General features: G+C 45.2%; 4 protein-coding genes and 3 long non-coding RNA genes across 12 annotated transcripts in view; 4 read left to right on the top strand and 3 right to left on the bottom strand.

Moving 5' to 3' along the window:
* AP1S3 (adaptor related protein complex 1 subunit sigma 3) overlaps nucleotides 1–29,237 on the bottom strand; it is a 59,125-nt gene extending 29,888 nt beyond the window's left edge. Inside the window, exon 1 of one of the 3 annotated variants that reach the window (XR_002078974.2) lies at nucleotides 17,051–17,461. Coding sequence is in view for 2 of the 3 variants with exons in the window: in XM_019445787.2 (XP_019301332.1) it covers nucleotides 17,051–17,131 (81 nt within the window). In the remaining variant the exon portion in view is untranslated. Of the gene's footprint in view, nucleotides 1–17,050; nucleotides 17,462–29,073 lie in introns of those variants that run through there. The other 2 variants (XM_019445788.2, XM_019445787.2) reach the window with 2 other exon arrangements.
* Nucleotides 29,238–55,004: 25,767 nt separating this feature from the next.
* On the bottom strand, nucleotides 55,005–101,195 carry WDFY1 (WD repeat and FYVE domain containing 1). 2 transcript variants are annotated; one of them, XM_053904386.1, is made up of 13 exons: nucleotides 100,956–101,195; nucleotides 90,062–90,149; nucleotides 84,604–84,671; nucleotides 78,297–78,370; nucleotides 73,612–73,666; nucleotides 71,850–72,000; nucleotides 70,100–70,212; nucleotides 68,197–68,323; nucleotides 67,103–67,208; nucleotides 61,959–62,060; nucleotides 60,344–60,474; nucleotides 59,175–59,283; nucleotides 55,005–58,355 (listed from the first exon to the last, which is right to left on the bottom strand). In XM_053904386.1, the coding sequence occupies exons 3-13, from the start codon at nucleotides 84,608–84,610 to the stop codon at nucleotides 58,296–58,298; spliced, it is 1,035 nt and encodes a 344-aa protein (XP_053760361.1). In that variant the 5' UTR covers nucleotides 84,611–84,671; nucleotides 90,062–90,149; nucleotides 100,956–101,195; the 3' UTR covers nucleotides 55,005–58,295. The 2 variants fall into 2 exon arrangements, with proteins under 2 accessions (XP_053760361.1, XP_053760357.1); XM_053904382.1 differs by lacking the exon at nucleotides 90,062–90,149 and having other exon boundaries at nucleotides 100,956–101,194.
* A 5,044-nt stretch (nucleotides 101,196–106,239) lies between these two features.
* On the top strand, nucleotides 106,240–118,728 carry MRPL44 (mitochondrial ribosomal protein L44). Its single transcript, XM_019445783.2, has 4 exons — nucleotides 106,240–106,504; nucleotides 108,453–108,921; nucleotides 114,837–115,015; nucleotides 118,209–118,728. The coding sequence occupies exons 1-4, from the start codon at nucleotides 106,326–106,328 to the stop codon at nucleotides 118,396–118,398; spliced, it is 1,017 nt and encodes a 338-aa protein (XP_019301328.1). The 5' UTR covers nucleotides 106,240–106,325; the 3' UTR covers nucleotides 118,399–118,728.
* Nucleotides 118,729–126,796: 8,068 nt separating this feature from the next.
* SERPINE2 (serpin family E member 2) lies at nucleotides 126,797–189,403 on the bottom strand. 3 transcript variants are annotated; one of them, XM_019445782.2, is made up of 9 exons: nucleotides 189,192–189,403; nucleotides 152,522–152,802; nucleotides 149,529–149,756; nucleotides 143,477–143,674; nucleotides 135,205–135,403; nucleotides 133,452–133,552; nucleotides 131,486–131,572; nucleotides 128,837–128,920; nucleotides 126,797–127,436 (listed from the first exon to the last, which is right to left on the bottom strand). In XM_019445782.2, the coding sequence occupies exons 2-9, from the start codon at nucleotides 152,778–152,780 to the stop codon at nucleotides 127,399–127,401; spliced, it is 1,194 nt and encodes a 397-aa protein (XP_019301327.2). In that variant the 5' UTR covers nucleotides 152,781–152,802; nucleotides 189,192–189,403; the 3' UTR covers nucleotides 126,797–127,398. The 3 variants fall into 3 exon arrangements, with proteins under 3 accessions (XP_019301327.2, XP_019301326.2, XP_019301325.2); XM_019445781.2 differs by lacking the exon at nucleotides 189,192–189,403 and adding an exon at nucleotides 188,787–188,908; XM_019445780.2 differs by lacking the exon at nucleotides 189,192–189,403 and adding an exon at nucleotides 188,557–188,660.
* On the top strand, nucleotides 189,348–192,515 carry LOC128777627 (uncharacterized). The gene is made up of 2 exons (XR_008422844.1): nucleotides 189,348–189,684; nucleotides 189,957–192,515. It is a non-coding gene; the product is annotated as an uncharacterized LOC128777627 (long non-coding RNA).
* A 54,709-nt stretch (nucleotides 192,516–247,224) lies between these two features.
* Nucleotides 247,225–255,747, top strand: LOC128777000 (uncharacterized). Its single transcript, XR_008422132.1, has 3 exons — nucleotides 247,225–247,586; nucleotides 248,144–248,450; nucleotides 255,301–255,747. It is a non-coding gene; the product is annotated as an uncharacterized LOC128777000 (long non-coding RNA).
* Nucleotides 255,748–266,630: 10,883 nt separating this feature from the next.
* On the top strand, nucleotides 266,631–273,787 carry LOC109264982 (uncharacterized). The gene is made up of 3 exons (XR_008422131.1): nucleotides 266,631–266,739; nucleotides 269,678–270,703; nucleotides 271,276–273,787. It is a non-coding gene; the product is annotated as an uncharacterized LOC109264982 (long non-coding RNA).
* Nucleotides 273,788–288,358: the final 14,571 nt, after the last annotated feature.

The raw sequence follows: 288,358 nt of genomic DNA, 5'->3' as shown, positions 1-288,358 counted from the left end.
GTATCTACCCATTCTCTCCAAGTTCTCTGTGAGGTGTTTACTTTAGGGTTCCCCATTTCTTCGTGTGTGTGTGTGTGTGTGTGTGTGTGTCTCCAGTTTCCTTTTCTACACCCGAGTAATGGCAGCCCATGTTGTAAAAAAAAACCTTTTTTTAACATTTTTTATTTTATTTTTTGAGAGACAGAGTGTGAGCAGGGGAGGGACAGAGAGAGAGGGAAACACAGAATCCGAAGCAGGCTCCGGGGTCCCAGATGTCAGCACAGAGCCCGACGCGGGGCTCGAACCCACGAACTGTGAGATCGTGACCTGAGCCGAAGTCAGATGCTCAACTGACCGAGCCACCCAGGGGTCCCTGGCGATTCATGTTTTAATTATTAGTGTTTGCCTTCTCTCCTAGCTCTTTGCTTGAAAGGCAGGGCTCCTCTGTGCAAGGTAGTCACAGGGGCAGCCTGGGTTAGCAAGAACCGTGTGGCACTGAGTCAGCCATCAGTTCCCCTCTCCAGGCCCCGTGTCTTCACCTAGGGAACAGGAGAGCAGGGTCACATATTCAAATACCTTTCAAGGGCTGGGCAGAGGCAGGTAACATTTTAAACAAAGGTAAAGGTTCAGGGTAACATAAGAGGGGGTGGAGGAAACAGTGAAACTGGAAATCACACATTCCGACGAAAGGGACAGGCATAACTCAGCCATACGAAAGCATTGCCAAGAAAAACTAGGAGCCAGTCTCACTGGGTCTTCAGGTTTTCTCTTTTCCAAAAGAAGCCCGAAATCTGGGTGATTGTGGAAAATACCGTGATTATTTTAACATTGGCAATTAATAATAATAATTCTAAGAAAACACTATATAAGCTGAGCAAAGCAGACTGTGAGTGGCTGCAGCCTCGAATGGCATTCAGGCTGCAGGCCTCATGTGACACTGTTGAATGAGGGGACAGCTCAAGTCACAAATAGCATGCATGCCCTCAATCGATTTCCCTTTTCTTGCGATTTCTGAATCTATCTGTTTGAGGAGGTGGTCCTCCGACCCGACAGTCTCGCTCCCACATCCCAGCCTAATAATATTGTCAAATCCATTCTGAATCAGAATCTCCTATGAACTTAATTCATCAAATTATACAGGCTTCTTTTCTGCAAGATTTCTAGTTCTGGTTTCTGTCTCCACAATAAAAGAAGATGAAATTTATATGGAAAGTCAAATCTACACAATCTGAGAATCTCATTTGGGGCTGGCAGTGCTAGCCTTTTCCTGGAAACTAAATATTGAAAAGCGGCCACGTTGGCCAACATCTTTCGATTCTTTTCCCAATCCTTGCACACCATCTGGTGGCAGAATGGTCTGCTTATGACAAGTGACATGCTCAGTGAAGAAGGCGAACGGGATGAGGAGGAAAGAGGAAGAGCAGAATTAGAGGGACAGCCAGAGAAAAGGCAAAAGGAATGAGATAGAAACAAAAGTCACCAGTCAGCCGCGAATTAAAGGATTCACTGCTGAGAACTAGCTGGGGACCATTTATGTAGGACTTTAAAGATCCTTCTGTGAAGAAAATTCCTCATAAGACTGTCTGGTATCCACCCACCTGTACTGAGCAGTAGTGTTTACTGGGGGGAAGGATGGAAGGATGGCTGGCTGGGGAGCAGCATTAGAAGATGGAACAGGTAACCTATTGGGGGTAGACTGCATCACCCCAAAATTCATATGTGGAGGTCCTGACCCCCAGTAGCTCAGAATGTGATCTTGGTCACTGCAGATGTAACGAGTTAAGATGAGGTCATATTGAAGAGGGTGAGCCTCTTCTCCAATATGATAGGCACCATTCTAAAAAAGGCGGCGGGGGGGGGGGGGGGATTTGGACACAGGCACGCACACAAAGAGCATGCCGGGGGGGGGATGGAGGCAGAGGTGGGAGTGATACAGCAGAGACCAAGAGTGCCAAGGATGGCCAGCAACCCCCCAGAAGCTAGGAGAGAAGTGTGGGACAGATTCTCTCTGGGCCCCCAGAAGGAACCAGCTCTGCAGAAACCTTGATCTTTGGACTTCTAGCCTCCAGAACTTTGAGGTGATAAATTTCTCTTGTGTAGGCCCCTCAGTCTGTGGGACTTGATGACAGCAGCTTGTCTGTGGCTTTGAATTTTATGTCTTCTTTTTTAATCTCAAAAAGCACGACTGCTGTTTTCTACGCCATTATAATGCCTATCCTAAAACCACGTCATCTACATTCCAGAGATAAAGTTGGCAGATTCCACTCAACTTTGCAAATATTTATTCAGTGTCTACCACAGTGAGGTATTTTAAATGAAACAATCACGCATTCCTGGACGCACGAAATGCTGACGTTAGCAAGGACAACAGCGCTGGGCTGGGGCAAACCTTCTCCTCTGAAGATGAGGAAATGCAGACCCAGAGAGCTAGGGGGCTGGACCCTCAGTTGGGTAGCTACTGAGCAGCAGAGTTAAAATGATCTCCTGTCTCCCCTCCCAAGGCTCTTTGCACTCGATGCATTCAACCCCTTTTGGTTTCCAGCAAAGCTAAAAATTTTACTCTTCTTAATTTTTTTCTATTTGTGCAAATAATGACAAGCAAGCAAGTCTCATGCTAACACCAGAAACCTATTTACGATGGTTGACACTTTGGAACATGTGGTTGTAACCACACCAAGCACTTTCCATGCAGCACCTCATTTAATCCTCGTCAGCATGTTGTTATTACCCCCATTTACTGGTAAGGGAACTGGGGCCCCCCAAAAAGTGAAGTGCCTAGCTCCAGGTCCATCAGCTAGAAGACTCCAGAGCTGGGCTTGATTCTAAAGTTCACCCCTTAAATGGTTCTACTACATCGCCTCCCTGAAGACAGCAAGTACACATCCGTGGGCACCAACTGGGCTGGCCTTCACCACTTTTAAAGTCAATATGATACTGAAGCACATTTGTCACTAGAAGGCAATGTTCTTCTATGACTGCCTGAACCCTGCTTAAAGCAACTTGAAACTGCAATGATATCAACTGTGAACCAATACATCTACCAGCCATCAAGTTTCTTCTTTCTTCTTGTAAATCACTCGTGCTCGGTGTGGACAACTCACCCCAACTCTAAGATCTAGCCTCAGAGAGATCACAAACTCAGGCAGAGATCTTCCTCTTTCAGAAAGCCAAAGCTTTATTCAAAGTCAAATGTAGCCAGTAGGTTTTTTCATTAATCTCCAAGATGAGTCAAGAGGAGCCAAAATGGCATACAAAAATTAGATGCCATCAGGTTTATACTGCGCCAATTTCATGATGCGTTTTAGTGTTACTAAATATCACCTCTCAGAATTCCGTATGTAAGTGCTGTTCGCTTCGTGCGACAATTAATTGGTTTTATCCTAACAGCATGGCACCTAGCGTGAGGGTAAAGGTGATGGGTCCAGCCATATTGGGTACTTAAAGAAAATTGCTCTTGTAAGTCCCAGGGTGGCAGGTCACTTATTACCACTGGGGTGAAAATTGTGTGCCTGAATTCAGAAAACATGTGGGAAAGTTGACGTAACTAAAACAAGAGAGAGGAGCCATGATGACAGAAAGCTCCAAAAGGTATTTTTTAATAACGGATATAATTTTCTTGGCCTTTGAAAGGAGGACTGGACAGAAGCAACGTGGGATGCAAGGCTGTCATTATTCAAGTTCAAATAGAATGCTGAATTGTGACCCACCCTATTCTGCATCTCCCTTTCCTATAGGCTGAACAACAGCCTTTAAAAACAAAACAGGGGCGCCTGGGTGGCTCAGTCGTTCAGCATCTGGACTCTTGATTTCGGCTCAGGCCATGATCTCTGGGTTCAGGAGATCAAGCCCCCAGTGGGGCTCCGTGCTGCTTGGGATTCTCTCCCTCTCTCTGCCCCTCCCCCGCTCATGCATGTGCAGGTGCACTCTCCCTCAAAATAAATAAACATTTAAAGAAAATAAAAACAACAAACAAAACAACTAAAAACTATTGCAATGAGAGCCAGGTAAAGTTAGAGCCTCCCAATCGATGTCTACGTTCACACACTTAAATTTAGGTCCCATCCGTGGCTTAAGCGTGACAGAACAGCCATCGGGTGGGGGCTGAGCACACGTCCCAAATGCTCCAAATTAGTGGCTGTGGATCTGAGCTGCCCACTAGGAGGTGTAAGCACTAATTAACATCACAATGCACGCTCAAGTGAACATGCCCGCTTTGCCAATGCCATAATTCCCTTTCTTCCAGTTTCCCGGCCCACTGATTCCAAACTATGGGATGACAGAAAAGACCAGGATCTTCTGGATCAAATGAAACAAACGGAAGTTTTTTAAAGTAAGGATATTAATGGTAAAATCTGCAACTTGTGTTTGTACGTCCATCTTCGATACTGCATCTTAGAAGACTTAATTTTGCAGCAGCACTGCAGGAATGGGCACTCTGGTGCTGGTTAGTTGGAAATCGCTAACTCCTGAAATTATATAGGCTTGAAACGCATGTCAAATGCAAGTCACGTAAAAAGAACCCAGGAGAAAACAGTCAAGGAGAAACCACCACTGAAAGGACTTGCCTCTGAATGGCCCAGCAAAGAAAAGGCCAGCATTGAACAGAAGCCTTGGACACCTGTCAGCGGGCTTAAGAAGAAGGCAATTGTGACTACTACAGCTTTAACACGTGTTTACGTGCAGTTTCCGGAAATGCTTCCGGACGGTTTTGTTCTCTACCATTACATTTCCAACATACATTGCTAAAGTCAGGACAAAAGCATTTGGTCTCAAAGTTTATTCTGCCAAGTAAGTGATCTACGAGAAGCTTCAGGTGTGTATCCGGCACCGTTGTAAGTTACTTTAACAAGTATATGCTAATACCTTGTTGTAGGTCAGAATTACAGCTCCCTTCTTCTACTTGGGAATATTACCCAGCCATCAAAAAGAATGAAATCTTGCCTTTTGCCATAATGTGGATGGAGCTGGAGTGTATCATGCTAAGCAAAAAAAGTCAGAGAAAGACAAACACCATACGATTTCACTCGTGGAATTTAAGAAACAAAACAGATGAACATAGGGAAAAGAAAAAAAGAGAGAGAGGGGCAAACCCTAAGAGAGACTCTGAACGATAGAGAACAAACTGAGAAGTGCTGGAGGGAGGTGGGGGGGGATGGGTTAGATGGGTGACGGCACTAAGGAGGGCACTTGCTATGATGAGCACCGCGTGTTATATGTAAGCGATGAATCACTAAATTCTACTCCCGAAACTAATATTACACTAATATTATGTTAATAATATTATATAATAATATTATATAAATATAATAAATATATAATATAATATATAAACTATAAATATATATAGTTTATAATATATATATTTATATATAAATATATATTTTATAAATATATATTTATATATAAATATATATTTTATAAATATAAAATAATATATAAATATAAAATAATAATATATAAACTAATATTATGTTAACTAGAATTTAAATAAAAACTTTAACAATAAAAAAATAAAAATTAAAACATTAAAAAAATGTAGTCTGATCTTGCCAGCTGATCCTTAACCTAGGCTGTTTGCAAGTTTGGATGAGTTGAAGTTGTTTTTTTTTCTTCCCTTTTGCCTTATGCTTTTTGCCCAAGCAGCATACATAATTTAGTTATAATGTTTTTCAGAACTTCTGCAAATGATGATGATTCTGAGATTAAATCTGAAGGCACCTTCTGTGCCTTCCCTAGTCTGAGTACATCAGAAACCTCCATTTCTAACAATGATTGATCAAGGTCCGAATCACAAATGTTACAGGAGAATTGGTACTGTTCCAAGTAAAGGCTGGAGAGAGAGAAAGAATGTCAAACTAACTTCTAGAAAAACAAAAACACAGACAGACTTGGTTACAAACACTAGAAAAAACTTCATGGCTCTCCAGCAGGCATGCTTGCCAAGTTAAAAAGAAACCAGACAGGTTCCAAATGACCACATGCTTTCATTACTAAATGTGCCAAACCCAAATAACCCCTCCTGGTAATCACCCCAGTAAAGTGAAATGCACGCTTTGTAAAATTCACGGTCACATTTCAGTTTCTGATATAAACAAAGCATTATTTTATATCATTTTACCTAGATATTTTATATCACTTGGCTGATTATTTTTATATCACATCATTTACCTGTGTTTTATATCTTTTTGCTGCATATCGTTTTACATCATTTTAGACTCTCCCTTTTACGTATCTTACTTTTGAAAGTTGACTTTTAGTCGGTTACGCATCTGACTTCAGCTCAGGTCATGATCTCACGGTTCGTGAGTTCAAGCCCCGTGTCAGGCTCTGTGCTCACAGTTCAGAGCCAGGAGCCTGCTTCAGACTCAGTGTCTCCCTCTCTCTCTGCCCCTCCCCAGCTTGCACTCTGCTCTCTCTCTCTGTCTCTCTCAAAAATCAATAAAGCATTAAAAAAATTTTTAATAAAAAAAAAAGGAAGTTGACTTTACACTTTCAGTATTTAGAACATATGTGTATTCATTTATATACACGTGATTGAGACTTTAACTGTGCTTTTGGGAGGGAGCCAATAATATCAGATATTGTTCATCTTTATTTTTTTATATTTGAATGAAAAAGTAATTGTATAAACAACATTGCAAGCTTCGCTCGCATTTCCCCCTTTGTATTTCTGCTTTTTCCAAATTTTTAAGTTTTAAAAATTGAAGTGAAGATTGCTAGGGAAACACAGAACGCAGGAGCGACTCTAACAAGGGAAGGGGCTTCCTGGGGTGCTGGGCAGCTGGAGGCAGAGCTGTTATTCAGGGACATCGGAGCAAGGACTCTGCCACACACACCCCCACCCCTGCCCAACACACCTGCCCAAGAAAATACGGCTTTGCTGACGCGGGCTTTAGGTCAAGAAATAGCCCACCGAGTATTTGTAAGCATTCCCCTCATTAAGAAGTGAAAAAATCGTTAATATAAATTCTTCTCGGAGGCAAGTAAGACCCCAGAACACAGGGAGGTGACATAGTTAGAACTGAGCTCCAAGGATTCGGAGACCCCTATCTTGCTGCGATGACTTCACTGGCAGCTTCGAGCCAACACCATCCCAAAGGCCCCGGATACCCAGGATGGGATGAAGTCTCTGCTCCCTCCGCTGTGCACCCCCCTCCCTTTGGATACATTTGAACATCTAGGCTATTACGGAGAATTTAATCTAATACTACATGGAAGTGAGGGGCGTGTTTTTTCTTCTGGTTATTCCATAGGCCCCCCGAAACACTGCAGAAGGAAGGACTCTTTTCAATCACATTTACATTACAAAGTTGCATGATGTATAATTTCCACTTTTAAATAGCTCAGCTTTTCATTAAAAGGCAGACCAAAAACGAGCCCTCAATTTTCGTACTCTGATGGTCAATCAACCAGAATGCACCAGGCTAATATTAGCACTGGAAAACCATACAGCTGCATTTCCTTAGAATACTCAACATTTTCTTTTCAATAAATTTTAACAGGCTGGTGAAGTTTTAAGAGACTTCATTAGCCAGGTCATAACAGTGACTTCATCCACTGCTCCCTTACCATCTGTTCTTAATAAAGCACCCAGACTACAATCGTAGGACAGGCCACTCCCTTGCTCAACATGTTCTCTCCGAGAAACAGCCAAGTTTTCACTGTGACCTACATGGCCCTACTCAATGAGGCCCTCTCTACCTCTGACGTCACCAGCCACTTGTCCCCTAACTCGCCCTATCCTTAGCCACGCTGGCACACCCTACCTCAGGGCACTAGCTGTACCCCCCGCCCAGCACACTCTGCCCCCACATATCTTCATGGGTCACTCCCTCACTTCCATCAAATCCGTACAAAAATCTACTTCTCAGTAAAGCCACCCTGACCACTCTACAGGAAACGTACTACCCCATCACTGGCCTGGCCCAATACTCCTAATCTTCCAGTCTTACTCCATTATTTTTCAAAGTACTTGTGACTTAATATTTTACTTTATTATTTTATTATACTCAATACACATCATACAATATATGCCCAATGAGGTAGTCATGTTGTCTTTTGTTTATTGATGTATCCCAAGCTTCCAGAACAGTGGCTGGCACATAGTAGGCCCTCAAATAATACTTTTTGAATGAATGAATGATTATGGCAGATCTGTTCTTGTAAGTAGTTGATGAAGCAGTAATTCACTCAGTAGTAGTTCCGTAATACAAAAGAGAAAAGGTAGCGTGTAAAATGTAATTATTTGGTTAACTCACAATAGAGCTGTGAGGATTTAGAAGATTAATGCTTAGTATAATATTGATGGGTTATTATTATATAATTATGTCTAAATCAATCATTGCTTCACATTTTAATGGCAGAATTGTGCCCGTGGGAGAGAAGATAAATTAATTTCTTCTAGGGGATGTTGATCTACTAATCAGCCTACAAGTATATTTGGTGCCAATCTTCTTGGATAAGCCTAGGACAACAGATGAGAAAGTAACATGAGAACACTATGAATTTTTCTTCCTATAAATTTTATAGTTAAAAAAAAAGAAGAATCCATCACATATAGTCAAAGAAAATTTCCCTTAGTGCATTTACCAAGACTATCTTGGAGTAGAGGACCTGGGTGGCTCAGTCGGTTGGGCATCCGACTTCAGCTCAGGTCATGATTTCACAGTTTGCGGGTTCGAGTTCCACATCAGGTTCTGTGCTGACAGCTCAGAGCCTGGAGCCTGCTTCAGAGTCTGTGTCTCCCTCTCTCTCTCCTGCTCAATTCTCTATCTCTCTGTGTCTCTCAAAAATAAAGAAATGTTTAAAAAAAGAGAGAAAGAGAGAGAGACTATCATGGAGTAATTGCCATGGGGATGTAACATTTAGTTGATTAACATTTAACTTTTCAACTGGAAACCAAGTATCTCTTCTTCCAGGACATTCAACATTACCCTTCCCAGAAAATGAGAGGATCAACTATCAGAAAAAAAAAGTTACAGCCAAAGGAAATATCTTGACAACACAAAAGTACACTGGGCCGTGCTGTCTAGCATGTACCTAGATTGTGTGAATGACCGTTGTACAGCCAGCACAACGGAAGCCTCTAAGGACATGTGAAAATTTAGCTAAGTAGGAAATAAAAGAATTTTCTTAAAACCACTCATTAGAGGTAGCCATTTCATTTTTCTGTTTCCCTGGAAAAAAAAAAATTGTTTCAATTTCCAAGCCAGTATTTTTGGAATGGAGAGCCAAGCTTTTGTCACCGTCCATCCCTTCATGTTTTGCTTATGAATTTTCCAGGTGTCGTCTGAATGGCAGAAAAGTGGCAGGGCCCACCCGCCACAGGACTCGAGAGGGAGTTAATAATGGATCCCATCAGCACTAGCATCAAGGGGGCTCAAGAGGGGTTTTCACGAAAATGTTTCTCTAACAACACTGAGAATCCTTCTAACACCAAGATGCTTTTACATCTTTGACCATACCTCTTCTCAGGTCTGGGCTATTACCTGAGTCCACTGGGTTTCCTACATTTAACTCAAAAGCAATCTTCAAGAACTTTCTTGATTGCGAAATGAGAAAAGAGTTAGATGGATCAAGAGTCAAGAGCAAGATGTTTTAAAATTTGTATATGCGCTAAAAAATCGCATAGAGTTCACAAAATGCTAAAGCTGAATAGACTATTGGATACAGTCTAATAGAAACTCAATTCTAGAGGAGAGGCCACTGCCCAAAGTTGCATCACTAATAAGCTGATGATTCAGGATCATTGCCTGGAGACCGTGACCACAAACACCGTTGTGTGTGTGTGTGTGTGTGTGTGTGTGTGTGTGTGTGTGTGTGTTTTAAATTCCAGGACACAGCTGTCTTTTGACCAAAGAGAAATGCAGCTGGGGCAGTGAAAATTTAGACTACGTGGCTTATACATGACAGAGGGAAAATAAATGATACCTGACCCCATCCCAACTCCTCTCTTTCATAGTTTTTGAAATACACTACTCTTAAGTTTGCAGCTGGCCCAAGGAAGCATTGTTATTTCCTTTCTTGAAATAGCACGTGAGAGGGGTGCCTGTGTGGTTCAGTCAGTTGAGTGTCCGGTTTAGGCTCAGGTCATGATCTCAAGGTTTATGGTTCAAGCCCTGCGTTGGGCTCTGTGCTGACAGCTCAGAGCCTAGAGCCTGCTTCAGATTCTGTGTCTCCCTCTCTCTCTATCCCTCCCCCTCTCGTTGTCTCTCTCTCTCTCTCTCTCTCTCTCAAAAATAAATAAACATTAAAAAAAAAAAAAACAGCACATGAAGTAATGTCTACTTACCTAAATGCAAAGATCTGCTGTTCCACTTACCAAAAAACTACTATGCAGAAAACACTCCACAAATACTTTGTGATGAATAGAAAATGCCCAATAAATTAGACAGCCATTATTTATAATAAACCATTAAAGATTCCTCTCTTACAGATCCACTCACTGCAATATTCTTTCCAGAAGTACCTTATCCTTTTCTTATGGCTTAAATTTGGGCTCCATTTCTAATGATCTAAAATTTTTTATTGTAGTCAAATATACATAACCTTAAATTTGCCATCTTAACCATTTTTAAATGTATAGTTCAAGCGGCATGAAATACATCCACAATGTTGTGCATTCATCACCACCACTACCCACCTCCAGAACCTTTTCATTTTCCCAGAGTGAAACTCCGTACCTCTTGAACAACACTTTCCCACTCCTCCCTCCCCCCAGCTCCTGGCAACTACCATTCTGCTTTCTGTCTCTACGAATCTGACTACTCTAGGGATGTCACATAAGTGAAATTACAAAGTATTTTTCCTTTTGTGACTGGCTTATTTCACTTCGTAGAATGTCTTCAAGCCTCATCCACGTTGTAGCATGTGTCAGAATTGCCTTCTTTTTTTTTTTTTTAAGTCTCAATAATATTCCCATTGCATTTATATACAGTGCATTTTATCCATTCATCCATCAATGGACATTTGGGTTGCTTCCACTTTTTCGTGAATGATGTTGTTATAAACATGGGTGCACAAATCCCTTCAAGTCCCTGCTTTCGATTTTTCGGGGGTACATATCCAGGAGGGGGATTGCTAGGTCATATGGTAATTCTATGTTTAAATTTTTGAAGAGCCACCATGCTGTTTTCCAAAGCAGCTGTACCGTTTTCCATCCCCACCATCACTGCACAAAAATTCTAATTCCTCTGCATCCTCACCAACACTTGTTATTTTGTTTGTTTTTAATAGTTGCCATCTAATGGGTGTGAAGTGAATCATGACACTGAGTATTTTTTTTTCATGTGCATATTGGTCACTTGGATATCATCTCTCGAGACATGTCTATTCAAGGCCTTTATCTATTTCTTCATTGAGTTGTTTGGGCTCCATTTTTAACAATTCCACCTACAGGGGCGCCTGGGTGGCTCAGTCGGTTAAGCGTCCGACTTTGGCTCAGGTCATGATCTCTCAGTCTGTGAGTTCGAGCCCCACGTCGGGCTCTGTGCTGACAGCTCAGAGCCTGGAGCCTGTTTCCGATTCTGTGTCTCCCTCTCTCTGACCCTCCCCCGTTCATGCTCTGTCTCTCTGTGTCTCAAAAATAAATAAACGTTAAAAAAAATATTAAAAAAAAAAAACAATTCCACCTACATATAATTGTAGATGGTGGGAGCATTCTGATTCAATGGTTATTTGGGACTTGGGAGTTGTGTTTATGTTTTGGGGCTTCCTGGACATAAGCTGTAGAAATTGGAATACATGATTTGGTAGTTTTTAGGTGCCCTGTAAGTAGTTTAAGGCTTGCTTATTCTCTACCTATTTACTCTTGAGCCAGTAAAATAATTAGCCTTAGGAAAAACAGCATGGCCTAGAGGCTTGAAATGTGGTTACAATCCCAGGTTTAACCAAGAACTAGTTCCATGTGATTAGGCAACTTGACCAGTGTCTCTGGGGTACTAGACCCAAAATAATTTCCATAGTTCCCTTCAACCCCAACAGTCTGACGTTAGATATCTATCTATCATACAAGGCAATGACACCCATGCATTCTTTAAAACAATGGGATGCAGAAAGTGATTCTCGGACCAGCAGTCATAAAGCATATTTGCACACTTTTCGGAAATCAAATGTTATAGAAAAGCAAAAGTCTCCCATTCACTGACCAAAGTCTTCCCCCATTTATGCATGTAGGAGTGTGAGCCATTGCTGACGTGGTAAAAGGCAAGTGCAACAAAATTTAGTTCTCTTCTATCCTTTGCCCTTAGAGAAGGGGTTTTCAAGAGTGCTTTTATTTAAAACACAGAGTGTCTAGATCGAAATAAAAGTTCATTGCAAAGAGTCAAAGAGAAATCTGAGCAGCTATGGTGAAAGAGATGTGGGAGGCTTCCGGGGGTCTCCGTGGAGCCTTGCTTGACCACTACTGTCTACTTGTTCAAAGAACAGAGAAAGGAGGGGGAGCGAAATCGGGAATGTGCCACAAAGTCACAAAAACAAGTAAACTGGAATCAAAACTAGTAAAAAAAGCCAACGAAAAAATGTCCTTTTCTTCCACCATCGCCTCATGTATGCCATTCTGACCTCCTGTAAGCCATTTTCTAACACATGGCCCCTAAGTGGCAATGAGTGGGGCAGCAATGACAGATAAGTCATCCTCAGAATCAGAGGTACCCATCTCAGTGAAAGGGGTTAGAAGGAAGGGGCAGGCCTCACATCCACAAAGGATCTCAAACTTAAAATTGGATACTACTCAGGATGTCACAGAAAAGGCCCACTGAGGTCAAAAGGCAGAGACGTTCTTCATACGGACATAAGCTTGTGCCCATTACCAGTCCAAGCTCCTGGCATACACAGTGAATCAATATATTTGTTTTGTTTTGTTTACGAATCCCTCAAACATTTTGCAAAAGGCAAGACGAAAGTGCGTGGTATTTTATGCATGCTGCCTGTGCTAACTGGCTAAGCCTAAGGCTTGAAAAGGTGCCACAATGTTTACAGCCTTGTTCGGGCACTCTCTTTCTTTTCACGTGCAGGTGGCTTCAGAATATGGAAGTAGCCTGCGTTTCCTGTGCCCCCCCCGCCCCCCCCCCCCCCCGCAATCCATGCCCTGACTCCCTGTGACTCCCTGTGACTAGGAGGAAGGCTATGCTAAGTTTGAGAAAAATCATAGATAAGAGGCTGTGGTGGGTACAGCTGGTAATAGCTGGAATCTTACACTCTGCTTTGTTAACAATAGGAAATGGCCCTTCTCTGCTTTTGTTTTTCATTCTGTCTGGTTCACAGCCTACAGCCTAGGGACTGACATGACCAAATTCTGAAACCAAATGTACTTGAAAAGTCACATTTAAACCATCCCTGGTCACCATCCTAGGCCAAAATAATCAGAGGCAGGTGCCCAGGACGGATTCTCCAAAGACCCTAACAAACGTCATGAACAAAATTCTCACTGATCATGTGAACATCCACCATTTGCAAAACAATCTCAGGCTTCAAACACAGCAACTCCTAGCTGTACCTCAATCCAAATGAGGCTTGCACATTAAACTAAAAACTATAGCAAGAATTCTAAGACTGTGCAAGATATTTCAGGCTGACAGTAATAACAAAGACCCGATTTTATTTTGTTTTTAATTTTTTTTTAACGTTTGTTTGTTTTTGAGAGAGAAAGAGACAGAGCATGAACAGGGGAGGTCAAAGAGAGAGGGAGACACAGAATCTGAAACAGGCTCCAGGCTCTAAGCTGTCAGCACAGAGCCCGACGCGGGGCTCGAACTCACAGACCGCGAGATCATGACCTGAGCCGAGGTCAGACGCTCAACGGACTGAGCCACCCAGGCACCCCCCAATTTTATTTTCAATGAACATCAATATAATTTTTGACTTGGACTTTTAAACCATTTTACCAGTGGGATTGACTGAGTTAGTGAAACAATACCATTGATTCTGTAAATGTTCTATAAACCACATTGGAAAATGTTTGGGTATCTTCTGCTATAAAACTAAGGACAGTCTCGGATTCACCTTGCACGGTAAATTTTAGTCCTGGGCTCCAGTGTAAGACACATATTCCTCGGGAGGGAGAGTCTGGGGAAGGTAAGTCTGGGAAAAACCGTCCAGGGCTGATGCTGGATTCAACCCAAGGAAAGCAGAGAGACTGGGTTAATTAACTCCAGAAAGACCCAAAGTAACAGATCTTTAGCTTCTGCTTTAAGGGTCAGATAACAATCACTTTCCCCCTAACTTTATGAACCGACATCAGATTCCTAAGGACTGCGGTACTAACCTAAAATAAATGATGCACAGATTTGTAAAACCAACTTAACATGTGAACCTTGTAAGAAAACCTAAAGCAATGGGTCCTAGGTTCCTAAGAAATCTGAAAAGGTTTTAACTCCACAGCAAATCCAAGCACATAAACCAATCTTATAGGTACATCGCTTTGCATTCCACAGAACACAATACTATCAGAGTGAACTTTTATCGTCTCAGGTTAATTGGTTAAATTAGGAACGTAGTGTAACGTGTGTGGTGATAAGCCTCTATGACAGAGAGTGGATGATTATTCTTTTCATCCCCATACATTTGGAAAAAAAAAACTACTTCAACTGATAACCCATCAAAAACAAATCAAGAGATCAGATGGTCCTTTTCGAGCAAAGCCAGGGTTCCGGGCCATGAACATGCAGCGTTGCTAGGAGAAGCAGGAAATGTGAGTAGCCACAAGCCATCACAATCATGATAACCACCAGCAAGGAACAGATAGTACTCATATGAGGTCATGGATAGATGTTCTATGATACCTATGTCAGGGACTCAGCTCAAAGGCCAGTAAATGGCAGAGAGGGATTCCAACACACAGATACGTCCGACTCTAAAGCCTGAGGTTTTCCCACACAATCCGCCAGTCAAAGGCAGTCTTCAAACGTGCACAGCGCCCGTGAGACTGCTGGACATACTACATGATGCTTTTGAATCTCTGTTAAACAGATACATAACACTCTCGTCCACAAGACTGCAGCCTGTTCACAAAAGACTACGGGTAACCCTCATAATCTGGCAATGAAAATAAAATAGCCCATAGTGGTGGGATTAGCTCTCTACAGAAGACACAGCTCAATCAGCCACAGTGTGGTCACAGGATGACACGGCTGGGATGACAACCAGAAAGGGCCTCCAGCTCTTATTCGACAGGAGCTGGTCTGAAGAAAGCTGTGTTAGCAGCAGTGGTCTGCTCAGAGTTCTTGAAAAAATAGGACACTTTGGAGGAATCTGTGAACACATCTCTAGGGACAAAGGCACCTGTCTGGCCTCTCTGAGTAGCATCTGTTGACTTGTTTACCTAGAGTGGAGGTAGATATGACAGCTATGAGGAGGATCACACTACAGACACTGTCACTGGCCCCCCATCTTGCTACTCTGATCCTGCACTCTTCCAAGAAACTTTCTGATCACCATCTAACTTCTCAGGGTCCCTTCTCTCCAGGAAGACTCCAGTCTATTAACAGACCGACCCATATGAACATACTATGCCACATGACAAATTTATTTATTCATCAATAAAGACAATCCATTGCATGGCGGACACGGTTTGGGGCACATTTATATGTGTGTCATATTGTATTGTTTAATCCACATACCTAGGTAACATATCATATTGAATACAAAAAAAAATTAGTTATTGACACTTCAAAGACTTTCATGGAGTCTTCAAAGTATAGGTGGCAGGGCTAGGTATTGAATTCAGGTAGGATTCTATACCTTTATAATAAATCCCCAAGGTCTAAGGGTAATTTAAAAGGGAAAGGAGTGTTGGTAGACTTGAAAGTCTATGCAAACTTTTAGATGCAAACTTTTAGATGAGTGATTACTCTAGAAACCAGGTCCAGAAATTTTAGCAGATTTTAAGAAGGATTTTTATCCCAGAAAACTTTAAGAACCACCAGCACGGTATTTCGTGCAGGCTACATGCATTAAGGTGACATTACTTAATTGTTACCAATTTAAGTTTCAGTCACAGGCAAATAGTTTAACACTATATTAATTGCTGTTAAAGTAACTTCAGGGCTAATTACTTGATAGTGAACCTGACCTCTGCTCAGAGCTCATTATATGATTCCTCTCCGGGTTCCTTCTATTCTTAAGACGTGAGTAATTAAGGGTGGATGGTGATACGCACATGCATTGGCCGAAGTGCTTCTATTCTCTACTTGGTGGCCTTCATTTCCCTACCCAAAAGGGAGCATCAGACTACAGCCTGCACTGGGCTGGCCCATTTTGGGGTCATAGCAATCAGCCATGTGCAGGTAGGGCTGAAGATGGGCTTAACATCTTCCATTTTGAACACCTGTTTCTTTTTTATTAGACTTCCCATGTAGCATAAAGTTTTATTACGGGAGAATACAACAGATGTTTTGCGGTCACTTTTGCTGGAAATCACCATTCCTTATACCACTCAGTAGAGAAACCGGCAATGTAAGATAAGTACAGTCTGTTTTCTCATTTCTTTTTCTTGTGCAACATTTTAAATAGTTACTTTAAAATTCAGAAATCAAACCCAATTTTAGCAACGTGTAGCTATGGAATAAACTCTAAAGTCATTGGCTCCCATAAATAATTGTGTGCATTTTCAGTAAAACTGATATTTAATTATAAATCTTTCTATGATGTTACCAAAAAAAAAATACCACCCCAAGATGCTTTGGTCAATTATATCTTAATAAAACTGGGGAGAAAAAAAGATGCTTTCTAAGAAAAAGGAAATCCTACTGTGTTTATGACTATCTTATTTCACAGTTAACAAAAAAGAAGTTTAGACCTTTTTTTTGGTCACTTTTGCTCAAGGTCTAAAATTTTTAGCTTCCATAGTCAAGACTGTAGTACAGAATATAATTCTAAATTGGAAGTATATTTTAGAAACATTCACGTTGTAAATATTTGCTAAAAATATAATAATTATTGCAAACCTATTGATCTTAAATATTCTGTTCTTTGAACTCTTACTGATAAAATATGATTATACTCACTGGTTATAAGAAGGAGCTCAGGAAAATGGGATTGAAAGGGTAGTTTTATTTAAAAAAAAAAGTCTCACCATTACTGTGTTGGAAAGATTTAGCGTGGTCTTTAGAGTATCAGCATTTTGACCCTGAAACTGATAAATATGGATAAACATCACTTAATCAGACAAGCACATTATTTTAAAGAAGGACACTTTAAAAAACTGTTTTTCTCAGACCAATAGTTACTTATCTTGCAACTGACAAAGAATAAAAGTCCTTTCCAAAGCTTTACACAAGGAGCCAGAATTGAAGTTTTCACTTTCAGTCCCTTATGTGCCTGGGCACCTGGGTGGCTCAGTCAGTTAAGCATCCAGCTCTTAACTTCGGCTCAGGTCATGATCTCATGATCTCATGGTTTCATGAGTTCGAGCCCCATGTCAGGCTCTGCGTGGACCTTGCAGAACCTGCTTGGGATTCTCTCTCTCCCTCTCTCTCTCTGCCCCTCCCCATTCACTTTCTCTCTCCCCCTCTTTCTCTCTTTCTCTCAAAATAAATAAAAATAAATAAAATTAAATTTTTTTTTACTTTTGAGCAAGTGTAATGGCTTGAATTTTAATAGGTATGGACAAACAGCTGCTCAATAAATATTTATTGCCTGAATTTTCTTTTAAACTGATTGTTGTATGGAAACCAATTTGACAATAAATTTCATATTAAAAAAATTTTTTTAAATGATCATTGGCAAAGATAGGCTCAAATTCTTCCGAGAAATGGGTGTGGTTACCAATACAAACAAGATGAACAAAAAACTTTGTTTCACTTTAAAACTTCAAATCAGTTATACCTATATGTGCACACGCTACCCCCTACCATCTAAAAATACTACAGAGGGATGGAGATTTCATTTAGGTGTTTGTCTCAAGCAGTGCCTGTCCACTGTTCACACTCCACATCTGTGAAATGATGGTTCTGAACAGAAAACAGGAAAGACAGACCTTTCGGGACTGTCCTCCAGAATGGCACAGAGAAAATCTCCTGTCTTTCAATGCCCTCCACCAAAGCACCAAAGTACTCTACTCTTTCTTGGGAGATATCTAGCTCCCAAGTATTTGGGGTGTGTGTGTGTGTGTGTGTGTGTGTGTGTGTGTGTGTGTGTGTTTTCCAACCCATTCCCCCATGCAGCCATGCCAATCTGCTTACAGGCCCTAGAACATGTGTTACTGGGACCCACCTCAGCAGCTGGCTCCTCCTTCGAGCCCCGTGTCTGAAATACACTCATCACCAAAGCACGTCTGTAACATCCTTTCAAAACCTCTCTCCAGATTCACACTTCCCTCTGAACCCTAGTGCCTCCTGACCACATCTTCATTTTTCAACGTTCTTTGAAGAAACCCATGGTTTAGCAGTACAAACTGCTCTATTTATAGGTTTCCCTCCCCGTGGGATCAGAAGTATCATCAGTTCTGTTTCCCTCATAGCGCTTAATAATCTCCATTTCCAGGGTTAGACCACAGTAGGTGTTCAGTAAATTTGTACCTAAAGCAGAATAATAACGCTGTGCTTCTTTTACACTTATGCTGACTGAAGCCAAAATTGCACTTACGATCGTGCACTTAACGATGCACTCATGACGTTTACGCGCTGTAAACAGACAGATGTGTGAGGAATGCAATGACTCACCACCTAGTTATGTCCCCTCAGTGTTGGGACGACCATCAGACCTTCAGGCCAGCTGCAGACATGGAAACTGCACCTGCAAGTTGCACCTAGGACATGTCAGGCATCAACAGCAACGTAAAGACACACGGATCAACAACTCAACATCACACCCCCGCCCTGCTTCTGGTTCTGACACATTCGGAAAACAGTGTACGTTAGGTTTAGAGAGACATGGGATTTTCTTGCAGCAGGTAACAGACTGTGAGAGCCAGAAAGAGTTTTTAAGATCATGCCTCAGGTCCAAGCTTGCTTCACGTGGCAGCAAGAACAGAGCCAGGAAGGCAGGAGAGCAGTGAAGGTCACAGTCATTGGTATAGCCGGGTGACGGCCCTGAGTTCTCTCATTCCCAATGCAGCAACCCCTACCAGTGCTATGTTCTTCTGTCTTCCTAGTGATATCTGTCTTAAGCTGCTATTATAATGAGCTTCCCTTGTCTTGGGGGTGCCTGGGTGGCCTGGTCAGTTAAGCGACCGACTCTTGATTTCAGCTCAGGTCATGATCTCATGATTTGGCTCATGGGACAGAACCCCACATTGGGCTCTATGCTGACAGTGCAGAACCTGCCTGGGATTCTCTCCTCCGCCCCTCCCCTCTCTTAAAATAAACTTTTTTTTAAAAATGAACTTTCCTTCTTGAAACATACATGAAAGTGATTGGAGGAAGAGAGTTTGGGGGCAGACATACAGGGTAGTGGAGGGAAGGAACAGCAGATGGTATTTTAATGTTTATTTATTTTTGAGAAAGAGAGAGTCAGAGTATGAATGGGGCAGGAGCAGAGAGACAAGGGGACACAGAGTCCGAAGCAGGCTCCAGGCTGTAAGCTGTCAGCACAAGAGCCCAACACGGGGCTCGGACTCACAAACCGAGAGATCATGCCCTGAGCCGGTCAGACGCTTAACCGACTGAGCCACCCAGGCACCCCAGTATTTTAAAGGAACTAACCCACTCGGAGATAAAACACACACACACACACACACACACGCATCCTAAATACACCTGCAATTTCTGTACCATTGTACTTTGGCTGCTTAGAAGGCAACTAACTCATCCCCAAAACCAAGCAGGGAAGTGAGGCTGCTTCAAACTACTTCTGATGAACTTCCCCAAATGCTTGAGGAGGGTATTAACACTTTTTTAACTCTAAAACTAAAAAAAAAAAAAAAAAAAGTTTGTCCATTTTGCTCTCTGGAAAATCCACTCATTCCCAGATGATACTGGATGAATCCTGTCCCACTGGGGCTGATGGACGAGCAAAGTTGGAGAAGGTGGAGTCGATGAGAAACCAGGCTCTCCTCCAGGACTTGCATTTCCCTCAAACTGCCTGTCTCTACGGCCTGCTTATGAGCCCTTCCCACTCACATGCATATCTACAGTACGTGCTCTTCTGAAAAGCTGCAGGCAGGATCGTCCTGCCCTTCTGGTCTCAGCCCAGTGCCCATCTCTCCCGTGAGCTCATACCGTGTCCTGTTCCTGCAGCAATTATATAATCTGAACAATATACTTCAAGTGCTTAATCATCCACTCCTGCGCATGTGAGAAATTTCTTCCCCACAACACACATATCTTGCAATCAAGAAACAGATCTACACTTGTGGGTTTTTCTTTTCTTTTTTTGTATTTATTTTTTTAATGTTTACTTACTTTTGAGAGAGAGAGAGGCAGAGAGACAGAGCACAAGCGAGGCGGGGGGAAGGGGAGGGGCAGAGAGAGAGGGAGACACAGAATCCGAAGAGGCTCCAGGCTCTGAGCTGTCAGCACAGAGCCCGACGCGGGGCTCAAACTTGTGAACTGTGCGATCATGACCTGAGCCAAAGTCAGACACTCAACCAACTGAGCCACCAAGGAGCCCCTGGGTTTTCTTTTCTAATAACCTCCCCAGTTAAAAGAGCTCAAGGATTCACAAGTGAGGAGAAAAAAAAAAAAAAAAAAAAGCCTGAGAAGTGATTCACGTATGATTTCTCCATTCATTAACTTCCTCTGGGCAGAGCAATCAATTTAGAACATACCAACAATACCTGTTAATTGCTTCACTTTTGTCTTAGAGTAACTATAACTCCAATTAGATTTTCTTCTAGAGTCTTTTGAGAGGCAGACCGGCCTTTGGTTCTGTTTCAAATCATTTAAGGACCAAAAAGATAACTGGAAATGGTGGGTAGAAATGTCAGGCAACATTCAGTATGACTTTGAAGTCCAACGAAACATGAATAACTTGGGACCCTATTCGTATTTCATAGTGATGCTCATTCAATCATTCTTAATGTGAATTTTTTTGTGATCAGGAACTTTAAGAGGCTATGCTTAATATGCTAACCTCGATGGTAATGACCACTTCAATGTTTATTAAGAACTTCCATTTTCCTCCTACTGGAGACTACTCAGAACTCAATAAAAATCTGTCCCTCGCACCTTTATACCTTGACAACAAGGTCTACACCAGCGAACAAAATTTGTTAGGAGGTGGGCAATGGCACATCCATCATCCTCTTTCAAAGCTCAGGTTCAATCTGAGAGAAAGACCTGGCTTGCTATATAGTCAAGTCTTCCCTCTCCCGCTTATTTATTTATTTATTTTTTTACCAAGACTGTTGATATAGACTAGGTTATCTGAATCCTTAAAGTATAAAAGTCATGAGGCCGAATAAACTTTAAAAGGTTGGATGCATGTGCAGTGCACTTAGAATTGAGGTTTCAGCTTCTTAGTAAAGAAACTGAAAGTACTTATTTAGGAAATAAAAGAAAAATGTCCTATACATACACTGGGTTTTGAATCATATTGGAAAAACACTGTGATACTACAAAAACCCTCACCTTCTCCCATCTCCCCGGTGTTTACAGTCTATGATATTTTGTTTCTTTATTTCATTGGTTCAGATAAGTTTCCTGGGGGGGGGGGGGGGCAGGAATCAACTTATAACCCTTTTTAAACATTTTGTTAGGGTTTTTTCCTGTTTCTCTTAAAAATAGCCTAGCTAACGTTTATGGAATGTGTTCCAGGTGCCAGACCGCATGCAAAGGGCTTGAACTGTATTATCTCATTCAATCTGCAGGTAAACCGAGGAAGTGGGCCCTGTGTGAAAGGGATAAACCAAGTGGTCAAGGTCACAAGGCACACATGCAGGGCTTGGGGCTGTCGGCCTCATCACGTGCTCCTCCTGGACACATGGCACTGACATCTGACACCTGCCTCTGGAAATGAACACATGAAGGCTTTAGGGGGTGGGGGGAAGCTGGGCAAAATGCCCCGCGTGTCACTTCTACAGGGAACCAGCAGCTGAACGTTTTCACAACAGAGATGTGTCTTCCAGTAACACGTTCTGTCACCTGATGAAATTCGGACATTTCTCTTCAAGGAAACCTTTTTTTCCAGCCTTTTACAGCTTCACCTCCATATAACGAAAAGTTGCTGCCTTTTTTTTTTTTGTCCTTTTTTTTTTTTTTTTTTTTTAAAGGAAGGCTTGGGAAGCTGGGGATATGCAGCAGACACTGAAATCAGGGGCAGAACAAGTCAGTGACAGTCGTTATCTGATGCCACATTTGATGGGGCCTTCCTGACTTTTTCAGGGATGTGACTTCTTAATCTTGCTGGAATGTTCGGTTCTTTACTGAATGCAGGAAGGCCAACCTTAGGTGATCTGCCAACCCATCTCTCTACTTGAATGGTTCAGTCCTCTCTGAAGTGACTAGAAACATTATTCTACATTGTTACCAAAAGTTTTCAGAGTCACTGAAGTGAGAAAGATGGTTCACATTTTTCCCCTCAGGTTTTCTCAGTTCTCATATGAAAACAGGTACTAATAGGAGTCTCAGAAGGCTGGCCAAGAGCTCAAGTCAGAGAGAAAGCCTGTGTGTGTGTGTGTGTGTGTGTGTGATTTCAGGAAACTTCTGCCTACATCCCAATTCCAGACACATCCAACCTTAAGAAGTTCCAAAACACGCAGGGCACCTGGGTGGCTCAGTCAATTAAGTGTCTGACTCTTGATCTCCGGTTCAGGTCATGATCTCACTATTCATGAGTTCAAGCCCCGCATCAGGCTCTGTGCCATTAGGCACGGAGACTGCTTAGGATTCTGTCTCCCCTCCTCTCTGCCCCTCACCTGCTTGTGCTCTCTCTCTCTCAAAATAAATAAACTTTAAGAAAAAGTTACAAAACACAGGGAAAAACCAAACAGAGTCTTGCTGGAGGACTAATGTAAATGGAGATATTTTTAAAAGTTATTTTTCATACAATTTAGAAGATAATTAACATTCAAATGGAGAGAACTGAAGTATCTAATAAAACATACAATACGAAGTGAAAACGTATCACACTGGATGCTTAGAGCCCTTCCCAGGAATAATCATTGTTTCTTTCATATCCTCCTGGAAGTCTCCAGTTTTTACACGGGCGTATGGGTCTCATTTTACACAAATGGGGAACTAATGTACAGGATTTACACTGACAAACTACACCACACCTGGACTTTTAGGGCAAACCTGGAACGGGCTGGGGAAGCCTCGATGTCCTGTACCCAAGGGGATATGGGAGAAGGACATGGTTCCTGAACTCTCTGTCCAGTCACAACTGCTTCAGGAAGTGACCAAGGGCCAGCTGAGTTGGCCCGATGAATGGACCCACCTCCTCAGGCTGAGAAGGGGTGAAATTGCAGGGCCTGAAGTGGCCACCAACACCAGGACTGCCCCCAATTCCACATGCTCCCACAGGGTCCCACATTGCCCACATCAGAAACACCTGCAACGTCCATCAAGTAAAAAAATGAGAGGACGATTTATGAATGCTTTATAATATCCTCTTCTGTGTCATTGGTACAAAATATTTAGAAAGTTTCGAGAACTTTCTACCAAGAACATGGGCTCCAGGACAGCAAGGAGTTTCTGGTTTATTTAACACAACCCCGGGGCCTAGACCCAGGGCTGGTTTCCATGGACACAGGGTTCTTGCCTAGAGCAAGTCCTTAGTTTAGTGCTCTGCAGTCATCTTGAAATTCTCAACAGTTTTTTGAGCAAGGGACCTTACATTTTCATTTTGTATTAGGTGTGACAAATTATATAGCCAGTCCTACCTGGTGCACTGCCTGTCCTGGGGCAGGTGCCCAATTCACTTGTCAAATATATAGTGAATGAATGGAAGTTACTTTAGAACGTAAGTCAACAAACTACAGCCGATAGCCCGATTCTGGCCCGCCCCCTTTGTTTATAAATAAAGTTTTATTGAAACATAGCCACACCCATTTGCATCTCATCCATGGCTGCTTTCACTCTATAATAGAAGGGTTAAGTGACAGTGACAGAGACTTTAGGGCCCACAAAGCCTAAAATACTTACGATCCAGCCCTTTACAGAAAAATTTTTCTGACCCCGTCTTCGAACACCATCTCAACCTTTTCGACCCAAATCACCGAGACAGCAAAAAAGGCAGGTAGCCTTGTGAGATGTAGAGTGCTAGTCTTAAGCAACTAGCCATACACAAGCTACTTCTTAGGTTTTTTTTTTTTATCTTTAAAGTGTGTATGAATTCTGCAGCGTGGACTCAAACGCATTTGTGAGTTTTTTTAATGTTTACTTATTTTTGAGAGAGATAACGTACACACGCACGCGCACAAGTGGGGGAGAGGCAGAGAGAGGAGAGAATCCGAGGCAGGTCCGTGCTGTCAGCACAGTGCACGACATGGGCTGCTCCATCCCACACACCGTGAGAGGGTGACCTGACCCGAAATCAATAGTCGGACGCTTAACCAATGAGCTACCCAGGCACCCCCATTCGTGTTTTAGTGCAAAGAAGTTTTAAATCTAAAATGATCTGTGCAAGTCATGATTATCCCTTGACGTCCGCTCTCTACAAGACCAAGTACGAGGCGGCCCAGCTTGCAAACCATGGCCTTAGCTTCTCCTCTTTAATAACCCAGGGCGGCCAGAAGCCTCCTGCAGCATTTAAGTACGCAGCGAACCCCACCTCACACCCATCCTTTCTCACCAGCCCGGAAGCCCTACTAAGAGAGGATCCGACAAGGACATGAACATAGGAAATCCTGAGTGCCCTTATTCTTGTACTGCAGGTCAGTGGCCCATCGCACTGACAGACTCCCGGACACTTGATCATTTTCCCCCGGGCGCTTTGCAGAAACTAGTCAGAGCTTTTTCAGAACTCACTTCTACCTGTCGGAAAGTTCCCGGGCTCGGGACGTGGTCGGAGCTTTTTCGAAGGCCAGCTTCCTCATAACATTCAACGGCATTTCGTTTCTAACTTAAATGATTTGTAGCGCTTCCTTTTCATTGTTAAAAGTCACCGTTTATCCTGCTATCAGCAGCCACGTAATCAGCACAGTTCCTCTGGCCGGTCAGGGTGCTGGCGAGACAGGTCAGAGCTGCCCTGGGAGGCCTGAGGGGCTTGGCTTCTGGTTACCCTGCGCATTCTCTCACAGCACAGGATCTGGGGGCTCCAGATGGTCCAAAGGGAGTTTCTCCCAGGTAAATGGCTAGGATAGGCACGGGCAGGCCCCAGGGAAGAAGTAACCCCAGTGAAGTCTCCGATCACTGCAAGAACCTCTGGCCTGGCCATAGTAACAACAAAATATCATCAAAGGAATGGGTCATGGGGAGATCCCAAAATGCTTATCTCTGGGGGCTCTTCAAGGAGTTTTCGTCCTTTGTGTTGGGGGATGGGCTTCGCTTTATCTGTTACATCTTAGTCAATAATGAAATCACTCATGGGACCCAAACAGACACACATCGAAAATACCCTGTGGCAAGTACACAATCTGCTGACCATTTCCTTCCAGCTGTTTGTAAAATGTCACACAAAAATCATAAGCTGTTGACATTATTGGCCACAGAAACCAGGAATGGGAACTCAGGAATCACAATCCTGGGGTCGGGTAAACACAAGTCTCACTGGTGTTGTTGGGAGACCTGGGGGAAGGGCTGTCTGTGGTCTCGCCTCTGGGGATAACTGACCCACCACGGAGGCCACATTGCCCTCCCTCCCTTCTTCCCAACCCCCTCCCCCCCCACTAATGGCTGCCCAGCAGCTCACACGAGGCTTTGGAGCAGGAAAGTGCTCCTTGCTGTAATAAACTACTTCACCCTGGAACTAGAACTTAAACTGCCTAAATAACTACGTGCTTATTACAGTTCACTTAAGCCTTGGACGATTAAATTGATATACTGGGTAGGGAGGCGGGATCATAGCAGGATCTACAGGTTCATAGTTAGATTTCTCCCTCCTCAGCCCTCTGCAACCCTCTTCATCCTTCCTGTTTCCAGGCAATACGGTGAGATTAGGACGAACACGGGGAACTCTGATGTACTTGATTTAGGAGAAGGTGCCCTCGTGCTGTTTCAAACTGACTGACGTCAACGCTGATCAAGAACTGGCTTCCCAGTTCAGCTCTGGAAAGTCTCTCTCTAAACTAAGATTTAAAATCACACCAAAGAATCTTCGACCTTTTTGTTTTTAGCATAAGTGGATCTTACTTTAGATATAAGCAGCGTCCATTATGATCATTTGCATCGCAAGAGGATGATTCTTCATATTTCAAAAATGGGTCACCCCTGGAGTTTCTTTCAATGGGTAATTCCTCTATTTTGTTTGCAACGTGGTTTTAAAAGCCATTTCAACTTATCCGAAGCATATGGACTGCATAAAGCAAGGTCCCGCTTGCATTTTAGTCAAGGCGTCCCCACAGCCCTTCAAACTTCACCCTCTAAATCCTCACTGCTATCTTCTTACAGGAAAAAAAATAAATAAACAAACAAATAAAAGAAAATCCTCCTTCCTCCACCAACATTGTCAACCATCCAACAGTAAAGGCTTCCCACTAAGATGTTTAAATACACTGTGCTCAGAAGCCACGGGGATCCCTGAAACACAATAACCCTCTCATTGCTTCCCAGGGCAGAGGTTTCTAAAACAAAGACAGGGTGCAAAGTTGATTCAAACAAGACAATTCCGATAAAAACCCAGGCCCCAGATTCAGGAGGTATAGAATCCCTGTGCTAGAAACCTGGCCCACGGCCACAGGGATGAAGAACCATCTCCTGTACGGAGGGAGCAAGTAGGACCGCGTAAGCACCTTTCAGTTTCCTAAGGGAAGAGTTGGCAGGAGTCAAGAACGGAGCAGGAGAAAGACAGAGGGTCACAAAGTGGCCCTCACCAAGAAGGTTCTTCCCAGCACGTGGCAGTAATAACGGAGGAGACGTTATAGTCCCCGAGCTCGGACGGGGGCAAAGATACTGCCCTAAACGCGTTCGCTTGCATTGACTCACGGAACCTGCCTGTGACTCCTTCACACTCTTAAAAATAGACAGCTCCAAAGACCTTTTATTTATGTAGGTTATGTATGGTTATAGTTTTTCTTTTTGTAAAATTTAAACGTTTTCTTTTTAATTTATTTTTGAGAGTGAGAGCATGGGGGGGGGGGGGGGGGGCAAAGAAAGGGAGACAGAGGATCCAGAGCGGGCTCTGTGCTGACAGCCTGATGTGGGGCTCAAACTCACGAACCTAAGATCATGACCTGAGCCCAAGTGACAGAGCCACCCAGGTGCCCCTAGTTTACATTTTTTTTCAAATCTTCTCAATGTCTGGCTCAATAGAAGACAGCTGGACTCTCCTAGCTGTGTCCCTATTCAATCTGTCACATAATCCCGGGACATGTTAGTCTCAAGCAAACTCCGCACACGGTCATGTAGGAATGAATGTGAAAAAGGCACATGTCATAGTGCTGTTATAAACTATTATGAAATTCCTCGGGTCTTGTGGATCTCTGAAAAGTTTCAGGGACTCCTTAGGGTGCACGTGGAGAACCCCTTCTAACAAGTTTGGAACACTTACAATCTTCGCTTTACAAATAAGCCAAGTGGCATAGAGAGGTCAAGAGACCGTCCAGGGCCACATTGCTAAAAACGGGTCAGAGCAGGTAAAATGCAAAGAGCAGAACACTCACTTTCATCAGGAATTGCCTGAGATGGTGAATGGTAGGGTTGAGCATCCCGCTGGGCCTATCCGAAGTGCTCAATCACATGAACATTTCTGGTTGGGCGAGGCCTGGTGGTAAAGCCACACATTTCTGCACACATTTCTGACTACCTGATCATACGACACCGGCAAGAAAAACAACACAACTCCACGGCAAGTGTTGTCTAGAGGGAGGACCCTGCCCCAGTTCATTCCCACCTCCACCCCTCCAGCAGGCAAGTGATGCTGGCGAGCTCTGCACGCTGTCACCTTGTTCCTTGGGAAACCCGAGCAAACGAACAGAGCTGCTCCATTATTTACAGCCTCCTTTTTACACCGTGCTGTATTTACAAGGAATCCTCAACAAACAACAAGAGGCATCTCCGGCCTGTGCAGCCAGGCCTCTCCCCGGGGCCAGGATCTGTGGTCTTTGCGTCCAGGGGCCTAGCATTCCACTGATGTCCTTGACTATCTCCTGCCCAGCCCGCAGCGGGCCCTCAAGCCCTCAGACCGCCGGTCGCTTCTGTTCCTACTTAGATGTGGGACCTGAGCTCACCTGCGGAAGTGCGACTGGCACAGTTCAGGCCACCTCACTGTCAAAACGCTAGCTCTGGACAGAAGGCAACGGAAGAGGCGCCTGAAGCTCTTGCTTCCACCCGAGGGCAGGTCACGACCTCTCACCTGGGGCGCTGGAACTGGTCTCCTTGTTTCTACTTTTTTTGAAACCCCTCCTCGCACTCGCGTCCTTCAGGCGACTCCGCCAACAGCCACAGGCATTTTTTTTTTTTTTTTTTTTTTTTTTTTTTTTTTTTTGCGTGTAGAAGGGATGAGATGAGACCAGTAATCTCGCTAAAAGGCTCCCAGGGCTCAACTAAGTTAGAATAAAACCCAAACTCCTTAACTTGGCTTCTAACGACCCGCCTCAACTGGACCTGGCCCCTCTCTCTCTCTTTTTGCCACAAGCAAGGATTTCTTCTCGCTCCTCTTTGCTCCCTCTCGGCTCCCACCACCTGCATGGCCCCTGCGGGATCTCGGGCATCTGAGATGTCACCTCCCGCAAAGGGCCTGCTCCGCGATCTCCTCCCGAGGGGCCTCTCCCCTCCGCCATCCGGTGGTACTGGAGACTTGGGGAGCACTCACTCGTGGCGGTTACCTTTACTTCCCCGGTCTGCCACCCGGCTCCCCATCTCGTCTCCACACCCTCCTCCCAGAAGGTAACCCCCCTGCCAGCGAAGGTCCCCCGCGTCCCCCGCGACACCCTGCACCTGGCCGCGCGCGCCTGGCACTGACCCCGCGCTCAGCGAACGAGCCAATGAATGAAGGAGCGCGCCTGTGGCCCCGAGGGGCCCGCGCGTCCGCACCGTCGGGCGGCGGACCGGGACCCCGGGGTCCCCCCGGCGGCCGCCGCAGGTGCCTCCCGCCGGCGCGCGCCCCCGGGTCACTCACCATGGTGGCCGGGCCTCCGCCGCCCCCTCCCCGGCCGCCCAGGAGCGAGCGGCGAGCGAGGAGCGGGGGTCACCAGGGCGCGAGGCGAGCGCAGGAGCCGGAGGCTGACAGGTGAGGCGCCCGCCTCAGACCATGGCTGCTTCCCACAATGCCCTCGAACTGAAAGTTTGCAGACTCCTCCCCGCGCGGCTCCCCTCCCTCCCTCCGCCCCTCCCCTCTCCCTCCTCCACTCCCTCCTCCCCTGCTTTCTCCCTCCCCTCCTTCCGTCTCTCCACTACTTCCTCCCCTCCCTCCTCCACCTCCTCTCCCTCCTCCCCACACACCCCCCCCCCAGCCCTCCCAGCCTGGCTCGCAGGCTGTGGCAGGTGCATAAGCACCTGCCCCCGCCTCTGCACCCCGGGCCACTGGGAACCCCTGAGCAGGGACCCCTGAGGGGGCGGCTGCTTTCCTGATTCTGCCCCGGGGAATATGTTATTCCTGTGTTCCAGAAATGTGCATCTGCCCCCAGCACTTGCAGATACCCTTAGGGAACGTGGCAGACGCTGCTGGCTTGTCCTAAACCGAGAAGGGAGGGAGCGGCTGGCAGAGCCGGAACTAGAAGCGATCCCTTGCCACCCCCCCCCCCCCCCACCACCCATTCCCGATTTCTTCCCGTCTTTGTGTATTTTTTTAATGCTGCAATCCGAGGACATAGGTCATTTTATACAGGCCCGGTTTTAGGACGTCTCTCCTAAGACTTGGTGGCGTCGAATGTCCAGTCTCTTCCCTTCTCCGCTTGATGTTTCTTAAGCCTGGAGTTTTTACCTGGGGCGGTAGGAGTGTCCAGACCCCCACGTTGTAAGCAGAGTTTTTGGTGTGTGTGTACGTGCTTTTGGGAGAGGCTGTTGGTTTTGTCAAATACCTGAAGAGATCCGTGCGGAAAGGTTAAAAACCTTTGCCCGGGTGCTCCCTGGAGGCCAAAATTGCTGAAAGACCTTCCTAGGATTTACTGTGTAATTTCCACGGGGTGTGGGCTGAGAAGATGGGCTAGAAGGCGTGCTCCGTCCGTCCTTGCACTGGTGACACATTTATCAGTGCTAACTCTGTGCCGGGTCCTACAGAAGGGGCATGGGGGGCCAGCTGAGAAGAAACAAGCTGTCTTTCTTCTGAAGCTTTTTTTTTTTAATGTTTATTTATGTAAGGAATCTCTACACCCAATGTGGGGCTCGTGAACTCATGAAGCTTTTTATTTTCATCTTTATTTATTTAAGTAAATTCTACACCCAATGTGGGGCTCCTACTCAACGACCTCGATCAAGAATCACCTGCTCTTTCGACTGAGCCAGCCAGTCTTTGGAAGCTTATAGTCTCTTGTGGGACAACAGATAATAAACCGGTAAATAATGATGATTCAAGATAATAATTATAAAGTAAGATGACTGTTAAGTGGGTGACAGGATTCTAAGGAAGGTGGGTACAGGTGGCTGGGATGGGCTCAGGGAAGGCTATGTACCTTGAGCCTAGGGGGGCAGGTGAAGGATGCCCCTGAGGCAGTGATGTAAGACCTGGAGGTGAAAAGCCGGTGCTTGGAAGGAAAAGAAGAGAGTTGTCCTTTTCGAAAGACCCCAAAGGGGACCTCTGTGGCTGGACTTAAGTGATAGGACGTCAGAGAGATGGCAGGAACCAGAAGCCCGTGGGCCTTCTCTGCTTTAGGGCATCACGTACAGGGCTTACAGCCCCCAAGATGGCAACCGCAAAGTTCTCAGAAAGCTCACCTCCATCACACTTCACGCCTCCTGTTGGCTTCCTTCCCTGGTGTTGTGGCATCTTCCAGAGGATTCTGGAAGAGGATATGTAACAATTTATGCCCCATCCCAATGGGGTGAGTGTGCCTTCTGACAGATGCTCCATAATTTACTGTGAATTCAGGAGAGCTGCTTTCAAACTTCTGATTGTCACCCCGGGGTGTGCTTTCTGCCTATCTTTGGCCTTTCGACTTCACCCGGTTCAACCGTAACCTTTGCGGGTCTTTTTCCTTCCACTGACTTCAGGGCGGCGCACAGCCCTACCCCACTTGCCTTGCTGAGCCTATGAAAAGCACCCAGCGCCCTCTGCTTTGAGGGTTTTGTTGCTAGTAGAAAGAGCTGGAGTATCAGTGGTGTACATGAAAGATAAAGAAATCCCTGTGGTCCTGCCGAGAGGGTTAGGTAAAAGATTAGAGTGAGAGAAAGCTCCCTCGCAGAGTAGCCTGTGTTAGGGAAAGTTTGATTAGAAAATGAGGGGAGTTTGACTTCAAAACCGTTAGCATCTTGGGGCGCCTGGGTGGCTCAGTTGGTTGAGTGTCTGCCTCTTGATTTTGACTCAGGTCATGATCTCACAGTTCCTGAGATCGAGCCCCATGTCAGGCGCTGATGCTGCTTGGGATTGGGGGGTACTGTGCCCATTGTCCAGATGAGAGCCTGAACACAGAGGTGGTGAGACCGAAGCAGGCACAGGTGGCGAAGAAGAGGGAGAGCTAAGGCTGGTCTCATGGCACCAAGCCTCAAGCTGGTTCCCCCCGAAGCCTCATACGTGACAGTGGGACACAGCAGTGGGTGGTAAGCGATGTTTATTCAGAACGCCCATATGTCTCAGAGGAATAACTTGCATCTTTTCAGGCTGACTTATTTATTTTGAGAAAGAGAAAAAGAGTGAGTGCGAGTGGGGGAGCAACGGAAAGAGGGGGAGAGAGAACCTGAAGCAGGCTCTGCGCTGCCATCACAGACCCTACGTGGGGCTGGAACCCATGAACCGTGAGATCACCACCTGAGCCGAAGCCGAGAGTCAGACGCTCAACCAACTGAGCCATCCAGGCGCCCCTGAGGAATAACTTGCATTTTGGGGTCTTGCTTCTCTATCCCACCTTTGCTCCCTTTTGAACTCCACATCAGGTCTGCCAACAATGAGACTGACCCCAAGGACGACCCAGAGGCCTGTAGCTCAAGACGGTCCACTGGAGAAAGAGGCCCCCTGCTGCAATCCGGATGAGGTCTTTAGATTCGAAATTTACTGTTATAGAAAGAGACCAGCGTGCACAGTGTGCTAACGTGCTTCGGATGAGGTTGAGAGCAGGCGAACGCAATTCTGTACGTGTACGTTTATTCACAACACAATGCCCTGGCAAGAGATCGACTCGATTTATGAGTTTCACTTCTCAGATCGCTCCGGAACTACAGGGTGACAGAAGATGGAGAGAAAGCAGTAAAAGCCACCACCAACCAGGGAGGTGGGGGAGGGGGAGAAATTAGGGACATGAAAATAAAAGTAAAACCATGATAATCCGTAAACCAAAATACTAACTTTCCAGAAACTGGGAGGGGTCAAGCTACAAGGTTAAAAAATAAAGGAAGCAATAAAAGAGAGGCCAACTTCAAAGCCATCTTATGTAATAATCCCACTGCAGCACACAAACTTGATTGGAGCCTGGCCCTGTTGGTCCCCAGTGCCCTCCTATTAATGTCCTAAGTAATCAACATCTCCAATAATCCCTTCTGCAGTGTACAGGAATTCACCTTGTCATGGGGAAACAGTTGGTTTAAGGCCTTATGTTCTTTGGAAAATCCCTTTTCTTGTCAAAACAGGACATTTTTTATTCCAAGAGGAAGAACCTTACCCAACGTATTTCTAAAGAATATTTTCAGGAAAATTTTCAGCTAAAAATAATGTAGGTTCATTGTAGATTAGGGAAATCAAGAAAAGCATCGTTTTAAAATCCCATTCTCGTATCAAGAAATAACTCCTATTATATCTGGTGTATTTCAGGTTTGCAATCTGTAGAGCCAGAGGAGGGGAAAGGCGTAGTTGCTAAAACAAAAAATGGAATCCTAGCATATATACTGTTTTACAGTCTGCTGTTTTGGGGTTTGTTTAGTAACATTGTTATTAAACAAATGTTAATTGAGCATTTGCTCTGTGCCAAGAACTATGCTGGCTCCCAGGTATAAAAGAGTTAAAACAGGAGACACAGTCCCTCTCAAAGCAAGTGCAGAGGGTCATAGTAAAGACAAATACTGAACAAATAATACCATAAGTAAATATACAGTTATCACAAATCCTGTGAAAGGAAAGGATAAGGTGCTATGCAAACCCGTAGTAAAAAAAATTCCTGTCGGACGTATATTGTTTGCCTCTTCTGGATTCATGCCTCTGCTTCTGTACTCCCACACACGAGCTGGTAGCCCTAGAGGTGACACATGACCTAGTCCTAGCCAATCAGAGCATTGCATTGTCACAGTGACAATGTTCAGTTTTAATATAAGCAAATACCTGGAGTCAAGTAACCCAAGCCAATGAGACTGAATGCTGGGACACTGTTTGGAATCCTCTTGGGGCAGTATATTAGCTTTTCCTACTGGGTTTGAAGGTGAATGAGGAGGCCGGACCAGCTGCAGCCATCTTGCCACCATGAAGGTTGAGCTTCTCCATGAAGGCAACGCTAAGGAAATGGGGCCTAGAGGTAGGGAGATAATCAGGTGCTGGTGACTTTTTCTGACCTGAATCAAGCCTGAAACTGACCTTGGGTTTTACAGTTATCTGAGCTAGTTTGGATTATCAGGGTTTTGGGTAATTAAGGTGATTAGGGGTATAAAGGTTTTCCTGAGGCCAGGAGGTGTAAGGTGTGACCTAAAGACCGAATGGGAGTTAAGCAGTCCTAAGCCAGGAGGGAGGTTAGGAGTGCAATTGAAGCTGATAGGATAGCATGTGGCTGGCCAAGGGGCCTGGAGCATGTGAAGCTGGACGATATTGGAGCAAGAAAAGCTTGAGTGTGGGGAGGGGAAGATCACATAGAGCCCTGGAGGTCACTTTAGGGGTTCAGAATATGACACCAAGAAATGAGAAACCATTTAAGGCTTACAAGCAGAGAACTGTCCAGATTGCCTTTTAAAGATGTTTTGGGGGCACCTGGCTGGCTCAGTCGGTTAAGCATCTGACTCTTGATTTCGGCTGAGGTCACGATCTCATGGTCTTAAGAGGGAGCCCCGCGTCGGGCTCTGTGTTAGGTGTGGAGGCTGCTTGAGATTCTTTCTCTGTCTTCCTCTATCCCTCTCATATGCATATGCGTGTGCACGCTCTCTCTCAAAAGTAAAATAAAATAAAATAAAATAAAATAAAATAAAATAAAATAATAGATGTTTATGAATAGTCCCATTTGCTACAGTGACGGTGTAGAGAACAGCACTGGAGGAAGACAAGAGAGGACTCAGGGAGGCTTGTTTAAGAGCCTTTGCAATATTTCAGGTGAGAGATGATATTGTGACTCCTACCAGGATGGTGGTTTTTTTTTTTACTTCGTGTTATTTTGTGAGAATTTCTCAAAACCAATTTCTAATCTTTTTCAACGACACTTAGAGGACATATAAAGAGTCCATTCTTGGACTAGTTATATTCTATTTCCTTATAACTGATACATACTGATATTTGGAATCTAAGTCCTTACAACTAAATACTGACCTTGTTTCTGGTTTTTATATCACAATGGAAATCTTGCACAAACAAATTTGGTCCAAGCTTCTGGTCACATCAGGATAAATCCATAAAATTCAAATTACTGGTTGAAAGAGTAAACCTTTTTTCAGGACTCTCAATCTCTCTCTCTCTCTCTCTCTCTCTCTGGATACATATATATATATATATATATATATATATATATATATACACACACACACACACACACACACACACACACACACACAGGATGTATATATACATACATCAATAAAGATTGTATCAATTTACACTGATATGCACTCCTGGCAATAATAAATACCCAGTGTAACTCTTGAATGAAGAATAAATTTCAGTGTAAGCGAAGTTCCAGCTGAATTTAGCTGGAGAAAACTCTCAACTTAGCTGGCTGGTCTCACCTCAGATTGTTGCTCACAAATATAAATAGGCCTTTGGGGTCCAGAGAAGGCTCCCCTGTCACCCGGCTGCCCTTTCCTGAAGGAATGTTTTCCACCTTCTCCTCCTGCCTCTCTCTCAGCCTCCTACTGTGCTGAGAAAATGGAAGCAATCAAAAGAGAACTTCCTCATCCTTCAAACACCAAATGTCCCAGGCCTCCCGCCTGCCCCCACCTCCACCACCTGCTCATCCCTCTGTGACTACCTGGCTGGCTGGCCCCCGGGCGTCCACTGGGACACAAGGTCCCCGCCCCCCCACCCAACAGAGCAAGGATCCGGTTCTGCAAAGGCCACCCTCTTCTGCGTCACACCTCCCCCCTTTCCACGGACGCACTCCGATGCAATGTTTAAACATGCGGTAATATACTCCATCTTTTGAAAATAAGCCCAAACTTCCTTTGGCCCCACATGCCCTGCTAGCCTCCACCTGTGTCTCTGCTCCTCTGTGCAGTCATGCCTCAAACAGTTCACCCCCACTCTGTCTTCATATCTACTCATCCCACGTTCTTTTGAGCCGACTTCCATTAGGGTTTTGGCCAAGCGGCTTTGATCCAGATCGCCAGTGAGCTCGGAGTGTCCAACCCACTGGGGTAGCTCTGATCTTCACTCAGGTCCATCCATTAGCAACGTGGAATCAAACTGTTCATGACCCCCTCCCGGACGCTGTTTACTTGGCCTCCGGGACACCATTGGCTCTGCTCTCTTGCTTCCTTGGCCATGTCCTTCTGCCTTTGCTAAATCCCCCTCACCCTCCAGTGCTCTCAGCATTGGCCCACCCAGGGTCAGTGTTCACACTCAGTCCCCAGGGTGGCCGAGAAGTGGCAGGAGTTAGGATAGTGGGTGTTTTAAAGCTGCTGATGGAGGTTTGGACCAAGTTTTGAAGGGCACCGGTGCCCGTCGGTTAAAACTTGTTTTACTTTTAGACGCAGTGAGGTGCTATTGGGTTTTTTTTCCGGCAGGGTGAGGATGTTGGGGGCGGGAAGTGTAGCGGAAAGGGTTAGCGTGTGGCTGGAACACAGCTGTGCTTGAAGGAGATTAACTTGAGAAGGTGTTTGGCCGCAGGGCATAAGGGCACGATGTCCGAAGGAACTGTTCAAACATGCTCTATCAGGTGGGACTTTAAATGGACTTCTGGAGATTTGAGAAGAAGCTAGTAATCTGGCCAAGAAATTCAGAGTGCGCGTGTCACTTGATTCACAGACGCGCACGTGGACACGTGTGCACGCGCACAGACACGCACACACGTTGCTGTTAAGGCAAAAACTCCACAGGGATGCAGTCCCTTTACGTTACGGGCTTTATCACTTACTGAATCACCAGGAAAGGCAGGATGGGAACTGTCAAATTGTTTCCATCTCCACATGAACGTATTTCCGGCATGGTTTTCGTGCAGTGGGGATTTATGGAAAGAGGGGTGCGAACCCCAGACCCAGAGATGTGGCAGGGTCGGGACAGATCCTTGAGAGGGTAGGAAAGCCACCAAGTCAAATGCTTTAGGTTTATCGTCACTCCTCCGTGTTCTTCTTGGCAGATACCTTGAGTAGGTCCCGCCCTCTTTTGGGGAAAGTTCTGGAGTGCCAAGCCTTTTTGGTCCATCCATAAGTAGATTATACCCATTATCTCCAGAGACCACAAATTGGCTTTAAAAGCATCACTACATACATAGTACCAAGAGTGGTCTTCCCTATCATCTTTTCTGGACATGCTGAAGGATTCATACAGACACGTCAACACCTCGCTCCATATGTGACGTTATTCCAGAACGAGACGAATGTCTCTGCGGTGACCTGCGTCTCTGCCTTAGAGTTGTAATCATCTATCCAGATGATGTATATACCAGTGCATACTATTCAAGTGTTACTTCCTCACCCTGTAGACGCCAGATTTTCTTTAGAAAACAAGCATGAAGCATGCATCTCGTGTGTGTGATTATGCAAAATGCTTCCTGATGGCTCTTGCATTCTGAGCCGTAGTCTTTGGGAATACACAAGACTTACTGAAGATATCAGACGACGTATGTTAGGAAGCCAACGAGGTCTTTCTCTCCAATCATAATGGTTATCTGGTTAAGGGCCAACTGAACTAAAATGGGTCGGATGGGGCAGCTCCTGGGTTTCTCTTTTGAGTTGTCAAATATGAGATACTTCAACAAGGCAGGCTGATGGTTATCGTTGCTACACCTGAAAGAAAATGGAATCCAGCTGAACCCTGATACTGGCTGGCAGTTACAATCACCATGAAAAACGCAGACTACGTCAGCGCGCGGGTGAGACCGGGTACCTCCGAAAGAACCGAGACGTTCACGTGAGGGCTAGCCTTTGATTTGATCAGTGTGGGTTCTTAGGCTCGCCTTCCCCACTCTGGGTCCTGGTAGAAAAGGGTTGGCATCATTCCTGGCTGGTGCATTCCACGTTTGTCTGGTTTTTGCCACCATTTTCTCCCTACTCATATCCACCCTACTTTGGAATTCTGAAGATTCAAACAATCAAACGATGGCCACACCCCCGGCTGCTCAGCATATCCAGTGCTGACACTGATGAATTACCCAAGGCATAGATGTGACATTGAGGGGGCCTGATTTATAGCTGGGTAGGAGGAGATACCCTCGTATTCGAGAGGCCTTCAGGTTGGTCTGAAACTTGAGGCCACACTGGTGTCCTATGTTCCCAGCCTCCGGACTCCTACAGAATATGCTGAACTCCCTGGTTGATATTAATTCATTAATTTATTAATGAATTTATTTATTTAGAGAGACAGAGCATGAGCAGGGGAGGGGCAAAGAGAGAGGGAGGCACCGAATCCAAAGCAGGCTCCAGGCTCTGAGCTGTCAGCACAGAGCCCGACACGGGGCTCAAACTCACAAACTATGAGATCGTGACCTGACCTGAAGTCAGGTACTCAACCGACTGAGCCACCCAGGTGCCCCTCCCTGGGAGATACTTAAATTTCAACGTCAACCAGAGAACTGTTAGCCCTGGTGCCCCTGATGAACAGCAGTCTTTGGTTCTATAGCTTTTAGTTGTAAACTCCCCATGCAATCCTGTGACCATGCATAGACTGAGCATAAGTACAGAGTCCCTAGATAAATGTATATGTTGGGAAAGGGAACTAAACCTCTAGGCTGGTGATTCAAAATTTGGGGCAGGGAGCAGGAAGGGCGATGGAGAACAGATGGAGAACCTAGACCTCGAGTGAGTTGGGACAGGCAAAGTTTGAGAGTTCACCCCTGCCCACGGAAACATGGCCGCAGACCTGCCTGAGTGCTGGGACTGACTTACAGGAGGAGAGGAGATACAATCAAAAGTCCTGAGTGCCGGCCTGGTTCCTCCTCCTACAAGCCATGTGACTTTGGGCAAGATGCTTAACCTCATTGTGCCTCAGTTTCCTCACCAGTGAGATGGAAATAATTCTTATGTTTCCTTAAGATGCTGCCAGGATTTAAAAGTCACTACTGAATAATTACAGCTCTTCTCACTATTAGTAGTAAATTTTCATTTGTGTGAACGTTATTACAAAAGCAGCTTGGGGGGCGCCTGGGTGGCGCAGTCGGTTAAGCGTCCGACTTCAGCCAGGTCACGATCTCGCGGTCCGTGAGTTCGAGCCCCGCGTCAGGCTCTGGGCTGATGGCTCGGAGCCTGGAGCCTGTTTCCGATTCTGTGTCTCCCTCTCTCTCTGCCCCTCCCCCGTTCATGCTCTGTCTCTCTCTGTCCCAAAAAAAAAAAAAAAAAAAAAAAAAAAAAACAAAAGCAGCTTGGGACGCCCGGGTGGCTCAGTCGGTTGAGCGTCTGACTTCGGCTCAGGTCATGATCTCGCCATTCCCGAGTTTGAGCCTCACGGCAGGCTCTATGACAGCAGCTCAGAGCCTGGAGCCTGTTTCAGATTCTGCGTCTCCTTCTCTCTCTGTCCCTCCCCTGCTAGCACTCTGTCTCACTCTCTCTCAAAAATAAATATCAAAAAAAATTTTTTTAGAAAGCAACCTTGCATACTCACGGACCTAAATACTTTTTCCAAAGCGTGTTAAAACGTGACTCCCATGTTTCAAAGCAAGGGAGAGAGCTGAGCGGGAAGGCAAGGTAGCTTGATGGCCCCAGCATGCCACAGGCCAGGGGAGGCACACGGAACTCGAGAAAGAAGTGAATGGTGCAGAACGGTGATCTGCACACACAAGCGGGGGGCATGGGTGACCAGATGGTCCCAAGGCTCCGTAGGGGGAATCATGTGAATGCACACGGGTGCAGAAATTGTCACCTGAGAAAATGACAGCAAGCTGCCTCCTACATTCAGAATCCCGTGTGAGACAATACTTCCTCTTCTGCTGCCGAAAGAGCTCAAGAACTTTATTTCCTTCTTATTTCTGTCCTTAACAAATACTTTGCCATCATAAATATCCAGCTTCATACTGGCTCTTCTCTAGTATGGGTCAGTATTCTAAAAGCAGTGTTAATGGGTAATAGATGCTAGCTGTTAATCTTATCTTTAAAGCAAAACATTCTGCCCTTTTGATCTAGAATTGCAAACAATTGGCAGGAATTCACTCAGCAGTGGAGGTTTTCTGTGCAAGTCTATCCTCTCGTTCTTCTCTTTTTAATTTTTTTTTTTTAAATGTTCATTTATTTATTTTAAGAGAGAGAGAGTGGGGGAGGGGCAGAGAGAGAGAGAATCCCAAGCAGGCTCCGTGCTGTCAGTGCAGAGCCTGATGTGGGGTTTGAACCCACACACTGTGAGATCATGACCTGAGCCGAAGTCAAGAGTGGGACACTTAACTGACTGAGCCACCCAGGCGCCCCACTCCCCGCCTCTTTATTTTCTTAATCCACATTCTTTTCCTCTCACTTGTTTCCTCTCTGGTTGAGACGAAACATATTTTAGAAAATACTGAGGTTGCTGCCAATGTTGTGTACAAGTCATTATCCCTCTTGTATAGATGAGGAAACCGAGGCTCAGAATGGTTAAGCTTGTGAAGGTCACCCGCCTTGTAAGGTGCAAAGCTGGAACTCAGATGGGCGATCTGAACCCTGAAGTCCGTGGTCTTTCCACCATGGTTGTTGTCCAGCACCCAGCACCCTAGCACCCAGACCTAGCTAAAGTCTTTAGCTACACTTTATCAAACTTTCCTTTATTCTCATCCTCTGCATTCCCACCTTACTGGGCTGCATTTATTCTGGCCAAACCTTGCAACATTTGTAAGAGTCTGAGGAGGGAAGGGGCGCCTGGGTGGCTCAGTCGGCTGAGCGTCCGACTTCGGAGCAGGTCACGATCCCGCAGTTTGTGGGTTCAAGCCCCGCGTCAGGCTCTGTGCTAACAGCTCAGAGCCTGGAGCCTGCTTCGGATTCTGTGTCTCCCTCTCTCTGCCCCTCCCCCACTCACGCTCTGTCTCTCTCGCTCTCAAGAATAAATAAACATTAAAAATAAATAAATAAATAAATAAATAAATAAATAAATAAATAAATCATTAAAAAAAAAAAAAAAAGAGTCTGAAGAGGGTTCTCTGTCCTGCACACAGTGTTCATACTTCTGTCTCCAGCCTGACGTTTAGAGTCACCACCCTCAACACGGGTTGGGGTCCTACTGATTAGACAAAAGTCCTCCCGAGACCATGGGAGCTGTTAGAATTCTAGACCCCTCTCACTAGAGCCAGGGGGCCTCAAACTTGGGTGCACACAGAATCGCCAAGGAGCATGTTAAAGATAGGCACGCCCAGCCCTGCCCAGAGAAATGCTGATCCAGAAGATCTCTTCAAGGGCTTCTAATGAGATAGGTGCAAGCGTAGATTCTACCACAGGGCTTTGATTTAATAAGTAACCTCACCACTTCTTAACTCTGCAACCTTGAACTGATTACCTAACTTCTCTGTGCCTTTTCCTCACCTATAAATGGAGATACTATTAACATGCAAAGTTTTGTAGTGAGAATTAATCACAACAATAATACCTAAGGGGCGCCTGGGTGGCTCAGTCGGTTAAGTGTCTGACTTCCCCTCAAGTCATGATCTCACGGTTTGTGGGTTGGGGCCCCGCATCGGGTTCTGTGCTGATGGCTCAGAGCCTGGAGCCTGCTTCCGATTCTGTGTCTCCCTCTCTCTCTGCCCCTCCCCCCGCTCACACTCTCTCCGTCTCTCTCAAAAATAAAGATTAAAAAAAAAAATTTAATAATACCTAAAAATTATTTACATGGTGCCTATACGTAGTAAGTGCTTAAGGAAATTGAACTGCTTTTGTTGATACCAAAGTTTGTGAACCTTTGTCGGAGGCAAAAACAAAGATCTCACTCGGACTGTTGTCTCCCTTGAGGCCAGTAGAGGAGCTGTAAATGGAGGTGATACGGAGGTGATATGTAAATGGAGGTGCACAACTCATATTTTGTTGTGAGAAGTAACCAGCAGGAAACCAGTACCCCAGCAAAAGCAGTAATAAAGCATAATTGGAAACTAGGAGGAGTTCCATGGTGGATAAAACCAGGGACCAGCAATGGAGAATAAGGGGGAATCTACTTAGAAGGGGCCTAAAGGAAGGGGCGTTGAATCTGAAGGCTGAAAGGGATTGGGAGACTTGGATTGGAGTCAGCCAGGTGACCAGGATGGGAGAGGACAGGTGAGTGGTTGGCAGAGTGGAAGGAAGGAGGGTGAGTCGGAAGCATATGGGGAGCAGAGCACTCCAGAAGATCTTGGTTCCAGGTGGGGCAAGTCTTGTCGGCTCTGCTAAAGACTTGGAATGTTTTAAGGAAAAGAACCTCCTTCCTTCTTTTAGCTTTCTGAGCAAACCGGCACTCGTGAGCTCCCCCTATTAAGGAATGCATGAACAGAACACTTGTTCAATACTCCCTTCTCTCCTCTCTGAATCCTATGTTCCATGGTGTCATTTAAGCACCTGGGTGGCTCAGTCGGGTAAGCATCTGACTTCAGCTCAGGTCATGATCTCACAATTTGTCAGCTCGAGCCCTGCTTTGGGTAAACATAAGCCCTGCTTCAGGTGAGCCCTGCTTCTCTCTCTCTCTCTCTGCCCTTTGCTCACTGTGCCCCCCCACCCCTCAAATAAATGGTGTCATCTTTCTCAGGTCATGGCAGCGTGGTATCTGCCTACCTGAGCCCCCCCACACAAGAAATCGTTTTCCTTGGAATGTGGTGGATTAGGAGTGTTCCACATTTTCCGTTGCTCCCATTTAATAACTACTGAACATTTGCCTAGATAGTCCTCTGGCGTTAAACCTATATACTTTCAGGCAAAAGGAAAAGTCTGAATGTTAACTCAGAGCTGCATTTCTGGTAACATGAAGCTCCCAGAGCAGTAAGTAACCTCTTCTATCCCTGCCAGACTTAAAGACTAGATCCTAACAGTTTTGTGAGAGGTGTAGTAAGGTTTTCAAGGAAGACCAGAAAACTGAGCTATTTGTAGGCCCAGACATGGCAGGGGAGACCCCCTGTGTTCAGTCTGAGTAATAGCTACCAGAATGAACCTTTTTTCTCCCATCTAAAGGTGTTAAGTGGGAAAATGTCCTTTATGCACCAGGCCCATTCTTAGGAACTTATTTATTCTATAATCAGCGGCCACCTTTCCAAATACAACTTAATTAACAAGAAGTCAGCTTAGATTCAGTGGAGCTAGGAAGTAGGACCAGTAAGCAGCGTCTTTCAACATCACTGAGCCTTAGTGTTATCATCTCTAAAAACAGAAAGTTTGGGAGCACCTGGGTGGCTCAGCTGGTTAAGTGTCTGACTCAGTTTTGGCTCAGGTCATGATCTCATGGTTCGTGGGTTCGAGCCCCATGTCGGGCTCCTTGCTGACAGTGCAGAGCCTGCTTGGGATTCTCTCTCTCTGCCTCTCCCCTGCTCACTCTCTTTCTCTCTCTCAAATAAATAAACATTAAAAAAAACAAAACAAAACAGAAAGTTTGGACAGTACACAGCCCAGGGGCCTTTTCGATTCTATAATCCCAGGAGACTGGGATCAGAACCGGGGACTGGCTTCTGGCCTTGCCTTTGGCTTGGGTGGTCGAGCCACTGACCATCACCAGGTTCCAGGGTCACAGAAGAGGCACGGGAGAGGATTCAGGGCTCTCTTGGGCACTTTTCAGCTACTTTAAGCTCGTAACTTTCAAAACTTCCACCCAGCTTCACAGGCTTGAAAGAGTCACCATCTCACCTCATCCAAGCCCATAGCCTCCCCCAAGCTCGGCCCTCCCATTACACTGTGTGCGGTAGAAAAGATATGGGTCCAAAAGACCAGTCAGGAACCAGGGGAGAATGATTCTGACCTGAAGCCATGGGGTGCCACCTGGGCTTTTCAAACAGCACCTCATCAAAGCAGGGCTGGGAACTGGGTTTGGCATGTGCCCGACCCTGTCTTTGCCTTGACAAGGATACCCAGATTCCCCCTGCTGGGATGAGGGACCTCTAAGTGCCTTGCAGCCCTCTGGAACTTACCAGTTCTTCGAAATTCCGTCTTCTGGCCCAGCTTGACATATCAAAATAGGTCAAATTTACTGGACATTGAGTATGTGGCAGGCAGTGTATGTGTTACTTCGTACGCATTGACTCATTTAATCTTCACCACGAGACTCTCTAGAGGTCACTACTCTCCCCACCTCACAGAGAGAGCAAATCCGAATCCAGAGGTTAAATGGCTGCTCAGGGGCCACACAGCTCCTAAGGGTCATTCCAGTAGCTGCTGTACAGCGGGTGCCCGACGAACACAGGCTCAGTGAATCAGTGTCCAGTGAAGGCTTGTATGAATCAAAATAGAACTCACTTCAAGATCCCACTGAGAAACATTCCCAGGCTGCAGATTCTTCTAGCACTTTCCCTTCCTTTCTAGACATTAGGAGACTCTAGGTCAGCAGCTCTATCCCTGGCCCTTGGGGCGATTTTCCCCTCCTTGACTACAGGGCACTCTTTGCTTCCCTTGGGAAGTCAGCCTTACCCACATGCCCAATCCTGCTCATTCAGACCTTCTTGTAAGTTCCTTCTTTAACTGGTAACAAGAGCCGAAGAGACTGGGCCAGAGAACTGGTATTGCCCAGTATCAGCCTTTCTTAAAAGCCGTGCACCAGGAACTCCAATGGGATCAGGCCACACACCCCAACTCCACCCTGCAGTGAGCTTTGCCTCAAGGGGCACATCCCACACAGCGCTCTCTCCTCCTCCATCAACGTCCCCAAAGTAGGTTCAATCCCTGCTTCATCTGCATCATTTCTAATTGAAGGGAGGCAGAAAAAAGGAACTAATATTTTTTTATCTACTGTGGATACTAGGCTATCCTGCTTTAAGTACCTTAATGTTTACATACACGATATCATTGTACTCATGTGACAGGTAACGAAAGCAATGAGTGCCCAGAATGTTTGCGTAAGCTGCAAGTGTTAACTTGGCCGGTGAGTAGCCGCACTGGAATTCAAACCCAGATAAATGTGGAGCCAAAGTCCATGCTCTTTCTACCCTACGCTGTCCTGAAGGCATTCGTTAGCACTTCCTGTTGGCCTCCTCTGGGGGTCCTGCAATCACCATTTGGGCAGGAAGTGGGAGGGTGTTTTAGAAGCAGAAAATCTGGAATTTGAGGACCATTTCTACAGAGCCCTTAAAAAGTTTAAATCAGGGGCGCCTGGCTGGCTCAGTCGGTTAAGTGTTCTGCTCAGGTCACGATCTTGCAGTTTGTGGGTTCGAGCCCCGCGTCAGGCTCTCTGCTGTCAGCACAGAGCCCGCTTCGGATCCTCTGTCCCCCACTCTTTCTCTGCCCCTCCTGCCCTCTCTCTCTCCAAAATAAATAAAATATTTTTTAAAAGGTTAAATCAAATAACCCAGGTGAAGAATTTAGCACCTTGGTCAGAAAAAAAATAGGCACTCACTGCGTATAAGCGATCCTTCCCCTCAAACCAGAACCGAGAACGGTGAAGAAAATACCCAAATGAATACGTAAATGAACAAATGATTCAATATTTATCCTCTTTGAAACCGGTTCTTCAATAGTCTACCTCTTAATCTGACTGTGTTGAAGTAATCAATCGGCTCTAAGTAATAACCCAATTTTCCTAAAGTGCACCAGAGATACATAGAAAAATATAACGAGATATATTTCTTTCATTGAATTAACTCCAAGATAGCCCATGATGCCGGAAGAAAGACAGCGGCTGCAAGGCTTACACGAGGCTCACACCCTTCCTTTTGTGTTCCTTTCAACATTCGATTTCCAGGCACGAAGTGCAAACTGGCATCAGTTCTATAATGGTATTTTATGTTGTGGGATGTATATGCCCCTGTGGATCCTGCTGTGACTCGCTTTGGAGACCCAGGCCATAGGTGTAAATAAATTACGCACTTAATTAGAAGCTTCCACTGCGTTCATTAGGAATGAGATGAATATTTTCAGTAGGAGATTAAAGGGCAATTGAAATGATTATGGGAGCACAGACACAACTTTGCAACTAGGGAGAATTTTCCTAAATGTGCAATTGCATTCTCAACACAGTTAGGTGCTTAATTGGGTACTAGCCTTAGTTAATACATTTCAACACATTAAACATCAGATTGGTTTTTTTTTTTTTTTCTTTTTGAAGCTACTTTTGTCTGCTTATTGCTTTTGGAAATCAGAAAAGTGTACGAAGGCTTCTTCTTACCCTCTACCCCAATACATCACTAAAGTTTTAAATGGTTCATAGTTACACAAGTGTAATTGACTTGATATTTATAAACAATGTTTCAAGTTGTTCTAAGAAAACTGGTAAGGAGCCCGGTGAAAAAAGTATACCTCGCATTACCAGATACCAGCCACAAATTTGACTTCACTGCATAATAAGGACTTTGAAACTTTTTACCATAATTAAATATGGAGATTTGAGATTTTTAGTTTTTTTAATGTTTATTTTCAAGAAAGTGCATTTCTTTTTTTTTTTTTCATTTTTTTTTTAATGTTTATTTTCAAGAGAGAGAGAGAGAGACAGAGAGCAAGCAGGGGAGGGGCAGAGAGAGAGGGAGACAAGCAGGCTCCAGGCTCTGAGCCGTCAGCACAGAGCTGGACACAGGGCTTGAATTCACAAACCCGCAAGATCATGACCTGAGTTGAAGTCGGACACCCAACCAACTGAGCCACATATCATATCATAGTATCATATCATATCATATCGTATCATATATCATAAGTATACAGACCTCTATTTACCACAGCAACAAAAACGGGGGGGGGGGGGAAATCACTTTGGAATAAATTTAACATGAAGTGTTTTAAAACCTTATTGGAGAAAAAAAATTTTTTTCCTGAAAGACACAAGAGAAGATTTGAACAAAAGGACACACATACTCTGTTTTGCATAGGATTACTCAACATTATAAAAATGTCAGTTCCAATAAAAATACCAAGACATTGTTTATGGAGCAGGACAAGTAGAAATAAAGTTTATATGTAAAATAAACATGCAAGGACAGTTAAGAAACATTTAAAAAAAACATTTAAAAAACAGAGACACTTCTCTGTCTCTCAGAAACTTAAAAAAAAATTGTTTTAAATAAATAAATAAAAGAAGAAAACATAGAGGTTTCTCTTTAACCTGTGTATAGGGAAGGGATTTCTTTTTTTTCTTTTTTTTTAATGTTTTCATTTATTTTTGAGAAAGAGATAGAGCACGAGCAGGAGAGGGGCAGAGAGAGGGGGAGACACAGAATCTGAAACAGGCTCCAGGCTCTGAGCTGTCAGCACAGAGCCAGACTCCGGGCTCGGACCCAGAAACCGTGAGATCATGGCCCGAGCCGAAGTCGGACACCCAACCGGCTGAGCCACCAAGGCGTCCCAAGGGATTTCTAAAAAGAGCTAGAGTCGATCAAAGAAAAGATTGATAAATTTGACAAATAAGTATTTTTTTTTAAATGTTATGACAGGAAACAAAAAACCACCACTAGTCAAAGTCAAAAGACAAATGAAAAACGGGAAAAAATATTTGCAACATATGCCATAGATAAAGGGCTAGTTCTCTGACATACAAAGGACTCAGGTTTAAGAAGGAAAAGATCAAAACACTTGATAGAAAAATGAGCAAATGGCATAAACACACACGTGCGCACACAGAAGCTTAAGTGACCCTTAAACATATGAAAAGATGTTCAACTTCACTCAGAACATGAGAGATGCAGATTAAAATTACAGAGATGCCATTGCTCACCTGTTAGGTTAACAAGAATTAAACAAAACTTAAGGAGCGTAACAGTGTAACAAAAACGAAGCCGTATAAAAAGAGCGTTTCTGATATTAGAAGAAATTAACATTCAGATGCTTGTGTGAGCCCCTGAAAGCATCACGCACTCTGTGCACTGTGTCCCCAAAACCTACGGGATTTGGAGGCCCTGTGTGTCAGAGGTTATGTTTTCATGGAGCTTTGTAGTCTGATGGGAGAGAGAACTATTTCCCATTATTCACATCAGTAAATAAATGAAGCGGATAGTTTCAGATGACGATAAATACAAAGAAAATCAGGATAATGTGACTCAGGGTTGGATTAGGGTGCAGCCTGTGAGTCTTGGTGGACAGAAAATTTAAGGAGTCAAGGCCAAGTTAAGTATCAATCCTGCACTTGCCCGGCCCTGGGGGTGAGCGTCTCTCACATTGTTTAATGACACCAGAAAGGGACTGAAGGCCAACAAGCTTCCATTTCATTTAAATTATAATTGGAAACAGGGAACCAAGATTAAAAAGCCCACAGGCACAGTCTGGAGCAGCTGTGACATTGCATGCATCCCAGGAACCAAAGAGTGCTTATCAGTCAGTAACGATCAAGGAACCGGGGAGCCTTCCGGATCTAAAATGGTATATTTGCGGGCCACCTGACTGGCTCAATCGGTTAAGCATCCAACTCTTGATTTCGGCTCAGGTCATGATCTTCTGGTGGCGAAACTGACCTCTGCAGCTCAGCATGGGGCTCCGTGCTGACCATTAAGCCTGCTTAAGATTCTCTCTTTCCCTCTGTCCCTCCCTTGCTTGTGCTTGCTTGCGAGAGCATGGAAGGAAGGAAGGAAGGAAGGAAGGAAGGAAGGAAGGAAGGAAGGGAAGAGGAAAAGAAAAGAAAAGAAAGAAAAGAAAAGAAAGCAAAGCAAAGCAAAGCAAAGAAAAGAAAAGAAAAGAAAAGGAAAGAAAAAACAAACAGTATATTTGGAATGGCTATTCCACAATGGGATAATTAAACACCCGCAGCTCCCTCTTCTCCAACTGAGGCCTCTAAGAAAATAGTCCGGAGAAGTCCCCACCCCCACTCCTTCCCTAGGGCTGACATTCCAGCAGGCATAGGGATTACACAGCAGTAATAATGCTGTCATTTCCACATTTCACCAGTTTCCTTCTTCTGTGGATATCCGCATATAATAGAAGTCTAGCAAGATGTAAAAATGTAGTGTCTCAAGCATTCCTAATTAACAGATCATTTGGCACCTCTGTGAATCCAAATATAAAATGGTTCCAAAGTCAACACAACAAAGACACAGAGAAACTATAGGTAACTCACATACCTATGCTCGGAAACCATAAGGACTTACCAGGAATTAGAAATTCTGTATCTATAATTAGAAAACTATAGGTAGGACCGAAAGCTATCTGCCTTAACAGTCTTTGGCGGCAACGGTGTCAGCCGTTTGGAAGCTATATCAGATGACAAACAAAAGAACAGAGGCCATTCAGATTGAACGAGTAAGGAAAACCAAGTCAAGTGGATTTGTAGGTATAAAGATACTGAAGTATCTATTGACTCAGGAGAGAGGAACTTTAGAAAGCAGTGACACTCTTTGAGAGACAGAAATAATTTTGTCTTCTACAGCAGCTAGACAGTTAAGTAACATATTATGGAAACAAACAAGCAAATAGTAACAAGGAGTGAAGAATGACAGACGCAGGGGAAGGAAGGGAATTGAGTCCTGGTTGCTCCACGTACCAGGTCAGGCAAGTTCTCTGAGCTTGAATGTATCAGAAGCTCACTAAACTGTAGTTTTCCTTCACTGTAAATGGTAGATCCAGCCTCATTCATTCATTGGGTGAAAGAAAGAAAAAACAAATGCATGTGGAGAAGTGGAATGTTAGCTTGGCGTTTGATCAGTTCTGGATTTGCTGGGTTCTTTTCCTAGTACAGGTTGAGACCAGAGTTCCAAGGCATCTACTTAGCTCAACAACTGATCTTTGTAATCATTCTGAGCTATATGGCGGCTCCACCCTTCCAGGTGCTTGGGGCAAACCTTGGAATCGGTTTTGACTTGCTGATTTCCGCTGTACCTCACACCCTGGGCATGAATAGTCACGCTGGCTCTTCCATCAAAGTATGTCCAGAAGATGACCACTTCTCACCCTCTCTGCCATCACTACTCCTGGCCAAGCTGCAATCATGTCTCCTGGGTTACCCCCACAGCCTCTCCAGTGGGCATCCTGCTTCTACTCTTGCCTCTACAAGGTATGCACAGCAGGGCAGAGGGACCTTCCTAACGTGCAAGTCAGATAATGTCACCCCAATACTCACAGCCTTTGCATGGCTCCCCCCTTCACTCTTAAAAGCCAAGGTCCTTCCAATGGCTTACCAGGTTCTACATGATCCAGCCCCCAGTGAGGTCTCATACTCTGTGCTAAACTCTTGCCTTCCCTCACTCTCTTATAGCCACTCTGGTCTCCTTGTTTTTCCTCAGACGCATCAAGCTCACTCCTGTCTTGGAGCATTTTTGTGGAGCTATTCTCTTTGCAGGGGACCTCTTTCCTTGATTTTCACTGTTATCTTCTTCACCTCTTCCAAATTCTTTGAACACGTATCACCCCAATCTCTCTATTCGGCAAACTGGCCCCACTCACGGTAGCATGCTTTTTCTTTTCTCCATAGCACTCATAACCTTCTGACACACTACATAATTTGTCTTTTTCCTAGGCTTATGGCGTATTGCCCTCCTCCCTGTGCAAGAATGAGAACGCCACAAGAATGAGGATCTGTTTTGTTCATTGATGTTCTTTTACGAATCTCAAACGGTACCTATATATCAGTTCTTGATAATCTTTCAATGAATGGTGTTACATCAACAAAAGCACTATAAACGAAATAATACACATCATCTACATCAATGCTTGGAAGCTGAAAATTTCCACAACTCAGAAGTTTCCGTGCCCTAATCATGGTACCCAACTTGCATCTACATAATGGGCAGAAATGTGGAAAAAATTGAGCACCCTTAAATATGGCCAAAATAAGAATCTAATATGCTTAGTCCAGACTGGGTTAGTTCAAACCAAATTCAATGTGGCCAAAAGGAAACGGTCAAATAAAAACTTGTAGAGGAGGTAGGGGGGTGGTGGCCTTGGTGGACAGAAACATGGAGGAAATCTGAAGTGGATAATGAGGACCGTGACCCATTGGCTATAGGCTCTTAGAGTACCCTTATGGAAAAATCACTTGCTTCTGAAGAAGCTCACCGGTAGGGTATCGCCTTGTGTTCACATCACTTCTCTTGCTTGGAGATGGTGGGGAAGGGCCGTGCTCTGCCCTTTGGCTCCCGGATGAGTTGAGTCCAGTGGGTGGCCCTCTGCTCAGGTTACCATTGCCATGTAACAAACCATTCCACAGCTTAGCAGCTTGAAACAGCCATTTTATTTTGTTTGAAATTTGGGTGGGTCAGACATTCAGGAAGGGCTCACCTGGGCAGCTTGGGGCCTCACCCGGGGCCTCTCCTCTCACAGCTGTGGGCTGGATCTGCAGGCATCTGAAAGCTCCACTGGGCTGAACATCCAAGATGGCGCACTCACAGCAAGGTCAGTGCAGCTGCTGACCAGAACCCCTCAGGCGGCTGGTTTGCCACAGAGAACCAGGTAGATGCTGCTTGGCATTTCTGATCTAGCCTAAGACATTGCGGAGCCACTTCTGACATATTTTCTTTTTAATGTTTATCCTTGAGAGAGAGAGAGAGAGAGAGAGAGAGAGAGAGAGAGAGACGGGGAGGGGCAGAGATAGAGGGAGACAGAGGATCCAAAGCGGGCTCTGTGCTAACAGCAGAGAGTCCGATGCAGGGCTCGAACTCACGAACTATGAGCTCGTGACCTGAGCTGAAGTCAGACGCTCAGCCGACTGAGCCACCCAGATGCCCCTGCCATATTCTATTAGTGGGTCACTAAGTTTGGCCCAGATTCAAGGGGAGGGAGCATAAGTCCCACTGCTCGATAAGAGAATTTACAGAAATATTTAAAACCCCTACACCCATCAACCACGAAGCTGTGAAGTAGGCTGTCTTAAAAGAGGCCTTAGGATGATCAGACACCCAGAACGAGTGCTTGAGGTTTCAGGAAGACAAGCACATCGCATCGCACCCCTTGTGTGTATATCCACTATAACCTCGCTACCCTTTTCTCCATCTGCTCCTTTCAGCCTGTGGAAACTGAACAGTGGCTAGGTAGATGGGATGGGGTGGGTACAGGTGAGGGTGGTGGAGGGAACAGCCATCCCCCACCACAAACTCACGAGGATGATTCACACACGTTCCTTTTCATTTTTGCACGTAATTCCCCAATTGTACACACACGGGCATTCCTTTGCTAAGTGCCTACTATGCGCCTGACACTGAGCTCAAGACTACTGTATGAGCAACTTCCTCGTCCCAACAGAAACGAGGAGGAAAGCAAGAACTGTGGGGGCGGATAGGAGTAAGCAAGAACACAGACATTGGGGGAGGAATGACGGGACCTGGACTTAGAACCTGGGCTTCTACTGAGTGAAGAGCTGTGAGGGTTTTGTGCACAGGAATGGCATGATAAAACTTGTCACCTTTTAACAAGTGTGTTGGGAACAGGCCGACAGGGGCCGGGGCAGGAGCAGGGAGACTGGTTAGGAGGCTACTGGAATCATCCAGATGACCCTGGACTGAACCATGGCAATAGCAGCTCAGTGATGCAAAGGGACCATGTTGGGATACATTCTGAAGGTACAGCCCATAAGCTTGTACCGAGGTTTGCGTTTGCAAACTTGCCCATGTTTCCAGCACACATGTGCAACTTGGGATCCATCTGATAGATTAATAGCTGATAGAACTCCAGAAGCAAGATATTAGATGTCGTTATCTGTTACAGACTTCCACTTGAACTCTAGGCTGTGGGAAGATATGCCACATTGCCCTGCTGATGCTGTAAAGAAATTTCCATTACCCCTTCTCCAGAATGTCAAATTCAGGATCTAAGAGGTCTTCAAATCTGAAAGAGCCAGATGGGGTAAGACAAAAGGAGCCTGGGCTTTGAGGTCAGACACACTGGGCTGCAACCTTCAGTTTTGCACCCGGGTTTGCCTTGGGGCATCGTCCCAGGCCCCACTTTATACCACAGATGATGACCCCGAAGGTGGTCCCAGAATGTGCTTTTCGGCTTTCATGAGAAACCGTACGGGCCAGTATGTAATGAGGCTCCTGAGGGATGGTTTGTATGCCCAGTGCAAAGATTTAGAGAGAGATCTCAGGTATGGCCAAGGAGACTCAGGGCCTCAAGAGTGAAGGAGAGGAAGGTCGGAAATCAAGTACTTGAACTACCCGCCTGAGAATGCTTTTGACGTAACGGTAAGCTAGGTGAAGTCTAAAGAGGCCAGAAAGGAAAACGGGCTGGTGTCTCTACTTTCCCAGTGCGAAGAGATCAGTCGACTCCCCAGCAGCCGTGACGTCAGCTTGTCGTGATGGCATTACAGTCATCCCAGCCGACCTCTCTTCCTCTGTGTCCTTGGCTGCTAAGCAGCCTTCAGTGGTGATGTGGGTTCTAACTAGAAAGAAGTCCTAAAGAAACTTGGTCTGCTTGGCAGACAGAATTCTCATTGTAAACAAACTGAAATTCCACATATTAATTAAGCCACTAAGATACACGTTTTTATTCCCTATTCAAAGGGGGAAAAAAAATCAAATGTTGGCAATGGTGTGAGGAGATTAGCAATAGGAATAAAATAACGGGGCGCCTGGATGGCTCAGTCGTGTCCGACTCTTGATCTCTGCTCAGGTCATGGGCTCACGGTTCATGGGATCGAGCCCCAAGTTGGGCTCCACGCTGACAGCTCAGAGCCTGCTTGGGATTCTCTCTCTGCCCCTCCTCCTCCTCTCTCTCTCTCTCAAAATAAACAAACTTAAAAAAAAAGAAGCATAAAAAGCTTAAAATCTACATCTTCTTTCGGGGCACATGGGTGCCTCAGTCAAGGTTAAGTGTCCAACTCTCGGTTTCCACTCAGGTCATGATTTCTGTCTCGCGGGTTTGAGCCCCACGTCAGGCTCTGTGCTGACAGCGCGGAGCCTGCTCGGGATTCCCTCTCTTTCCCTCTCTCTTTCTGCCTCTCTCCCCCATGCTGTCTCTCTCTCTCTCAAAATAGGTGAACTTAAAAGAATATATATGCATCTTCTTTGACCTAGTAATTCCTACTTTTAAGCATTTATCCTGAGAAAATACTTGCAAAAGTGGGCAAAAACGAGCATACAAGCGTGCTGAGTTTAGTATTTTTTTTTTTTAATGTTTTATTTTTTGAGAGTGAGCCAGTGGGGGTGGGGGGGAGGGTAGGATGTAGGAAGCAGGCTCCGAGCTGTCAGCACAGAATCCAGGCAGGGCTCACCTTCAGGAACCACGAGATCATGACCTGAGCTGAAGTCAGATGCTCAACTGACAGAGCCACCCAGGTGCCTGAAAGTCTTTAAATAGCGTATTCATGAAAATTATATTCTAAACATCCATAACCTAACTTCAGCATGGTAAACGTTGGTAAAATAGCCGCATGATGGAACAAGGGGATACTGCAGCCCAGGCTGGACGATGTTCCACTGCACACACGCGCTCCCCGCCCCCCACCTCAGTGGGCTAGAACAAGGATTTATTCTTCCCTCATAAAATGGCTCCACGGGACGTTCTCCGTCAACACGTACTTCTGAGACCGCCGTGGGCCACCCACGGGGGCTGAGCCGCTTACCTGCAGTTCCCTGCTTCTGCAAGCACTTTGCCAGCTGAGGCAGGTCACGCGGCCTCACCTAGGCCGCAGTCGCGGGGCGCGTCCCACGCGTCCCACGGCCCAGAGCGCCTGTCCACCCCAACTGTGCAGCGAGTAAAAAGGCTAACGTGGGACTCTGCTTTTGATACAATAAGCTGTCCGTAATACAGTACAGCAGGTGGGAAAATGGCATGGCCCCTTAAAAATGGGTGCCCCGGTCAGTGAAGGGTCGGGACTCTTGACTTGGGCTCAGATCACGATCTTGCGTTCGTGAGTTCGAGCCCCGCGTCGGACTCTGTGCTGATGATGGCCTAGAGGCTGCCTGGGATTCTGTCTCCCTCTCTCTCTCTGCCCCTCCCCCGCCTGCTCGCATGCACGCACTCTCGCTCTCAAGATAAATAAACTTAAAACAACAACAACAACACTGGAAAGACGTGCAGCATAAGGTTGACAGTATTTTCTTTGGGCGGTGGTAGGACAGAGGCTTTTAAAAAAAAATCTCTGTTAGACTTTTTTGTGTTATCTTTTTATTTTCCTTTTCTGTTTATTCCTTTCTATTATATATTATTTTATTACATATTATTTATTCAATAAAGGTATATACTGCTTTGAAAAAAGCACAGTAAATGAATGCCTTGCTGGTTTCTCGATCGACTCATCAGTTCTCTTGGGTCTGAACCACGCCGTTTCTTCGCAAAACGGAGCTGTTGACGTGGAGAACTAGGGCGCGGAGGCCGGTGTCTCCAGGGAGTCTAGACATGCTGAGCGATCTGACTTCAAGGCCGCACAGACTTCAAAAGAGATGATGATACCTAACCCCTAACGCTTACCTGACACACTCATTACACGCTAGCACATCGGAGCACGCGGTAGGGAGGAGGCAAGTGCTTTCACGTCACAGAGACAGGCAGGATCTCCTCGGTTTCCTCATCTGCAAAGCAGGGACAATAACGCCCTGTAGGAATGTTGGCAGATCAGAGAGCGTAACGTAGGCAGAGCTCCCCGCACGCACGCGCAGTGTGCTAGTAGGTAGCATTATTGCCCTATGTCCAGACCGACTATAACAAAAGCTGAATTAAGCAACAGGGTAACAAGCAAGGAACATTTTATTGCGTATGCATAGTCTCCAAAATAACACAAAAAAACAGAACCCACAAACAGGAGCAAAGGACAAAGTTTTCTAACTCTCTGGGACACACAGGGCACCATGTCTTATAGAAACGTAGCTAGTACAAGACAAAATGTACTAATCAACATTGCCCTTTGCTTCCCCAGTCAAAAAGGCTATAGAGTAAAACACTTTAAATTGTATTCTAATATAAATCTGTTGCACAATTAAACCTCAATTTACTCAAAGAGTTACTGTATAGTAAACTACAGAAAATAGAGTAGGCATTCAAATAATCTGCTCACAATTAACAATTAAGCAATAGACACTCGAATAAATACAGCATGTATTACTTATTTGTTAAACCTCACGCTGATAATGAGCAGATGCTTTATCGTTAATAGTAACTGGTTCCTTACATTTTAGGAGACACCAGATCCAGTAACGGAAGTAGAAAGTAATTTAATGAAAACTCATTTTAGAAAATATTTCCTTGGGTCTGAGTCACTATGGTATTTATTACATATTCAGGCCAGTTTCAACAGTTTAAAAATGTAGGTACTAGCAAACTGAATTCTTTAGGGACAGAACCAAGTGACGCATTCGAGAGCACTATTTTTTGTTTACGTCCTCCAGGCAGCAGGACAGAAGCAGGACATAGTAAACAGAGATTTACAGCGTACTGAATAACGTTTCCGGCTAATGCTACGCCGGTGTTTCTATCATTTGCGTTCAACAGGGCAATTTTAGAACACATCTAGAATGAAGAATTGACATTTCCTTATCACTTACATAACTAGATCTAAACGTGAGGATTTTCTCTAACATTCTGTACTTTTGAATCCCATTTGTAGAAATTAGCGTGAGTATTCAGGAATGGAAAAACCATAAACTGTTACTTGAAGAACTATTTTAAATGACCTGTTTAAGAGCAACGCAGTCAAAATAAGGCAATAACTAGAAGTCTAGCGGTATTTTCCTTATGTGCCCAGTCAGCAGAATTGAGAAAATAATTTTTGCCCACCTCTATAAAAATATTACCCCATTTGCTCCCTAGTAAGTAGTAGAGACGAGACAAGCCTGCCATGTGTGTTTTTAAAAAGGAAAGTGATTAACAGACTCTGATGGAGACAGAAGTCAATCGAAACATTCCTTCCTTTTCTGGATACCCCTCTCTAGTTCTTTGTTATATATGCCTTTCCTCCTTGGCGTATATTAGCTTAACCCCTTAGCAGGTGCTCTCACAACCTTATATTCTCTATAGAACACTGGGTTTTCCATTAAGAATTTTTTACAGTTAAAAAAAAAAAAAAAGGCTGAAAGCTATGGTGTGATATTGTGCTGTCTACCATGGACACGATAAAACCACATTGGACAGAAGTTAAAGGCAAACAGAACCACAGTTCAGTACTCTTTAACACGGCCAGAAACAGATCATATCCTATTTTCCTTTCAGGACTTCATGAAATCCCCAGGATAGCACCTTTGTATGAGCTGGACCATTAACTGAACGAAATCTAACCTTCAATGCTGCCCTTTAAGATCCCACCACTCAAGCTTTCTTCCAGGCTGTGTATCATATGTTTTGGAAAGAGCTTAAGAAATGTTATTAAAGGTCATATAACACAAAAATTATAAGGAGCAACAAAATCCTTCAGTAGTATTTCTGAAGGCAAGTCAATTTTTAATGCAGATCATTCTAGATCATTCTAGAATCCTTTCCTTATTATTTGCGTCACTTGGCCATTAAGATATCTTAGTTTAACTGCCTGCCTTAAACATTATAGTCCCTCTCAGCCGTTGTGAAAAAACAGATTTAGTCCCTTCATGGTATGGCTCAGAACAACCACGCTGTCTTGATATGATCCCAACACAGTGACGCAGTAGTTTCTATCAGTATCCACCAGTAAGACTAACAAAAACACTGTTGCTCTCTACTTTAAAATCTGTCTTTCAGAAAAGTAGGCCTCTCTCCACTCGCACAGACCTGAACAGGTACGTGTACTACTGTAAAAACAAACAGTCCAAGAAATAAATACTGGAATATTAAAAGACAGGCTCCCCCTTCCCCACCTCTTCCCCACCTCTTCCCCATCCTGGTACTAAGTGGCCACAAACTTTTAAAATGCCATTTGACACGAGAGAATTCGCTGGTTGTTATGAACGTGATTTACAAGGTAGGAATGACTGTGCAGGACCTGGTGAACAATTGCTGCTCTGGGTTGCCCATTCCCTTCTATGAAATATTAACAGTATTCCTCACAGCAAAGAGTCAACACAGTTTAAAAAGCTCTGGAGTTCTTTTCTGCGGTGTATATCAAATTGCCACAATATCACAGGGGCTCATCTTGGAACTACAAACCGAACGCATGTGTCTTTTCGGAGGACTGCGCCGTTCCGTGGAACAGAACGATCGCTTCCCTTCGCAGTCATGCTGGTAGCTGGGTGGGTTTTCCATTTTCCATTGGTCGTTTCTGACTGTAGTCAGGGAGTCAGGCGGCTCGTGTGACTCCCACTGTTAACAGCACCATAAATACGTTTTGTCCTCAGAGCACGTCTGGGGGAAAGGGAAGAAGGTGGGCTGCCCGGGTTAATCTAGAAATTTTACAGCTCGCTTAGTAACAACCGTGAAGGTTGGCCGCGGCATACGGTCTGGGAAGAGGAAGCAACGAATGTGCCAAACACCGAGGGCAGATAACGGCCCTACCTGCCCAGAACAGGGATCCTTCAGAAGTCTGTCCATAACTAAGTGCACAGGATCCTCCCACGCAGACAGTAAGGAAGGAGGGGCCCTCTGGGCTCTTGAGTTCCTGCTGCGCCCCTCAAGACGGAGAGAGCATGTTCTCCTCCCCCTGCTCCCTGCTCTGACGACAGAGCCACCGAAGCCGACAGAGCCACCGAAGCCCGCGGAGGGCCCGCGAGCCTGACGGAAGGGGGCTTGCACCCGGAACTGCTTTAACAAAGCTCTAAGCATTGGCGCTCTTTTGTTCAATAGTTTTTCCTCTGAAACTCGCATTTGCCCGGTCGCTCCTTCAGCACACACGAGCTCCCTGTTCACGAGGGAGCCTTACCGAGGTCACTTCGTCCCCACAGGTCGTGCCACAAGTGCCCCCAAACACAGGTGACATGTTTTTCTTTTTTAAAAAAATGTTGCTTTGTCGTTTTGGCGGCTACTGGCCATTCCCGTGACGGGGACGGTGGCGCCATGGGGAAAGGCTGCATTTGGTGAAGGGCGCCTCTGGGAAGGTGCAGGCCTCGCCCGGCTCCCGGATCAACACGGAGAAAACCCAGTTGCCAGACTGCAGCCCACCACAGGCGTCATGTCCCAAATCTGCAAGAGAGAGAAGACGCCAGCGAGGCAGCACTCGTCACGGGCTCCCGAAGCAGAGCTCACACTGCAAACGGCTGTTAAACTGGGAAAGGGGTCAAAGGAACTCACTCTCTCGTTCTTCTGCTATGAAACCTTCTCAAGATCTACAGTGACAAAAGCACACAAACCGTTCACTAAGATGTGAAAAAAGCTTGTAAGCGCTCTCCTGTCACCTGAAGATTCCATCACAATGTTTGCTAGACATTTATTTTCATTTTTAATAAAAAGCCGACTGGGGAAAGCCCCTATTTTGAAGAATTAAGAGATAAAGCGTGTCATGATTTCACAACTCCAGAGCGGCACTGAGTCTAAAACGCTAGCTTTTAGTATCTGTGTTACCGACCGAGGGATCGTAAGAAACAACGTGTGGTTATTTCTTACAAGTAGGAAACCTTCTGTCCAGGATCCCAGGACCACCAGCAAGGGAAGGACGACCGGCGGCAGGGGTCGGCTAAGGGGTCGGCTAAGGCGCAGACGAGCTACGAGGCAGGAACCCTGGGCAGATGGCCACACTGGGTGCCAGGCCCCACCAGCTACCCCGAGGACGGATGTGGTACAGGGAAACACCACCGGAAGGAGCCACCACCAAGGGCCTGGGGACTCACAAACACGCGACTTGTTATTCAGGGTTTTCAACCGGCTGCAGGTAGCATGGCTGCTTGTAAAAAGGGAAGGCGAGCCGGCCGACCAGAAATGGGACGGACTAGAAGTCTTCCGTCCACGGCACGACCACGGAGCCATGTGCACGCACACGCTCGTCGGGACAACCAGGCAGGTTACCTTTACGATGCGGTCGGTCCCACAGGTCACCATCAGTCCCCTGGCAACGTCCATGGACATGTGGGTAATGTTATGCTTTCCTTCATGGAAGGTTGCTAGAGAAGTCCGACTGACCAAGAGAAAAGAGACCACTGAAAGCTCAGCTGTTTCTAGAGCTAAGGAAAGAGTCTTCTTAGCAACATAAAGGAAACACAATGATAGTGTCCACATTTGTTCCTCAAAATGTGCCTACAGTGAAGTTTATAATTAAAGGATGACAGAAGGCACGATCAGCTGCAAGACTGTTCTATAGAAGGTTTGGCAGAACTCCCCAGATAATGGATATGTATTGTTTTAGTGGGAAGGCTTATATATTCCTAGGCACTAAAAAAGCACTTTTAATAACGGCAGAGGAACTAGGGGCACCTCGGTTGGGCGTCTGACTTCAGCTCAGGTCAGGATCTCACGGTGCGTGGGTTCAAGCCCCGCGTGGGGCTCTGTGCCGACCGCTCGGAGCCTGGAGCCTGCTTTGGACTCTGTGTCTCCCTCCCTCTTTGCCCCTCCCCCACTCACGCTCTGTCGTCATCTCTCAAAAATGAATATACGTTAAAATTTGTTGTTATTTTTTAAATAACGCAGAGGGACTACACTGCATGAGATCCTGTCCTGTGGGTAAGACCCTGGCAGGGAGGCTGCAGGGGTCGAAGCTTCTCTGCAACTGGGAGCAGCCCTCGGGCGCTGGCTCTCACTCTGCCCCTGTGCCCGCAGCCTCAGTCTCCTCGGGAACGAACTGACCCCAGCAATGCTGCACTCGCCTTTCAACTTGGGGCTCTGCCACGGTTTGCCAGTCTAGAACTTTCTAAGACGATTCAAAGGTAAGGGAAAGAAGATTAAATTTCCAAGCACAGGAGAGCAAAGCTTGCAGCACGGGATGGACCGGCTCAGCCACCGCATCAGTGCGCGCGTGGCCTTGACCCTGCGCACCGCCCTGCGTGGTGCGGGGACTCGAGAACGTCCCTCTGCTCAACTGCTCAACTCCCACGGTGTTTGGGAGAAATCTGCCTAGGGTCGTAGGGCGAGGGCCGACGGGCTTCCTCAGAAACTCTTCACGGAGCTGGGAAGGGGCGAACATCTCTCAGGCTGCTTCCCCCTGCAGGTGCACAGTAAGACAGAGACACGCGAACACTCACTCCTCGTCTTTGATGGAGTCGTAGCAGGAATCGCACACGCGGACTTGGAACTCGAAGCCCATGACGGGGTAGCTGGAGCGCTTGCTGCTGCACTTGCCGCAGACAGCCTGCCCGCACTTCCTGCAGTGATGCTTGGGGCGGGGTGGGGGGGGGGGGACCGGGAGGAGGAAAAGGAGGAGGTTAACGTTTGCTTCCGCTTCGGGGCTCCCGGTTTCCCTTCGGGGGAGGGGGATGGGAGCGGGGTAGACGGGCCAATCTCAACACTTGTCAAGGAATTCCAAATCTCCTTGCTTTACTGGTCAAATACAGCTTTCGCCTCAGTCATATCATCTGTCTGGATGTCAACAAACGACATTACTAAAACCAACTTCGAGTTCGTTTAGGAGCTTAAACGACTAGAGGTTTCAGAGGAAAAACAAAATCTACTCCTACGTCAGTCAGAGAAAAGCTTTCAAATAAGGTAACGTGCCCTCATTAAGAAATAAATATCCATAATCATATGTTTTACTACTTCTTTTAATCTTCCAAACTGTGATTCTGGAAATAAGGCTCGAGAACATTCAAAACAGACCAGTTATTATTAACTTCGACATACTCTCTTCCTACTAAAAGCTTAGTGACCTGTACCTTTCCTCTCTCCATTCATAAGATGGAAATTAATGTCTTCACGTTTCCTGTAGAAGGAGGGGTTATCTATCTCCCCCATCAGTTACAACACACTAGTTACCACCAGACACTTGTTGTAGGAAACAGGCCAAAGATGGAATTCAGATTCCATTTCAAAGCATCAGAATGTTATCCAAGTGCTAAGATCACCCCTGTGTTACCTGCCAGTCTCATAATAGACCTTGCGGCAGCGTAGTTTTCTAAGTAAAATTAAAGAAAGTTCATTAATACACACAAACTTCAGGCCAATCCCTCATAGAGGTGCAAAGAAATAAAATCGGCATTCTTTTTTACTTACCTGCACAAATTCATATTCAATCTTAGTGCACTACCTTCGAGGTTGCTGTAGAAATATGGTTTTTTTGGTAGAACTTTAGAATTACATGAATACTCAGTGATAAGAGCATCTTTGAAAGCTATAGGCTATTCAGGACATGTTTCTTTAATTAGAAAAAAAAAAAAAGTACCAGAAACATGTTTAGTAAAAATGTTCCGGGTATACTTATATGGGACAATTTATGACTAATTTAAATTCCTAGTGTCAGAGTATTCCAATGAGGGCCAAACTGTCACATGTCTTTAACAAACCGCAGAAGCATAAGGCTTCCAGTCATATGACCTGCTTCATTCTAATTCTGTGCGTGGCTCGCATGGGATGCTGACGTAACAAGCAATTCTCCTAGACTGAAGGATCTCTCGTGTAGCTACAAGTAGGCACTCAGTGTTTTCTTGTGCATTCCTGATTTTCCAACGCAGGATAAAGCGACAGCACAGCTGGCCCCAGGAAAGGTCCCACTCGCTGTGAGTTACACAGAGACCGTGATATCAAAAACACAGGGGTTCGCAGCGTTTACAGGAAGAAGCAGGATTCCAAACAAAATGACTGACTAATACCACAAATAACAAGATGCACGATTAACCTAGCGACATCTCAACGTTGGCTACTCACCTGTCTCAACCCCAGCGTCTTTGTGTCCCACATCTGTTTTATGTTCCAGAAAAAGGGCTGCTCGCATTTCTGACAAGAATCACTCTCTAACCACTGAGGAGCCTGGGGGAGGAGAAAGTCAAAGCCACCATTAGAGCATCTCCATGTTGACTAGGATTTCTCAGGTTACTGATACAACAGTTCTAGACCTTGCTGGTGCTGGCCAACAAGGAATTTAAAAAAAATTCCTCAATACATCATAGCGGTTGCCATATTCAATACTACCTGTGTTCAGTAATCTTTATCATCTTGGCAATGTTTACAGGACTGTCCGGTTTTTAATCTGTAGACAGGAAGGGGTAATTCAGTTTTCACTGGGAACTCCTAAGGGATGTCTTCGTAGATTTCTGTGCCAGAGTTGCTGAATATCGAAATCCGGTTGAGTGAAAACCCACTTCTTACAGAATCTGGGGGATGACCACCTGGGAAGTCTTGTGGGGTCACATCTCCCGGGGGCAGCTCCTGTCAGGCAGATTTGCCAGCCGGCCCCTCCGGCTCCCGTGAGCGGCTACCCTCCCGCGGGCACACGCACCGTCGGCACACCTCCACCCCAGCACCGTGCTCTCTGGACTGTAATCCTATATGCACGTCTCGTTTCTCCCCACGAGCCTGTCATTCACTGCTCTTACTCGTCCTGATGTATGGACAGCCTGTCCCAGAGCAGGTCCCCAATGAATTGTTATTAAAACGGGACGATTAACAGTCTTGATGTCACTTGAACCAGAACTTAGAAAGTACTGCTCTAGACAAACCATTAGATTGCACCCGATTACAAGATGAAACTGTTAAAAGCCATTTATGAACCTCAATCACTTGTCATTACATATGTGCGATATAAAGAGGAGAGAACACGAATTTCTGTCAGGCCAAAGACTGCGAAGAAATGATTCTTTCTTGATCTTGAAAGTGCACACTCCAGAAAAATACACCTGGTGAGAGGAGACCATGACGGGAGAACGGCGGCCAACGCATTGCACCGGCCCCACCGACCCTTCTAAAACCGTCAGTAAGACGGAGAGCCTCCAAGATTGAAGCCGGGACTTCTGGGGGCTAAGAACAAGTGCCTCTGCGTCCTTCTTTTGCTTCCTATTGCTTCAGGACTTTGGGCTTTCCTGTTTCTTACTTTAGATACGTCGCGAGAAACAACTTCTGCAAAGGACTTTCTGGGGGATGGGGAGCACCACAAATAGCACGAAGTGGGCTCGGACAGAAGAGAGGTTTCTCTGGATAACCGGAGAAATACTGGAAAGAAGGGAAGGCGAAGAAAAGGGTGACAAGAGACGTGCACCCACGTGGGAAGGAGGACGGCCTTGCTACAGAATTACCTCTTCCGCTTCTGTGATCAACAGAAGTGGGGGGGGTGGGGGTGGGTATGGTGGCTGGGGAAGACTGCTCGGGAACAAGGCCCCTGAGGGAGGACACGGCAGGTCATGCCACCCACGGCATGGCGATGTCTGTCCGCGGGGAGGGGAAGCAGGTGCCGCTGGCTGGGCTCGGGTCCGGGACGCACGCGGCACCACACACCCGTGGAAGAAAGCTCAGGGTGTCTTGACAGCAGCAATATCCAATATCCCAGCAGGAGCACCCGCCTCGTGAGGTGGGGGAGGGGGGCGAGTCCACGCGTGGGAAGCGTGTGCATGGGGCCTGGCGTCCCAAGTGCCCCAGGAGTCCGGGCGGGGCACCAAGTATTTCTTGTGCCTGACGCCACCTGATTTTCAACACAACCCGAGGAGACACGCGGCAGCGACACCCCCACGGTGCGAGCAAAGAGACCGTGGCTCTGGCGGCAAAGCGGCCGTAGGGGACTAGTGCGTAGCCGGCCGTCTAGGAGACCCTAGCTCGCCCGCCGCACTCGACACAGCATCCCCGAATGGGTCTTCTCTCTTTGAACGTGAGGCTCTCCGCACGTGGTTCTGGGGCGTGGCCACACTCCAGCCGAGCCCTTACCCTCAGGAACACACAATTCCGTCTAGGGGCTTAGGAAAGAACATTCCTTGACTGAGCTGGGGTGGGGAGAGGGGCTCCAGGGAAGAAAGGTACGCTTTCCGCAACTTCAGATGACACACAAAAGACAACATCAGAAGTAAACAGGCTTTCTGGAGCGTTTTGTTGTAAGAAGCACCCGCAACTTTCTTTCTTTTAATAGGATACAGTGCTATGCTCCAAGCTATCAGGAACCATCCTGTTCTGTGCTTATTCTCTAAAGGGAATTTTTTTTTTCTTTCCTGAGAAGAGCAGAAGAGAACGCCAATCAAGCACTGTTTCGCTCTTCCTTACATACTGTCCCATCTGCCTGTGCCGCACAAAAGGGGCGACGTAACGAGAATAATCCCCCGCACAGCTATTACCAACTGTTGCAATAATCTGCATGGTACTAATGTGCACCATATTGAACATCCCGCCATCTACTAGTTTAAAATAAGGTTCTCTCTTGAAGTGGGTTCATTCTAATTATTACTTACTCATTTATATTGCAGGTCAACTTCCAAAAAGGAGCCCCGCTAATTATGAGCTAGCAAGGGGGCAAATCTGCTTTCAGCCTGCCCCAATCAGTATTTCCCAGTGACTCAGTGAGAAATTCCGAGCAGCGTGGGGCTAGAGAATCTGGGACTAATTCTGTGTGCCCTTGCCTAAGGAAGACCTATAAATTGTACAAACCCTAACTCCTGGGCCAGAACCTTCTGTATCTGTGGGCTGTTTCCCTTTGCACTATACTCAGCTGGTTTAAAATAAAAAAAAAAAAAAAAAAAAAAAAAAAGAGAGAGAGACAGAGACAGAGACACTACTAAAAACAATGCATCTTTTTGACCCAATTTGCTTCCCCACCAACACTGTCACCTACTGAGAGAGAGAAGCTTGCAGAGCGTGACGTGGAACCCGCCAGCACGCATGTGATCGGGGGGAATCTTCCACAAATGACTGAAAAGAGACGCGCCTACAAAGGAAGCATCCTGGGCGATGTGTTTTCTTTCCCTAGACGTACAAATGAACTCCACGATCGTGTACCCTTGAAGGGGGCAATCCTGCTTTTATTTTGTTAACTACTTTTTTCTAAAAGAATTTGCCAAGGATGAGAATAGTGGACTGAAATCCAAGCGGGTGAGCTCTTAGAAGACGCTCCAACAGCACTGGCCCCAGGCGTCGCCCTCTCACGCGACCCCGGGAACACGGCCTCCGAGCGGTCTGTGTGCTCAGAATAAGACTGAAATACAACGGGCCAAGAGTCCGGGAAATTGAGCAGTATTCTAGGTGTTTGCTCTTGATGCCTGCGAGAGCAGCTACTGGAAAACACAGTTAAAATAAATCTTTGCAAGGAAAACTGTATGTAATATTACGCCAACGTGATAGATAATTAATAACAAGTCAGCTTAAGCCTTACCAAAATATTTTGCTGACTCTTAAGATTTTCTGTTTGGTCTCACAAGTTTACTAAAAAAGGTGACAATCACTACTTCACGTTACGAACTTCGTTTTATTATTTACGGGGGTAGTCTGTTTCCTTCAGGAGATTACAAGCTTCTTGCAGGCAAGAAGACATCGAGAGCATGGCAGCCGTGAAGTCTGGAAATGAGTCACGTCGTGACTGTTTTTTTAATAAACTGAACCCCCCGGGTTACGTCTTCTGTGGCACGTGTGGTACAAGTCACGCGCAGAATCTGGTGGGACGGTGGCATCCCAACCAACAGGGCCCAGCACGCGGGCCTCCGCGCTGGATACAGGACAGCGCCCTGAGCAAACCACGTGACCTCACACCACGCAGTAGGCAGTGCCACGCAGGAGCGGCAAGCCCTTGTTTCCAGGCATCGGAGCCACCCTCGAGGGGCTCAGTAAATGTTTCTGAAGTTGAAACGGAGTCCTCGGTCCCTCAACTCTAAAATCTTCTCTTTTGAGTCAACAAAAAGTCAGCTCTTCTGCTACTTACATCCCAGGTTGGAAAAGACAGGTAATACCCACGCTGGCAGACGTGAGAATGGAAATCCTGCCTGGAAGTCATCTGACAACATCCATAAAAAGCATGGAGAACGTACACATCTCCTGTCCCGCAGGGTCTACTTTCAGAAATTTGTCTGAAAGAAATAGCTGAACAATCATACAATGACGAGGTCATGAATGCTCACTGCAGCATTGTTTAAAATAGAAAAAAAAAAGACAGAGGTGCCCACAGGTGAGAGGACAGACTGGCGGTTGCCAGAGGAGGTGGTGGAGGGAGGGTGCGACGGGTGACGGGGGTCAAAAGGTACCGACTTCCAGGTTGTCAAAGAAGCAAGTCCTGGGGGCGTGAGGTACAGCCAGGAGGCTGAAACCGCGCTGGGTACTTCGAAGTCACTGACAGGGTGACTCGCGAAAGTTCTCATCACAAGAAACAAAGATTTGCAAGTGCGGTGGCGGATGCTAACCGGACTCACTGCGGTGATCGTTCCCGGTATGTGCGAATGCCCAATCACTACACTGTACCCCTGAAGCTAATACAGTGATATACATTGACTATTTCTCAGTTAAAAAAAAAAAAAAGAAAGAAAAAGACAGCGAGTTTGTTTAGACAATCAGAGTATCCGTCCAAAGAACCAGAAGCGGCTTTACAAGGTGTCACCGGATGACTCTACTTCACGGAAGAGTGGACAGACAGAGAAACGACGACACTCCTCTAAACGAGGCCCCACAACTCGTTAGCCGCGCAAACCAATCAGAACTCAGGTCTGCTGAAAAGAACACTACGTGGACACCACCCGGTAGAAAATAAAAGCAGAGAACAGTGACATACTTCCCAGGGAGACGAAAAGCACCTTGCTGCATCCCTCTCCCAGCATCCGCTGACAGGGACGCTGTGGGGCCCACTTCGCGCCCAGCGGCACCGGGGACCGTCTCCAGGCTGAAAACAGCCTTCGTGCAGTCTGCGGGCAGTGCCGGTCGCCGTGGAAGCCCTCTAACGGGCAGGGGTGCAGTGCCAAGTGACACCCTGGAGCCCGTCAGGCGACAACCAACGAGCACGAGGGCGCAGAGCAGGGCTGTCCTAGTCGGCACTGACAGCCGGCAGGGTGGGAACCCAAGAAGCCAGGTTGTGGGGGGGCCCCTCCACACCAGCCTCGTCTTGCTCGTTCCCTTACCTCCTCTCTGCTAACGTCCATGTTCCACACTGCGATTCCGCCATCCGACGAACAGGAGACGAGCTGCCTTGTGAGCTGAAGGTAACACAGGGACTGCACCCTGTCACTGCAAACAACACACATCGGTCACTTGTCTCGACGTGGAAAAACACAGGCTCAAATCTCGCCCCTTGTTGGAACCAGCAACCGGCATTCTGCCACTTTCAGGTGCGGTAATGTGGCCTCTGGCATACACTTTAGTCAGATGATGTGTAATGACTCTGTAACTTACTATACGGCATCAGAGTTTCTACGAAAGAAACACTACTTTCAAATCAGTCATTCAGCATCGCAGGCCACAGAGAAGACGATGGCTACAGCCCTCTGGGCCAATCCCTGTGGTCCATTCCTTTTCGGGTACGCAAGATTCACCTACTTGTTCATAACGAAGAGCAAGGAGGGGTGACGCCCTTACTGGAACGCAACCCGGAAACAATCTCCTGATCTACAGACTTGTGTGAAGGATCGTTCCTCGGCTACTTTGCAACCTGACTCTGCTTACAGTGGACAGCAACAGCCTACCCAAGAGCGAGGAAAGGAAAGGCCAATGTCCTCTTCCTCTGAACACTAGAAGGCAAGAACCTGAGTAATGCGACATCATGGCTCAGGTGACAGGGCCTGTGTCAAACCACACCCGCACATTACTTTTCAGAATAACCAAACCGGTTAGGCATCCAGTTCCAGACTGGCTTAGCATGGCATTCCGTGCAAGCTTCCCCGGCCAAAGTTCTCACCCGCAGTCCTTAACCCACCTGTGCCCTAAGCAGATATTTCAAGAGGATGACTCCTTGGGACAGACAGGTGGCAAGTGCTCTTTGGACAAAGAAGGAAGAAGACTCTGGGCTCTTTTTTTTTGGGGGGGGGGGGGGGCGTCTATAATACCAGACACGCAGGGCTAACAGAAAAGCAGTCCAAGTTAAAAGTGGACAGAGTGAGCCCCAGCATATGGCTGCCTTCACAGATGGGAGTTTGGAAAACAGAGTATCAGAATACTAATACTGCCCCGCCTCCCCCACACTCAGATTCTTTCCCCACCCCCACCAACAGTCACGCACTGGTGGCCCTGCAGCAGCAGTGTGCGGCCTTTCCTGCCTCCGATGTCCCACATGATGATGCTGTTGTCAGAGGCTCCCGAGAAGAGTAACCGCTGAATAGGGTCCCACCAGAGGCAGGCGATGCTACCTACGGTGAGAAAGAGGAGAGGTTAAGTACAGCCCTTCACCTGCGCATACACGCTCAACAGCCAGACCGAACCAGGCCCGGCTGAGCCCCTGAGTAAAACTGTATCTTTGTTGTGCGAAAGGGCCTTCAACACTTTATCACGAGTCACGGAGAAGACACGGCACACCTATCACCCAGAGTTATGAGACAGTGATCTGCAGGTGGACATCAAACCACTTTGAACACAAAGATGTTTAAGGAATTTTTCTTCGTTCTGTACCAAAAAAAAAAAAAAAAAAAAAAAAAAAAAAAAAAAAAAGATACATATTTATGAAGGGTTAGTTCAGAAAAAGCTTTTGAGGGGAAAAAATAAAAGCGGACAATATTCAATGACAAGAGACAGTGAAGATTACTGTGGTCAACTTAGGGAAGATAAATATCTAGATTATTCCAGGTTGCCGGGGCCTTGCAGGTGTCTTACCTCAAGATGCATATGTGTAAGGAAATTAAGTTAAGGGTCTCAGAAAATAAAATGGTCTGCACACAATTATGCCTTCTATCTTGGCTAAACTTGACAAATTTGATACCCTTGAGAAATCTTTCTACAGTTTTCTCTTTCAACAGATTTCTCTCTCGGTGGTTCTATTGATCACTGCTTGCCTAGAAAAAGTTGTCAATAAACTTAATAAAACCGAGCCAGTCACCCAAGTTAACACTTCTGGCAGGTGTAGAGAAAACCGATGAAGTCACATTCAAAAGCAAACAACGGAAGCTAGTTTCTCACAGAGACTTAGCATAAGGGAAAAAAAGAAGCGTTCTGCAAAACTGGCTTCAGGGAACAACTGTGCATAACTCCTGACCCTATTTAATGCTGTGCCCTGTACACTTCACTGGAGGCCTGACAGCAGATAAACATGGTCCTTCGCTATAAACACTACTAAGCAGTCCCCAGAACCCTGTCTGTCCTTAGCAACCCAGAGAACACTCAGGAGCCTGGGGACCATGAGACCATTAGTCATAAACACAAGTGGTTTCCTTAGGGGCTGTGCCTTCCTGCCCGAATACGTTCTAACTTACTTACCCCCCTTTGCTCTACAAGATCCCCGATCTGACAGACTCGTTTTCACTCAAATAGATTCGCTAGAAAGCACAGAGTATAGAGTGTATTGAATGTAGGATACCTAAAACACTATTTTCATAAGTAAGTTCATCATTAGTTCTTTCAACAAATCCCCCATTCTTCCATCGAAACCAGACGGTGCTCAAGTGTCTAATTTGTTACCCAAAATGGCCAAGTGAGTTTTAGAACTCTTCCTAGAGCCTGACCAACTCACCGCACTGGAGAAATGATAAAATCCCACCCATTCTTTCCCCTCCGTCGCTAACCAAGCAGAAGCAGAACAGCCCAGACATCTCTCCTAATTGTATTGTCTACCAGCTCTTGTTCAGTGTCCTAGAAACTGACAAAAAAAAAAAAAAATACAACATTCTTCCAAAGGTCTTACCATTTGTAAGAATTTTAAAAGATCTTCTGAAAATAATTTAATTTAAAAAGACAAACAAAATAGACAGTATTATCCACATGAACCATCTGGACAGGGTTTTGACGACACGGAACCCAGCCCAAGAGCCTACTTACAGTTAGCCTTCACTCTTTTAGATCTATATCCCCCATCTGGTTAATCAAACCGGAACCGACAGGTCATAGGAGCTGATCATTCATGAAGCCCCAGGGCCGAGAACTAAATCCGGATGCCCAGATTAGGTGAAGAACCCGTGGGTGATCACACAGCCTACCTTCATGTCCTTTGAGGGTTGTAATAACTGAACAGGAGTTCTGTTCAAGCTTCAGCAGGGTGATCTGCCCAGAGTAATCGCCAACAAAAGCATACTGAGTATCGTAATCATATCTGTGGAGAAGCAGTCAAGGATATATAACACAATCCATCCGAAAGTTGTAAAATTGAAAAATGTGCCCTTTAAGGAAGTAAGCACAAGCCTAAAACTATGAGACAAAGAAATACCCAACTGAAATTCGGGCAACACATATTTAAAAAAAAAAAAAAAAAAAAAGGCTTTTCAAGGCGGAATTCTTGGGAAAATACTCATTCATTTGACAAGAATTCACTGAGTACCTGTTACTATTCCAGCCAATACTCTAGGGTATTGGAAAAAAAAAAGGTAAGAGCTGACAGAGAAGACAGACATGAAAACAGGTAGTCATAATCAAACTGTAATTAAGTACAAAAAGGAAAACACTCAATAATGAAAACAGCAAGAAAGAACTGGAACAAAATGGCTATTTATGAAATATCTCTGGAAATAATGCAAAACTGGTAGCAAATACAGACGCGAACCCATCTTTCTTTTGGCCTGGATGAGACAGCTTGAGGTGCAGAGGATGACTCATTTTAAGTTGCCGTGGAGAGTTTTAATCATCCAAAATGCAGTTATTTGAACAGCAGTAAATTTAAATTTTAAAAATACACGAACCATTGACAGCAACTCACTACTTTCTCGGTCACTTAATGGCCATAGAAACTGGTGGCCGAGCAGCCGTTTAAAACACATCAGGCTGTCCATTGCTTCAGTGCCAAAACACAGGTCAAGAAGAACACCACAGCCTGGGCTGTGCCTTTGTGCTTCTGCACCATTTTCTCTCAATCCATATGAGAAGCCTACCCATGACAGAAACACTTCCTTAGCACAGGACGAATCAAAGTATTTTTCCCTTATCTGAATCTCAAATGTATGGTACTGCTTTGAATGCTTATTTTAAAGACCTCATGCTGTGCATTCATTTGTAGCAAACATTTTTCATAAAGGCTTTCCGTGGAAAAAAGGGATTTACCGCGCCAGACATCCAACTCTGGAAAAGGAACTACTCTGGGGGTATTCGCCTGTTGACAGCCTTGAGCGCACCGTCCCTGAGATACACCGCTGCCACGGGTCGCCTTTAAGGGCAAATTCTACAGGAAACAAGTTCCAGACAGTAGTAGAAAACTGTGAAAGCAGCAATTTGTTAGCGTTCTGAGGACCCTAAGGCATCTCTGAGAATATTAAATGGATTATGAACCCCCTCCACATACACGCCGAGCAACTATAAAACTCCTTTAAGTCCATTTATGAACTCCAGGGTCACAAATCCTTATTATATTCTTTCAGAGTCTGCAAATGATCGAATAAAAGATCGACCCCCTTTTTGTTTTTCTTTATTCAACAAAAAGGTCTTTATTCTCACCTTGAAATGCAAAGGAATGAGGGGGTGAGGGGGGTTGATTAAGGAGGTTTAGGTTTCCAAGGTTTTGTATTAAAAACAGACAGTACTTCCCGGCAGAGAACGGCAATTCATCTGATAATGATTTTTAGTAAACCAACCAACTCTATACCAAAGAAACGCGGACACAGAACTTCTTGGATTTTATGTGAAGTACGCAGGAATCGCTCAATCCCTGGATCTCAACCGCCAATTCACGATCAGATTCGAAAGGAACGGCCGCGACAAGGAGGCGCCGGGCAGGGGAAGGGCCGGCCCGCTGAAGGATACTGTAAACACGAAGCCCAAGAAGTGAAGAAGTGCCTCCCGAGCATGTTCCCGCTGCGGGTGCACATCCAGCTGACGCACTTGTCGTGGCCGGTGCTGATCACCCACTCGGCAGCCACGCTGAAGATAATCGCAGACACTCGGTTCTGATGAGCTGCGGGAACACAAAGGGAAGTCTGCGCCCTTCACGAAGAAACGTGACCTTCCGAATCCCAACGGAGGCGCGCGCCTTCTCGAGCCGGCTGGCCTGGGGGCTCACGGTCTCAATTACCCTACCACGGAAACGCCCGGGGTTCCGCGAGCCAGCTTTCGGATGACCTTCCCAGCCCCAGCTCAGCACCACACGCTTTCTTTCCGTGGCCCAGCTGCCCTGTGTCCCTACTTGGGTGGACGATGGGAAGCACAGCTCACTGAAGACTGATGCTCAAGAGGGATTCCAACAACAGATCAAAGAACAGACTTTTTTTTTTTTTTTTTTTTTTTTGGCTGTACTCGAGAGAACAAACATTTTTCCTTTGCTATTAATTATCAGTCCCATATGGAATGCGGTAGTCTTTTCTTAAAGGAACAATTTTTTTTTTATAGTCTATCACTTTAGTACTTTGACCTTTTAGAAAACACTGACATTGTGAGCAGGAGAAGTTCAATTTTCTGAAATTAAAAAATAGTGCAAGCATTTTGATTCTGGAATATTTTCTGTTTGTCTGAAACTTTTTGTTATTTATAAAGACAAAGTGTGGAGTTCTGTATTCCAAAATAACAGCTGAGAAAAAGGAAGGCATTCTATCATGTGACCTGTCAAATACTTTCGTTTCCAGGTTGATTGCCAGCCACACTAGGGCAGTAACCTGTCTAGTCTACTTCATCTAGTATAGGACCTGGCATGCAGCAGGTGTTTAATAAATGCCCAGTCTGATGAATGAAGTTAGAGGCTGGACAGAGAAACTGTTTGACCTTGCTCTCAGCTGTACAGGCTGCTTCAAAAGAATTGAGGGACTCTTTCTCATACATTAATTCGAAAACACTACAACTCTATGAGTATATGGGCAAAATCATCAACAGACATTCATAAAAGATCACAAATGATCAACACTAAATAAAGCTTAAGTAACTTTTAAACTGAGAACTTTTTGACTATCAAACTGGCAAAAAACATTTGTAAGAGCAACGTTGTACAGATTTGATGAGCAGATACTTTCAGCTACTCGTGGGATTGTAAAAATTCACACTATTGCTGGGAAGAAGTTTATAAAAGAAATCTAGAGCATTAAAAAACTTGTTAATGTTTGAGCCAGCTACTCCATTTTTAGGCATCTGTCTTAAATAGAAGTAACCCAGGGCTAGGGGATTAGAGTCAGAATAATAGTCAAGACACACACACACATACACACACACGCACACATACCTGTGTATGTGTGTGTGCGCGTGTGAATGTTTCATACGCTTACCTATGAATATATACACTGTCATACAGGTCAGTGTGTGTTAGCGAAAAATGGAAGCACTACCCATGCTCCAAAATAGAAGAATGGGTAAATTAAATCTGATCATGCACCCAATGGAACAGTATAGAAAATTTTGAACGGGGATTAGCAGGAAAGGATGGTAAATATCTCTAAGACTTAATAGCCTCCTGTATAATTGGGGAAACACCACTAAAAAGTTCACGTGAAACCTAATTTTGATCATAAGAGGCAGTGTTCTAGTTCTGTGTGCGTCTATCTACACACATATATATGTAAGTATGTGTGTGTATCATAATTACCTGGGTAAGTCTTGATAAAGTTCATTTTATTAAAATCTTCAGAAACATGAAATTCCTAAAAGTAAACACATGCAATAAGAAAACAGTCATGGTTTTAAAAACAGGAACTTAACTTTCAAAACAAAGGAAAATCCAAACCTAGCTATGGCCAGAGGTGGGACTCAAGATTAACTCTAGAAGAATACTATGGAACTGCTTCTTTCATCAGGCTTGTCCTCAAGCCACTAGTTCTTTTGGGGACCAGACCGAATACGGAAGGTGCTGCGGACCAGCACAGTATTTTTCTGCAGTTCTCCCTCTGCGAGTGAGAGCTTTGTATTCCTTCTCCCTCCACTGAAGAGGAGGGCTTGTTAATTTTGCAGTCCCGGTTACGCTGAGCATTCCTCAAGATGACGTCCGTAAAGCAAAATTACAAAGACCCATTATGAACAGAGTTCTCAGCTACACTGAAAATATGGCATTGGGTACCTCAGCAATGTAAGGGGGAAATTACGTGTATTTCATACAGAACACGTACAAAAAAAAAAAGGAAGTGTAGAGGTTGTGGGTGGTTTGCTTTTTTAAAATACCCTGTATCTTCCTAATTTTTTATAGACAGGGCAATACTTTATAAATAGGAAAAAATAAAAGTATATACTTGTTAATGAAAAAATCAGCTTCAGCATAAAACGAAGACACAACTCTAAAGAAAAAGCACTATGAATTCTATTGATCGATGCTAAGTGATAAGTTCTTAAGACTCTAAGTAACATGGACATTGTGAATTGTTGACAAAAAGAAAAAAAAACTCACAAAGGAATACTGATCCCTTGCTCTCCATCTTGGTATTGGAAAGTACAAAAATGTACCAGTATATATTACCATATATATGTGTGTGTGTGTGTGTGTTCATATATGTACTATAATATATATTATATATCCTCAGATGTAAGATAATATATATAATATACAGTATATATGCCCAGTATAAATGTACTAGTATATATCACTGTATATATACTCATCTGTATTGGGTGGAAAATCTACAGATCATGGGCTAATGAACAGTAAACCAGATTCACATTGCCCCTTTGCACTGAAGAGCTGTGTGTTTTTTCTATGCTGTTCTATAATCTACCCCTGAACCGGGAGCCACAAGAAGGGTCCCTGGAGAAATCAATGCGCAACCACTGCCACCACTGGAGAAATTATTTGTGCTTCGTGGCTTCTGGTTACACACGTGCATGCACATTGGCACGGTATTCCTATAAAATTTTCAGGAGAGAAACGAGAACATTTGCATTTACGGCTCCGTGAGGCATTCACCGCAGCCCCAGACTGACGGGCGAGGAGCTGAGCAAGCCTGACCCTGCCCGCCGCTGAGTGAACTGCTTGGGCAGGGGGCCTGTCCTTTCCACCGGCTTCTTCCTCCCTGGCTCTTCCACACACTCGAGGCCTCTTATCTTTTCGCTTCAAAACCAAAACAAGCAAAAAAACCAACAAAACTGTTTTCAACAATCCTCCGACTTTCTTCGGCCCCTTCTCTGAGATCAGCCCACACTGGCTGCCCTCGGGCCCTCCAGCTGCTCTCTCCTGGTCGTTCTTCCACCCACCGCCCGCACGGCGCTGCCACCACTGCAGAGAAAGGGCTTTCCCTTCCTGGGATGTCCCCAGGGTCATCTTCCAGGCCTGACCTCATCCTCTCTGCTGCACCTGACAGTTACTCACCCCCATGTGAATTTCCCTGCCTCTCTGGCTTCCACGGCCACAGCGTCCTCGCTGGCTGTCCTCCGGCTCTGCCCATTCCGCCTCCGTCTCCCCCATGGGCTCCGAGCCCTCTGATTTCCCTTCCTGCTATTCCCAGGGAATGTGACCTTGGCCCTCGGCTCTTCTCAACCCACCTGTTGGAGCCGCCCAGCCACTGTTAGCAGTTTCTGCTGACACCTATGTTCAGAGAACTCCCAATTCCAGACCAAACCCTTGAGGTTCAGGCCCACGGACCCAAATGTCAAATCGGACCTCATCAACTTCCCCTCTGTATCAGCATCTTTTCTTAGAGGGCAGCTGACCGCTCACCACCACCATCCTGGCTAAAAACCTGGAAGCCATTTTCACACAGCTCTGTTAAGCACCCACATCCCACCAGACATCAAGCCTGCTGCCCAGACAGTTCTCGAAGCCATCACCTCTTCTCCAGCACTGCCCCCAGTGTTTCACAGTCTCAAGTCGGGGTCCTGAAGTAGCCTCTTAGCCGGGCAGCCTCAGTTTCACCCTTGTCCCCCTGAACTCCACATACAGGCACGCTAAGCTCACAAAAATAGAAACCTGACGAGTCTATGCTCCCCGGCTTACTGCTCTTCAACGGCTCCCCTTCGTGCAGTGATGACCTAATGTACTTGACCCTGAGGTTCGCTGTCGAGAGAGGTCACTGAGAGGACATGACCACCAGCTGGCCCGTGAACTGGGGCCCTGGCAATCAGCAGTCAGAGGCCCCTCACCCTTTTCCCTGGTCTCTGGTAAGCGTGTGTCACTTGGCCTCCCTGTTCCCAGAGGCTGTCCCAAGGACACAGCCTTGATGGCGACGTGCTGTTGGGACCATCTGGACAGTATACGTGACTGAACCCAGTGAAGGCCACTATTTAAAACTTTAAAGATTCGGGGTGGGGGGGGCAGAGACTTCCTCATCTTGCAGCCATTCAAGACAAGCCTTGTACGTAGCCCCCTGGCTTCTTAAACCTGCTCCCCACCGCTCTGGAATGGCTCACCTCTTTCTTCGATCTCTCCCTACCTTCTGCTCATTCTCTCCCCAGGTGAACACAGCCATTCTTACAGCTGAAAAAAAAAAACACCCTCGATGCTGAGGACTACAGCCGAGGCTCCCAATGGGCTCCAGGCTTGCATATCTGATGCTAACTTCGCATGGGCGGCCACTGCTCATCCCCCTGGTCTCTCAACTGTACGGCTGGGTTCCTCGTTGTCCTCTCTCCCTCCAAATGTCCCCTCCCCACACGCCCCCAAGCCTTTGTCTTCTCAGTAAATGATACCACTGTGTACCCAGTGACTCGAGCCAGAAACCTGGCTATCACCAGCCTCCTCCTCTTCTTCCCCTCCCCACAACCGACCTTTCCCAGACGCACCTCAAATCCACCCACTTCTGTCCACTGTCCCTGTCACCGTCCTCTCTCCCAGGGTCACAGCCTGACCGTCCAGCTTCCATTCCTGCTGCCCCCCCAAACTGATCCATTCTCCACCAAGCAGCCACAGGGATCATTTGAGCGCATAAATGATATCCTGTCACTTGCCCGCTGAAAGCCCCGCAGAGCTTCCCACAGAGTCGACAACAAAACTTAAAACTTTATCCAGACCCACCAGGCCCGACACGACCCGGCCTCAGACTGCTTCTCCCATCGTCCCCCAGCCCCTCCCTGGTGCTGAGCATATTGTTATCACACCCAAGGATGAAATCGTGGATGTTCTCACTGGCTCCAAGGTGGTGTCAAAAATATCAATCCAGCAAGCTAAACCCAGAGCAAACAGAAGGAAGAAAATAATAAAATTAGAGTTGAAATAAATAAACGGACAATAGGAAAAACAAAAGGAAAAAAAAAAAAAACAACACTGAAACCAAAACCGGTTCTTTGAAAAGATCAAGGAAATGGACACCCATTCAGCTGGAGCCAGGAAGAAACAGCGAGGACTCCAACCACTAAATCCAGCAACGGAAGGGGGACACGACTGCCAGCCTTGCAGAAGAAGCACAAAGGCTCGTGAAGGGCTGCTATGCCCACGTGACAGAATCCCATTCCACCATAAAAGGAATGAGCGCTAATTCAAACCGCAACACAGATGAACCTTGGAAACATGCTGAGTGAAAGAAGCCAGACACGAAAGGCAACGCATCCTATGTGACTGTTTACATAAAATGTCTAAAACAGGCAAATCTCTGCACTCGGAAAGCAGATTTGTGATTACCAGGAGCTGGGAGAAGGAGGCGTGGGAGTGACTGCTAACGGGTACGGGTTTCTTTGGTGGGGGTGGTGAGAATGTTCTGGAATTAGAGAAGGTTAATGGTTGTATAATCTTGTGAATACACTACAAAACCAGTGAATTACACACTTTAAACTGGCGAAATTTCATGCGAATTATACCTCCATTAAGAAAATACACATACATACACCCACGCAATTAGAATCATAAAAATACCTACAATCTATACTAACTTGAAATTTTGAATATCTAGCCCTTCGCCACAGGTAGTTTGAGAAGCGCTGCCTTAAACGGTCATATGAGCTGTTGGCTCAATGACCAGTCACCAACCTTGCCCTCTGTCCCTCTCCACGGTTACACTTACATACACGTGCACGCGTGTGCACACAGGCCGTCATGCCCACCCCCCGCCTGGCCCCCTTCACGGTTCAAGGATGGGGCTGCTGTAGGCCTCACATTCACCTTAGGAAAGCTGTGCTTTGTGGCTTAGGCTGAACACCAAACTATCAATCATGAAAACATTCTGAGCTCCGTGACTAGTTTAAAAATAAGCACTAATTAAAATTAATCCATTTTTAGGCCTAATACCCATACTGGAGTAAAAAAAATCTTTGATGCCAAACAATCAGGCATCCGTCGTTCTTTATTCCAACCGTCCAACGGGCGTGAACGCTGGGGGGGGTGGTCAATGTAACGCATGCACTCGGGAAGCGACCTACCATGACGGCTCCATTATCCTGGCCCACAAATATCCGTCTGCTGTCGTGATGGTAAGCCATAGCAGAGCAAGGAGCTGCCAGAAAGACAAAGACCATATTAAAGGCAAAGCTACGCATTCTAAGTCATTGTTCAGAACACGTTATTTAAAAAGCATACACGATTTAGGTTTAAAAAAGAGGGCAAGAATGTTCTGTAGAAAATAACGATGTAAACGGAAAAGTTAATGGTTATTAACCATTATTGAAGTTCCTATTGAAGTTCTTTCTGCTGCTGCAGTTTAAAATTCCAACTCAGGGGCGCCTGGGTGGCTCAGTCGGTTGAGCGGCCGGCTTCGGCTCAGGTCATGATCTCACAGTCCATGAGTTCGAGCCCCGCGTCGGGCTCTGTGCTGACCGCTCAGAGCCTGGAGCCTGTTTCAGATTCTGTGTCTCCCTCTCTCTGCCCCTCCCCCGTGCATGCTCTGTCTCTGTCTCAAAAATAAATAAACGTTAAAAAAAAAAATTTTTTTTAATAAAAAAATAAATAAATAAATAAAATTCCAACTCAAAAAAATCTCCTCAATTGTTTTTGCATCTCTGAACGGAGCAAGCAGGCATGCGGATTCATCTGGCTGGAATGCCCACCTGTAGGCTACGAAGTCCGCAGACTGGTGCTCGGAGTGAGAAATCTGTTCCCTAAACTCAGCAGGCCGTCCTGCCCCACCCCCCTTCCCCATCACAGGTAACAGAGTGGCTGGAATCATGGAAAAGGGGTTCCCAGCGCCAGAATTCCGATTCCACAGCATATGTGAGCCAAGTTAGGAAAGCCACTTTGGGATTATGTTTTCTCTTCCGATGGTCAAAAAAAAAAAAAAAAGCCGGGGGGGGGGGGGGGTCCCTTTGCGATGACACACACAGCCTCAGTTTGGAGTACTGCAGTGGTAAGGTGCACAGTGGTGTTATGTGACTGGGCTAGCACCTGCTTCTTCTCACATCCACAGCCCTTTCCAGGTTCTACCTGTCTTCCTTCTTTCCTTCCTTCCTCCCTCCCTCCCTTCTCCCTTCCTTCTCATTCCAGAGAATGAGTCACAGAGAGGAGAAACTCCAAATCATCTCCTTCTGCTAAAAATCAGAATTAAAATGATTTGTGAAATGGAACACTTGAAATGTTTGGGTTCGCTGCAGCCTAAAGAATTTCAATTGACCATGCGAGAACCACCGTGAGGGAATACGTACCGTGAAACAAACTTGAGCTTACTTTGAGGTAACCCTTCTTACAAAAAAGTAAAAGAAAAAAAACCTTATCAATGGCATTACCATTTGAAAATGGTTTAATTTAAGGTTCTCTCTCTAGAAAGGGCTGACATTTTCCACTGAAGGACAAAAGTAAACTCGAACACTGGACTGCACCTGAAGGCAAAGACATAGATGGCTGCATGATGAGATGATGGGAAGAGGCTTTTTCAAGTGCAGAGAACTACCCAGCTGGAAGGCAGGTGTTACCGCAGTGTGCACACAGACTGAAGTCCGTACCCCTCATCCACCACACTGAACTGGGGGACTAGAAAGAACGACCAAGTTTAGGGCCACCTGGGTGGCTCAGTCAGCTGGGCATCCGACTCTTGGTTTTGAATCAGGTCACGATCTTGTGGTTTCGTGAGCAAGAGCCCCGCATCAGGCCCTGTGCTGGCGGTGTGGGGCCAGCTTGGGATTCTCTCTCTCCCTCTCTCCCTCTCTGCCAGTCCCCAACTCATGCTGTGCCTGTCTCTCTCAGACAAATAGAAGTTTTTAAAAAATTAAAAAAAAAAAAAGAACAATTGAGTTTAAGAATTATAACCCCAAAGGTATATGTATCTTAGCGTAATGTACAGTAAAACCTTGGTTTGCGAGCATAATTCATTCTGGAAACGTGCTTGTAATCCAAAGCACTCAGATATCAAAGCGAATTTCAAGAACCATCGGCTCAGTTGTGATGTGATGTCTGGCATCACCTACTGCTTGTACTGCAAGATATCGCTTGTTTATCAAGTTAAAATTCATGAGATGTGGCGCCTGGGTGGCTCAGTCGGCTGAGTGTCCGACTTCGGCTCAGGTCATGATCTCAGGGCTCGTGAGTTCGAGCCTCATGTCGGGCTCTGTGCTGACAGCTCAGAGCCTGGAGCCTGTTTCGGATTCTGTGTCTCCCTCTCTCTCTCTGCTCCTCCCCTGCTTGCTCTCTCTCTCTCTCTCTCAAAAATAAGTAAACATTAAAAAAAATTTTTAAAAACTCATGAGAAATGTTTGCTCATCTTACAGAACACTCACAGAACAAGGTATCTGCAATCCAAGGTTTCACTGTGCTCTTCAATAACCATCATAAAATTATCTTTGGCAAACCAAACACGCGTTGATGATTTCAGATTCACTGTCGTCATTTTTGCTTACTTCTAGGTTGGAACAAAATCTTAACACTTTAGTTTTAAGCTTCTTTCGATTCTTTTTATGTCCAACCCCCCCATAACAAACTGTCCATAAATATGTAAAATCCTCCCTTGTGTAAAATTTACAACGTGCTGAGTAGTTTTATGAGGCTAGAGAATTCTTACATTTAAAAAAGGAAGAAACAAAGCTTCCCTAACTTATTTGTTTGGCATCTAAAGATGTCCTGGCTTTTTTCTTTTTTAATTTTTTTTCAAGTTTTATTTTTGAGAGAGACAGAGAGAGAGAGAGAGAGGGAGAGAGAGAAAGTGAGCAGGGGAGGGGCAGAGAGAGAGAGGGAGACACAGAATCCGAAACAGGCTCCAGGCTCCAAGCTGTCAGCACAGAGCCAACGCAGGGCTCAAACTCACGAACCATGAGATCATGACCTGAGCTGAAGTGGTATGCTTAACCGACTGAGCCACCCAGGCGCCCCGTCCTGGCTTTTTTCTAGAAAGGAAGGTTCTAGTGAGATAAGCAATATTAATTAAAAAAAAAAAAAAAAAGTTTGGATATTCACACGGTTTTATAAACACGCAAAACACATACATCTTTAACTCAGTGGCCTTTTAAAAAGGCATCACTGCCATCCAAACTCCTATGCTTCCAACTCTAGTTTTGTAAATAAAGGTATTTTTGGGTTTTCCCTTCATTTATGCATTGTTTATGGTTGCTTTCATGCCACAGCGGCAGAGCTGAGCAGCTGCCACAGAGGCTGTGTGGCCTTCAATGTCTGGATGTTAGCTGGCCGGCCCTTTGCAGGAAAAGTCAGTGCCCACCCCGTGACTGCGGTGGGTGGCATCGCTCTGGAGCCAGACGGCAGGGACTGGAATCCCAACCACAAGCCACGGGCTTAACCCCTCTGGCATCGGTTCCCTTGCTGACCAAACGGTGAAAAGACCCCCTCCCTTGCAGAGCTGTGCGATTTCACAGAAAGGTCCTACCCGAAAAAATGAGGCACGAGTCACCTGGCAGATGTGGACACGAGGAGGGACCGTTTTCCCCTTGGCTAGAGCAGATTCTGAAAGTTCCTTTTGCTCGGTGAGGTAAAGTGACAGAGCGACTCGAGTGCACAGAGCGGCACGCTAAGGGGCGGCTTCCTTCACTCTGTCAGGCCCCAAGAAAGAGTTTCACCTGGTGGATGGCCTCTTCGCGCATCCTCGACCAGACAACCCGCAGACGGTGTTCAGAACCAACTGCCACTTGTCACATTTTGAAACCCGTTTGGGAACAAAAGTCATCGCGAAACAGTCATGTCTCGGCATTCATTCGCCCTGTTTTCTGCCGGCGGTGTTCTCACAGTTTCACCAGGGACGCAGTTCCAGATGGAGCACAACACAGAAGCATCCGGAAGCACCAAACTGAACGTGTTTGGGTGCAAACATGGGGGTGGCAGCCACCGACAACGGAGAGGCTGGGCCTGTTCTCCCCAGCTGTCACTGGTCTTTCCAGCCGCAGCATTCTGGGAGCTACTTTCCAGGGGGGACACTTAAGCCAGGTTAGCAAGGGATGGCAACAGAGAGAGCCCACGCCACGGGCCTGAGACCTAAAAGCCAAGAAAGAGCGCACACTTCCACTGCCAGGTTTGGGGAGAGAAATTACAAAGCTGTACTAAATATCTGGGATGCACACAAACCGAGGAGTAAGTGAGCAAAATACAGGACAAAGTCTCTATTCCAAGGAGCACGAACGACTCCAAGGTTGAGGACTCGGGGACGTGAAGCTGTGCCCAAAATGTGAAGTGGAGGTGTGGGGGAGAGGAGGGGACGGGAGGGAGGAATAAGAGTGGCAGCATTAACAAGACTGTCCACGAGGATGACAAATGTTCCCCGGCACTGGCAGGACCTCCTCGGGCTGTGGCTACTGCCGGCCGTCAGGGCCATCACTGGGCCACTGCAGGTGAGGAGTTACCCGTCTGAGAGATGCCTCTACCCTGCTCCAACACCCCCCCCCCCCCAGAAAATTTCCCAAACGGGCTCCATGAGTACATCTGCCAAGCCATCGGTCATCACCGCTGAGAGGGGACAGGCAAGGTGACGCATGCTCCCTATGTGTGCGGACGCGGGCAACAGTCAGTCCATAGTCCTCAATTATGATTAGCTTTTCGCGGAGTCTTCTAAGGTGCTATGTCTCATAAAGTCTTACGGTTCCTTTTGTAATGGTTATCTTTGTCCCGGTATCTTCGCTTTCAGTGACTAACCACCAAGACAGAGGAGGTGCGCAGCCTGCCCAAGCTGTCCCGGGCAGGCAGAAAAAAGGAAACTCCTGACGGACTACTAATTGTTTCTGAGCACGACTGCAGGACCCGAATGCACGCGCGCGCGCGCGCGCGCGCACACACACACACACACACACACACACACACACACACACACTGCAAGAGACAAAGGAGGAAGCGCAGCCAAGGAAAGAGGCCCTCGGAAGGATGACCCCGACTGATTACTCGGAATCGGTGTCTAACACGCCCCACTGGCTCTGGGCTAACTCTTAAGCTGTGAACGCAGTCAACAGCGTGTGCAGCGAGTGGCAAGGACCTTACAGCGGTGTTCAGACGTAACACAGCATCAAGCAGGCCCCAAAGCCTTTTTTCTTTTCCTAGGGGGTCCTCTGAATACTGGAACCCTTAACCGAGGAAAATGCCTCATTAAGGAATTAGCAGCCAAGGATGGCTTCTATGTGGCCGTTTGGGACGGCAGGATCCAAGCCCAGCTTGGGCCCGGGTGGCACCCAGGCCTCTGCTGCGGGGCTTCCTTTTCAAGAAAGGATGAAGAGAAGGAGTGGGGGGGGGAAGGAAGGCAGTGCTGCTGACATCTGCACAAAGGGCTGGAACTTAAGTGTAATTTTAAGTCACTGCATCCCAGGGCGATTTCAAAATCCCAGTGCAAAGGCTTTATCTTCTAGATTGAGTTTTTGAACACATTTAACTCCTGAGAAAGTTCTCTGCGTAGAAAGGGTTGTACTTTGGACCCAATCTCTCAGTAGTACCGGAAGTTTGTGAAAAGACCGGGCCGGAGGCTGGTTATGAAGGCAGGGGGGTGCACAGAGCTCGTTTTTACTGTCAGGATCAGCTATTACCAAGTACACGGTCACTAATAATGCAAGTTGGCAAAATAAAAACAGAGGAAAACCTGGGGGTGGCGGGCATGCCCTTCCCCCCACCTCTCCTTTCTTTTTTCAGTTTTGCTCAACTCAGCTTCAGTTAAGCCAGCAGACCCAACTTCCTTTGCAAAAGAAAAGAAGTCTTCCCGCGATTTAGCGTCGTCTGTTGGGGTATGAGGCAACTAAGAAATTCATTTTGAAATCTAGCAGCACTGTTTAAAAAAATTTTTTAATGTTTATATATTTTGAGAAAGGGGGGGGGAGTGAGGGAGGGGGAGGGGGAGAGGGAGAGGAGGATCCCAAGCAGGCTCTGTGCTATCAGCGTGAGCCTGATATGGGGATGAACTGTGAGATCGTGACCTGAGCTGAGATCAAGCGTTAGGTGCTTCACCGACTGAGCCACCCGGGGGCCCCTAGTAGTACCTTTTAATCAGGCATTTTGAAATTTGATTCATCGGGGGCGCCTGGCTGGCTCAATTGGTTGAGCGTCAAACTCCCGCGTTCGGCTCGGGTCATGATCCTAGGGTCATGGATGGAGCTCCGCACTGGGCACGGAGCCCATTTAAGGTGCTCTCCCTCTCTCTTCCCCCTCCCCCCACCCTCCATTCCCTGGCACGCTCTCTCCCTCTCAAAAATAAAAATTATATTTGAAATTTGAATCATCAAAGCATTAGACACACTTTTCTTGCTCTCAAAAAAATAAGTATTTGAAATATGAATCATCAAAGGCATTAGACACACTTTCCTCAAGTGGAACAGCTCAGCTACTCACAGGCCATTGTGTGGTAAATGCTGGGCCAGTACTGACCGCTGTCTCTTTTCAGCCATACTCGAATGGTTCTGTGGAGAAAAGAATGAAAGAGTACTTTTTAGTAATTTTATCTTCTTTTGTGCTCCAGGGAAATGTAATTATTTATTTTATTTTCAGTAGTATTTCCCAAATGACCTCATAAGGTTAATCAGGTGGACAAACTAGAGAAATATACCAGGACCCACAAGTACAGCACATCATACATTATATGTAGTCCATACACTATTCACACACACACACACACACACACACACACACACACACACACACACACACACGTGATCTACAGTTACATATATATGACCACATATGGCAAGTTATGTAGTAGCTCACAGTCAGGATTTCAAGTGAGTTTAATAATACATAAAATCTCATTATATGAGGATACACCAAGAAAACAGGAGAACTATTCACTGCTTTTCTTAGTAAAAAACAAACTGTGCAAATTTGGTTGCTTGCCATCTGGGCCAAATGAGGACAGCAGAAGATACAGACGGAACGACAATGCTTCTGGAGTAGCGGGACAGATGCGCATGGGAAGCAGAGCCCACAGCAGTGCTCATTTCTGATAAGTCCCAGCCTTCCTGCCCCCGGGGGGAAATCACCCCACGCCAGGTCTCTGGGCCTCTCCTTTCATCAGAACACACACAGGGAGATGAGGAAATCCTGTACACAGGCAGGAAAATGACAAATGACCAGAATAGCCAAAGATTGGTATTTTGGCTCATGTCAGAAGAACAATAAGGAACACTAAGACCCTTCCTCCTCCACTCACAGAACCTCCTCCAAGCTCCAGGCCTCTTCCTCTTCAGAACCCCTGGGACACTCGTGCCTCCTCCGGCACAGGCACGCTCTGCCTCTGCAGTGAGTCCCAGCCATCCTACTGTCCCTTCCTGTGAGCTCTGTCCCAATCCCTCTCCTATTTCTAACAGCAGCACCGACTCTGGCACACAGCTGGCACTCATTAAATGTTTTCACCTTAAACTAAAATACAGAAGGCTAAATGTTGACACGACGGGTCTCCATCTTGTTTGAAGTTCAAGGCAAGTACGACTGGTCTATGAGGATAAAAATCAGAACAGTGTTGCTTCTTGGGGAGGAAGACAGAATGTAAAGGGACACACAGGAACTTTCAGGGCAATGGCAGGGCTCTGGGGAGTTGGTTACACGAGTGTATCAATTTGTCAGGACTTGTCCAGCTGCAATTAAGACCTGTACAGATTCCTGCGTGTGATTAGATCACAATAAAGGAAGACTTAGATGTTGACCTTCACTCATCCAAATAAATAAGATGACCCAGTAGCACAGTGGGCAAATGACTACTTTGTAGAAGAGCTGAACACAGGCCTCGGGGTAGGAACAGCCATGTGTACAACATGCCCTGTCTTCCGGCCACTGCCAACTGGTCACAATGGAACCTTTGCCAACCTTCTCCACATCCCGCCCCGATCACAACTGGCTAGACCAGAAATGGGCGTCTGACCCTAGCTGAACCAATCAGCTCCTCCCTTGGGAAATCAGAAACAAGGAGTGAGAAAAACAGATCACTGTCTCCAGTAGTTGAAATGGCTGTTTCCGGTCACATGTTTTGCGATTTGGATTGCAGAATGTATGAAGTCAACTTATTAAAAGGAGAAACGAGCTGCAGACGGTCCAGGTGAAAGTCCCTCATGCCCAAAGCAGAGCTATTTCCCGAGACTGGGGTTTTGCGAGGCAGACACCCCAGCATCCTTACCAGAAACACCCTCATCAAGCAGCCTAAGTCAGTCTGACTTATTTCTGTTGTTTGCAATCAAGCAAGTACCATATACCGTGTCTGAAGAGACACCAAGAAGAATATCAAACACCATCTGTTCAGCTGAGCGCCATTAAACGAGGTTCACAAGGCAAGATAACCAGGCAGACTTTCTTTTGAGGTACCTGTATTGTGAAAAGAAGCTCTAAAGTGTCCAAGTTCACATCCAAAATTAAAAGAGAGGGGAGAACAGACTAAAGCATGTAGAAACAGACCTTTAATTTTTACAGTTTGTAATTCCACATGTTAAACCAAAATTTAACACTCTTCAAGGTAACATTTAGACTTCTCTGTTATGGGGTCCTTGGTTGCTGTTCATGATTACCCGACCTTCTTCTTTCCCAAACCTCAGAAGTTAAAAATTTTTCATAATACAGACCTTTGTAGTTTGGAGCCATTTAAATCAAGTTATGAAAAATAGCTAATGGCATAGAAAGTGTTCACATTATAATGTTAAGTGAAAGCCCTCTACAAAACCAATAACAGCAGTATGATACCAATTTTGTTGGAAGATACCATCTGATCAAACCTCTAGATTCAACTACCAATTTACAGGAAATACAGAGGAACATAAACACCACCCCACGGGTGCATTCAGCAAAACTCAAGACCACAGGCAAGGCTACAGACAATGACCCAGTTCCTTCTACAAAAAATTTGCATGGGGAAAAAAATAGAGATAGAGGATCAGGCTATAATTAAAGCGGTTTTAAGAGATATATCTAGGGGCGCCTGGGTGGCGCAGTCGGTTAAGCGTCCGACTTCAGCTCAGGTCACGATCTCGCGGTCCGTGAGTTCGAGCCCCGCGTCGGGCTCTGGGCCGATGGCTCGGAGCCTGGAGCCTGCTTCCAATTCTGTGTCTCCCTCTCTCTCTGCCCCTCCCCCGTTCATGCTCTGTCTCTCTCTGTCTCAAAAATAAATAAATGTTTAAAAAAAAAAAAAAAAGATATATCTAGCAATCCCAATGCATAGACCTATCTGGATCCTCGCTCAAACAAACTGTTAAACACACGTGTATCATCATGAAACTGAAAATCTGAACACTGACTAGATATTTGATGGTATTAAAATACCGTTCATTTTGGGGCGCCTGGGTGGCGCAGTCGGTTAAGCGTCCGACTTCAGCCAGGTCACGATCTCGCGGTCCGTGAGTTCGAGCCCCGCGTCGGGCTCTGGGCCGATGGCTCGGAGCCTGGAGCCTGTTTCCGATTCTGTGTCTCCCTCTCTCTCTGCCCCTCCCCCGTTCATGCTCTGTCTCTCTCTGTCCCAAAAATAAATAAAAAACGTTGAAAAAAAAAAATTTTAAATACCGTTCATTTCTTTAGGTGTAATAACGGTGTTGCAGATTTTTGCTTATTTGCTTTTTTAAGAAGTAAGCAGTGATTCCAAAATGTGACGCTGGCCCTTGCTCTCTGTTATCGGTACACCCACCACAGCCTGGCTCCGTCAGCTCCTCTCATCACCTGGTGGCTTCTTCCCTCCGACACGGTGGGCCCGCCCCGGGGCAGGTGCACCAGCGGCTGCAACTCCCAAGGAGCCACGCATTCCGTTGCCCCGTGCTGAGAGCCCACCAGCAGTTGGCGGTCTCGAATCAGGGGTCCGTGTGACACTCAGTGCCTATGACTTCCCAACCCAGACCTCCATCCCAACGAGCTGGCGTCCTCAAGGGCCCCAAGTACCCCGAGCTCCAGTTAGGCCCTCAGCCCTCCACCCTCGCCACTCTACCAAGAACTCCCCTCTCCAGATGGTCTATCTGGGCATACCGCAGCACGGGTGCCATCTCAGCATGACACAGCCTGTCACTCACTACAGAAGGCTTTACGGATACATTTCGTTACTTACGTTCAACATGAGGGATGAAGCCAAGGGAGCTGTAAGAAGTTAAAGGCCAACGCCTTGAGAAGCCTTAAATCTACCCCAGGGTCCTACTCCAGTTCCAAAGGCAGGATATAGGAAAAGGCAAGGCACCGGGAGATCAGAGCGTCGCACAGCGCCCTGTCAAGTTCACAGGCCTTCATTCACGCGGATCACAAAGGGGTTAAACCTGCCAGGTTTTTTAAGGGCCTAAAGAAGAACAGAGTACAGACACATTCTAAAACCCTTCAAATCAACTCCAAAAGTTGTGGGTCATAGACACACTGGCATCTCAAAGAAGGAAGGACTCAGTGCCACAGGCTCTTCCTCGGGTCCTCTCGTGAGAAGAGCGATACTCAAAGGCAGAAAAGGCGGCCGGAGAAGGGGAAACCCTAAAGGTTATCTCTTCCAGCCAATCATCTAACCTGGAAAGGTCTAATTTTAAGTCTGCAAAGCTCAGAATGATATTCAAAATAGCCCACGGTCAAAATGAAACCTACCTAGACACCGGCATTTTTTGAAACACAGTATCATTTCCCTTAGAGGACAAACATTAGTACTGTACTTTGGCTTGCACCCAGCTGACACACTGGGAAACTGGCAAGACTTAAATGATCTCATGGGATGTTTCGGTTGAAAATCGATCATATCCGGGCTGCGAGAAGCCCATCCTTTCTTGGGAATCAAGTTCCAAAATCGGCACTTGACCTTGACAAGGTCTCTTTGTAGTCACACCTTCTATCTGGAACCCTGCCTCTTCTCTTTTCAAGCCAATCTCTTTCCCTTCCTTCCACAACAACGCTAAAATCTCTCACTTCCAAGATGAAATCAAGACAGTGCTAGGTTTAACCCCTAACACTCCCGCACTCCCAAGAACCTATGCATTAAACAAAGTTGTATAATTTCTACTAAATAATATAGGAATGTGTTTTGTATGGTGTTTAGAATAGGTCTCATTTGGTTTAAAGAATGACTGCAAAAACAGGCTTAAGTTGGGCTGTTTATTTAAAAAGTCAACAAATGGGGCACGTGGGTGGCTCAGTCAGTTAAGCGTCCGACTTCAGCTCAGGTCACGATCTCACAGCCCGTGGGTTCAAGCCCTGTGTCGGGCTCTGCGCTGACAGCTCAGAACCTGGAGCCTGCTTCGGATTCTGTGTGTCCCTCTCTCTCTGCCCCTCCCCCACTCGTACTCTGCCCCCCTCTCTCTCAAAAGTAAATAAAACATTAAAAAAAAATTTAGGGGCGTCTGGGTGGCTCAGTCAGTTGGGCGTCCGACTTCAGCTCGGGTCATGATCTCACAGTCTGTGAGTTCGAGCCCCGCGTTGGGCTCTGTGCTGACAGCCCAGAGCCTGGAGCCTGCTTCGGATTCTCTGTCTCCCTCTCTCTCCGCCCCTCCCCTGCTCATGCTCTGTCTCTCTCTGTCTCAAAAATAAATAAAAATATTAAAAAAATTTTTTTTTAATTAAAAAAAAGTCAACAAATTCCACAGGCTGAGAACATTTACTATTAAATAAATTGGGGGGAAAATCTATTCAATAAGTTCTAAGCAACACAATACAGTTTGTGACATTTATAGGAGAAAACTATTAAAAACTCCAGGATGTTATTAAGAGACCATATAATCACAGAGTATCAAGATCAGATGGTTTTATTTCTACAAAACCACAATATTGCCTGCCTAGACGAATGTCTAAGCTGCTTTCTCTACTGAGTTAAGATACAACAGCTTAACTTTTCCTTTAATATTTTGACAAGTTTACACCCACGCACCTCAACTCATTTTCTGTTTTGCTTGCTGCTTATTCTAGCCATTTTTCTAGAGGATGGATTTTCTTTGAGATTCCAAGACCATGTCAATCTGAAAAAAAAAAGTCTTGCCTTACAACCGAAATCTTAGAAACTGGCTGATCTTTGCGAGGCTCTATTTTTAAGCTATTTTAAAACAATAGCTTGATAGTTTTCCGAAAGGTACTTGGAAAGGAAATGTGTCATTTCTTTCAGGGTCTGCATACAATTTTTTTCAGACTTCTCCCCGCTAAGATTACCTACCTCTACCTCCTCCGGCCTCCTAGTTAGAGAAGCCGGGACTTACATACAGCTGCGGCATTTTCCACGCGCAGATGAGAAAAGGTATTTCTATGTGAGACGGTAACGTTACGTACGCATCGCCACGCTGCCTGCACGCCGCTGCCCACAGCCTTATTTGTCCGCCGGTCTTCAGCAAGGTGGATGGTTCGCTTATTTTCTAGACAAACGAAAAGCCAACGCTGGCCTGTACTTTCTTGTTTTAAAGGTTTCGAACTGAAACGTGTTTAAAAATGCGGGGGTGAGCAAACGGACAACTGAAAACAATAATAAAACGCCATCACTAGGGTTCTCATGATTTTGTGTCAGCACCGCAAATCAGAACCAGCTCTTTGGCAAGAATTTGTTCCATATGGTGAGCAAAAACATTTCCCGCCTAACACTGCTGGTTCTGCTACCAACAGTCATGACAACAACAAAGTGATTGAGACACTCCATGCTTGGCAACTGATTCTGAAGACATCAGTTCATAGGAAAAAAAGAATTACGCATTTAAAAAAAGTTACTCCGAGCACTATTCAAAGGAGTAAAAACTTGGGGGGGGGGATGTTAAATAATGAAATGGGCCCCAGGCATATTAATTCAACGGCTTACGCAGTCATTACAAATAGTTATGAAAACCATGGGTTCGTGATAAGCTACTTGAATTAACAGGCTGGTGCAGCCGTTAAAAATAGTTGCCAAGACCATGAATCCATGAGAAAAGGTTTATGAAATGTTAGTTTTTTTTTTTTTTAAAGCATAATGTAAAATGACAGAGCTAACTTCCGTAACCGGGCTGAGCAGGACCGGTAGGAGAGGAGAAGGAACGCACCTGTGACACAGCCGAGACCTATGGCTCCCTGTTGGGGTGGGGGGTGGTCCTGGAGCCCTGACATCCAGAGAACTGCGGGGTCCCCCACCTCCAATCAATAAGCAGAAGAACAAGCCAACAATCAAACAAGGAGGAGGTATCTTGTGTGACGTCAAGACAGCCATCTAAATGTGAAGACTTTTCACTCGGCAAGAATGTGTCTGCCAAATCATTCCCAACAAGCGCAAACCAGGCTGAGGGGTAAAACAGGCCTCAGATTAGAAGCTCCAGTGCCAAGGGCAGGCACTAGAATCAGAGCAATCTCCAGCAGGGTGCAGACCCTTCTCTTTCTTTCGTAAGGCAGATCCTAAGAGGCTCTGGTCATCCCTCACGGGAGGTTCTCCCTCGGAGATTCGTACTGTCCTCAACAGGAACTCACGCCACGGCCGAGGGCCTGACGTCTGGAGCGTGTCATGCCCCCACGGGGTCTAGTCAAGGATCTGATGCATCCAGGAGGCCAGTGCAGAGGGTCAAGGACGCCCAAGAGCTCATAAGGAGACTCGGACCGAGACACAGGGTTAGAGACACTGGGCGAACAGAGAATGTCACGCCCCGGGAGCGGTGAGCAGGGGGCACAGCCCCACAAAGGAATCAGATGCAGAAAGGCAGAGAAGAGAAGACACCCAAAGGCCCGGGGGCACCGGGCCTGAAAGAGACACGGCAATAAAAAACCATGCCTCCTGATCAACACGTGGCCCTGCCTGACCTCTTCTAAGTTCACAGTAGTGAACTGTAGCGGCAGACAAAGCTGCTTCCTGTATTCTAGACACACATTCGGATTCGAGAAAGACGACGTCGGTGGAGAACGTGATGCCACATCCTCATGGCAAAGATGACAGCCAGGACCTCCATTTTATACTTAGGGAGACGGAAGGAAGGAGAGTCCAGGCCCTAAAATCAAACAAACCAACGTCAATTTCTTTGGCCGTTTTGTCCAATTCCATTGCTCTTATGTCAGAGGATGATGAAAATTCGCATTTCAAAACATTACAAAAGTAAATAATTCAAAGCGAAGAGGCTTTACGTGATAAATAACAAGTAAAACAAGTAAAAAAAAAAAAAAAAAAAAGGCTTTTCAGAAAATTCCACATTTTGTGCTCCGTAACCCCTAAACAATAAGGAAACATGAAGCGTTACTTTTTTTCCACCAAACAAATCCAGACTGTGGAAAAGTCTACATCTAATTTCAAAGCTCTCATTTAGTTCAAAGAAACACTGACTTCTGTGCTAAACAGGAGCAGTATTCTTACAAAGTCTCTCTCGATTAAGACATATTCTGTGTATTTTATTATATACTGTATTTTTACAGAATAAGCTAGAAAGAAAAAATGTTAAGAAAGTCATAAGGAAAATAATTTATAGTTTATACCATAAACTATATGTACCATAAACATATAAAATAATTTATAATTTATACCATACTATAGAAAATCCACATATAAGTGGCCCTCCACAGTTCAAAGTCATGTTGTTCTGTTCCAGGAAGGGTCAACTGTACTTGCTGTTTTAAGCCACTGAATTTTAAAGTGGTTTGTTTCATAGCAATAACCAAATGATACAATTCTACCTGTTCCACAAATAGAATACCTTTAAGAATACTGAGGATTCTGACCTTAAAAATTAAAAAAAAAAACAACAAAAAAAAACCAAAAAAAAACATTTGGCATTTACTGAGTACCAAGGATTTAAATGTACTGAATAAACAAATAAGTCCACTTCAACTTTTAATTGAAATACAGGATCTTCACTTTACACAGATCTTAATTTGAATCCCAAGAAACTAAAGAAGTTACTGTAAAAGCTAAATGAAGTTATTTCTCTTAATTAAATATCAGTCAATATTGTTCATCCTATTAAGGATCATAATTCTGCATGTTCTTTTACCTTACTATAGCAGATACATGAAACGCAGACTAAAAACCACAAGTCTGGTTAAGAATGAAGTACTTATTCCAGGAAGACTTAGTCTGTGATCTTCTCCAAGATATGCCTGCCTGATGATCAGAATGGATAAAGAGGCTCCTTTTATCACTTCTGGTCCCTCTGATTCCCTCAAAGAGTGATAAAAAGCAAGTTAAACATATAGTTTAGGAAATCAAGTCGATAAAGCCTCCTCTGCTTAAGCTGGACTAGAGGAGGAAGGCAGACAGAGTCAAAGCATGGTTTTTCCTTGTGAAAAGCACGTATCTCAAACCAGAAGGCATCTTGTGGGAGTGGTGATTAATTTCATTTTTTAACCTGAAACTCCATGAGAACGCACATCTGGATCCAATACATTTTATTTTCCAGTACGATTACCTTGAAAATCATGCCTACACTTTTGATAAATAGATTCAAAGAGCACACGAGGGCTTTGGCAAAATCACAAGGCCAAATTCTGTCTCACTTGACACAGCAGCATTTATAAAACGAGATCTTTTTTGAAAACTCTCAAAAAACACCCTAATCATCCCCAAACAGCTAAATGAAAGCAATTCAACCATCTTTATATTATAAACTGATATACCAGCATTATTCAATTAACCAATTAAACACAAAATACAGACGATAGCATATGTTACAAATTAAGCGCAAGGCCTAATTCTTTTAAACTCTTACAATAGTACGTTTGAGGAAATCTGATTTTCCAGTCACTCGTAAGGCTGCTGATACTATTTCATATCTTGATAAACCACCAAGCATCTCTGTTACCATCAGCAAAGGATATTTTTTCCTACTCTACCTTCAGGGGCTACAGACATAACGGGTAATTCTGGTAGCCTCCATGCTTTCTATAACATGAGGATGTTAGCCTGCAAGAGGAAGAAAAGGATGTGGTCATCAATGCAATCTGCTTTTATCAAATAAAGAGCAGTTTCCTTTCAGCCAAGTCTCTTGAACTCTGCCCTCTTCATTCCTGCCACAGAAAGAAGCTTTTCTCCTTTGGTAACAAAAGGGGAAAACACTAGATTTTTATTGAATTGACCATCTAAACGGAAAGGCAGGGAAATCGGCCTCTTTTCACTGAGGCTAATTAGATTGGCTGAGAAAAATTTAAATTTCCATCTCCTTTCCCAGGGAAGGAATTCAACTGCCCACGATGATGATTCCTGATTTTGTCACAGGAGGGAGGCCCCTTGTGTGGCATCTCCCCGGGCTCCTGAGGGAAGAACGCTTCTCCAGAAGCCAGATGGCTGCTTTTCTGCTTTTCTACCTGCAGGTATTTTCTTTTTCACTTGAGGAACCATTCCTGCTGTTACCTGTTCACTATCAGCATCGAGATGATTTCTTGTGACCTCTGTGCTATCAAGAAGACTAAAAGCCATCAGAACCTCTAGAAACAGGAGCAATCCAGGCAGGATGCAGTCAATTTAGGGGCTGTGCAAAGCTTTCTTAACTTCCAAAAAAAAAAAAAAAAAAAAGTTCAAACTCTATCCCCAGCCTAGTCTTGAAACACAAGGTTAAACTCACCCCAGAGAAGCACAGTTTGAGGAAGTAGGAAGAGTAGCCTGGTTTCCAATTCTGTTCCATGCTTTATTCCTACCAGGTCTGTTTAGTGATTCACTCATACTAACATCTGAGAGACCACGGCATGCCTGCTTTCCTTCTGTGAGTCTAGAATTTTGTCAAGTGCTACGGCCAGCCCCCCATAAAAGCAGTGGGTCTTGAGTCTCTAATGAGCTTCCTGGTAGACAGTATTTTACAGATGTGGACATAACACAGGAGCACTTCCTGTGTGACTCCCCAGGGCAAGGACTCATGGAAGGTGACTCTGAGTTCCTCTGGACTTCAACCATTCCTTTCCTTTCACCGATTCCGTTTTGTGTCCTTTGTAATAAATCACGGCCATGAGGACAACCATCTCCTAGTGAATCATCGAACCGAGGGGGTGATCTTGGGGCCCCCAAACACAGCAGGGCAAAGATTTTATGAGGAAAAACTAATGACTGACATGACTTGTAAATGACCAAATACGGAAATGATGAGAAGGCACAACTCAAAGACTGTTACAAGAACTTAGGTTTGTAAGTCACTCCGAAAATGGTATTGCTTTATTTATACAGGAAAAACTATTTTATTGAGACACACACACACACACACACACACACACACACACACACACACAGAGTAAGCAGATATCTTTAGCTTTTGATGAGATTAAAGTAATTAAATGGGAAATAACAGCCAACATATATATGGTGCTTTCTCTGTGCTGGGCACTGTTCAGTGTACTTTGCATACTAATTCATCTAAATCTCACAAAACCGTGAGGCAGATACTATTCCCATTTTGCAGATGAGAAAACTATGGCACAGAAAGAATAAGTAACCTGCACCAGGTCACACGGCTGGGATTCAAACTCTGGCATTCTGGATCCAGAATCTGTTCTTAACTATGCTATAAAAAGAAAATGAGCATCACAAAGAAGGGCCACTCTAACGAGAGAGGAATAAATGCTTCTTCCCTTCTCACTTCTTGCTTTTATTTTCTAACACAAATCAAAGAGTCTACTTTTAGGCACTGCATGAAAACAAAAACACAGCAGTTAACGCCCTGGTTATCTGTACAGGCTAACAACTTCGGCTATGCCAGGTTTTCTCCTAAGCATAACACTTAAAAATCAAGTGGTTTATTCGAAATTGTTTCTGCATGAACAGTTAGTAAAGATACACTCTTTCCCTCAAACCATCTTTTCAGTCTTAGAAATGCCTAAAAGGAAATACACATATTAAGTAAACAGCTGGCATAACAATAATAAGAAAAGAAGATGCCACAAAAAATATGCTACGAGTTGGTTTTCTGTCATTGTTTCGTTTCCCAGCCTAAGCGCAACATCCTAAAATATTTCACAACACAGGAGCCTTGCCTTTGTTTGACTTAGGCCAAGCAAAATTTCTTCTCCAGGAAATCAATCGTGGCCTCCGGGCCCCTGATGCAACAATAGCATAAGCACGCTCATCCTCAAACTGTTTCCCAAAATTGAAGACCTCAGGACCACAGCCCTAACTTATTTCTAAGGTTTTATCATAAAGGTTTTTTTCTGTTTTTAATTCTATCCTCCAACTGACTCTACATTTTTGATGCAGTCCCCAGCAAAACAGTTCAAAAGGCCGGTGTGTCCAGGGAATGGGTTTTCGCTGTCTCACCACATTGCAGTTCTATTCTGAAAGCAGTCTCGTCTTCTGTTTCCACTCTCAGGAAAATGACTGCTGTAGCTCAAGCCCTTCAACTTACCGCTCAGGTTATTGCTTTTATTTTTACAGTTTCCCCGACTAGAGAGACAATCATACTTTATTCACTGAGGAATTTTTCTTTGTAAAGTCCACGCATGTATCATTCTTCTGTTTTGCATGCTCAAAAACTGCCCGTTCCAAAGTGCAGGCAACTGGAAACTGAAGAGTTTAGGGTAATTACCACTGTAACAAAATCTACATGAATGCATACAAAAGAGTAGGGGCCGTTTTCTGTTAACCCTTTGCGGCCCAGTAACCCCGAAGGTTTCTGCCAAAACCATGACCGGCGGGTGACCCCAGCATGATGCAATTAAGCTCGGTATCCCCACACCGGTTTAATACTCTGAGCGGATTGTTCGCATTAGCTTTGTCATATACACAGTTTGGTTTCAATGGGAAATAAACTCGTGCATGTAACAAATGACTCCAGGCAAATGTATCCCAGAAACTGACATAAAAGAGGACAGACAAGGTATAAACGGTGTTCCCTCCCAGTGGGCCTACACAAGCAAGCACCGTGACCCGGAACTTGCAGAACCGGGGTTCTCAAAGTGGGGTTCCTGGGCCAGCAGCAAAAACAGCACTGGGAACGTGGAAGCGAGGCAAACTCTCGGGCCCCAGCGCAGCCTTGCTGAAGCGGAATCTCTGGGGCAGGGCCCAGCTATCTGTGTTTTAACAAGGCCTCCATTTGGTTCTGATACATGCTCAAGTTTGAGAACCACTGTCTAGAGAGAGCAGATAAGTAAGTACATTAAGCCGAAACCAGGGTATCTCAGCCACGGCACCGAGGACATCTGAGCCGGTAATTCTTTCTGCGAGGTGCTGCCTCGTGCATTACAAGGTGTGGCGTGTCATCTCTGGCCTCTACCCACCGGATGCCAGCAATACCCTCCTACAGTCGTGACAACTGAAACGTCTCCAGATATTGCCAAATGTGCCCTGGCCGGCAAAGTCACCCCTCACTGAGAACCAGTTTTCGAAACTGTCAAAGGCCCTCCGCGGTAGGGTGCATACCCTATGTGTTCTAGGAGGCTCCCAGCAGGGCCTGGGGTAGCACCTGCAAGGGACATGCACTGCTGTTTCCCCAGCAAAACAAATGGACACTCACACGGCATGGGATAAATCGAGATTACAAACGGTCTCATCTATTCAAGTGGTAGCACCAGTGAGTTTTCGGGCCCAGTTTACAAACAGAAACCACTTTTGACTTTTAAATTTTTTTTTTTTTCAACGTTTTTTATTTATGTTTGGGACAGAGAGAGACAGAGCATGAACGGGGGGGGAGGGGCAGAGAGAGAGGGAGACACAGAATCGGAAACAGGCTCCAGGCTCCGAGCCATCAGCCCAGAGCCTGACGCGGGGCTCGAACTCACGGACCGCGAGATCGTGACCTGGCTGAAGTCGGACGCTTAACCGACGGCGCCACCCAGGCGCCCCCACTTTTGACTTTTAGAATGTACTGAATTTTGGAGCTCCTGATGAGGGAAGTGACTGTACTACCCACCTCAAGGGGAGATGTGAGGACTGGATGCCGCCGAATACATGGGTTCAATTCTGTACCAACCGAGAGAGGAACTTTTTTTTTTTAATTTAAATTTTCGTTCAGTAACACACAGCACAACAATGGCTTCAGGAGTAGAATTCAGTGATTCATCACTCACATACAACACCCAGTGCCCATCACAAGCCCATCTAGCCCACCTCCCATCCCTCTCCCTCCATCAATCCTTGTGGTTGCTTTCCCTCTCCCCCTCCCCACCCAGAGAGAAGGAACTTTTAAAAGGTTAGCTATTGTTATTTCCAATGTACAAATTCTGATCGCGTCGCTTGCTTTGAAGTCTTTGATGGTTCCTCACTAGCTACGAACTAAGGTCAAATTCCTAACAGTGGCATACAAAGAAGGCCCTTCCAAAACGGGACACTAGGACCGTCCGGCTCTCAGTACTCTCTCCTGCCATGGCCACTCATCCCCACTTTGCTCCGGTCACCTAGAAGTGACGGTGGTTCTTTATTCCCCTCCTGTTCTTTCCATCTGCCTGGAACAGGGATGTGTGTCCTCCTCCCTTCACACAGCCCACTTCTCTATCCAGTGACATCTCCTCTAGGAGACTTTCTTGAACTCTGGCCCTCAGGGACACTCTTTCCTCTGTGTCTCCCCAACACCCTAGAAGCCGAGAGCACAGGGCATCTCTTCAACCAGTCTGTCTAGTCCTTTGGAAGCAGAGATTTTGGCATTACTGGTCTCTCTACACTACAGGTCCAGCACACAGTAAGTGTCTAATAAATGCTTGTTTGATAAATAAGGGCGGTCAGTGTTCTGTTTCCTCCATATGCTGGTTTCATCGGGTCAAGGGCCATAAAAATCAATGAATCAGAAGTTAGGAGGGCAAGTGCTGTGGCTTTTGATCCCTGTTGTATTCCCCAGAGCCTGGCACTCAATAGGTACAGTATTTCTAAATATATGAATGCATGAGTGAATAAATGATTGAACAGTAAGACACCTATTTATGACAATGTAAAGACAGACCCCCACATCCAACAACAAAAACCCATAGCCACGTGCTTTCATAAATCTCATAAAGGCACCTGCTAAGAAACGTCCTACCTTCAAGAAAGCTCCATGGCCTGAAACACAAATTGGAAACACAAGGCTCTAACGACCTTCACCTGGTCCGGTCATCAGCAAAGGCCTTGCTGTGTCCAAGTTAAAAAAAAAAAAAAAAAAAGAGCTGATCTAAGGCTCCCCCCAGAACATTTCAATCCCAGAGCAGCTAAGTAATCACTTTCCATAAAACATTTATTAGCACTGCTCCTGGCCAGTAATCTCAAATATTCAGCAATTTACCCAACATGCATGAGTCATGGATAAGATATTTTACTGAATAAGATAGCTAAGTTTTATGAAATGTTGTCTGCATCTAAGTTGATCATGACGCAAATATCATTCTTGTGCCCTTTGCCTTTTTTTCACATTCCCTTCGTCTCCCTGTGGCTCATATCCCCCTCTCCCATTCCCTGCCTGCCTCTGCACACCAACACCCAGGTCTTTTGCAATCACTCCCCACCTCCTCTGAGGTTGGCTACATTATACAAGCCAGGAGAGGCTATTGCCTGCTCATAATAACCAGACTCGAAAAGCAAAATACAAAGGTCAACTAGGCAACCCAGGAGGCTTCAAGTTTTCCGTGCCCAGAACAGGCCCTCAGATGTTGCTTACTTCAAAAGAAAGGACCACAAAAAGCTGTCAGCTCTAAGCAAAGAACAGTACCTTCCATTTCCAGAAAGCCTTTTGGCTTCTGGAATATCACCATTTAAGAGCACTCATTGTAGCAAGGAAACACAATTTCACTCAGCAAACATCCGTCATTTCTTCCAAATTCCTATTGTAAAGCCACAAACCTAAACTTTCAGGGTTTTAAAAACACTAAAGTTTTAAAACAAACCGTATCTCTCCAATCCAATCGCACTGCCCTGGGCAGACCAAAAAGGTAAGAGTCCTGGGTTGCATTTCTGGCTTCAGCAGTATCTCTGGGGCTTTCCTAGGGCCTCAACTTCCTCTTGGTAAAATGACAAAATCGCACCAGATCAGTGTTTCCCAAATGTGTGAAGGGCATTCTTCAATGCCAGTTGTCTTAGTACAAGAATGAGATGACTTCAGGTGCACACAGGATAACATACTCTACTCATTAGTTTAATTCTTTATGGCAGGTGATACTGGGTTTCTGCTAATAGTGGAGAACACATTTTTCTTTAAAATAAAAGCACCCAACCTTTTAAAAAATAAGTCTCTTTTAGGAAAAAAAAAACAAAACTATGTAGTAAATAGAGTTCAGCGGGTCCCAGCAGCTGTGAAGCAGAAGGGAGACAGTGAGTGCTCCTGGAGGTTTGCTGAGAGAGGGGAATCCTTCGCAGCAGGACCCGCGGTCACCTGCCTCCAATACTCCTGGCTCAGAGGTTTGGAACTGACTGCGGAAGGCCAAGAAATCCCCCAGAGGTCGCGACGCTTTCGAGGGGCAAGCAAAACCCCACAAAGGAGAGGCAGGGACGGGGGTCCCGGGCTAGACAGGCGCGGTGGGGGTCACCGACGGGAGAGGCGCGACGGGAAGGGGGGTACCCCTATGGAGGGGCGCGGCGGGAGGGAGTCGCCGACTGGAATGGGCACGGAGGGTCCGGGGTCCCGAGCTGGAAGGGGCGTGGATCCTGGGCTAGAATGGCGCGGTGGGGGTCACTGACTGAAGGGGCGCATTGGGACAGGGATCCTCGGTTGGAAGGGCGCTATGGGACCGCGAAAGGAGGTCCCCCGCTGGAGGGAGCGGTGAGACCGTGGTCCCGAGCTAGAGGGGTGCAGTGAAGGTCCCAGACCGGAGGGGCGCGGCGAGGTCCCGGGGGCCGAGGACGCCCCCTCCCGGAGAGGGACGAGGCCTCCGACCCCACGATCCCCACACCCTGCCGCCGGCGGGAGTACGGGCCGCCCCCGTCGCGCCTCCGCCGGCGCACGACCCGCCGGCCCTACCTGTCCTCGCTGGCCGTGATGACGCCGTCCTCCTTGGGGATGAGAAGCGCGGCCGTGACGGCGTCCTGGTGCCCCTCGATCTTGCTCAGCAGCACCGGGCGGCTGCTCTGCGGCCTGGAGTGGATCTCGGCCGCCATGTTCGCACGACGGGCGGCGGCTGGCAGCGGCCTCCCGGGCGGGAAGCCCATCAGCTGACGGCCGGGCGGGCGGGGACGCGCCGGTTCCGCTCGGGCTCCCGGGGCCGCGTGGGCGCCGCGCCGCCGTAAGCTCCCGAGTGCTGCCGCCCGCGCCCGTATTGCCTGGGGAAGCCGCGCAGCCGAAAACTCCGAAGCCGGGAGAGAGCCCCGGAGGCCGTCTCCCAACAAGTGGGGAAGTGACAAAGGTTGAATGGTAAAGGCATTCACCCAGGAGTGGATTGAGCCGTTGGAGGGGACGAGGAACTGTCCCCCAAACCAGAGCCCTTCTGGAAATAATGATACTTACGTCGTGCTTCTTCTTAGAAGCCATTGTTTGGAAGATTTCGAAGATGTGGCAAGCGTGAAAAAATACAGTGCCATTTTTAGAATCCTCGAAAGACAGTCGGTGACACTCATTGAGTGGTGCCTCTATACCAGGCACTATCCCCATTTCCTGACACGGATTATCTTATTTAGTGCTGAAAACAACTTTAAGAGATGGAGAGATAGAGCTCTTGTGTTCTCTTTGTAGCCGTGAGAAAACTGGACCACGAAGAAGTTAAATCACTTGCTTTAGGGCGCACGGCTATTAGAAAGAGAAAACTCCAGGAGATGGCGTGGTGCTGTGATCCAGATGTCAGTGCTGCCGGGAGCTGGCCCAGCGCTGACAGCTGCTTCCTGCGGAACATAAACACCAAACAATGCCACTCCATAATCATATATAAACACAGCCAAAAACATGAAATTGTCCAAACCACACAAATGAACAAACATCCCTCTATGCTGGCTAACAAGAGTGACTCCTGTTTCTTTACCAGTTAGTTCCAGCTTTAGCCTCTGCCTAGTCTTCCTTCCTCTAGACAAGATTTAGTAAAAGCTCCAATCATAGAATTACCCCTATTTCCTGACAGAATCCAGTCCAGTCCAGAGGATAGCCCTTCTTCCTTAAGTCCTCCCTAAAATCACTGAACACAAACCTAAATCCTACAGTAATTCTATCACTAAGGCCGCATAATTCCACGATATGCCTTCTCCTGCCAGTTAGCAACCAACCCAACGTAATCAAGTACAGGTGCGTTCCTGGTGGCTTTTGGCTAGAGCACATCAAGAGCTGCTAAGTTACAGTCATGATGGGGACCCAGAAAATCATTGACTCCCGAGACCTCCCCTCTCCAACCCACACTCCCCCCCCCATATTATTCTGACCCATGAACTGCAGACTTGCACTAGAGATGTACCGTACCCATGGCTATCCAGCACTTCCAATGTGGCTAGTCCAAACTGAGTTATGGTATGAGTTCAAAATACACACCGAATTTTAAAGACTTAGTACAAAACAAAACAAAATAAGGGATTTCATTAATAAATTGTATGTTGATTACATGTTGAAATGATAAAATTTAGATACATTCAGTTAGATATTTAAAAAGTTAATGTCACTATATTTAATACAGCTAATAGATTTTAAATCACATATGTGCTTCACCTGGTATTTCTATTGGACTGTGCTATACGAGTACTTTCTTACATGAAGTTAATAACATTTATTCATGGATTTATTTATTCAACAAACATGCATTGTATACCTACTAAGCACCATATTCTGACAAGATTAATAAGACATGGTTCTTGCAAGGCTTTTACAGTGTGATGACTAGACTGAACAACTTTTTTCAAACAACAAACATTTATTGAGTGCGTGCTATGACCCAGACACCAGTCTACATGTAGCTGTGCTCCAAAGACACAAAGGTTGCTCTACCATTAGGACTTAGATTCCAATGAAAGAACCGGATGATAAACAACAGAAATAACTAGATGACATAGTATATCAGAAGATGTTAAGGGCTGTGAAAAAAATAAAACTGAACAGTGATGGGGTGATAGAGGGTATGGCAATTTTAAACAGGATGGCAAGGAACGTTCCAAGATATGTTGCATAGATCCACCTTCATAGAAGGAAGGCGGGCCACAGATGCTCTCTAGCTTTCAGCTCCTTCAGGGTTTGCCTCAGCTGCAGAGAGCCACCGAGGCTTGACCATGCCCTTCACGGGGCAGCCCGAATTCTGTAACTAAATGAGAGAGGAGTATAGAGGGCTGGCTATTTCAGTCCAGTGTGGGACACACTGATAGGCAGAACTTGCTCCAGAGCTCTCTCATGGGTTGGATGAGAATTTGTCAGGCCTGTATTGCAGCCGACTTCTACCTAATCCTGTTAACATCCGCCTCTCTTCATAGATGTGGATTTCTAATAAATATCCTGCACACCAATCTCTGTCTCAGTGTCTGCTTCCAGAGAATGCAACCCAAGGGAAGGCCTCACGGAGAGGGTGATGTTTGAGCCAAGAAGGAGAACAGGGAGTAAAACAGGCAGAAGTGTGGAAGAAGTCCTCTCCTGCAAAAGGGCACAGCAAGTGCTAAGGCCCTGAGGTGAGAGCATGCCTGGGAATTGCTAGGGCTGGCAAGGCAGCCAGTGTGGCTGGAGCAGAGTGAGTGAGGGGTACAGAGAGATGAGGAAGAAGGGCCACCGGACAGATAATGTCGCCCCTGGAGGCCATGGTCAGGAGTTTGGCTTTTACTTTAAGTTAGATGGGACGCCAGTGGAGGATTTTGAGTGCAGAAAACTACCTTGATCTGCCTTCAGTCTTAAAAGGCAAGGGTGTGAGTCGGGAAGCTAATCAAATAAGGCAGTCGAGAGACAGTGATGGCTTAGAACAGAGTGCAGGCGGTGAGAAGACAATAGAGTCTAGGCATTTCTGGAAGGTGGAACCAATGAACTTTGTTGGATATGGGGTATGAAAGAAAGAGGAATCAGGAATGACACCAGGGTGTGTGGGATGACAAACTGAAGAAATTGAGTTGCCTTTTACCGATCTGGGGAAGATGTTTGGGCAAGAAGATGGGGAGTTCAGTTTTGGACGTATGAAGCTTGACATGTCCATTTGGAGTTGTTAGGAGACGATTATGTGCAGGAGTTTTGTATATACACAACTGGGTAGCAGAGAAGTCTGGACTGAACACATAACTTTGGGATTTGAAGGGACATAAATGAAGTGCATCAGGCAGCCCTGGGTGGGGTCTGTTTTCTGAGCCTGGGTCCTAGAACCAAGTAGTCCCATTAGCATATGTTTATTGAATAAACGAATTCATGAATGAATTTTAAAAACTGCTTAATACCTCAACTTCGTGAGTTAGTGGGAAAAGCTTCTTGAGACCCTACATTTTTCCTTTGTATATTACGTTCTCATTGTTGTATTTACTGAGAAACTCTCAAAGACCCGTCCTATTAACATAACATTATTTGCTCCAACTAGATTACTAGATTATTTCTCCCAGTAAATGGACTGTTACAGAAATAATAGTTCCTGTGGTTTCTTTTAACCCATGTATTTGACTAATGTTCAGTGAATTTTGTTCACATGCAGTGTAAATTATTGAAACACAAAGACCAATCATGATTTTCTCTCATCCCTTCTGAGAGAATTTGCTTCACCCAAAAATCCATCAGCTTGTCTTATGATACGTGCCAACCTCCATTTCCTCTCTCCCTCCCCAAAGAGAACGCTTTTATAGGCTATGATGAACCATTCAGACTTTCCCTCTTGAAAGGTTAAGAGACCCCAAACTGAGTTGTATGATCTGCCAAAGAAAAACAAGAGCTAGACAATAAAGACAGATTTTACTCAGGAACTATTGCAATAAGGGAAAAGAGACCTGTATGTAGAATTCAGCTCAATTCCAAATACAGCATGGACCAGTGGGAATTTATACCCAGGGGGGCTAGGAAGTGTCCATGAACATTAAACTAAGTGGAAACATCAAGGGTAAAGGCGGGGCTGGGTGGGGGAGGATTCTTGACAGGATTCTTCTGAAGGCAGGCCAGGGTGATCAGGTATAACGTGGGGATAGTGGCAGGTGATGAATTTGATTAGCTATCAAGGGTGATCAAGATAGTGAACGTGTGGAATTCTTCCTGAACTGACTCCAGATTCTTGCTGAAAGTGGGCTATGCAGGCCTAACGAAGACAATGAAGCCTAAGGTTGAAGCCTAGTTGAGAAGAGGGCTTAGGGGATCCTGACTATAGTTTGGTCAAGGGGAGAATCCTTATCACAGCCTAATATTAGAGATTCTTGAGTTAAGTAGTGGCATGCCTGGGTCTGTGTTTCAGGGAGATGAATGAAGGTGAAGAAAGGAAGGTGCAAGGCCTGGCAAGGAGATAAGGATAGCCATCAGGTAGCTGCTGTGGAAATAAACTGAAAAAGGACTTGGCTCCTGGACAAAAGAGGGTGTTTGTGGAAATAGAAATAACTGAAAACATCGGAGCCCAATCTGGGTTACTGGGGGGGGGGGGGGGCAAGGGAGGGAGACACTGATGCCATTAACAAATAGAGAGACCACAGAAAGAGGTGCCTGCCCTTTGGGGATCTAGATGTTCAGCAGGCAACTCAAACTTGGAAATTCAGACAAGTCTTTTGTGAATTAATATTAGATTAACATTTATATTAACCATTTGGTAGGAAAGCAATATAATAATACTGCCAAAGAGAAGATAAGGGGGAAAAGACATAATTCCATTGTTCCATTTTGATGCATTTTTTTTCCCAATCCTTTTTTTTTTTTTATGCTTTAAAAAGTTTGTACTGTTAGAAATTTAAATTTTGGTTAAGTCAAAATCCCTTAGTGGAGGGCTCCTGAAACGAAGGCTTTTGGAGACACGTTGGGCAAATATTTGTTCATAAATAGTGGCTGGATTGATGGTCTGTAACTCTTAGGACTAAATATATATTGACAAGGAATGGGTTTTTCTGAGACTTTAAGTGTCTTCTTCAAACTGAGAGTGAACCAGGTTTTTGACAAGGAATGGGTTTTTCTGAGACTTTAAGTGTCTTCAAACTGAGAGTGAACCAGGTTTTTGCGTTAATGAGAAAGGAAGGACCAAGAAAGCAACCGCCAGGGCGCAGCAGCTTCCACGAATTTTTGGAGCCAAAAGCCCCTCAATCCGGGATCACCAGGGCAGGAACTAGAGCTCGCACATGCGCAGTAAACACTCAACGGCAGCCGCCCCGCCCCCTGCGTACTAGCCCCGCCCCGGTTTCGCTCTCCTCGTCCAAGTCCGGGGGTGTGTGTTACCGAGGCACCGGTCCGGCTTTTTTCCTTCCGCCCTCCGTTGAGTTTTTTTTCCCCCCCCCAGCAATGGCATCCGGCCTGGGGAGGCTGCTGTTGCGGGGGCCTCGCTGCCTCCTGGCCCCGGCCGCCCCCACTCTCGTCCCGCCTGTTCGGGGCGTGAAGAAGGGATTCCGCGCCGCCTTCCGCTTCCAGAAGGAGTTAGAGCGCTGGCGCCTGCTCCGGTGCCCGCCGCCGCCCGTGCGCCGGTAGGAGCCGCCTCGGAAGGGGTCGGGTTGGCGGTGGGGGACCGGGCGGCGGCGGCGGCGAGGAGGGTGGCTCCTCGATAAAGCGCGCCTGGCCTGAGCCTGGGACACGTGTGGTAGAGACACCGGTGGAACGTGGACGCGTGGACTGAATCCCAGGGAATGGATTTCTGCCTTGGGGCGCCGCGGCACTCTCCCTTCGATCCTATCAACCGCGAGTTGTGAGAAATGAGGCCTCCCGAGTGTAACCTCTATGCGGGCCTGGGGGGTTGTAGACCCTGTGTTGCAATGGCTGGGAATTCTTGGGTACGGATAAGAGGGATGAAAGCGTTCCACAGCGTTGCAAGAGCGAACTTAAGTGTATGCACAAGTCCACTTGCCAGAATAAAAGGAAAACAGTAACAGTTGAGCTTTAGGGGTTTTTTGGGTTTTTTTTTTTTTTTTTTTTTTGCCCTAATTTATCTTGTTTGTTCTTAGCCTTGTTGCAATAGTGTCTGGCAGTAGCTTGGCAGAGAGGTCCAGTGGTCTGGTAGAGAAAGTCACAGGTAGCACCACCTGAGATCTGCTGCATGTGAGGTCTCGGATCTTCTTGTCTCTGATAAGGTGTCTTTGACATGCAGTCGTGGCAGTGTGCACCTCAGTCTTTTGACTTCCATTTGTAGGTATTTGAGTTCCATATTATTGCTATTACAGCAGTGACTAGTTTGGAAGTTACTACTCCTTTGGAATTAAGTATGAAATTTCATAGCGGCTTTAATATTGCCCCCCCCCCCCCCCAAAGGTGAACCAATTTAAACATAGATCAGTAGGAAGAGAAGTTCATATTCTTCTGTTCTTTCAAAACAATGTTAAGTTCTTTTCCTAATAGGCAAAAAAATAGTTACCTCTTCTTAATTCACATTTCTTTGATTATTGTGAGGTTAGTCATGTTAAGCTTTTATAATTGGAAGAAACTAAGCATTATATAGGTTATATACATTTTATGACTTATAGCCAAAATCTTTAGCTTTTCCTATTTTAAAAACAATTTTTTTAAGTTTACTTACTTATTTTGAGAGAGAGCGAGCAAGCAGGGTAGAGGCAGAGAGGGAGGGGAGAGAGAGAGAATCCCAGGCAGGCTTCAGATGTTTAACTAACTGAGCCACCCAGGCATCCCTCCTATCCTTTTTTACTTAAAAGAGTTTTATTTTGGTTTTAGTGTCTCTTTAGAAAGACCTTGTAGTCATTCCTGGGAATGATCACGAACTTTTAATCTACTTACTATGATAGTAGATTATTTAGTTGCTAATTTAAATGGGTGTTTGTAAAACTTGATAAGAGCTGAATATAATGTACTTATTGTTTATATCTTGAGCCTGTGAAATTATAATGTGTATTTCATACCTGGGTATAAAGCATAATTCTGTGGTTATAGGAGAAATGAGGACTCTAAAAGGTAGGGTAATGGCTCAGTCTCTGACGTTGAAGAACATCTTTAACATTGGCTCAAAGGGAAAATGAGTGCACTAGTGAGTATAGCAAAGAACTGCAAGTACTCATCTGACTTAAGTTTTAACTTTTAGAAAAATCAAAGCCTTGTGTTAAAATGAAACCCAGTCCGTGGGGCACCTGGGTGGCTCAGTCGGTTGAGCGTCTGACTTCAGCTCAGGTCATGATCTCACACTCCGTGAGTTCGAGCCCTGCATCTGGCTGTGTGCTGATAGCTTAGAGCCTGGAGCTCGCTTCGGGTTCTGTGTCTCCCCCTCTCTCTGCCCCCCCCCCCCCCCCCGCTCATGCTCTCTCTCTGCCTCAAAAATAAATTTAAAAAAATTAAAAAAAAATGAAACTCAGTCTTTTTAAATTTCCTTTACATAATCCATCAAATTGCATCCCAATGAAAAGTTCTTGCATCATTGCAACATCTTATTGTTCTCTTTACCATCTCTTACTATCTTCTGTTTTATGTTTTCAGTTCAGAGAAGCCCAACTGGGATTACCATGCTGAAATAGAAGCGTTTGGACATCGGTTACAGGAGACGTTTTCCTTAGATCTTCTCAAAACTGCATTTGTTAATAGCTGCTATATTAAAAGTGAGGAGGCCAAGCGCCAAAACCTTGGAATAGAGAAAGAAGCTGTTCTTCTGAATCTTAAAGATAATCAAGAACTCTCTGAACAAGGGACATCTTTTTCAAAAACTTGCCTCACACAATGTCTCGAGGATGCATACCCAGACTTGCCCACCGAAGGCATTAAGAGTCTCGTTGACTTTCTCACTGGTGAGGAAGTGGTATGTCATGTGGCCAGAAACTTGGCCGTGGAGCAGTTAACACTGAGTGCAGAGTTTCCAGTTCCCCCGCCTGTTTTACAGCAGACTTTCTTCGCAGTAGTTGGAGCCTTGCTGCAGAGCAGTGGCCCTGAGAGGACTGCTCTTTTCATCAGGGTAGGTAATGCTTGATTGCAGAGGCTGGGACATACATGAGGTGGGCAGAAGAAGAAGAAGTTTAAAAAAAAATTTTTTTAGTGTTTATTTTTGAGAGAGAGCGCGAGTGGGGGAAGGGGCGGGGCGAGAGGGGGACACAGAACGCGAAGCAGGCTCCAGGCTCCGAGCTGTCAGCACAGAGCCTGACTCGGGGCTCAAACCCACGAACCGTGAGATCACGACCTGAGCTGAAGCTTGGAGCTTAACCAACTGAGCCACCCAGGCGCCCCTGAAAAGACTGTTTCGTGATTCGTTCCTTTGTTAAATGATCTTGGAAGCTTATATGTGAATTTTTCTCCCTACCAAATCCTGAGAAAGCCCTAAAGCTTATGGTAGTGTCTCATTATTGAGGACATCATCAGAGGTGCATATTCAGTGCTAGGTTGTGAGTTCCCAGGACTGCAAGCCTGTCTTCAGCTTTCCATCATTAGGTCCACAGGCAGTGCCTGCATGGTACATGTTCAGTAGGTGTTTAGTGAATGAACGACACCAGCTATTCGAAGGCCTGGGGTGGTTAGGGAGCTTCGTGCTGAGGCACCGGCTGCTGTTCCACTTTTACAAGTAGTAAAATCTTGGATTTCTGGGTCTCTGTGATGTATACCTAATTCCTTGTTAGCCGGTAGCTTAGCTAGTGAAAATACTTACGTAATTGGGATTCCTTGACTCCCCCTGTTCTTTTAGAATTTGACTGGGAGGATTTTTATCCCCTGCATTGGATGAATGCACGAGTTTTTGGTCACCTTTACATAATGGCAAATTCACACAATTACTTTAAGTCAAGAGACAGTCTTGATTCAGACATCTGAATGTCGGGGTCCTTGAAATCAGCATCCCTTAACTGTTGGGATATCACTTCGTTTTGATCACTTCGATACAGAAGAATACCTGCATTGGCCAACACTCAGGCTTTGTTCGTATCCGTCTTCCTCCTTCCCCAACTAGGGCCTGTAACAGGTGGGCCACCTCTCTGCCTTTGGGAAGCAGGTACATTAACGGCCCTTCTGGAGGGGGAGCTCAGAGAAGGAAAAAGGAGAACAGAAGAGTTTTACTTGACCGGGTGGCCGTCAGCTGGTCTAGTGCTTTCTGAGTCTGGTTGATGTTCAAAACAACTGCGGGGCATTGTGTCCCCTGCTGGAACCTTCCAGCCATCTTCCTTGACCTGGGTATTGACTCTTTTTCCCACATCAGCTTCCGGTTTCCTGCATAGGATTCCCTTACAAATGATATCCCTTCTGTGAGTTCCACATTAGGTCTCGAGGATATTTATACCTTTGACATGAGTCGCAGGCTTCTGCTACTGGCAGCCTCTGCCAGCCTGTTGCCTGTAAGCAGAGAATGTGTGTTGGCGGCCAGGTGACTGTATGTTTCTCGTCTCAGATTTGGAGGCCACCGGACTCTTTGAAGTCCTCGCGGCTTGAGGTGAAAAGGAAATCCTCTCCTTTGCCCTCTCCTCTCCCAGTAAAATAGCTTTTTCTAAAGAAATCCTCACTGAGTCCTCCCTTGATTTCCATTCTCTTTGTCCCTTTAGCTTCTGTGGAGTCTTAGAACTGTCTAAACAAATTTTGGTCGCTTTGCTTTGATATTTCCACAAGGTAGTCCTGAGACCATTTTGGAAATTCATCTTTTCTGTGTCCTAGTGACTCTGTTGACAGTTCTATTTATAGATCCTGTTAAAGATAAGTAGGTCAAATATCTGTGTTTATTCCATTCATTTGTCCACCTAGGATCTGTTGTTTAGTGTGTGCGAAACACTTTGCTGAGCACTGGAGCCGGAGCAACATGGAATACGATCCTTGCCTCCAGGGTCCTAGTCAGCTCATTAGGCGGTTCGAGTGGCCGTTGCTCTCAAAGATGTGTTATAAAGGTGCAGAGGGAACTCGGGAGGCAACAGTCAGTTATAACAGGGTTAGGGAAAGTTCATGAAAGTGATGCTTGCCCCTAGGAAGGACATTCCAGGAAGAAACCTTGAGGACAAGCTTGTGTGTGGGAAGCGTATTGAGGAGTACATAGTGGATGGTCTTGTTACGACTGCTCTAGAGAAACCTGGAGGAGTTTTGATAGATTTCCATGATCATAGGTGCATTTTAGAAGCATGTCTTCATACTGCCTCCCTGTTCTGGGGAGGTGAGATTGGAATGTTCAGCCTCCACTTCCACTGAAAGTTCTAATAATAAACTAATAAGACCAGGAACCTATCGGGAAAAAATAGGAGGCATAGGTAATCACCAGAAAAATCTAGATTTCTTTTTCTATTCCTACTAATATCTTAGGCATTCAGATTGTTTTTCCTTACCCTACCGTTGGGTTATTTTATATTGCAGATAATCCCAGGGATTCATATATAGGTGTAATTAACATATGTGTCTCGTAAGGCAACTCTATACATTAAAAAATTCAAAATCCCCAATAAGGACTTAGAAATTAAATTTTTTTTTTAATTCCAGTGTTATTAATGTACAGTGTTATGGTGGTTTCAGGTGATAAATGTTTTTTACTAATGAAGCTGAAATAGAGTTCTGGTGCTTGGGCAAGTGTTGTAATGAAATTGACTATTTTATGAACTAAGGTGTTTTTTAAATTTCTCCCCTCCTATCCCCATTTACCCATCGTTTATGATATACTGGGTTTTTTTCAATCTTTTTTTTTAAAGTTTATTTTTTGAGAGAGAGCGTGAGCAGGGGAGGGGCAGAGAGAGAGGGAAAGAAAGAATCTCAAGCAGATTTCTGTCAATGCAGAGGCTTATGCGAGGCTTGAACCCATGAATCGTGACGACATGACCTGAGCCCGAAACCAAGACTTGGATGCTCAACCCACTAAGCTAGCCAGGTGCCCTATACTGTGTTTGTTAACATGAGTTACTTGCGGTATATTTTAATGAAAATTTATGTTCCCTTATTTTCTGTCAATATTGATAGTTTTATTGGCAAAATTCTTTGTTCATAATTTTTCAATTTTCTTAGTCTCATAGATTGAAAATATCAGGTCTTAAATAGGTTCAAAAGATACAACGTGAAATTATTTCAATGATTTTTTTAAATCATAAATTTAGACAGTGAAGTACTACCCTCTAGAGGTTTTTTGGTTTTTTTTTTACATTTATTTATTTTTGAGAAACAGAAAGTGAGCAGGGGAGGGGCAGAGAGAGAGAGAGACACAGAATCTGAAGCAGGCTCCAGGCTGTCAGCACAGAGCCCGACGCGGGGCTTGAACCCACAAACTATGAGATCGTGACCTGAGCCGAAGTCAGACGCTTAACCGACTAAGCCACCCAGGTGCTCTAGGAGAGAGGATCTTAAGCAGGCTCCACAACCAGTGCAGAGCCCAGGGCTTGATCTCAGTGTCCTGAGATGATAACCTGAGCTGAAGCATCACTTAACAGCCACCAGCTACCTCCCATAGTAGTTTCTTAAACGAGTTTCTGCTGGAAGTTTCTACCATTTATTCATTAATTCATTTGCTTTAAAAATCTTTTTCTTACTGATAAAGATATATTTCTAAGATAAGATTTCACCTTCAACAATTATTTTTATTTTTTTCTTCAAGTTTTTATTTAAATTCTATTTAACATATAGTGTAATAGTAGTTTCAGGAGTAGAATTTAGTGACTTATTATTTAGACACCCAGTGTTCATCCTGACAAGTGCCCTCTTTACTGCCCATCCCTCATTTAACCCATCTCCCCCACCTCCCCTCCAGCAACCGTCAGCTAGTTCTCTGTAGTTAAGAGTGTTTTATGGTTTGCTTCTTTGTCCCCCGTACGGTCTTCTCTTTTGTTTCTTAAATTCCACATATGAGGGAAATCATGTGGTATTTGTTTTTTTCTGACTCATTTCCCTTAGCATAATACACTCTAGCTCCATCCACGTTGTTGTAGATGGCAAGATTTTATTGTTTTTGACGTCTGAGTAATACTGCTTTGCAGATATATACCACATCTTCATCAATCTAGGGACACTTGGGCTCTCTCCATAGTTCGGCTGATGTCGATAGTGCTGCTGTAAACATCGGGGTGTCCCCCTTCACATCGGCAGTTTTGTATTCTTTGGGTAAATACCTAATAGTACAATTACTGGGTCGTAGGGTAGTAATAGTTTTAATTTTTTGAGGACGCTCCACACTGTTTTCCAGAGCAGGTGCGCCAGTTTGCATTCCCACCAACAGTGTAAGAGGGTTCCTCTTTCTCCGCATCCTCACCGTCACCTGTTGCCTGAGTTGTCAATGTGAGCCATTCTGACAGGCGTGAGGTGGTATCTCATTGTGGTTTCGATTTGTATTTCCCTGATGATGGGTGATATGGAGCATCTTTTCATGTGACTGTTAGCCATCTGTATATATCTTTGGAAAAATGCTCATGTCTTCTGCCCATTTCTTAACTGGGTTATTTGTGTTTTGGGTATTGTTGGTAAGTTCTTTATAGATTTTGGATACTAACCCTTTATCAGATAAGTCATTTGCAAATATTTTCTCTCATTCTGAAGGTTGCCTTTTAGTTTTGTTGATTGTTTCCTTTGCTGTGCGGAAGCTTTTTATCTTTTTTGTTTTAATTTTTTTTAATGTTTATTTTTGAGAGAGAGAGCGTGCGTGCACGTACGTGCGCACGAGTGTACGAGTGAGTCGGGGAGGGTTAGAGACAGAGGGAGACACAGAATCTGAAGCAGGCTCCAGGCTCTGAGCTGTCAGCACAGAGCCTGTTGGGGTGCTTGAGCTCACGGACCTCAAGACCATGACCTGAGCTGAAGTCTGACACTTAACCGACTGAGTCACCCGGGCGCCCCAGAAGCTTTTTATCTTGTGAGGTTCCAGTAGTTCATTTTTACTTTTGTTTCCCTTACCTCCAGAAATGTATCTAGTAAGAAGTCTCTATGGCCAGGTTCAAAGAGGTTTCTGTCTGTGATCTTCTCTAGGATTTTGATTGTTTTCCTGTACTTAACTTTTGTGTATAGTGTAAGAAAGTGGTCCCGTTTCATTCTTCTGCATGTTGCTGTCCAGTTTTCCCAACACCATTTGTTAAAGAGACTGTCTTTTTTCCATTGGATATTCTTTCCTGCTTTGTTGAAGATTAGTTGACCATATAGTTGTGGGCCCATTTCTGGGTTTTCTCTTCTATTCCATTGATACGTGTGTCTCTTTTTGTGTCAGTACCATATTGTCTTGATGACTACAGCTTTGTAATATAGCTTGGAGTCCGGAATTGTGATGCTTCCAGCTTTTTCTTTTTCAGAATTGCTTTGTTTTTGGGGGTCTTTTGTGGTTCCATACAAATTTTAGGATTATTTGTTCTAGCTCTGTGAAAAATGCTGGTGGTATTTCGATAGGAATCGCATTAAATGTGTACATTGCTTTGAGTAGCATAGACGTTTTAACAATGCTTGTTCTTCCCACCCATAGCATGGAATGTTTTTCCATTTTTTTGTGTCATCTTCAGTTTCTTTCATAAGTGTTCTATGGGTTTCAGAGTACAGATCTTTTACCTCTTTGGGTAGGTTTATTCCTAGATATCTGACGGTTTTCGGTATAATCTTAAATGGGATTGATTCCTTGATTTATCCTTCTGCTGTTTCATTATTGGTGTATAGAAATGTAACACTTCTATATGTTGATTTTGTATCCTGTGACTACGGAATTCGTGTATCAGTTCTAGCAATTTTTTGGTGGAATCTATTGGGTTTTCTACATAGAGTATCATGTCGTCTGCGACAACTATGATTTTTGTAGTAAAACTTACGTGAAAACTACACAGAAATGAAAAAGAATAGTACATTTTGTCTTTTTCAATTCCCAGTAAGTTTTTAAATTCTCTTAAAAGTGTACTTTGAATTATGGTCCTTATTTTCATCATACTAATTTCAATGTATAAATTATATTTTTATGCGCAGGACTTCTTAATTACTCAGATGACTGGAAAAGAACTCTTTGAGATTTGGAAGATAATAAATCCCATGGGGCTACTGGTAGAAGAACTGAAGAAAAGGAATATTTCAGCTCCTGAATCTAGACTTACCAGGCAGTCTGGAAGCACCACAGCTTTGCCTGTGTTTTTTGTTGGCTTGTACTGGTTAGTAAAATTTTAATCTTAGCTTCATAACATTGATTGGAAGCCTTAAAAACTGACTTCACAATTCCTTAATATAATCTCTAATTGCATTGGAAGATTTCTAAAAAAATTTTTTTTAACGTTTATTTATTTTTGAGACAGAGAGAGACAGAGCATGAACGGGGGAGGGTCAGAGAGAGAGGGAGACACAGAATCCAAAGCAGGCTCCAGGCTCTGAGCTGTCAGCACAGAGCCCGACGCGGGGCTCGAACTCACGAGCAGTGAGATCATGACCTGAGCCAAAGTCGGACACTTAACCGACTGAGCCACCCAGGCGCCCCTGCATTAGAAGGTTTTTAAAATCTCATTCCCACGATTATCTCTTTGCTACTTCTTTTCCTGCTGGTTATTCTTAGGGGAAGCCAAGTAATCTGGGGTTTGCTAATAGTAGCTTTTGCTAACCAAGTATACGTTGTATATTTGGAGGTAAGAATTTCATCTTATTCTAACTATTTCTGTAGAAAAAGAAAACTTCTGATTCAAAAGTGTTACCGATTGAACCGTAATCCACACTTGTAACAGCTTCAGCTGAGCCTAGGACTGGAAAAGGAAGGGTTTAGTTGTCCATCAAAATATATAAATCAACCCACGTTGAACAGGTCTTAGTTTTATTAGTAAACAGTTGACTTGCCTCACACTGATTGAATAAGCGACCTCAATTAAATTAGGTAAATGTTTTCCTAATCTTTATGTGACGAAGAATTTTCTAAGTTAAAGGCGATGGAAGGCATCACAAAGGAGAAAATGGATAATGTAAAAAGTTTCAACTTGAAGTGCACAGCACAATGATGAGATACTTCTGCTTATCAGATTGAAAAGTCTTAAACACGTCCTTTATCTGCAGTTCATATACCCCTGGCAGAAGAACAGAGTGGTGCAATATTTCGTAATTCTGACAAAACGCCAACAGTCTTTAAATTTTTCACGTTCTTTGATTTGGTGTTCTCACTTTTGGGTGTGTCTCCTTCTGGACATCAAAATGTGTAAACAAAGGTGTTCATTTGTGGTTTACCCTTTATCCCCCATACCTACAACAGTTCCTAAGACATAGTAGTCAGTAAACAGTTGTTGAGCTAATAGTTTTTAAATAAGGCAAAAAGTTAGTATAAACTTTGGTATCCAGCAAGAGGGAAATGACAGATACACATGATGGAATATAGTACAGCTAGGACAGGTGATGTTCTTAAAGGATTTTTAATGATACATGGAAGGTTTGAAGAATGATCTCTTATATTTAAACAAAAAAAGGAGTTTGCCCTGTTACTAAAATTGTTGGCATCAGGTAATAGAATTATTAATAATTATTATTATCTAGGACAAAATCTAGATTTTGCACAATGGTTTTTAAAAAAATGAACAGTGATACATTGCCACCATCATTGAGGTAGAAACATGATAAATAAACATTGTATAGTTGAAATTCACTTAGATGATTTTCTCTATCCTTTATTTTATACAAATATGCACTGTGTAATTATTATGGTAAAGTGTAACCTATATGATTAAGCTTTGTTTCATTCAATAGTATTACCACAGCAAGTGTTTCTGAGCAAATTCCTTCCATATTGTTTTTCTTTTATCTGCACAGTTCTGCTTGTCTTTCTTTGATTTGAGTCTTCCTTAGCTTTCAGGCCAATTTATATTGAATCAAAGCTACTAAGTGGAGTTGCTGTTCATGAAATGTTCAGAGATGCTTCTTTTAGTTGGATAGGTCCAGTTTGGGGTCAGGAAATTTCCAGGAAGTAGTTAAAGATAATTGAGAAGTAGCACATCCATACCACACTTGTTCAGTGCACATCCTTTCCTCCCTTGCTGGATCATTTTTTACACTTTTGGATAAGAGATTGCTAGTTATAGTAAGACGGATATCAGTAAAGCAGAATACCTATTTTTGTTGTAATTTGGTTTTAATAGAACACCAATAGCCTTAAGTGTTCACTGTGCTACTTCAGTATCCTTTGGGAATAAATCAAAGTGGATTATAATATATAAATTTTTTTTAGATCTTAGCAAGTTTTAAAGATCTAAAGCTCTTACTGTAAAATCTAGAACCGGGGTAGCTCAGTCAGTTGAGCGTCTGACTTCTGATTTTGGCTCAGGTCGTGATCTCATGGTTCATGAGATCAAGCTCTGTGGTTGGGATTCTGTTTCCCTCCCTCTCTCTGCCCCTCAACGTGTGCACACTCTCAAAATAAATAAAACTTTAAAAAGTATATATATAGAACTACTATTTTATTTGTTTTAAAGTTTAGATGAGAAACCAGAAAGGCACAATTTAGTTCCGTAAAATTTTTCCTCACATTACAGGTTCAAGATAAATTAAAAATAATGTCAATTTTCCATGAAGAGTCTTTTTTTTGTTTTTGAGAAAAAGGGCACAAGTCAGCAAGGGGCAGAGAGAGAATCCCAGGAGGAGAAGAGAGAGAGGGAGAGGGAAAAGTGGGGCTCACCCAGAACGGGCTCATGTTCACCCAAAGCAGGGCTCGAGCTCACGAACCATGAGATCATCACCTGAGCCGAAGTCAGATGCTTAACGACTGAGCCACCAGGTGCCCTCCATGAATTTAGTTTTAATAGTTTTGAGTTTTAGTAGGAAGATTTTTATATATTCTTTCATCGCTAACAACAACAGAACAAAACCATATTTACCTAGATGCACCTTGGTTTTTGATTTGAAAAATATTGGGTGCACCTGGGTGACTCAGTCAGTTAAGCATCTGACTTTGGTTCAGGTCATGATCTCGGGGCTCGTGAGTTCAAGCCCTGCGTCAGGCTCTATGCTGACAGCTCAGAGCCTAGAGCCTGCTTCAGATTCTGTGTCTTCCTCTCTCAGTGCCCCCATCCCTGTTCGTGCTGTGTCTCTCTCTGTCTCTCTGTCTCTCTCTCTCAAATAAACATTTAAAAAAATTGAAAAAAAATATTGGACCTACTAAGTTGTTGATATTTCTATGGAAATGTAAATATTTCTTTTCTAACTACTGTATATAAGGAATTCGCACAAAACCCTACTATTCAAAAGATACTACATACAAAGCTCTTGTGTTGCTCCTGATAGATATTCTTGCCAAAATAAGGTTTAGAAACCGTAACAGGCTTGTGGCCCATGTCTTATGATGCACGGATAATTTCAGACCACTCTCGGTGTTTTGTCTAGTGATAGAAAGCTGATTGCGGAGGGACCTGGGGAGACCGTGCTGGCTGCGGAAGAAGAAGCTGCTCGCGTGGCGCTCCGGAAGCTCTACGGGTTCACGGAGAACCGCCGGCCCTGGGACTATTCCACACCCGGAGGGAATTTCAGAGCAGAGAAGCTACCCGGCTACCCGGCCAAGCATGTGGCAGCCTGAGATCTGCGAGCCAGGCAGTGAGACACAGGTCAGAGATGCTCACAGCTGGACATTGTTCAGATTGTAAAGAAATAGGTCTTATTCCTCATCACGAGTTCCTAAAGTTAAACAAATATTCATCAGGTCAGTGATTCTTTTTTTTTTTTTTTTCATTTTTGTTTTGTCAAAAGTCTTTTTAGATTCTTCCAGTAAATTTTTTCTGAAGTCTTTGATTTTATTACTGTATCTCACATGTATAGTTAGGCGTATTTGATTCCTTTCCGGCTTCATCATAATTTGGGTATGTGTTTCATGCGAACTTTAATGCCAATAAAAAAGTCATTCTCCAAAGACTTCATTGTAGTTTACGTTGATATACCCAGGTTGGTGAACTTTGCCCCTCAAATACTATTTTAGCTAAAATAGTAATCATTCTTAACCTTTAGAGATGTAAAGTGCAGATGATCACAGTTGGGTATTTACATGGTCCTTAGATTCTGTCAAGGTTTAAAATTTTGTATACTAAACGAATTCATCTCATAGTTCTTGAATTTCTATAAAACAAATGGCAGAAAAGGTTAACTTTTCAAAAGCAGTTTAAAATACGCTAATTGAAAAAGTATACGTTTATCAATGCCAACGGAAAAATAAAGTATGTGTTTACCAACTTAGTGTCCCAGAATCACAGTCCTGAGGCTGCTGTGCACCAAGCATGTTGTAAGTATTTTACCGTAACATTCAGCTTGTGGAGGGCAGAGCTCAGCGTGTCTCCTTCCGGTTCTTCGGTCCTTCGTGTTTGATTCAGTGACCCTCCAACCGCACATTCCCTTCGTTTGTTTCTAACTTTTGGCAGCAGTGATAATTTTTGGTTTCAGTCAGTCAGTAGTCAGTCCCAGGGGTTAACAAGAAAAGTGGGACTGGGGAGTTGAGAATAGAAATGTTAAAACTGACAGCACTTTTGCCGTGAAATCTTTTTTTTTAGTTGAAATATTTTTATTTTATGTTCAAAGAGCTGGCATTAAGATAGACACAATGGATGACCCATCTCGTGAAGTCCACTTAATCCAGCTTCATGCAGCCTGGGTCCTTTGCGTCTTGATGGAGACCCCGGTGGCACATCCTCAGGCCGTAATTCCGGGTCAGATCATGCCCGTTGGAGCAGAAGTGGCGAGAACAAGAACCCTGGCTGAATTTCCTCGGCTCCAGTAGAACTGCTGGTTGACCCGCCTTGCTTTCTCGGTGGCAAAAGACTTGCCATAAAATCTTTCTATTAAGGAAGATAAAGGGCCTTTGGAACCTCTTTCCCGAGACCGGTCAGGACAGTGGGACTTTTGTCATATGTAGGAGGGCTTACAGCTGTCACAGGAAAAGTAGAGACTGTTTTTAGAGAGGAAAGTCTCAGAATTACCTAATTGGCTGCATTGGTCGGTCAAAAGTAAAGTATTTCACCTTTCTTTTGAGAGTTCACTCCAGCTCCTAACACTTGAACGCCGGGATAGAGGGCCAAACCTAGTGGTAAAGTGCCACACTTGGGTGTGTCATCCACAAGTAAACACGATTTGTACGTATCTCATGGACACCAGAGAAGAAGAGATCATAGAAAAGGTTCTGAGAAGAAGAGACTGTAAATGTCCTCCAATCACTTAACTCATCCAGTATATGCAAAATGTCAGATTTAGCTAGAGTATTACTTTTTTTATGAATACTTTTAAAAATTAATGTTCTTTTTAAACGTTTGTGTATGTATGCATGTATTTATTTATTTAAATAATCTCCACGCCCAACATGGGTTCGAACTCATGACCCCAAGATCAAGAGTCACTTGCATCCTCGGAATGAGTCAGCCAGGGGCCCCAGCTGAAGTATTATTCTAATTTTATTTGGGGTGAACATTTTTCCAAAAGGTCTTTAGAGAATTCGGTTGTAAACTCGGTAGTCCTTCATTTCCCTCGCAAGTAGTGCTGATAATCCCAGATTTCTCCTGCTCAGGGCGTCTTGCAGGAGCTTATCCTACAGGGTTGGAGGGAACTCTCCTCACCCTTAGATTTTCAAGCTTCTGAACCTTGAATGCTTCTAGATTTACATGTGGAGGAAATCTAGGTCTAGTTCATAAAAACTTTGCAAGGACAGAGATCCAAATCTCTTATGAAGAATGTGACTTCAACACATTTCTAAGTAAAGTCTTCCCCGATTTAAGTTGTATTTAAAAACATTTTTTTAATGTTTATTTTTTTATTTTTGAGAGAGACAGTGCGAGCAGGGGAGGGGCAGAGAGAGAGAGGGAGACACAGAATCTGAGGCGGGCTCCAGTCTCTTGAGCTGTCAGCACAGAGCCCAGTGCAGGGCTCAGACTCGGGAACAGCGAGATCACGATCTGAGCCGAAGTCAGACGCTTAACCGACTGACCCACCCAGGCGCCCCAAAGTTGTACTTTTAAAAAACACCCACTAAACTATGATGGGCTGGAATGTAGAAAGTAAAATACTAACATACTTTTGCAGCTTCCTATGAAAGAGCTTGAAACTTGTAGCTAACCTGTAGATAATCTTTAATTTGCCATGTAAGAACCAATACTGCGTACGTTTGACATGTGGGCAGGAGGAACACGGGGGTGTGAGGATGTTGTCAAAGGCGTGTGTGTGACCAAAAGCATACAGGGGCCACTTGGAGGACTGCCATTTTGGCCACTGTCTAATTGACATTGAGCAGAGCATCCTTATGATCACACGGAAGTCGGAACAACACCATAAGCACTGATGCTTAAGGTTGGCCTGGCACCAGAGAAAGACATTAAAGCCATTCACGTTGCAGTTCTGACCTCCTTTTCCACCATTTCCCGCTTGCCAGTTCCCTGAGCCCAAAGCATAAAATTGAGCCAAAAACGTACGACTGATGTCTACAGACTCAATTACATAAGCTTTATCCTTTCTGAGTCCATAATGTTTTTATGATAGGCATATATAAAACAGGGAATATTATTCTCAAAGTGTTTCATGTGGTCTTAAGAAAGTAAACTATTACTAGAAACGAATTTCCAAGTAAGAGTAGAACAAACGGGGGCAATTTTTGTTTGTGTTCAGCATTTTTTAGATTTTGGCCACAAGGTGGTGTGGTAATCCCACCTGACAGTTAAGTAGTGTGCAAAGTGCCATTGGAGGGAACAGTTATTTCCTCCATACACAGGAAGGAGGGATGTATAGGGCAGAGGATTATAGTGAAACATGACTTTTCAAGGTCGCCTGGAGCTCTAATATTCTGTGGACCTGACTGCAAGAAGCTAGCTCGCCTTGGCCCTCAGGATGTGAAGCTAAGAATTTGATACATGAGCAATTCACCTATGCTGCCAAGGAATGAATGTTTGAGCTTTTTTTTTTATAAATAAAAAGATTTTTTTTTAATGTTTATTTATTTTTGACAGAGAGAGAGAGACAGAGCATGAGCAGGGGAGGGGCAGAGAGAGAGGGAGACACAGAATCCGAAGCAGGCTCCAGGCTCTGGGCTGTCCGCACAGAGCCAACACAGGGCTCCAGCTCACGAACCTCAAGATTGTGACCTGAGCTGAAGCCGGACTCCCAGCCGACTGAGCCAGCCACGTGCCCCTGAGCTTTTTTACATTTACTGAAAAGAGAGAAAATTGTAGGGCTGACATAGACAACACTTTTAAAGATTTTTATTGGCCCCTTCTTCCTATTCTTTTCTTGTGTGTGTGTGTGTGTGTGTGTGTGTGTGTGTGTGAACAATGCTCTGCAGGGTCAGGGACTCTTACTGTGCATCTTGACACTTCATAAAACCGGGTGTGGACATTCTTCCCATATGGGGGACCAGCTCCCAACTCTCCCCTGCTGAGGGGCGCCCCCTGAGGAGCCTCCAGCAGGGGGCACGCTGCTACCGTCTGTATCCCTAAGCCCACTTAATCTTCTCCTCCCTTCAACTGACCCTCGTGTCATCTCTCCAAACCTCCGTTTGTAAAGCCCCTCTACCACCATCCCCCAGGACCCAGAGCTGTGGCTTACAACTTCGGCTGGCTATCAGAGCGCTGGGAAGCCAGGGCTGTCTCTGTAGGAGACCAAGAACGATTGTTACATTAAATCCCATCTTGCAAACCAGGAACAATTTTTTTTTTTCCAGGAGAAAATTCACACAATCAAAAATTGTAATCACGAGCGCACGTGCTCCTGAAAAAAAGACAGCCATTTCGACGTTGGGAGTGTCTGTGCTTTTCCGCTAACACGCATTCGTTCTTGTTCAGGTATCCGGCTGCCGGTTAGGGCTCGCTCGTAACAGTTCTAAGAAAAATTTCTGGAAGGAGAGCAACTGAGAAGATTAAAAACATTAACCTATTCCCCCTTCAATTGAGGAAGAACTCCATTATTTGTTTGCAGGATACCTTTTTACCACATCTGTTGTACATTAAAATTGCAGGATGAACTAATGAGTTTGTTCTAATGAGTTTTGCAGAAGAGATGAGTCATGAGATCATTGACCTGCTAGAAGAAGAATCTCTCTAACCGGAGAAATTGCCTGACTTCCTGAAGATACTTCCTCTACGCAAGTTATTGATCAGTGTCTCCCCAGCAAGACAACGTATCAGTCAGGGCCAGAGAGATTTATCAGTAGGCAATATAGTTAATAAGACAAATACAGTAATAAAAAAATTCGCAGCTTGGGGCGCCTGGGTGGCGCAGTCGGTTAAGCGTCCGACTTCAGCCAGGTCACGATCTCGCGGTCCGTGAGTTCGAGCCCCGCGTCAGGCTCTGGGCTGATGGCTCGGAGCCTGGAGCCTGTTTCCCATTCTGTGTCTCCCTCTCTCTCTGCCCCTCCCCCGTTCATGCTCTGTGTCTCTCTGTCCCAAAAATAAATAAAAAACGTTGAAAAAAAATTTAAAAAAAAAAAAAAAAAAAAATTCGCAGCTCATCCTCAGATTAACTAACCTGACAACGATGTCCGTGGGGCTCCTGACAACCTGCCTCTAAGACTCCGTTGTGGGTGCTGGGATTGCTTCCTTGTCTACGAAGGACGAGCACAAAGTGTTGCCACTCTACGCTTGGTGGCTGGGGTTAGAAACTTCAGATGAAGGACGGATAGCACTGAGAAATGTAAAAACTCACTTCTGTTTTGTTCCCTCGCATTCAATGATTCATCTGCAAACACTAATAATGTACCTGTGACCATATAAAACAGTGATTTCTCATTTTGCAAACTTCTCCCTTGAATCACAACTGCATCATTTTTCTTCAAGATTTGGGAGAGGGTCAAAGGGGCGGTTGGGGAATCTCAGAAGAAATGGGACTTTAGAGCCAGTGGTGTCCTCCACTCTTGGGTGGCCGGATGTGGACTCTCGGTAGGACACAGGGTCTTCCAGCAGTCACGGGAGGACAAGGACACAGAAGTCATCCCCCCAAGTAGTTAACTCCATCTACGCCTCTCCCTGGGGCAGCCACCCCCAACCAGTCCTAGAAAGGCATTTGCTACTCTGCTGTGACACCCAGTCCCAATGTGTGGGTGTCTTTCCCCACACCACCAACACTCGGACTACAATTCATCTGAATTCTAACACCATCTACAGAGACAGAGTGTCACATCTCATGGGTTAAGGGCTCAGGCCCACAAGGCTGCCTCCCCACCCCCCAACTTCAGGTGCCAATTCCTGCCCAGGTTGTCACCTGTGCTTCTGACTCAGTGGCTGTAAATCAGAGGTCCCCACGACTCCCTCACTGGGTTCTATTAGCTTGCTAGAGCAACTCACTGAACTCAGAGAAACATGTTACTAGTGATCGCTGGTTTATAAGAGGATGTCAGTCAGGAACAGCCAGATGGAAGAGATACATAGGGCAAGGTCTGGGGCAGGGCGAGGAGCTCCTGTGCCTTCTCCAGTGCTCCACTCTGGCAAATCTCCAAGGGCGCATTAACCCAGAAGCTCTCTCAACCTGTCCTTTGGATTTTTCCGGAGGCTTCATTACAAAGACACATTTAATTAAATCATTTGGCCATTGGCCATTTGATTCAACCTCCAGCCCTTCTCCCCTCCCCAGAGGCCATTGGGGTGGGACTGAAAGTGTCAGCCCTCCCATCTGTTTGGGTCTCCTAGCAACCAGCCTTCATCCTGCAGCCCTCAAGGCTCCCAGGTGTCTCTATACCTCGGCCAACCCACCTGATCTAGTCCTGGCTGGCAGTCCAGATTCCTGAAGGTCTGCCTTCTGTGGAAATACACACTTTGTGTAGGTTAGGGCTTAGAATTAGCTAGATGCCTTGTAACCCCAAGAGCTCCCTCCCAGGACCCAGGCCCTCTGGGTGCTTTCCTAGTTTGGCCCAAAGTTACCTTATTAACATAGCAAAAGACACCTTTGTAGCTTTCTATCACTTTGTAAATTGCAAGGGTTTGGAAGTTCTGTGCCAGAAATGGGCATGAAAACCAAATACACATCTCTTAGGATAAATCACAATATCACAGCAAACGTGATCTTTTGTGACAGGTCTGCAATTTTTTGTGGCAATCTCCGTATCTTAAATTTATTCCAGTTTTCGTCAAATAAAGGAGTTTTCATAAATTTTATCTTTTTGAAGACAGGGCCTATAGACTCATTGACTGAAGTGTATCAAAAGATACAAGTTGATTTATAGAAAAGTAATAACTTGAGAAGAACTTTTTCCCCAGTCCAGAGATTATAAACCAGTTCTAGAGGCTGCTAGAGTCAGAAACTGGGTGCTGACTGGTGAGAAAGGGCTAATGATGAGTAAGCTGGTAAAACCAAGTGAAAAAGAGAGAAGAAATATTGTCTAGGAACCTTGACATTATGACTTTTCCATGAGATTTTCCCAAGTTCTGTATCATAAATTTGAAACTTTACCATCTCATACACTGAAGAGGCATTCAGAAATGGGACCGGATACTTTGAAATTGAATATGCCCAGTGAAATGTGACCAATTTCTATTTTGGGGGAGCAGCCTATCTGTAACACCTAACAGGGCCACTCTACCAGCCGGTATTCGGAAAGCAAACTCTCCCGGTCCTTTCTGGAACGAGTACTCCTGGACCCAAGAGCCAGGGATCCAGTCTGGGTCCTGCAGCTACTTTTATACTTCTCTCGTGGACTAATGTCCACCCGGTCCTATTTGTGTATCTTGTAAGTACAGTTGCACCAATGAGGAACTTGACCTAGTAGGAGTCACGCTCTCCCTTCCACGATGGCTTATCAGGGAGAGGACACATTTATCTCTGTACCCCTTAGTACCTCGCACCCAGGAGGTGCCCAAATGAATAAATGGAGTGTATGTAACTCTTGGATTTCTGCTAAAACTATTCCTATCTTCAACTACTCAAAATAGCGTAACAGAACGGGACGAGGAAACTAGAGAAGTAAAACGGGCTCTCAAAGGCATTAACACACTAGCATGTTTGCTAGGGTACAAGTAATCTGTGTCACCAGTTCAAAATAAATTTACTCTTAAATAAGGAAAGCAGTCCCCCCACCCTTTCCTTCCTCTCTTGGCTAACCAAAATATCCATACTTAAAGTACTTAAATAGTTGCAAACAGCAAAGCTCAGCCGACGTGACAAATAAGAGTGACAAATTGTTGGAGTGCTGAATGTGCGGTTTTGATGCATAAAGAATGATGATGGGCACCTGGGCGGCTCAGTCCGTTGAGCAACTGACTCCTGCTCTTGGCTCAGGTCACGATCTCGAGATCAAGCCCCGCACTGGGCTCCGCGCTGGGTGTGGAGCCCGTTCAAGGTTCGTTCTCTCTCTCTCTCTCTCTCTCTCAAAAGAGAGATGAGTAGAGCTCACGGGTTTAAAAAAAAAAAAGGAAAAAATGTTTTTAAGTCTAGATACATATTTTAAACCATTCTGATTTTAGAAACGTGATGAGTTCTCCAAAAACAAAAGACAAAAATACATCTTGCCATTTTAGAAAACAGACCCTCCAGCCCATCACCAGAAGTGAAACATGCACCCCTCACTCAGTTCCCAAGGATGTCGGCACCGGGCGTCTTCTTTGCACACTTGCTACAAAACCGGTCTTTACCTTGAACGCTGGGGACACGCCCCCGAGGGAGCCAGCACTGAGACCAGGGCTGGGACTGCCTTCATACTTACTCCCCTGCGGGGACTCAGGCGCGGACGGGTAGTGAAGCAGGGAACAGTGTCTGGTGTTAGAGGAAAGGAGTAGGAGAAGGCCAGGGGCTTTGGTTTTCTGCCGTTTGCCTGAGTGCAAAGGTTTAGAAGAGGTTTAAGTACTTTTAAAAGGCTCTGTTTCTTTTGTTGTATTTTCAATAACAGAGAAACGGCATTTTTTTTTTTTTTACTACTCATAACACTTTATTTTTACTTTGTACAAAATACAAAAATGCAAATCCAGAGAGTACAGACCAGTAGTGACAGGCACACTGCACAAGAGCAAACCTTGTCTAGCAAGACGTTAGTTTTTTAAACTTTATTTTAGTGAATACATGCATTATATAAAACAACAACAACAACAACAACAACAACACAAAGAGGCTAGAGATTTCACTATTTCTACCCCCAAAATAATGCTTACTATCAAGACTTTGGATGGGACCAAAACAAAAGAATTAAAAAGGCCGATAATATATATATTTTTTCATAAAAAAGTAAAAGCCACCATAAAACGTGTTGTGGGTTTTTTTTCCCCCATCACACTGATTACATTTCTTCTGAAATGCCACACGTGTAAACAAAACAAAACTCCTGAACTGGACAGTAAATACTCGGGAGGGTTAGCCTAGGTACCTGCTCAGTAGTTTAAAGCGTTTTTTAGACATTTTGAAGCCTTTCTATTCATTTGTCAGTACAGTGTTCCAGCCATCCTGCCCCTTTTTCCCTTTGATATATATCCCGGGACAAAAATGCTTGCATCATTGAGTCTCTGTTCCTAAGAACTAGTTTTGAAAAAGGAAGAAATGTACAAAAATATTTAACAGAACTATGAAAGATGTGGGAAAGGAGTTTTCTTCGTCACAAAGTAGTCTTTGCTTTTGCATGGTTTCTTCTGTATACTCTTCACGGTTGGTTTATCTGCCCCATGAATAAGACAGCACCTATAGAATTAAGAGGAAACAGAGCGTGACTCTATAAAAACCATTTCATAAAATAAGATAGAAGGCGTGTAAAATAAGGGATAGTCCCTAGAGCTGTCCAACACAACTTTCTGCAGTGATGGAAATGGTCTATAGTTTCATTGTCCCATATGGTAGCTACTAGTCACGGTGGCTATTGAGCCCTTGAAATGTGGCTTAGCTAAGAAACTGAATTTTAATCTATGTTTCTTTTTTTTATACATTTTTGAGAGAGACGGAGACAGAGCACGAGCAGGGGAGGGGCAGACAGAGAGGAAGACACAGGATCCAAAGCAGGCTCCAGGCTCTGAGTTGTCAGCGCAGAGCCCGATGCAGGGCTCGAACCCATGAACAGGAGATCATGACCTAAGCCAAAGTCAGATGCCCAACCAACTGAGCCACCCAGATGCCCCTAAAAGATAATTCATTTTAATTAATCAAAAGTTAAATAGCCACGTGTGGCTAGAGGCTCCCATATTGGACTTTGGTTCAGGAGAACACTAATTATGACATTAAAGATGCACTGAGACAAAAGGATAAGGAACTATCTTGTGTTACTGATTAAAAAAGGGGTAAATGCTGAAATGTACTTGTTTCTACTCTGAACGAACATGAAGCCAACCTCTCCACAAAGATAATCTTCTCCTTTTTTTTTAAGGCTTGAGAGAGAGAGAGAGAGAGAGAGAGAGAAAGAGAGGAGAAAGGGAGAAAGCACAAGCTGGGGAGGGGCAGAGAGAGAGGGCAAGAGAGAATCCCAAGTAGGCTCCACACAGAGCCTATGCAGAGACCAATGTGGGGCTTGAACTCAGAAACTGTGAGATCATGCCCTGAGTCGAAATTGAGTCAGACGCTTAACCAGCTGAGCCACCCGGGTGCCCCCTTTACTTAATCCTCATAATTGTACTAAGAGGTAAGCACTATTGTTACCCACAGTTTCAAGACAAAAGCTAAAGCACAGAGCCAACTCTGAGCCTGTGACTTACAAAGCCAAGATTTATCGAATTAACAATCCTCAGGCCGGAACAACAGAGAGGGCTCACAGAGGTTGACGACGTGTGGTTTCTTAGAAAACTGAACTACTACATTTATCAGAATATGGACCAAAAAATCAAAAGACATCAGAAACCCCCAAAAGGGCTGCAGAGCTCTATGTTAAAAACAAACCAACCAACGAATCTAAAATCAGCCTTCACAAGATTCCATCACACTCTGTAAACACGGCCTGGGTTTTCTTATCTCTTTAAGGTGGGCGGTTCTATTCTTCAGTGTTTGCATAACACAAGGGAGTGGAATTAGAGCAGCAAGGTTGGATTTCACTAGGATTCTGGGGACCGTTCTGAATTTTAACAGCCAGTGAGCAACAGAAGGGAAGACTCACTTACCTGTGGGATTATGTCGGATGAAAAATAGAAAGGGTCTGTCTACTATGAACCAGGGAGGTGACGACCTTGCAATTAGAATCGCAGCTACGGGAAGAGAGAGAAAATGTGTTACACCCAGCGTGAGGCCAGCAGGGCAGCAGGCTGGCTGGATCTTCCATGCTGGAGTTCGGGGACACAATTCCCGTCCCTTGGGCTGGCCAGGTTAGGACAGGCCCAACGGTCACCATTTACGGAACACCTACCGTGGCCCAGGCCCTTTATACTTGGGTGTCTCATTCAGTCTACACAAGTACCATCGTCCTTAACAAATGTACTTACTCCGTAGGCTTTTTACGAGGATTAAGTGGCATAAAGACCATTATAAGCTCTTAGAACAGTGCCTGCCACTGAACGACACCTAATGCATATTGACTGTTATTATTAGCTGCTTTGTATTCATACCATCTGCCTTGCTGATGAAGGCCACTGGTCCTCTTAGCTCAGCCAAATCCCTTCTGTACACCCAGGCCCAGCTTAGCGTTCGACGGTTTTGTCTGTGACTTTTCCTTCGGCAGTTCTCCTTTGCGTGGTAACGGAGACCACTCACTCATCTGGGACCTGCGACCTCGTGTTGCTGTTCAACCCGTCGGGTGTAGACGCTGGACTTAGACAGCAAACCGTTTTAGGCCCAGAGTCCCAGTCATGCTTACTCTGCCAAACTTACCCATGGCGGCTTCAGTTTTTTTGTTTTTTAATGTTTACTTGTTTATTTTCAGAGAGAGAGCGAGTGCAGTGTGACGGGGGGAGGGACAGAGCAGGGGAGAGAGAGAATCCCGAGCGGGCTCCACACTGTCGGCGCAGAGCCTGATGCGGGGCTTGATCTCACGAACCGAGCTGAGATCTAGAGCTGGACGCTTAACTGACTGAGCCACCCAGGTGCCCCGTGGCCTGGGTTTAATAAGCTTGTCTCAAGGCCTCGCAGGAGGGCAGGTGCCGGGCATCACGGCACTGCTTTTTCCGCGATGGCCCGGTTCCCTTCCTCAAACCCCACAAAGCGCTAATGGCTTGGGCTTAATGTCACAAAGGAAACATCTCCACTTATGTTGGGGAAAATCCCCCAACCCAGGGTGACTGAAAAGCAGTCAACGGTTAGCCGGTTAGCAGGTCTTCTGGACTGAACCGTATCCCCTCGAAATCCATATGTTGAAGCCCTAACTCCCAAGGTATTGAAATCTGAATGAGGTCATGAAGGCGGGGCCCAAGTCCAATGGCGCTGGTGTCCTCATAAGAAGACAGGGAGACAGGAGGGATGTGCGTGTAAGACAAAAGGCCACGTGAGGACACAGGCAGAAAGCAGCCCTTGACCTTGGGCTTCCGGCCTCCAGAACTGTCAGACATAAACTTCTGCTGCTTAAGCCCCCCCAGTCTGTGGCCCCTTGCTATAGCAGCCCTGCTGACCGACCCAGCAGGGCTGGCCTCCTGGGCGTGTGACCGGGCCAGTCACACTCGCGAGAACCCCACACTCGGGTCAGGGCTCTGCTGCCCCGTCTTGAAATTCTTAGTAAGTTTTCAGTAAGGGCTCCATATTCACATTTTGCACGGGGCCGTGCAAATTAACGTAGCCAGTCCTGATAGTTACGCTAATTGGCAAAACTGGCCAATAACGGGCAGCATTCGGTTCTCACTTATCATCACCCAGAAGAGACAAAAGGCATCTTGAGAATTCTAAGTGCTGTTATTCTAGGTCTTTGTTTTTAATGCTATTTTAAAGGATTACAAATTAAGTGTTTATTCTAGAAAGGCCATAAAGTGTCTATTCGGAGCATAAACGGTACCTTGTAACGACCAGAAATATGTGACCCAGTTACAAGCCTACTAGGATATTCACTTTATGAGTTTGCAGAGTTTGGCCAGATCTGTTTACCCCATCTCAGATGGATAATGAGGGGGTACAGAAACCAACCTAAGATCGCTCTATTTTCTCCTTCATCATATAAACCATGAGGAGAAAGCAGATGTGGATGTTCTAATTATCAGAGGAGGCTGCACAGCCGTCCTGGGAATTCAACAGCTGCCTGATAATTCTTCACTTTGTCCTGGATCCACTTGGCTGCCTATTTCCCATGGCGAGTGGCTATTATTTTATGTTTCAATATGATGATTGGGTTTTCCTGCCAAGAAGAAGCCAGCATCTGCTTTAAGCTTCCCAAGGGCAGGGGTCGGCAAACCATTGTCCCCAGGCCAGGTCTGAGGAGTCGGATCCTGCCTTTATAAATACATAAAGCTTTACGGGAACACAGCCGCGCCCATGGGCTTGTATCCTCTGTCCTGCCTTCACACCACAATGGCAGCGTTGAGAAGTTGTGGCGGAGACAGGACCGCCCGCGAGGCAGAAAACACACACTACCTAGCTCTTTACCGAAAAAGCTTGTGGACTCTTGTCCCGGAGGAATTGCTTGCACCGAAGGGCTTTCCTTTACGAAACAGACTCTGAGCTTTGAGGGTGCAGGTCCTTAACCTGTCTAAATTCACCACTGTCACCTGGGGGGCAACCCACGGTGCCCGGATGAAAACGGGGTTTGCTCCGTATCTGCTCCGTTGATGGGCGGACCGCAGCACGCTCCCTCCCCCTGCACCCCAGCCGGTCCTGGCTCACGACCCAGTTCTTACTTGTTGCTGCCGAAGCTTTCGTTCCGTCTTCACTGACTTCAATTTTTGCTTTTTGCAAGATTTGAGAGACGTGAAGGTTTTCTGACCCTGTTTCCGGAAAATGAAACAAAAACAGCATTTATTTGATATGCGGGCCATCGGTTTGGCTGCGGAAGCGACTTCAAATCCATGGCAACTTCCAGTTCTTAAAAGGTGTCAGGAGAAGTGACCTCTTCCGGTCTGGTGACTGGAGGTTGTGGGATGACTATCGACCTGCAGTGAGTTTCAATCTCTGCCAAGTGAACTGTGGTTTCGCTTCGGAGGAGGGACTCCCCTTCCCTGGATGTGTTAGTGCCTCTGTCAATTCAACTCTGATCGCTAAGGATTGTGTAAAACATAAATAAATAAAAAGAGCAGAGCTTTAAAAAAGGAAGTCCAGTTTTCCAGAAGAAACGAGGCAACAATATTATTTTTCAGTACAGAACGTCAGATCCAGGGAAGATTGCAGAGGGGATTTACAGATGGGGAAACTGAGGCCCAGAGTGTTAAGAATTCTGTCCTCAAGTCTTACGGCTGGTTACTGGCAGAGTAAGTGCTCGCTCTTCACCACAAAAGCCACTCATCTCATGGCCATATCAGTGAGAAGAGTGTGGAGGGTAAGAAGGGTTTGGAACCAGACTCAGAACTGCAACTGTGCCTCTAGAACCTTCTAGTGAATTAACTTTCCTTCTCAGCAGATTCTTATCGCTCCAGCGGTACCCACTGGCCGTAGCATTCGAGGAGAACACGAGCGGAAGTTAATGCTAGCCTTGGTGGGACATGGGTCTGGATGCAAAGGGAAAAAGTGCTTTCTGTGTCCCCTGGTTTTCACCTGCACGGATGCTGGGCTCTAATATGGCCGATGGGGAATGAGAGGGGGACATCTGCAGGGCGCATGTCACCTGCGAGTTAAACATCACACCTCAGGGGAACTTCAGGCACCTGGTCCTCCTTCGAGCACCCGCGAACTCCCATGGCCACTACGTGGTATGTAGACCACAGAAGAGAACCCCGAAGGGGAAAACAATGAAACAAGGCTAACTTCACTGGGCTGAGGAATCCTGTTAAAATGATTCTGATTCAGGAGGTCTGGGTGAGACCCAAGATTGTGCCCTTGAAACGAGCTCCCAGGTGATGCTCATGCTGCTGGACTGAGGGTCAGAGTCCGGATGCCGGAGGACGAAAGAGCTTCAAAATATCCCTGTGGCTGCAAGTTCGCCAGGGACACAGTGTGGATGGAGCCCTAGGACGGGTACACAGGTGCTCGCCTGCAGGCCATCGAGATTGGTAATGAGCTTGTCGAGGGGGAAAACAGGAAAGGAGTACAAATAATGTTTGAGCCGTGACTTTTCTCTGGAAGGAGGCTGCTGTGCTCCAAATTAAAAAGACCAAGAACCGACTATTGAATATCACTCTGGGAAAAGGTGCATATATTGGCAAACGAGGTGATACGACACCAGCTGTGTCCTAGATGCTCTGGCAAAGAAAGCTTCTCATCAGACCCTTTGAATTCACATGATCTCGGATTAATGGGCATTAACACACCTGGATATGGTGCATGCCTGTTATTGTTTGATGGAAGCAAGTATCTGAGAGTTCAAAAACCTTGATTTTTGCAAACACCGGGGAATCGTTTGCATTTGGAAGAGAAAGACTACTATCTAAGTGCTAAATTTTTAAGTAATGAAGACAATACATGAAGTGCTTGTTTAACGGTGTCAACTCACTCGGGCTTCACCTGAAACGTGCACGTGAAACGTGGGGACAGGTGATTTATGCTGATCTAAATGACGGAGGATGAGCAGCATCATTTGGTGACAAATCAGACTAAATCTGGGAGGGTTTCAGGGCAACACACTCCTAATTTTGACCTTTTCTTTCTGAACGAATCAGAGACCCAGTTTGTAACAGTCTTCAAGTTTCAGAATGGGGTTTAAATCGAACATACTTGTTATTTTCGAAAAATTTGCTTTTGATGGATCAAACATCTCGGTGATGCCGAGCACTTTCAGCGGCTCCTTCAGATCTGTTTGTGCTACCGCCGTGAACCTAGCAGGAAAGGAGAAAATAGGGGGAAATCTTTATACCATAAATGACGTAAGAGGGTAGAACCCGTGCCGGTGGGGAGACGTTGACAAAGCGATTCCTTTGTAAGTATGCTCTGAACACCAGTCTAAACTGTGTCTGAAGTTGTACTTCCAAGATTTAAGTTAGAGGACAGGTCATCTCTCGAGCACTTTGCTAGCAAAATGAGGACACCGTGACAGAAAAGGGGGTGGTCACCCCCTCGTGTGCGACGGGCTTCCCCATTCTGGTACCTAGGCAGATCTGCTGAAGCACCCTCCCTTATGCTGATGGGTGGGGGGGTATCTGGAATACCCCCCCAAATATCTCCACTTTCCCCCCATTGCCAACCGAAGAGCCATCATCATGGCTGCTGTAAGAACCACCGTCCTTAGCGGGATTGGTCAAAAGAGAGGAGACACATTCCTGCTCACTCTTGTTGAGATTATGAAAGCATCTTACCGTTAAGACTGGGACAAACATTAGGAATAGGTGAGAACGTATGCTACGGGTGTTGGGGCGTAACCTTGGGTTTCTTGGATACTTGCGATCTATCTGGCCTTCCAGCCGTACACATGTAAATGTCAGTTAGTACACCTATCGTCAGAGGATGTTTTACCAGGTTTTATCCCATCTGGGGGAAGAGCAAAGGGTAGGTGGGCAGATGGACTCTAATGATAATTTACCATTATCGTTGTGCTTTACCTATTACGTCATTCTGTAATGTACACTTACCATCTTATTCATTTACATCAAGCACTGCCGACCTGAAGGCTCATTTCACACACGTACACACACACACACACAGACACACACACACGCACACACTCCTGGGAGGATGGCTAATACTTACTATGAATGGGCTTCTCTGATTACTTAACTCAGTGACTAGAGAAGTAAAAGCTTTTAGAACTGGAAGGTAGCTTCACCACCCCGAGACGTGGGTGCTTAAAAGCCCTGGACACTGGTGGCACAATCACAGTCAGGGGACGTTCGCTGCCTCTTTCATGGGTCTGGGTAAAGCATTCTCGGAGCGACAGAAATTCAGGATTTGGGCAGAATTTAGGATGACTCTTCCCTTGGTTTCAAGTCATAACAGTTCAAATTCCACCAATATTACACTTTCAGGGTATAGTAATAAAAAAAACCTACCATAGATGTTAATATAAGAATTCTGCCTGAATGGTTTCAAAATATTCCCTTACCACCTAGCTTTCGGACCTTGGCCTTCAGAAGCTTCCAGCTAAAACTTAAGAAGACTAACATGAAACTCCTCATCAAAACGCTACGAACCTTTACCGTGCCGTTATACACGTATTTTTCGGTCTTGGGGACAAAACTAAATATGTTAAAAGCTCTCAAAATGGCATAAGGAGCTTGAGGTCAGAGGTCAGGCTGCCTTCTTTTCTTCCCCACTGTCACTGTCGTTATCCTGCCGTATGAGGCACAGGGATTGGAAAAAAAAAAAAAAAAAAAGAAGAAGAAGAAAGAAAAGCAAAAAGCTTCTCCAAAAGCAGACCCTTGTATTCTCTCCAGGCAATTTCTGCAAAATAAATCAGGCCTCACGACGCGCCATGTCTTAGCCCCACGTTGTCTGGCACCTGACGCAACCGCCACCAGGGACCGAGCGCTCTTACTTGGGCAAGATGACCTGCACCCTCTTGGGCACCATCGTGCTCATCCAGCTGTCTATGGTCTTGGTGCTGATGTGAGGGATGATGGCCGTCAGCGGGGTGGAGCTCTCCGTGGGCAGCGCGATCAGCATGCTGATGCTTTCCCCGTGGTAGGGCAGTTCGATGAAGTTGTACCATAAATCGTTGGGGGTGCTTGTAGACCCTAAAGAAATCAGAGGCAGGTTCAGTGCATCCCCTGATGACTTCTGAGAGGGGCAGGAGCGAGTGCTGATCACGTGGTGCCTCAGAGGGCAGAGAGCGATTCAGTTTGGAAACTTCTCTTTTCCAAATATAGTTTCCTTAGAAAGACAAAGATAAGGACCATTATTTCTTCTTTCTCCTGGTAAATAATTCTCTTTCTTCAGTTGAGATCTGTCTTAACAGAATGCCTTGGGGCGTCACCAAAAATTCTGTTGAGTGGAATTTAACTGGATCATGAGGCGCTTAGAATACAGTACTTTGCAAGAAGCTGACCCCTATCATGTGAGTAAGAGAATGAATTTGGGCTGCCTGAGAACGGTTCTTTTGGCTGAGCCTACGTGAGCATATGAAGAGGAAGGAGAAAGGGATGAACGGCTCCATTGTGTAGGAGCCACACCAACCACCCCAACCCAACCCACGCCAACCCCCAACCACCCCAACACATTTACAATCTACAGCGTGCCCCGAGGTAGGGCACGCAGTCCCGTTTTACACCCGGGGGCTGCGCTTACAGAAATTATCTTGCCAAGGGACACGTGGGCTAAGTAAGCAGTGGAGCCCCAGGACTCAGGCTCAGTATGTCTCATGCCAACAATGACCTTTGTAGTTCACTAACGCGACTCCCTATTCACAATTCACCCATTCTGGTCATTGTCCTTACGGCTTTTCAGTACCTTATGGTATTTGTACTCACAAATAAAAGCCCGAGAGCGATTTAGACCAGCGCTTCTCAAAATGTTGGTCTACAGAGCACCCATCCTGGGGGACGCTCAGTAGACAGATTCCACACGCCACTGAATCGATTCTTCCTACGGATTCATAATAGACGCCAGTACCGTAAAGGCTCCGAGTCATTCTGAAGGAAAGAAAGCTGTTTGGCTTTCCGCAGGTTTCCCAAGCGAATTTGATCCTAGAACCCTCTCATCTCATGTGAAATATTCAAAATATTCAGCAACTGATCAGCACAACTGTGTGCGGACCGGCTGGAGCTGATGAAAGCACATTCACAGGGCACCCGGGAGGGGTCAGTCGGTTCAGCATCTGATCTCAGCTCAGGTCATGATCTCGTGGTGTGTGAGTTCAAGCCCTGTATCGGGCTCTGTGCTGTCAGCTGAGAGCCTGCTTGGGATTCTCTCTCTCTCTCTCTCTCTCTCTCTCTCTGCCCTGTCCTGCTTGCATGCTGTCAAAATAAATAAACTTGAAAAAGAAAAAAAAAGCTTTTAAAAAAGAAAGCGCACCCATGAAGGGTGCCAGCTGGAAGCCCAGCTCGGGGGGTACACGGTCCAGAGAGGCCCCGGCCTCCCCGGGAAAGAATATTCCACACAGCATGCCATAGGATCCCGGGAAAACTTCCCATTAGGCATGTGATGCCAGTTATAAAAATTAACTAGGTGAACGGAAAGCCAGCATTTCTAGATTTCTGGCAGATTTCAGACATGTTTTACTAAACACTTCAGCCTTTTTAAGAACGCGGTGACCTTGGTGAGGCACTTAACCTCTGTGTGCCTCTCGGTATGGAGAACGGAGATACCACGGATATTAAAAGTGTGTACCTCACAGGGTCGCCGTGACGGTTAAATGAGGAAAAATATGTAAGGTGCTTGACAGGACGTGGTCTGTGGTGGGTGCCCACTGAACGCTGGCTCTCTCTACCTCCTCCCCCTTCTCTAAATGACCTAGAAGGACAACGTGTTTAAGAAAAAGAGAGGAAGCGAGCTTCTCTCATGATTTTCACTTGTCTTCTCTTTGGGGACGACCTCCGCCAGTCACTGCATGTGAGCCAGGGATCTTGGATAAGCCAGTTCTCCACGGGTGGAGGTCGGGGGGCGGGGGGGCGAGAGGCACAGCCAACTTTCTTTGTCTTCGTTACATAACGAACACTTCTAGCCATAAAATACGATAAAGAATAGCAAAGTTCTTAGAATACGTGACATGACAGGATGACATTTGAGTTTCTCCCTCTGGAAGAAAGCTGGGGGCAACTCGTGGAGCGCTCGGTACACCCGGTCCCCGTCCCGCTCCGTTTGCCCGAGGGCCGTTCGGCAACCTTGTGCGGCCTGGCCGGCTGGGACAGGCGGGGACTGTCACTCAAGCCCGGTTCTGTCTGGGGAATGCCTGAGAATCAAAGAGGGGATTTTTTTCACTTTCCTTTTACCTTGTGTAATAAGATGGTCTGGGCAGAAACCAGAAAATCAATGGGAGAGTCAGGACAAACATCACTTCCTAATGAGCCTTTTAATCTTCAAAGACAAGAGGAGGCCCCTGCCTGGCAAAGCTGTTTGAGAAATTCTACGACTTGGGAAGCGGTTAGGAAATGGTTGCTCCAGGGCATGAAATAAGGACCTGGAGGCAGCCGTTAACCACTTCTAGACATGTTTACTGTCCTGATGGGAGGCAGCGGGGTCATGAATAATGAAAAGTGACGAGCCTGGGTGTTTTTGAGCCGGGAGACAGCTGCCACCTTCAGCAGTGAATCCGGTCGCCACCGAACACGTCATTAACTGATCAGTAATACGAATAACCACTAACCACTTTGTACCCAGTCGCGCACATCTGCCTGATGACTCATTTCTCCCTGGCCCCACTTCTGCTTCTGATCGCAGGCGCCGATGGCACAGCGTTGGCTCGGATGCCCCTGGCCATACCTCTTCCGTTCTTCTTTGCTCCGTGGCTTGAGGAGACAGGGGACAAAAATAACATCTTGCCCTCCACCTGATCAGTAAAAGACAGCTTTCTCAGCATCGGCCCACAGAGGACAAGGGCTGAGGTTAAGCGCACGAGACCTGGAGTTCTAGGACCTGGGTTCAGATCCTGACTCGGAGACACTAGCTCTGGGACTCGGGCAAGTGGCTTAACTCCAAGTCTTAGTGTCTTTATCTGTAAAATGGGATAACAGTGCCTGGCTTGCAGAGTTGCTGGGAAAATTAGACGAGACAATACACACAGCACAGTGCTCAGCACAGAGGCTTGCACGTCGTAAAAACTTGCATCTGCTGATGGAAGCAGCTTCGCAAAGTACTTCTCGACCGTTCGGTCACCGTTCAGTCAAAACACAGCACTGGTCCACCAAGAGACATCACACCTGCTGCAGAGGACACAGCTCCAGGGCAGAGTGAATCAAGCAAGGAAGGGGTATTTGGGAGCCTTGCGTCACAGCAGGGAGCCTGTCATTGTCCCAGATACCTTTCCGTTAAAATGTCTCGCCCAGGCTCTCCGTTCCTTAACATTTGGGAAGTCGACTGAGCGTTCTTTAATGGGGATGATACCGGAGTACATAAAAATGTGAATGGAGCAGTTTCATTCCTTCTAAACAGGAGGAAATAGATGAAAAGGGAAGACAAGTCTTTTCTCTTGGATGAATAGGGATCAACAAATCCTTTAATGAGAGGTAACAGGCAAAGGACCAAGTATTAGAAACATGGAGAAGATTTAGAACATCCTGTCAGTGGTACTTTAGGGATGATCTAGATTTTCTGGAAAGGTCCCTAAAGTACTCTGATCCCTTCTTTAAATCCTACAAAAGGAGGAAGTAACTAGGCTCACTAAAACGTTAAGAACTCTTCTCGGCCTCTAAATTCAGAGGGAATATTTTAAATATTGAATATCAGGAAAACTTTATACATGAAAACCCATCCAGTTATCTTCTACTACAAGTAGCTTTATGGATTCCTGAGCTCTTGAGGAACCGTTTCAGCTACACTTCAGTCGAAACTGAAATGTACATTTGGAAACAACAAAAACACACCCACTGCACATAGTGGTCCATATTCTAGCTGAAATGCAAAGGGGGTTTGGGAAGAGCTGATGGGGAAGAAGGTGTGGTTTAAGCAAGTTAGGTGAGTACAGGTGCCATTTGTTGGGCTAAAGAAGACGGCAGGAGAACCAGATGGGTGAGGGCAATAATATAATTCATCTATGGAACTAAAACTTAATAGACAACCACGTAGAGAGGTAATGTGGGTAGGTAGGTATGAGTAGAAGCTGGAAATATACTGTGTGTATATATATATATATATATATATCTCCACACATATATACATATATATTTGGAAGTTTTTGTGGTCTTTTTTTTTTTTTCCAAAATAAAGTCTTTAATGTCTAAATTCATAATCGTAAAATCAAAAATTTGTAAGAACTTTTGACTCAGCAATTCCTATCCGAGGAAATTACCTTCACAAATTCTGACTCAGTTCTAAAGATTTAAGTACAAGAATGCTCACTGAGGTGTTTATTACAGGAAAAAAAAGTAAATGGCGACCCATAGGATATTATAATGAATTTATGCCATGGAATATTCTGCAGCTGATAAAAGGATCAAGTAAATCCACATGAATTCACATAGTTTTCCATGATTTACTGTCTAATGTATGAAGCATATTACAGTGTAATCCTCCATATGCAAAAAAGTTTCATAGACATATTTTGTATATGCATAGAAAAGGCCTCAAATAATACACCTACCACTTAATAGGGTTTTTTATGCTGGGAAATGGGATTATAGGAGAACATTTACTTTCTGCCTCATTATGTTTTATTTGTAGATTTTGCAATGAGCACAAAATATACTTCCTTTAAAAAAAGACTGCGAGGCCTTTTTTTTTTTTTTTTTTGACTTTTAAATTAGAAGAATTTCTATCCTCAAAGTGTTTACACTTTATGGGACATAGTCAGAAGGGTTTCCCCCTCCTAGTTTCCACCCCGTCTCCGTAATGTTACTAAATGAATCTTCTCAGAGATCTTGATGGCATCTTGTCGGGGGCAGGTCAGGAAGACAGAGGGTTGGAATGGCAACGCTTCCACAAGGTGACCGAGGCGGCTTGGTGAGGCCCAGCACACGTGTGACAGGTGGCTGCAGAGGTCGCGTGAGTGGGCAGGGAGGCCTCTGAGCTCACTGGTGGCCTGTCTCAGCCTCAACCGCCACGTGTGAGCGCTGGCCGGTCGTGCTGGCCAGACTGACGACAGGCAGAAAGTGGGTGACCAACTAAGCGGTCTGCGGTCGTGAAAACAAACACCAGCTGTGCTTTAATCAGATGCCACAAGACACAAGACAAATCTGCCCTGTCGTACTGCAAAAAGCCACCGTGCTGGCCAAGGAGGGAAACCAGGGCAACACAGGGCCATCCTTGTGCCGTGGCAGGGCCCAGGACGGGAGCCAGGTTCCAATCCCAGGTTCCTCCACAGCAGCCCCATCTTTGGCACAGGGAGCGGGGCAAGACGGATGGCAGCCGTTTTCCAGGGTTTGGTGTGAGGGAACGAGAACCGTGGAGAGAAGGCTGACTTCCACCTTCTGTCCTGAATTCAGGGCAGGTCAGTAAGGGTCCGACAGGAAGGAGGCAGGACACCAGGCTGGGTCACAGGAGCACTTCTAAAGCATGGGCAGAGTGCAGCGAAACGGCTAGGCACAGTCCCTTGTGCTACAAACAGTGGGGCACCATCACCAGCCGTAGGCTGGCAGGGGCGAGGGAAGCATGGTGACCCAGGGAGAAAGCCCCGCTGAGCACACCTGCTGACAGGAGCCGAGACCTCTCTTGAAGGGATGCAGGAGCCCCGGGGACCGCAGGGAGGGCCGGGAAGTCAAGGCCCCAAGTCGCCTCAGCTGCGAGCTCCTCCCACAGCCAACTGGATGGGAGGCAAGGGAGCCCACACATGCAGCCTCCTGGGAGGGGGGGGTGCTCGGGAAGGTGGAGGGAAGACAGCCAGCTCACCTTGGTTCGACAGCGTTCCAGTCTTTGACAGGAAAAGTACATTTACGCACTGCTTTCTGTAATGTGCACACGTGTGCTCTTAGACAAATCGGTTCTTAATGGAAAAGCTACTCGCATATGCAACTCCCTCTCTAGGAACCTACTATATACTCAAGAAAACACGTTACACTCCCGCAAACACAAACACAGTAGTGTTTCATAGGAATGTCTACAGGATCCTTGCGTTTTAACCTTTAACTACTGACATTTATTTTCCAGCAACAGAGATATACAGTAATTGAGGCCCTTCACTTTTTTTTTTTTTTAATTTATTTTGAGAGAGAGCAAGCGGGGTAGGGGCAGAGAGAGAGAGAGAGAGAGAGAGAGAGAGAGAGAATCCTAAGCAGACTCCACACCGTCAACGCAGAGCCCAATGTGGGGCTCGATCTCACAAATCGCAAGATCATGAACTACGCAGAAACCAAGAGTCAGACGTTTAACTGACTGAGCCACCCAGGCCCCCCCTCTTTTTTTTTTTTATTAGAACAGAGAATGTGTATAAAGATTGACCTAAAAGAAAATGGCTTTGCTTCAGAGAAGAGTTGGTAGCTATGTTAGTGTTCCGATGAAGTCTTCCTGGCAACACAAGCCGGGAGCAGGGAGGGCTGGGGGGCCGACAGGAAGGAGGGAATGACTTTTGGGAAAAAAGAGCCTTTTATTATTCTCAGTTGCTGAGTACGTTATCTTTCTGCAGGGCTTTCAAATACATATTATCTTTTTAAAAAAAAAAACACATTTGAGTGAATGCCAAAATTTTACCTAGAAGCTGAATGATAAGAAGGAAAGTGACTTTATTTATTGCCTTCTTCACCTAAGTCATTCCTTAATTTAGAGAATTACGCAGCTGGCACAATACTGAGCGGTGCCTGAAGCGAGCGTATGCAAAGGCGATACCTGGGGCCCGCATGTTCAGGTACGGATCGGAGGCATAAAGGCTAAGTTGCAGAGAAAAAAGATGAATTTAAATTGGCTCACAAACGCTTCAGGCTTAGAAACCAGGCTTAGAAAACAATCACCAGGCTTCATTTATCAGTGCTGCGGCAATGACAGCAGGGCTCGGTCATTGTTGTCCTGACTGTAAAATTGATACAGGCTTGGGCGCCTGGGTGGCTCAGTCGGTGGAGCCTCTGACTTCAGCTCAGGTCGGGATCTTGCCGCTTGCGGGTTCGAGCCCCGCACCGGGCTCTGTGCTGACAGCTCGGAGCCTGGAGCCCGCTTCGGATTCTGTGTCTCCCTCTCTCTCTCTCTCCCCCTCCCCCACTCACGTGCTCTCTCTCTCTCTCTCTCTCTCCAAAATAAACAAATATTAAAAAAAAAATTAAAACTGATACAGGCTTGTTTTAAAAAGTTTCAAATTCAGGGGCGCCTGGGTGGCGCAGTCGGTTAAGCGTCCGACTTCAGCCAGGTCACGATCTCGCGGTCCGTGAGTTCGAGCCCCGCGTCAGGCTCTGGGCTGATGGCTCGGAGCCTGGAGCCTGTTTCCGATTCTGTGTCTCCCTCTCTCTCTGCCCCTCCCCCGTTCATGCTCTGTCTCTCTCTGTCCCAAAAATAAATTAAAAAAAAAAAAAAAAAAAAAAAAAGTTTCAAATTCAAATAAAGAAAAATAATCACTTGAACTACTACCACTGTTGACATTTTATTGAACATCCTGCAAGACATGTCTCTACAGATGGATGGGTCTATAGAGAGCATTTTACGTAAATGTGATGAATATTGTATCATCTTTCCACTTCTGTAAAGCTCTTTATCATGTACGTTCCACTATATGTACGTATCTGGCTTTTATTTATTTGCTGAGGTGAGATTATCTTCAGAGTAGAAGTTCCTCAATGCAACATGGTCTTCTAGGAAGTCCCCCGCCCCACATCGCTTTCTGCCCACAGTGACCAGGGCACCCATGTCTTCCCCCCCCCCCATCACCCCCCGCCATGAGAGCCACCACTGGGCTTTGTCAATCTTTGCAATTTTTGCTAATCGGGTAAGTGGAAAAGAAACCTAATTTTTACTTGTATTTCTAATTTGGTAACGTAAGATGGTGATGACTTCGTAACGTTTTCATGCGCTTTATGCCTCTTCCCATCTCGTATTTTGTGACCTGTCCTCTGAACGTTCAACCTAAGAGCCTGTATATTATATATTCATTCATAACCCTTGTAAATAATACAAAACCTTACCAGGAACTTTAAAAACATCCTGCCCTCCTCTCTCCCACCCTTTTAGAAAAATAAAAGTCAGATTTGCTCTCGGACTAAGTGAAAGCACTCTCAGGGCCCTGCCAAGCATACACTTACCGCATCGGAACACGGAGAGCTGGGCCAACATGGGCACTTGGTAGGACTTCCCATCAGCTGTCACAAACGTGCGTTTCTTTGTGTTCTCAGGTTGGAACCTCGATTTCCACAAACCCTTAAAATACACGGCATTGACCAGGACCAGTCTGGTGAGCGCACCATCGATGAGATTTGGGGAGAGCAGATTGTCGATCATACCTGAGAAGTCACGGAACAAGCAAGGGAAAAATTCAGGATTGGCAGTCTATTTGAGGGCAAAAGGCAGTGTGGGATCACAGACAGTGAAAAATCAAAGGAATTTTTAAAAGACTTTAAAAAGGAACTATTTACAACACCCTTTTTGTACCTTCTCATGTTCTTCTCGCTAAAAATGAAAGCCGAACAGTTAAGGCTAAAATCAGAGAATCCATAAAGACTTTCAATATCCTTTATTTGGAGGTTACCAGACTTTTCCTTAAGAAATTCTTTTATAACGAATTCCCCATGAGCCACACGGTTTAGAAAATTTTACTCGCCTAAATGATTAATTAACGATGAATTTCTCTCTGTTTGCTAATAACTGGCGTGAATGACTGCCAAGGAGGGTTTTCGATGGGCACAAGATAGGCACAAGATATGCAGTTGTTGTCTGAACCACTGGGTAGATTTAATGCCGGTCAAAAACCAACTCTTCGACCTGTGCGATCTTATTGAGGGTAAAGGCTGAATTTCTCCCTAAAGTTTTAGAAATGATGGGCATTTGGAATCCCCGATACCACAAGGCCTCACAGCTACTTTAAAGAAGGGCTGGAGGGGTGCCTGGGTGGCTCAGTCAGTTAAGCGTCTGACTTCGGCTCAGGTCGTGATCTCACAGTTCATGAGTCCGAACCCCAAGTTGGGCTCTGCGCTGACAGCACTGGAGCCTACTTGGAATTCTCTCCCTCTCTCTCTGCCCCTCCCCTGCTCACACTCTCTCAAAAATGAATAAATTTAGGGGCGCCTGGGTGGCGCAGTCGGTTAAGCGTCCGACTTCAGCCAGGTCACGATCTTGCAGTCCGTGAGTCCGTGAGTTCGAGCCCCGCGTCAGGCTCTGGGCTGATGGCTCGGAGCCTGGAGCCTGTTTCCGATTCTGTGTCTCCCTCTCTCTCTGCCCCTCCCCCGCTCATGCTGTGTCTCTCTCTGTCCCAAAAATAAAAAAAAAAAAAAAAAAAAAAAAAAAAAAAAAAAGAATAAATTTAAAAAAAGAAAAAAAGGGCTGGATCTAAAAATCAGGGTCTACATTTATGAGTTACGGACTGAGCTAGGTGTAATATTACAGAGAAGCAAGGACATAGCGTCTGTTCTAGAAGGCCTCACAGTCTTGAGGGAAAATTCACTCCACAAAATGTAGAAGACCATCCGTCTTGATTGTGTTAGGAGTGAAGGAGCAGACGACCGTTCTAGTTTCAGAACATTCTTTGAGGCCACGAGGATCCTTCCTGAGTGCTATCTGTACTTGATGGTTTGGGTTTTTGTTAACGTACCTTTTGCTCCGTCTCTGAAGATCCAGCTGTGTGTTTACGAGGGGTCGCTGATACCCAAAGTGATGAAAAATTAGTTCAGAAATTCACTGTAGCTTTTGGCCTTAGCATATTTAAAAAATACATGGTGCCGTAATGTAAATGCTAGTTGTAATTCTTTAAATGGTGAGAGTAAAATCAATAGTTTCTGAAGAAGCAAGAAGGTCTAATTCAGCAGAGAGAGCTTTAAGTCTGTCTGTCTATCTATCTATTTACTGGGGGGAGGGGAGAGAGTGAGGGAGACAGAAGATCCAAAGCAGGCTCTGTGCCAACAGTAGAGAGCCCAATGAGGGGCTCGAACTCACGAACCACGAGATCACGACCTGAGCCAGAGTCGGATGCTTAACCAACGGAGCCACCCGGGTGTCCCGAGAGCTTTAAGTCCTTTTAGATGATGTTCAAGAAGATGCGGATGTGCAATAAACGAATGTTTGGATAAGTCGTGGTAAAGACGCGCACCCAGAGGTTTCCCAGAGCCCAGAGGGCTCCGTAAGTTTCATCACGACTCCTTTCTTACACAAGGGGGCACCAACGCTAAGTCAGGACCTGAAGGAAGATACACAGGCCATGAACGGCCATCATTCGACGCAAGGGCGGCCTCCGTCTTGTGGGAAGGAAGTTAGAGCTCTGTGCTTCAGCCACTGCAAGCACCTTAGAGCTCCTGGCAGTGAGGGCTGTGTCTTGCCTTTGCTGGGAACATCACCCAGTCCAACCCCTTTGTGCCTTTAAGACACAGCTCCCTCTCTACCTGTAATAAATGTCCTCTGACCCTCCTCCCCGACGTTTCCATAAAGCTCAACACTCGCTGCTGCCATACCCGAGGTATTTTGTGCCGGCCAAATTTAACGTGTCTCTCTCCCCGAGCTGAACCACCGAGTGCGCCAGAGCAAGGACCCTGTCGTTCACTTTTGAAACATCAAGCCTGGCTCAGGGCACCCGGGTGGCTCAGTCGGTGGACAATCAGACCCTGGCTCAGGTCACGATCTCACAGTCTGTGGGTTCAGGCCCTGCGTCGGGCTCTGCACTGACGATACAGAGCCTGCGTGGGATTCTCTCGCTCCCTGCCCCTCTCCCACTTGCACGTGCTCTCTCTCACTCTCGAAACAACAAATAAATGTTGTTAAAAGAATCGAGCCTAGCTCTGTGTTCGGCACACGATCAGTGCTCAATACGTGTCTAAAGAAGTCTCCTCAGCCCTTTTTGTGGTCATTATGGTAAATAAAGCCTCTGATTGCCACCTGTAGGACTAAGATACAATACGGGGGCATGAAGAAATATTAAGCAACGATAAAAAGGTAAGGAACGCATGGTTAGAAGGAGGCCCACGAGGGGCTTGCCATCGCTAACTGCACACGGTGAACGTGCATCACCCGGCCACCCACCCATGCGCGCCTACTCGGCCACACAGCCACCCACCTACCCACCCCCCCATCCGTCGATGCACCACCCCTCCATCCGCTCCTGGATGCCCACCTGCCACGTGCCAAGTGCTCTTCTAGGTAAGAAAACAAACAAAAATGAGCTCCGCCTTCAAAAAGCTACGGAGAAGAGAGAGGTGGATGGAGGCTGGCAGAAATGCCTCGGAAAAGTGTATGCAACAGGAAGAAACACCTCGAAGTAGAAGTGAGGCCATGTGAGAGGGGGATCGGATCCGGTCAGCGAGGTTAGGCACGGGTTCCTTGAAGAAGCTGACCTAGTGATAGCTATAGAAACAGCTTACGCTTGTTGAACGTTTGTTAAGTGCGAGGCACTCGGCTAAATGCTTTGTGCGTATTACTTACGTTCCCACAAAAACCTTAGTGTCGATGTAACTGTTTTAGTAGGTATCACCGTCGTATCTCCATTTTACAGATGAGGACTCTGAGGCACAGGGAGGTTAAGTAGCTTGCCCAAGGTTGCACAGCTAGTAAGTGGCAGAACTGACATTCAAACTCGGCGCCTTGCTTTTAACTATCATGCCGTGCACGTGACAAGTGTGAAAATGGACAGGCGTTAACAAGGGACAGGTGGGGAGCACAGTATCCCAGGTGGCCGGATGCAGCGGTGGGGGCTGTGACAGGAGAGAGCACGGTGAGCTGGGGGCTGGACGGGAAGGAAGCGTGCATGGCCGGAGCACAGAGCCTGTGGAAGAGAGGCTGGAGAGGTGGGCAGGGCGGCCCTGGCAGGGTCAGCACCCTATCACAGCGGAAAGAACCTTCCCATCTGGCTCTCCCACTCCGCAGGGGGCAGGAATCGTCACCTCTATGGGACGGACTGGGCAGTCTTCCGCACATGGAATGTTCGATCTCCAGGATTCTGGGTTCTCCCAGGTAGGTAAGTGCCTCTCAGTGAGGCAGATCACCCCAGGGGCCGTTTGGAAATTTGTAGGAGAGTTTTCAGTGGACTGACAGGTGGCCCGAGAGGTTACTTGCCCTGCAATGTTCAAAACAGTCCCACACGCTGAAGAAATGTCCTGCTTCCCGTATAGCTTTCAGACGCCCCACTGGATAGCCACACTGGCCAGAAACTGGCTTACCATCATCTGGGCCCAGAACCTCACTCTTCTTCCCCTGTAAACACAAAGTTATCTGTTTCGTGGCACATTTTTAACGTGCACCGAATTTTCCGGGTAGGTGACTACGGTGCAAAGCAAAGCGAGTGGAAGCTGTTCTTGTTTTGTTCTGAAATTTACCAAGAGTACCGCGCCGTTTTAGGAAAGAACTCGCTTCGGAAACACAGGAGGGCAGCTCGTGGTTTTCACATCACCAGCACCCCACGCCTGTCTCTGCCTGTTTTCGTAGCCGTCCGTTCACAATCATTCTAAGAATACGACTGCTTCGCTGTTATGTGCTCGGGTGTACTTGTACCCAAGGGCTCACCTGCTGAACCACATACATAAATGAGTTTTGTTTTTCCTTGTATTACAGTTTGGCATTGTATTAATTTTTAGAAGTGTCTGTGTACTTGTGCATAGGTTATACGAGCTACGAATCTCGCGGCAGGATGGTGAAGTGAAGAGTCAAAATCTTTGTTTACCAAGAGGTCGGCCAGGTTGAAAAAGCACTGCTGGGGCTCACCACGCCCCCCCCTCCCCAGAGGCAGTGAGCAACTGAGTCAACGTGTGTCCAAGGAGCTTGAACACTGTTAAGCAGCACGCTAATGTGCCTTCCCATGACCAGTCCAATTGGTAAAGAAGAAGGCTGGCAGGAGCCACTCACAGGCCACGGTCATCCAGCCACCTGGCTCTGAGTGCCAGCAACTTCCTGCCACTGTTCTTAGGCCTCTGGGCCCAGAAAGAACCACCAGACCCTTCACATTTGCAGGTGTCCTGATCGTTTTGCGGTTTTAGGAAGGGAGCCCGGATTGCACTGTCCAAGAGCCTCCTGAGAAGGAATGCTGTGGATTTATCAAAACCAGTTCTGGTTCCTCCACCCTCGGGGCACTCCCGGCCCATCTCTCGGCGAGTCTGTCCCACGCCCTCGGACATTCACGTATACAAGTCTGGTCATGAGTGGTGGAGGCAGACTGGGGGAGCATTCGTTTTAATGCAGAATGTTCGGCCCCTCCCTCGGAGATTCTGATACAGGAAGTGGGGGGTCCAGTGACCTGCATTCTAAACAAATGCCCTGGGTAATTCTGACACAGGCACCCTAGGAACCACACGTTGGGAAACGGGACCCAAGAAGCCAGAGTTTCCTCACGTTCTGTCTTTGGGCCACAATGGAGTCGTTGGGACTACTGAGACTTTCCCGCTTCCACTCTTGCGACCTTAACTCTCCCTCCTATGAAAACCAGGTTCCCCAATCTAGATTTGCAGCCTTAATTTCCTGCTGATCTGGACCCATCTCTACTCCAGAACATTTCCACCTAGACCTCCAGTTTACAAATTAACAGGTTTAAAACACCCACGTTAGACATTTCCTCGGCTTAATGAGAGGAGAAATGCACGCAAACAAGCAATCATTATACAGCGTGGAAAGTGCTATAATGAAGGGGCTAGAAAACGCAGACTCGTATGCCAATGGTAAGCAGAGACGAGGCACTGACTTCCTGGAGGCGACGGCAGCGAGAGAGAGAGAAGCAAGGGAAGCAAGGAGAGAGATCAGTCTCGAACCTCGCAGGGGGAGAGGGGCATTCCAGGCAAAGGGAACAACCGATGCGAAAGTGGGAAGGACTGAGCGACTGAACCTTCAGAACAGGCCAGGGCCTGCGGGCGAGGCCTCTGGAGAGGCGACGCAGAGGGGACAGAGGAGAGTCCGTGGGGCTGGACTCTGCTCTGTTGCCCCTGCCACAGGGAGAAAGACCCCAGAGGGTACCGTGAGTCGTGGCCCCAAGAAAGGGGAAGGAAGGTAGACGGAGTCAGGGCACCTCTTAAGAGAGAAAAGACAGACCAGCCGGCTGGGTCCAGGCGTTTCGCGATGGGAGGACCATGGGCCAGGCAGACACCAGTTAGAATCTTAGGAGCCCAACACACGCTTTCACTCACAAAGTATAAAATGGCACCCAGTGGTTCCCAGGGAATTGAGGCCACTCACCCCTGGTTTCGTTTCTAACCCACACGTTGATGGAGTCACAGGCAGAGGCTGGATCTTCAAAGTCCACGTTCTGGACGTCGCACTGAAACACGTCCTTGTTCCTCGTAACGAAAGGCACTTCCATTTTAGAGCCGTTCTTCACAAACACTGCATTGGCCACCGTCACGATGTCTTTATTCTTCTTGGAGACGATGGCCTTGTTGATCTTCTTTAACACTTTACCGACTCCTGGAGGGGAAGTGGGAAGATGTAGCCACATTTCCACAAGACTTTAGACAAGCTACGTTTTTGTTTAAGATCTCTTTCTTTGTATGGCAACCAACAACAGTACAGACAAGACAAGCCTCAGCAGCAAGAGACTACGTCTTTTGCTTTCTCAGTGGCCGTGTGTTAAGAAAAGGGGAAGGAGGGTAAAATTATTATTAGTGGTTCTTAAAAATCAGTGGTGCTTCCACCATCAAAACAGCGTATTGAGGCATCTCAACACCTTCCCCACATACACTTGGTCCTCCTGGGAGACTTTTCTGGTGCCAGGTCAATAGGAAGACTGGCCAGTTCTTCTTTATGTAGCCATGGGGGAATAAATCCAAGGAATCTTCCACCATGGGGGAATAAATCCGAGGGATCTTACTAATTCATTCTCTTTTTCTTTCTTTACTATCTTTAGTGCTATTTCCTTTCCTGCCAAAGATTTAACAATGCGATCTCGTTTTTCTATTTTGGAAAAAAAAAAATGAATAAAATAAGCATTAGAAAGACTATAAAAAATTGTCATGTGCCACCATCCAAGAATAGTGTGATTTTTACTTGATATCAAGCTCAAAAAGCAAGGGGATTAATTTTGTGGCAATGTAAGCTTTATCTTACACGAACCATTCATACAGGCTCCATTTGGTTTCAGAACATGGAAAAGAAGCAAGTAAATTATAAGGATGAAATGTGCGAGCTCTAGAGTGAGCTCAAATTACAGAGCCTTGGGTTCCTCGCTTAGGGTCCTTTCAAAATGACACTGTCCTAAAACAGCCTGCAGGGTCACGGTGACAGTGTCCTGGAGAGCTGATGTGTCACACGCTCAGAGGGTCTCTTCTCCAGATCCCTTACATAAGGGTAGGGGAAGTCTGCCATGGTGCACAAGGAGGCAACCCTCTGGCTCCTTGTTTGGCCTCTCATGACCCCACCCTGCGCGCTGTTCTGTGGGGCAGGCCCGGCGGGAGTGAGCAGGCCTACTTCATCGGTAAGGGAAGAGCAGAGGCCAAGTCCCAGAGCCCGTCCCTTCTGGCCACACTGCCTCCTGCACACGCCCTGATCTCTGGCCAGGAAAAGACGGGTGTAGATTTCACTCCACTGCCCCAAACCGTTCTGTCTCTGTCCTCACTAAGAGGACACCTGAGTTCTCAGGGGCTGAGCCCGAACTAGGGCCTGGAAAACCACTCAGGCTCCCCTGAAAGAGTTCGTCCTGCCACCGAAATCACGTTCTATAACACAACTAACTGCTAGTGATTTGGGAGAAGGAGAGGGTGGGGGAAGGACACCACCGACAGGCAACATCGGCAAGAACTTGAGAAATATCGCTTAAAACGAATGTGGCTCAGCATTAACACAAACGACAAAAATCCAGTCGCTGCCTTGGAAGGGTACTGGCTGACAGGGTCTGGATGGCCCTGGTTAACGGCCATAAATTCAAGCAGGGATTCGCCACGAAGCTATAAATCACCAAGAGTTTGCTGAACTTCCAAGCAAGCGGCGGAACTGGGAGCGTTCCAAGTATTAAGCCCTGCCATGCTTCCGACAGGTGATCAGACTGCAGACTCATGCAAAATTGAAGGCCATGTAAATAGAGCAGGGTGTCCCAGCATTTGGTGCTGGCAGCCCGGAGGCTACATTGAACACAACAGCCAACTGAGGGCGGAGGGGGGAGGGGGGGGGGAGGGGGACGGGGACGGAGGGAGGCACGGAGCGCTTGACCCCTGACCCCAGCTTGCCTTCCTCTCCGAGTCTCAGGCGTCAATGCAGTCAAGAGTCCTAGAACTTTATGGCTGACAGGAGTGGAAGAACAGGGAAAGGGACGCTCCCTCGTTCTCCAAAATAGTAAGGAAGACTTCCACGTGCAAAGCGACTGGCTTGAGGTCATGGTGCACGGTGACCTAGAAGGGCTCCGGGGCCCCTTCTGCTCCCTCACACACGGCCCCCGCCCCAGAGGCTGGTGGAGGGTGGGCTCTGGGGGAGGATATGTGAACTGGAGCGACAAGGCCACAGGGGTGGGAGACAGAGACGCTTACGTCGATGTGGGTAATTCAAAGCAATTCAAACCTTTTCCATCGGGCTTTACTGACAAAAATTCCTTCCGTTTTTTTTTTTATTCTGAAATACTGACAGATTCAGAGGAAGTTGCAAAACAATGGACGGGGTGGTCCCACAGGCCTTTTCGATCAGTCTCCCCCAGTGGTAGCAGCCTGTGTGGCTGTGGCACAGCATCACGACCTGGAAACTGCCGTGGGTACAGCGCGCCCAGCCCATGAACACCACACACATTTTACGTCCCCGGCACTTGTGTGTGTGTATGTCGCTCTGTGCACGGCTGTCACTCACTGAGATTCATGTGGTCACCAGCACAGTTAAGACCCAGAAAGGTGCCATCGCTACGAGGCTCCCCCGTGCTGCCCTCCACGGCCACAGCCACCCACTTCCCCAGCTCACAACCGTGAGCTTTAGCCCAAGGCACCGTGGAGGTGGGGCAGGTGGGAAGCTTTCTTTTTAGAGATGAAGTACACTAGGGCACGGAGAGATCACGTGACTGACCCAAAGCCCCAGGGCTAGAGAAGAGACCAGAATACAGTTCTCCTAACTTCTAGCACTGCTAACATCCGTCCTTTAGAGGAGACAGCCCTAAGTCCCAGAACGGTACCAGCGAAACCCCTCCAGATGCACGACTCCCTCAAGGGCCACCGCCCCCCCCACCCCCCCCCCACCGCCACAGCCCGAAGTGCACGCACCGTTCACGCCGTATCTCATCACCGTGGTGAGCTGCTTCTTAGTCCTGCCGTCGGCTCCCAGCTGAAGCATCCCCAGGACGGACGCAATCCCATGGGGGGACACGACCACGTTGTCAAGAGGCCGGGATTTGATAATCTGATTGAAAACCTGGATTCCTGTGTCGGAGCCTAGTTCCTCCAGAGATAGGGGGTTGAACTGGGAGCACACAGAGGGCAAAGTCACTGTGGCCACAAGAAAGAAGGGAAAATGCCAGTTCATGGTTCCTTCCGGCAAGGACAACCTGAAAAATAAGATCAAAACGATATGTGACTTCCTAAGTGATCACTTTTGGGGGGACTACTTTGTATTCAACCAGGTAGGATTTATTACACTCCGTATAACTGAGTGCCCTGTTAATTTACCTGAAATACGAGAGTGTAGATGAAATCAGTTGCTGCTGTATTTTGTTAGGGGGAGGAGGGGCGGGGGGAGGGAGGGAGCCCCCATCTGGCAGGTTCCCAACCAGGTGCCAGACACCAATCGGACAACCACCCTTCATCCAACGGACGCAGTATTCAATCAAGAACTACCGCATGCCAGGCCCTTTTTGAAGCACTGGGCAAACAACTAGAAACGACAGACGAGACCCCGGCCTTCCTGGAGTTTCCTTTCCAGAGGGGAGACAGAAAAGAAACCAGTAGGCGGTAACTTCAGAGAGGGATCAGGGCCGTGGTGATAAAACACAGTGTGCACGCAAACGGAGGACAAGTTGGGGACAACAAGAGATGGGTCACGGAAGATACCTCAGCTGAGGGGACGCGTGTGAGGGGAGTCCTGAATGAGACAGAAGCATGCCCCACCCCCCACCAGCACATGGCCATGCAGGAGAGACTTCAGGGGGGACGTGAGGAGGAAGAGGGCCCACATCCCCAAAGGCCCATAGACCCTAGTATCTATGGCTCTTGGATTTCATTCTACGGTCACAAGAGGTGATGGGCATTGAGGAGGGCACCTGTTGGGATGAGCACCGGGTGTTATATGGAAACCAATTTGACAATAAATTTTATATTAAAAAAAAAACAAAGTCACAAGAAAGCACGGGAGGGTTTAAAAAAGGGAGTGAATCCCTTGGGTCACTATGATTACTTTATAACCTATGTCCTTGTTTTAATTTTTTAAATTTTTATTATTATTGTGTTGTTGTTTTTTTTTACAATAAGCATGCTATTTTTTAAAGGATTGCTAATTAAAATAAATTTATGGGGCACCTGGGTAGCTCAGTGGGTTCAGTGTCCAACTCTTGATCTTGGCTTAGGTCATGATCTCACGGTTTGTAAGATCGAACCCCACGTCGGGCTCTGTGCTGACAGAGCCTGCTTGGGATTCTCTCTCTCCCTCTCTCTGTCCCTCCCCTGCTCACGTTCTCTCTCTCTCTCTCTCAAAATAAATAAACATTTAGAAATAAAAACAAATTTAAGTGACACCCTTAAATCTACAATAAGGCAGAACAATTGGTAAATATATCAATTGTGAGAATGGCACTGTTTACACAGATACTCTCAATTACAGCGATTTGTTGGAAATACGAGTTCTTCCTGGATTACCACTCACTGAGCTCCCTGTGGCTGTGACAAGTAAGAGGTAGGAAATTTACATGTGTTTATGGAAAAGCAAATACTTTCATTTTAAATGAGGACTTAACAGAGGAAGTCGGCCAAACAAAAGCAGAATTTGGGATGTGGCTAATTTGATTCCTGCCTTGGAGACCCAAGCTTGCCGAGAAGCCAGTTTGTCCTCCTGTCACGTGCATTTACGTGTGAGAGGTTGGGGATGTCTGCAGAGAACAAGAAAGAGAGGGGGGCCTTTTAGGAGATGGAGGCCTTGGAGTGGAGGGGAATAAGGTCTGTGTGCTCCTGACAGAGGGTCCCTGGAGCATTAGGCAGAGCTGGCATTGGGTGTTTCCTGGTCTTCCTTTGGACGCATCTGTCCTTGCTTCCCACTCCAGGACATAGTAGATGTTCAATAAATACATGTGGGGTTAAACCTGATGGCTTATATACTTTCTATTTTTGCTAATTGTTTTTTATTGCATCAAAATAATGTCTACTGAATGTGCCTGCGACAGTGATCGTGTTTAGTCCTGAGCCTGTGAGCTCCGAACACTTTCCAAGGAGAGTGAAATTCACTGGGCTGGGGACAGGACTGCCATCAAAAGCAGACTTCGGCACCTGCACCCCCAAACCTCACCCAGGCCCACGAGGTGAACCACTAAGACCATCATTCGAGGGGATGTTGCAATTTTCTCATGTATTGTGAAACAATCATGTTTTTAAAAATTTAGAACACTTGAGAGTTTCTCCAGGGCTTAATTGTAAAATAATTGTGTTAAGACAGCCTGTCTAAATTCAAAACATGTAAGTGACCTACATACGCTCCTACTTGGGGCTTTCCTATGGCCAGCGTGGCCTATTTTGACTTTGGCACCTAGGACTGGCTCTAATGCCATGACAATCCCCTGAGTTTCTCTCAGCCTGTTGGACGCTGGAGAGCTTCCAAATGCTGACTACGGAGGCTTTACTCATTTCATCTAAAAATTAGACACTGTGTCCTCCTGTCCTCCCTCCCTGCCTTCTTTCTGGAAATAAATCTCCTCTTTATTTTTTTAATTGTTTTTTTAATTTTATTTTTGAGAGAGAGAGAGGGAGAGAGAGAGAGAGAGAAAGCAGGGGAGGGGCACAGAGAGAGGGAGACGCAGAATCTGAAGCAGGCTCCAGGCTCTGAGCTGTCAGCACAGAGCCTGACGTGGGGCTCGAACCCACAAACCACAAGATCGTGACCTGGGCCGAAGTCAGACGCTTAACCAACTGAGCCACCCAGGTGCCCCAAAAATCTCTTTGAAACTTAATATACCGCAAAGCCTTTACAAGTACACCATGATCTGTACACTCTTTGTCACAAATGGTCAAATCTCGTAACTGGCACCAACTTCATCAATCTCAATTGTTGACTCTTCCGTTATAGTCTATTCTGACGTTACCTTCAGTATGCCTAATCTCTACTCCCCAAGCCTCCCAAAGAAATCCTCCTGGATTGGCAAAGGCTTGAATAAATATTTGAATCTGCACACTCATCAAGGACCTCAAATTGCTTTTGCCTCTGGTAGCTTAAAGTTGATTCACCAGCATATTACAATTTATGTAGACGGCTGTAAAACAGGTAGAAAGGATCAGTAAGAGAGAAAAATATTTAACAGCTCCAATGCCTTGGAGTCAGCAAGGATAGTCTCCCAAATAAATAGCCATCTTATTTGGCAAAATTTTGCTTGGTTATGACTTTCTGCTAGAAGAAGAGCTTCATTATGAAGTGGGGGACGGCTGCCATGAGTGTTTTTCTTGGGTTTCTGGGATCTGGGGCGTTTTTGAGAGATGTCTATGTGCGGTTTCATAACAGTGTCCTGGGACAGTGTCAGAGCTGTGCAGGACTTGGAATAAGAGCTATTTTTGATTGATGTTCTGGGCATAACTTCTTCTTGGCCTCAGTTTCTGAGGCTAAATGCTCCCTCGTTTAAGCTCACCTGGCTTACGTACACGTCTGAGACTGAGTGTTCACTCCTCTCCAAAGTTTAGTAGCCAGGAGAGGAGGTGCTGACCCATAAATCACTTTGGCTTATAAAATTCTTAGCTGATAGAGATTCATGTCCAAATAGACCATCTTTTACATGAACTAACCGCTGAACTTAATCAGGCTGTAAAATGCTTACTCTCTACGACAAGCAGCGTCTCCTTATGGAAAGAACACAGTAACCTCCTGTTTATTTGTAAGAGAAATTACACTGGAAGCTTTCAAGTAAGGGAGAAAGAATAAAGCTGCTGCCCAAATGTATTACATAGCATCGGTATGGAAGGTCAGAAATCTGTTTAAATGTTCCCATTTCTTGAGTACTCTTTTCATAACACTAAAAACAAAACAACACAACACAACAAAAAAACCAAGAGTCTGGTTTAGGCCATCTTTAGAGGGAGATCATAAACCTATAAATAAAGCCAACAGCCCAGCCATATCATTTCAAATGTGGGCTTCTCTTTTCCCACCTACTTCTAGTTTGTCTTACTCCAAATCTTTCCTTTCCAGGGTCAGGGATGTTTTGAAAGTACAGTAAAACCGTGGATAGTGAATAACTGGTTCTGCGAGAGTTCCACAAGACGAGCAAACATTTCTAATAAATTGTAACTTGATAAACGAGCCACGTCTCGCAATCCGAGTAGTACGTGATGCTGAATGTCACGTGAGCAAGGCTGAGCCAATGGTTCGCGAAATTTGCTTTGATATACGCGTGCCTTGGATTACAGGCATGTATCTGGAATGAATTATGGTCGCAAACCAAGGTTTTACTGCAATTGGGTACTGCTTTGAGCTTTAAGTGAGACCGAACCAAGTAAATAATAAGCTGGTTTTGCAAATGCCGGACTCATTGTGCATCCATACATGCAGCAAGGTCTCCCCGAGTAGGGGTGGACATCAGAGAAACCGACCGTCCACAGACGCCGTGGCTTCGACCATCACGTCCACACTGGCGATGCTCATATCTGCACCTCGATTCCCCAACCCCCTGCACAGTGTCAGTGCCATATTCTCATCTATTTGCTGCCTATGTTCACCTGACTGTTCAGAACATTATCTTGGCCTGAAAAATCCTCTGTAGGCGGATTATGGAGAAGCCACTGGGCGGTGAAGTCCACCAGCTTTCCTCTTAAAGGTCTTGGCCTTGGCCTTGCCCATGCTCATGTCTTTCTTCTCTTCCTTGCTCTCCACCTGGTGACAGCCATTGCCCCCCACCCCCAACTCCTTCCGTGGCCTGTGGGAGGCTTCCCCTGATTGCCCCAGATGGGTCTGTTCTCCCCCTTCTCTGAATTTCACCAGGATTTCCTATCCGCACCTTTCATTTTGTTTTCCAAGTAGGCCCCCCACCCCCCACGAGACCGGAAGCTCACAGAAAGCAGGGCCACGGGCCTGCATGTCCGCAGGGTCTCACGTGGGGCCTTCCCGGCGGTAGTCACTAAGTCAAAGGTTGACTCGTGGGACTAACCCAGCTGTTCCAGTGTTTGGTGCGGAATAAAAGGCATTTTGAAAGTATTTTAAGCAACTGTGAGTTAGAAGGTATCACCTACAATCTAGATTTAGAGCTGTTCTCAGGAAAAAGGAAAATGAATAGGACCCTGGGCCCTCATTCCCATGGCGAGCATCTGGCCTATGTAGTGACCACCTCTACGGCCTGGGTGTCGGTTTCCTACGTGCCCAGCTGCATAGTCTACTGGTTCCCACTGGTCACTACCTCTTACATCACTTCTCCAGGCTGTAAAAAGCGCTTGTAGCCAGACCCCTGCAGTGAATGAGTGCTCCCTGATTAAGCAATGGCAGATTCACTCAGCCGGTCATAGAACACGAAGCTTATTTTCAACCTAACGGGTTTTTTTTGTTTTTTTGTTTTTTTGTTTGTTTTACAAAATAAAACCTACCTTACATATACTACCTGAGCAAAAGATAAATAAAATAGTATCTGTCAGCTCAAATGATAAATCATATGAGATCTGTCAGCTCTATTTAGCGTAACAAATAAGATGTATACAAACAGTTTCGGGGGAAAATGCTAGAAGACTCTTCTGGCTCCCATTCTTAGCCAGAGGATTCACATCTGTTTTAGGAGGCCCCAGGAGTATCTAATAAACGGCAAGCATTCCATCCCTTCTCATTCTCTAAAATATGTTTCAAGTGATATATTTTTGTAACAGGTATGGATCAAAATCTTCAGGTCATGAAAGATTTCAAATATATGAAAAATAATGTAAATCCCTAGTACCCAACACCCAGAGAAAATGGTGATCAACTCATGGCTTATTTTATTTCTTCTAAAATTGACAACTGTTTTGAAGCCAATTTTGGACATCATCGTATTCAAAATACCTTCAACATATACTCCAGACCTAAGGAATATATGTGTATATATACACAGTACCATTGTCCCACTCAAAAATTAGTGACGATTATGTTAATATCTAGCCAGTGTTCAATTTTTTTTTATAGTTTATTTGAATCGGGATCTAAATAAACTCCACACATTACAACAGGTTGACAGATCTCTTGCCTTTTAAAAAAATCTTGGGGCGCCTGGGTGGCTCGGTCGGTTGGGCGTCCGACTTCGGCTCAGGTCATGATCTCACGGTCCGTGAGTTCGAGCCCCGAGTCGGGCTCTGTGCTGACCGCTCAGAGCCTGGAGCCTGTTTCAGATTCTGTGTCTCCCTCTCTCTCTGCCCCTCCCCTGTTCATGCTCTGTATCTCTCTGTCTCAAAAATAAATAAACGTTAAAAAAAAAATTTTTTTAAAAATCTTAACCCCAGTTGCCTTATTTTTAACTTTTTCCTCTGAACTTTTTTTGTTGAAGAAACCGGGGGTCTTTGGTAGAGTCTCCCCACAGTCTCGATTTTGCTAACGGCATTCGTGTGACGCTGCTTAACAGGTTCCTCTGTCTTCTGTACTTCCTGTAAGTTTTGTAGTTAGACCTAGAGCAGGGGTCTGCAAACTCCTGCGCCTGAGCTGGCCACAAGTTTTGTCTATGGCTGCACTGAGCTCCTGCAGCAAGTTGAAGAGTTGCCCAGTTGCAACACGGACTGTTCGGCCAGCAAAGCCAGAAACATCTACCTGGCCCTTTACAGGTTTGCCACTTCTACTCTAGAGGCTGATCAGTTTTTTGTTTGTTTTTTTTTTTTGTTTTTTTTTTGCAAGAATGTCGCACAGGGGTGTTGTAAGCAGGAGGAGAAAGTGGCCACATGGCTCTTTTTTGTGAGGTTAGAAGCTGCTGGTGATCATCGTCTAAGTGCATTGTTTCATTAGGGGTTGCCAAATGATGCTATTGTAGTGCTAACTTTATTAGTGGGGTACTTCTATAAAAAGACATTTTCCATTCCAAATTCGGTATCCTGAGGTTCAGCTTGTAGAGCAAAGGCAGGATGAAAGCTGGATTCACCCCTTAGATCGTTCTTTAAATGATGAATTGGTTACCCTGCATCTCAGAGCTGACCAGAGGAGGGGTCTTGTTTGTTTGCGTAGTATAACTGTGAACTTACGTTTCTCAACACATTCTAAGGATCTCGATCCACTGAAATTGTATTCTTTTTCTCTGATGCTCAAAATGAGCCTCGTCAGGTTGAGCACCTGAGCCTTTCATAGGACCTCACAGTCCCAACAGCTTCCTTGTTTTCTGCTTTGACGAGATACTGCGGGCCCATTCTGCACCCTTCCTACCCCAGGTAGAATCAGCCACTTCTCAACGGAGCTCTGGTTCCTCTTGGCGAGCGAGAGTATTTAGAGACCATCTGAGTATCCTCACCGAATAAACTCCAAATTAACTGAGAATCCTGGGCAATGTGGAAAATCCAGAATCTACTGACAGCACTCCCTGGACTATATCCAAATGTTAAAGTTCAAATTATGAAAGAGAGACCACTTACCTGTGAACTAGTTTGCCCCATGTGGCCACAGAGCCCATGGAGGAACACTGGGTGAGGAAAGATGGGGGGGAGAGATGGGCATTTCAAGCGGGGCTGGGACAATCAAAACAGATCACCCTCTTGTGAAGGCAGTTAGTCTCCTGGATCAAACCCAACCTGATGGCTTGTGGGAACCAAACAATGCAAGTGCCTGGAGTGAACAAGTGGCATCCAGCATGACAAGGAGAGTCCCCCAGGGTATCTCAGGTGGAAAGGGGTAACCACCAGCCCCTCCTCTCCATGAACGCTGACATTTCTCAAGGAATGGGAAACTGCAGATGTCCTTCTGGTTTCTGTGTTTGTAGTTTCTTGATTCTTAGAACCAAGGCCCCTTATTGTTTTGCCTTTGGACCAACCATTTCTTCTACAAGGGCTATAGAGAAAAGCTGCACATCAGATTGTATGGAATTATAGCATCTCCTGCCAGTTTTTCTGGACCGGGCTTCCCAGAGTCTTCCAAGAGCGAAGGAAAAGTGCTGGGCTGCCAGAGACGTCCACGTGGCCTTACCTAGGACTGTGCTGCCCAGCAGTCAGGCCCCAATGCTGCCCTCCAATACTCTGCCAACAGGCAAGGGTCTAACTCTTAAGGGTGTTTGGCAAGAGGCATTCTAGACACCTCAGGAATTGGCCCACAGTGATTAGGGCTGTATCTGCAAAGTGACAGTGGCTGTCATGCACCAATAATTGAGGTTAAGGCTCAAATATGGTCCTATAAATGCAAGAGGATGATTCTGGCCTCTCAGACTTCTGCAAACATTATTGCAATAGATTCCATCAAAACCCGTCTTCATTTTCCTAATACCTACCACGTTCTCTTAAGATAGAAAATTAGATGAACAAGCAAAACCGTAGAGTGCATCTTGATACCCTTGGGAAGTACACAGAGTGTTAGCAGAATGAGTCAGCACCTTTACAACTTAAGGGAAGAAACAGGAAATGCCAACCGATCAAAGTGACAGAGCTTGGTGGTTTTAAAATGTTCTTTCAGGTTACTGAGGGAGGCTTACAGACCTCTTAGGATTTTCCCTTAAATTTTTATCAGACTTCAAAGTGCATGGTTGATCTATGACACTGATTAATTTAGCCAAAAGGAACCTAAAAATGCTCAGGAGCAAAATTCTCAGAGCTGAAATGTATGGCAACAATGTCTAAAAGGTTCCTTCAATGAAGAGACACATTTTGTTAAGTACACTCTGACATCCAAGTGCCTTTAGTATACGTATCATTCATTCTGAAATCCCTTTTGGGGTAAAAGGGGGCGGCCAGGAGGAAGAAGGCAACTGGGGCTTTGTTCGTTGTCTCTCCCTCAGAATACAAGATCATGAGACATTTATTCCGTTTTCCTCTAAGAGTCAGGGGAAATTCATCTAAGTTTCAAATTCCAATTTTATCATCCACTAACCAAGAGATCCAAGGCAAGTCACAATCTTTACCAATCTCCGCTTTCTCGTCTGCACTCTATTACAAATCAAATTCCAACGGCAGTCGTGGAAATTCCATGAACACGAACAGAGACAGACAGTAACTAGCACAGGGTCCACCTCAGAGTGGTACCCAGTGAATGTTGGTTCTTCTTCCCTGGTCTTCCTCTTTGCTCAAGACCTGAGATAGTCTCTGGTTTTTATTTCAATGGCTACTTAAAAGAGTCTCAATGATCAAGCTTAAGAAAATGGGTCAAACACAATACTTCCACCTTGACGTAGCCCCGTCTGTATCTGTGAAACTTCCTTAGATTATTTTAAGACAGGGTAAGACCACGCTAAGTGTGTTTTCCATGTCTCCATAAGAGAATGAAGGGATTCGGTTGTGATGGGAGTAGAGGTGGGTACGTTCCAAAAAACGTTTAATGGTTCCGAGAGAGGTTTTTCGGTCTGTTGTCTTAGGTCACTAAATCCGTTTCACTTACGGTATCAAGTCCTACAGACTTTCTCAGTAACACATTTTTAAGATGCAACAGTTCAAATGGGTGATTTCCTAAATGACAACAAGGGCGGGTGGGCGGGCGGGGGGGGGGGGGGGACGGACCCAAGATGTTACAGTGATATTGACCAGTGTACTTCTCAATCTTTAAAACAAGGTAGCACCTTCTCTAGACATCAACAAGTATTACAGATACTTCACAACTATTCATACTTTTAGTAATTGTGAAAATACATGATAAAAACTACCATGAATCGATACACACTCTGAAAAAATGCAAATTCTTTTTATCTATAACGGCATCTGGACACATTTCAAAAAACCGTATTTTGAGGTATTATTTATTCAGTCTGTACTCAAGGCTCCATGGACGTGACTTTTCTGAACCCTGAGAATAACTCTGACGTTGTCTATAGGTCCCCAATTCATAGACGAGAAATCAATGCTCTCTGGGTTGTTGCTAGTAAAAAATGGATCAGTAGGCGTTGTTAGTGTAAATGGATTAAAGAAAAATAAAAAACTTCCTAAAAAAGCAATCTGGGTATGCATCATCTTAAAAACGTATATACCTGTCAGAATAGTGATACCCTTGTTATGGATCCATCCTACGGTAATAATCAAATAGATTTGGGCCTAAAAATGTTCACTGTGGAGTTATTTCTAGTGGAATTACTGCAGTATTCTTTGCAAGAAATAATCGCAGTAACAATGATCACTGCAACCTACCTTTTATCAGATTTGTGTGCTTTGTGGCTAATATTTGCACCTGTTACCCTCACAGGATTGCTGCTTTGAGTTGGAACCCATTTTCTTAGCAGGCCTTACGTGGCTTGGAGTTCACATACACCATTCCCTGACCCTGCTGGAGGCCAACAGCCACTAAATACTGATCCAGGAGTAGGAAAGCTTAGCTCCTTTACCTTCAGGTGGCAGAGACCACGTGAAGGTGAAGTTGATTCTCCAGAGCTCCCCACGGGATTGGGCTGTGGGGCTTCACCCCGATTGGCTGCTTCCTTTCTAATTCCCACCTCCCCGCCTGTCTTGCTGTTTCACCCCAGAGCACTTCCTCAATGAATCATTTTCACTTTCTCCTTGGCCCAGGGGCGACGTGTGGGAGAGCACAGGGTCAGTCCATGACATTCATCCAGCTGCTAAGAAACTATCTTGGAAGAAAATTTAAAGATATGGAAATACATTCTGGATATATCCTCATTGAAAAAAGGAAAACTATGATATGATAAGCTATGTAAAAATAATACACAGGCATAAAGACTAGAAAGATGGATATCAAGACATTAGCTACATAATCATTCTGATGGTGGGAATAGGAGGACAGTTTATTATCCTTTACAGTGTTCTGTATCTTTCAAAATTTCTACGGTGAACACATCACTTGAAACAAGCAGCCCTTTTTCTGTTTATAAAACCACGGCAGTGGGAACTTAGATCAGCTTAAATGTGTAGTAAGGGGGAGCAGAAACGAGCGCACGACAGTGGTTAAATCACAGGATCATAAAAGCCCGAATAAAAAATAGTAGTTATTGGAAAAGGAGAAATCGTTGAGGAACAACATAGTGGGATCCCTTTATACACACAGATGAGTGTTATACCCCATTCCAAGCCAGAGGCCATTTCACGAGGAGCCGTTTCAGTAAGCGATGGCTCCATTTTGACGAACCCGATTTGACACGTTTATATACAGCTAAACCTACATATTAGATATTTAAAGGCAGGGACTACAGTTTATTAGTTTTCTTATTCCCTGTTTACCATAGTACCTGGTATATAGCAGGGACTGAGTATTCGTGAATTACATTGTCGTTCCATGGTAATTAGCTGCTCCTATCACTATTTTAAGGAGCAGCAGCAACTGTTATTGTTAACTTGAAAAAAAAAATCCAATTTGCTTAAAACTTATGGAGAGTACATTCGTAAGCGCTCAACGATAATTGCTGTCATTCCTTCAATGTCTACCATAAGGCAAGACAACGAACCTCGCATTTTATATATCCAACATCTAGCTGAATCCTCAACTTAGGTAGGCATTAGTATTTATACGTTACAGATAACAAAAATAGAAGCCCAGGAAAAGTAAACAACCTGCCCAGAGGGCACGTGGTGAAGACGTGTCTGAAAACCCACAGCTTAGCCAATAGGTCATGCTGCCTCCCGCGGTGAAGTTCAAAGAGTCACCCGAGGAAAAAAGTGAAGAAACGCTGCCTTCTTTCTAACTCCCTGTCCTGTGCTTGAGCCGTCAGATACTGGGAGCAAACAAGTGACCACAGCTTTATAAGGCCCCAGAATTGAACAGAACGTTTGTTACTCTGGGGCTGTGGTTCTCCTCTGGGAGGGCGGTGACACTGCCCCCCAGGGGACATCTGGCAAGGTCGGGAGACATTTTTGGCAGTCACAACCGGGAGGGGGTGTTCCTGGTGCTGCGGGCTCAGGGATGTCGCTAGACGCCCTACCATGGGCAAGACCACTCGGCCCCACGCGGAAGCGCCTGGCCCCAAGCGTCAGGGCCTTGCCGGAACACTCCTTCCCACTCTCCTCCACGCTGCGTCACACAAGGACACCGCCGACCAGCCTTGATTTAGCATCAAGGCTTCGGCCTGCAGTCCCAGGCTGGTCCCTCTCAAAGCAACAACTGTACCGACACCGATGGTCGCAGCTGGTCTCCCCGGAATGGTCGACCCGAGTCTTTGCCGCGTGGGAGAGGAGGGAATCCAGCAGGTTCCCTTCTGTGAATCCCAGAGGGGAAGCTTGGTGTGACGGGGGCCGAAGCTTGGGGCTGTCAGTCCACCTCATCAAATCAGGTTCACGGGTATAGCCCGTCGTGGGGCCAGGTCACCAGCACTTACTCCTCCACAGCCGCCCTGGGCTGCGTGTCCTCGGGGCGCCCCTGACAGCCTTCCCACGAAGCGGCAGCAGGGAGCCGGGGCTGACATGACCGGGCTCTGCCCTCCCCACCTGCTGCCTGGCCTCGCACCCCCGCCCCCCACCCCGCAGTCTTTTCTGCAAAGCCAAAGCCAGCTCTGGGATCCAGGTTCAGGGAACAGAACTACCAGGTCCAGAGGGAAGAACCAAAAACACCTGCACATACCCTGAACTATTCTTACGGCCACTGTACTTACTCCCTGGGAACTTTCTGAACTCGTTACCCCCGGGTACGTGCTTTGCACAGCAAAACCGAGCCCCGACTCCGACTTTCCTCCCCAACCTCATGAAAAGGGAGCGGGGCCCGAATGGGGGGAAAGGAGGCCCAGCAGGTGAAGGCTGAATCGGGTCTCCGGTGGCACCCTGCGAAACGCCACCTATGGGAGGCCCGGGTCCCCCTGCGGAGATGTCCTCTTTTTCTCAGAAGGAGGTCCAGACTCCGAGGCTGTGAGGGCCCCTGCATTGAGGGAGGATGTGGGCGCTCATCGGGCAGGACCTGGAAGACTGGGGCATCCTCATGTGGGTCAGCGGGGAGAAGGTTGAGGAAGCCCGTATTCACCTGTGTGGAGAGGACTCTAGGGTTCTGGGGCTCAAACTCACAACTCGGTTCTCCTGCAGGCAGGGTGGGATTTCCAAGGCTGCCATACAAGGGGCTGCGTGACGGCAGCTGCAGTTGGTCCACTCGCTCTTCAAGAACATCGATGGACACCAGCGTGACGGGCACGGTGCCGAGGTGAGGACGTGGCCACGACAGACTCTCCCCGAGCAGAGGGCCTGGAGCCAAGGTTCCCAACCGGGGCGCGTCTGAACCTCGGGGAACAGGCGGCAACGTCTGCAGACATTTTCCGTCCCCGCTGGGCACGGGGGAAAAGCTACTGGCATCCAGAGGGCAGAGGCCAAGAGGGACACTGCTCAACACGCTCCAAGGCTCAGGAGAGCCAGCGCAAGGAGCTGTCTGCTCGAAATGCCAACACAGCTGAAGGGGAGCTCTGAGGAAGGGCCGCACGGTGTGGGGGGAGGGGGGGGGCCGTGGGAGGTGGGGAAGGGCCTCACAGGGGGACCTCACAGGTGGGTAAGGGCCGCAGGAAGGGACATGGGAGGTGGGGAAGGGCCGCATGGGGTGGGGTGGCATGGGAGGTGGGGAAGGGCCTCAACAGGGGGACCTCACAGGTGGGGAAGGGCCGCACAGTGGCGGGGGGGGGGGGGACATGGGAGGTGGGGAAGGACCCAACAGTGGAGGGGGGGGAGGACATGGCAGGTGGGGAAGGGCCGCATGGGGGGTTATGCGAGGTGGGGAAAGGCCTCACTGGGGGACCTCACAGGTGGGGAAGGGCCGCACAGGGGATGTCAGAGGGTGAGCTGGACATAACGGGACAGGGAGTGGGGCAGGAAGGAGTATTCCAGACAGAAGATCTCAAGTGCAAAAAGGTCTTATGTTAGGAGGTATCATAAATGGTTCTGGAAACTGAGATTCTGGAAATACTGTTCTTTTCACACCATTACATCTTATAGTGTTTCTAAGACAAGGCCTGCCCTGGGGCCATAACCCGGACAACCGGCTCAACAGGACACAGACCGGAGGCCAAACCAGACAGGAGCTGGAAGAACCATCAGAACCATCAGAACCATCAGAACCACTCTGATGTCCATCCTGTCCCACTGCCTTCTTTCTCCACAATCAGACCTCTGGGTTAGCAGAGGCCAGAATCAAAACCTTACTTGTTCCTAGACTCGAAACTAAAAGCGTGACTCAAAATAAGAAAAACTGACAAAGCAGACCTCTTCGAAATTAAAAATATTTGTTCTGCAAAAGACTCTGCAAAGACGATGGAAAGACAAGCTACACGCTGGTAGAAAATATTTGCAAACCACATATCTGACCAAGGACCCGTATCTAGAACATCTAAAGAACTCTCGTGACGCAACATTAAAAAAAAAAAAAAAAAAAAATCAAACACTCCAATCAGAAAATGGACAAAGACATGGATACGCATGTCGTTGAAGACAATCTACAGATGCCAAATAAGTTCACGAAAAGGGGCTCAGTCCCATTTGCCATTAGGGACATGCAAATGAAACCCACAACGGGCCATCACCTCACACCTATCAGAATGGCCAAAATAAAAGCTAGCGATCATGCCAAATGCTAGCACACAGGCAGAGAACCTGGATAGTTCATACACTGCTGCTGGGTATGTAAAATGGTTTGGCCAACTCTGGAAAGTGGTTTGGCAGCTTCTTATAACACTAAACATGCGGGGCGCCTGGGTGGCTCAGTCGGTTAAGCGTCTGACTTCCGCTCAGGTCATGATTTCGCGGTCCGTGAGCTCGAGCCCCGAGTTGGGCTCTGTGCTGATGGCTCAGAGCCCGGAGCCTGCTTCGGATTCTGTGTCTCCCTCTCTCTCTGCCCCTCCCCCGCTCACACATATACACACACACTCTCTCTCTCTAAAGTAAATTAACATTAAATTAAAAAAAAATTCTTAAAATGACACAATTATGAAGATGGGGAACATAATAGCGATTGCCAGGAGTTAGGGTGGGTTGGTGTGGGTGGGTGACACGTAGGGTCCTTAGGATACAGCTCTGTGCTATCTTCCTGTGGTGATCACACCAATCTACACGGGATAAGACAGCAGACAAGTAAGTGCGTGCGTGCACGCACACACACACAAATGAGTGCCTGTAGAAACCTCAGCGAGGTGTATGGTTGTACCAAAGTCAATGTCCTAGCTGTGGTATTTATTGTTGTGTATAGTTACGTGACGTGTTATCACTGGGGAAGCTAGGTAAAAGGTACATGGGACCTCATTACGTCGTTATTTTTTTACCTGTATATGAATCTATAGCTATCTTAAAATAAAGAGTAAAAAACAAAAAACCGTATTGTCAAATTTTTGTCAGTAAACACATGCACCTTAAGACAGATTTTTTTTTAATGTTTTATTTATTTTTCACAGAGAGAGAGAGAGAGAGAAAGAGAGAGAGAGAGAGATGGAGTGTGAGTGGGGGAGGAGCAGAGAGAGAGGGAGACACAGAATCCGAGGCAGTCTCCAGGCTCTGAACTGTCAGCACAGGGCCCATTGCGGGGCTCGAACCCACAAGCCATGAGATCATGACCTGAACCAAAGTCGGTCGTTTAACTGACTGAGCCACCCAGGCACCCCAAGACAGATCTTTTTTAAACGTACTTAAATCATTTCCCAACACTGCAAGCATGCTAAAAAACCCAATATTCTAAAAAAAGATACCCAAACTATGTTTTTGCATAATTATGTCTCCTCATAACTCTTTGATTAGTCTTCTTGGCCTCTGCAGACTCCTGAGACAAACCACCCAAGTTCAAATCCCAGCTCCACTACCAATTCACTGTATGACTTCTGAGAAGTACTTCTCTTCACTGGGCCTCAGTTTCTTCATCTGTAAAATGGATTCATAAAACAGCAGTGTCGTCTTATGGGCTGCTGTGAAGAATAAAACAGGGCGATACATCTCAGGTCCTTTGGACAGTTCTTGAGCTCAACCACAGCTGTCTCTGTCGTTATTGCCACTCACTGCCATTATCACAGCAGCTCAAAAGTCCTCGGGTCTCTCCTCCGCCTCTTAAGGCCCACACGCCAACCTAGCTTCATAGTTCTCTCAACTGCAAAATATCCCCCAACCCCAATTTCTAAACATCAAAACAAATTTTAGGAGCTGATTTTCTATTTGCGTGTAGTCTTTTTTCAACTGTAGGCCATTTCCTTCATTTCTTTGCTGTAGGAGGAATTCAAAGGTCTACTAGGTGACTTTATCAGAGCTCACCAGCTGGTCACAAGTCCTCAGGGAAGGTGGCCTTGTGCTCCAGGGAGCAGCAGCCAGGGTCCACGTGGCCTCCACCGATGGCCCTGGTGATGGGGTCAGGAAATGACTGATGGGACTGTGTGACTTTGGAAATGGGTTCAGTTTCTAGCGACTTTCCTCGTGTTCTTTCCAAGACTGCCAGGCTCATGAATAAGAAAAAAAGAAAAAAAATGTCTTCCTACCAGCTGAAACCAAAATAGGGTGGGATTAGACTAAAACAATTTTAAAACAATTTAAAAACCTGCCTCAGTGGTCGAGAGCCTCGATGGTCCAAGTCTGACTGTAAGCCAACTCTCATCTGTTATACTTGCTTAGATAGGAAAAAAAAAAAATCTAATACAGAAAATGCTTGATGATTTCCCAAAGAAGCCATTTAGAAATAATTCTGAGCTACAGTGGAAAGCCTATTATGATGGTAAGCAGAGAGCAGAGGTAATACAGGAAAAATACCCTACATTTTTAGCAAGCAGAGCCGACTCAAATGGTTTCCTTTAAAAAAAAAAAAAAGTTAAGTAGAAAGATACATTGAAGTCCCCTTATCCGTTTTCAGAGAAATTCTGAGATGGGAGGAACAAGTACATACTCATCCCTAAACTTGCTGTCCCTCCAGGTTCTATGACCCAGTTGGTACAAGTACCCCACCCACCCCCAAGAATCTGAGCCAAAAAGTCTGAGAGCCACCCATTATCTTTCTTTCCCCCATTTGCACCATCAACAAACTATCACTCTACCTCTGACACCGTTCCTGAATGGTCTACTCTCTCTACCTCCTTTGCTCCCAGAGTCAAGCCACCAACGTTCCGGAAAGAGGACATTAGTCCCTGGAAGAGAACACTGGGCTCTTATACCCACCTCACTGTCTGTACTACCCCAGTGACCTTGCGGACCAGAAGGGCTGACCAGGAACCTTGGCACCCAGACCAGTGTTAAACCCTCTAACGGCATCCCTCGTTCTTACGATGAAATACAGAGTCCCTCCCATGGCCTATGAGTTGGCCTGCCTTGTGCGGCCTTGGAATTTCTTCCAATTTCTTGGAATGAGTTGGCCTGCCTTATGCAGTTCACAGGAGCAGCCTGGCTCTTTCCAGCCTCTGTGCTCACGCTCCCCCCTGAATGGAACACTTGCCATCGTCCCCCTTCCTTGTGCCTGAGAGCGAGGGGCGGCCCGTCTGTCGCGTTCACCGCTCTCCTCCAGCATCCAACATGGCACACGGGACACGGAGGTGCTCAACGTGTCATCAAGTGTTGATGAAAAAAAAAAGCCGGGCTTTTTAGTACCTAACTCCCTTCAGGTACTAATGTATTTGGGGCAGTCATTTTTCTGAAACGAAATTCTAGACAAGGTTTCGCCACTTTGGCCCTATTGGCATTTTAAGCACAAAAATTCATGGTGGGAGAGACTGTCCAGTGTACTGTAGGATGTGGACCAGCGTCCCTGGCCTCTACCCACTGGATGCTGGTAACACCCCCTCCCCCTGAGTTGTGACAACCAAATGTCTGGAGACACTGACAAATGCTCGGGGGTGAAAGGGAGGATCATCCTGGTAGAGAACCACTGGTCCAGAGACAAATTAAAAAGAGGTGGTTAACTTTAATGCTGCCCACAAAATACCCAACCGATATTTTGTATCACATTGAGCAATAATAATGCATTTTAATAATTACCCAACCGCCACTGACATCATTTCAGTGGAAACATGCATTCCAGGAACATTCACGAACCACCAGGGAGGGGCTGGTGGGTCCGTCCCGAGAGTCAACTCAGCTTTCTGCATCGGTACTGTAGGTGACGTCTGAGGTCACATCAGTACTGTCTGATGGGAAGTGGCTGGTGGCGAATGGTGGGGAGGAATAGGGAGTGAGAGTTGGGGGAAGGATGGGGTTCCCTGTATCTGGTAAGAACTTCTATCTGTATCTGGCACATGAAAACAGGAGAGGGAAACCAGAGAAATAAGAGACCACCTTCATGCTTGGGGCCTTTCCCCGAGACCACAGCCGACAAAACCCGCAGGCAGTCTTTTCGCGGTGTGGCAAAGCCCAGGAATGGAACGTGAAGGACTGAATCTCAACCCAGAACCAGCTCCCTGTCCACCTCCAACCCCTCTGACTAATGTGATGCTACTGACATCCTCGTTTTACCTGCCACACTGCAACAATATTTTCAATTATTGGTTAAACTGCAGATGCCCCATGAGTCATTTAAATAAATCTCACATGTATGAAACAGTCAATTGTGTTCTCAGAGCAATTCCCAGCTGTAAAAATAGAGCCACACAGAACATATTTTTTCTGCAGCTAATTGAAAATACTGCACATATAATGCATGATTTAAAGCACCCAGGAGGAATTCCAATTTGCATTCCCTATTTTAAAATGTACAATCAAGTGCTGTCTTAAAGCGCCCTGCACGTTTAAGTCAATATTGCTCGCCTGAAGCCCCAACCACTTCTAAATTTTCACGCTACAAATTGACGACTGAGGATTTTAATGCTCCGAGTGACTTTTAAAACAATGACTTTAATAGAGCTGCGTTTCCTGAGAAAGCACTCAGACTTGACTGGTTCAAACCTCACAGCCCAGACAAAATTCCCAAAATGGCAGCGAGATGCCCACCAGGAAGAAAGGACTGTGTGTAACATCCTTCGCTTGGGAACCCAAGCTGTGATCTCTTCAATGCCTACAGGACTGCTCTGGAGTTAGAAAGGAGGCCTCGATATTCTTGAGGGTTGATCAAATGGTGGTTGGCAGGGTATGTGGCAATAAAGAAAGGGGTTGTCAAAGTAACAGGTGCCAAAGAAGGAGTGCCCAGACTCTCGGGGTCTGGAGGAAGAGGGCTGCAGAACTCCCGATCATCTTCCACTTCGAATAGAGTTTTAGAAGTTGCACGAAATACTCACGCTACTTCCTACCCAACACACCACAGTTCCCTCGGTCCTGCACCCTAAGTAACACACAATGACAAGGGTGACCGGCAATGTGGCAACAGGCGAGTGATAACCAAACTGACGAGGAACTAAAAGCGTCGGAATTTAAAGTAACAATGGACGCTCGACATACAGTTACTGAAGGAATGAAGGTACCACTCGCAAAGTAGTGTTACTCCTTGGATATGCGAACCTTTAACCCCTCGCGTTCGTTCCACAAATTAGGAAACAGAATTGAGAAGTAATGAAAGGACTCCAAAATGATCTATTTTGATAACCTGTCACCAGGGGCTAATGTCTCATATTACCTGTAATGAGGACGTAGACATCCCCGCCACCGGAGGATAAAGGCATCTACTGTGTGGAACTGTGTTGACAATTTTTAGCCTCCTGTGCTGATGGTCCAGGAACTTCCCCACAGGCCATCTGGAACAGACCCAGGCTGAGTTCTAGGACTCGGGCCAGGCACCGTCCCGCGTGCTTTCATAAAAGACCGATCGACCAACCTTCCCATAGCCAGCGGGCTTCCCGCGGAGGTGCTGTTGCTGTGGGCAGTGGACTAGGTGGCTAAAGGGCCAGCTTCTCATTCTTCCATCTCTTGGGAGTGTGGTGACCGTTAGCCTCTCTGATCTGCAACATTCCCGGGGCTCCTGATGGAATCCGAGCTTTTCCTCTGTGCTGAATGCTGGTGTCCCCCTAAGTGATGCCATCGGAGGTAGGGGGTGGGGGAGGGCTGGGGGACAACTGAAAAGTCAGCTTCTCTGACATCATGGAAATAGAATACGGCAACATGTGGTGACCCATCCTAGGTTTTTGCTTCTCCCTTGGGCACCGCTGGGTACTTATTTACAATCCTTTCTTCCCAGGGAAACAAGAGGGAAGGCAGGAAAGGGCTGAACTTGTATTGCGGAGCCTGAGAAGGGGAAGGGGACAGCCACGTGGCTCCCTCAGCCTCCCGACACGCCTCCAGGCCCAGGTGGGTTCACGGACAGAGTTCAGGAACGAAAGGCTCAGGGCAAAGAGGCAGGCAGCAACTTTCCTGCCCTCCCTCCAGATATATGAAAGACCGTATTAAAAATGGATTCAGTGGTGGATACAGAGCCGTTATCTTCCCTTTTTCATTAGAGGGTGGTAGGGCTGCTTTGAGGTAAGTTTCAGTACCCCCAGAAGTGATCCTGGGATACCTGGGCACACTTACATACCTTCTTCTTCAGTTTCCCATCTAGTTCTGGTGAGTAAGCTCCCTCTTTACCCAGGCTCGGCTTAAGAGATCCAAAGAACCCCATCGGAGTCCCTCAAGCAGGGTGTTTTCAGCATAGATTACAAGCGAAATAGTTACACAGAGGAGGTTGAGAAAGGGTATGAGGGAATGGTTGCCTGGTCCCCACCTTTTAACTTCTGGGGGGGGGGGTGGAAATTAGAGGAGACTGATATCTTCAGAAATAAATACACATGTTATCTATAGGCACAGAATCTAGAAATACTTCTGAAGTGGAAGAGGGAACAAGGGATACGGAAGAGAAGATAACTAAGTTGGAGAAAGGCTCCTTTTGCTATGATCGCTGAAGTTTTGCTCACCTCTTTCAGTACGAGAGAGGTAAACAAATAAAATCTCCAAGCAATATTTTCAAAGAAGCCTCCTCTACATTTACGTGTTTATTTCTGGCAAGCAACCACCGAACCAGCAAAGTCCTGCAAAGCTCGGAAACCGTCTTAAGGGATGGGAAGTAGGATTTCAAGCTCGGCTTTAGCTGCCCAAATAGGTTCTTCCTTTAGCCCGACTCAATTCCTCTTGCCGAGCTCCCTCCGAATGCCTTCTGAAGGGACGTGGCGGGGCGTGCATTCAGCTATTTCACGGAAGGAACCTGTGTTGGCGTTAGTACAACTGGGGGACAGGCCTATAGTCTAGTCCCGGGCCTGCCTACATCGGATAAATTGCGTATGCGCTCTGTGACTCAATGACAACCCCTGTCTTCCATCCCATACCTCCAAAGGTTGCTCTGAGGGTCATGTAAGACATCATCCTGGGCGATGACGGGACAATTCTCAGGCTCCACGCACCCTTCCCTCCTAAGACCAGGCCTTTAACTTTCCCCCATCCAAAGCTAAGGCCCAAGAACAAGGCTTTCTGGAATTAAAAGTCAATGACTTAATGAAAGCTCTCCTTCTTACCTCTGTCTAACTCCTGCTGTAAGATGTCGCAGGGAGGAAACTCTAGGGATGGAGGGGCTGAGCATCTTTCTGTCACGAAGGCACAGTTTATGGGGGGAGAACCATCTCCCAGTTTCTCAGAGCCAGTCACAGAGACCATGTCCACGAACAACGGAGGCTGGCGAGTGGCTGGCTGTGCGGGACACGGGTGGAGAGAAGGGCATTTAGAGACCTCCTACTGCGTCCACAGCCCTGTGAATGTGTCATCTCACCGAATCTCACACGAGCCCTCCCGGGTACAGCTGAGGTAACAGAGATGAAGAGAGACTGACTGATCTGCCCACAGCACCCAGTGAGAAACCGCGTGGATATGCCCACAAGTCAGACGCGGCCGGAGGCTTCTGCCAGAGAGGACAGAGCTGTCACCTGCCTCTTCCTTGTCCAGTCCCTGGGGTCCTTTCGTTTCTGCAGGCAGAGCTCAGCACTGGCACGGATCCCATTCCCTTCTGCTCCCGCGTGGCGTTCCCAGCATTGCTGACGACGCTCTCCAACACTGGAAGGACACCCCTTCTTGCAGGATAAAGGGCTTCATTTCTTTGACTAAGTTCCAGGCACCACATGTGCTTGAGTAGATGGTTATCTCCCAAATAGGACAGACCTCCTCTTTTCCCAACGAGAAGGTCCCCAACACCTCCCCTTCCTGCCCACCCAAGGTTTGGTCAACCCGACTAAGCAAACTTTATGACCACTATGGGATATCACGTATATTGGGATTTAGAAATAGTACTTTTCTTTCCCTTCTCCCCTTCCACGAAGCAGTTTCACTCCGAGCCTTCCCAGACATCTTCTCCAAGCCTGTCATCACTCCGAGCTGTCTCACAACTTTCCCGATCATGTCATCTCCTTTTCCAAGTCCAAGTTGCCTACGATACAGCACTTTTCAAATCTGTGTGCCACGCTGTCACTGAAAAATCTATCTGAAGCCGTGAGAAGCCCTGCACAGGCCATTGGGACTGTTGCCTTCATAGGTGAAAAGATATACACGATCGCCACGGCATGTTACTGAGTGTGTGACTTTTTCATGAAACCCTCAACAGTCTCCATGAATTCACTTGACGGAGAGCGGCCCTCGCTCAGCACACCCATTTCTTTTGCTTCCCCAACACAGAGCTGGGGCTACGTTTCCTAGCCTCTGCTGTAGGCAGGAGTGTCCATGAGACTGAAACACGGTCAACGAAATGGAAGCAGGACGGCTGTATGGCACTCTCAGACCTGGCCCATCAAAAGCCGCCATATGCAATCCTCCGTGATCTTTCTGCTTCCACCAGCTCGATGCTGACAAGTACCATGACTTTTTGGAAACCGCCTGCTAAATCATATGGAGCCAAAAGATGGAAAGAGGCTGGCTCCTTGAATCTCCAGGATTAGAACAGACATGCCCATCTTGGGATTGATACAAGTGGAAGTCTGTACCACGGTACACATTTGGGTTTATTTATTACGGCAATTAGCACTACCTTAATGAACACAGCATTCAAAATTTGGCAGTTGTGAAGTCATGACCTCAGAAATAATTACTAAACCTGTATTCTAATTCTGTGCCTTTTTCTAACCCTTTTGTATCATGCAACCTCTATGAATGTTCATAATAAATATAGACTGAGGGGATGGCAGGCTTATTTGTCCTTCTCCCTTTGTTCCCAAGACTCATTCATGAGTCTCATCCATCTAAGGCTTTTGGTGGACTCTGAATAATGAACTTATCATGACCTTTGTAAGTGGAAGATTTTGAAAGGACCCTAATATGTAGCAACGCCCGATTTCCCCAAAGAACAATTCTGGGGAAATTTTTCACTTCATATTCATGCACGCAGTTTTCAAATTAGAAAACATTTATTCACAAAGAAAAATTATACATTTCAGTGTCTTTTAATGACTTATTAAGGCATCACTTAGACACCATTTTTGCCTTGCATGCCCAACCCAGAAGAGACCAGGTCTGAATGCAGTTCTGTGTTCTCCAGCATCTTGTAGCCATGAGTATTCAATGAAAAGAAAAGTTGTGGGGTGCCTGGATGGCCTAGTCACTTAAGTGTCTGACTCTTGATTTTGGCTCAGGTCATGATCCCATAGTCATGGGATTAAGCCTGTGGAGGCTGCCTAAGATTCTCCCTCTCCCTCTGCCACTCCCCTGCACACGCTCACTCACTTGTGCTCTATAAAAAAAAAACCAAAAACCAAAAAAATCAAAAAAAAAAAAAAATTTGAAGAAAACTTGTAAAGTTCCACACCTTTCCAAAGTCATCCACTAAAACTTTTTCTTTTTTTTTCTAAAGACAACTATTCTCTCCTCCATGAAGGAATTACCTGCTTGGATTTAGCCATGGAGAGCACGGAAAGAGATGAAATGGCCAACTCTTATTATTGCTACAAATCAGTAAGTAGCAATTCCACAAAATTTAAAGCACAAAGGGTTTTATAGAAGGTAGGGTGAAAGAAAAAAGCAAGGGCTGCATTACCCACGAGTGCTAGCTAAGACATTTGTGTTTATCAGCTACTTGACAACATTTCACATTGTGCATGGACATACCTCTCCCCCACACAGCCATTAGGAGCGACTGATATTTAAGAAACTTCTTTGCGTAAAGGGCATTAGCATTAGCGCTGCTGAGCCTCCCAGACTCCTTGAAAGCTGGGAGTCATTTCATGTGAGAGGAAATTGACACTCCAAGACTGTCCATCACTCGCCCTCATTCTCAAACCTCATGGAGTCTCCGGGGTCCTCATCTACAGAACAATCTTGGGCCACCAGCCTTTCAAGGCTGCCAAGAGAATGCAGGAGGACAATGCATGTAAAGAGCTTCCACAGCCCACAACTTATGCTGCCACAGTGACCGCTCTGGTCGTTGGGGGTCACACACTGCTCTCCTAGAGTCCTTCCCCACGAGGAGGGAGGGGAGAGGGCATCTGTGCAGCCTTCCCCGTGATTCAGTCCACACCATCCCCTCCAGTCTGACCTCCCGGACATCTCATTCAGAGCACTCATTCTGGCAGTGAATTACTGACCCAGTGCAGTACTGAGGGTCCATCAGGATGATGGGTCTACTCCAGCGGAAGAAGAGTTTATCACTATGGTACTTGATGATAATAAAAAGCTAAGGGATTTTGAGGTATTTTGCTACTGCATTGAAATCCTCTACAGAAAATGCACCCCCTTATTGGTTCCCCCCACTACAGTCTACCATGGCTCTTGAGCTGTTAAAGTATCACAGATACGCCCTTTCTACTGAAACATGTAAGATCCTCAAAGGTCAACTTGTCTTGCGGATACTTCTGTGTGCCTCAGAGGACCTGGCTGAAAAAACGAGTTCTTAAACCAAACGCACCCAAACATGATAGGACGGCCACTTTGAAGTCCTGTGTGGGGCAGATCCATCAAGAGTAAGTCTTGCGGATCTCTTGACTCTCTGGAAATAATCCTTTTTGGGAGGATGGGAGTGAACAACATAGAGGAAAGGAGACAGGAATCAGTCAAGTGACTCTAAGGAATGCATGGTGACTGTCTCCAAGTCAGTGCGGTGTTCTGGGCGCTAATCAAGGATGGGTGACAGGTGATGGCAGTTCTGGCTGCTGTACCCGGACTTGGTGACCGGAGAGGTGACAAATGATAGGAGCAGAGACACGAGTTCTCAACCTGTCTCAGCCCTGACCTTGCCAAGTGATTTAAGTCACTATTTCCTATGTCCCTGTCTGTGAAACAGGGACAATACTATCTTTCTATACAAAGAAGGGACTATCCTCACCAGCAACATTTCCTACCTTTGGAAATGAAGCCCAGAGAGGAAAAGTATTTTGTGGACAGAAAACTACTAACTGTACAGGCACCTGGGGGGCTGAATCGGTTAAGCATCCAACTCTGGATTTCGGCTCAGGTTAAGTAAGATCTCACAGCTCACAGATCTGAGCCTGACAGCGGGCTCTGCACTGACAGCATGGAGTCTGCATGGGATTCTCATTCTCTCCCTCTCTCTCTTTCCCTCTCTCTCTCTCTCTCTCTCTCTCTCTCTCTCCCTCTCTCTCTCAAAAGCCCTTCCCTTGCTCTCACCGCCCCCCCCCCCTCCCTCCCTCCCTCTCTCTCTCAAAAGCCCCTCCCTTGCTCTCACCCCCCCCCCCCAAATAAATACACTTAAAAAAAAATACTAACTGTAGAGCTGGGGTTTAAACCCAGGTTCATCTGACTCCCAAGTTCACCCCGACCAGCAGCGCTCTGCCCTCTCCTCTGTGGGGCCGCCCTGCACTGTCGCTCAGCCACCACTGTTTAGTCTCAGTCAGTCACTGAAACAATGTTTCAGAATCCAAGATCTCCACCGGGAGACACGCAGACCTGGAGTGAATATCCCAGGGGCGAGATTCTCAGCAGAGTGCTGCACACACCTGAATCTCCCTTTTCTCACCTGCAGGCCAGGACTAATTTCTACCTTACAAGGGTGGTTGACATTCAAAAGGTCATGTATAAAATGTGCCCGACGTATCTGACCCACTGATGATACAAGCTCTTTCATTTCCTTCTTCCCTTTTGAGCTCCTCTGCAGCAGGTACTGTGGAAAGAACCCAGGAGAATAAGACAGACCAAAAAACCCTTGAGCGTTCCTAACGGGGCAGATAAGACACACAGAACTACAACACAAGGTACAGAGTGAGATAAAAAGCATGATTTTGCCATTGCACATGTAAAAATATATATATATTTATCCTACTCGAAAGAAATGTTAGGCTAATGAGTAACAGACACGCACGGGAACCACTGTATTTCCAGCACTTGCTAAATTCATTCACGGTTAGTATGATGAGCGCTTTGATATTCATGATATACCACTGTTTTGCACAAGGACAGGTTTACTATGAATACTTTGGCATTCTCTGGCCAATCCTCCAAATTGGTATTTTAATTAAGTGTCATTAAGAAATGAACACAGGTTTGGCCTAAGACGATAGGGGTCTATGAGTAAATTAATTTCAAAGACGAGATCCACACCTTCAGGGAAAGGAAGGTTTATAATTAAGTCATCACACAGAATCCACCTCCCTGGCATCCCCTATCCCACGGTCCGAGCAACAGTTCAGGTGTGGGCAGGCGCTGGGTGCTGTCTAAAATCCCAAACGGCTCTTTGCCTGTAAAACCCGAAAGTCTCCTCTCAGTGGCAGCAGAAAATACATTTCCTATCCAGGAATGTTTGCCGAGGTTAGGTCCAACGGGCATCGAACCCTTCTGCATAGCGAGGGAATCAAAGCATAATTACGTGACCGTGTGTTTTAAATACATTCGGCGTGTGTTTCAAATGATTATTTCTAGGTATCTGCATATCAACGGGTGGCACTGCCCACCGGACTTTCTCACAGCCTAAAAGACAAGAACAAAAAGAAGGCTCTGGATGCTACACTCACGAAGGCCACAATATTAAACCAAATAATGTTTCCATGCTGTAGAGACATTTATTGACTCTTCATAACTAACATAAAAAAAAAAGCCCCCAACCTGACAGCGCTAGCCTGCGGTGTGCCCCCAGAAAGAACTGGTAACACAGCATTTATACATCCTCACACGGGGGGGTGGGTAGTTTATTTCACGCACCGGCCATCCTTTGCTGCATGGCCAGTACCGGAAGAGGTGGAAGCCTGCAGAATGCACAGATGACCAGCCGATGGCTAGGAGTACTGCCCGCCCAGAGCGTTACAGGTCTGGAAACCAAGCACGCGAACTCAACAGGGCGAGTGAGTCATTCGCTCGATCAAAGACACCACGAGAACGTGTGTCCCACAGGAGTGAGGAGCTCACCTGGACTCCTGCGACGGAGGGGACCCCACCGCCACGTCATTTATGCTCTGGAAGTCAGCTCCGTTCTCGTCCCTGTGCTCAGCACCTGAAGTATACGGCCCACTTCGTCCCCACAGGCTTCAGACGTGGATACCTTCATGCCCAACTCACAAGTGAAGAAACTGAGGCTCGGAGAAGTTTAGTGAGTCATCTGTGGCCTCCTGGCCTCTAGCTAGTGACTGACCGAATTGAGATTCAGACCAGTCTGTGGGCCTCCAAGCCCTTCCAAGCCCTTCATACTCTTAATCACTACACTGCACAAGGAGAGGAGGAGCGGAAGGGGAATGTATGCCATTTGGATGGGACAGATTTTTTTTTTTTTTTAACGTTTATTTATTTTTGAGACAGAGACAGAGCATGAATGGGGGAGGGTCAGAGAGAAGGAGACACAGAATCCGAAACAGGCTGCAGGCTCTGAGCTGTCAGCACAGAGCCCGACATGGGGCCCGAACTCACGGACTATGAGATTGTGACCTGAGCCGAAGTCGGCCGCTTAACCGACTGAGCCACCCAGGCGCCCCGTGGATAGGACAGATTTTGAACAAAAGGCATACGTGAAAAAAACAAAACCAAACAACCCATGAAACAGAAGTTAAATCTCAACCAGTGTCCTAAGTTCAGTCTGTACACATTTGTGGAATTCAATTAAGTATCTCTTAAAAGTCATGTCATACTTGTTCTTTGGTGATGTGGACTTTTATCCAGTTCAGCCTAAGTTATTCCCTCAGACTCTGGGTAATGCCCTCTACCTTTCTGAGCCAAAGGTCAGTACTAATTTTAGAGTTGGAGTCCCAGGGAAGAAACAAGTGTCTAAGGAATAAACTGGGTGGGGAGCAACAGCCAGAAAAATGTGAAATTTGTGAACACACAAATGCTAGCCTCTTCCCATCTGGTGAGTTTTGGTTGTGTTACTTAAGGATCCCATGCAGCCAAGCGGGAACATGGGTCCTTCTGCAAGGAGGCACGGTGTTTCACGAGAACTTCTTTTTGAGAAGTTATAACTATTGACGAGTTCTAAATCTCTGAAAATTCGTGGTATCAGCTCAAACGGCTCACATGTTTACACACCTGGGTTCAGACTCTGGCAGTGACACACACACACACACACACGCGCGCGCGCACACAGGCTGCACGCCGGACCATGGATACTTCTGCCGCCGTGGCACATGCCTTTCCCAACTGAGCCGGTGGAAAGAACACTAGTATCTGTCCTACAGGCAGGGATGAGGCCCCAGGAGGCCCCAGACGGCCTCTGCCAACTGAAAACAAATACTAATGGCAGTGGGGGTAACCTGCCTGTCCAGCACACCCCATCCAAGGCTCTTTCCCCTCCTGACCACAGGTCTGAACATGTCACTCAGACTCTGGCCAATCAGAGTATCCCATTCCCCTCACCACAGCCATTGGTCCAGAGAAAGGCACATGACCCAAACTGAGCCAATCAGAGTACCTCCCTAGGATTTTTTTTTTTAATTTTTTTTTTTTTTTACGTTTATTATTTATTTTTGAGACAGAGAGAGACAGAGCATGAATGGGGGAGGGTCAGAGAGAGAGGGAGACACAGAATCTGAAACAGGCTCCAGGCTCTGAGCTGTCAGCACAGAGCCCGACGCGGGGCTCGAACTCACGGACTGCGAGATCATGACCTGAGACGAAGTCGGCCGCCCAACCGACTGAGCCACCCAGGCGCCCCCTGAGTACCTCCCTAGGATTTTTAACTGGCCTGGCAGGAAGCCCCTCTTTCCTCTTGGTCATTGAGGCTGTTGGGAGGTAAGCCTGAAGCTACCTGCGCTTTTGCTTTTGGAGAGGATGAAGACCGCTTGCAAAGAGACACGGAGGGAGAGAAGAGAGCTCTAAAGCCCCGAGTCTCTGGTTTCAGTCCAGGGCCAGAGACACCCCTGCCAATTCAGGATCAGCAATGTAAGCCAATAGGTTCCCCCCTTGCATGCCATGTCTTTGCATCATCTATTTATTTTTTTTAATGTTTATTTATTTTTGAGAGAGAGAGCGCACAAGCTGGGGGAATGGGGGAGAGAGAGAGAGAGAGAGACAGAGAGAGAGACAAAGACAGACAGAATCCGAAGCAGGCTCCACGCTCCGAGCTGTCAGCACAGAGCCCGACTCGGGGCTCCAATTCATGGACCCCGAGACCATGATCTGAGCCAAAGTCAAGGGTCAGACGCCTAACCTACTGAGCCACCGAGGCACCCCTGCATCACTTATTCTGATAGGGATTTCTGCATTTGTAACCGAAAGACAATGCCGTAGTTAATAGCTCATATAATCCCAACAGTGATCAAATCCTCAAAATAGTTTCCGTCCTAAGTGGAGTCCTTATTTCAAGAATGAAGAATAAATATAGTGGAAGCAAACACTGCCATTATTTATATAGCATTTTCTCAAAACAAAGAAAGAGAAATCTATTTTCATTTGCGGTCACCTTGGTTGTTTTCGAGTGGGCTTCGTATTTGGTGTTAAATTCTCTCACATACCACACCCACTTTCAAGATTTGGTCCCTAAAAACTTGGGCGAAAACAAGTGGTTATTTTTTCTGTAGCTATATTAGCTGGCACTAAGTAGAAAGGGAAAGTGTGGGGAGAAAGTGCTGGTGCTATTTTTGGTATGCTCTTAAGAGAAATTCCCCAGGTTACCAGAGTTCTGGCTGCAGCGATGGGGGGAGGGCATTACAAAAACAAAACAAAGTACATTTACCAAGATTTGCAGTCACTACAAGAAATCCTTTCTGCCTTTTCATGGGATTTTGGTTTTCCCGTTACAGCAAAACCTCCTCCACATTATCTTTCTCCCACGAATTAACTAATAAAAATAGAAAGGCACAGTGGATTCCAATTCTCAAATTATCCCTTCTGAAGCAAAGGGCAAAGTCTGAGGTCAAATTGAAGCAAGAGCATGAGCTGTTCCTGCGCTGATCTTGAACTAGGGCGTCCACCCCAACCTTTGAAGGGATTCAAGGATGAGACAGGGACACGTTTGTCAAAATGCAGAACGGAAGCTGCAAACAGAGGATTGCTTCGGCTGGGTGTACATCCCCATGCACAATAAAGAGTCCCAGAAGGAACACCAACCTCTCTGCCCTGGGCTTACATCCAGACCTAGAAACCCAAGAGCAGAACAAGGGAAGAATCATTGACTATGTAAATAGACTTGCCCCGTTGAGTGGAAGGCAGCATTTCTCAAAAGAGAAACAAAATACTGCTCTTTCAGTGTTCTTAAATTGTGAACTTATACATAAGAAATCACCTAAAGATGTAGTTTATTGCATTTGAATCCACTCCACACCTAAAGGTGTTTTATTATTATTTTTTTTAACCCAATGCTGATTTGCAGATCAGACATGCAATCTACTCATGAGGAAAGATGTTTCTGGGAAGAGAAGACAGGCATATTCATGGGTGGAGAAATGGTTTACAAGAAAGATCAAGTATAGGGGACCCAATGTATTTAACATTTTTATAAATGCCTTTAAGTGGGAAGACCAACTCGATCTTCACGCTGGCCCCCAATGCCATTTCTGAGTACAAAGGAGCCAAGTTGAATGATTTCAGAGACTTAGGAGAGAGGGATAAGAATTTCATGTAGATGAACACAAAACAATGCATTTAAAAAAATTCACCTAGATCTGATATATTTAGGAGAAAGCTGGGTCAAAAAGAAAAATGAGTCAAGAAGTTACATTTTTTTCAATGACATCTTTGAGATCATAATTTCATCACACCCATTGTATAGACAAAAAAATTCAGTCCTGGATAACTAACTATACAAACCCCTGGCAGCACAGCCCAGACTCTCTCCCAACTCTTCTCATCAAACTTGACTGAAGACATTAGCCAAAAAAACTACCAAGGGGGTGGGGGGGGGAACGTCAGCAAGAGGGCAAGCATTACCGCCACCGAAAAGTTAACGGAAATAAACCAGAATGCATTCTCTCCTACCTTGTACAAACCACAAAACAGGGAGTACAGCCCAGCCAGTGGACCTCAAGGAAGGCTGAACCAAGCCAAAAGAGGTTCAGATGAGGATAGCTGAAGCGAACGTAGAGACGGAAGTACTTCTGGGTTAGATTTTCGCTTTTCTTCTAAGTAATGTTCTATCTCAAAAGTCACGAGGAATCAAAGATTTTCTTGCTTTTAATTTTTGCTTTTTTACATTTATGTATTTTTGAGAGACAGAGCACAGGTGGGGGGAGGCCGGAGAGAGAAGGAGACCCAGAATCCGAAGCAGGCGCCAGGCTCTGAGCTCTCAGCACAGAACCTGACGCGGGGCTTAAACCCACAAACCACGAGATCATGACCTGAGCCCGAGTCGGACACCTAACTGACTGAGCCACCCGGGCGCCCCTCCCCCACCTTTTTTTTTAACGTGAAGAAATATATTTAATGCAGAAGTACCAGGACAAGAGTGGAGGTCTGGGGGTGGGGGGGTAGGGGAGAGGTCCCCTTCAAGCCCAAAACACGAGCACTAGTTCATAAAGCGTATAGTAAACTTAAGAAAAATTGGGGCGCCTGGGTGGCTCAGTCGGTTAAGCCGCCGACTTCGGCTCAGGTCATGATCTCGCGGTCCGTGAGTTCAAGCCCCGCGTCGGGCTCTGTGCTGACAGCTCAGAGCCTGGAGCCTGTTTCAGATTCTGTGTCTCCCTCTCTCTGACCCTCCCCCGTTCATGCTCTGTCTCTGTCTCAAAAATAAACGTTAAAAAATAAACGTTAAAAAAAATTAAAAAAAAAAAAAGAAAAATAGAAGTACGGTTCAGTTCAGACATCCGTTAAGTGCCTCTGGGTCATGCACCACTGGCTGGTGCAAATGAAGCTAAAATACAGGAGGCCTTCATTGCACTTAGAGTCTAGTGGGTAAAATCTGTAGGTATGACACAGTTACTGCCATCAGAGAGGCCTCCACGGGGCAGGGTTTACATGTGTATGCACACTCCACACATGCCATAAGGGCTGGGGATAGTCATTTTCAGGACAGACTTTTCTGGAACAGGGGACCATGGCCCTGAGTCTTAAAAAGGGGGGAGTTAGCCAGACAGCGAACCAGTGAACGCAGAAGGTGGAGAGAGAATTCTAGGCAGAGGTCCAGTAGGAGCAAGGGGGCCTGGGCAGCCCCGTGGGGTGAGGAGTCTGCAGGAGGTCAGTTTTGCAAGAACATAAGGCTTTGGAAAGGCAGGGCAGGGAGGTGGGAAGAAGACGAAGAAAACTTAGACTCTCCCCTGTCATCACGAAGGGCCAGCAATCTGAGGAGTTGCTGGCGAGAGTGGCAGGGCACTGTGGCCAGTCCTCTGGCTGAGTGCTGAGGAGCTCTGCGGCACGACTGTCCAAAGAGCGAGCCCGGGAGCACAAGGCCGGACTCTGGACGCCATGTATGAAATGGGGCCGCCACCTTCCAGGGGCTGAAGGGTCCCAGGAGAGTAGGGAGACTGCAGAATCCATCCACCCTGTCCCGTCCACTCCCAAGGCAGTTGTGAGGAAGGAGGAGGGTGGTGAGGTCTGTGGACACGGTTTATAAACAGTGGAGGCTGCATCTCGACCCAGGTGAGGCAACACTACGATTCACCACCCTCCCTACAGAGGCTCACGAGCGTTTTTTGAGACACTGAGGTACGACACCTTATAAAGACAGTAGTTTACCTTCCAGTTTGAGACAGCTAACCTGCGACACAATGGAGCCGCTCCTCCAGAGTCAGGGTTTGCCCCAAAGGCAAGAGGGAGGCAGAGTTTTCATCAGGAGGGACACAAGCAGGGGTGCCTGGGTGGCTCAGTCCCTTAAGCATCTGACTTCCGCTGAGGTCATGATCTCATGGTCTTGTGAGTTCGAGCCCTGTGTCGGGCTCTGTGCCGACAGCTCAGAGCCCGGAGCCTGCTTCGGAGTCTGTGTCTCCCTCTCTCTCTGCCTCTCCCCTGCTGGCGCTCTATCTCTCTCCCTCTCAAAAATAAACATCTAAAAAAAAAAAAAAAAAAAAAGAGGGACACGAGCAGATTCGGACTTGGGGCACTGGATGAAAGTCATCCCAGCACATGTGGGAGATGGCTGAAAGGGGTGCAAAACTAGGTAGAAGAGACGTGGCAGGGTGCCATATAGTTAGGCACCAGGGATTCACAGGCTGTCGATGGTCTCCCAGCCTCTGGATGCTAACTCCAAAGCCCACAGGAACCAGGAAGCTCCTGTAAATGAGGACCACAGGTCCAGAAGAAACCAGGAAGGAAGCCACCTCCAGCGTAGTTGGGCAATGGAAACTCCATGCCCGCCATGGGTTGCCACGTGGGACTGTAGGCCTCATGTTCCTTCCGGGTCTTCTGATTTTTTTTAGAGAAGCTATAAATCCAGGCGACATTTTAACATTTCTGATACGAACCCAATTTTTGTACACTTCGTTCAGGCCAACAACACATCTGCCCCCTGGAAATGGCACACTGGCTACCATTTTGCTGGTTCTGGACCCTGAAGCAGGGCGGGGCCACCGTGACTAGAGCGGAGGTCTGTGGAACTTCTCACCTCGTGGAGAAACAATAGGACCTGGTGACTGCATGGGGTGGGGGGGGGGGGGGTGGTGGTGCTGGAGGAGTCTGGCATTACCAGGAGGTTCCTGCTTTAATACCCTAGTGACTGCCCAAGTCACCACCACCAAAAAAAAAAAAAGAGTGACAAATTTTGGCCAACGATGAAATGGGTAAGGGGTGAATGGTGATATGGTGATAACTTAAATCAATCAGTCTTAGACACATGGTGGGTTTTTTTGTTTTGTTTTGTTTTGTTTTGTTTTGTTTTGCCTACAGGGCACAGATAAGCCACCAGACTGTAGGCAACTAGCTGGAGACACCGATCTGGGACTCACTTTGTACTGGAGATAGTTGAAGTTGTGGGGAATGTGGTTCATCCAATGACTCTCCGTAGAGCAGAACGGGGGTCAGGGCAGAGCCCTGGGTAACCTCAGGAGGTACTGGAGAGGCAAGGGAGGCAGAGGAAAAACCAAGGGGACAGGGCAATTAGGGAGGGGGGAAAAAAGGTATCAGGAAGGTAGGAAAGTTCCGCATCCAATGGCGCACGGAGACTGAGAGAGAATCTGCAGGATCACCATTCAGGAATCGCGGGGTGTTCTCCTACTCTGGGGGGCCTCTGGCCAGCTTGCAGGGAGCGGAGAAGAAGAAGGCAGCGACTGGAGAAGTGTTAACTTGCTTAAGAAGCCTGGGGAGACACAGTGGCCACTGGGGACAAGGTGGGGGTGCAGGGAGGAGCAGGGCTATGGCATTCTAAAAATACCGCTCAATAAGAGTTCTCAGGGAGATACTAGGCAGTGCCACTTGGCATGCCAAAGAGAGGCCTTCCCTCTAATTTTCCCTAAGTTCCCTGCCCCAGCTCCTATGATTCTGTCCTATTTATTTTATCAAAGCAGGATTACGTTTGCTTTTCATCTATTTCCTCCCACAAGAATGGCCATTCCAAGACAGATGCCAGGGACCCGCTATATTTGCCACATCAGGACCAAGCAAAGCACCTGGACACAGTAGATGCTTAAGAAGGTTTCTCGGGTGAGGGGGTAAAGTCGGAAAGGTTTGCAGGAGGGAAATGGGGTAGGACATGGAAAGACTTCAGCTCAGTGGCCCCTACTTTCCTGGTAGAGCCGGCCGCGATGTCACCTGTCACACGGAAAGGAGGGAGGGGAAGAAGTCTCTTGTGTTGAGGAAGAGTTGCAGTGGGAGCACCGGTTGGCCACCTGGAAGGCAGGAGCTTGTGGCTGAGACACTCAGACACTGAGGTTCCTGATTTCAGAAGATGAGGATCTCTGAGCGAGGGCAAGACTTGGATGTAGTCAGGGGACTCAGTCGCTAGAGTGCATGGAGGTAACCTCATTTAAGATGGTCACAGAAGTGGGACTAGAGAGCACGCCCTCCATGGACTTTGGGACCCGAGGGACAGAAAAAGCCCAGCCAAGGGCCCCCAGGCCGAAGGAGAAGGACTGGGTGGCAGAAGATGGCCACACGGAGGGGTAGGTAGGACGTGGCTCATGTCCAACTCTAACACCTCAATCTCTGACTGGTAGTTAATCACCCATGTGCGGAACTTAAAAACTAATGTCCTTTGGAGACTGAGTCATTTTTGCCCGTTTAAAATAACACTAACATGTGAAGTTCATAGGAGGCGGAGATTTTCTGCTTAAATTCACTTTTGTTCAGAATAAAATAAGATATGGAGGACATCTTTATGACCTTCAGTAATTGCCCCCCATAGTACAATATTTTCAAGCGTCATTTTAATACAGAATCAAAATTTGAGACTTGAAAGGATCCCTAGATTCTTTGGGTTAACACCTTCATTTGCATAGCTGAAGAAAATTTTTGCCGAAATACTTGCAAACAGCAATAATTACTGATTTAGATATGCAGACAGCATTGAAAATATCTTCAATGTTTGAACTGTGCTTTAGATATACAAATTAGCAATGCTTACATTTCTTCCAGTTATCTCTGTTCAACTTTGGATAGAAAATCTCTAAAGTACAAAATTACCACGTAAATTATTCCTGAACAGTTCAGAAAAGTCAACTGCTTCCCGGCTTGAAAGCGGACGTCAAACCTTCAAACACCTTTTTATGTTGGTGCTAAATATAAGCGCGGTCTCTGCAAAGTGGCCAAAGCAAGACACGGCAGCGTTTGCGATTTCTCAAGAGAGACACACACGAAAATTATTTTTCGTTCATTAAAACACTAAAACCTTCAATAGCGTCTCCCATAATACCTGAAGGTGGAGTGCTGTCTTATGTAATAGAAGCCCTCCATCCCCGCTCAGTTGGGAGGCAAATTAAATACCTAATTCCGCCCAGAATTCCCGAGTACTTTCACCTTACCTGTAGCCACTGATCGCTGCCTCGATTCCCATTTCTACAGATGGTGAAAATGGCAAAAATCTGCTCCATGGGGCTGAGTTGATTGTCAGAGGCCAATTTCAAGGCTCTGCCCCAAACCGCTGGTGGCCCCCACCCGGCTCGGCCAGCGGTAAACACAAGAGTCGGTTTGTCTTTTCCCCATCGGGCAGCGCACACGCCAAGCACGGGGTGGGGGGACGCCTGCCTCGTACCTGGGTACCTCAGGTTCAGGGTCACCGGCGCCAGCGAGGATGCGCCGGCGGAAACCACGCGGGCCCCGGGGCTCCCCGGCTGCGGGCGCACCTGGACGCCACGGCCGTCGCGGCCCCTCCTCGCCCGGCCCGGGTCGTCCTCGGGCTCCCCGCGGGCCGGGCGCGGAGCCGGGCGCGCACGCAGCCTCGCGGGCTGAGAAAGTTCCTCCGCCTCGACGTCGCCGCCCCGGGGCCCCGCTCGCCCCGCTCGCCCCGCACGCCCCCCGGGCCGGGCGCAAGGTCGCGGAGCCGGGCGGCGCGCGGGGCTCCGGCACCGTGGCCGGCGCAGGGGGGTGGGGAGAGGGGAGGAGGGACCCCCGCCGGCCGCGCCCCTCCCGCCCCCGGGCGCCCGCAGCCCGTACTCACCGCCCCTCGCTCGGGATCCCCAGGTGGCGGCGGCCGAGGGCGGCGCGGCCCGAGCCGGAGCCGGAGCCGGGTGGCGGCGGGGCGGGGAGTCGGAGGACGGAGAGCCGCGGCGGCGGCGGCGGCGGCGGCGAGGCAGGTCCGGGAAGCGGAGAGGCGGCGGCGCCTCCTGCCCTCGCAGCGCAGCCCGGCCGGCCCGGCAGCCCCACAGCGCGAGCTGGGCGGTCGCGGCGGCGGGGGCTTTATCGCCGCCCGCCCCGCACCCGCCCCTTCCTGCCGCCCCCGCCCCCGGCCCGCCCCGCCCCGCCTTCCCGCCGCCTCCTTTGTGTGCCAGCGGGCCGCAGCGTCCCCGCGCCCGCACGCCGGGACGCCCCCACTCCGGCCGCGGCCGCGCGGAGGCCGCCCCCCAGGGCTCCACGTCGCGGGGCTGCGCCCGGAACGCGCCGGAGGCCGTGCCGAGCCCGAGGTGCGGCGCCAGCCCCGGGCCGAGCTGCACGTGGGTCGCCGGGGTCCGGGTGTGTGTGCGTGTGTGTGTGTGTTGTGTGTGTATGTGTGCGCGCGGAGAGGGAGGGACCCTAGGGCTCGCGACGCGTCCCGGGGATGCTGGCAAGTCGTGTTGGCTGCACCCCTCCCCCCCCACCCCCGGGAGGAGACGGGGCGCGGGGGGGGGGGGTGCCCCGGGACAGTGCCCACCGGGCGGGGTGATGGGGGTAACGGTGCCAGGTCTCGGCCGGGGAGGGGCAGATGACCCCGCGAGGCGCTTCGCAGGGTGCCCCACAGCCGACTTCTCCTAGGTGGGCCGGTCGCCGGAGGCAGATGGCAGACAAGGGAATCCGGAAATCTGGAGTCGTGGCTGCGGTGACAGCGCGAGGTACCCGCAGAGTCCTGGGAATCCGGCCCTTCCCAATCGCTAACTAAAACTGCTGGGACCTGTGCGCGACAGAGGCGCAGACCCCAGAGGCCCGGAGACGTAGCACTCTCAGGCTCCCAGCTGCGTTACCTGGCTTGCAGTCCTCCTTTGCGCCAACTCGGGTTTGTGGGGACACAACTCTAATGACATAAGTCCTGTTGCCCTCGGTGCAGAACCCGTGCCAGCAGGCCCACGGCCCCAACTGTGAGAAGGAAATGTGGCAAATCTAAGACACGGCCGTGAAATGAGGTTGCGTCTACTGATGAGAGCAACTTGGATGAGCTACACTTGGTGTGTGGGCGGCCATGCTAGACGGTGTGTGCCTGTCGGGGTGAAGGAGTCACTTTCAAAAGTGTGAAATCTGGGCCAGCCTAAGGGTATTCACAGCCTCTCTTACAGAGAAATATGCTAGGGAAGGTTTGGCTCTTAAAATAAAAAGGAAACACAGTCCACCGAAAGAAAACCTGTTTCATTATTTTACAGTCATGCCTAATATTCATATTTAATTACAGGGCAGGATATAAATGCTTTTTCCTTGTCCTCTCTGCCTAAAATGCTCCCCCTAGCCCCCATGATCTTCTCATCACTGCCTCCTTATACTTCAGGGCACCACTCAAGTGTCACCTTCTTTCTCGAGGAAACCTTCCCTGACTGCTTGACTTAAAGTCACTCCCTCTCTTCTCCAATTTATTAACTTTCTTCACAGAACTCATCATCATTTGGGTTTTTTTTTTTAACATTTTTTTCTTCTTGGCTACTTGTCTTCTACTCTTCCTCGTTAGAAAATATGCTTCCAGAAAGCAGGGAAGAGAAACCAGTTCACATGGTTTTCAACTCACCCCGTCCCTAGTGCCTTGAGCCAACACTACCCATATAGTAGTTGCTCAATAAATGTTTGTTGACTGGTGGGTGAACAGGGCCAAGTGACTACAGACATGGTAAGTACTGCCTGGGGAACAGTGTTAGGGCTTAACTCTAGCCTGGGAGGGCCAGCCGGACCTGGGAAGAATGACATGAAGCCAGGAAGCTAGAGAAGAAAAACCCGGAGGTGGGAATGAGCTTGGTGTATTTGAGAAACTGGGGACCAGCCTCTTCCAGATGGAAGGGAGTCATTCAGGAGCCTAGCGAATGGAGAAGTAAGTTAGAACCAAGAAGCGTGGGTAGAGCCAGCTTCTGAAAGCCTGCTTGATTCCCTACATCCATTTCTGTCTCAATCACTTTTTTAACCGAAAATTCTTATGGAGATAATTGTAGGTCCTCGTGCAGCTGTTAGAAATAATACAGAGAGGTCCCTTGTATACTTTATCCCGTTTTCCCCAATAGGAACCTTTTGCAAATCTATCGTCTAGTATCACAATCTGAAGGTTCACACTGATAGGTTGACTTAGATCTGAAACACTTCGGTTCAATTTTTGCCATTGAAAATGTTTAGTAAAGTTACTCTTCAGTTTTTGAAAGAATGCACAGAGACTCTTTTGAAGGGTTTCGGTCTCTGGTTTTAGCGGAGCCAACATTTTTGAGGGAGGGGAAATGATTTATTTTTAATCATTAGGGTCCGAATTCTTCAGCTATAAAAGACCGAAATCTTGGGGACTTACCTCTTTTGTTTACATTTTAATGACTGCCACTCACTTCCCTGTTCTACCCAGTACCGTCAAAGGAACATTTTGAGCAATACCGTACATGACTTGTCAGTTCTGAAATCAGACAGGATGCGGTGTTAACTAATCTGCTAAACTAAGCCCAACCACGAATGTGCCTTTCTCTTTTCCTTGGACATTGGATGGGACTGCCAATGAGTGTCTCCCAAAGGGAAGCGATTCAAGACAAAGACCCATTCTTCCAGTAGGATATGTGGGGAATACCAACTATGCTTGTTACAGAATGTGCATGGCTGGTGTTGGCTGGCCCTCCTCATGCCAACAAGAGGATACAGAAGCAACCTCCTAAGCTGTCCATGACATTCAAGCGACGAGGCAATTTGACATCCGTCACTCGGGAGCTGCCCCAAAGAAGCCGTGTTCCTTCCTCGGGCAGTTGGTGCCCGTGAACGACCGTTCTTCTCACGTGGGATCCTCTTTGAAATGTATCTCTCACAGATATGTGCTTTCAGGGTGCATTTTCCTCCCGTCTCTTCATCGGTCTTATTTGAGAAACCCAAATTGTTCAATGCTCCTACCTTCCTCTTCCTTTGTGATTCACACTCACAGCAGAATTTCGTTTTGTCCTTCAGTTGTGTGGCTTGCCTTAATCCTCAGATAGAGCTTCAAATTGTTTATTCCTTAAAAAAAATTTTCAAAAGTGACCTGGAATTTAGCCAGCTGCAGCCAGTCTCTGAGTTTGGCTTTGTGTCCATAAGCTGCAGTTGAGAGAAACGCACGAAATGCCCAAACAGAATAAAACAAATGATCTATTTAGTCTCGTTTCCTCTCTTGGAAGAGATCCAGTGTTGAGTGCTTTGGAAGAAGACGAAAATCCCCCTGCCCCACCCCCACCGTTCCCCCCCCCCCCCCCACACCCAAACAGTATGACCTTGTCTTTAAGTAAAAACCATCCCTACCTTCCAATGGGTGGTGGTGTTTTGTCTGGAAGAGTGACCCATGTCACAATAGTAAGATAATAATAGTTGCTGCTCTCCTATCTAACCCCTGTTTAAAAACACATTAAGCCACTTGTTACACAACATCATGGATGCAAATGTTGTTACATGAGATTGTTTTAACCAGGGGAAAGGAGACTGGTTATAACAGTTCACTTAGACGATTAGTTTTCTGGGGTTGTTGCATCGGGTGTGATTTTTTTTTTTTTTTTTTAAGCTTACAAAAGGCATTTGTCTTTTTATTTCCCTTTCTCGTTGGCTTTTAAATAAATCCAATTTTCTTTTTCTGTAACTTCTGAAACAGATTAAACCAGAGCATCAATTCACACCTTCCCATTGTCGTCACTACTTTCCACAAGAGCCTCGGAGAAAAGACATTACTAAGTGCTGGGCTGAGAATTATTTTGTACTCGTGTTTGGCCAAATAGGATGGAAAGCTCTCGGTGCTGAGGATCACTGTGATACTGACCCCTTCAATCACCAACGTATGTCTTCTTCCCGCCCCCGCCCCTCTGACCTCCCTTCTTTCCCGCATCACTGCGTCCTCTGCCTCTCTCTCACCACCACCCCCCGCCCTTCTTGAGAAGGTTACCAGTAAGTTCCAATGGTGGCAGCCCCATCCGTTTTTCACCGTCCTTTATCACCCTTGATCTCTTGGCAGCATTTAATTCTGGTGTTTTGCCCCTTTTCCAAATGCCTTAGCCTAACCTCTCTCTTCCATTTTCTTGGCCAGCCTTTATCTTTCCCTCATCAGATCCCCCGCCTCCTCCCTTTCGTGTTGCGGTGCCAGCTGCTGTCACCTCTCTGTCCACTGCACACTCTCTCCATGGACCGAACATCGACTGGTGTGGCCACTCAGCATCTCCTCCCCCCTGTCTTTTGATAGCCAGGTCTGGTTTCCTTTGGAAGATCACCACTCCTGCGTTATGTGCCACATTGTTGGGAATGGAAGACAAGGTGTCCTTACTTCCTTTAGCCAAGGGGTGGGTATATGACCAAGCCAACAGGATCCCCCCCAGGACTTTGAATCCTGAGGAGTCGGGCAAGTAGTTGGAGCTGATTCATCTCAGCTTGACCAGACTGTTCGTGAATTCTTCCCACCTGGGCACCCGGAACCTCCATGGCTCCTGCCCTTTCTGAGGAGAGGTGCACAGTAGACTCTTCATTTCTTCTAGGTTTTCCCACATCTAGCCAGATTTGGTTTCTTTTGCTTACAACCCAGGACCCCTAACTGACATGTCCTAGATGTGTGGCGCCTCAGTTCCGAATGAATTCCAAACCTGTTGTCTACACGTGACCTTGACCTCTGTCCCCGGCTCCTACTCACACATCTCCAAATGCCCGGCAGACCCTTCCACTTGATGGTCCCTCGTGGCCTCCACCTAACAAGTCTAATGCTGACTTATCCTGTGCCGCCCCAAAGCACCTCCTCCCCTTGCACTCCCCAAGTGTTTCTGAGGAATGACCACCCTTGGAACGAAGCCAGAAAGATGGGACTAAGTTCTGGCTCCTCCCCTTCCCTTTATGGATCCATATCCAGCCATTCCCTGGGTGCTGTTTATAGTTTTTTCGCCCCAAATCCCTCTTATTCTCCCATTTCCCCCTCTTTTCCTAATTCAGACCCTTCTCACTTTATAACTGTACTACTCCAATGGTACCCTAGCCATTCTCTCAGCTCCCAGATTCCACCCACCGTTGCCAGCTTCAATCATGCTACCCCAGCTTAAAATACTTCCATGTTTATCACTAAGGTCCAAATTCCTTGGCTTAGGCAATCTTCTTTGGAGGTTATGGTCACAGCTTCTGGAATTAGACCACCTGTGTTCAAATTCTCTTCTCACCACTATGTGATTTCTTTCTTTCTTTCTTTCTTTCTTTCTTTCTTTCTTTCTTTCTTTCTTTCTTTCTTTCTTTCTTTTTTTGTAACTTAACCTCTGAGCCTAAGTTTCCTTATCCATAAAGTGGAGGATTGTAATAGTATAAACTTAACATAGATTTATGTGAGAGTTGAGTAGTTAATCCATGAAAGGGGTTCAGCTGAGTAAGCTAGGTAAGTGCCCAATAAAAAATTATTACAATGAAAGCTCTCCACAATTCAACTCCAGTGTACCTCGCTAGCCTTATTTTCTCATTTTCCCCTAAGATCGTCCTAAGGCCTTTACTAATGAGACCTGAATTCCTCGCCCAAATTCATATTGTAGTTTTTTACCGTGACACCGTTGTTCAAACCATTCTCTCTGCTCCAAATACCTTTCTCTTGTTCCATCTGGATAAGCTATCTGGTCTTGCACTACAAACCATCTCAATCGTAATGGCTTAAAGCAACCATTTGTTCATGATTCTGTGGGTTAGCTGGTCAGGCTTCCGCTGAATCGTTCATCTCTGACTCACCAGTGTTGTCCAACCTCACTCACATGTGTGGATGTTCAGCAGGGATGGCTGGAACCCTCTGCCATCTCTCTCCTCTAGTGTTTTCATCTTCATGGGCCTTTCCCCCTTGTCATATTTCAGACTGAGGGGGTTCCCTCAACATGGATTTTCCAGCAGAAGCTCAAGAGTCCAACAAGAGGGTGAAAACAGAAATTGCAATATCTCTTAAGGGCTAGCCTTGGATTTAGCACAATGTCACCTTTTCTGCATTCACAACAGCTCACAGAGCGATCTCAGATTGAAGGAGCAGTAGACGACCTCTTGGTGAGAGGTGTAGTAATCACCTTGGGCTGCCATTAACAAGATACCATAGACTTAGTGGCTTAGATAATAGATTCTCTCAAAGTTCTGGGGGCTAGAAATCCCAGACCAAGGTACCATCAAGGTTGGTTTCTGGTGAGATATCTTGTCTTGTAGTTTGCTGCCTTCTTGCTGTGTGCTTATGTGGTCTTTGAGGGAGAGATAGAGAGAGGATCTTCTGTGTCTCTTCCACTTCTTATAAAGACCACTTCCATTGGATTAGAGCCCCACCCTTATTGTCCTCATTTAACCTCAATAACCTCCTTTAAAGCCCCACCTCCAAATACGGTCACACTGGGGCCTGGGGTTTCAACATACAAACTTTGGAGGCACACAATTTAGTCTATAACAAGAGGAGTGAAAAAAATCACATTGCCAAAGGGCATGCAGGTATGAGAGGGCTTACTGTGCCTCGTTTTGGACATCATCCACCAGCCTTTTCTGCCACCGAAATAATTTCCACCCTCCACAATTTCCCGCCCCCCTCAGCCTAGCCGGCCATGATGTGTCCTCGCCGGGCACTCCTGCAGCTCTAAGTATGGGTTGCTTATTTCACATGACCACATCCTGCCTTGGACGTAAGCGTTTGGTTTAGGCTCTAACCTCAAGGCAGTGGCCATAGTTTTTTATATCTTTAAGTTTTCATACAGTGCCTTGCACAGAGAAGGGCCATAATAAACGTCGGTTGAATGAATGAACGGCACAATTGATTTTACTGTTCTAAAAAGTGAGAGCCACTCGCAGACCCAGCTAAGGTCTGGCACTCGAGCAAGCTCCCTGCATGTTTTCACTGCTTCTTCCAGCTCTTCCACTGCATGCGGGAAGAACTCAGAAGACTAGACCCTGGGAGCCAGAGGGCCTGGGTTCCTGTCCCAGTTCTGCCTCCTATTTATCGTGATCGTGGGCAGGTTGTTTGATTTCTCCGGGCCTCAGTTTCTTCTTGTCTACTAGAAGAATAACAGTACCTTTTTCAGGCTGTAAGGAAGGAATATAATTTAGTTGAAGGTAGACTTTGGGAAGTCCAAAGAATTTCACAGGTATTGTTCCTGGTCTTATTCTGGTGGGGCTATCATAGCAAAATACCAGAGACTGGGTGGCTTAAAGAATAGAAATCTATTTTCTCATAGTCCTGGAGGCTGGAAATCCAAGATCAGGGTGCCAGCACAATCAGTTTCTGGTAAGACTCTCCTCTTGGGCTGCAGAGGACCTGTTTCTCACTGTGCTCACCTGACCTCTTTGTGCATATACAGAAAGAGAAAGAGAGCTGTGTCTCTTATAAGGACACTAATCCTATTAGATGAGGGCCCCACCCTTATGACCTTCTCTAACCTTAATTTCTCCCACAAAGACAAACTTCCAAATTTCGTCACATTGGGGTTAAGGCTCCAACAGTCGAGAAGAGGAACCATTCAGTCCGTAAGATTGCTGTTGTTAATTCGGAAGCACACAGCTGATCTTTATTGGTCTCGTTTGGCTCCTTGCTGATTCTGCTCGATACCAGCACTTTCCGCATGCATTCTAGAGTGGCTGGCACATTGCAGAAATCAATAAATGATAACATTTGTTATTGTTTTCCCAGCCCCTAATGACAGATGTTGGGGGAGGGGGAAGTGAGGCTAAGTGCTCTGAGATTTCCAGTTGTAAATAGAGGAAAGGGTTTGTCCTCTTAAGTTCCTACCTTTACACCAGCTTTCTGAGAACTCTGCTGGTTTGTCTCCAAACGCTCAGGAAGACCCCTGAATCGTCAAATTTCTCTCAGATTGCAGAGTAGGAATAGCCAGCCTTTAAACTCTAAACAATAGCTTCTAAGTAGGAAAGAAAAGAAATTTAATTTTCAAAAATCACAGGCTGCCGAACCCACTCCACAGCCGGTTACGGGGCAGGGACTGACACGCGCTCCGTCTTGCATCACTGGAAAGCGGTTCTCAGTGTTCCAGGCCACCCGCCTCCCATTGTGGGCGAGGACCCTCTGTCCCACTTCCCTCATCTGCTTCCACCTGTCACCTCTCCTTGCACACCAGTTCGGATTTAATGAGGGTAAGGATGCCCCCATCTCGGTGAGACCCTGAAGAAAGACTGGTTCCTGTTAAAGAGTAAGAGTGAATGAATTATCGGGGCACCTGGATGGTTCAGTCGGTGAAGCATCCGACTTCAGCCCGGGTCATGATCTCACAGTCTGTGAGTTCGAGCCTCGCGTCGGGCTCTGTGCTGACAGCTCGGAGCCTGGAGCCTGCTTCGGATTCTGTGTCTCCCTCGCTCTCTGCTCCTCCCCCACTCGTTCTCTCTCTGTCTCTGTCTCTGTCTCTGAAAAATAAATAAAAACATCTTTTAAAAAAGATGTATATTGGGGCGCCCAGGTGGCTTAGTTGGTCGAGTGTCCGACTTTGGCTCAGGTCCTGATCTCACGGTTCATGAGTTCGAGCCCCGCATCGGGTTCTATGCTGACAGCTCGGAGTCTGGAGCCTGCTTCCGATTCTGTGTCTCCCTCTCTCTCTCTGTCCCTCCCTTGCTCACACTCTGCCTCTCTCTCTCTCTCTCTCTCTTTCGAAAGTGAATAAACATTTTTTAAAAAGCCAATTATTAACTTACACCAGACATGGAGATCCATCATCACTTTTTTACCAATAACTCCTAAACGGCCCCCGGAAGTCACTCTCCTGCCTCTCTAGTCTAGCGTCTGCAGACTTCTACCCTAAAAGATCTAGGAGGAAGCAACTCAGCCGCGAGGAGGTCTGTGTGACCTCTTACTCGCTGCATCTCTTAACACATGCTCTTGATGGCTGTGTCATCTTGGCATTGAACACCGCTTCAGAAATTCTGAAGTGAAGAAAGGACCTCATAGATTCGCAGCCCAGCATGTTTTAAAAATGTAGTCCCAGGATGGTCTGCAAGACTGTCTTTGAGATTCTTGTTGAAAATGCACCTGGGAATCCATCCCAAGACCTACTCATCTCAACGTGAATATTTTTAAAAAGCCCTCTGATGTCACTTGTACACACACACATCTAAGCACCGATGTAGTCCAAGACCTCACTTCTGAAGATGTAATTTTTAGACTGGTGGTATAAACAGCACCCAAAAGCTTGTTAGAGATGCAGAATTTCAGGCCTGCCCCCAACCTACTGAATCAGAACCTATACTTTAATAAGATCCCCACTTGAATCGTATGAACATCAAAGTTTAAGAACACTGGTCGAATCTGCTTGTTAATATACAAGGCAGCTGGGGTCCAGGAACCCAAATGACTTGCTCAAGGCCACATAAGTAAACCAGGAGCTCACATGGATAAGTGGGTAAGAGCCCGTGCTTGGAGTCAGATAGACCAATATTCAAGCCCAGGCTCTCCCCTTTGTTAACCTAAAGTCTTAGGTAAATCCCTGCATGTACCTATAAGCCTCCATTTATTTGTCGTTAAACATAGTAATTCTCCCTCAAAGGCTTGCCGAGAACCTACAACAAAAAGCGTGTGAAATGCACCTAGAAACGATCATGAATCTAACTTGGGTTTCCTGATTCTGTGCTGCTTTATAGGCATCCCATATAGCGTGCAAGAAATAAGAAATAGTGCTTTACATAAATTTGGTCTTTTTGAGACCATTATGTCTAATTTAGATTCTAGGGTTTGAAAGAATGAGGACAAGCGTTTCCTCGTTTTCCAAAGTAAAGTAAACAGAATGTGGTCCAACCGGGAGATTTCTCAGCCTCCTGCTCTCCCAGCACCCCTGGCTTGGCTTGTCCATGCCGATCTGCCGAACCAACCAGCCCCTGGGGAAATGTGCCGGTGGGAAATGTGCACATGCTTTTCCTTATTTTCCAGGTGCTTGTCCCCTTTTCTGTCACTGCTGTAGGCATCCTTTGGCCCCCAGAATTCTTGTGCGGGCTCTTTATAGACTTTCCAACTGGGGCTCTTCCTCTCTCTGACTCCTGGGAGGCCCAATAAATTCGGGCCCTTCCCTCCATATATCTAAAGTCACCTGCCCCGTGCTTAATCCTAGAGGGCTTGCCAACTAAGATGAAAAATCAAGTTCAACAGTCACTTCTATTTGCATTTTAGTGAGATCTTTTCTCGTCTTAAGCCCTGCACAGTGAGCAATGTATCACTCGGCGGCACAGATATTTTTGGGTGGAGTGACAATGGGATCCTTTTATTTTCCACCAGCAGCAGCAGCACCTTTGATTAAAATGATCCCGAAAGACCCACCCTCCCTCTGTCCCTCCCTCCCTCCTTTTCCTTTCTCCCTCTCTCCTCATTTTATAAGCCGCACTTTAAAAAATATGAACTTCGGGGGCGCCTGGGTGGCTCAGTTGGTTAAGCGTCCGACTTCGGCTCAGGTCATGATCGCACAGTTTGTGAGTTCGAGCCCCGCGTCGGGCTCTGTGCTGACAGTTCAGAGCCCGGAGCCTCCTTCAGATTCTGTGTCTCCTTCTCTCTCTGCCCCTCCCCGACTTGTGCTCTGTCTCTCTATGTCTCTCAAAAAATAAATAAATGTAATATATATACGTATATATACATATGTATATATATATATATATATACGTATATATACGTATATATATATATATATATATACATATGTATATATATATGTAAACTTCGATTTGGGGGTTAATTTGAGGTTTACAGAAAAGCTGCAAAGATAATGTACAGAGTCAGTCTAATATTTGCCAAAACTTAGAAATTAACACTGCCACATTGTCATTAACTAAGTCCAGACTGTGTTTGGACCTCACTGTTTCCCGCCCCGCCCCCCTCTGTCTGTGACAGAGTCTCAATTCCCTACCTTTTCATGATCTTGACCGTTCGAGGAAGACTGGGAAGGTGTTTGTAGTGTTTCTCTCAATGTGGGTTTGTTTGACGTGCTCCCCATGATTAGACTGGAGTTGTGGGTTTGGGGGAGAAGACCACCAAGGTGAGGCACCCTTCCTATCACAACGTATCAGGGCTGCGTTCTATCAATAGGATCCTTGGTGGAGTTAACCTTGATCATGTGGGTAAGGTGGTGTTTGCCACGTGGCTCCACTGTTAAGTCCCCATTTCTCCCCTTCCCAAACTCTGTTCTTTGGCTACCTGCCACTAAGTTCAGCGCATCCTCAAGAACATTGAGCTCCTTTAATATCTACTTATATTAAATGGGAGATCTTGGGGCTCCTGGGTGGCTCAGTCGGTTGAGCGTCCGACTTCAGCTCAGGTCACGATCTCGCGATCTCGCGGTCTGTGAGTTTGAGCCCCGCGTCGGGCTTTGGGCTGATGGCTCAGAGCCTGGAGCCTGCTTCTGATTCTGTGTCTCCCTCTCTCTCTGCTCCTCCCCTGTCCATGCTCTGTCTCTCTCTCTATCTCAAAAATAAATAAATGTTAAAAAAAATTAAAAAAAAAAATAAAAATAAATGGGAGATCTTCCGTGGGGATGATTTGTCCCTTCTCCCCATGGACTTAATTAATTAATTCATTTATTTATATTAACAAGGACTTCTTTTTGCTTATTTTCGGTTTAGGGTTGCAATACAATACGACCCTATTCATTCTGTTGCTCAGATTTGGCTAGATTTAGCCATTGGACGTTGGTGGACATTAGAGGTCCTCTTCCATCCCCGTGACATCCCCTCATCCTTTTGCCTGTTGATGACTTTCTTGCTTTCTGGAACTCCAAGATGCTCCAGGCTCATCTTGCATACCTACACAACCCTAGAATCAGTCATTGGTCCCTTCTGTTGGAGAACAGCATTTAGAAGCCAAGAGCAGGGCACTCTGTGTGTTTATTGCTACTAAGGCATGGGACACTTTTGAAAGCCAATGTCTGGTATTATACCCACAGGCATGAAATAAGCCACATGGTCTCTCTTTAGCACTGTGTCTCCAACGTCCTGAGAGCTCACTCTGATTTACTCATGAGGAGAGGTTTTCATGTGTTCCACTGCACACATCTTGGGAATATTTGATATCCCCTTGCCTCCTATTCATGGGAAACTATTTTCTGTACCATGCCACAGCAGTACAATCAACTCAATACAGCATTTCTGTCCGACACCTATTAACATACCCAGATGGGTATTCGTATAATAAATTCAACTCAGATCAAAATCTGGATATACCTGTGGAGAGCTTATGACATTCAGCACACTGGTTGTCAGCCAGTATGTAGCAGATATGATTGTTTATGGTACACAAGTTACCTGTACACTTCTCATTCATTTAAAATAATTTTTTTTTACATTTATTTATTTTTGATAGACAGAGAGAGACAAAGCACAAGCAGGGGAGGGGCAGAGAGACAGTGGGAGACACAGAATCTGAAGCAGGCTCCAGGCTCCGAGCCGTCAGCACAGAGCCCGACGCGGGGCTCGAACTCACAAACCGCGAGATCATGACCTGAGCCGAAGTCGGACGTTTAACCAGCTGAAGCATCCAGGTGCCCCACCTCTCATTCACTTTTAACAAATTCTAAGAAATAGCAACGAAAGAGAGAGACACTGATCGAGTAATCACATGCACCTTATATGCCATCCCCCTTTCTTACTCACAGAAGTTGGATTTTGTTCCATCATCTATTCATCTATCTCTCTGATACCTGATTTTGGAGTAAATCCTGGTTAATCTTGGCCGGTCATGATAATTCCCTTCTCTTTGCCAATGCTTGGTTGAGAGGGAGAAATAATCTGCAGGGACGTCAACTGGCAGGAAAGCTTCTAAGAAAGATTGTCTTGATAACAAGAAGAGATCCATATACTGAAAGAGGTCACTTCTACTTGCTACCTAGAACTGCAGCAGCCATCTTGTGACCACGAAGAGGAACTAAGGCAACACGCTGAGGACAAAGAGGCAAAAGATAGGAAGAACGTGGGTCTCTGGTGACGTCATTGAGCTATTCCTAACCAACCCAAGGGGCCCCCTACCTAGGAGTCTCTTGTTATATAAGATAATAAATATTTCTTACTGTCTTGGCAATTTGAACGATTTCTTTTACTTACAGCTAAGAGCATCATAATAAACGTGTCCTACTTTAGAATATTTTAAAGCAACTATTCACTTTTATTTGGATCCAAGGCTCTCTTCAGAACCCATCCATCCATCCATCCATTTATTTTTAACAAATATTTACTAAGAAACGGCAGCAAAAGATAGAGAAACACTAAGCAGATAATCACATGCACGTATAATGAGAAACTATGATAAATGAGAAGGGAAGGTATAAGTAACCATGTGAGAATGACTGAAGGGTACAGTTTAGACTGAGAAGGGATGGCATTAAGGTAAGACTTCCTTAGCAAGTGTTGTGTGAGCTGAGGTCTGAGAGGAAACGTAGGGAGTAGAAGGTGTTAAGGATGGGGTACTGCATGTGCAAAGCCTCCAATCATGCGGCACGATGCCCTGGAGGAATCTGCAGAAGATCCGTGGAACAGGGGGAACGATGGGGGAAAGAGTAGTGCATCTGAGACCAAAGAGGTGGGCAAGGTCCAGATGACAAAGGATCAATCTTAGAGACCATTGTAAGGACTTTTCTCTCTCTCCTAAGAGAAAAAAGGGATAATGAAGGGTTCTGAGAATCATGGCCCAACCAGTACTTTTTGGGTACCTTTGGACTCAGTCTTGCCATAGTCTTGCATTCAAATGCCAAACACTGTCAGTGAGCATTCTTATCACTGGGGCCTTTTGAAGGGGACCCTTGACAGAAAGTATTAGACCTCCTCCAATATCTCTTTGGTCCTCCCTGTTTTCCAGGTTTCCTTGCAGTGTGGTTGGGACCACGAGACTGGGTGTGGCTGTGATGAGGTCAGTCCTTTCCAGCTCTGGTTCTTAAACACACGGGGATGATGTTTCGGTCCTTACTTCGCCTGCCACCGTGAACTTGGCGATCGTCATTCTGGACAGCAAGGTGGAAAAGGGCTGTGGTGACCTGCACAGATCAGATTTTGAAGGAGTGAGAAATAGGACCCCCTTTTTAAGGCCCTGAGGTTTCGGGGTCTCTTTGTTACTGAGGCGCAATTTAACTATATTAGCTCCACGGAGCTGCTCTAACAAATTACTACAAACCGAGTGGCAATTGCAACTTACACATTCACCCTTCTGGAGGCTCGACGTCTGAAAGCAGGGTGTTGGCAGATTCACGCTTCCTCCAAAAGGTCTAGGGAAGAGTGTTTCCTTGCCTTTTAGTTTCTGGTCCTTCTGGCAACCCTTGGAGTTTTTTTTTTGCCTCGTAGCTGCATCATCCAGTGTCTGCCTCCACCTTCTCCATGTGTGTCCGTATCTGTCTGTGTCTTTAGATGGCTTTCTTAGGACACAAGCGTTAGCTGTAGGGGCCCAGTTCTACCCAGGATGACCTCATTTTAACTGAACCGATCAGATCTGCAAGGTCCCTGTTTCCAAAGAAGGTCACATTCTGAGGTTCCTGGTGGACACGCTTTTGGGGGAACACTATTCAACCCACTACAATAACCAATCTAGGATATAATTTATTACACAACAGCAGCATTTCTTTTTTTTTTTTAATATGAAATTTATTGTCAGATTGGTTTCCATACAACACCCAGTGCTCATCCCAACAGCAGCGTTTCTTAAAACCACCACTTCCGTCATCCCCAATTCCAGGGCAGCTCTGGAACCTGTCATCTCTTCCTTCCCCCTCCCTTCTCCCACCCTCACTCCTCCCCAGTGTGCAGCCTGAGGGGCCATTGTTGTATCATGCCCTCACCTTTTCTCCCACCTTTCCATACACCACGTCTCCATACATTCATCTTGACTTAAGATCGCAACAGTCCTGGGAACTGGGCTGGCAAAGGCAGGACATCCTTAGAGGGCAGGGCAAAGGGGAGAAAATTAAGAAGCAACAGCCAAAATATTTTAGTGCGTGAGTGAAGGTGGACGTTAATAGGTCCCCACCGAATCTGCATTTTGAAAGACCATTCTGGCCACAACTGAGACTGATGATGGGGGGCAGACGAGAGCATGCAGAGGTCAGGAGGTCACTGGGAAGCTAGTGTAGCAGTCCCGAGAGCTTGGACCAGGGTGATGGTAGAGGAACGCAGGTGCGGCTATACTCCAGGGACAATACTGGTAAGTGGGGGGGGGGGGGGGGGGGGCGGTAAGGGAGAGAATCTGACCAAAGCTGTGGACTCTATTTTCAATGAAATTCACGTTCAAAAATTTTTATCCAAGCATAATGACTCCTGTACAACAGACTCCTGAAACCCATTCTCATTCCTGAGCTTAAGGCCCGCTCCTAGGAGAGTAGTTTCCGACCTCTGGAAAAACTGCCCCTCTCATCCCAGCTTCTGAGAGCTATTGGCCAACAGCCAGGTTGAGGTTCTTTGTGCGGGTTCTCCGGAGTGGTTCGTGTTGCTCCAAATGTGCGAAGCCATCATCTTCAACAGCCCAGTGTCCGAACGAAGCAGGTCCCCCCACCCCCATGCGTGGGGATAACATAGAGGGACAGCCACAGAAAGGGCTTGCGTAACTCTTCTTTTCCGGAAACAGTGAGCAGAGAAGAGTTGCAGTTTCAAAATGAGAAAAGCCAGGGGCCCAAACCTGGGGTACAGGTAAGAGGCAGGTCCCCAGTAACAGAACATCCAGCATAGATGGCTGAGAAATGGGAGGGGACATGAGAGGGAGTGGCAGGTCCTGTGACCCCCAGCTCTGCTTGTGTGAAGTCGAGCAGCTCACGGCAGCCCCATCCTGGTGACTGGAGTCTCACGTTAGTGCTGTCAGTTGGTGTGGATGCTCACCACCGCCTGCCCTTCAGGGCCAATCAATAAAATCGAACTACTTTGCGATCTGTGTGGGGATGATGTGTTGAAGCTTGGTCCCCAAGCATGTGGGATCCCTCCCCACTAACTGGTAGAGAATGGGGGTAAGCTGACTCCAACTGAGCCGGGGCCACAGAGACGGACACAACGGGGAGTGACCATTTGGGAGGTCCTGCCTCAGGAAGGTAGCCAGCCATCTTGATCAGACTGGGTTTAATCTGACTGGCTTCAGGAGCCTAGTGGTCCAGTCTGGGGACTGAGGGTATAGTGGTAAGATCTCTGAGGAGTAGCGGTAGCCAGCGTCAATGGATAGTAGCATTTTCAACCCAGGGAGAATGTATTTGGAATGGAACAGTGTTACAAAAGGCTGCTAGGTCGAGAATCAGGGTTCAGTCCACTGGAGAAAGAAGGGGGCAGGAGAACGTGTTGGTTCTCAGGGTTCTGGTCCAGCAGGGGATGGGTCAGGAACCTGGGTGGATATAATGCCTGGGCACATGCAGTGCTGGTTGTGAGTGGGGCTGTCGTGGGTAGGGAGGAAGTACATAGGTTCTAGTTCTGGTTCTGGAACTCTTGGGTGGCCATTTATCTAGGCTAAGTGCCCGACACTGAGCATGGCCCCGGTGGTTTGGCAACTGCTAATATGTCACCAGGCATGTCTCTCATTGGCTTATGAGCACTGCCTGAATGACCCATCGGGTAATAGGTCACTGGTGTTCATCCTGGGCATGCGTGAGGTGGTCAGGCACTGACACTGTTTGGCATATGGGTTCCTGTTGAGGTTCCAGGCCAAGCCCTATCGCTGAGGCTTGAGTGGATTTCCTGTATCCTGCCCAGTTTTTGTCAAGGCCTTCCACCTTCCCTCCAAACCCTCAGGCAGAACCCACCTTTCTGTCTCCACCTCCAGCATTGGGTGTTGCCCTTGAGAAGACAGTGATTTCCAGCCTGGGCCCTGGAAACAGATCACATGGTCTGAATTCCAGACTCTGATACTTCCTACAAGAGTGACCTTGAATACATTTCCTCACCCTCTGAGCCCTAGTTTCTGCATCGGTAGGTAAGAAAAATAACCCTACAGTAAAAGTGGATAAGAGAGTTAAATGAGATCATACATGTAAAGCATTTGACCCAAGGTCCAGCACATATAAATACTAGCTGATACTATTATTATTATTATAACTCATGATGGGCTGATTTGGTTGGAGGCTGGTCTTACGGGTAGGGCTGCTCACCAAGCTTGCCCTGGATACTCCCTCTTACGGCTTCTGCCCCTTCTCCAGCAATCTGAGATGCTGAGTTGCTAACATATCTTCAAGTTGAAATGCCTTAATACACTTTAGGTAAACTGTGTCATTGCCTTTGTTTGAAAGGATATTCACAGGAAGGAAGGATGGAGATGAAACCCAAGTTAGTTCCATATGATTCTGCCTTAAAAAAATTCATTTCTGGGGTGCCTGGGTGGCTCAGTCGGTTGAGGGTACGACTCTTGATTTCAGCTCAGGTCGTGATTCCACAGTCATGGGATTGAGCCCTATATGGGCCTCTGTGCTAGGCGTGGAGCCTCTTTGGGATTCTCTCTCTCTCTCTCTCTCTCTCTCTCTCTCCTGGCTCGCACACTCTCTCTCTCTCTCAAAATAAAAAATAAAAATAGGGGCGCCTAGGTGGCTCAGTCGGTTAAGCGTCCGACTTCCGCTCAGGTCATGATCTCACGTTTGGTGAGTTCGAGCCCCATTCCGGGCTCTGTGCTGACAGCTCGGAGCCTGGAGCCGGCTTCGGATTCTGCGTCTCCCTCTCTCCCTGCCCCTCCCCCGCTCAGGCTCTGTCTCTCTCTGTCTCTCAAAAATAAATAAAGATAAATAAATAAATAAATAATCATTTCCATTCTGAATGAAGAACAAATAGAAATCTGCCTCCTCTGGGAGCACAGTGAAGGTGACCCATCTTGTTTCAGAAAAGCTTAAAGGCTGAGTATGCAGGACCGATGGCAGAAGACTGGGTGATCATTCAGCTTGATTCACGGCAGGATCGGGGATGGGTGTGAGAATGGTAAGTATAGGCGAAGACATTCACAGGAAGATAATGACGTGTTATTCTCCTCCACCACCACTGAGAGCCCACGATTAAGTCAAATTAATTACAAAAGCGTAGAGTCTGTTTAGGTACAAAGAAAAGAGGACGGAGAGAGTTCTAGTAGAAGCAGCTTAAAAAACGTAAAAATCGAATCTTTCCAGCTACTCTCGCAGTCACATCTCGCATGGGCAATGGCGTGATGTTGACGTGGGCGGGTGTCCATCCTGGGTCCGTTTCTTCTGCATAGGGAAACAATCAATAATTATTATGGCATTTTTTTTTTTTTGCGATAACAGATTTATCTCCTTCATTGCTTTTCATTGTCTGTGTCCATTTTCCCTTTCCATATGCTCCACTCTCTCCTTTACCTTGACTCAGTGATTAGAACAGGATCCTCTTTATGCTAATTAAGCGGAAAGCTAATATTCTCTTTCCTTTCAAACCGCCCTTAAAACGAGCAGGTGACACAAGTTAGGCCAAGGAGACGCTCTCTTCCTGGGATTGGAACCATCAGCAAAATGGCGCAAAAATGCTGAAAACGGCTGAAGATTGTTATTCATCATGACAACGGCAATGTGAAGAGGTGACTCATTAAATAGTTCCTAGCACCTCATACCTGCAGCTACCCTACTCCTTATCTTTCTGGAGGCGGCCACCTTTTGTTTTGTTTTCGCTTCTCTCTTGATTATGAGAGCCATCCTGTATCCTTCCCAGTGCATTTCTTTTTGCTTAATTTAGTTACGGGTGATTTCTGTGTTGTAAGCAAAGAACCCCCAAAGACACTCTGATGCACTGTTCTTTATGAGATTATCAAATATAACAAAACAATTCCCATATGTCCTTTCAAATATTATCTTTACTTGCTTTAAGGCATTAATAAAATGTTGATTATTGGCATGGAGATAGTTGTAACATTTCGGGGGAGTCACCAGATGGTGACATTACATATTATTTCCTAATCCAATTTATCTCGAAATGTGTGTGTTTGTTAAATTTCTTGGGGAAATGCTTCATCATCGTGATTATATTATAGCTCTGCTTTCTAAAAAAACCAAGCTGTAGAATATTTCGTGGGGACAGAATTTGGATGTGATGAAAGCAGTTCTTTGGCAATATCTCAGGAGTATATACCCTAACTTCAAAATAATTTATGTCCAAAATGTCTGAAGGCAAACAAATATCCTCAGAAGGGGAATATTTCCTAAGTGGATGCAGACAATATGTAGATTTTATTACAGCTCTGTTCCAAGAACCGATGGCTTACACATTGCTGTCGCTCACACATAAACCTTTCATAGATTATGATAAATGTTTCCTTGATATGTGGGCACTGCTCTTAGTGAAACTCTCAAGCAGTGGCCTCTGACCAGAAACCACATCGGTGGTGGGAAAAGACCTTTGCTTTGGATCATAAGGGAGATTTCAGATTAATTTTTTTAATGTTTATTTATTTGTGGGAGAGAGAGAGAGAGCACTAGCAGGGGAGGGGCAGAGAGAGAGAGGGAGACAGAGAATCCCGAGCCGAGGTCAGCGGCTCAACCGACTAAGCCACCCCGGTGCCTTGAGATTGCAGATTAAATTGTTACGATCAAGCAGGGGCTAGAGAAGTTTCCTACATTTGTAATAGGAAGTCCAAGGATATTTTTTAAAATTTTGACCAGAGTTATTTTGATCGATCAGACCAAAAGAAGAAGAAAGTAACATCCAACCCAGTACCATGGACTGTTAGAAATTCTCACTGACAGATATCAAAAGGAAACAAAATATACTTACGAGAGAGTATTTTCTATTCCCTTCTGCTTTCAGCTCTGGGATTTAAAACAACAAACATTAATTAGTTCAGGAGTTCGTGAGCTGTCTGGGTGGTTCTTCTGGTCTTAGCTAGGCTTGCTCAGGAATCTGGGATGAGTTGGTGGGCTAGCTCCTGGCTGGCTTTGTGATCTTGGCTGTACTCACCCGTTTGGAGGTTGGTTGGCTGTATGCTGGCCTAGGATGTTCTCAGCTGGAACAAGTGAGTTCTTCCCTACTCATCTTCCAGCAGGCTGGCCTCCACTTATTGGGATAGCCATGTCTGAGAGAGAGGACTGGCAGAGCACTTTTTGGACGTCTAAGCTCAGAACTGGCACGCAGTCTCTTCCACCTCAACAGGAGGGGCTGCGAAATCACATTACCAAAGGTATGGCTATAGAGAGGCCTGAAACATGGTGGACAATTTCAATTTCCCACACTTAGGAATGTCGCGACTCTGCTCGTCTGTATTTTGTGCAAAGTCAAATGGGAAGAATGGGTGGAGAGGGGTAGTAAACAGAGAGGAGCGGGTGGCAGAGACAGGGAGTTCGTGTGGGTTGAATGTCAGAATGAATTTGGGGGATTTGGCAAATGAGAGGCTTCAAACAACTTCCGTATAGAAAAGAAATGGGGGTGAGAGGAAATCGGGTTTGAATATGTGTTTTCACGGTTTAGGAACTTGATCCCTTTTGATATTCTATAAGACATGCAAGTAAAGCATGGAATTTCCATTAAGTGACTTTTTTGGCTGTTGAGCCATGCATTTTTCCAGGCAACTGTGTAAGACGGAGTCTCGGGACTCATTTGGATTACGCATTTAGATTTCTAAAGGAAGGTCTTAAGGAAAGAAAAAAGGCTCTTCCAAGCTAGGGGAAAGGCAGAACATCGATTTCCTCCCCTCGTCAAGGAGGCCAATCAATCATATTTGGATGGTTAATATTTTTTAAGCACACTGTCAGGTTTAGCATGTCAAAATTTTGAGCAAATGTGGTGCTCTCTGAAGACTTTGTGATTTTAGTTTTTCCAAATATCCACGGAAGGGTAAAGAAATGAGGTATTGACTAATTCCTAAGTGCACAACGCTGCCAGTGTTTTTGAACATTTGACGGCTCCTCCGAGCACGTACCCTCTCGTTCACCCATTTCTGTCCTAATGGTGCTGGTGCTTGAAATCTATAATACCTACAGAATGAGTGGGACATGCCTGGGAAGCCACAACTTGAGGTCTCGAAAGCCCATCCTGTATCCAAATCCCGACTTCACTCTACTGTGTGAACTCGGACCTGTTTCTTATCTGACTAAGCTTTTTTTAAAGTCTTAACACAAGGATTAACAATCCTTGTGTGTGAGTTTATTGTAAGAATTAGGGATAATGTATAATCACCATTAAGTGCATAAATGTTTATCTCTGATGCCTCAAAAAGAGGCTATAAACCCGCCTTTACTGAGCCAGTATCAAGATACTGCATATTCCCCAGATTTGGTAAAATAAGTTGGTCTGAAGTCCAGTGTCAGGAAGCCATTGAGCCAACAAAGACCTCTCTTCTTCTTATTGATTGTAGTAGAGAAATAAAGGGATAGAGACCTCCTTAGGTGTTGGTCCTACGTGTCAGGCTCATGTGCTACTGGGAGCATTTAAAAATAAATCATCATCTGGGGCACCTGGGTGGTTCAGTCAGTTAAGCGTCCAACTCTTGACTTCAGCTCAGGTCACGATCTCATGGTCATGAACTTACTGTGGGGAGATCAAGCCCTGAGTCAGGCTCTCTCTCCCTCTCGCTCTGCCCCCTCCCCACCTCTCAAAATAAGTAAATAAACATTTTATTTATTTATTTATTTTAATTTTTTTTAACATTTATTTATTTTTGAGACAGAGAGAGACAGAGGATGAACAGGGGAGGGGCAGAGAGAGAGGGAGACACAGAATCCGAAACAGGCTCCAGGCTCTGAGCTGTCAGCACAGAGCCCGACACAGGGCTTGAACTCACGGACCGTGAGATCATGACCTGAGCCGAAGTCAGCCACTTAACCAACTGAGCCACCCAGGCACCCCATAAATAAACATTTTAAATTAAAAATTAAAAATAAATCATCAGATATAGGTTTTTGATTTTTTTTTTAATGTTTATTTCTTTCTAAGAGAGAGAGAGGGGAGAGAGAGAGACAGAACATGAGCATGGGAGGGGCAGAGAGAGAAGACACACACAGAATCTGCAGCAGACTCCAGGCTCTGAGCTGTCAGCACAGAGCCTGAAGCAGGGCTTGAACCCACGAGCGGTGAGATCATGACCTGAGCCGAAGACATGCCCAACCAACTGAGCCCCTCAGGAGCCCCATCAGATATAGATTTTATTTCCCATTTAGTTATTGCAGATTTCAAGGTGCTTGCGATTCAGCTGGGAAGAAAAGACCACAGAAAACTTTGAAATGCAGCAAGTTATTAATCAAGGGTTAAATTTGGAGTTTGAGGGCCTTCAAGGGGAGATCAATAAGGACTGAGTGGATATCGAAGGTGAGCGGTCTCAGGGTATAGAGATGGCAAGAGGGGGCGCTCTGAACAAATGCCTGGAGGTCAGTGTAGACTAGAAAAGAAGGTAGAAATTAGAGAGGTGAGGGGGTGGGCTGGCGAGGCTGATCAGGTAGGAAGAAAGCAAATGATGGAGGGTTTTGAAAGCCAAGCTGGAGACCCTGGACAGTCAGATCACTAAGGATTTCTGAACAGGTGAAAGAGATCATGAAGATTTATCCCTGGAGAACACTTCCAGGTCCCTAAGGCAGAATCAAGTGGCGCTTGGCAGGAAGTCAGGCACACGGTGGTGGAACCTGGCCTGATGTGGAAGAGGGGTAGGAGAAAGTCTCAAAGACTCTGCACAACGAGAGTTAAATTGAGCCCCATCTAGTCTAGACTGACCGGTGCGATCTTGGCTCAAACCTTTGCTTTGGGCAAAGATTCAGAAGGCAAAAGCTGTCTTGTTGGATACTGGATGGGTGATCTGAGATTCCCCTCTCCTTGTTGTCAACTTGGCAGAAACCAGGGTACATTGCCTTTTAGGTGCTTACAATGACCGGTCCTCCAAGTGCTTGAGAAACAGGAATGAGAACAGCATTCTCACCTGGCAACTCACACAACAGCTAGAATTTTTTTCTAGCCAAACTCTATAATAAGAGGGAAATTTCTCTCCCTATTCCCGGGCAAGGGACAAATAGAAAATTGGAACGTGGGACAGAATAGCATGGGTCATCCCCTCAATTACTACTGTTTATTTTTGCCTTCCCCAGATCGTCAATTACAGATAAACTGGCTCACACAACATTTCAGTTGAAAAACTCAAGGTCAAAGAAATCCTCTGATTTAAGTATCAGTGGGACCTCTAAGGCTATACTTTTCTGCCAGTGAAAGGATGAGAACTTCAATGTTTCTCTGCGACTTCTAAATAAATGACATCTGTCTCCAAGCTGGCATTCAGCATAGAACAAAGGAGTGGAAAAGACTGAACTGAAAAATCCCAAGAGTCAAGGTAAATTCTCTTCCGATCTGAGACATTTTCTGCCTGAGGGAGTCTGTCCTGATGGTTGAAGGGGAGGCTGGGAGTATTACTCTCGAAGGGGGGCAATATTACAATTTAAAGCTTAGATATTTACCTGAAAATGGCATTTATAGGAATCAACCACTTAAAGCAAATTATAAGCCATTCGAATTTATTTCTTCAGCAAGTAGTTACTAAGGGCCTACCCTGTGCCAGACTCTGTCCCAGGAATGAGGAATATATTGGTAAAGGAAACAAGTCCCCGCTCATGTGAGGTTGACATGCTGTTGGGAGAAGATACACAACAGCCTACAAAAATGTACCCTGTCAGGTTGTCATAAGTGCTAAGAAGAATTAGTCTGGGAATTAGGGATATGAATGCTGGTGTGGTCTTTGAGACAGAGCGCTAATGATAGGCCTCTCTGATGAGAGGAAATGAGGGACCAAGCCATGTAGACATCGAGGGAAAGAGTGGTCCATGCAGAGGGGAAGTCTGGATGGGGGCCAGGTAAAACACAGAACTCCCAGTTTTAATCAAATTGCAGATGAAAACCAATTTTTTTCTTTTTAATCTAAGTAAGTCCTAAATATTGCATGCGGCATGTTTATTAAAAAAAAAAAAAAGTCATTTACCTAACATTCACCTTGAGCTGGGAATGCTGTATTTTTATTGCTAAATCTGCCAACCTTTGCCAGATCTTGAGGAAAGAGTATGCTTGGTGTGTTCAAGGAAAAACAGGAAGGACGGAGACATGAGAAAGAGGAGGCTGACAGGAGATAAAGTCTTGGAAGCGGCAGGTGGCTGGGTCAGAGAGGGCCTGGGGACTCTGTAATGACTTTGGCTTTTCCTTTGAGTGTAATGGGAAGCCAGTGGGAGGCCTCAAGCAGAGAAGTGTCAAAATTCATTCATTTTTTCCAACTGTTTAGTGAGTTTCATTCGATAGTCATTCAAACAAATGATTCAATACCTATTAGACTTACTGAACTAGGACAGTATTAAGGTCCTATTTTTGCTTTCCAGACCCTCACCCACTATCCAGGGGAGATAATACTTAACCCAACAGGTAAATAACAATATAAATGCGTGGGTCAGCCTGGGTGGTTTTGAGTACCATTGGGGGATGAATTACTTGGGCCAGAAAAGTCTGGGAAGCATTTTGAAGGAGGTTGGACTAACTGGTCCAGGAAAGATGGGGGGAAGGTTCATATTTTCCTTCTATTTCCTGCCTGCAGGTGTTGATCTTTAAAATATGGCTGGAGCTCTGCGGGGGGGGGGGGGGGGGGTGTGATTTCAGCCTCTGTATCCTTTGTCTCCTGGGGACAGTGCTCCTCTTGGACACCATGCCTCGACAGCACATTCAGAACTGAATGGATTGTAGGATGAGCATCAGTTCCCACATAAAGGGTCAGGGTTCCAGAACTCTGAACAGAGTCAAAGAGGATCTACTCTGCCCCGACACCCCACATGCACAACAGTCCTTGTCTGGAGTAGAAATGGAGCATCAACAAATGCACATTTAATAAAACAACCTTTACTTTTCCATAGGGATTCTTGCCTCTGAGAAGTTAACACCCAGAAAAAATTCCTGGCACACCAAAAATGTTTGTGGAATAACTATCCAACTTTTGCATCAATTTGCAGAAAGCGTTTTGAAGTGTTTCTAAGAGAGTAATCAACTTCATCAATTAGCTTTCATTTAACTCATTTTTTTTTTTTTCAGGCTCCTTTAGTGAGCACAGAAGAGACCACACGTTATGTAGCTTCTCTGAAATGGCCTGAGACTGTCAGAGAAGCGCTGTGCTTGTAGTCTGGCGCCAGAGGACGCAGAGGGGACCAGAACCTAGGTCTTAAGGCCTGGAGCACCTGTGCCAGCCTGGGGAATACAGTCAGTGTAGACTCTCCTCTCTAGTAAAAAGCTTAATTAATGTAATGGCATTACATTAATGGTGGCATACTCTGAGGATGTGCCAGAAACAAATTCGTGGAAACTTCCTGATTTCATTTATTAGGCCTGCTATAACAAATTGCCACAAACTGGGTGGCTTAAACCAGCAGAAATTGAGTCTTCCTTAGTTCCCAAAGCCAGGAGCCCGAAACGAGGGTTTGGGCAGGGCCGTGCCCTTTATAGTCTTTCAGAGAATCCTTCCTTGCCTTTTCTGTCTTCTGGTGGCTCCAGGGGTCCCTTGGCTGTGACAGCCTCACTCCAGTCTCTGACCCTGTAGTCACGTTGCCTCTCCCGCCTCGGACTCAACACTCTCTGTCTCTCTCTTATAAGGACACTTGTCATTGCATTTAGGGCCCAGATGGCTAATCTTATCTCAAGATCTGTAGCTTAATTACATCTGCAAAGACCCTTTCCCCAAAATAAGTTCACATTCACTGGTTCCAGGGGTTAGGACATGGACATACCTCCTGGGGAGACAACTTCCAACCCACTCCACTCCTCAATGAATAAAAGTGAGGGAATCAAGAGAAAAGGAAAGTGTGTGAAAGGGAAAATGTGTAAGGAAAGACCACCATTCCCCCACACGCCAAGGACTTCTACCTATAAGTTCCTCCCACTCCTGCCTAAGCGTTTTCTCTGGTTGCTGGACCGTGGTTGGCCCATGAGCAGGAGAGGCGGACTAAAAATACTAATGAATTAATGCCCCAGGGAAAATCCTTCAACTGATGATGGATAGGATGTAGGGCCCAACACTCCAGCCTCCTTACCCCTCTGGTGGTCCTATTTGAGGAAAGCAAATTCTAGCCAGTCTCTCAGAGGTCCCCGGTGGGACTGAGTCCTAACTGCCATTGCAGCAACTTGCTCATTAACACACCAGTATTGCCTTCTTTCCTCTCTCCATCACACTTCCCTTCTCCCCAGTGAGTGCTTTCCAGGTCCTCACCCACTATCCAGGGGAGATAATACTTAACCCAACAGGTAAATAACAATATAAATGCTTGGGTGGTTACAGGAAGTAACCACCTCCCTGATAAATTACCTGCATCCACACACTTGACTCAGGAAGGGCCCGGCGGAAGACACTTAAACATATGTGCTTCCATCTACTGAGTACTTATTATGTCATTGCACTAAGAACTGTGTCATACCTAATTTACTATCAGCATAGCCATTTGAGTGCCACATCGCTATCATCTTACAGACGCAGAATTGGACGCTCAATGTAAGCACCTTTCTTAAGAGTTCACAGGTGAGAGTAGAAGGAAACTTAGCAGTTGAACTAGCTCTGTGGGGCTTCAAAACCCATGAAATACCTTCTTCCTTTGTTAAGCCTCCTGTCTTAGGTTCCCTAGGAAACCGACTCTGAGATGGATATGGGTGGGTAGAAAGTTCATTGTGGGGTACTTACCAATATCAGTAATAATGGGGGATTGAGGAAAGCCAGTCTTGGTCGTAGGGAGGAATTGTGACACACTCACAAAAGCCTCATTTTATCCCACGGGCATCTCAGAAGCTGAAATAGCCCCTCAGAGTCGTGCTGTCTTGTTGCAAAGGGCCTTGTTCTTTGTACCCTCCCAGGATCATCCAGCCACTGGATGTGGGCTTCCAGTGAGAAGAAGGCATGACCTTGTGTGAGGGAACTCTGCTTAACATAGGGCAATTTCTGGAGGGAAGCTCACCTGGAAGTTTTCTGCTTTCAACCCTCACAACAAATGGGGGAATGGGTGCCTTACTCTTGAGCGGGAAGATTGGGTGCGGTACTAAAATGTGCCCTCCTGTCTACCCTTGACACTGCACAGATCCATTTTTTCATATGATACCTTCTGGGAATAACGCCCCCAGGATTCCGTAATCTCTCTCCTTGGTGAACTGATGAGAAAAAAAGTTACGAGGATGGTCTACAGACCCCACCGCTATAGCCGGTCTCAAAGCTGCAAATGATTCATCCATTTAAATCACTCTGAGCTGCCATTTCTGCTGGTTCTGGTGGTTTACTCAGTGGAGTAACCCAGAGACTCAGCCCTGAAGGCTCTGAACACTGGTCGATATGCCTTTATCCATTTGCTAGTGAAATTGGGCTTGGAGTACCGTGAGAAGCTCACCTGGGCTGCCAGGGTGGCAACCACAGTTTTCTCTACCCCTTCGCTGTGTAATGGCAGCCTGACCTCCTCCTAATGCTCAGCGTCAATCACTCCTACTAGAGTGGAATCACCATTCTTGGCCTTCTTGTTTCTTAGCATGAGGAGACTGAAGTGACTTACATGTAGCCCAATAGCTTAAAGTTGAATGAGACTCTTGCATTGCCCCTTGGTGCAGGTGTTTCCACTCCGGGAACTAGGATCTTTCAATCCATAGAAACTGGAATTATTCGGATGTAAAAGCACGTCACCAGACATGATGGTAAACGGGACCACTCCTACTTCCACCCCTTGGTTCCAGATACACGTATTCTACTTAATGTGGGCCCAACACCACATAATGGTGACTGATTTGGACTATACGCTAAATCCTGGGGGTGGGGAGCACCCTTGCAGGGTGTCATGTCCAACCTGGTACCTTAACTGCATCTTCAAAAGTCCATCCCATTGCTCTATCAGGCCAGCAGTTTCTGAGTGGCCCGTAAGTACCTGAACCAGTAGATCGTATGATCATGTGACAAGTGCCACACTTCTGTGCTGCAAAGTGGGTTCTTTGGTTCAATATGACATTCTATAGGACTCACATCAGTGGATCAGATGCTCTGTAAACCCTTGGATAGTGTTTCTGGCTGTTGATAGCTTTGTGGGAAGGAAAGGCAAACGTAGACCCTCCAAAATGTGTTCATATGTCTGTCAGAGTCCATCACTGTCCCTTCCGTGGTGGAAAGAGTCCAGTGTAATCCACATCAAGGGATGGTGTCCTTTCAAAGCATTTGCAACAGAGGCTTCAGTCAAACCCACAGGGAGCCTGGGAACAAGAATGGGCCCTCAGAGTTGTCTTTAGTTAGGGCAGGAGGGCTGAACCTTCATATTCACTCCCCTGCCCACCAGTCATTGGATGCTCACTATTCCCAGAAAGGCACAAGACTTTGAGAGAAATAGCTTCCGTTAGCTGACATGGATTTCCAGAGAACAACTCTGCTGAGAGGCTTCAGCCCCAAACTACCCCAACAGATGGGGAAGGATCTGGCAGCACGGCCTCCACGCGGGCTCATTTATCTTCCATGAGTGGGACTACATTTGCCATTGTTTTTCCTCCCTAGAGAAATGGATTGGCCCTGAATGGTCCTTACTCAGGGCAGTTAACAGATTGTTGGTGGTTTCAGAGGAATTATTTCAATGGAGTGTTGGGAGGAGGGAAGAATCCAGATAATGAAGAAGTAACTCTGAAATAAGGAGACTGAGCTAACGAGTCTAAACCTCTCTTGCAAGAAACTTTGCTGAGAAGAAGAAGGATTCTGTAAATTTGGGGAGAATGAATTAGAATACCCTTCCTTCCCCAGTGAGTGCACTTCCAAAATAATGGCTGGGGTTATAAGGGAAAATTGGAAGACTTTTTTTTTTTCTCTGTGTGAATCTAATTAGTCCTCAGGGGAACTGAATCTGTAGCTCCAGCTTCATTAGTATCATCCCAGCTGAATCCATTGGCTGGAGAACAACCAGGCTTTGGGCAAGCTGTAGTAGTCAAATCCAAGATTATCCGAGAGGTCAAGTTATCTACTAAGTCAGACAGACAGGGTGGGTTTATGTTCATGTTATCTACAAACCGTTTACATCATAGTGTGCGAGGTCTGACGTTAGGGAGTCTATTGGAGGTTGGCTGAAACTTTGAGAAAGTATTCCTATTTATGTCCAAAATAGAAATTATATATGTGTATATGTATATATATATATTTTTATATATATGTGTATATATATATATATATATATATTTTTTTTTTTTTTTTTAATGAAGATGACCATTAGTGGCTCTGGGATCTTTTGATGGGACAGATTTTGAAGAAGGTCAATGGATTCAGATGTGAGCAGGACTACCCATGTCATCAAATCAGCAAATCTAATGCAATTGTACTTTCTGAGCATCATTTTCTGTTACACATGTGTTTTCATGTGTAAACTATGGAGAACCAAGCTCATTAGGTTATAAACATAACTGATGAGGGGGGTGGAATTCTTATCCACTCATGAACTATTTGAGTAACTTCCTAAGACCTATGTTTTATCATTTTCCCCCCTGCTAGGGACCTGTCCTCAGTTTAATCAGGAAGGAGTCAAGCTTTCTTGAGCAGGTCTAGAGTGGGAACCTGAGCAACCTCATTTTCTTATGTTGTTTGTGGCAGATGGATGGGGTGGGGGAGAGAATGAGTAAGAGTGTGGGTCTCATTCTAAATAACAAGAGGGGCCCCTTATTATGAAAATAAGAAGCATTGTCCCAAGTTGAATGAAGAGTGGAACCAGGTGGGGGTCAGGTATGGTTCATCCTTGGATATCAAAATGCGTTCTTCATCAGAGAACAGTCTAGGCTAGCCTCATACTTAACAACAGTGAAGGCACCTCTGTATGTCTGGAAACTTCTTCTCACACTCCTCCAAACTCTTCTCATGGCTATCTCTTTTACATCCTTCAGATCTCTGGGCTTACATGCCCCTTCTGTTGAAAGTTGGGAACTATCCCTTGGTGACAATTGCTGTATCTAAAGTGGATCCTTCCCCATTATTGTCTCTCAGCCCCTTAACTGTTTCCTTTGTAGCATGTATCCCAGTTTGTAATTTTTTTTGTTTTTTTTTTTTTACATATTCATCTGTCCCAGCCAGGGACCAACTACATTATTTCACAGTCAAATGCCAATGCATTTGGGACCTTGTGATTAGTCAATAAATTTACATCGATTGAATAAATTGTAGTGAACAGATTTGGCTTGAAAAGGATCATAAGGCAAAGACAATGCTTCATTTTAAAGTCCTATTTTAAAGAGGGATGCATGGGTTGCTCAGCTGGTTAAGAGTCCCACTTCAGCTCAGGTCATGATCTCATGGTCTGTGAGTTCAAGCCCTGGGTCAGGATCTGTGCTGACAGCTCAGAGCCTGGAGGCTGCTTTGGATTCTGTGTCTCCCTCTCTCTCTGCCCCTCCCCTGTTCATACTCTGTCTCTCTTTCTGTCTCTCTGTGTATCTCTCTCAAAAACAAATAAACATTAAAAAATTAAAGCCAAGGTATAGGGCTTGATCTTATCCCTGTCATTAACCAACTCCGTGATTTTGGATAAAACCTTCAACCTCTCTGGGAGTCACCTGTAAGATAAGCAGCTAGATGAGGTTCATCTAGAGTTATGTGACCGGAACTGAAATGAATAGTGAGCATCGTGAAGTTTAGTAAGTATGTTCCCACAGTAGTCTTACCTCAAGAGTTTCTCTTCCTAACCAGTTTATATACCTTATTTTTTATAGAACAGTTTGTTTTGACCCAAGGCATATCGACAGCCAAAACCGTACAAGCCCTTATTGGAAAAATAGGTCCATGTAATTAAATTCCAGTATTTATGATTTCTAAAGCCACTTTACAGAAAGAATATGTCAGTCAGGGTAGAAATCCCCAGTACAAATTAAATTAAGCAGTAAGGTTCATTCAAAAGTGGTTACAAGTGATGCAGGAAACTCAAAGCTTTTGTGGTCTTTTCAAGATGTTTCAGATGTTTGAAGAAATTCCTGTATTTACTGGGGCATCAACTTGTTCTTTCATGCTAAGAACAGAGATATTGAGAAGTTGAGAAATATCTTTACAGGCTCGCTGGTGAGGACAAAAGCATAAAATCACCATCATATTTATTCCTTGACCACAGAGAAGTGGTCATCAGGGTTCATGGAAAGACAGGAGTTGCACTTGAACAACCGTCATCGGGCTCAGGTCCTTTTGTACAGGTGGATGCCACTTTCATTAGTACCACAAGTAGAATGAAGTCATGTCTGATCTTCTTAGTGTCCTTGGTATGAGCGAGTCTTCTCTGGCACCGAGATGTTTGCTAGTACCCAGATATTCATTTCATCAAACTCTAGTGGTGGCTTCCAGAAGGAAACAATTGGAAAGCAAGCCCCCAGCATCTGTAATCATTATTTCTAGCATTTGTAGCATTATTTATATTGGAAATCAAGTATTTGGTTGACCTGGTGTCATAAACACTACTCATAGCCCTGAGCTGCTGAGTCAAAAAGACAGGTGACAGGTTGAAAGCAAGCTCAACGGCAAGGATCCAAAAGACCACATCCACTGAGAGTGGCTGGCCTGGAAGTGATAGCCCCTACACAAAATGGCCAGACTCTATCCACCTGGCCATGGATAACCTAGTGCCTTCATTAATAGTGCACTGCGACAAGGCCTTCGGTTTGGACTTACGCCCAGAGAGAGATTAAATGCATTTCTGTGTTTTAAGAGAGATTAGAAACCTATGAGCCAGTGGGGGGTGTCCCAGAAGGAGCAGACTTCTTTAAAGTCCAGATTCTTAATTTTTTGAGGAATCTGTGGATCCTGAGAAACTTAACAGAAGACCATGGAGGAGGGGAAGGGGGAAAAAAAGTTACAGAGAGGGAAGGAGGCAAACCGTAAGAGACTCTTAAAAACTGAGAATAAGGGGCGCCTGGGTGGCGCAGTCGGTTAAGCATCTGACTTCAGCTCAGGTCATGATCTCACAGCTTGTGAGTTCGAGCCCCATGTCTGGCTCTGTGTTGACAGCTCAGAGCCTGGAGCCTGCTTCGGATTCTGTGTCTCCCTCTCTCTCTGCCCCTCCCCCGTTCATGCTCTGTCTCTCTCTGTCCCAAAAATAAATAAAAAAAAAAAAAAAAAAAAAAAAAACTGAGAATAAACTGAGGGTTGATGGGGGGTGGGAGGGAGGGGAAAGCGGGTGATGGGCACTGAGGAGGGCGCCGGTTGGGATGAGCACTGGGTGTTGTATGGAAACCAACTTGCCAATACATTTCATATTAAAAAAAATAAAGAAAAAACATAAAATAAAATTCAGATTCCATTGACATCGGCTAGACAGATCTTTGAGCCAGTGGTGAAGGGTGGATTTGTTCAAGCCTCAGTTTCAAGTGTCAGTGAGAATGACAACCACAGAATGTTCCTACATGTAAGTAAGCCCACTTTAAACCCTGGTTAATCAGGGCACCTCCGTGACTCAGTTGATTAAGCATCCGATTTTGGCTCAGGTCATGATCTCACAGCTTGTGAGCTCAAGCCCTGCACTGGGCTGTGTGCTGACAGCTCAGAGCCTGGAGCCTGCTTCGGATTCTGTGTCTCCCTCTCTCTCTGCCCCTCCCCCGCTCACACTCTGTCTCCCTCTTTCTCTCAAAACTAAACATTAAAAAAATGTTTTAAATAATGGATAATATGTGATTTCTTTATAAATTGAAGACATTGTGGATGACAGTTTGCATATTTGCCTTTTTATTTTAGACTCTAAAGACGCCTGTATATCTCCTATCCTCTCCAGTCTGGTGACTGAAATCTACCTATGGGTTTCAGGCTTTGGTTTGTATTAAAAGATTATCACGTTAAGACGAATATCGTATGATTTCACTTATATGTGGAATTTAAGGAACACAACAGAAGAACATAGGGGAAAGGAAGGAAAAATAAGATAAAAACTGAGAGGGAGGCAAATCACAAGAGACTCTTAAATACAGAGAACAAACTGAGGGTTGCTGGAGGGCAGGTGGGTAGGGGGATGGGCTAAATGGGGGATGGGCATTAAGGAAGGCCCTTGTTGGGATGAGCACTGGGTGTTACATGTAAGTGATGAATCATTGGGTTCTACTCCTGAAACCAATACTACACTGTAGGGTCACTAACTTGAATTTAAATAAATTTTTATTTTTTTTTTTAAATCTTTAAATGTTTATTTATTTTTGAGAGAGAGAGAGACAGAGCCTGAGTAGGGGAGGGACAGAGAGGGGGGTGGGCGGAGACACAGAATCCGAAGCAGGCTCCAGGCTCTGAGCTGTCAGCACAGAGCCCGACGCAGGGCTCGAACTCACGAGCTGTGAGATCATGACCTGAGCCGAAGTCATACATTCAACCGACTGAGCCACCCAGGTGCCCCTAAATCAAACTTTAAAAAGGCTATCATGTTAAGCTGTTTCTTCGTCACATGCAACACAGTGATGGGATTTAGCTTCTCCTTCCCAAGGGCAAGTTTTACTAGGGCAGACTGTGGAGGAGACACAGTACTGAGATGGGATCTGGAAGATGGGAGGAATTGCAGACTGATGGGTAAGGCAGAGCGTCTGGCCCCCTCTCCCTACTCCACCTCATCACCTTCTCAATTTCTGCCAGACGGAAATAATCTGTGCTTTAGTACATTTGCCTCTCTCTGCTTTTCTCAGCCTGGCCAATGACCAAGAAACCCTAGGTTACTTCTTTCTTCTGGTCTACTTTATTCGGTCATGTTATGTTCTCTACAATGTGCCAGGCATTATGCTGATTGCTGGACGGGCCTTGGGGCACAAAACGCAGTCCTGCCTTCGCAGGGCTTATGACCTAGGATCAACAGGAAACAGGCAAATAAATAAACCTATCATCAACTGTGGTTGGCTCCAGGAGGGGATCAAATGGGGCTCTGTGACAGTAAAACAGCAGCAGCAACAACAACAACAACAACAACAACAACAACAACAAAACAGTGGCATTATGATAGATGGCGCAGGAGGGCTTCTCTGTGGAGGTGAAAATGTAGGAGAGAGAGAACCAACCACATGGAGAGGAGGATGGGTGCTCTAGGCAGGGAAAGAGCCAGTGTGAACACCATGACTCAGAGGGCAAGCCAGAATTTTAAGAAGAATGTTAAACTGTGAATCATTGATTCTTCCTGAATCTTCAGCAAATGTCTTCAGGAATCGCGTTCATCACTAGGTGATTTATAGTTTTCGTAACGGTTGACTAGTTCTTGGGCTGAGGGACACATGAGTAGGATAGGAAGCATTCTAAAAATATTTTTATTAACCTTATTTTAAGACATTGCAGGGGCGCCTGGGTGACTGAGCGGGTTAAGCATCCAACTCTTGATTTTAGCCCAGGTCATGATCTCGTGGCTTGTGAGATAGAGCCCCGCATCAAGCCTGCTTGGGATTCTCTCTGTCCCTCTCTCTCTGCCCATAGCCCGTTCACACACATGCACGCATTCTTTCTCTGTCTCAAAATAAATAAATAAGCTTTAAAGAAAGAAAAGCAATTGCAAACTGAAGGGGGGACAAAGGAAGTTCTTGAGGTCTAAATGAAATATAATTTCCCATTAAGTAAGTTATAAAATATTTAATTTGAATTCTAGGTATTTTGTCTCGCTCATCTTTCCGTTCTTACTACACTTCTGAGTGCCTGGGTTTCAAGTCTCCCATCAGCAGACATCTCAGAGAGGGGTAATGTTACCTGGGGAGAAGAAGTTTGGCAAATGTGCTCTGGGTTACCACAGCCCGCAGGAGTCCTCAGCAGTATCCGGGTAGGAAAGATGACGTTAGCTGAGTTCCGAGTTTACCGTTAGCTCTTCAGCACCCGTGCTGATCAGGAAGTTAGTGTCTTTTGTCCTAGCCATCCCTTGTGTCAGCCTGCTAACCTCTCTTCCTTTGGGAAACTATCCCTCCTGCCATGTTGCCAGGTCATTGGCTCTGTTTGCCTTGACTCTAGGGTGGGTGCAAGACCTAAGATTGGCCAATCAGAGTAGACTTTTCCTATGGCCGCGGTGATTGGTGCAGCCACGAGCAAATGCCTCAGGTAAGGGCCACCAGAACTTTTCCATCAGATTTGATGTGTTAAAGCTGGAAGAGATTCTCTCCTTCTAGGATCAGAAGCTTTAAGGACAAAATGGCTTTAACTGTGAACTGCCAGACGGAGAAAGACACTGAGATTAACACGCAGCAGAGAATAGAAAGAGGGAAATGGAGAGAAGGAGGGAGAAAATTCAGGCCTCACAACCTGGGCCCGTGATCTTCCCATGTATGACGAAAGATGCATTTCTCAGGCTTCCCGGACAACACTTTACCATTTTTGGTTAAGTGCTAGTTTGAATTGGGTTTGGATCTCTTGCAACCGATAGGTTTGGACTAACACCACTTCCAAAAAGTGTATGTATATATGTATATGTGTGTGTTTATATGTATTTATGTATACATATATGAACTTCTATCTAATTTGTATAGCAAGATTTAGTATAAATGATACATATATGTGTGTGTTTATACATATTTATGTATATTTTATTAAATTATACTATTAAATTATAAATTATATTAAATTATATAAATTATATTTATATTTAATTTATATAGATGTATATATACATAAATATACACACACACATATATATATATGTACATATATCATTTACACTAAATCTTGCTATACAAGTTAGATATAAGTTCATGTAAACTTTCCATTCACCAAACATTTCTCTTATGTAGGACAGTTAGATAGTTTACTTGGACTCCAACTTGTAAGAGAAAACTTTTAGTTCTTTAAATACAGATTATCATCCAGAAGAAAAGTCAAAGGGTATGTTTGCATCTTTGGTAAGAACAGACGGTGCTAAGAATGAATTGCTTAATGGGAATTAACTTTCCTTTTGAATGTACTTTATTACAACCTTATTATGTAACTGGAAGTATTATTTTCAGATAAAGCCCTGTTCTCATCTCTAACCAGAAAACCTTTTTCTTAGGTTGAGAAACAAGCAGAATTTTTTTTTTCTATTTCCTGGATTTAAAAAGAAGACTCATAAATTGGAGGGGTTGGTGGTCTGTGTCTGTGACTTATGCAAACTGCTTCCATGTTTTCCTGAACCATCAAAAGACAAATCGCTGTTGAAAATAGCAGGGTTGTTTCCAGGCCACTTAAGCCAACCCTGAAGATGAGTCATTAGATTTAAACCCCAGGAAGTGAAGACTCAGAAGGAGAGGAGATGGGTCCATGACCTCCTTTTCCATCCTTATCCACCACAGTAAAGAAAGAGAGCCCAAACCAGGGACAAACTGGAAACTGTGGGTGGGGATGGGGAGGTCTAACTTCAGACCTACTTCTACCAAGGTTAGGAAATGAAAATGCATTAACCTCTCTCCGTTTCCTTCCTCAGATAAGACTGTCTCAGGGTTCTGGTGAACCATAAAAAAATCTTGGATTTGATAAAGCTGCCAACAGTAGCCATTTTTAGTGATCCTAACACTCAAGGCCTTGAAATTCCACCTAAGGAAAATGCATTGAGTCTTTGGGAAAATAATAACCATTTGGCTTTGGAATCCAAATTGTATTTCTTCAGTCAGGTGGGTCTGGGAAGTCCTGGAACTCTGTTTTTTTTTGGAGTAGTCCTAGGTTTTTCTGGGTGTGTTTTCTTCCTCTTTAGTCCTTTAGTGAAAATGACCAAATACACTATTAGAAAGCTCTGGGGGCAAGTCAGAAAATATTCAAGCTGGAGGAGAAGTTAACCTTTCCACTTTCTGGATGAAAAAAGAGTGACTCACAGCAGTTGTGACATTTGTCCGAGGCCTCACAAAGGTCTGATAGTTTTTAGGGGTGGCTCCATCACCCAATGTCTGCATCAGCCTTTTTTAAAATATGTGCATTGGAATACTGGTGAACAGTTGTTTTGTGCAGAAAGAGTTTACTAAACAAATGAGTTTGGGAAATAACATACTGTAGCTCTTGGAGCATACTAATGACCCAGATATCTTATAGTTAAAAAAAAAAAATCATTTCCCTACATTTATCACAGAGTTTGCCCAATATATCTGACCAAGGAACCTTGTTCTCTGTAACATCCACCAACTTGAGTAGAATAAGTTTTCCGTGCAGGAAAGACTGATAGGTCTGTTTGGTGTTTCCTCTACCAGTGAACTCAGGCTCCTGGGTACATTTTTGACTTTGCTCTGGCCTTTATTGGGCTAGTTTAGCTTTTATTTAAAATGCTAAATTTACAAATTAAATTTTCAATGGAGGAAACGTTTTCAAGCATATTCTTTCTGGTACTTTTACAGCACAACTTAGGAAATAACCAAAGTGCCCTAACTCAACGAAATTCAGCATGTGGTTCTTGGAATCAAATAATCTGACAATTAACTGTCTGAGTAAGCTTGAAATATGAATCCATGAGTCAGCATGACCAAGCCAGCTCTTCATGGGTGTGCCTAGCAGACCAGGAGTTATTAGTACCCCTGAGTGGACCTGTTAGCAACATCTTACTGAACATCTTCCAGTGAAATTGCTTCATATATCTAGGGCTTACCAATTCAAATACCTTGAGGCAATAGCACATATGGGTAAGATTATAATATAGAGTGGTAAAGGTCATGTTGAAGTGGGGAACACTTGACCCCTAAAAGAAAAGAAAGCTTTTATACTATGTCGTCCAAACAAAGTTAATTTGGGGGAAGAATTGATTTCAAGCCATGACAGTGTGTACCCCTGTCTCGACCTTAAAAGGAGAGGCAAGATTTCAGGAACAGTAGCTAGAATGACCCTAGAAAATAGTGGCATTTTGGTAGCTAGTAAGATTAATGGAGTCATCGGCTTATCAACATCATGATTTATAATTCACAGTTACAATCTCTGAGCTTTATCTTATAAACAATAGGCAGATTTTCCATTCCCATGAAATTGGCAAGGAAGGAAATACATTTGGCATCCAAACTAGACTGATCATTATCAATCCTTCCAATGATTCAGAAGACACTAGAGGAGGCTGGCAATGATTCCGGGGCATCATTTTGGCATTGCACCAGGGAAACGCAAAGGGGGTCACATGTAGACATTTTTCATTTGACAGTAAAGTGCTAATAGGAAGTTTGCTGTGGTAAGATTAAACCTGTGGAATGTTCTGAGCAAATCAAATCACCATAATTTAAAACAAGAGAAGATTGCTAAAAAAGCAACCGAATAGGTGAAAATCGGCATTCACCTAGAAAATTAGAAGGACATGCGTTTATTTTGTTCATAGGAATTGCCAGAAAACTGCTGCAGAGAGCAGGAAAGCAGGTTTCAGGAGAGAGAGGGTTGCTATTGAAAGGTAATTTCTTTTTGGAAGAGGTTTTAAATTAGGATAAATACCCGTCATCAGCAATCGTGAAAGTGCCTGCCTTCCTAGACCCAGAAAGAGCCATGATCCATGCAGGTTGTGTTCTGATTCAAGAGTATTACTAAGCATCTTCTAAGAACTTCAGAACGAGGGAAAATCCATTTGTGAGTTTTCGAAGGATGCTGATGTTTCTTCTTTGGCCTCAGAAAACCTCCCACAATGCTCATTACTCTGTCAGACCTAGAGTAGGTGCTCCACACACAGAAGAAATGTCTTCCCTGGCAGAACAATAATATTTGCTAGCACAGACCGAGCCCTTGCTGTGTACGAGCAAGAGCACTGAACTGGGTGCTTTATGTACAATGTCATTAATTCAGAAAAAGTGGGTACCTCATCCAAGGTGACATGACAAGAGTCGAGCGCTAAGGCCCATATGCTTTTCAACATAGTCTGTAACTAGATAGGAGTTTACAGCAATGGGTTGGGGGGAAGGAGTAGCTATAATCTATGGAAATTATTAGACTATATTGGAGAAGGTATAAGTTGAGAAGAGACTTGAAGAAAGAAGGAAAGCGTTTTAGAGAGGAAAGGGGGTGTTACAGATCAAGATTAGAAAGAGCTGAAGGTCACCCATCCTATCTGTGCTTTAAAACCAAGTAATGCAAATATTTGTAGCTATGAGGCTGGGAACCCGTGGCGAGCTTGGTTTAAGAGCATGTAGTGGGTTGAACAGTGACCTCCCCCTACTCCCCAAAAAGGATATGTCCACGTTCTAAACCCTGGAACTTTAGAATGTGATCTTAGTTTGGAATAATGGTTTTGCAGATGTTAATTAAGATAAGAGTATCCAGATGAGATCATCCAGCATTAGGGTGAGCCCTTAAAGCTAAGGATGAGTGGCCTATAAGGGACACAGAGGGGAAAGGCACGTGAAGACGGAGGCAGATATTGAAGTGATTTGTCCATAAGCCAAGGAATTAATGGCTAGAACCACTAGACGTTAGGAATCGAGGTTTAGAACAGGTTCTCCCTCAGCATCCGGAAGCAGCCAGTCTTTCTCGTGCCTTGATTGCAGCCTTCCGGCCTCCAGAACTACAAGAGGATACACTTCTGTGTTTTCAGCCACCAGGTTCATGGTGATTTGTTTTGGAATCCCTAGGAAACTAATACAGGGTGCCTGTCAATTTTGTGTCGGTGGACCTGCTTCCTGTAGCTCCCAGGGTTCTCTCGGGGCTTCAGGGATCATCTTCAGAGAAATGATTTGATAACGGGGCAACTAAGCTGGATAGTCTTCTTTGGAAGCTAGAGAAGATGCGTTCCTTAAAGTGACCTCTTGGGCGGTAGCGTTTACGTTCCCACTACGAAGCTGTCTAAACTGGCGCTTGGAAGCAGACCGTTCGTTTGAATTCCTCAACTCCTCATCTTGGTTCTTCTTTAGTTCCACCTATGGCCTCACCTCAAACAATTTATTCAGTATCAGTCCCCTGGCTGGCAAACCGGACGGCACCGTCCGCTGCCTTATTCAGCCGTTGGCCGGAAAGACGGAGTAGTCCGCATTTAGGAAATGTCACAGGTTGAGACACGCGAAGCCCCAAGAGGCAAGTGTCACAGCTACTTTCCAGTGTCTCTAACCCGGAGGCTGTCTTAGATTTACCCTTCCGTGTTACAGAGTTGGTGATGACACCCCACGAAGGGTTAATGTTCTGGCACCAAAATATCCCGGCCCAGACTCAACGACGCGTGTCTCAGTGGACAACCGCGGCAGGTCTGCTATGGAAACAAACCCCCGGGGCTCTTAGAAGATGCTCTGAGATACGCCTTGAGTGTGGCCACAGAGTCAGAACAGACATCCTGGGTCTGCAGTGAACTGAAGCACTTTTTCCCAGTGGGCAGAGCTGCCTCGCCTGTGCCACACTAACAGGTTCCTGTGGGTGAGAGGCACTGAAATCCAGCACGCGGATATGGACAGGTATGAAAATGAAGCATGTCCTCCCCATCAGAGATTCTGGGCTGTGAACTGTCCAAAGTCACCTATTATCACACCATTTTATTTCCTCTTCCACTCTGTTCTCATAAGGTTTAAATAAGGTCTTATCTCTGTGGTATTTCATCCACGGTGCTATCTTGTGAGAACATCTGCTGTAAACATTTGCTAGCAATGGGGAGAAATGTGCTTTTCGCCGGTGAAGAAACAGCGCTGTTTCCACCCTTGTTGATGCCAGAAAAAAAAAAAAAATCCAATTTACTCATTCATTCCGATTTTTCAGCAAATATTTATCAATAGCCCCTCTGTGCAGTTCTCGTTTGGGTATTAGAGAGAGGGCAGGGATTTTAACCAAGTTTTTTCTCATGGAGCATGCAGTGGAGAGACTGACAACGCACAAATAAATAGGGGTTTAATCATTCAGGTGGCGATACAGGGCTCTGAAGACAAACCAGGCAAGATGAGCGGGGAGGAGGTTGGTGGGGGTCTTCATTGGCTCAGGCTGCCATAACAAATTCTGTAGTGTGAGCGGCTTGCACAACAGAAATTCACTTTCCCAGAGTTCTGGAGGCTGGGAAGTCCAAGATCAGGTTACTGGCTGATTCAGTTCCTGGTGAGGACTCTCTTCTTGGCTTATAGTCAGATACTTCTTCTCATGGTGGAGAGAGAGGGGGGCCGCTTATAAAGACACTAACCAGCTTGAGTGTCCGTCCTTATGACTTCATTCGACATTAATTATTTCCTTACTCCAAGTACAGTCCTAATGGAGTGAATCCTGGAGGGACACAGGTCAGTCTATCATGCTGCAACAATGGAAGTTGCTGTTTTGTATTGGATGGTCAGGATAAACTCCCCTGACATTTGATCTGAGAGCCAAAGAAGTGAGGGAAGGAACCTTCTGGATAGCTGGAGAACCCTCTCCAGACCAATAAAAGAGCCAAGTGCCCAAAATAAGAATGTGGAGGGGGCGGGGGTGAGTTTGAGAAACAGTTCAGGGACCTGTGGGTGCACAGCGCATGAGTCAATGAGAGAGCGCAAGGGGTTAGACTCAAGAGAGACTCAAGGATTGGAGCAGATTGTCCACCACTTTGTAGATCATTGTAATACCCCGAGCGGAGGAGTGACATGATCTGACCTAAGCTTTAGAAGGATCCCTGTGGTGGTGATGGTGTGCGAATTTCTCTCTTCCTTTCTCTAGTAGTGGGTCTCAAAAAATGACTCACAATAATTCTTTCCCAACCTGTACATGTCTACGTCTCCTCATATCAAGGACTAGAGCTTATTTCCTCTCCTCTTGAATCTGAGTTGTTCTTATGATTGGCTCTCACCACAAGAATGCAGGGGAAGTGACATAATTAAACCGTGGAATCCAGAACTTATGAAGCTGGATTGTTTCTGTTTTCATCGTCTTGAAGCTCAGCTGCCATGCTATGAGGAGCCCAAGGCACATGGAGACGCCACATGGAGGAAAACAATGAAGCTTCAGTCAGCAGCCCCAGGGGAGCTCCAGATAGTAGTTGGCAATACTGGTCGACTGTCCTCTCGGACTTTCCAGCCCAGCCAGCTCCCTACATGCCTGTAGCCCCAGCCAATATCATATCGAGCTGAAGAGCCACTGCTCACCTCAGCCAGTCAACACATAGAGTCATGACATAATAAAAATAGTTGTTTCTTTTAAGCCACAAGTTTTAGAGTGATTTCTTATGCACCAATAGGTAACTGAAACACTATTTCTCATTCCCCTTTCCTTTCCCTCTCCCTCCTTTCCTCTTTTCCCTCTTTACCCCCTTCCCTATTTCCTTCTTTTCCTACTCCCCCTTTCTCCCTCCCTAACTTCCTCCCTCCCTCCCTCCCTCCCTTCCTTCCACCTTGCTTCAATTTATTTTTCCTTCCTTCTTTTTTTCTCTTATCTCTCCTCTTCTCTCTCATGTACTGTCATTTGTTCATTCTATGCACCTATACTGAGCCCACATAGAAAAACTAAAGGCTAAATTCTTATGTCTAAGAAAATATTTAATAAGGGAGGGAGATAGCTAATGAGAGAGAGAGAGAGAGAGAGAGAGAGATCTACCTATATATCAGAGAAAAGAAGAAAAAGAATTGGGAAAAATATAAAAATTAAAATAATGTATTTTTAACAGTTCTTGGTCTGAGATCAAGCTGGCTGACCCAGAACCTACTCTTGGATTAGACATGTGTGCGACTCTCCCAGGGCTTGGGAGAGCACTGGAGTGTCTCACCCTTCCTACAGAAGAGACTAGGACTCCGAATAGCAGGGCATAGCTATATTAAAATCTTGACTTTAGTTACCCAAAGAGTAATTAGTTTTCTATTGATGCATAACAAATTTCCAAAAATTTAATTGTTAAGACAACACCCATTTATTAACTCTCAGCATCAGAAGTCAGAAGGCGCATGCCGTGTTTTCTGCTGAGTCTCAAAGGGCTGCAATCAATATGTCAATCAAGCTGAATTCTTGTTTGTAGGCTCTAGAGGAGAATGCATTTCAAGTTCATTGGGATTATTGGCAGAATTCAGTTTCTCGAAGTTGTAGCATTGAGGTCTCCATTTCCCTGCTGGCTTTCAGCCAGGGGCTGTTCTCATCTCTTCCAAGCCACCCACGGTTTTTTGCCACATGCCTCCTCCCTCTTCCGTTAGTAAGGGTGCAGGGCATCCTTCTCCAGCTCCCAATCTCTGACTTTCTCTTCTATGATAAGCTGGAGAAACTCTCTGCTTTTAAAGGGCTCATGTGACGAGGTCAGCTCCACCCAGATGATCTCCGTACCTTAAGGTCAATGATGCCATATAACATCACCTAATCGTGGGAATAAAATTCACCGTATTCACCGTGAACTATGCATACTGGGCTTGGAGGAAAGGATTGTGGGGACTATGTAATAAATCTGATATACAGTACCAAAACTTGACAATTATTAGTGTTTCAAAAGGCTTAGCTCTTTGTGGAGGAGGAGGGCCAGACAATGAAGCAAAAGTCTACATGGACTATGTTTGAGTTCTATTTGAGTACGTGAGCTGATATGCATAGAGACTTGTTTTTTGACTAAGGAAAGAAAGAGGAGAGCCTTTGTCTTGTTTTTACCGGTGGGTGTCCATGAGTGGAGAAAGAGAATAAGAGAACAACTCAGCCTGTACATTTCCCATCACCACCATGAACTGACTCTGAACGGCTGTAGACAAAGAGCATCAGTGAGAAGCAGAAAGTGACTGAGTTCAGAGAATCAGGAAGAGCCCGATTCTATGAGTATTTTTTCAGAATTTCAGTAACAGAGTGTGGAAAACCTCAGCTGCCCTTCCAACATGCCCCAGCCCTCCACACCTATGTTAGCTTTAGCGTCCAGTATAAAAGTGCCCAGAAGAGCCCTGATGTGGTCAGTGCTCCAGCCCTCACGACGGCAGGGGAAAGGTGGTGTCTAGGGCAATCCTGGTCCATAGTTCTGTACTGGGGAGGTACGTTTGAATGGCTTTTTTAAAAATGAAAGTTTCATTTTTATGGGGCACCTCGGTGGCTCAGCTGGGGAAGCATCCGACTTCAGCCCAGGTCATGATCTCTCTGTGCTGACAGCTCGGAGCCTGTATCCTGCTTCAGATGCTGTGTCTCCCTCTCTTTCTGCCCCTCCCGCATGCATCTTCTGTCTGTCTCTATCAGAAATGAATGTGTTAAAAAAAGTTTTAATAAAATCAAGTGAAAATTTCATTTTTAAAGAAATATCAGTGGCATTTTATAATCCTAGCTCAGAATGGGAATCATGAAATTAATTTCTATTTTACCGTCTCCTATTCCTAGAAATAGTCTTATAATTTCCCTTTCTAGAAATGGCAATAGAACGTTCACAAGCTTATTTTGCTTCCTTGCTGATAACAGGCATACCACGAAACATTTTTTCTTTGTCTGGTTCGTCCAATTGTTTAAAGCCTTCCTGATCATATTACTTAGAGTTGTAGACTGCTGCCTCCCGGGTACCAGGGACCTTTATGAAGACTTCAATTAGTTTCCTCATTTTAAAGAAGGTCCAGGCCTCAACAGAGAATAATTACCCCTGTTGTGTTTCCAGTAGTATATAGATCACATAAAAGTAGACAAGAACGACTTTTACATTAGTGAGATCTAAGGGCCCAAGGTTTAATTATGTCAAACTTGCTTCGAGGTGGTTCCTTTTAAAGAATGGCTTCACTGAGCATCACCCATCCCCTCCCTTGATTGTGAGGAGAGGCTCCGCAATGCACTCTCATTGATAAATGAATGGTATCATTTGCCTGGGAGATTGAGGATGGGGCAGTAATCTTGCCCATGCCCAGGCAAAATGCATGTAAGGAGCATTGACTTTCTCTCGGTTTCTCCAGCTCACTCTGAATATTTCAGAGTCTCTGCACATGCTCCTTCCTTTGCCCCTTCTTCTCCCAGATCTCAAAGGACTTGGGAGATTTCTATTACTCCAGTGGGTTCTTGGATACCACCTGCCTTTGACCTTCATAGCTAAAGAGGTTCACTACTGCTGTTGATCATCTAGCCTGATTTCATTTTCGCCATATCATTTATAACTACCTGAAATCACTGTTACATGTCTCCTTGTATAACCTGTTGTTGACTGAGACCTTTCATATGATTTTTAAATAGCTCACTTAGGTTCAAATCTGAGAACAAGTGAGTTGTTACATACCCCTGAATTCTAAAAATTGCCATAAATGATCAGGCCCCGGTCCCTCCCTTGGGTCTAACAAAATAGCTGCAGATACAGCTCCATTACCCTCAACAGACTGGGGAGGGGGTTCTGGAAATGGACAAGGATGGGGAGAGAAGAGACGTAGGGAGTCAGGGACTACTGTCCTCATGGAATGGTGGGAGGTTACTTCCTCTGTTCCTACCACCATCCTGCCCAACCAAGTGACCCCAGAGTCTCTAAGAGACTTGTTCCTGGAGCTGGCAGGTTTCGTTGAGGGAAGGCTGGTATCTGCTCTTCAGATAGATGATAGATGATTGACTAGCTGCAGAATGGCAGTGTGGTGAGGGAGTAACTGGGAGAAATTAATGTGTTCTGAGGGGGTCCTGTGGTCTTTGATAAACCAAGAGAACATTAACTCCTTCTCACCGGAAATTATTTGAAGCTGGGAGGCTTAATAAAGCAGATGGGGACAAAGGAGTAAGTATGAACTGTGCTCTGGGGTACTTGACAACACAGGTATTTCCTGTGGCCCCTAGAAGACCTGGAAGAGGATGTCAGGATTTCCTGATGCTCCAGATCAAGGAGCGCAGAGGTCGGAGGAGAGCACAGAGTTGCAGTCCTGACCAGGTAACGGGGAGGTGATGCCCACCTGGCGAACGTTGGAAGGGGCTCAACGTCCCAACATGCAAGCCATGGTCTATGCCAGGACCTCATCATTTATAGACTATTCTGTCTTACAGACGCTTTTTTAATGAAGATTTATCACACTAGCTCAGCTCAGAAGTAAGATATAGTAGTGACTGGAGGCGTCAGACTACACCATCGTCTGGAAACTTTGTTTGCTTAAAGTAGGACATCTGGTCACTTCCCGGCATGCCTTAATGACCATTTCATTGTTTGGGAGGAATTTTAGACATGGGAAGACATGTGTCCAAGATCTTGCATATATTTCTGAAATGTGAAAAAAAAAAAACAACCAGATTCTAAACAAGAGTATGACTCAAGAGGGAAGGGCATTTGTGAAAGTGCATAAGGCAGGAAAGGAAGTCTCTAAAACAGTCCAAGTAGTCCCCCAGGGAGCTTTCCAGTGAGTGTACATTTGAAAAAGGTCATGTACACAAAAATTGAATGAGCAAGAGATAACCATGAATGAAAAGCAAAGGAGTGTGTTGTGAAAGCTAACGACTGGGCTCAATTAACACTTGTGAAAAGTGAAGGAAACAAAAGGCATAAAGTCTATCCTCAGAAGAGGCTGTGAGAGAAATGACTCAGAACAATGTTTTGCAAAATGGTGCAACATTAGGAGTAAAAGGTCAGAATTTCCTTGCTTCTGTCTTCTGTCTTTTTGACCAGGGACGATGGACATCAGTCTGGGTGAGTTTGGAAGAGGCATTACTGAAAGAGACACGAATTTTTCATAAATGGAAGATCTGTTGTGTTCCTGGATCAAAGAGGTTAGGTATTTCATTCTTGCCAAAGTTATGTATAGAGTTAATAAAAATTCCAATTAAAATCCCCATAGGTGTACCTTCCCAAAGCACACGTTCAAGAATGATTGTCACAGTACAATTCATTGTAGCTAAAAACTGGAAACAGTCCAGCAAGATATATAAATAAATGGTTGTGTAATCACACAATGGAATACTATGCACAGTGAGAAAGACCATCTACACTTTACAACACAAATGAATTTTGCAAACGTAAGGTTGTATAAAAGAAGCCAGACACAAAATAATACATATTGTATGAAATATGTATATTTATATAAAGTTCAAAAACAGGCAGAACCCATCTATGTTGTTAGAAGTCAGGATCGTAGCTACCATGGAGGAATAAAGACTCAAAGGGGCATGAGGGGCTCTTGATTTGGAAACTGATCAGGGAGGTGTTAGTATTGTGAAAATTAAGGGGTACACTTGTGCTTTGTGTACTTTTCTATAGGCATGCCATGTACTCGTAAGATGTTGACATCATCTACCAGTAAAGAAATAGTTCCGTGGGATTTTGTTCTGGAACTTGACCAAGCTCTCCTGAAGTTTATTTGGAAAATTATAATGGTAAGTTCATGTATTAGTCAGGGTTCTCCAGAGAAACAAAAACAGAATGGATATGTGATTTATTATAAGGAACTGACACATGTGACTGTGGAGGCTGACAAGTCCCAAGATTTGCAGACAGCAAGCTGGAGACTCAGGAGAGCCAATGGTAAAACGGCAGTATGAAACTTTGCAGGTTTGAGACCCAGAAGGAACCAATGTTTCAGTCCCAAAGCATGAACAAAACGTCCAGCTCAGAGGCAGTCAGGTAAGAGCAGTTCCCTTACTCAGCCTTTTTGTTCTATTTAGGTCTTCACCCGATTGGGTGAGGCCCACCCACGTGAGGAGTGCAATCTTCTTTGCTCAAACCACTAATTCCAATATTAACCCCATCCAAAAACAGCCTCACAGGAACATCCAGTGTAATGTTTGACCAAATATCTGGGTACTCTGTAGCCCAGTCAAGTTGACACATAAAAATTAACCATCACAGTCCAAACCTTGTCAACTTGGCACTCATATGCGTCTCCTTACACCATACTTAATCTCCAAATAAAAAGAATAACAAGGTCATGATTCCACCTAACATGTGTAACTATTCTGTATACAACTAAAAACATACTAACTAATTGGGGAGGAATAGTCCTTGAGTGATGTTTGTTCTTCTTGATAGCCTATAATTTAAATACTACAGTGAGAAATTAATAATATGTAAACATTATGATATAAAGAGTAAATATAAATATTATGTTACATGATAAGGGAAGAAGAGAGGAAAGGAAATAGAAGTATCTGTTACATATATATGCATAAATATGCATGTATATACACATATACATATAGAGATACCTGCTACGTGTGCAAATATACATAATACATATATACAGGTATATGTGTGTATATGTATATATATTAATATACAAAATAAGGAGAAAATACTCAAGACAATTCCTGTCCTGTGTAACTGGTCATGTGATCATAGCTGGCATTTATAGCTACCTTCTTCCACTCCCCATTTTACATTTCCTTTGCCTTCAGCGAACACCTCGGCTCGTCATGCTTCTTTACCTGGTGGGATGACCCAAACCTTCATTCCTGAAGGGTCTGGGCCATTAATAGTCCTGCCTGGCTTGAGTTGCTGTAGTTTTCCATTGACCTCAATCGTAGAACACGGTAAGACTGAGAGAGACGTTAAGGGACCTCCTGTATTCCGGACATATTCTCCCTTCCTCCATTGTGGAGTTGCAATCCAATTTCCCATCAGCAGACAGAATCAATCTTGCCAGACAACAGTAACTCCCTTCTTTGCCTGATGATTCAGAAGCACAAGGAGGCCAAAGTGGCGGGGTGGCAGTCTTCACTTCCAGTTCAATGGAATCATTGTTGTATTTCCTGGTGGAAGCATTCCTCTCTTTGGAACTAAGGCCTCTAGGCCAGCAGAGCATATGCTCTCGCTCTGGAACAGGAAGCAAAGATTTTGCTAGTGGGTCACTAGGGATAACAGTGAGTGGTGCCATTCCGATTTCCACCCCTGGTTACCAGACTCTGGAATCCTGGCAATGGGAGGAACTTCGTATGTTGGATGCTGTTTTGGAGCACATGCAACCTTCTCAAGAACTTTGCCCTAGCTCGTGCTGTACCTGCATACTCAGGAGGCCGTGCTACTGTTTCGCCAAGTCAGCTGCTTCAGGATGGTGGGAGGAACATGGTAAGACCACTGACTTCCCTGAGCACGGGTCCACTGCCACACTTCATTTGTTGTAAAGCGAGATCTTTGATCAGAAGCAATACAGTGCTATTCTCTTCTGCTGGCAGCTGGGCACTCAGTGGTGGCCATTGCCAGACTGACCTTAGTGAGTAAAAGTCCATGGTCCTAAGCCCGTGCATAACTTCTGTCTCTGCCTCCGTCCCCACTTTGTTCATAAGCTCATTAGGTGATCACAGAAGTAGCTGGGGAAAGAAGCTGATTCATATCCACAGAATGGGTCACTTGATGGTTATAATCTTCCTCTGCTGAGGTCACCCATTGGTGAGCATTCATACAGGACACAGATGCCTTCTTGTTTCTTGTCACAAACTTCTTCCCCAGGTTTCCTGGTCACCAGTTTTCCAATCATTCCTTCCAAGTCCCTGACCATCCAGCCAAACCAGTGCCTGCAGCCCATGAATTGGAATATAATCACACATCTGGACATTTCTTCTTCTAAGAAAAGTGAACAACCAGCTGCCTTGCTCAGAGTCCTACCCACTGGGAGGACTTCTCTTCACCACTGTCCTTCAGAATGTTCCAGAAAGGGACTGTACTTGCTGCAGCTATCTACTTTTAGGTGGTCTCTGCCTATTGTACAGAATCATCTGAATCTTCTCTCGTGTCAACTTACCATCAGGAACTTTCCATGAAGTGAAGGATGGGAGAAAAAAAGGCAGTGAGCAGAAGAGAGGACTGTGGGAATTTAGGCCACTTCTTCCTGTAACTTACTTGTGCCTGCAGGGTCTACCCAGACCAGTCGTGAAGATAGCACTTCCATTTGGTGATGGAGGGTTGCTGTGCACACTCAGCTTCATGGCTTAGCGGGTCCCACAACACCCAGTTCATGACGGGTAGGTCGGGTCACCAGGTAACTTGGTGGCCCATGGTTAAGTGGTCAGTCTCCGCTAAGGACCCGCAGTAGGGCACACACTATTTTTCAAATGGGGGGTAGTTGCTCTGCAGAGGAGGGCAGGGCTTTGTTCTGAAATCGAAAGCGCCTCACCTGTGACTCACATATGGGGGCCCGCCAAAGACTGCAACAGCATCCCCATCTGCCACCGATGCTTTGAGAGCCATTGGACCTGCTGGGCCATATGGCCCAAGTAGCGGCCCAGGCTGCACAACAGCCTGGACCTGTTGAAGAGGCTTCTTTGGTTCTGGGTTTCACCCGAAACCAGCAGCTTTTTGGGTCACTCAGTAAATGCGCCCGAGTAACACACCCATGTGAGGAATACAGGGCGTCTAACAAGGTCCGCTGAGCGTCGTGCTTCTTGTTTGGTTGTAGGAGGGGCTAGAAGCAAAAACTGATTCTTCTTGGGGGGCCTGGGAGGCTCAGCCGGTTAAGCATCCAACTGATGATTTTGGTTCAGGGCATGAGCTCACGGTTTGTGGGTTCGAGCCCCATGTCAGGCTCTTGGCTGACAGTGTGGAGCCTGCTTGGGATTCTCTGTTTCCCCCTCTTTGCCCCTCCCCGGCTCATGCTCGCGTAATTTCTCTCTCTCTCTCTCTCAAAATAAATAAATAAACTTTTTTTTTTTTTTTTTAAAGAAGGGATGTCTTGAACTATTCCTCACTACTGGACCCCTGAAAATTTCACTGGAGTAGAAGTCTCCCAAATTTTAGTTGGGTTTGTTTCCCACCCTTTGACATCCCAAATGTCTTACCAGTCAGAGGAGTTGCTACTCTTTCTTTGCTGTGTCCAATCACCATAACGTCGTCCATAGAGAGTCACCCAGATTCTTGCTTCCCAGAAGTCATTGATTGGGAGTATCAAATGGTGATGTTTTGAGTATTTCTAGTGCCGGATCATATCATGAACCCTTAGTGCTGTCTTCACTACTGGAAAGACAGTCACACGACCACACGAAACTGAATCCTGTAGTAGCCAGGGAACTTAGGAGAGAACGCCCAACCTCAAATGAGAATCGCAGCCAGACTGACACCTTAAAACCTTTCAGCCTTGTGAAATTCTGACCTGCAAAAACCGTCAGATGATAAATTGGTGTTGCTTTCAACCACTATGCTCGTGGCAACTTAATCTATTGCAAAGCAAGAGAAAATTAATACAGTAAGAATCGCTTAGAATGTTTTGAAAAAGAAGAGTTAAGAAAAGACTCATTATGTTAGATAATAAAACTCACTCTGAAGGTTTGATCATCAAGACAGTGTTATCTGTTGCACCAAAAAGCGTTGTAAAAAAAAAAAAAAAAAAAAAAGACCGGGAAAAAGCAAGTAGTTTCCATAATCAACTGAGTATGTGTCTCTGTAGATATTGTACCTAATATAAAAGGATGGCTTTCAACAACATTGTTGGGAATACTAAGAAAATATCTAGAGGTAAAATTAAATTTAAAATCTTATCTTGTAGCTATGACAAAAATAAGAGAGTTAAATCCAAGAAATAAAATTATGAAAAAAGTAGAGATGAAGAAAGATTTATAAGTATAAAATATGGTGACATATCCCATGAGCCTTAATAAAATTCACATTTCTCCTTCTGGGAAAATATTCTCAGAAAACTCAGAAATTAGATAAAGATTTTTCGGGAAAACTTTTCCTTTCAGCATCATTTATAATCCCCAGAATATCCAACAATAGGGAAATGTTTACAAATTATGCTGTAGTAATTTAATATTATGTACACAGTCTTCAAGAACAAAAGTCTAAGTACATCAGACAAAACATTTTTGCTAACAGCATTTCCTGTAAAAAAAAAAACCAAAAAACCCTTCAACTTATATTATGATGTTAAGTGGGAAAACAAGAAAAAACTATGAAATGACTTAAATATAACATGTTTACGAAGAAGATTTAGAAAACATATTTAAAAAGAGAGAAAATATAAATGCTATATAATCTCACCATCCAGGACAACAACTGTTACCATTTTGTTGAATAGTTTTTAGATTTTTCTCAGTGTGTATATACATACTTACGTACAGCTTTTAAATAAAAACTTATACCCTATTTTGTAATTTACATTTTCATTCAATAACATGGTAAACATATCTTCATGAAAATAAATCACGTTCTAAAACTGACTGGCATTGTAGTATTTCATTTTATCTGAGTAATTTACTTAACCATTTGCATATTATCTTTTTTTCCCACTTTTTCTTTGTAGTACTATTTAATGCTGTGAAGATCAATCTTGTAGGGTGCCTGGGTGGCTCAGTCGGTTAAGCCTCCTACTCTTGATTTCAGCTCAGGTCATGGTCTCATGGTTTGAGAGTTCGAGCCCCATGTCAGGTTCTGTGTTATCAGTGCAGAATCCCCAGCGCCTGCTTGGGATTCTCTGTCTCTCCCTCTCTCTCTGCCCCTCCCTCGCTCATACCCTCTCTCTCTCAAAAATAAATAAACTTTTTTTTTTTTAAAGGTCAACCTGGTAACCAACTCATACCCTTAAAAAGTTACTTTAAGGTATGTGGGTGGGGGGGGGAGTTTAGCTTGAAAATACAATAAATATGACTCATAATTAATATGAAATTAGAAACATAATGGGAAATGAGCTCTAAGATGATGGAGAATTTAATAAGAAAGTTACTTTCGTTTTTAATTTCCAAATATACGAAAAACGTACAGATCATCTCTTTAAGGTAACACCTCCCACAAGGGTCTTACTTCTCTTCTTCCAGTCAAGATTTAAGAAAAGAACCCTCCTTCCTGGAAGGGCAAATGCCTGTCTCTTGGGGGATTTGCTTCTCGACTGAAGGTTGGCTGGACCTATCGGTGGGTAGACTTCAGTGTCCACCTCGACCCTCTTTTATATGTAGCATTCCCAAACTCAAGCTTTCCTGGGGTTCTTAAAATCAGACTATCTTCCCTCTCAGATGGTCGCTTATCTCTACCTATTCTTGGCCACAGATTCCCCCACTTGGATCGTCCATGATGTCTACATCTGCTCCCCATTTTTTAGAAGTACCTGACACCTTAAAACTACCAGTGGGCCCTCTCTTTTCTTTGTTGTAAATTTTTACCTTTAAAAATTATTATTTCATTACTCCCTTTGTAATAAATTAGCGGAGGCTCAGGCAGAAGAGGAGATAGATGTACGTCCAATACACCACTTTGAACTGCCAAGTTAACTACTTGTTCTAAATGTACTTGATAACTGGGGTACCTGGGTGGCTCAGTGGTTGAGCGCCCGACTCTTGGTTTTGGCTCAGGTCATGATCTCATGGTTGGTGGGTTGGAGCCCCGCAACCTGGGTTTGAATCCCGCTTGGGATTCTCTCTGTCTCCCCCTTTCTCTGACCCTCCCCTGCTTGCTCTCTCTCTCTCTCAAAATAAATAAACTTCACTCGGTCTTCTCCCATGCATGATATGGTTATTTCATCTTCTAACCTGGCTCATAAAAGAGGTTTCTCAAAAAAAAATAGGGTTTTTCTTTTCAAAGCCTATTTTATGCAAACCAAAACATAATAGAATTTTTTTAATCATCAAGCATATTTGTTCAAAAGGGGCTACTTTTTAGATCACCTCTGTGGTGCTATTTTCTTTTTATTGTTTCAAAATGTCACGGGTCTTTGCAAAATATTATAATAGGCAAGACCATGCGAGGCTGCTTTTTTTTTTTTTTAATTTCAGCAAGAAAACCAATTAGCCGGTTAAAAAGAGAATAAAAGTACTTGTGAAATCTTTAATCAATGTGCTAATTGAAAAAGTAGTTCCCTTTCCTTGTTGTTGTCAGATCATTAGGATCGTGTTATAATTCATCAGCCTCTGAAGAAGGAGGAACTGTGAAATGGCCCAAGCACCTGGTTCCTGGTATCTTTACCACACATAACTTTCCTCTAATGCCTTGTCTTTATGCATTCTCGCTGACCTAAAGGCAAATTTAAAGTGATCGATACAACCAAGCTTTCATTCTGTCTCACTTGCTGCTGTGATTCTGTGCAGTTCACTTTTTGGTGATTAATAACTAGCTAAGGCAACTTGCCCGTGGGCATGCACAGCATTTCCTGTCTAGTCATCAAGCCATTAATCTGCATGTATCAGCAATGGGCATTAATCATTAATAGTAAAATACAGCGTTGTTATTAGGCAAGGGATTAGGAGTGCAGAATGTGTCCGTTGCTGAAAAACAAAGAATTCAGTATCCATTTCCAGGCCCCCAAATTATGCACCTGAAAATCGTTACTGTACATAGCCTGCTACTCTGGGATTAACACAACTGAGAACTGTTACTTGTTTTATGTATCAATTCTGCCTTTCATTTCTGGGCATGGGGAACACTGAAATAGGTTTTGGTTTGTGATGATCATATACCTGACTACTAGTGGTTATTTCCAAAACCTATCCCCAAGGCCCAACCCCCTGGGAAGTCATAATTCTTGATTATTCTTTTTACAGCTTTCAGTGGATTTTTTTTAAAGTTATTAAAGTCAGCGTAAGTTTTTTCTAATTACATTTTAATTGAGGGGCGCCTGGGTGGCTCGGCCTGTTAAGCGTCTGACTTTAGCTCAGGCCATGATCTCATGGTTCATGGGTTTGAGCCCCGCGTTAGGCTCTGTGCTGATGGCTCAGAGCCTGGAGCCTGCTTCGGATTCTGTGTCTCCCTCTCTCTCTGCCCCTCCCCCACTCATGCTCTGTCTTTCTCTCTCTCTCTCTCTCTCTCTCTCTCAGAAGTGAATAAACATTTTAAAATTTTTAATTACATTTTAATTTGTGTTCAGCCAATGAGGAAGAAGAACCAAATATTAAGAAACTTATAGAGGTTGGCATTCAGACATTTCTTTATTCCAGGAAAGTTGCAAATATCTTCTAGACTAACATTTCCTAAGCTTGCCTGGTTGCAGGGATCATCTAAAGAGTGCATTGGTACGCCAACCCAGAGCTCTGTTGCTTAAAACAGCCATCTCTTAACTGCCTCCAAATCTGTAGGCTGACTGTGTCAATCTGTCAGTCAGCTTGGCTGGGCCGACCTTGGCCAGGTTTCACTGTGGGTCTGCAGTCAGCTCTCAGGTAGACTTTTGTGGTCTCAGATGTCCGATGGCTGGCTGGCATCGGGGTGACCGAGGTCTCGTGTCTCTAATAATCCAGCAGGTTAGACAGGGCTTGCTTATGTTGTAGCAGCAAGCAAAGGAACAAGTAGAAACAAGCAAGGCCATTTGAGGCTTAGGCTCCCAACTGGCCCAGTATTACTTCCAGCCCACAGTATTGGTCAGAGCAAGTGCAAAGACCAGCCCAGATTCAATGTGGGGAAACGGACTTCACGTCTTTACAGGAGGACCTTCAATGACGCGTTGCCAAGGACGTGGGTCCAGGGAAGGGTGGAGGATTTTGAGTAGCTTCAAAAAAAAAAAAGAATCCACCCCAGAGATGGTTTAAAAATACAGATTCCTGGGCCCTGCCCCAGATATCAATGCCCATCTTAAGACCACACAATTGATTCAATTCCACCCCCATCCGGTGCTCCAAGAAAATCTCAGAAACTTTCTAGTCTACTCTCTTGCACTCACAACTTCCTCCCTCTCTGAGATTGATGCAGTAAGTGAAGACTTCCCCCAACCCTATTTTTTCCGCCAAATAATATAAACTAGGTAAGACTAGCTAGTTCTTCTTTCAAAATATGGGTCCACAACATCTTCCAGGATAGACTGCAGCTCCACGGTTTTGCACGCAGGTTTTACTGGCCATTTGGTCAAGCTTAGCTTTCAAAATATGGTACAATTAACCTCATGGAAAAGTATCACTGAATTCATTCTGTCGACAAATATTTATTGAGTATCTAGTATGTGCTAGGATCTATAAAGATATGAAACACAGCCTTTTTGCTTAAAGATTGAGTTTACTAGAAGAAAGAGGAAGACTTTAGTGCCAGAAAGCTTCCTAGGAGTGACTCGGAATTAGTGGTACTGAGCAAGTAATATATTTTATTACATATGTGTTTGATCTAAACATCAACAAAACCCCGTATCTTGAAACTTCAGGCAATTTTTGGACTGCGGGAGTATTAAAAAAGAGAATTTAATGTTCAGATTCAAAATTAACACCCTCAAATGTTATATTCCTGTAGGTTGGTTTTTTTTTTTTTCCTTTTTTTCCGGGGATCTTGGTTACTTGCTGTCCAGTAAAATAAGGATTAGGATAGATCTCAGCCTAAATTCACAAGGTGACTGAGATTGAAGGGAACACTTGATTTCTTGGCAAAGACCTTGTTGTAGATTAGACCATTTCAGTGTTTAGACTTAACGAGCCGTACTAGTGAGTTTCTCATATATTTTCTGGTCTATAATAACAGTTCTTAAATAATGAGTCTCTTCCTCCACTCAGTAAACATTTTCCCGAGTGCCTATTACATACTAAGCATTTGGGATGTATTAGTATACAACCAAAAGCCCCTTTTTTTGTAGCATACTGAAATTCAAAGAATTCCCCAGTCTTTAGGAATTATCAGTGTTGGTAGCAGTACCCTGTGCTTAAAGGAAAAAATTCAAATTACGAGGAGGTGAGATAAAGACCATGTTATAGGAGTGTTCATTTTCTAGACTTCTCCAGAAGGTTTTGATTTTGGAAGATTATCAGTTGCACCTCCCCAGTAACACGATCTATTTAAATTATGAAGTGCTGGAAAATAAAGATAGGAAATGTTCTCCGTGGAGACTGGGGGTCTGAGAGTGTCCAGGGAGGAGCATGGGAATTGGGGTATTGCAGGTTCCCAGAGAGGCCAGGCAGGAGGAGGCGGCCCTGGGAGGCCGCACTCAGCCAGGGCTCACAGGAAGCCAAGGGCGTGGCTGGCGAGGGCTGAAGGAAAATTCCAGAGCCTAGAGGCAGTGCCTTGGGGACGCCACAGCGTCTTCAGCCTGGGCTTCATTAAATAAACAATAACAAAACAACCCTCAGCAAACAATAACAAAAATCACCCCTAAAGGGGGAGTATTCAGAAATAAAATAAATAACATGGAAGTCGTTTATTTTGTTATAAAAGAACAAGAAAGGATTTCGGCCTTCGGGCCTGGTTAATAAAGGAGCCTTCAGAACAGAGCAAAGATACTACAGGAGAAGCAGGCAGGATGCGAGGAGCCCAAGGGAGCCACCGTTTGGGGGACAGCCAAGTTTGGATGGAGCGGAGGCCGTGGCTGGTGCTCCGGCAGTGACCTGCCAGAAGTGGTGGCCAGGAACCTGAGCAAAGAAGGTTCTGGAGTGAATCTGAGAAGCTCGGCTTAGTGTGTGGTTTGGGTCGGAGCACATGTGACGTCCAAGGGGCCAGCAGAAGCTCTCGGGCTCCCGGAAAGCTACATCTGTCCCCATCTCCACGCCCTTTGCAGCCACCTCCTCAAGGAGCTGATTGTGGCTCCCTTCTACCCGACGGCAGCCAGTGACTGTGGTTTAGTTCTTCTGTACCTTTAGGACTCCCAGAGCTTGAACAGATGAAAAAAACATTTAACCTGGCCATTAGGATATATGTACACAGGTATATATATTGACTAATGGGCATATAAACATGGCTTATACAATATTTTCTATAGATGAAATTTATTACATAAAATATCAACCTGTAGGTGCAATGAGCGTGTACATATGGTGAGAAACTCTTGTTAGGCTGGAACACAGCCGAAGAGAGATCACGAAATTGGAAACATTCGAAGAAGAGAGTGCATTTGGCTAATCCGAAAGGCAGCGTAGATCAGAAGTCAGGCATTGGGATTCCGGAGTCAACCCCCTTTGCTTTTCCTTGGATTTCTGCCACGTACTAGTTGTGTGACCACAGGCAAACCACTGAATGTCTCTTGTCTCAGTTTCCCTTTTTTGTAACCTGCAGGATACATCTCATGGAGTTGTTGAGGGTTAAATGAGTTCATACATCGGAAGATCTCGGAAGAGTGACCCATCACGAGCACTTGATAAATGATGACCATTATGCTCTGCTTTGAACTAGTTGTCAAGATGGTGGGAGACGTTTGTCACCAATTAAATGCTTCCAAGGGCAAGACGGGTACGGCCCTTTTGTGAAATCAGGTAGACGATTGGAGAGCCAACCTGGGGGCCCCAGATCTACACCTTTCTTGTCTATTGCCAGATCTTCTGATTTGTCAAGAGAAGTTGGATACCAGGATTTTTATATGAAACCTCCCAGGTTTCAAATACTGACAAAGACCTTAATTTTTTTTTTTTTTTTCTAAAGGCTTGCAGACAAAAACTACCTGTGTCCTGTGTCCTGCCCCTGGCCAAAATTTTTTGTCCCCACTGCTGAGCATGATCTGATACAGTCCCAGACATGTGAGCAAAGACTACCGCAGGGGACACCAAGCAAGTCTGGCTGTCAAGGAAGGATGCTGTTGTCGGTCAGAGTCGAATCTAAGCCTACTGCAAATGTCTCCTTCCGGTTCTAATAAAGGAGCAGGATAGTTGTCAGACACAGGGTCCTACCCTGCCATCACACCTTAAAAATGAAACTGGGAAGACCACGGTTGGTGTCTATCTCCTCTTTAAACCGGATAGATCTGCACCAGGCCACCCTACTAACCACATCCCTTTGTAACTAGAGCAACCTCAGCACGTTTCCATCCAGCTACTGCCTCTGCCCAAGGTCTTGTCTGGGGCCCTGAGTTGGCTGCAAAGAGGAAACAGATGCCTGCCTGGCCCAGAAGGACCTCCATGCAGAGGCATCAAAAGGTAGGTATAGTTCCCCTGTTTGGCAACTGATTCAGGCACAAATTCGTGGGTCGCCGAACACTTCCACCAAATTCAGTGACTGGGTTTTGGTTTCGGTTTGGACAAATTTCCTTAAGCATGGCCTTTCTCCTAGCACTTATCTATGATACTGACTCTTAAGTTTTGGGATTTTGCAGATGGGTAGTATGGCATAGGAAGTGCTACGTCTAAATATGAGAAGCACTGTTTTATGTTAAATGTATACAATAAAAAAACAGTCTACATTTGAGAATTTAGCATTCTAGTTGTTTCCTGGATAAGGGCCAGCTTTTGCTCAACTGCTTGAACCTATTTGAGTTTTTACTGTAGCTTGTGGTGAAATGAATCAATATTAAAACCATAGAGATTCACACAAGCCGGGAGCTTATCTAATCACGTTGGCCTCACCTTCCCCATTTCCTAATTTGTTGTTGAAACCTCTTATACCTGTTGCATCACAAAACTATGTGTGCTTACTCTTCATGCATCCTCCTTCTGAAAAATGTGTCTTGGGAGGTTCAATCTGTATTTTCATCCAGCCTACAGCCAGGATCCCCGTCACCTCGACACAAGACTGGACCTCTGGTCTTTGTCATAACAGGAAGGAACTATGAGGAAATTCAACAATGAGGTAGCTGGCTATGATGCTGCCTAGAGTTCCATAGTGAAAAGTGCCACATTGGCCCCAACAGATCTAGTCTCTTGGGGACAGTGAATGAGAAACTCACCAGGGAGAGAGGAAAGGAGGAAGAGGTATGTTTGGTCTGGGGGACAAGATGGCTAAACCACACGGAAGATAATAGATGCTCAGTTTGTTGGAGCAAAAGAAGCCATGAGTTCTCAGAGGTCAGTGTTTTACTTATTTATCCTTCATTCATTCATGCATCAAAATAGCTTCAGCGCATAATTGTCTGTTGATATCTTAGGCACTGTGGGAACACACCTGAGTTCATTCTCCTCCTCCTCCTCCTCCTCCTCCTCCTCCTCCTCCTCCTCCTCCTCTTTCTTCTTCTTCTTCTTCTTCTTCTTCTTCTTCTTCTTCTTCTTCTTCTTCTTCAAGTGTTTACTTGTTTTTGAGAAGGGGAAAAGAGTAGGGGGGGGGGACAGGGGATCCAAAACGGGCTCCCCGCTGTCTGCAGAGAGCCCAATGCAGGGCTCGAACTCACAAGCCATGAGATCATGACCTGAGCTCAACCGACTGAGCCACCCCAGCACTTCACACATCTGAGCTTATTCTTAAAGAATTTAAGTCTACTTGGGCAGTGATAGACACTTAAAGTCCAATTTAGGAATTCGATAACAGAAAAAGAATTGTGATTTCTTAGCTTTTCCAGAACCAGCCTCCTTTTGGTTTCTCAAATATCAAAAAGTACAGGACTGTTTTTGAGTCCTTTCCAGTTACCCTATTTTAAATTGTAACCTACCTGTCCCTCTCCTCCTAACTTCTGTTACCCCTGCCCTATATTTCTTTCATCACATTTAGCATCTTTGACCATAATGTATTTGTTTACTTCTTTGATGTATTCATTGGTTATCGCCTGTTTCTCTCCACAAAAATTTGAGCTTCCCCAGGGCAGAGATTTTTGTCTTTTGTTTCCTGATGTATTTCAAATATGGACGAGTGCCTGGAACATGACAGGTGCTCAGTGAGGTGAACGTAGAATGAATGAAACTTTAAAACTCATGGATGAAAATGGTTCCAAAGTCTTTCTTACTTTCTGCCTCCTTAATTATGATAGCCTCGAAAGAATGTAAACTTCTTTTGGAAGGAGGGTGTCGTATTGAGCTACTCTCATTTTGCTGAGTCTTTAAGTTGCCCTCAGGTCTTGCTGAGAAGGGTAGGACCAATGTCTCTGACTCTGGGGTAAAACACTGCAGGTGGATGCTTATTTAAGTTCTGGCATCATCTCTTCTTTGATATCAGCTGACCAGAGGTCCTTTCTCACCAACGCTTAGGGGAACCTCTTCCTGCTTTGAATTCCAGGCCTGCTCAGTGGCGGACTGGAGAAATCCAGAGAAGGAAATTTGCTGTGTTTGTGTTGGAAATAAGACTGAATAAGTAAGCATTAACTTTGAGATCTTATTTTCTAATTCCTAATCACAGCAAGAATCTTTTAAGCTAGGTTTCCTATTGCCCATTTATGGATGGAGGAAATGAGAACTGGAGAGAAGCCTATTACCAAAATTTGTTCCAGTTCACATGGTTTATCAGTGGAAGGGATGGGGCTGGACTGAGATCTGCCTAGCTTCACTCTTTTCTTACTGTCATTTTGCTTCAGTGAAGACCTGGAAATGTGTCTTTTCAAGTAATGTAAATAAAGTTCCGTTCATGACACGCTGTGGCTCTTGACTGCTAATGGGACCTTCATTTCCTGGTTTTCACTTTTTCTTTTTCTTTAACCCTTCCTTCTTTTCTTTCTTTCTTTCTTTCTTTCTTTCTTTCTTTCTTTCTTTGCCTTCCTTATAAAGTTGAAATTTCAGGCAGTGGAGTTCTGGTCAGAGATATTTTATAGCATATGCTTGAGTGGAACCTGCTCTTGTTTCTGGAAGACAATGGGGTCCCTTTAGAAAAAAAGCCAAATATGAATTTTCAGATTAGTGCTTGAGTCCAGAACAGCATGAAAGAACAGATATTTGGACAAACAGCTCCCTTCAACATGGGGCAGATGCTTAGGATTACGCCAGTGACAATGGCTTTGACTAAAAATCAATATAGACCAGCTCCTTCATGCTTTTCCAGATTGGAAGGCAACACTCCTTCCCAGGGGGAACAGTTGTATATCTGCTTTTGGCATCCCTTTAGAGGTTTTAAGAGTAAATGAAAATGAATTCTTAAGCTCCCTGCAGAGTGAATTAGAAAAATGAAGGAGAAAATGACTTAATGAGATCAGGATAACAATAACACCCTTTTTATTATCAAAAATATAAACAAACATTCCCTAAGTTTCCCCCGTTCTCCACATTCTCCACGGAGAGCCCTGCCTCGGCCCCCAGGGTCTAACAGGGACAAATAGCCCTAAGGCTTGGAAGCAAACACACACTTCAGGCTGGGAAAACAAACAAACTTTTCTTTACCCAGAGCCCAAGGGTTCAGATTTCCTCTCATCACTTCTAGAATAGGATTCTACTCTTAATAATTATGCCTGGCTTCTGCCCAGACTAAAGGGTTCAATTGCTGCCTTTTCTATGGCCAGAACCATCTACGTGTGTTTTCCAGTCTCTTCTTTTATCTGCATTTCCTTCCTCTCCCTTTTCCCAATGTTGCCCTTATTTTTCAGATAATTTGGCCCCAGACTTTTGGTCTCCATTTCCAAGAGGCTGTTTTCCTGCTGATTTGCTCTCGACCGTCCTTTGGTAACAGGTGGTCCTTTGGGATTGACCATTGAAACAGTTTGCCTTATCCTACAGCAATGGGAAGAAGGGGTCAGACACCTGACCTATGGGGCAGATCCAACAACTTGCAGATTAAATTCTTTGGCTGTTAACATAAAAGCCTGAGGCAATTCTCAGAACTCCAGTGTCTCCGATATCATGTATTTATTAAATCTCTCACTCCTTCATGCTTTCTATCTCCCAACAAATGGCTTCATGCCTCTATTTGTCAGAACTTACAGATAAATAAACGCAGGACTTTCTGTTCTCTTTGGAATGCTTCTTTCTCTTTTCACTTAGTTAACTCTTACTCATACTTTTAAATTTCAGCCCAGTTATCACCTCGCTCCCCCTGCCCCAATCCTTCCCCAGCCTATAGTTTTATGCATTAATGGAATCCTTTTCCTTCATAGCACTTAGCACAGTCAATGCTTTTATTTTTATACGGGATCTTTTGATAGCTGATTTTCTCCATGAGACTGTAAGCTGGATGCTAGTTTTGCTCACCATTGAATATTCAATATCTAGCAAGTACTCAAAAAACAATCATGTCAGAAGACGACTACAATATTCAGTGTGATGCCAGAGTGAACACTGGTGTTCATCTGATGTGGATTGGGTTGTGGGGTAGGTAAGATAAGGAAAAACTTTCAGAAATTATTCTTGAACTGAGCCCTAGGTGGTGAGGAGGTGACCCAACATGGTGACAGCATTCCAAGTTGGCGTAACATCTTAAGCCCAAACTTCAATGGGAGACAACATGGCCGACCTGCTCGAGTAAAGGCAAAAATCTCAGTGAGTTTGAGGGCAAGCTAGAGAGTGGACGTTTGGCAGTTAAGACTAGGCGGGTAGCCTGAGGACACATCATGAAGGCATTGCATGCCATGCTACAAAATTCTGACCTTATCCAGCAAGCGATGGGAAAACCATTGAAGTATTTTAGGTAGGGTGGAGGCGTGAGCAGACATATTCTGGGCTCAGATGGGTGTGTGGATCCTGACCTGTGTCACAGGCTCCTAGAGGAAGGTCAGGAAGTTCCTAGTACTGCTAGTTCTGGAAGCAACTTGCCAGGAGAAGTAGGAGTCCCAGAAAAGACAGGGATGCTATTGCCTTAGCGCTCTGCACATGTGAAGGAAGAAATCTGGTTATGATTAATAAAGGAAAATTTTTATTTCTACCTCAAAAGCCAGGACTTTAGAAACTCATCTTTCATTTTCTGGGGGGGGGGGGGAGGAAGCAGTTTGGGTGTTTGGATGGCACATAGGAAACGGGGGCCCGGAAAGACAGGCATCACTGTTCTTTTCTCCTTTGGGGTGAAGGTCAGTGATTATGCTTCATTTCATGTAACAGTCAGTGCGACCGACCACTTTGCAATCTTACCATGATGCTTGGTGTTTTAGAAAAATGCACACACAAAAAATTCTAAGAAACTGATGCATGAGAGAAGGAAATACATTGTGTTTCACCGTGGAAATAATTTATGACTCAATCATCATGATTTAATTAGGACTCTCTTGAAGTTTCTCCTTCTGGGATGTCTGAACACTTGGTTTTCATTCTTTTGAAGAATTCTTTCCCTTTTACTTGTGGACTTTTAATTTTACCACTTGCCAAGCTGCCTCTCTCCTCTTAGCTCAGAATTACCTCAAATCCTCCCACTCTGCAACAAGAAACTCTTACCCAGCCTCTCCAATTATTTCCTCAATGCCCCTGCACCTGCTCTGGGGGAAGGCATCCCAACCTGTGAAAGTCCTGGCCCAAACTCATTTAATTCATTTTTTTAAAGGAGAGTGAAAGAGAGTGCGAGCAGGGGAGAGGCAGAGAGAGGGAGAGGGAGAGAATCCCAAACAGGCTCCGCACTGTCAGTGCAGAGCCCGAAGCGGGGCTCGATCTCACAAACTGTGAGATCATGACCTAAGCTGAGATCAAAAGTCATATGCTTAACTGACTGAGTCACCCAGGCGCCCCCAAATCCATTTCATTCTCAGCATCCCCAAATGTCTCACCGGCCTCTGCTAAAAGAGAGGCAACACTCCCACAGGAACAAAGCTGGGGGATGTGATTCCTGGGGGAATAGGATGCCAGCTCTTCATGTGGGATTCGGTAAATGGGCTGGTGATATGTGGTCAGTTCTAGGAGAAATTGTGAAATGAATGACCTTTGGCTTTTCCTCATGTCTTAATTTGTCCCGAGATTTTATTCCCTGCCCAGGTTAGCCTTGCTAACATCATCAATCACACAGCCTTGCCCTGGAAAGACCCTGGATCCAAAATAACAAAATCTGAATGGAACTCCCAGTTATAGTACGAACCTTATGGGCACTGAATGAGGCTTTGCCTGGACTCTCCCCTCATTCATGGAAGCAAAATCCTCATGCTTACCAGCCACATTGGCTATGAGAATCGAACATCACGGTACACTTACAGGCACTTTGCAAAGTATAAAGTGTCATGTAAATATGGAAGATATTGTCAATGGTGATACCGAAAGCCTGGAATCAGCTAGATTGCTTCTGCAACCTTCCCCTATTTATCCTAAGTCACTACAGAGGCACTTAGCCTGGAGAGAACATCTCTCAGTCTTGTGTGCTTGTCCCTAATCTCCCTTCTCCCCTAAACGGTCTTGTATATATTTCCCATAGGCTCGTAACTTCTACCTTCAATATGCACATCAATGAAATAGTAAAAAGAAGAAGGTACTGGGGCACCTCAGCGGCTCAGTCGGTTGAGTATCCGGACTCTCGTTTTCGGCTCAGCTCATGATCTCACGGTTTGTGGGTTCAAGCCCTGCCTCAGGCTTTACGCAGACAGCGTGGAGCCTGCTTGAGATTCTCTCTCTCCCTCTCTCTCTCTCTGCCCCTCCCCAAATCACACTAGCTCTCTCTCTCTCTTTCTGAAGATAAATAAACTTTAAAAAAAAGAAGAAGGTAGTGTGGTATAGTAGGTACATTGTTATAATTATAATTATATTATATTATAATAAGCTTACATACATTAATGAGTTAGCGAAAGAAGGTATACTGTGTGTTATGCTATGTGAAAGTCAAAAGGCCACAGATTCATGCCTCTCCCTCCTTCCGCTCCCTTACTTGTTCTGTGATTTAGGTCAGCATTTCCAAAGGTATTATTTTTTTGATGTTTATTTATTTATTTTGAGAGAGAGAGCAAGTGGGGGAGGAGCGGAAGGAGAGAGGGATAGAGAATCCCAAGCAGGGTCCGTGCTGCCAGCACAGAGCCCATCGTGCGGTTCGACATCACAAACCGTGAGATCGTGACGTGCGCCGAAATCAAGAGTCAGATGCTTAACCGACTGAGCCACCCAGGCGCCCCTCCAAAGGTATTATATAGGAACAAAGACATCAAAGTGTAGGATACTCTGAGTTAAACGAAATTAAATCAACTTCTCTGCTACTGGATTAATGTGCACTGGGAATGTACAGGAAGGGGATTTATGTATCTCTTTCAAACTTGTTTGACCATAGAATGCTTTTTTTTTTTTCCAAAGTGAAGCATCTAGATGACTAATATTTTATGGTATCTACTTAAAGCAAACCTGCCTTTAGTAAATTCTGAAAAAGAGAATAATGATAATTGGCCCCAGGGTGGTTACCAGGATTAATTGAAATAATGGGCAGAAGTTTAAGCGAGGGCTCTGGGTATGGAAGGCTTAAACAGCAATGTCTCAGCAGCAGAGAGATGTTTAAAAAAAATTTTTTTTAATGTTTATTTTTGAGAGAGAGAGAGAGAGAAAGTGGGGTAGGGGCAGAGAGAGAGAGAGAGAGGGAGACAATTCAACAGGCTCCACGCTGTCAGCACAAAGCCCCACATGGGTCTCGAACTCACAAACTGTGAGGTCATGACCTGCCATGAAGTCACTCAACCAACTGAGCCAACCAGGCACCCAGCAGCTGAGCAACATTTAATGGTGATGCCTAGAAAATGTCTTGGTGTGGACAGATGGAGAATGTGATCCCTTTTGGACTCTGAACATAAAGCAATTTCCCCCTGCCTCCCTGCAAAGGGGCTCACAAATCTTTCCCATCATCCAGCGCCCTGGTGAAGGCTCCCCCTGATCAGACCACGGGGAGCACAAAGTGCAGAGGGTGGACAAGATTTTAGGGCAAAGAGAAAGGTAAACACAGACTGAAGACTCTCTGTGATAATACTGGGGAGTCTCAAGCAAGGAGGGAAACATGGGAGCCAAAATAGGGAACACTCGAGAACAGATACAGACGTGACTCACACAAAGCTTTAGTCACCCTCGTTAAGTTGGATACCAGAGTTTTAGTGAAAAGGAACTAAAACCCGTTGTCCCTCTTTCATAGTTTGTCATGGGTGACGATGTTCAAGGCGCTAGAATTTGTTCTTATCTGAGGCGTGGGATCGGTCCTCCCCAGTCCTCATCAATCTTCATCTGGCTTTTATTTTTCTCATAAATCTCAAATTAAGATTCCCTCACATGTGCTCACAAATGGATATCTGGTGTGAGCGGAGCTGACTGGACGTTTTGGAGTAAGATTCTGGCATCCACAGGGGGAAAACACAGGTAAGCAGCGCTCACAGAACGTCTTTAAATTAGTAACTTCGGTCACAGAGGGTATATACGCGATGGAGTACCCCACGCGCTTAATACATTTTTGCGTTCATTCATTTCTTTGCTTCCCAATATTCTTTGAGCACTGATTCCACAGTATTTCTTAGAGCACAATTTCTCTGATGGGCACTGTGCTGGGAACACCAAGTGAACACAACAGATAAAGTCTTGACTCTCATGAGCCCAGGTTCCAGTGATAGAAAATTGTTATAATTTTTTGTTATAATTGTTATAATTATTATATTGTTATATTATTATATTGTTACATAATTGTTATATTTTGTTATAATAATTGTTATAAACTTTTTTATTTAACCCAGAAGGAAGGATGGGGGGAATAACCCCCACCCCTTCCAGGCAGCCTATGTCATTTGTGTTATGATCTTTTAAAGGCCTCGGATTTATTCTCTGGTCCAAAGTTTTGACTCCTAACTTAAGATCTCCAGGTAGCTCCATGTGGGTGGACAGCAGCCCTGTGTGAGGCTTCTAAGGTGTTTGGAAAGGCAGGTTCCTTCTGGAACGCTCGGCTCTTTCCAGTGAGTTTTGTTTTGTCAGTAAATGACCTGTGTGCAGTGAAAGATCACATTTATTTTTCATCTCTTTTTTAAAATGTGTATTTATTTTTGAAAGAGAGAAGAAGAAGAAGAAGAAGAAGAAGAAGAAGAAGAAGAAGCAGCACAAGTGGGGGTAGGGCAGAGAGAGAGGGAGATACGGAATCTGAAGCAGGCTCCAGGTTCTGAGCTGTCAACACAGAGCCCCACCCAGGGCTCAAACTCACAAACCGTGAGGTCATGACCTGAGCCAAAGTCGAATGCTTGACCGACTGAGCTACACAGGCACCCCTTATTTTTCATCTCTTGATTTGGAGTCTTTACTCTGGAAGACAAGACTCTGCCCCGGTTTGAGTCTAAATTTGGCCCAGATCTACCTGAGATGATTGGCCAGTCCCAAGAAAGTGGGCACGTTGGACTGTGAATTGCCTTGAGGAAAAGTTCCTGGCACAAAATCGTCTCCCCTCAGTCTACCTCCCACCTCCTGGTGTTAAACACAAGAGGATATTTGAGCTGAGATGTCTCTGAAAAATCAAGAGATTGCAACTGTGTGACTGAGAAGCCTACCATTCCATCCCATTCTGTCTTTCCCTTGCAGACAGGTTATCTAGACTAGACAATGGATTCAATTTTTTTAATCAATTATAATTGTTATTAGCAAGAGCTGTGATAAGTGGATGAAGGATGATGGCAACGGTCATTCGGAAGCTCAAATATCACAGAAAAAAACCAACATTGTTTTAACTTTCCAGAAGGGAGGGCAAAGCAGATGAAACCAAAACGAAAAGAACAATTGCAATAAAATGTGGACATTGCCCAGAAACTTGATTTTCACAGGATTCAATGGCAAGCACATAGATTCAGTGCGACTGTGAAAAGTTAAGGAGCCTGGCAAAATAAGAGATGCTCACAGACCACGGGGATGTGCCTCAATCTGAATGTGTTTTTCCTCATGCAATTCTGATACCATTTGCTATCTTATTGTCCGTTTTCTTTTTAAGAATATGTGAAATATGGCATCTATACACATGGCTCTAAGATCCTTCTGTCTGGCCCCTATGACTCTTCTTGTGTTTTCATTCGTTCATTCATTCATTCATTCAAACTTAGGAGAGCACCTCCTAAGTCCAAGGCATTGAGAATTCAAGCGTTCCAGAGTCTGCTTTCAGAGAGTTTATAATCTAGAAGGGGAAATAAAACTTCATTCCGATACACGCGAATACGTGATACGCAATGAACAATGTGCAGGAAAACATAGTCGGAATATAGAGAGAAGCACGTTATGGCTTCACACTCTCGTTTCTGCTCAAGCCCTTCCTCTGAGGTCGCAGCCAGCACAGGGCTCATGAGCATGGCTTTGAATCAGACATGCAGGGTTAGCTCTCAGATCTATCGTTGACCATCTGAGTCACCGTCAACAGATTACTTACCCTCTTTTATCTCCATTTTTCCTGTATGTAAAATGGGGACGATATTATCATTATTAATAATAAGAACGGTATCTACCTCTAGTGTTGACGACTGAATAAGGCAGTGGTTCTAAAGCCGCAAGCAGAGTGGCACATGGTAAGTGCTAAATAAAATGAATTGTGTGTTTATCACAACTTACCCCCTCCTGATGTCCCTGTCTACATCAGTGGCACTCCCAGAGTCCTGGTCACGGAGGAAATTTACCCAGGAGTGGGATTGCTGGATCATACGGTAATTCTATTTTTCCTTTCTTGAGGAACCTCCACATTGTTTCCCATAATGGCTGTACCAGTTTATATTCCCACCAAGAGTGCACAAAGAGTCCCTTTTCTCCATATTTTCATCAGCATTTGCTGTCACTTATCTTTGTGATAAAAGACATCCTAACTGATGTGAGGTGACATCTCATCGTGGTTTTGTTTTGTTTTAAAGATTTGACTTTTAAGCAATCTCCACACCCAACATACGCTCCAACTCGCAACCCCAAGATCAAGAGTTGTACACCGCACAGACTAAGCCAGCCAGCACCTTTCTCATTATGGTTTTTCTTTGCATTTTCCTGATGACGAGACTCTTTTCGTCTACCAGTTAGCCATGTATGTTTCTTCTTTGGAAAAAATGTCTGTTTAAGTCTTCGCTCATTTTTTTAATTCATTTTTTTTTATATTGGATGGTATGAGTTCTTTGTATATTTTGTATATTAACCCCAAATCAGATATGTGGTTTGCAAATATTTTCTCCCGTTGCATAGATTACCTTTTCATTTCTTTGATGGTTTCCTCGGTTGTGCAGAAGCTTTTGAGTTTGATGTAGTTCTTCAACTTCAGAATGGAGATTATAATCATAATCTCCAGAGGGTTCTTGCAAAAATTCAAAGAGGTAAAGTAAATAAAGTGTCAAAAACATGTTTGGCTTGGGGCGCCTGGGTGGCTCAGTTGGTTGAGTGTCCGACTTTGGCTCAGGTCATGATCTCACGGTTTGGGAGTTTGAGCCCCGTGTCAGGCTCTGTGCTGACAGCTCGGAGCCTGGAGCCTGCTTCAGACTCTGTGTCTCCCTCTCTCTCTCTGCCCCTCCCCCACTCATGCTCTGTCTCTCTCTCTCTCTCAAAAACAAATAAATGTTAAAAAAAAAAAGGAATTGTTAAAAAAAAAAACACGTTTGGCTCATTGTAGGCATTTAATGTCTACCTTTGTTGGAGGAAAAGAACAGATTTTTTCTGTTTTTTTCTTCATCATTTACCTGGCACCATGGCTTCGACATTAGTAGGCGTTCAAAATACAGGTTGATTGATAACGATAACCTTGCCATTCTTCTGAGTAAATTGAGTAGATTATGCAATGTATAGGGAGGGTATCTTAGGATGTCAATAGGAAAACTATAAAAGTCTAGTAAGTAAAGCCATTCAAATTAATACTGTTCACTTTTTCCTGGTTGACCTTTTAAATAATGATTTTTTAAAAGTATATAACGTAGCACTAACTAGTCAGGGATTGTGAAATCTAATCTACTCTAGCACTGGTTTAGTTGAACTTGGCCCTCAGGCCACGTGTTAAAGCTGGTAAGTGGCTGGAATGGGGAGATTTCAGCTGGAATGGTGGGGGGAGGGGAGATGATATTAAGCAGATTTTCATGGATCCCCCTAAGTGAATGACTGTTATCTCTTGCTTACCGGGACAACTGGGTGTCTCATCGATCCCTGCGCAGGTGAGCAATTGCCCAGTGAATGCTCCCAGTTAGCTCTGCTCTTCTGCGTGGTCACAGGCCACCAGCAGTGGCACATCTGGACACCACCCCGAACTAAACAACAATTTACATTTTCACAGGATCCCCAGATGCTCAGTGTGCACATCACAGCTTGAAAAGCAAGGATCTGGAGACTAAAGGGATTATAGGGTTAGAAGTAGTGTTTCTGTTATACGACATGTCGTTGGCTTCCCTGTTGTACACTGAGAAACAGAGCTCCCATTTGTGAGACGAGAGAGACGAGGGTCTATACGTAGATCCTCTTCTGAAAATGAAGCAACTGTTGGCATTTGAAAGCATCTGGACTGCAAAAAGGCACCTCATTGTTCAAAAGCTAGGCTCAACTAAAAACTGTAATCATTGGCCAGATTGGAAAGGACACTCCTGCCTCCTTGTTCACTTTCAGGAGAAGCACACGAGCCTGGCCAAGTTGACTAATATGCCTAGCCACAAAGACTGCAGAGTAGGTGAGGTTGCTGAGTGGGTACGGTTCAGAGAAGGTTCTTTTATAAAAACAGTGCCCATTCAAGGATGTTTAAAACTGTAGGAAGGTCTTGTTCTGGGCTCTTCAGGCTGTTGGAGATCACAGGGCTTGAGGCAACCGTAATTTACCTACTGTGGATAATGTTTGGCAAATAGAAGTAATGATGAACCTTCCTTCTACTGCAGCGGCGCGAGCCTGCTTGGCGACTGAAGAATTTGGCCTGGTTGAAGTTGGGGCACGTGGCAAATAAAAACAAAATCCACTCAGTTAAATCTGAATTTCAGATGATCGGGGGATAATTTTCTAGTATAAGGCTATGCCATGCAATTCCTGGGTCCTGTATTTTACCTAGCAACCTTAGTTCCAGCTCCCAGCGCTAGACCCCAGAGATTTACCGAGCATCTTATATGAGAATTGTATCCAAGAAAAGTATGTCACCCCCCACGCTTTCCATAAGGACCTGCACTTCCAGAAAGAGGATTACACAGCTTACAGTTTTGAACCAACCCTAGAGATCTTCAGTCTTGTTTTTCTGAGTTTCAAAAAGATTAAGTGACTTGCCCAAGGCAACAGGACTGGGTATTTCGGGATCTACTTTCTTTCACATGAGTCATTTTGAATAATGGAAACTTGAACCTCAGGATACTAAATTTGATGTAGACATTTCTTATAAATGACCTACAAGTAGTAGGAGGGGGGACATTGACAAGCAAAACAAAGTAAAGGAAGTAATAAAACTAAGCATTGACCACGGAGACAAATGTACTAAAATATTTGAAATATGTGTTAAGTTAAGGTTGTCATAATAGTGGAAGCATTTAAATTTTTTATGTTGAGTTGAAGCTATGAAACATGATTGGAATTTTGTTGACTATTTAAAAAAAATGTTGTATTAATCAAATTACTCCAAACGAGTCATTGACTCACCACATAAAAGACACGAGAGACTTGTAATTAGAAAAAATGTTACTGAACCATAACATCTGAGTTGCACAGAAGTAAATACTGTTATCCTTGGAGTGTATAAAAGAAAGGAAAACTTTAGCTAAAAGTGAGACCTAAGATCCCAGGAAATAATTTACATAAACAATGCTTAATATATACAAATCAGTTCAGGAGAAAGAAAATAACAGGAGTTGCTTATTGAAATTCCAACACTTTTGAGCCCTCTTCTGGCCGGTAAATGGTGACAGAAAATTCAAAACCAAATAAGATCTTGGAGCATAATAAAAGTACTAAAACAATAATAAATGCGTTTGTACTTTAAGAGAAAAATTAAAACAAAATTGTTTCATTGCATGAGATGAAAAATTTCTCTTAAAGACTTAATTTTCTCCTATTTCTCGTCTGCTCTATGCATGAACGAAGGGAAAACATGTAATAATCTTGAGAGATACTTCAAAGCAATAATTAAACCTTTTTTTTTCTTCTGTGGCAGGAAGAGAGGAAGGAATACATTTGTTTCTAAATATCAATAAAATTGGATAATATGAATTTCAAAAAACAATGTCTTGTCATTCAACCTCATAAATATTTGTACTTTACTGGGTGTCATCTTGGCCCTCTCCCATCAAAGTCCTCTTTTGGGTTCTTTTTAAACACCAGCTTTGGGGAATATGCGCGCTGATGAACTTAATGAATAGAACCAAAACCAAAGCCCCAAACCTCATTAATAAATGGAGCCAAATTGCCTTGTACTTCTGTTCATTTAGTCATTCTAGGAATCACCAGCCATTCAGAAACCACATCCCAAATAATATCCAACTCTGCTGAATACAGCCTCACATGGTTGTTTCTGGAACTACCCAGCACTTAAGGAGTCCTCCAAATAGGCAATGGTTTATCCTAGCACTAACTCCAAGTCTTGTGACCAGACCAAGATGGTGGCACTTGAGTGGTGCGGTCAATGAAGATGTATATTTCCATAGAGATATGTGACAGGGATATTCTAGTGAATAAGGTTTGCCAGGTATTTTTTCTTTGAGATTTTATGCCTCTTGATTTTAAAATATTAAAATATTCTACTAAAGGTAGTGAGTTTGTGGCAAAACAACTCCTTTGTAAGAGCCCCAGCTATGAACATTCTAGAGGTTAAACTTAAGGAATTACTGGCTTTCTTACTGCCTTGAAAGATAGCCACTCTCTAGAAGTAAATTCAGAATGAACACGTGAGGAACACCCAGAGTCAAGGCTTTTAACAATTGGTTTGTAGGAGACACTCCTAATAAAATGAGTAAAAACATCAGAAATCTTCAGAACCTGCACAATCTCACAGAGTGAATAAAGAGAAAATAAGTCTGGTTCTTGACTCTGTCATTGGTAAACAATGTTCTAAATGCACAAACTTCACAGAAAAAAATTAATTTGCATCACCGTAACCAGAGTAAGTTTGAGTAGCACAGATCTTCCTTTGAAAGCCTATTTTCCAAGACGAGTCACTTGAACGTGGGTAATGAAAGCCTTTGGGATTCAGTCCATAGAGATGACATTCCCTTTCTCTGACAATTATCAATTAAAAAGAGAGAGAGAAAACCTTCTAAAGCCAGGGTATAAACTCAATTTAAAATATGACAGCGAAGGAACTTCACTTGAGAGTGTTGTGGTATCCCCTCCCTTTATACTGGTGATGACACCAGTTACTGCTCAGGACCACAATAGTGGACAACAGTCCCTTATCTAGTAAATAATGTGATATAGTATAAATGAAAATGAGAGTGGATTTGATCTTGGCCATATCTAGACTGAATTGTAAAAAGAAGAAAATTCAGTTGGATCCAATCAAATATTATTTTTATAAAAATGTCCCTACTAGAGACACTGGGATGTTGGGTATGTGTGCCTGGGTGTGCATCTGTTTTGGTGGGAGAGGAATGTCAACAAAGAGTAGAACATGGAGGGAACGGCCTCACACAATCAATCTGAATCATCTAACATAATTTCATATCAAGTAGAAAGAAACGAACTGGCACATAGGCAAAGAGACTTTAAGGTCTTGCAAGACTTGACATGGTTTGAAAAGAGTAATTATGTAAATGACAAATTACCTAACGCTCCAGATGGGCCCTTAGGTTTCTCTATTTAATTCCTTCCCTAAAGCATAGCACAAAGACCAAGAAAGTCCCAAATTTCCAAATTAGTTTCTTTAAAAGTTGAGTTTTCTTCCAAAGTCATCAGGCGTGAAACGTTAGGTCCTTACCTGTGAACTTTACATGGCCCCTATGACTTCTTTTGAACTGACAAACAATATTCTCTCTCCATACTAAAGAAAAATTTCATGAGAGCCCACAGTGTTCCAGGCACCATGGTAAGTGGTATGGGGTGTTTTTTTGTTTATTTTCAGCCAAGTTGACAATTCCTGGAAAGCTCTCGCCACGAATTCTGCCAATTTTCTCCTTTTAATTATTAATTTGCTTCTTCAATCATCCACTTTGAGGAGGTGACTAAGCACATCAGAAATGTAAGGTCTCAGACAACATTTCTGACACTCTTCAGATCACCTCCAAGCACCCACAGCATTGCAATCTAATAGGAATTCAAAAGGTAAAAACTAATTTTACCACAGACTTAAGTAAAATGCAAGTTGAAAGCTACATCTTGGCATAAGATCCTTGGAGACATTCCATGAAAAACTGTATCCTTTCTGTGGTTGTTTGCAATTTTGTTGTATCTGGCCCAAGCTTGCTTTATTGGTATGTCTAACTGAGAGGTCTCCTCCTTGGGAATGAATCACATCCTGCTTTAGTAACATGGTAGGATGTTTTGAAGAATACAAATATATATATACATATATATATTATATACTATATATATATAGTGTATATTATATATAATACACACACAGTGGAATATTATTCAGTCTTAAAGAGGAAGGAAATCCTGCCATTTGTGATAAGATAAATGGACCTTGAGGGCATTATGCTATGTGAAATATGTCAGACAGAGAAAGACAAATACCCTACAGTCTTACTTACACGTGAAATTAAAAAAAAAAAAAAAAAAAAAAAAAGAGCTCACAGATACAGAGATTAGATTGGTGGTCACCAGAGGCAAAGGGTGGGTGGTGGGTAAAATGGGTGAGGGTGGTCAAAAGGTACAAACTTCCAGTTGGAGAATAAATAAGTCCCGGGGACGTAATGTGTGCACAGTGGGGTGACTACAGTTAATAACACTTGTCTTAAAATTTTTCATCACAAGGAAAAAAAATTGTAAGGATGTGTGGCAATAAACCTATTGTCGTGATCGTTTTGCCATATATACAATATCAAATTATTACGTTGTGCATCTGAAACCAATCTAAAGACATCATGACTGTGGCCCAGTTCAAGTCCTTGTTCTGAGCTAATGCCTTTGCTTCCCAATTAGCACTGAGCAACTGTAGCAGAACGAGGGAAGGAAGCATCTGCATCCCCAGAAGGTCAAGAAATTTCATGCAGATACGGGAGAGCATGAACCTGAGGGTGGAAGCATCGACAACTGAATTTCAAAGGCCTTCTGGCAAGTACACGGAAAGCGATGCTCAGCAGAATGACCCTAATGCTTCCGACTTAAATGTCTGAAGTACTACAGGAGGAGAAGCTTCTAGTTCCAGCACACACAACTGTGCCTGTGGGTCCTGCCGATTGCATTCTAAGGAACTTTCATCACAGGGTCTGACTCTCAGGGACGCACCCAACCACATAGTATGGTATGTTACGGAGTCGTAAAAGCTATATGACATAGTTAAGGAAGACGCAGAAAAAGAGACTAGAGGCAAACTGAAGGCTATGTGAAAAATTAGGTAGTATGGGGTAGTACGTGAAGAGTCAGCGCTCTGGAGCTAGCCCGACAGGGTCTGGGTCCTGGCTTACTGTGTGACCTTGCTTCAGTCACGAAACGCTTCTGTGCCTATCTCTTTCTCAGTAAAATAAAGATAATAACAGCAGCAAGGCCTGAGGTGGGGAGGAAAGGGTTGATTCATGAAAAGCCCTGGAACATAGTTAACAACTGTTATCTGTCAGGGTGACCTATCATTATCGCCTGGAAAAGGTAGCACTTTAAACAAGAGAACACGATGATTTGTTTGATGAAGGGTGTTGTGCCCACTGGCTAGGTATATGAAAATAAACATTTGATCATTTCTTTATATTCTCCACGAAAGTAGAGTCCAGCTGCATTAGGAACCGTAACCAGTTGAGAAGAATATATAAGTCAATATTTAAATAATCTGCGGGAGAGAGGGTCTTTCTAAAAAAAAAAAACAAAAAACAAAACAAAAAAAAACCCAGGAAGAAATCTAGAAGGGAAAGGACTATGGATAGAGTTGATTATATTAAAATATTGAAACTTCAAAACACAATAAACACAGCAACACAAAAACCAACCTACCCTAAACAAAATTAGAAGATAAATGATAAACTAAGAAAAATATTTGCAATTTCTGAGGCAGACCAAGATATTTTACATGCTTACTTATTATACTATTATCTATTATCTATATAGTAGAGCAAGAATATATTATAATCTCTATACTGTTATTGTACAACAAACAAATCTTGTATATCCAGTAAATGTAAATCAATAAATCAAAGCTTAACACCTCTGCTGCAAAAATGGGCCTAGGAAATTATGAATAGGTAATTCATAAAGAAAAAATGTAAATGGACAAAAAACTAAGAAGAAGATGATGAATCAAAGGGATGTGATTTAAAATGAGATAGCATTGTTCATTTCTCAAATTGGCAATGATTTCTATTTTTTTAATATTTACTTTTTTTTGAGAGAGAGAGTAAGAGCAGGGGAAGGGCAGAGAGAGCGGGAGACAGAGACTCCTAAGCAGGCTCTAAGCTGTCAGCACAGAGCCCAACGCGGGGCTTGATCTCACGAACCATGAGATCACGACCTGAGCCAGAATCGGGAGTCCGATGCTGACCCGGCTGAGCCAACCAGGTGCCCAGGCAATGATTTTTAAATGACCCTATCATACTGGTGAGGCTACAAGAAATGGACCCTCTTCCAATTCTGTTGGCAGAAATATAAATTGGCTCCGCCTCTCTGTAGGGCAAATTTTTAATACCTATCTAATGTCCATAACCCTTGCCATCGCTTTTATATGTCTAAGAATTGAATCCAAAAGCCATTCTGAGATGTGAAAAGGAAGTAAATTTAACTACAGAGATCCTTTTGCAGCATTTTTGTAGCAGCAAATAATTCAACCACCTTCGTTTATGTATCATGTTGCTGGTTAAATAAATGTTGATACATTGGTGGTGGCCCTGAGAATGAACTTCACAATTCCCTGACTCCAAGGAGTGTTAGTTGACTAAGACCCCCAGCTGTGACACTCTGAAATGCATCCTCTGCTTATGGAGAACTGGAGAAATGTGACGTCCATATAATATTTTATGAAATAGGCATTCAGATAATGTGGCAGGAGAAGAACGTAGAATGTCTTAGATTTTCCACCTCTGTAGAGTGATGTACATGTACACACACACACACACACACAGATTAACAAATGATACGTGCAGTATGGTCTCATTAGGAGAAAAGGTAAGTGTAAGTATATGCACAGACACAAAATATTAATGTTGTTCCTTCCAGGTGATATTAGGAGCTCTTTTTATTTTCTTTTTCTCACCTACCCAATTTCAATTTTTGCCCTGTCCGAGATATGTAGTGCTTTATAAAGACAAAAGAAAACATTAAAGATTTTTACATGTTAACCGTGTTTCTTCTTGTTATTTAAATTGACTTTTATTTGGCATTTTTATTCACGATCTAATATTATTTCTGCTTTTGCAACTTCACTTTAGATGTGGAAAGCGAGATTAAAAAAAAAAAAAAAGACTAATTTCGGAACCAGAATAAGGATTTGATGTGTACTAAGCAGGAATGTTGGTCCTCAAGAGTCATTCCCAAAGACTTCATTAAGCTGTTGGATTAGGTAGGTGGTGTTACTGGTGCCTATTTTCTTTAAAAACTGTTTTAATGTTGTTGCGAAATTGTCTTGACAATAAACAACATGGAAGTCATCATGTAGGCAGTGAGATGACATTCACCAGACTCCCGGATTTTCCTGCCTGGCCTGGGGCATCTGAGTCAAAGTGCAGGCAGTTCTACTGTCTAGGACAGAGCTCTGAGCTTTGGTTTTCTCTTGCTTCTGGTACCAAGTCACTTCGCACTCATGGCCTTGAGAGGCTTTTGCTTTTGCTCAGGGACCACAGTGTGGGTGTCCTCCCAGATGGCCCATCAGAATGAATCCTGCCTTCTCCCCTCCCACCTGACTCTCGCCCTAAGGCGCTTCTCAGAGGTGATTTTCCTCCTAATGGTAAATCGACCTTCCATGTTATTCCATGCCTATGGACCTTCCATGCCTATGTTATTTTCTGTCAAAACAGTTTCTAAAAATCCCTTCTCAGATCTTTACAGCCATGACAAAGTGTAAACAGTCTGCCTGGATAGCCTCACTCGACACGTCTTTCTTTCACCTTCTGGGGACAGACTCCACGTGACCTTGAGATGCCCACGTTCACCAGTGGAGACCTATGTCTCTAGCCTTGTGTCTCCACTTCCTAGTGGAAAGGAGGGGATATTTTTTTCTTTATGCTACCTCTCACTGGCTTCCCACAAACCCCTGCTTACTGTTCTCTGAGCTTTCAACTTTGTAGGTCCTATCCCCTCTGAGCACTAGTTTAGGGACCATTATGTTTCCAGTAGGCAAACCCAAGGTTTCGTACACATCAGTATTGCACGACAAAGAAAAGGCGTTTGTCCCTACCCACCCATAAAAACTCTCATTCAGGAGGTTTAGACAGTGCTGGGTACAAGGGCTGCCGTGGGCCTCACGTTTCAGTGCACATCAAAATAACTTGGGAGTTTTGGAAAACACGTGCACCCAGATGCCCTCCTAGACCTCCTGCGGGTGTTCAATAAATAAAGAAGGGCAAGGATTTGCCCCTTATTTGCCATTATACCTTGGTGTCTAATGTGTTATTAGCCGAGGGGGTACCCAAGTGGCAAAAAAGGTTAAATTTAAAAATAGAGCGAAGTGCAGGAAATCTCTTGTGGAAGGCTGAAGGATGGCCTCCAAAGATGTCCTTATCCTAATCCTTGGAAACTGTGAATACCTTACCCGGGAAAAGGAAATTTGCAGATGTAATGAGGATTTGTTTTGAAGTATAGTCAGCATACGATATTAAATTAGGCTCAGGTGTACAACACAGCGATTCAACGGTTACCTACATACGTTACAAAATGCTCACCAGGACAAGTATATTACAATATTGACTGTATTCCCTATGCTGTACTTTTCGTGCCTTTGATTTATTTGATCACTGGAGTGTGTACCTCTGTATTCCCTTCACCCATTTTGCCCATTCCGCCACCCCTTCCCCTTTGGCAACCACTGTTTTGCTCTCTGTATTCATGAGTCTGTGTCTCTCTTTTGTTGTTGTTGCTATGTGTTCACTTGTTTTCATTTTTTTTTTTTTTTTTTAATTTTTTCAACGTTTTTTATTTATTTTTGGGACAGAGAGAGACAGAGCATGAATGGGGCAGGGGCAGAGAGAGAGGGAGACACAGAATCGGAAACAGGCTCCAGGCTCCGAGCCATCAGCCCAGAGCCTGACGCGGGGCTCGAACTCACGGACCGCGAGATCGTGACCTGGCTGAAGTCGGACGCTTAACCGACTGCGCCACCCAGGCGCCCCTGTTTTCATTTTTTTTAAGATTCCGCGTATAAGTGACATCTGTAACTGACTTCTTTCACTTAGCACAATACCCTTCAGTTCCATCCATGTGTTAAAAATTTTGGCTTTATAATTGACGTTTAAGATAGTAAGGTATTTAAGAATATATCGTGGTGTTTTGATTTAGGCATTCGTTGTGAAAAAATCCCCCTGTCAAGTTAACTAACACACTCATCACCTCACATAGCTTTTTTTTTCTGTGAGCGGCTGGGGAAAGTTCTGATGTTTTCGAAGGGCTGATGTGATCAGATTCGACCCACTGGACAGTCTTCCTTGGCCATAAATTTAACAGTCATGGAATGACTCATCAAAATCACAGGCCCCTCCCACCCTGCCCCCCCCCCCCCCCCACACTCAAAGGGAAATGGATAACACAGGACAATGGTTTTGGGGGGGTTATTCTTAGAATTCTGTCTGCCACAGGGACCTTCGAGTGTAGCCCCGGTAAGCGTTAAAAGTGACTTGTCTTCGCAACCCAGGCCTTAGATGCTTGTCCTGAGGACTTTGGACAAGCAATCGTTGGAGTTCCATGTCCAGAATAGGCCATATGCTACATTATCTGTGAATGAACAAATAAAGGGACCTTGGGTTAAATTGTGGTGGAAGATGGGAGGTTGGAATAAAAAGGAAAACTGACGTCATTCACTGATTTTAATCATTAGACTCTCTGTTTTATATTTTCTTGATTTTTAGATGACCAAATTCCTGTAGTATTCACTCAGTCTTGCAGAAATGCCTGCCCTAATTTTCCTCCCTCCTCGTTTTGCTGCCCTCTCCTGAGACTCTCCACTCCCTTATCAGCAGACTAAGGGGATATATGTATTAGCACGAAATATAATCAAAGTCCCATTGTGAGATCAGGTTCCCGTGCAAAACACAGCACTAAAAAGAAAACAGGAAGAAGACCCGAGAACAGAACATCTGAAATCTTCCTTAAGCATGCCCTTTGTTTTCTCTAAGCAGCGGATTTTTACTCATTTGATGAGGCTGATTCATTTTTGTTCTTTGTTTTTTTTTAAATCATTGAACTTTAAAAAGCCTATCCATTTTCATGTGGCTTGGGAATCTTCTGAGAGCCAGCAATCTCTTCAATCCTCTCCCTGAAGTAATTCGTATTCTATTTCTAATCTACAGGGTTTTCTGACTTTCTGCCTCCAAAGTGATTTGGTAGACAAGGGTCACAGAAGCCTCTTCTCACCTCATTTCATCCCCAAGTTCTGCCACCCACCCAGAGACTTTGCTGGAAGTTCGTGCTATTTTTGTCCTATCTGGTTAATGCCAAAGAACAATGCTGTGGTCCCACCACTGAAGCTCTCAAGAGCATCTGCTAAGTTACTTTTATATTCTTCATTTCCTGTTATTTCCTGTAATGCCTTGCAACTTCCCAAGGTCATCCAATTTGGAATTCCTGACATGTTTTCTGATATTTGCCCATTCTCTGAACAGGAGACGTTTGGCTCCTGTCTCTTAAAAGCAAACTGATGGCTGATGGCTGATTTAATATGCCTCCCAACTCCTCACCTTCCCCAGGGAAATCCGGAGTTATCAATGGGGATTGTTCCATCACGTCTCATCAATAGCTTGCCACTGCACATTTTAAAAAGGAGCATTCTGGACATTTTAATATCTGTAAACATGTGAAACAAGCTCTTAAGAATTGGATTCCTGCATATCAGCTTGTGATGCAAGCTTAGGAAATTTGTTCAAAATACTTGAGGTCGGAATTAGATTATGCTCTTTTCCTGTTACCCTTTTACGCCCTTCGTTCTAAGAGTATGGTGTTCCTTTCGATACAAACATTTTATCAATCATTTGCCAACTTCACATGGCAGCCATTGGTCGTGGGTGTTTGATAGTATTAGAAGAATCTAAGAAGAGCTGAATTCCCTTTGCTCCTTAAGCATGGCTTTTTCCACAGGGTTCTCAAGGGAATAAGACAAACGATAAACTAGCTATCATTTTGTTACAAATTGTTCCAGGGCTCCACTCTCCATAATGAAGCACTCTGGAAAGACTCAGAAGCCACCCCTCCGCACCCCAGCTGGAGGCATCTGAATGGGGAAGAGGAGAGAGTCAGAGGACAAGGTGGCGAGGTCTGTTCAAGGACTCAGGCTCTGCCTCAACTGACCCAGCTAGCTGCAAGAATAAAGGAAACAGTGGGTATGCAATTTTGTGATACATTTTCTTCCACCCTCCTTCTTTTTCACTACTAGCCTTCTTTCCATCTGTAAAATATGCCACCAACTCCTCTCTCTCTGGACCTTGCATTTGTTAATAATGATCTTCCCTGACAAAGTCACTTCCTCCTCAGCTTCAGGTCATAACTCAGATGTCATCTCCCTTGAGAGTGCTTCCCCACTCATTATAGCCAAAGCATCATTTCTGGTCCTCTTCACATATGGACCTATTTCATATTCTTGGTAGCAGCCATTCACAAACTAGGTGGTCACTGCCTGCCTCGTCTCATTAGAATGTCAGGGCTACTGTCTCATCCACTGCTGTGTCTCCAGAACCTAAAACAGCACTTGGCTCATGACAGAAGCTCAGCAAGTACTGGCTGAGCAGTTGCCAGAGACCCCATTCACCAGTAAACGTAATCCAGTCAATGTCTTGAAATCCGGCCAGATTAGCATTATCTCTTTTAAGAAAGGAGCGAGGAAGAAAGTAGAAAGTCACCTTTCTTTACCCATTGCTTAGATTTTTTTTTTTTTTTTTTTTTTTTTTGCCTGCAGACCAACTTGCTGTGGTGGATTAGGTTAGAGCAGACCAGGAGAAGTGAAGATTGGGACTTAATCATGGACTGTCAAGTTGTGGTTGGAGTGAGCTCAGATGCAAGGTGAAGAGAAAATTCAAGTTTGGCAGGTAGAACAAAGTATCTGGGGAAAATGACAGTAGATAACAGTGTTAGCTATAGAAAATTGTCGATAAGACATAGAGGAGGTTACACAATGCACAGAAGTGTGCCACGAAGTGGATTAGAGCCCAGCGATAGGGATCCATGAGCAGACTATGTTTGAAGATTGAGGCGATCAGACGCTGAAATCCATAAAGTGGAGTATCGAGTTCCAATTCCATTCTTAAGGTATCGGAACAGGACTCTGATCCCAGAGAGAGTTCCATCAAGCCCTTTACTGGTTCTTGGTCATCCTCTATTCCGTTCCCCTCAAAAATCACTCCAAAAGTCACTGCTCGTTTCCATTTCCAAATCATAGAAGACTTCCTGCCTCTTATTTTATTGAGAAATTTCAAGTCAATGTTCTTTCTTTATTGGTCCCCTTCCTGCAGCCAAAAGAAGCATGCAAATCTCCCTGATACTAACCAAAAACAATAAAACTTTCCTTTACATTGTAAAACCACTAGGAACTGTCCAACATCTTTACTCCACACAGAAGTCAGAACCCAGCATTTCCCTTCTTCATGCTAATTTACTCTGAGATGAAGCTCATTTCCTGAAGCTTGATATAACTCCCAGTGAGGTCACCAACGGCATCCTATTTTACTACAAAAGCTGTCTGAGTCCTTTCATCTAGGGTCTGTCTCTTATACGCAACAGGACACCATGGTCCGTACTATCTTTACCAAGCTCTTTCAGCCTTTGGCTTTCATTGTATCCCTCCACCCTGGTGCTCTTCCTTCTGAAAAAGCTCCTTCATGCTTTGCTTTTGGATCACTGCTCTTTTCGCTCCACAGATCCCATCTGAATGACCTGGTACATGATGGAAACTGAGACTTATATGCTTATCATGGCCACCTAGAACTCCCAGGCCAGAAGCTTCTGATTCCTAGAACAATCTGACTTCTCCACCTGGATATCCCCAGGCACAGCACCCTTAATTGTCTACCACATAAGAGCAGCATCTTCTCTAAATATGTTTCTCATGCACATTTGCTCTCATTGGTTAGCAGGACCATCCAGTCAAGCCCACACTAGAAAGCAAAGTGTCATCCATGGTAGCTTTCTTTCAGTCCTCCTCCCGTTCAGTCAGACATCACACCTATCTGGTTGACTTCTGTGACGTTTCTCTCTATCTCTATCTCCCTTCCCCTATGCTAGTTCACACTATCATTAGCTTTCTTCGCATTACTACAGTAGGCTCCTATTTGGTCCCCCCTCTTCTCGTTAACCCTCCTTGAAACTTTCTTTCACGGGGCTACCAGAGTACTCTATCTACAAACGCAAGATTGACCGTGTCATGGGCTGAAACCCTTTGATGGTTTCTCCATTGTCTTGAATCTGAAGTGAAACTTGTCTCATGTTACATTCAAGACGGTCCAGGAGTTGGCCCCTGCCTTCTCGCCTTTCTAATTCCCTCTTCTTGCATTTCCAAAAATGCCAGATAGCATGTATTGCATAAGCACACTACCCTCTTTTCCTTCTCTTTCCTTTTGGTAATGTTAAGCCTTCTTCATGGAATACATGTTTCCATGTTTCCTGACTAATCCCTATTCCTCTTCAAAAGTCTTTTTCAAGCTAGCCTCTTTCGACATGATTTACCTGACTGCCTCTTTCTGCCCTGACAGTCCGGGTGACCTCACCCAGAGCTCCCTGATAACCATCCAACTTTTGACATTGCATTTGCTCCTGTCTCCCTAGAGGCCTCACACCTCTAGGTGCATCCTCAACACCTTGCCCAGTACTTGGCATATCCAATGCCTCATTAACATCTTTGTTGATTAATGGAATCAACTGTCTGAGGGGCTTTCCCTTACTTTCCACTACAGTGTCAGGACAGAGAATGTCTTCTATGCCTTAGAGAAACTAACAAAAAGTGAATGTTCTCAGGGACTCGGTCCCAGATCGGCACCTAGATATGCACAGGACATGACCTCACAAGTGCCATAACAGCCAAGGCAAGAAAGAAGAATTATGCCTCAGGAAGCAGCTGCTCCAGGCAGCGACATGCATGTGGTTGCTGCCAGGGCTAAGGTACGTGGAAGTCAGGAGGGCTGAGGAAAGCCCACAATAACCTAGGAGTGAAAACACACCTGGATCAAAGGCTGCACTTCCCAACCTTCCTTGCAAAAAGGCCTGGTCATGTGACTAAATTCTGGTCAGCGGGATTTTAGTGGAAACTGTGTGTTAAATTTATGTAAAGTGTCCTGAAATGGAGTGTGTGCTCTCCCCTTTTCCTCCTTTCTTCTGGCTGCAATGTGGACATGTTGACCGGAACTGGGGCCGCCATCTTGGATCATAAACTAACCATGAATCCAGGCCACTGAAGGAAGAGCAAGGAGACAGAAAGTAAGGGTCAGTGACACTTGCAAGTCCATAATGGTCTTGGGACACCTTTCTGGACTTTCATATGTGACAGAAATATAGTCCTACCTTGTTTACACTATGTTTCTGGTCATGAGGAGCCAACCCTAATCGTAAGAAATATAGGCAGTTTATACAACATTCCTCCCAAGTTCTGAGAGTCTTAGCATCTTAACTACATTCCTGGACCTGACGGTGTAACATTTTTAGTTATTCAAGATTTTACTCATTTAAGATTTGTGGAAGAAGAGGTATCCAAACAGGCATTTATTTTCAGATAAATATCATAGGCAAACTCTTTGACATTTGAAGAAAAATGATGCTGGTGAAAGCTCTCATGGCTTCTGATGGGGTGTGCTGGCCATCACTCTTTCCTCCACATATTTAATTCAGTCTGGTGTGATGTAGAGACAAAACTGACCAATGAAAAGACTGGAATGGCACTTCTGAGGCTGACAGATCAGTTTCAGGGTGAGGAGTTCCCTGGAATAGTCAAGGAACCCCGAATAGTCAAGACCATAACGATCCACCTCCTGAATCCACTTTACCACTCTGAATTAACAAACACTCCCTGAAAAGTTGCAAACGCACCCGTCATCCATACGTTAGCGATCATTGCTTTAATCAGACCAATAATTAGCAGTGGACAGTTTCAAAGGAATGGAGCTGGCAAGAAGGCCGTGGTGGGGAGGAAATGATTGTGGTTCATTTGGAAGAAGACAGGCTTGAATGAGACTTGACAGTTCAGAGTCTGCAAAACTGGAAGGAGAAGAGTATGGGAGAAGAGTATGGTCCCATTCCCAGCTTGGCTCAGGGCTCCATCAGGGCCAATGTGTATTTCAGATCACCTTGACACTGCCCTAGCGTGTCTTTGGTGCCTGGGAATACCAGGGCTGCCATGTCTGGGACTCTTTTGGAGGCTCTAAATTGTGGCCTACTTTGGGTTGGCCCGGACCCATTAGTGGATGGTGGCAGCCACTCACTGAGCTCTATTGATGAGGAAACTGAGACTCAGTTAATTTAGGTAATTCACAAGGGTCACAAATACCCAGTCTGACCCCACTTGGTATGACCCCCTGAATGCAGAAATCCTTAGCACCAAGGGTCTTCCCATCCAACTTCCCCTCATTCTTTCCAGTAGCTAGTAGAAGATAAGAAGAAGCAAGGGACAAGAAGTCCTAGCTTTCTGTTGCACAAGAGCACAGAAAGACAACCAGAGTCCTCTGAGCACTTGATCTCTTCCCCCTGATCCCCTCACCTCTTCTTCCTCCATCTTTTCTATTGTTCTTGGGAATTTTCAGTGTTTCCCAAATCTGGCTGTTCAGGGAAATTTTTGAAAATTCGGTTTCTAGGCCCCAACCCAAGAGATTCTAATTCTGACAGCTTTGGTGATTGTGGTCTGCAGTCCAGGCTGAGGATAGGAAGGAGTTGGGGGAGGGAGAAGCTCCAGAAATCTCCTCTCAGATGCAAAGGCCTCCAGTGCATGCAAATCTTTTTACAATCAAAAAAAAAAAAAAAAAACACCACCCTTGTGTAAAGCCAATGAGATGAGAGAAACCTCATCCTCTGATGGCTAACGATGAAAATTTAATTATTTCAACAGACTAGGAAATAAGACGAAAACTAAGCATTCCTTAAGATGCTTCCTAGGTCTCTTTCAAAAGTTTATTTCCTTTGAATAATAGCGAAGCAAAGCAGGTGAAGTCTGTCTTGGTCTTCCTTCACCTTTGCTTTCTTCTGAACACGTGCCCAGGACTCTCATCTAGTCCCAAAGATGCTCCAAACGCTCTTCTGTACCCATTCTGAACCTGATGCTTTATGGAAAATGGATCTTCCTCCTCTCTCCACTTTCCTCACCCCAGACTCAACTCAAATTCAAATATCCTCACGTTCACTCCGGCCAAGCGAGCAGTCACTTACAAAGCAAGCTCATAAGTGGATGCCCTTTGTGGTCCTGGTGGCTTCATACATTCCCTGGAGAGTGCCACGCTTCCGGAGCTCTTTGTCACTCATTCTGTTTCCTTCTAGGGTTGGTTGATGATCTTAGTAAAAGGCCATATGCTAAGGAACTTAGTAATTCCCTTAAGAAGAATCAAGAATTGACGAAAGACTACAACACAGGAAGCTTGGTACTTTTAAAGTCTAATTCCTGGTGAATAAAGATGAAAGTGTAGATGAAGACAACAAGTTAGTTTTTCAGCGTCACCTTGAGTTTATCACCTCAAAGTACTTTTGACTAAAGTAATTGCATATTGTGCTCTGTTCAGGCAAAGTGGCAGTCGTCCGTTCTTGCATGAGCATTCATGGATGGTAGAAAGCAGAGCAGAGCGGCCTCCTGATCATTCCTTTCAGAGAGAGAGACATGTGACATGGGTCATTCAAAGTCAAATTGTACTTAATTTAAGGATACACACTATGATTGGGGGTACAGGGAGGTTTGTTTTATGATCGCAGAATGTTAGGGTCAGAAGGGGTTTTTCAGAGTGTATTTCTCTTTGACTGACAGCAAAATTAGTTTGCCATCTCTGAGCACCCCTGCCAGCTCACGGAAGAAGGAGGTAGCTCTGATGATTGCTATGTGTTAAGGGTTGAGGAAAGGGATTAAACATCTTGAAAGCAAATGGAGAAGAGCTGGTCCTGGGTGTCCTCCAGAACCTGCTTCCTGTGCCCTTCAGTAATTGGCAAAATTGAACCAATTTTTGATGGCTGAGGACCCTACTGGTATTCCCACAGTCGTTCGTTGCTTGGGATACACCCACCCTAGATGAAGACCGGACTTACAAGATGGTATGTTATACCCATCCTGCCAGAGAAATGCAGGAATCACAAGCTAACGCACAATGTTGGGTAAGGCCTCTTCATGAATATTAGGCAACAGTAAGATGCCCTTTCGATTCTTGCCCTACTGGGTTCCTCAATCTCTGTATGTCCACAGCCTTTTATCCGTTTGGCTATTGTGACCTCAACATCATATAATACCTCAAAGACCTCTGGCAACTCATTTCCCCTCTGTCTCAACTTCAATTGCCAACATGTATTTGCTGTGACACTCTTTGAAAGGCTGGTCCCACCATGCAGGTTTTTGTTTTTAATTCAAACATTCCCACGTATCACACAGTACTAGATTTTTTTTTCCCCCATGACCCACACTTTGATTGGGACTCCGTGTTTATAATAAAGTTGTTATTTGGGGAACATATTGAAAATGGGCCCAAAGCACCAAACCTTCAAAGTTTAAGTTCAACCCACTGATCATAAGACAGGGGCTCAGTCTGTTCTTGGACCTTCTTGGTGTTGAGCAGAGATGTGGGTTTTGAAAGATGGTGCTCTGACTTCTCGTCAGCTCAGGCTCTGGCCTACAGTGGGAGTAGCTGGAAGCCTGACAGCCATTGCAGGTTCTGGGGTGGATACCTGGCTGTTGTGAAAACCAATCAGAGCAAGAGATTCTTTTCTGTCATGCATCACTTTTCTATCAGATGAACATGTAAGTAATCTTTTCCCTTTATATCATGTATCTCAAAATATGCTCACACTCAGTATCCCTTTTCCTTCTGCTGCCATGAGTAGGCATGAAGAGGGTGAAAGCACGAAGAGCTTTCTTGGGTGCCAATAGCACGATGACCCCCTCTAACCTCCAAGTCCTCACAACTTCTTTACCACCATCTGCCAGGAGGCCATTGGGACAAATCTCATCAGCCACCATTCGGAAGCTAGGATCCTCCCCAAGATGCTCCCTCATTTTCCAGATTCTTACCCACATACCACACTATATGTCCTCCATATGGCTTCATCTCCCACTCCCTCCTACAAAGCAAAGCCCACTCATGGGACACCCTGGAACTTACTTCCCTTGCCCTCTTACCCTCTCTGAATCCTGGATGCATTCAAGGGCACTGCTTGCCGTGTAGCTGTCTCAGGTGGTGGCTGTTCTAGCTCACTCAGCCCCTCATACTGGTGGGCCTGGAGTGAGGGGGCAGATGTTGTCCTTGTTCCCATTATCCCTCTTCCTTCCCATTATCCCTCTTCCAGACCATCCTCTTACTTCTTCCCTCCACTGCTCCTCCCATTTGTAAGACTCCTACCATCAGACTCAATCACTTGCTTCCCCTTCCCTTTTGCAGTCGTCTATAAGCCCCAGAGTCACTCACCCTTGGTTCTACAAGAGTTAAGCTTCTAGATCGCTGTCAGTCTCCAATGCCACATTTATCATGATAGTTGAAGAATCTTTTACCCACTTAGATAATTCTTCTAAGCCCTAGGCTCTGAGGTCCTTGGTCTTTTCTCAAATGACTATGTCTTACTACACCTCGTCCACAAATCTTGTGGTCTTAGCCTCGTCACATGGTCACGGCCACTCACTGCACAATCTCATGTGCCCAACTCAGGTACCTCCTTTGCTGACCACATTCTTTAACTTTGAGCTCACTCCCTTGAGTATCTCAGTTTCAACCATTCTTCAATTCTGTTGGGACTGCAGTAGGTTCCAACTGCTGCTGTAACATATCACCACATATTTAGTGGCTTCAAACAACACAAATGTATTACTTTACAGTTCTGGGGCATGGAAATCAGAAATCAGTTTCATTGAGTTAAAGTCACAGTATCATCAGAACTGGTTCCTTTCAGAGGCTTTGAGGGGAGAATCCATTTCTATGACCTTTTCAGTGACTAGTGGCCACCTGTGTTTCTTGGCTTGTGGCCTTTTCCTCCATCTTTAAAGCACATCCCTCCAATCTCTGCCTCTGACATCATTACATTGCCTTCCTCTCTGGCACTGACCTGCTTCCTTCTTATAAGGACTCTGTGATTACATTGTGTCCTCCAGGATAATCTCTTCATCTCAAGATACTTAACCACATCGACAAAGTCCCTTTTGCCATAGAAGGTAACATTCACAAGTTCCTGAGGTTAGGACAAGGACATCGTTGGTGGGTGGGCATTATTCAGCCTACCCCAGGGACCTATAATTCAATGGTCCTACCTCCTTTTACTCATTCTGCTTCCCTATATGTTTCTTACCATGCTTAGATTCCATGGCAAACATCACGACCAATCCCCTGTATATATCCTGGACTCCCTTGTGTCTCTCTTTCTCTCGTTGTAGTTATCTGACAACTCCCAATTTGGCTAAAGGCAACTCTCTGATGTTTTAAAGCCTGAACCTGATGATTTTAAATTCCTAGTCACTAGTCTCAGAAGACCAAAGCCAGCCCACTGTATTTCCCTGGTCTGTTCACTTACCCTCACTCCTAGATGATTACATTCCCTTTTTGTCTTTCCCTTTTTGACTGATATCCTTGCTTCTTATTTCACTGAGAAATGGAAGCAATTAGGAGTCTCCTACCAGTCAGCGAGTAGCTGGCCTCTCTCTGTGTGCATAGAGGACACTTTTCCTTCCCTCCAGTACTATGGAAAGATGCCATTGTTCTTGTGGAAGGCCAAACCCACTCCTCCTACTATCTCCTGGGTCCCACCCCTCTCTCCAGGACATTGCACTAGGACTATTCTCTCTCTGGAATACAATTTTGTTTCTCCTGTGCAATTTTGCCCTTCCTGTCAGTATTCAATACTATAAGATTTCTCACCTTAAAACAAAACAGTACTGTTTCGACCCCCTTCTCTATACATCACCATTTCTCTGTTCTCTCTCTAGCAAAACCCCATTGAAAGATTTGTCTACGCCAGCTTTCTCTGCTTCCTCTCCTTTAGGGCTGCCCCTGTCACCGATGGTGTGAGTTTTAAAGAGCTTTGTCAAAACAATACAAATAAATTATGTCACAGTTTCTGTAGGTCAGAAATTCAGGCACAGCATGGCTGGGTTTTCTACTCAGAGGATCATTGGGATGAAATCCAGGTGTTGGCCAGGACTGCAGTCTCATCTGGGATTAGAGTCCTCTCCCAAGCTCACTGACTGTTAGCAGAATTCAGATTTTTGGTGTCACAGGACCGAGATCCTGTCTTCCTTCTAGTCATTGTATGAGGACATCTCTCGGCTCATAGAGGCACCCACGGTTTCTTCCTTGTGGCCACCATGGGAAGGCAAGTTGGAATGTGTCTCTCTGATTTCTTCTTTTCCAATCCTTGGGAGAAATTCTACTTTTAAAGGCCTCAAGTGATTCAGCAGGGTCCACCCAAATAATCTCCCTGAAGGCCAACTGATGTGACGACTTACTTACATCTGCAAATTTCACAGCAATACCTTAGTACTTAGTGTTTATACTAATGTTTGAGTGAATAGCTAAGAGAACATATTTGTGTACCCAGGGCCAGACTTTGGGGGATGATCTTAGAATTCTGTCTACTCCAGGCATACAAAGTAGAAAAAACTCATCCTTTCTATGGGCTGATACAGCCCATCCAGAATGGAGGACTTGGCCAGTGAAGATCCAGCTGGAAAGATTTGATCTTCATTTGCCCCAGCTGGACTACAATTGCTATCTTGAGCATAACACGCCCCAAACCAAACTCATTCATCACCCCATGACAGAAACCAATTATAAAAAACAACTACAAAAACCTATACTTGAAATGTTCCTTTTAAATAAATGACATTTTTTGCAGGCTAACCACCTCAAAATCATCCCTGAATGGGCTCTTATATCATTTTCACATTCAATCTGTAAGCAAATTCCATGGACTCTACCTTCAGAAATATGTCAAGAATCTAACCACTTCTCCGCTGGACCCAAGCCACGGCCATCTTAGCCTGGATTACTGCACGAGACTTCTGTAAGCTTTTCTCGTTTCGACTCATGCCTCTCTAAGGTCTTTTTCCCACACAGCAAACAGAGTTAACCTTTTAATAAGTATATCACATCTACTCAAGGCCTGCAATAGTTTCCACTCAGAAGAAAAGCCAAAATCCTTACAAAGGCCTCCATGGCCCCAGATTTCTGTAACCTCATTGCCGATCATTCCTTCCCCAATTCACTCTACTCTGCTCCTACTGGCCCTTGGGCTGTTCTCAAACCCTCCAACTGCAATCTTTCTTGAGGATCTTTATTCCTACTGACGCCCCTGCCTTAACCATCTATCCTGCCAGATTACTGCATAGCATATTCTCTCTCTTCAGGTCCTTGATCAAAAGTCACCCTCTCTGTCACTTTCTATCCTTCATCCTGCTTTTTTTTTTTTTTAATCACCATCGGATAGATAGCATTTTGTTTGTCTGGTGTGTATCGTGCAACCAGCCAGCTACCTGAGCTATATCCATGAGGGTAGAGAGTTATTTGTTTTGTTCACTGATAGGTCCTTAGCGATTTAACAGAGTAGGTGCTCAATAGACATTTGGTGCATAAGTATATACATTTTAATCTCCTCACAACTTTTTTTGAAATCCGTGCGACTAATGCAATTAAGCATTGGAATCAGGTTGTCCTACTATTCTAACAAAAATACTAAATGCAAACAATGTATCAGGTAAAAAGTACTTGTATTGCAGAACATTTAATGACGACAGTCTGCATTTCATTCTTCCTTTTACCAAATAAGTAAAAGTATTTTGAAACCCTCCACCAAACCAACTTTTGGGTTTTACTGACTCAGAACTGGTTCTGTTATAGCCATTACACCAAGATTACTCATAGCACAAAAAATTATTTTCGATCTGGTATTTGGTACAGAAGTTAGAGCAATTATCGAACTCGTTTTTACACAGAGCAGCAGGTTTCCTTTGGAAAACACGTTTTCCACTTATCAGAAAACGACATTTTGCCGAGAAATTCGAACATCATGTCCCCAATACCAATTCTCCTCCCAAGGAGAATTTGGAGCAGTCCCCTTCTTCGTGTCGAAAACCTCCAGATTTGAGTTACTCATCAAAAGATTGATCACGATTAGCCAAAATGCTTTGAGACTCAGAGCATGAAATCATGAATTCTAACTCCTCCTTCTAGAATTTGAGACTCCTGAAATTCACATTGGTGTCTTGGCAGTCAATTTATGATATGCATAAACAAGAGCTCATTTTTCTGCAATTTGAATATGGCCTTCATGCCAAAAAATTGTAGCATCAAGTTTTGAAAGGCACTTTGGAACTAAATTAAATCTGTAAAATTCTTGGTTCAAGCTTAATGAAGTTACCAAAAGTGTCTCGCCTTTAAAAAGTTTGGCAATAAGTAATTTTAAAATTTCTCATGTCCTGTGATCTGTAAATTTCACTTCTAGAACTTTATCTTAAGGAAATAGTTCTGTAAATAGAATTTAAATGGAACATGGACAGGCTTTGTAAACAGACAAACCTGGATTCTGATTCTGGCACCAACAATAATACCATATGCCCTTGTATAGCCTCCTCTGTCTCCTTTTTCTCCCCTGTAAAATGCAAATCACATCGTCCGTCTTCCAGGATTATTGTGAGAATTCGAGTTGTTGGAAATACAATCCCTTAGGCAGGTCGATATGTGATATATGTACAAATGGAATACGATTCAATCAGGTAAAAGAACGAAGTATTGATACATGTTACAGCCCGGATGAACTTGAAAACATTGTGCTAAGTGACAGACACAACATTACATATTTATGATTCCATTTATATGAAACATCTAGATAGGCAAATTGACAGAGACAGAAAACAGATTAGTGGTTGCCATGGGCTGAGAGGAGAAAGGAATGGGGAGTGATTGCTTAATGGGTATGGGATTGCCTTCTGGGGTTTTAAAAACGTTCTAGAACTAGACAGTAGTTGTGGCTGCACAACATTATGAATGTGCTTCAGGCCACTGAGTCATACACTTTAAGATGTTAAAATGGTAAATTTCATGTTATGTGTATTTTACCACAGTAAGAAAAATGTGACCTGAAGAAAAATAAGTTGCAAAATTGTGTTTACAGTAAAATTGTATTTATAGTCCTCTGTACCTACACACACACACACACACACACACACACACAGGAATTTATACAACAAAATATTAGTGGTGGTTATTTCTGACATCACAGTTTGTTTGTTTTTTTAAAGTAATCTTTGGTAGGGGCACCTGGGTGGTTCAGTTGGTTAAGTGTCCCACTTCGGCTCAGGTCATGATCTCACCGTCCATGAGTGCCAGCCCTGAGCCTGCTTCGGATTCTGTGTCTCCCTCTCTCTGCCCCTTCCCTACTCGCATTCTATTTCTCTCTCTCCAAGATAAAATAAAAGCATAAAAAAAGTAATCTGTGTTTTTTTAATTTTTAAAAAGAAATATGTATTATGTTTGTAATAAGAAATGAAGTTTAAGGGGAAGGAGATGGGGGGATGGGTTAAATAAAGAAGGTGCCCTTGTCGTGATGAGCACAAGGTAATGGATGGAAGTGTTGAATTACTATATTTTACACCTGAAACGAACATAACACCGCATGTTAACTAACTGGAATTAAGGTCAACACTTAAACATTTTTAAAAAGAAAGGAGGTCTAGGAACAACGAATTAAGAAAATAAAAGTGCTGAATAAATAAGATGAAAGCAAACCCAAGATCGGCCTGCACCGTATGTTTATAAAATAAAAGTGTTCAGCATTATTCATAATTGCTACCTGCCTGATCACAGCTCTGTACTGTGCGTGGCTGCATAGAGCCGTTCTGCCTTGTGCTCCAGAATTTATAAGGAATCAAGTCCCGTACTAAACATCTAATTTGCATATCAGCAGAGTAGGCATAAGCCTAGAGAGTAAGCCGGAAGAATTGCACCTAAGTCACTTCCCACTGCAGTCTATATAACTATAAAAAACCTCAAATACCGGACGGTGAGGTTCCCAACAAAATATTTGGCAACCTTACCTATAATTGCCTTTATTTCTCTCAATAGCTCCATGAGAAAGAGACCATTATTTGTATTTACACACGATAAAATTTGGATTCAGGGTGAGTAACTTCTTTTGGCTCAGAATGCTGGCAAATGGTGGACCCAGAATTCAGACCCGGGCTCACGGGAGCCTGAATCTCATGCTGTGCCCACAGAGACAGACAGCCCCTTGTCATCTGATGGGTGGGGAAGCAGGTGTTCAGAGAGGTAATGCGATTGGGCTGAGGTCACAGCAATGTGCGATAAACTTGGGATTTGATCCCCAGTTTCTTAGTTGAGAGAATTTCCATAAGACTCATCTGCCCCCCAGACATTTCTCAAGGGTTCTGACTACACAGACATCATCAAGAAGACCACACTACAACACAACCTCCGAGAAATAAGAAAAAAGATCACCGGCACTTTAGAATAAGTGTGTATCACATGCCAAGAGAATAATGGTTCAACTAGGAATGAAGTTCTGACATGAAGTTCTAAAATGTTCCAAGTTGAAGCAGATGCAAATATTTTATTTTAAATGGTATGATGATGTAGGGATAACCCTGATAGGAGATCTACATTAAAATGTGAGCTGTCATACACAATGAATGAGCCCTCTTCAAGACAGAACAAGGCAAGACTTGGTAGGAGCCTTGTAGGCAGACCCCATTGCCAGCCTGGCGAGCCACCCAGAGGCTTTGTTCTGAGGATGCGATCCACGTGTGAGCAGATTTTGATGATTCGAACCACCTCCCCCTGGCCCCCACGGTAGCCGAAAGGTGACGCTTGTCTAGATCATGTTCTGTAAACACGTTCAGAGGAATGTGAGCAGCGTGGAGGTTTTTGGCCCAAAGAGAGAACGCAAATCATGTTTTCCTTCGTTTGCAACCATCCGAACACAGCAGATTGTTCCCCCGGACGAAGCTACGCTGGGTTCTATTTTGCACACTCCGTCGTGCTTCCGAACACCTTTCAAACCCTGCCCGGAGCCCATCTGGGGGCTCTTCAAAGCCACATGTCAACCAGGTGGCCTTCTTTACCTCGTTGCCTCATTGCAGGCACCGGTGCTAAAATTACATCTTGTTCCCAAGTCTCTGACCATATCGCCCCCTTCTTTAAATACCTGACCTGCTCTTTTTCTTCAGCGAATTCTAAATAAATTCAAATTCAGTGACGTGACCTCTCGATTCTTGCATGTGTCACTTTCCTGCTTCTGCCAGCCTGTGCCTCCTATTCTTGGTTCAACTCACACCTCCCTTCCCTTTTGATCCATCTCTCCCTCGGCTCCTTCTCGGCTGCCCTTGTAGTTTTGTTCTCGGGCTCTCTCATGTGCTTTCCAGTCATGACAGCCCTTATGGCAGAAACACTTTCCATCTCAGATGCCAGGCTCTCTCTCTCTCAGTCCTCCACTTTCAATGTCTGTAATGCTCACTTCCTTTGTGAAACCTTCCCACGCGCCTCCCAACTGGTGCACCTGCACCTCAGAAGCTGCTTGGGCTCTTTTCTTTCATCTCTAGCCTGTTCGATGAAAGGCCGGGATTCGGTTAACTAAGGGGGCTCCACACTGAGATGAATACCTTGAACACACTTCCCACCAGGAGAAGGTAAGCCAGAAAAGCATGGCTTTGCCATTCATTCATTCATTCATTCCTCAACACATTTGTTGAAAACTTATACATCAGAGACCATGCTGGGTAATTTCTGTGTGTGTGTGTGTGTGTGTGTGTGTGTGTGTGTGTGTGATTATGTTTATGGGTATGTAATAGAGAGTCACAGCTGAGATTCTCAAACTTTCTTGTTCATGGTACCCTTAACGTTTCAGTAATATTTTCACAACATCCCCAAGCTTGCAAAAGTTGACAACTAATAGCCCTTTGCTTAATTAATAGATAAAAGCCAACCTAATAAATACTTATGGGTTAACAACTTGGGAGCCATTTAAGCTACAAATAAGTTGAAAGAAAAATAGCACTTTCATTTACTTTCTAAATAACCACGATTACTTATTCATGAGATATGTGTGCCTGTCGGGCTCTGCACAAATTCTCAATCCTTGGAATCAGATTGGACACTGTCGCATTTCCCTTCGCATATTTACTTACCTTTTATGACAGTGACCACTAAAGTCAGCTTTGCAAAAAAAAATGTATTACGAAAAGGAATGTAACATAATCTTTTTTAAAAAGTGTTTTTATTTATTTTTGAGAGAAAGAGGGAGACAGCGTATGAGTGGGGGAGGGGCAGAGAGCGAGCGAGACACAGAATCCAAAGCAGGCTCCAGGCTCTGAGCTGTCATCCCAGAGCTTGATGTGAGACTCGAAATTCACGAACTGTGAGATCATGACCTGAGCCAAAGTATGACGCTCAGCTAACTGAGCCACCCAGGCATACCGGAATGTAACATAATCTTAATCTGAAGCTGAACTATTTCAAGCTATAAATTCATGTCATTCTTGATGAAATGTTGTTGTGTTTCTCTCAAAATTTAAAATATCCCACAGGAGGGGCACCTGGGTGGCTCAGTCGGTTAAGCGACTGACTTCGGCTCAGGTCATATCTCACAGTTTGTGTGTTTGAGTCCCGTATCAGGCTCCATGCAGACAGCTCAGAGCCTGTAGACTGCTTCAGATTCTGTGTCTCCCCCTCTCTCTGCCCTCCCATGCTCATGCTCTGTCTCTCAATAATAAATAAATGTTAAAAATTTTTTTTAAATATGCCACAGGACAGGATACCTTGGTGCACAGTTTGGGAACCATGGGGGCATGGTTTCTGTTCTCCTGGTCTTCATAGTCTGATAGAGAAGTTCTATCAACAAGGAAGAATGGATTAAGTGCTATGCAAAAATCAGTAGGCTAGAGTAGAGTTTCTCCCCTGTGATTTCATGGACCAACATAATGTCAAAATAAATTCTGGTGCCACCACATTCTTACCAACAAGATTGCTTATGCTTGTGATTAATTGTTTTACATATTTGGGTGCTTTCAAATTTGGCGCATAGACATTTATAATCGTTAGCCCTTCCTGATGGATAGACCCTGTAATTATTATATAATGCCCTTCTTCATCTCTTGTTACAGCCTTTAATTTAAAGTCTAGTTTGTCTGATATAAGTATGGCTACTCCAGCTTTCTTTTGACTTCCAATAGCATGATAGATCGTTCTCACTTTCTTACACCAGACACAAAAATAAACTCAAAACGGATGAAAGGCCTGAATGTGAGACAGGAAACCATCAAAACTCTAAGAGGAGAAAGCAGGAAACCACCTCTTCGACCTCAGCCACAGTAGTTTCTTACTTGACACATCTCCAAAGGCAAGGGAATTAAAAGCAAAAATGAACTATTGGGACCTCATCAAGATAAAAATCTTCTGCACTGCAAAGGAAACAATCAACAAAACCAAAAGGCAACTGATGGAATGGGAAAAGGTATTTGCAAATGACATATCAGATAAAGGGCTAGTATCCAAAATCTACAAAGAACTCACCAAACTCTACACCCGAAGAACAAATAACCCAGTGAAGAAATGGACACAGGACATGAATAGATACTTTTCCAAGGAAGGCATTCAGATGGCCAACAGACATATGAAACGATGCTCAACGCCACTCATCGTCAGGGAAATACAAATCAAAGCCACACTGAGATACCACCTCACGCCAGTCAGAGTGGCTAAAATGAACCAATCAGGAGACTATAGATGCTGGTGAGGATGTGGAGAAATGAGAACACTCTTGCACTGTTGGTGGGAATGCACACTGGTGCAGCCACTCCGGAAAACTGTGGAGGTTCCTCAAAAAATTAAAAATAGAATTGCCCTATGACCCAGCAAAGGCACTACTAGGAATTTATCCAAAGGATACAGGAATGCCAATTCATAGGGGCACATGTACCCCAATGTTTATAGCAACACTTTCAACAATAGCCAAATTATGGAAACAGCCTAAATGTCCATCAACTGATGAATGGATAAAGGAATTGTGGTTTATATACACAATGGAATACTACTTGGCAATGAGAAAGAATGAAATCTGGCCATTTGTAGCAACGTGGATGGAACTGGAGAGTGTTATGCTAAGTGAAATAAGTTATACAGAGAAAGACAGATACCATATGTTTTCACTCTTATGTGGATCCTGAGAAACTTAACAGAAGACCATGGGGGAAGGGAAGGAAAAAAAAAAAAAAGAGGTTAGAGCAGGAGGGAGCCAAAGCATAAGACACTCTTAAAAACTGAGAACAAACTGAGGGTTGATGGGAGGTGGGAGGGAGGGGAGGGGGAGTGAGGGGTATTGAGGAGGGCACCTGTGAGGATGAGCGCCGGATGTTGTATGGAAACCATTTTGACAATAAATTTCATATAAAAAGAAAAGAAGATGTGGTTTATATGTACAATGGAATACTACTTGGGAATGAAAAAGAATGAAATCTGACCATTTGCAGCAACATGGATGGGACTGGAGGGTATTATGCTAAGTGAAATAAGTCAGTCAGAGAAAGACAGATACCATATGTTTTCACTTATGTGTGGAATTTGAGAAACTTAACAGAAGACCATGGGGGGAGGTGAAGGGGGGGGGGAAGCTACAGAGAGGGAGGAAGGCAAACCATAAGAGACTCTTAAATACAGAGAACAAACTGAGGGTTAATGGGATGGGGGAGAGGGGAAAGTGGGTGATGGGCATTGAGGAGAGCACCTGTTGGGATGAGCACTGGGTGTTATATGGAAACCATATTAAAAAAATAAAATAAAAAATAAATTCTGGTGTATATGTGAGGCTGCCTACTTTTTGTGCTA

Source organism: Panthera pardus, unplaced genomic scaffold (assembly GCF_024362965.1).
Source record: "Panthera pardus isolate Hobbes unplaced genomic scaffold, ASM2436296v1 HiC_scaffold_10, whole genome shotgun sequence".
Taxonomy (NCBI): Eukaryota; Metazoa; Chordata; class Mammalia; order Carnivora; family Felidae; genus Panthera; species Panthera pardus.
This window is presented reverse-complemented; position numbering and strand designations above follow the sequence as displayed.

Excerpts from the sequence above, each read along its gene's own strand:
- WDFY1 (XM_053904382.1), bottom strand. The coding sequence starts at position 101,143 with ATGGGCTTCCCGCCCGGGAGGCCGCTGCCAGCCGCCGCCCGTCGTGCG. Across the intron at positions 73,667-78,296 it reads AGGATAATGGAGCCGTCATG|GAATTTCATGTTTCTGAAGA; the intron begins GTAGGTCGCTTC and ends GTTTACTTTTAG. Across the intron at positions 72,001-73,611 it reads CTTTATCAAGACTTACCCAG|CTCATCAGAACCGAGTGTCT; the intron begins GTAATTATGATA and ends GTGTTCCCGCAG.
- SERPINE2 (XM_019445780.2), bottom strand. The coding sequence starts at position 188,588 with ATGGGAATCGAGGCAGCGATCAGTGGCTACAG. Across the intron at positions 131,573-133,451 it reads AAATTTTTCGAAAATAACAA|GGTCAGAAAACCTTCACGTC; the intron begins GTATGTTCGATT and ends TTCCGGAAACAG. Across the intron at positions 127,437-128,836 it reads CATCCGACATAATCCCACAG|GTGCTGTCTTATTCATGGGG; the intron begins GTAAGTGAGTCT and ends TTAATTCTATAG.
- MRPL44 (XM_019445783.2), top strand. The coding sequence starts at position 106,326 with ATGGCATCCGGCCTGGGGAGGCTGCTGTTGCGGGGGCCTCGCTGCCTC. Across the intron at positions 108,922-114,836 it reads GGACTGCTCTTTTCATCAGG|GACTTCTTAATTACTCAGAT; the intron begins GTAGGTAATGCT and ends TTTTATGCGCAG. Across the intron at positions 115,016-118,208 it reads TTTTTTGTTGGCTTGTACTG|TGATAGAAAGCTGATTGCGG; the intron begins GTTAGTAAAATT and ends TGTTTTGTCTAG.